The sequence below is a fragment of the Vicugna pacos genome, chromosome 14 (genome assembly GCF_048564905.1).
Source record: "Vicugna pacos chromosome 14, VicPac4, whole genome shotgun sequence".
Classification (NCBI taxonomy): domain Eukaryota; kingdom Metazoa; phylum Chordata; class Mammalia; order Artiodactyla; family Camelidae; genus Vicugna; species Vicugna pacos.
The window spans coordinates 13,174,164-13,379,270 of record NC_133000.1 but is presented as its reverse complement, the minus strand read 5'-3'; the positions used below and the strand labels follow the sequence as shown (position 1 = coordinate 13,379,270).

The 205,107-nt window shown below is 45.0% G+C and overlaps 5 protein-coding genes and 1 long non-coding RNA gene across 25 annotated transcripts; 3 read left to right on the top strand and 3 right to left on the bottom strand.

The window, feature by feature from the left end:
- Positions 1-551: 551 nt before the first annotated feature.
- On the bottom strand, positions 552-74,187 carry TMEM272 (transmembrane protein 272). 9 transcript variants are annotated; one of them, XM_072976186.1, is made up of 7 exons: positions 73,955-74,187; positions 23,451-23,531; positions 13,271-13,330; positions 9,987-10,069; positions 6,279-6,388; positions 1,984-2,108; positions 552-1,810 (listed from the first exon to the last, which is right to left on the bottom strand). In XM_072976186.1, exons 2-7 carry the CDS (start codon positions 23,506-23,508, stop codon positions 1,806-1,808), a joined length of 441 nt encoding a protein of 146 aa, XP_072832287.1. In that variant the 5' UTR covers positions 23,509-23,531; positions 73,955-74,187; the 3' UTR covers positions 552-1,805. The 9 variants fall into 9 exon arrangements, with proteins under 9 accessions (XP_072832287.1, XP_072832282.1, XP_072832284.1 ...); XM_072976181.1 differs by lacking the exons at positions 552-1,810; positions 1,984-2,108 and adding exons at positions 58,177-58,278; positions 62,581-62,736 and having other exon boundaries at positions 5,110-6,388; XM_072976183.1 differs by lacking the exons at positions 552-1,810; positions 1,984-2,108 and adding an exon at positions 62,581-62,736 and having other exon boundaries at positions 5,110-6,388.
- On the top strand, positions 41,376-47,874 carry CCDC70 (coiled-coil domain containing 70). 3 transcript variants are annotated; one of them, XM_072937367.1, is made up of 2 exons: positions 41,376-41,625; positions 46,979-47,874. In XM_072937367.1, the coding sequence occupies exon 2, from the start codon at positions 47,055-47,057 to the stop codon at positions 47,724-47,726; it is 672 nt and encodes a 223-aa protein (XP_072793468.1). In that variant the 5' UTR covers positions 41,376-41,625; positions 46,979-47,054; the 3' UTR covers positions 47,727-47,874. The 3 variants fall into 3 exon arrangements, with proteins under 3 accessions (XP_072793468.1, XP_006210189.2, XP_072793469.1); XM_006210127.2 differs by lacking the exon at positions 41,376-41,625 and adding an exon at positions 42,533-42,551; XM_072937368.1 differs by lacking the exon at positions 41,376-41,625 and adding an exon at positions 44,594-44,702.
- Positions 74,188-82,350: 8,163 nt separating the features above from the next.
- Positions 82,351-144,278, bottom strand: ATP7B (ATPase copper transporting beta). 4 transcript variants are annotated; one of them, XM_031684579.2, is made up of 22 exons: positions 143,941-144,277; positions 143,517-143,621; positions 113,536-114,757; positions 108,194-108,445; positions 106,490-106,653; positions 104,772-104,933; positions 102,763-102,839; positions 101,147-101,321; positions 99,690-99,923; positions 98,904-98,995; positions 94,962-95,089; positions 94,699-94,853; positions 94,364-94,498; positions 91,319-91,513; positions 89,383-89,565; positions 88,701-88,869; positions 87,922-88,065; positions 86,553-86,695; positions 84,859-85,062; positions 84,644-84,761; positions 83,506-83,608; positions 82,351-83,032 (listed from the first exon to the last, which is right to left on the bottom strand). In XM_031684579.2, the coding sequence occupies exons 2-22, from the start codon at positions 143,568-143,570 to the stop codon at positions 82,759-82,761; spliced, it is 4,383 nt and encodes a 1,460-aa protein (XP_031540439.2). In that variant the 5' UTR covers positions 143,571-143,621; positions 143,941-144,277; the 3' UTR covers positions 82,351-82,758. The 4 variants fall into 4 exon arrangements, with proteins under 4 accessions (XP_031540439.2, XP_072832279.1, XP_072832277.1 ...); XM_072976178.1 differs by lacking the exon at positions 94,364-94,498 and having other exon boundaries at positions 143,941-144,278; XM_072976176.1 differs by lacking the exons at positions 143,517-143,621; positions 143,941-144,277 and adding an exon at positions 117,091-117,286.
- On the top strand, positions 117,419-121,085 carry LOC140701117 (uncharacterized). The gene is made up of 2 exons (XR_012079965.1): positions 117,419-117,557; positions 120,769-121,085. It is a non-coding gene; the product is annotated as an uncharacterized lncRNA (long non-coding RNA).
- Positions 144,279-144,555: 277 nt separating the features above from the next.
- Positions 144,556-155,829, top strand: ALG11 (ALG11 alpha-1,2-mannosyltransferase). Of its 2 annotated transcripts, XM_006210124.4 has the most exons (4): positions 144,556-144,632; positions 148,204-148,434; positions 150,231-151,162; positions 153,357-155,829. In XM_006210124.4, the coding sequence occupies exons 1-4, from the start codon at positions 144,589-144,591 to the stop codon at positions 153,626-153,628; spliced, it is 1,479 nt and encodes a 492-aa protein (XP_006210186.1). In that variant the 5' UTR covers positions 144,556-144,588; the 3' UTR covers positions 153,629-155,829. The 2 variants fall into 2 exon arrangements, with proteins under 2 accessions (XP_006210186.1, XP_072832276.1); XM_072976175.1 differs by lacking the exon at positions 148,204-148,434 and having other exon boundaries at positions 144,584-144,632.
- On the bottom strand, positions 153,487-203,263 carry NEK5 (NIMA related kinase 5). Of its 6 annotated transcripts, XM_072976172.1 has the most exons (24): positions 201,415-201,614; positions 201,171-201,309; positions 196,601-196,697; positions 192,214-192,311; positions 190,458-190,541; positions 190,296-190,366; positions 189,134-189,220; positions 185,636-185,690; positions 184,622-184,822; positions 184,466-184,547; positions 182,956-183,089; positions 180,690-180,871; positions 178,730-178,796; positions 177,623-177,739; positions 176,558-176,644; positions 174,934-175,026; positions 172,755-172,835; positions 172,462-172,530; positions 170,575-170,701; positions 168,322-168,447; positions 166,965-167,102; positions 159,332-159,443; positions 156,933-157,108; positions 153,487-153,605 (listed from the first exon to the last, which is right to left on the bottom strand). In XM_072976172.1, the coding sequence occupies exons 2-24, from the start codon at positions 201,285-201,287 to the stop codon at positions 153,577-153,579; spliced, it is 2,430 nt and encodes an 809-aa protein (XP_072832273.1). In that variant the 5' UTR covers positions 201,288-201,309; positions 201,415-201,614; the 3' UTR covers positions 153,487-153,576. The 6 variants fall into 6 exon arrangements, with proteins under 6 accessions (XP_072832273.1, XP_072832270.1, XP_072832269.1 ...); XM_072976169.1 differs by lacking the exons at positions 153,487-153,605; positions 201,415-201,614 and adding an exon at positions 203,219-203,263 and having other exon boundaries at positions 155,920-157,108; XM_072976168.1 differs by lacking the exon at positions 153,487-153,605 and having other exon boundaries at positions 155,920-157,108.
- Positions 203,264-205,107: the final 1,844 nt, after the last annotated feature.

The following is a 205,107-nucleotide window of genomic DNA, read 5'->3' as shown; positions in this document are numbered from 1 at the left end:
TGCAGCTGGGCTGGGCCCATGGGGCTGGCACGAGGGATCCCAGGGGAATCCCTGGGCTACATCCCCTTGCCTCTGTGAACTAGGAATTGAACTGAAACTGGCTTCTTTATAAACAAACTTACAAACAATAGATTGATTTGTGAAATGCCTTGTGTGTGTGTGTGTGTGTGTGTGTGTGTGGCAAAGTACAGATTACAGGACCTTTTAAAAGCTGAAATATTCAAATGAAGAGATAAAGGGTTTTTTAAAAATTGGCTTGGAAGAATCCAATTAGACTGCAAGATTTTTGCAATTGTGGGGAAAATCCTTAGAAGGAGCTCAGGGCTGCCAACCAGGGGCAGAGCTGGCTCAGGAAGGAGACAGTGAATGTTCTAACCCGGGGATCAATGCTTTCGGGGAGCGGGCGCTTTTTTTTTAAACTTTACGGACACTGTATATCTTACCGTTGATTATATCTCTGTTGCTGCTTTGGTTGTTGAGAAAGTTCAAAGCCAGATTGGAATCCAGGACTAAGTAACCCAGGGAATACGGCCAATTAATAAAGGCAGGGATTAATCTTGGAGGATGTATTTATTATAAAGCCTAAAATTTCATGGGCTGCCTTGATATCTTTGAGTTTCACAGGGCCCCTAGCCACGAGTCCCATGCTTGCAGCGTATCTGCCTCTACCCAGCGGGGAAGGCTCCTTACCATCTAGTTCCCCGATCAGTCAGCCTGGCTACACCCCACCTGGTCCTCAACCTAACAGGTTTCACCTCCTGGCCAGCCTGTGAAATTACTCAGGCAAACCAATCACGTCCTCCTGCAGAACCAGAGGTTACCCCGTCGTCTTGTTATTACAAAGCATGACCCCTTGCAGCCCTGGTGGTTCACTCTGTTCCTGCATGTGACCTCCAAGTGGCCCTGCATCCCACGTTGTGTCCTCCCTGGGCTGTGAGTGACTCAGATGTGACTCATAAAATGCTGCCAGTCTCATTGGTTCAGTGTCCGAGGCTGTGTGTTAAGCCACCCTATTTAGGGCAGGGGACCCGTCCCTCACCAGTGGGATGAACAGAAAGCAATGAGAACAGAGGGCTTTGGAGTCGTGAGCTTTTCCAGGAGCCTGATTAGAATGTACCGTTTGTGTGAATCCTTAAAACCACACCTGGTCTGGTCCAAGCCTGCAGAAAGGACCAGCTGCTGCTTCTTTTCCTCTGAAGTGGCACTTTACTTCCATCCAATGCAGTAAGAAAGGTTTAAACTTTAAAAGCTAACTGACCTAATAAAGGACGTGTTCTAGAGAAAACAATACAAGATGTATGTGATAACCCCCACCTCCTACCTCCCTTCTGCTGAATAGCAAGATGCTGTCTCCCGAGATAGCCGCGATCCCTCGGCTGCTCTGATACTCGCTGATCTAAACGCTGAATGACTGAAATCGATCTCTATGAAAGAGAGATCCGTTTTCTTCTCAGTTCTACACTCAGAAAAAGGAAAATTACCACTAGAATCATTACGAAGGATTTTCTGTTAATTCATTTTTCTAGAATCTTCACGACAAACTCATCTATCCACCTGAGGATTATGAGTTCTATGGAGCAAAATCTGCCTAGAACAGGCCCCTGATGGTCCGTGGCTTCTGCGTACAAAGTCTGCCCCTTGGGAACCCCACTGGTTTAAGAACAAGCAATGCCTGGAGGAGTCTCTCCCCCAGGGCCCTCAGGGAGGCACCAAATTTACTTCAGCCACGTGAAAGGGCCCACGAGGAAATGAAGCACAAGATTCAGGCGCACAAAGATGGAAGTTACTGACCACTCTGCCGCTTCTTATCCTAAAACAGACAGAAATAACAGGAAATACTGGCGGTAACATATTGCCTTCATGGTTGCCACCAAGATGGGACCATCCAGGGTCAGTAGGTGCCTCCCGTGTGGCCTGAGGGCACAACACATGGTTCCCTAATTCACGGAATCAGAATCAGTGGGGCCCCACAAATCAACATACCTGTGGGCGGGCTGCTGCATTTGAAGCCCACCCGAGGGTGGTTCTGTTGGTTCTCTGAGGTCCGAGAAGCACGAGTGTGGCTGACCCTGCTGGAACGATCCCCTTTCACCGCGTTCAACAGCCCCCTCGATAGAGTCAGGCAAAGAAGAGGATCAAGGTGGTTTTTAGCATGGTACCCAACGTAGCAAATAAAATTAAGTGACTTCAGCACAGACTTTCTTTTTGCTGCAGTCTTTTCTCAGACGGGAACAACTGATGACCCCTCCCAGCCATATGGGTCTGTTCTTTGAGTTTTCATACCTTCTGGAAAGTTCAGCTGTTCCCTTGTTCATTCCCCCAGAACATCACTGCCTCAGGATGTTCTGCAGAGGAGGGATGGCCGTGTTTTAGGCAGACTCGGTGCTTTCTGTCTGCAGGGATACGCAGCCCACTGGGCATCGGTGTGGAGGGTCCGGGCTCCAGGGCAAGTTCACAACTGTGAGCTCGCGACGCTTATCTTCTATCAAAAGCCCAGGTGGGGGAGACAGTGTGACAGAGCCACATCGAGGGCCCACAGACCATCACTCCCTACGCAGTTCGAATGTCAGCCCTGGATTAAGCCAGACCTTCAGAGAACCACAGACATGGGCCATTTGCCTTGGCCCTGAACTTCCTTCCTGAAATGTGCCTCGTCATGACCATGTCACTGTCCCTTTGAGGGAGGCCCTGGTAAATTACCATTCAAAGCCTGCTAGCGTGTTGGTGTAGCATACTGACGATGTCACCCCCTGAATCACCCAGTGTCCCCTCCCTGAATGAATGCACATGCACACGGCGTTTTAGAACTGACCTGTGTCTCTCCTGCGGAGGCATATTTTTTACTCCTTGGAAACTGCAAGTCATAGCTGACCTTCATATTTCCCTTTTTGCTTTGGTGGCAAGGAAACTCAAAAGTGACGATTTAGTCCAGGTTTTAGCAATTATTTAGGACCTATGCCCTATATGCGCCACTGTAATGGGGGGGCAAATGAGAATGAGCTCCCTTCTTCACCACTCCCTCTGGGGTGAGGGGAGGGAAAAAAAGGTTGAAAATCTCTAGGTATCTTTCTTTTCCTATAGTTCCATTTTTCACTATATATTTTCCCTTTATTTTATTGTATCAAATAGAGTATTTAAAGACCCTCCCCAATTTGTTGTGATATAAGATACAAATATAAACAGAGAAAGGAAGGAAGGAAATAAATCCTTTTCCACCAAGCCACATTTGGGACAGGGGATATTCTGCTACTTTTACAGGCATATTTGATAAGACATCACCTCTACCAAGAAAAAGATTTCTGCAACACTCCAGGAATTGTCACACGTATCAGAAACTGGGCATCGCCAACACTTGCGACCTGGCCACTGATGGACCCAAAGCACTAGGCAGTATCCTTCATCTGCCAACAGCGTGCTGATGCCCATGATTTTCTTGCAAGCTCCTTCCAACTTTGCCAGGGCGCTGTGAACAAAGCCTCGGAAGCCCTGGTGTGGGAGGGGCCCGGGGCCCGGGTCTCTGCTGCCCACAGGTGAGGGAGAGGCAGTGATGTTCTTCCTCACGGTGGAGAGGAGGCAAATGTGCAGCCTCCACGTCTCATTTTCTCTCCTCAGCCAGACTCCTCATGTAAGTCACTCACGAGGCCACCAGCAAGTGTCTTAGTGTCACTCTGAGGTGAGGAGGGTGCTGAGATGCACCTGTCCTCACCGCATTTATTCTGTCTTCAGAACCCCAGAGTCACCCTCCATGGGAACATCTGGGCAGACGTGTCTGTCACGGCACAGCTGTCACCCCTCCCCTCCCCTCCCCTCCCACAGGCAGGCAGGCTCTCCAGTTCCGGCACTGTGTGTCTCAATGCAGCCTCAGAGTCACTCCCAACCCAGCGGACAGCCATGACTCGAGCTAGCAGGAGAGAGCAAAGCTGCTTGCCAGCCTCAGCAACAGTGTGCCCAGGCCAGCGGCGTGGCCCCTGTGCACCAGGGGGAGCCTGCCTCTGCAGAGGGGTGCCAGGCTGTGAGCACGGAGTCTGGCTTTTCCCTCTCTCTATAGGCTTGGCTGACTTTTTTAGGCTGCAGCCTGGACATTCTTTTCAAATTTCCTGCTCAGGAGTCAGTGTCTGGGACATTAGCGGATATGTAGCCTGGGTTGACCTTAGACATGGGTTCCATTGACTTTCAGCTGTGTTCACTTGTGTCCAAACATTAGCTTAGTAACTGGGAGTGACTGGCAAGTCATCACCTGGGGAAAGCAGGGTGAGGGCGCCCATGGAACACCTTGACTGCCCCAGAGTCTGAGCCTGCAGACCTTCCCTGGCCCCCATCACGGAGAGGGCGACGCTGAGGCACAATGAGAACGGCATCAGGCATCACAGATGAGGGCATGATCTGCAAGTTGCAAACCCTCTGATCTTCCATGGCTCTAGTGAAAAGGAAACCAGAAAGTACCCAGAGGGACAGGGGCAGGATAAGGGCTATCCCCCCTTTGCCCAGCAGAGGGCGCAGCCAGCACCTTCTTCGTACCTGGGAGGAGACCAGGACCAAACGTGACTCCAGGGGACAGATGCCTCCAAACTGAATGGTGACTTTCCATGGGACTTATGGGTCCTTTTCTCTTAAAGCCATGAAGAGGAATAAGCCTCTCTTGGTTTGAGCTGACAGTTCTGATAAAGGAAGGTGTCCCACACTGGCCGCCAACCGCACGCACGTGCACACACACACACACATGCAGCCCAGCTCCATCTGAAAATATACAGAGGCTGTGCATGTGGCTGGGATAGAAGTACAATTACCCCAGTGCCACACTCCCCTGGGCACTGCCCCTAGAAACACACATGACAGTCTACATCCAGGATTCTAAGGTGTAGCCCCTTCCCTGCCGCCCAGGGGCTGACACCCTGACACGGCACCACAGCTCCCAGGAACCTCACCTCACAAAAGCGGCGAGAGGGCATGACAGTGGTGGCTATCATAGACATACAGTCATCACAGACCTCCAAACAAATGGATTTACAGACGCTTTCCAAACCCTAACCTGCTGTTCAGTAGATTTGCTCCCGTATAATATTTAAATTCAGGGACCAAAAGCACCTACATTAATGACACTGCATGCAGTCTGGTCAAAAGACACAGAACTGGTTTATGCCATCAGCGAATCAGAGAGATGTACACAGACAAGCAGGGGAAGAAGCAGACTCAAGGCCATGCAAAGAATCTGCGAGAGTACCATTCAGAGCTCACTGTGACAGGAACGCTCTCTCTGCGATGCCAGGCAGGCGGGCCGGACCATGGCCCGGACGGGAATCTACTTACTGACCTTGGCAGATTTTATAACTGTCCTTGGGATACCTGCCACCTGTCAGAGCGAACCCAGCTGATCTGGCGTTGGGAGAGTGTGCTTAACTTTCCCCAGAGGCAGCTGGACTCATTAAATAAGAGCACCTTTCTCCTTTTCATAACAAAAGCTACCCTGGCAAGTAAAGCCAAGATGTGTCCGTGCTCTTTCTATAGCTTCAAGGTTCCCCGGAGCTGAATGACAGCCCGGTGGTAGCAGCAGTAACAAGAACAAACTTTGCTCTCATCAGTCACTGGAACTGCAACTGTGATTTGAAAAGCTCTCCCATTCTTTGCCTCATCCCCTTAAAAAAAAAAACAACAACTGTGAAAACGCTTATGAATACAAAATCTTGGCTCTGAAAAGAGCAAAAGGGCCTTTCCCAGGTCCAGGCAGGCAAGCGCTTCTCTAGTCTGCTAGAACACTCAGAGCATTTTGGTGGTTTCTTAAATGCCCGCAGGGAAGGTTTTATTGCCTTTACAGCATGCCTCTCTTCTGCAACAGTGTGTGTATTTGTGCATGTGTGTATGTGTGTGCATGTGTATTTTGCATGTGTATGTACATGTGTGTGCATGTACATGTACGTGCATGTATGTATGCATGTTTGTGTGTGTGCATGTGTATCTGTGCATGTGTGTGCATGTATTTGTGTGTGTGCATATGTGTGCCTGCGTGTGCTGGGGAGGGGGACAGTTTTCAGTCTTCCTCAGCCACAGACCTCCACCTGGACCACACATAGACACAGCTGCTGCCCAGGACGAGTAGGACCAGCACGGTGTGGCTGAGCACGAGGACCCCTACTGCAAAGAGGTACAGGGTCTTGTCACAGTACTCCTGAGGCTGCTGGAAAGGGGGAATGAACTCAGGCAGGTAAACAGAAAAGACCCAGTAATTTCCCAGAAGGAACCAGAGGAAGAGGAAGAGGCTGAGCAGCAGGTGGAGGTAATACTTGTGTGCGTTCTGCCTCCAGGGGTACTCATCGTCGTCATCGTCGTCGATCACTACGGCCTTGGACAGAAGCCGCCTCATCCGGGTGGAGTCGTACAGCAGGAGAGACACCTGGGTTGTGTGGCAGCCAGGTTGGAGGGCACAGCGGCAAAGTTGGGGAGGGAGGAGAGAGACAGAGGGGGAGATTTACTATGAAAAGTGCACTCTCTGCAGTTGGAAATGCCGCCAAGGAGTGAAATTTCATTTTGAAGAGTTAGAACTGGCAAGAATGAAGGCATCAGTCCTTAGCATCCTTGTGGCTTTTTTTTTTTTTTCAGATGTGTCAGTTGCTTTGGACAAGGGATTCATTGACTGAAAGTCATCCCTGCATCCAGAGTTTCATGATTGCTCTGGTTTGCTTCCTTGGCCTTGAGGTCAGTTCCCTGGCCTCTCTGACCCCAGGGACCTGCCCTTCCTCCTCCCATGACCACCCCCGGATGTGGTCGTCAGCTGGAAGTGCCCTCCTCCCTCCCCCGACCAAATGTCAGTTGTTTAAGTGGCTTGGTCTGTAGCATCTTGTTACGGCAGCCCGAGCTGACTAGCACAGGTACAAAGTTCTGTTAGGTATGTTGCCTTATTTAAAACGACCCTATGGAATGCGTATCACTTTCTTCACTTTAGAAACAAAGGAACAGAGAAGCCCCAGGCTGGCCATTCCAACAGTATGGAAGGTAGAGATGACTCATCCAGGGAGGGCTTCCTGGAAGAGGGGGTATATTCTAGACCCCTGTGAACAGGGAGAAGTGGGAAGGGGAACCCCCTTGGAATGCAAGCGGCCTGGCAAAGGTGAAGGGTGGTGGGTTCAGGGAAGAGGAGAAAACCGACTGGAAAGAGCAGGGTGGCCGAGGAGGACTGGGGAGTCGGGCAGGCGTGGGCTGCACGCAAGCTCTGCCATTTACTCCATGTGAGTAAAACCCAAGAGAAACCACCCCTGCGCCTCAGTTTTCTCACTTGTAAGCTGGAGCTGACAGCACAGCTCAGGTGTAGGTACTCAGCACCACTTCCCTTCCTGGCAGGGCCCCATCCCCCGGGGGGATGTGTAAGGAGAGTGAATCCCAGGGCCTGCCCTCCTGGGGGTTCTTCCCCAGGTACAGGGGCACACCAGGAGCAGTCTGGCACCCAAGGTCCAGGGACCGGGACTGGTCCATGGGCACGTGACATCAGGAGAGAGGAGCTCTCTGGGGTTAAGTTATTTCACAGCTGGTCCAGGAGCAACTGTCCGGGTCCTGCTGCCCAAGCTTTCTGGAACAGGCTCTCTGGTCCCTTCCTCTTCCATCAATCTTTGGCATTGTGAGTTCTTCTAATAATCACCTCTTAGGTTAGCCAGAGCTGATTTTTTGTTCCTTATATTCAAAAAGTCCTTTCTGATAGAAGTACCTGCCTCAAAGGGGTGTTGGAAGGACTGAATGAGTTCATAATGGGGGCCAGACCCTTAGACAGCACCTCATGGGGTGGCAGCAATTATCACTAAGAAGTGGGATCTTGGAAGATGAGGTGGAGGGTGAGGTAGATAGACGGCCGCTAAATCAGTGTTCTGGGAACTTTCTTCCAACACAGCCTCCAATAACAAGTGCACTTTACATCATGGGCTAGTAATTTGGCAACAGTGTATCCTCACGGGCTCAGAGAAGTCCTGGTTTATGCTGTGTTTGCTGCATGATTATTATTAGCACCCTCCTTGTACACCCAAAAGTGTCCCAGTTGGGATGAATAAATTACATGGTCAACTTCCCCTTGTGCATCACACAAGACTTGATAGGCACTCCAGTGTTGTCTATTCTGTTTTTTAAGTGGTCACAACCTAACTAAATTCATTTCATGCTCTTTCAATGAGTCATGACTGTCAGTTCTCTTAGGTAACCCTGGGAAATGTCCACTCACTCCTCCACTTTCTCTTCAATAAAGCGCAGTACGGTGGTACCACGGATGCACTGCAGAAAGGATGCCGGGCATCACTATGCAATGTTCTGAGGGGGTTAAATAGAAAACACTGGCCTCACTAGGAAACCTCTCTGTCTGGGGATTCTAGAAACCTGTTTGCTGTTGCTCTAATGGTTATGGACTCACTGTATATTACCTCGCTGTGATGGGCACACAGATTTCATTTGGCTTCAAACAGTTTTAGATTGCCAGGAAAAAAAAAATCAATGCTGTTTATTAGGGCCCTGGCTTGTTCATTAAAATAAATTACCTTTGGGTTCTGGGCTGGCTTTCATAAAGGAAAAATTCGCTGTTACTAAGAGGAGCAGACCCCATGGACAGTCACATCTCTAAAGGAAAAGTTCTGCCTCACAGCCTGATTATGAGATCGTCTAGTGAGAGAGGGTGGGGCAGGGGTAATTACTGTTGAAAACTCTGCCCTTGTTTTGGGCATCTCTATGGCATTCAGTCCATCAGAGCTTTCCCTTAACACTGTGGGGCCACAGGGGATACACAGCCCTGTTGATCCAAGAGCCTCTGGGTTTCCTTGGCGCTATATCCCACTGGGATGTTGTTAACAGAAAGGATCACATGTATTTGTACATTCCAGAACACTGCCTACAAGATCACCGCCAAAAGATGAGGGCATTTAATAGTGAGGTGATCTCAGACACAGAAGGCTCCAAACACTTGCTCCAAATCAGACATGTTTCCCAAGACAGAATAGAGCTTGTGCTACTGATTGTATACGAGAATAGCCATCTTGAAGGCATTCCTCTGATGTCTCAGACCAACATCGTGATCAACGCCACTGGCTAGCCACTTTTGAAGAACTCAAGAATCAGAAGAAAGCTGACAAAGAAACCAGACAGTGGGTCCAAATGAAATTTGATATATGACACTCTTCATTCTGTTTTTTCTTGGGTTAGCCCATCATTTTTATGAAACCAGTTTGGAAAAATGGATGCGTGTTTTCTAGCTTTTGATACAGAAAGCTTTGAAGTGGGCTTAGATGGCTGGGAAGGGTCACTGATGAATGAAGGCAGACCTAAGATGTTTTAGACCTAAGGCACTTTCAGCAGGTGTGATATTTCTGTGGGCCAGGGATTTTGAAAACTTAATTGCAGGTTATGTGGGAACCTTGGTATTTCTTTTTCCATCACTTTTCCTGTTTCGGCAAATGTCAGCACAACCCATGAGCCAATTAGCTCCCTCTACTGACATTCGCTTGAGAGTCACAGAGAGACAAACATCACCCCCAAACATCAGAGCTGAACGTTCAGTTGATGACTGCAGCTGATGAATTCTATGCTAGTCAGTTGAGAACTAGGAACTGTGGTTAAAAACAGAAATAAGAACTGCTAAAATCAAACACATTTTAACCAGATGCAAACTCTACTGCCCTCCACAGGAAACTTTTTCAAAAGAATCACAGCCCAAGGCCGGGATTACACTGGCTGAATTCAATGGTATGATTAATTGGCAGTCTTCGACTCCTCTGTATCAGCGGTTGTCAGACCAATGCCACAGCTTGGCACCTTGAACTCAGGGCAGCAGGAGGGAGGCTCTGAGTGAATACTCCTCATCTGGAAAAACCCAGGTCTCTGCGGTGGCCTCAGGATCCACCCGGCCCCGCCATTTCAACACCCCTGCGCTTAGAGGGGAGCTGTTCTGTGAGTAGCCAACTAGCAAAGGATGCCTGTGAGTTAAATTCCAACAAGAACTACAAACAACTGATAAATAGTCTTACCTTTAAGGCCCCGATGATCCCACCCACCAGCAAATAAAGAGGGATGAGGGGCTGTATGGGACAGTCCTCCAAAAACTTCATTCCTGCAAAGGGGAGAGAACAAAAGACTGCGAGAAATTCAAGAACACAGTGTCAGCTGGGAAAATGAAGTAAACATTTACCAAAGCCAAAATATTAATCACACAAACTGCAGCTTGAGCTCCTGCTTGGAGAGCCCGCTCAGTCTCATGAGCCACCCAATCTCCAGGATGCTTAGTGGACCGAACGGCAGTGCATCAAACATCAGACAGAGCTGGGACCAGCCGTCGCTGCACCGTCTGGGCACTAACTGGTTACAGGTGTGCTCGCTCTTTTGAAAAGCCAGTGTATGACAACCCATGTTTTTAATGATTCATTTGACCAAAGCTTCCAGTTCCTCTTTAAGGATCCATATGACCAAAGGATCCAGTTTAAACATCCAGGTGTGCGATATGCTTAACTAAGATCCAAGTTGCTTAAATAAGATCACATTTCCAAAATGCATCCACAGTTTAATGGAAGGCCCCCATTTACTTCACTTCCAGGGTCCACGGGGCAGAGAGGAGCCAGCAGGGAACCTTTCCTCCACATGCAAACCCTCTGCTGTATTCGTCTCCAGTGACCAATTTACTCAGCTGACCCCAAGCTGGGACAGGTGTTTGCTGACGTATCCTTAGCCACCATATTGGAAAACTATCATATCCATTGCCCCAGACACACAGCCTTTCTTAGAGAAATTTTTCTCCCTATAGCAATGCTTTATCTCCTTCTCTCAGGTCCTTGTCTCTAGGCATATTTAACCAATGGTGACATGATATATTATTTAAAATCTAAGAAAGAAATGCCTATCTCCCTCAGTGACCAATCTGGTTCAAATGACCAGGCTTCGGGTGGGTCCTAGCACATGTCTTGGCTATGCAGTGACACTGACGATTCAGGACATGCCCCTCCTTTTCCCAGTCCCTTATGGGGACCCAGGGCTGTGGGACGAGTTCCAGCCAATGGGCTGTGGAATACTTTGGGGCCAAAGCATTTAAAAACTGACCCATTGAGACAGGAGGGAAGTGGGCAGGGCACAACCACTGAAGGAATGACACAGAAATTGAGGACAGGACGAACTGGTTAGAACCAAGGTGGCGGAAGATTCGACTTCCAGTAGACCTTGAGCCTCATGGTGCGCCCACAGGTGTCATGACAGGTCCTAGGCTGACCACGAAAGGACAAAAAGTAGGTGGGGGCCCAATTCCTGGAAATCCCTGCCCCTTCCCCATAGTAGTTGAAGTAATCTTCCTGCTCATTAGCATGTGCAATTAACCAGCCCTAAAACTAACAACTCTGCACCTCATGGTGGCTCTCCCTCTTGCCTCCTGAGATGCTGGCACTCTGTCTGTGAAGTGTGTACTTTTACTTCAAACTAAACACCCTACACCTCTCGGTCTCTCTCCCTCTTACCTTTTGAGATGGTCCACATTCTGCCAATGGAGTGTGTATCTCCTAAGCGGCTCTCCCTTCTGAGTCAGATGAACCGCCCTCTGCTGTGGAGCGTGTATCTCCCTGAATAAACCTGCTTGCACTTTACTATGCCTCGCTCTTGAATTCTTTCCTGCACGAGGCAAGAACCTACTCTCTGGCAACAGCATGATCCTTGTTTTCCTCCCCTGCTTTGACCACCTGGACTCCAAGGGCTGCGATGATCAGGGCTCAAGACTGAAGCAGCTGACAGTGTGATGTCATCGCATTGACTCGAGGAGCCCCGGAGAGGCCCTTGATCCACACTGGAATTCACATGAGCGAGAAATAAACCTTGATAGTAGTAAGCCACTGAGATTCCGGGACTGACTTGTTCCTGCAGCATAGTTAAGTTACCCTGGCCAACATGTTTGTCAGCAGAACCCAAGAAAGGGGATTCTCACTGTAGAACTAACATCTTCTGTTTAAATGACACAAAATTTTTGCTTTGATTTGATATTTTACTTCCCACAAAGGCCTTGGGACTTAAACAAAGGAAGTAAACCATTTTCCTATGACTATGTTATTTTCCATGGAAATTAATAAAAATTTCCACGTATAGAGAGACCTACAAAGTCAGGGCTCCAAACAGAGTAAAACCAAATATCATCAGCCTATGGAGATGTTTCTAGACACCCCTGATGTTCAGCTGAATCCATTATTAGCTGGAAATACTTTCCAAGTCTCAAGACAACCTTTTCACACAAAGACCTTTAAATATTTGATGCCAAAGTTGTTGGATAGGAACTGCCTTTCCACTCAAAACCCAGCTGTGAGATGAACATGAGTAACGACTCACACACCTGCTCATTCCTAGTGAAGAGAACCAGCTGCTGCTCACAGGAGAGTCAATCCACGCACAGATGGCTTAAAGGGATCCTAATAAATTCAATGGAAGTGTCCTCCCCTCTGTGTTCTTCGTGGACTGCCTAGGACTGACTTTCCCACCACGTTTCCTTCCCGTCTGACCTATAGTATCACAATTGCTCTCTTCAGGCTTTAGAATTTCTCCCTAATACTATTGGTAAAACTACCAGACATAGTGATTTGGGGGGGGGCAATCAATATTATGGAAGTTTAAAAATTACTTTGTTTTAATTGTTTAATTGTTTGAATTATTTAATTTAATGTGTTTAATTGTTTTAATATTTTTGTTGTGATAAAACAGACATAACAAAATATGTTGCCATTTTAACCATTTTAAGTGTATAATTCAGTAGCATTAACTACACTCACAAACATGCACAACCGCCATCACTATCTATTCCAAAAGGTTTTCATCACCCCAAATGGAAACTCCAAAACCATTAAGCAGTAATTCCCCCAACACCCACTTTTTAATATCACACCTACGGCAACTGGCCTTGACCATGGCCCAGGATACATTTTCACATTTCTCATGACAGGCTTCCACCTGGGGACACGCGGGCTGGGAAGGGTCCTTGGGAAATCACTAGCCCGGTGGCTCCCAACCTGGGCAAGACGTACCAGAATTGTCTGGGGACAGATTTTTAAAAGCAGATGTCTGTCCTTACCCCAGACATGCTGCACCAGTATTTGCCAGGGCAGGGCCCAGGATGTTTTAAAATGTCTTTTTAAAACGTTCAGCAAGTAATTCTGTGCAGCTAATATGTGTCTGAAAATCATCGGACTGGCCAGCAAGTCTCAGCAAACATTTTACATTTAAAGCTGCAGGGCCTTGGTCCCGTGGCCACAGTGGCTGACCTGGGGTCCCCGCAGCTCGGCAGCCAGCTCACCTGTGAAGGCCATGGACAGCGGCAGCGCCAGGAAAGTGAAGAGCAGAACAATGAAGCAGGCTGTAAGGAGGAGGGGCGCCGGGTTAGAACACGGAGACTCTTGTTTCCTTTCCCCTGCAGTTGACTTACACATCCCGTGAAGGCTGACCTTCTCTCAAGTCAGCAGATGGCAGCGGGAGGTCACCGCTTGCCTGGGGCTTCCACAGGAGTCGGGGTTGGGGGGGGGGTTGCAAACCACGACTTGCATCTCTGAGAGGGCTGACTGTCTCTTCTGATCACGCTGCCAATTCTAAGGCCCAGATTTCCCATGCGACCTCTCTGAAGTCTGACCAGCTTCTGGGAGAGGAGTTTGTAAGCTGCTGCTCTACCAGTGCCAAGTTGCCAGGAGCCACCGGCATTCACGCTGCCAGGCAGGATCTACCCCAGGCTTCCTGGGAGCCTAGAACCCCGCAGATGGCTCTTGCCTTCCCTGCACACGGTGCACTGACGGCTCGCTCGATCACTTACAGAATTTGCTTCACGAGGCCTTTTTCCCTTTCCATTTATTTGGTTATATGCCCCATAGCATATATTTGACAGTCTCCTAAAACTTCCTACTGATACACAGTGGAGCAGAGCTCTGAACTGACTTGGGGTCTTCCTGCTCACGCCACCAATTCACCCTCTGCTGGTGGGAAAGGACGGGGCATGGGAATTAGAGAGACCTGCGGCCCACTCCTAGCTGTCACTCATGAGCCGTGCGGCTTTGAGCGAATTAGCTGGCCTCCTCGAAGCCTTGTTATCCTCTTCTGGAATGTGTGTTAGCAGACGCACACAGGAGCTCTGTGTACGGCACCCATGACGAGCAGGCAGTCACCTCCCCTGGTTGGTTCTTGGTTTCCCTGTATGTTACATGCCCTGCAGAGAGAGGTTTTGCTTGGCCAGCAATTATTTTTTTATTATGAATTTGAATGCCTTTTGGTTAGGCCTATACTCCTGTTCCCACTTTGAAAGTTTAGACAGCATCAACATTTATGATTTCTGCTAGGTCCTGATGCCAGCCCTGAGAGCGGAGAGAGAGTCTCTGAGGTGGATGGCGCTGTAGCCTCCTGCGTCCACTCCGTGCTCTCTAAGCAACCACTCCACTTTGTTCTGGTCTCCCACCTTCCCCCAGCCCCGTTCTCCTATGCAGTTTATGTGCTCCAGCACAAGCTGACTCCCCCCCAGGCTTTGGAGAAAGCCATGAGGTTTAGCCCTAAGTTACCGGCAGAGCTGCACTCATTGGATGTGTTATTGGTTGGTAGATGGGCTCATGGCTCATCTGGGGTCAAGGATACTCAAAGGGAGACTGACTGAGAGAAAGGAAAAAAGCTTTCTCACTCTTCCAATAGAATTTCCAGGAACAAGGCTTCTCTCCCTCTCTGGACATTGGAGAGGAAGCAAAGTGCTCTGGGGGCTGTTGGTCACCATCTTGCCACCACGAAGGGAAACCAGACTGAGAATGAGGCAAAGAGGAGAGGCAACAAGCAACCAGTTCCTCAGTGGCATCTGTCACCCACTGAATCACACCGCCCACGAAGCTAAACTACTCCTGGACTTTCCCTTGATATGAACTGATAAATCTTTCATTATTTGAGCCACTTTGAGACAGGCTTTCTATTACTTACACTAAACCCACTTTAATTAGTTTAAATTACAAGGTCCATTCCAGTTTCAGATGGTCAAAGATCTCAGGTTTATTTGTGAATCTCAGTCATCTCCGGAGGAGGAAAGATCTAAGGTTGCAAGTGTCTGCACCTGGGAGCCTGACAGTCACATCACCAAGTTCAAGCTCTGACCCTAATTCTCCAAGCAGAGCAGGATGAATGGGGCAGGGTACAGCCCCTCACCTTCAAGAGGCCCCTTTAAGGTGCCCTTCATGTCAATCTTGACCTTCACCTCCAGGAAATACAAAAAAGGGAGGGGGGCAGGCATGCAGACTGATTTTGCCCCAATTTTCACTCTTTTCCTCTGAATTAGCTGGAATATTTATTGATTATCAGATTATCTTCCTGGACACACAACCCAGGCAGTCCCATGGGGCCCTATGTTGAGGAGGACCTTGCATTTGGTTTCATGCTCTGTTGCTGCTGTCTTGAGTGTCTTACTGAATTTTTCTTTGAACTTGTATTTTGTAAGTGAGTTTCGATAGGTCAACAGAGCATGTGTGTTCTGCTGTCAGACTTTGGAGAGGTCACGGGCATTCAGGAGGACTCAAAATGAATACAAGGTAAGTGTTATGTCTTCAACTGAGTAAGCAGGGACGCTAACAACCTGGAGAGGCAAACTTTTTCATCTGGACCAGGACTTGCTTCAAAGAAGGCAGTCGTGTTCAAAGTAACAAAAATGACCAAGGAATCCACTCATAGCCTTTCTTACCCAGGACACTTCCCTGTTTCAGCGAACAGCTTCCCCCACAAATGATGACTCAGCAGAAAGGGAAAGACAGCCCTGATCCATTTCCTTTCAGCCCTTCCTCTCTCATCAGTCAGCAGAAGGGGGTGGGGGTTGGTAGGAAGCACACATGTCAAAAAGCGAAATGAAAACTGTAGCATTAGTTTTGTGTATTATTTCCACTGTTCTGATAAAAACCAAATACACATGCGCGTAAGAGCTATGAAACACGAATCATGGGATTCTGGTGATTCTGCCTCTCAGTTAAATGCTCGTATATTTGAATTTAAAACTGTCATTAGATAATATTAAGACAAGGAGTAAAATTTATGCTGATAATTTTAAGTTATTACTTAAAATCATTTTCTTTTTTCTTTGCTTAAAATAACATCAAATATGAAATGAAAAATACTATGACAGATCAAAAGAGACAGTTGGAGAAAGAAAAAAGCTTTCTGTTTCAGTACCTTGAACAGTTCTTTTCCTCTGATTTTTTTGAACAAGCATTTTCATTCGGCAACCTGGCCCTGCAAGTTCTGTAGCAGGCTGATCTGTTGATCTTGGTGACACAGCACTGCTGGCCATGTGGCTGTTTTAAGGGAGCATATCAGTCAATCTAGCCACATCTGTTTTAATTCCCAGTTTACAGTGGGGGTTGAGGAAGAAATTTCTTGCTAATATGTGATAGAAAAGCAGGAAGTTGATAAAGCCCACCTCTATTTCTAGCCTTGAACTTGTCATCAGGATGATAAAGTGGTCAGCATCCTGGAAAACTCTTCACTGCACCGTGAGCTTGTGACAGATGGCGCCACCTGGCCTCATGTGTAATCCAGGTGTTTAGTGACACAGAGGCCCCTGCCACGCAAGCCTCCTACCTCGGAGCAAGGCTGAGAGGGAGGGCTGGGGCCAGAACATTCCTACAGACCACCTGGAGGAGAGCATGATTCACCACCAGGAGCCAGACCGGCTGGGCTCACATCCCACTCCATGCCCCACGGTGTGGATGGCTGGACTCTTAACCCCTGAGGTTTCAATGTCCTCATTTAAGACATGAGCATAAAATTATAAGACTTTCCTACAGTCTTGCTAAAATGATCAAATATCCTAACCCATGTAAGGCACTAAACACGCACTGGCTACACAATAAACACTCTGTAAGTGTTGGCCATTTTCACCATCAATAGTATTATTGTCTCTTCATAATGGAAGGAATGTGGCTTCCCTTTTATCTCAAACAGCCCCCTGCCCACCTCCAAGGGATCAGAAGGAGAACTGAAGAAACAACAATCAAGGGAGACCCTGTGGTTCCCGTGGACTTTGAAAGAGCCAGATGGGATGGCTCTAAACCTGACTCATGCCCTGACCCCATGTGCAGCCCGGGCCCCAGCCTCATTAGAGCCAGCCTCTCTGCAGCCCCACTGTCAAGGTCTCAGGCTCACCTCTACCCTCAGCCTTGGAGACATCACTCTCAGATTCCCTTCAGCCGCTGTGGACCTACGAAATCAGTCTCTGCAATCATGACCTGGGAATCTGTGTTTCAAAGCGCCTCCCAGGTGTGAGTGACTGTGAAGTATAGGGTCCATGAGCCACCCTTGTACAAGCAGGGCTGCGGATTCTTCTGCCAGGACTTCCTCAGAGCCTGTTTGCTCAGGGAGGTGTGAGGTGCTGGGGCTGCGCTGGGCGGTGGGATTTCACCGGGATGGAGGTAACCAGCAGTTACTCACACGGGGGCCTCTTTATCACTCAGCCCTAATAAGGACCACCCAAGCCACAGGCAGGGGCTGGAAACCCCCGCTGCCCCCCTGATCCCCCTGCTTCCTGGGAGAGCTGGTTATGCATTCAGTCTGGGTGATGAAAGCTGAGACTGGCTGAGTTTCCGCCAGCCTCACTCAGGCCAGGACTGGGGTTTGATGGAGATGACCACTGCCAGCAAACCCCGCCATGCCTTCGAGTTTGCTCAGCACCGATCTCAGCATGGCTCCGAGGGCTGCATCCTGGCTTCTGATGAAAAGAGTTTCCATCAAGTCCATTTGAAAGAGCTGAGTGAAACCACTAAGTCAACCAAGAGTCCCAGAGGAGAAAATAATTCAGAATTAGAGCAACGGTGGGAGGGCATTAGATTGAGAGGTTGGCGCTGAATCATTCTTCATGCCAAGAACACAGATGAACTGATTCCTGACGTGGAAAGCTGTGAAAAGAAGGAGCCCCTGGAAGGTGGCCTCACAGGGCGGCGCCAGGACTAGCCAGCTCGGGCGCCTGCTCACATCCTGAAGTGGGTTTATCTCTGCTGCTCTCACCGTTGCTCCTTAAAGACATATTAGCATCCAGCTATCAGCCGAAATAGGTGGCCAGAACTACCCAAAGCATTTTTAAAAGGGGAAATCCCGGCAGGAGAAGGGAGTGGCTTTTAGCATAGTCTGCTCTCCAGACCTGGTTCCTTTAAATAGCAAGTGTATCCCCTATTCTCTTGTCTAAATAGTTTAAGGGGGAAACTGAGACCAGGACCCAGTATTATTTCCCTCTGGGGGTGCCACTCAGCTACCAAATACCCAGGAGGCAATTGGCAGAGTCCAGGAGGATAAATTCAAACAAAAGTCCTCTTTCTAGACTGCTCTCTACACTTCCCTGCATCTATCAAAGCACCAAAACCCTAGTCTTCTGCGCCACTTCTGCCCTCTCCTGGTACATCCAGTGATTCTGCCTCTGCCTCCTTTTTCACATCCTTCCCTCTTCTCCATCCCTATATCAGCACCCGCATCACCCTCTCACCTGGCCTGTTCCACAGCCACCCACTAAACTCACCCACACAGACCTCACAACCCATAAGGGAGATGAGATGTGTACCCAAGGGCCTATACGAATCAGTGTGTGGGGCCACCAGAGGTGCATGAAGCAGTAAGGAAGCCCAGAGGAGGAAGGAATCCCGAGGAAATCAAAGAATGCTTCCAGGAGGAGGTGATATTGGCACTGGGTGTTGATGGCTAGGGTAGGGTTTTGATGGGCTGAGTGGCTTTTCAGTCAAAGGGAAAATCCTACACGAAACAAAAGATTCAGGGAAGAAAAGCTAGGGTGGCTTTGGAGACTGGCAAATCCTCACATTTAGCTGAGCGCAGGCCATCCATAACAGATGAATGGGAGATAAGATAAGCTGGGAAGTGACATACTCCAAGTGGGGTGGCGATGGGGGTTGAGAGAGCAGTGAGGGGCCCAGCATAAGGTGGAGACTGGGCAGGGCCTCGAGTACCAGTTAGAGGCAGTGATGAAGGAAAGACGACAAGATGGTGAGGGCATTGGCAGGGACTCAAGGGATGGAAAGAGGAGGAACTTCCAGGAAAGGACGTGTGTTTGGTTCAGAATTCACTGCAGTCAACGTGCCAGGTGAGCCTGCCGCAATCTGAAGGCCCAGAGCTCCAGGATTTTCTAAAACCACCTCCATTGTCCATGTTCTGGACTTTCCAAAGGTCTACAGCTTTCAGATGTTCAGAAGTACAAGGTAAGACATAGTAAGAAGTACTGGACTGACAAGCTGTTAGAATCTCTTTTTCTGATTCCCTGAGGAGACGTGGCAAATTTCGCTCCTTGGAGCTCACTGAGGGCAATTCCCCGGGATTGTCCCAACGAAAGGGGATAAAGGAAAGTGCTCGAAGGGGAGGAGCAATGGATGGGGAGACCTCTGAAGCTGATGAGGAATGGCGTTCTTGGATGGAACTGTGGCTGGTGGCCCTCTTCCTTGTGGTGCCCAGAGGGAATTGCTACCAGCAGCACCTAGGAAGGGGCCACGAGGCTCCTAGGCTGGTAAAGACCCCAACATCCCAGGCCTGGCACAGGTGCTGGCCCTGTGGTAAGGGCACAGTATACTGCTGGGCAGTGTGTGCAGGAAAGAGGGGCCTGGGTGAAGCTAAGGGCACATGAAGGTGGAAATCCCTCTTGCCTGGAGGAAGGGATGCCCTTTTCTCCCAAGAAAAGCATCTGCTCCTAAGCTGTGTGTCCTTCAGGCGGCTCCTACCAGGAGGGCACCTTCTACAAAGGGTCTACATAGGCTCACGAGGGCTTTGCCTGGAGAGCAGGAGCCTTCCTGAACCCCGCTCCCAAAAGATGTAAACGTGATCCCCAGCCCCCACAACCTGAGTGCCGTGACCGCAGTGCCCCGGACTGATTTTCTTGCTAGTTTGGCAAGTGGGAATATGAAGTCACCTTAATCTTACCTACAAAAGGAGAAGTTTTAAAGTTTTAAAAGTACATTAAAAATCAAACAAAATAATATACTGTTTCTCACAGCCAGAACTGTAGGATAAAATTGCTGCTTGACAAGTCAGTATGTTGGCTTTTGTGAGCCTCTCTGGGGGCTGAAACCCCTGGGGTCACGGTCCTTTGGTCCAGTCTCAGGGTGGAAGTCCTCTCTCTCAGGGTTCCCCGGAGCGTGGCTTCACTGAGCCCCTTTTTTGGCTACTGTCTCCATGTGGAGCTAAACAGGGCTTCTCAGGGTGCCCCGACAGGTGCAAATGACATGCGATCACCACACTCTTTATGTTTAATCAAGTCATCCTGTGATGGCTGGAGGCCGGCTGCACACACCACATACATGCGCGTTCATCAAGATTTCATTGCTTCTTAGTTATTAAACTGAACTACCAGGCCAGCATCGGGGCCAGGGAGCAACGGCACTGCAGCAGAGTGGACGTGATGGAAAGAGCATGAGACAGAGGCTGCGCAGTGGCCCGGGAGAGCTCCGGACAGCTCTTCCAGGGGGCTCGGGGGGGTCTGAGGCCATGACAGAGCCTGCTCTGCTCCCTTGAGGGACAGACAAGTGGAAGGGTCACTCCTCCGAGGCCTCAAAAGCCTCCGCTCCCCTCCACCCTTTAGCTAACTTCCTACATGGACGGGGGCCAGCTGCAAACCAGCCTAAAGGGAGTATCTGAAGATTGTTAAGACAGAACTTCTCTTTCTCATAAGTATGTACTGCTTTACAGGAAATGTGGAAAATGTGGAGAACCATATAGAAGAAAATTTGAAAGTCATTTGAAAGGAAAGCACTGTGGTTGTACATGCCTGTAGTGCAGCATTGTGAGAAATCCTGGATAAGCTCAGGGAGGCTTTTTTCCAGTCTAAGTTCTAAAAGCGTCGTTCATTGCGAATAATTCTTAAACATTCAGAAAAGCAGAGAGTCGCAGAGCAAACATTCAGATACTTACAGCTCAGTTTTCTGCCTGTACGCTTCTTGTATTAAGTTTTAAACTTTTTAGTTGGAAATAACCCCATTGTGTATTTCCTAAGGATAAGGACATTGTCTTATATAACTTTAGTATGGTTGGCAACTTCGCAAACTCACATTGAGAAAATGCTTTAATCTACCATCCATGTTGCATTTTGGTTTGACCCAATTTAAGGTCAGGCGCTGCCTTTTGTTGTTGAATTTACTGGTTCTCCTGTATCGAGCACGTTGCCACAGCCTTTGTTTTATATGATGCTGACATTTTTGAAGAATCCAGTTGTTAGAGACTGAATGCATCATCTCTAAATTCGGGTTGAAATTCTAACCCCAAATTAGGAGGTGGGGCCTTCGGGAGGTGATCAGGACTCGATGAGGTCACGAGGGTGGAGCCCCCGTGACCGCAATTAGGGCCCCTAGGAGAACCTAGAGAAAACCTGCTTCCTCTCTGTTCTCCATCACGTGGAGTTATGGTCAGAAGTCAGCAGTCTGCAACCTGGAAGAGGTTTCTCATCAGAGCCCAGCCATGCTGGCACCCTGACCTTAGACGCCCAGCTTCCAGACTGTGAGAAATAAACCTTTGTTGTTGACAAGCCACCCAGTCTATGGTAAGTTGTTACAGCGGCCAAAGGACTAAGACAGCAGTCCCCTGCACCCTCTCTTAGAAGAACATTCCTCACTGTGGGTTTGCCCCCCTTCCCTTGTGTTTGGATTAAGGTCGTGTCTTCTTGGCCAGATCACTACACCAGTGACGGCCATCTGTCCCTCGTTGGTGACGTTAATTTTGTACCCTGGTCACAGTTCTCCCCAATTTTCCACTTCATAATTACTAGTGTTTCTCCCTTCCAACCAACAGTGCACTTTGGAAGGCCCAGGAGACAGAGGGAGCCTGGAGTTTTTGGAGAAGCAAAAATGTTGTCCGGCTGCATTTTCCAGTGTGAGAAGGGGAGGAAGAAGAGACAACATGTGAGGGGAGCAGGGGTCAGCTCACAAAGGGGCTTCTCAGGGATCTGAAGTTCATTTCTCTTCTGCAGGAATGGGCGTCACTGGGAGGGAGGGACTCTGGCCACATGTGGGGGCTGTGCTAAGGGGACCAGACAGGAGGCAGGGAGAGCACATAGGAGACCCTGCCAAAGTCCCAGCTGAAGGCAGAGTCATTTGCAAGACGGGGGGTGAAAGCAGGGGGGAGGTCAAGGAGACCACAGATAGGGCAGGTCGGCCAAAAGCTTCCTGTCACCTCTCAAGGGCATTTGAGGAGCTGAGGACCAAGACCGGGGGGCTTTCCTGAGCGGCCAGGAAACTTCCCCTTTTCTGGGAAACCTCGAGAGTAATGCCTCCTCTGTGGCCAACCTGCCAGTGCCATCAGGGCTCTTGCTGCGTCACCAGGTAGGACGTGGGGGGGTCGGGAGGGGGAAGTTCATTTCAGGGGGATACAGAGCCACAGTACAGCCCACGGTGTCTCATCTCCCTGAGGGCAGTGAACAGGCCCTTCCTGTCAGAGCATCAGAGACCCTTTACAGATGACCAAGACCACTGCCTCCACTCTGGCCCCCCGACAATAGGTGTGCGCCAGAGGTGAAGGGGACCGTGAGTCCCAGAGCCATTCTGGGGAGTAAAGTGTCAGGCTGTGCCTGAGGAGGGTGAGATGTGGGCACGTCAGCTAGAGGAGAAGCTCGCATTAGGAGCTGGTGTTTCATTCACCCGCCCACCTAGGCACTCAGTGGACAGTGACTGTGCTCCTACTATGTGCCGGGCACCACTGGAGGTGCCGGGATGCAGCAGCAAGTGAGATGTCCTGGGAGGAGTCGGGGGCGTAGTTAGTGACCCGACATGGGCGTCAGCATGTCAATGCCGTAGTCACCAGGCACCCATCGCCATCCCCTGTTCCCCTGACCTTCTACCTTATTCCACTCTACCCGCCCCTGCTGTTTCCGATTGTTATGGCTCTAAGATCAGTTGTGTAAGGCCTCCTACAAGGCTCCCTTTACTCGCATCTCATCTGTGTCAGAGTTAGACCTCACATCTCACCATGAGATAAATGCTTCCATCCCAAGGAGCCCAGCACCTAGGATTTGCTTTAAGGATGTTCCAAATGTCATGATATAACTGGGCCCTCTGTAATGGGGCCCAGCCCCTCTGGACACTAAGGGCACCCCAAGAGCTGATGGGGGAAAGTCCAACTTGGCAAGGAGATAAGGTAGGGTGAGGGTGGGGGAAGCTACCCCAATCCAAATCCATTCACATCTCCCTGCATATCTCCCGGCTCTGCTGCCATTATACGTTGGTTCTATCAGTGACTCCATTCACACAAACATTTTTCAAACGCTTATTATGTTGAAAACATGTCCTGCGCACTACAAGAAGCCTCAGAGTCATAAGCAAGGAGCGGAAGTCGGGGCATCAACAGAGAGCAGGATGCTGTCCTCCCAGCTCTGCCCTGGGGCCACCCCGAGCCACGTACTGACCATCCACATGGTTCGCTCTGGGCTTGAACAAGTCATGTGATCTCAGAGCCCCAAATCCTTCAAAACGAGGGCACTTCTCAGAGCCGTGACTCACCATTGCTGGCAATTTTAGAAATGCACCGATGACACGCCTTCTCCACACCTCCTGGCATTGCTCTTGCTCACCGACAAAGTTCTGGGGAATCAAACATAATTTATTCATAATTTATTAGAAAAGCTGTGGCAGGGCCGACTCGGCTCCAATTAACCACTTCCCTGTGTGTCATCTGCACCTGCAGGTGGCCTCAGTCAGCCTGGACTCTGGGTGCCAGCTTCAAGGCTGGTCAGCCTCCAGCCGTGGACTCGTTAGCCACTCCGAGAAACACCGCTCATTTTGCAGATGAGGGAACCAAGCCCAGAGAGGTCAGGAGGCTTGCTCACTGATGCACAGCTAGGAAAGCACAGGGTTTAGAGGACAGGGTAATAACAGGTGTCCCTCACTGAGCACTTGCTGCGTGCCAGGTGTTGTGTTAGCGCTTCATTTACATCTTCTTGTATTTAACCCCCCCAAACCCTGAGAAGTACTATTAACTGTGTTTTACGGGTGGAGCCTCGGAGACTCAGAGTGGTTAAGATTCTCTCTGAAGCCAGGGCCGGCAGCTGGCAGAGTCCAGATTTGACAGAGCTGGAGCCCTTCTCACTGCCCCTCACACATGGAGCCTCCGCCGTGACAACACCACCCGCCGAGGTCCCAGGAGGAAGGATAAGCGTGGACCTGACCACAGCAACCTGGACAGAGACTGAGGAGGCCTGGAGACCCATCCCAGCTCCACTGTGGACCTGCTATGATCTGAGCAAGTTGACACTGTGAGACAGAGCTTCCCTTCTTTGGAAGAAATAGCTATAACTTTAAAAATACACCACAAAAATCCAACCAATTGAGTAGGACAGCAAATTCTCCTGCCCAGGGAAGGAGGTAGCCCTGTAAAGGCATTAGGCTGGGGGATGGGGAGGGGGGCTCTGTCTCTTTGCCCCTAATGCCTGGGTGCAATGTTCTACTGTTCTGCAATGTTCTACTGTTTCGTTGCTTGGGAGAGTTCGGCTCCCAGGGGTGCTGGCTGATGCGGTCAGGACCCAGGGCAAACATCCTCGCTTCGTACACAAAGTCCCTCCGGGAATCTGTCCTGAATGGGCACAGCTCCATTTGCAAGCAGGCTTTCTAAAAGGCATCATTGCTGGTATGCCGTGGCTTGCAGACGAGGGCGCTGCTTCATTCAGCAGTGCTGCCTACAGGCCCTCCTGGTGGGAGTGCCTTCGTGCAGAGGATGCTGGCAGTGGCAGGGTATTTGTGGTGCAGGGACAGAGGTGGAAGTGACAGTGGAGGAGGAGCACACACCGCCTGCAGCTGCGCTCACTGAGATCTACTCCACTGCCATCGACCAGCGCGGGCCCGTTGGCAGAAGGCCCCCTGGCAGGCTGCCCTCGCTCCACCAGCTTCTCTCTCCCGCTGATCTCTGCTAACTCACAGGCAGGGTGACTGAGCCGACGCTTTCAGCTCCAGGGATTACAATGAGATATGGGGCTTTTATTCCCTATCGCTTTGCTTCTAGGACATGTCACACTCAAAACCCGGCTTGGTGTCTGCAGTAGCCCCTTGACAGCAAATCAGAGTCAAGGTGATGGGAGAGGGGTCAGTGTGAAACCAGACGCAGGTCACCAGCGCCCTGCCAAGGTCTTCCAGAGTCACCTCATTTCGTCCTCCCTGTTTCCCAGGAGGCAGGCTGGCTGTATTTTACAGGCAGAACTGGGATTCAGTCAGTTCACATGTTCAAAGCCGCTCAACTACTGAGTGGAGAACTGGGATTTGAAGTGAGGTTTCTGTGACTCTATTTGAAACCTTGTCTCTGTGACTTCCAAGCGCAGTCTCTCCTCCTTACCACGGAGCAGGAGGAAAGGGGAAGAAACTCAGAAAGGAAAGGCTTCCCAGGGAGAGTGAGAGGCTGCAAGGAGGTCGGTGTGGCTTCTCCATCAGTCCTGGGGATGCGAGATCGGATTTCACCAGGTAAGGAGTAATGGCCCATTTCACAGATGAGGAAACAGAGAGAGGAGTTACGAACTTGCCCAAGGTCACACAGCTAAACAGGAACTCAGGGGTCATAAGATCTGCCAAACTTGAGATGCCTGCTCTCACTTGACCAGAATTGGCCTTCATAGTTTTGACTGCAGTGAGAAAATGGGATACGGAGTTATCAGAGCTGAGCACATGGGTGTCACACACCCTTTCTTCCCCACAGAATGCACAGAATGCAGTACTGGGCGATTCCCAGCTAGCCCCCTGCCAATCCTGCCTCCTGCTGCTGCCTTTCCGGAAGCAACTGTGGAAGATGGGACTGTGGCACAGAGTAGGTCTTCAATATATACTTAATGAATGATTCCGCGAACTACTATCCAAATGTCTTTTCATGAGGATGCTTTCTTTCTACAATGTGCAAAAACTGTCGCCTTGATGTCCCTACACGCAGAAAATCAGGGAAACTGCAGCCCGGAGTGAACAGCAGCCTCCTTCCCATCATTTATGTGGCTTTTCCCAGACATGAAACTGGACCAGTTCTCTCAACTGATGGGGTTTGCCAGGTGCACACCCTTCTGTTAAACAGGAAGAAGGCCCCTAGTCATGGCCAACTGGTTACTGAATGAATTACAGGGTTTTTTTGTTGGTGTCCACACTTTTTGAGGTCGATTACCATGGGCGTGCCACGTAAGCTAAGCCACTAAAACCTCATCTAGAAAAACATTCATCCTATACCCGAGGCCAAGCCCAGTTACCTAAAGGGCAGGAGGGGGTTACGGCCCAGCAGGGCTCCTAAGGGTCTTTCCTAACCTCACGCTTCCAGGTGAAGGACAGGTGTGTCCCCTGTTACGACACCAAGCACTCGCTCTGTGCGAGTCTCATCACCTGCTGGGGTGTCCGAGGGAGAGAAACCTGATCCCCGTGTCCCTGGCAACACTACAGAACATAGGTACCTGCACACCTCACCTCCCATCTCAGTTCCAGGCGCCCTGCACCCCTGCCCTCAGATGGCCCTCTGGAGTTTTAGGACTTGTGAACTTTAGTAACACAGGCTCAAGGTACCAGGGATGCAGTATGTAAATATCCTTTGGAAGCCGGTGGAATCTTCTTCTCGGGGGTGGTGTGGACTTCTCATCTGGCCAGGGGCCGCAACTCTTCCCTCCTACTCCAGGGAAGGGGAATAACAGAGCAAGGAGAAATAAAGGCGAACGGTTCACACTTGTGTGACGGAGTTGCCACAAAGGCATACATTTCCTTTAAAATCACACGTTGAATGGTTCCTATCATATCTACAACCCAAGATATTCCAGTGTTTAAATCCACAGCAGCTTCGTGGAAACCATCTGTACTTGTCTGTGTTACATCATAACGCAAACATCTGTACCTTAGGCCACTAACTGGGGTAACTGCTTTAGTTTCCTGTGAACCTTGAAGAAAAAAAAACCCCCAAAAACCTGTGTAGGGATGCAGAGAGATTTTTTTTAAATTTTAATATCAAATTGACTGCTTCCTTTAGTCATAAACTGCAAATAATGGTAGAAACACCAATTCTGACAAACCAGTGATACACTTTTTGGTAGCAACATCAGACCCAGTGAGGTGGCATCTAACAGGACAAACCTACACAAGCTACAGGTGTTATTAGATCTGTCCTATAAATGAGGCCATTCTTATCCCTGCAAGCCCCTTATTTTATAAACTGGAAAGATGGATGAGAAGTAAAAAAGAATGATATGCTGCTAATTCTGTCATACCTTAAAGAATTGTAAATATTTACGCAGCCATCACAGGAGCACCAAAATATATAGAGGAAATATTAACAGGCCTAAAGGGAGAAACAGACAGCAATACCATAATAGTAGGAGACTTTAATACCTCACTTACATCAATGGATAGAGCCTCCAAACAGAAAATCAATATGGAAACATGTGCCTTAAACAACACAGTAGGCCACAAAACAAGTCTTAATAAATTTAAGAGTATTGAGATCACATCAAGCATCTTTTCTGGCCACAAAAGCGTGAAATGAGAGATCAGTTACAAGAAAAAAATCTGAAAAATTCACAAATATGTGGAGATTAAACAACATACTACTAAAAAAACAACAGTCAAAGAAGAAATTGAAAGAAATAAAAAATATCTTGAGACAAACAAAAATAGAAATATACTAAAATTTATGGGATGCAGCAAAAGCAATTCTACGAGGGAAGTTCATAGGGTTAAATGGTTACCTGAAGAAACAAGAAAAGTCTCAAACAACCTAACTTTGCACCTTAAGGAACTAGAGAAAGAACAACAAATGAAGCCCAAAGTTAGCAGAAGGAAAGAAATAACATCGATTAGAGCAGAAATAAATGAAATAGAGACTAAAAAGATAGTAGAAAAGCAATGAAAGTAAGAGCTGGTTCTTTTAAAAGATAAACATAGTTGACAAACTTTTAGCTAGACTCACCATGAAAAAGAGAGAGCAGATTCAAATAAATAAAATCAGATATGAAAGAGGAGATGTTACAACTGATGACACAGAAATACAAAGGATAATAAGACACCATTATGAACAATTATACACCAACAAACTGGACACCCTAGAAGAAATGGATGAATTTCTAGAAACATGCAACCTATGAAGACTGAATCATGAAGAAATAAGAAATCTGAACAGACTGATAACCAGTAAGAATCAGTAATCAAAAACCTCCCCCACTAAAAAGTCCAGAACCGATTAATTCAAAGAAGAATTAATACCAATCCTTGTCCAACTCTTCCAAAAAATAGAAGGGAGGGAACCCTTCCAAACCCATTTTATGAGGCCAGCATTACCCTGATACCAAAATCAGAGAGGGATACCACAAGAAAAGAAAATTACAGGCAATATCCCTGGTGAATATAGACACAAAAATCCTCAGCAAAATATCAGCAAACCAAATTCAACAATACATTGAAAGGATCACACACCATGACCAAGTGAGATTTATTTTAGGGATGGAAGGATGGTTCTACATTCACAAATCAGTCACGGTGATATACCACATTAACCAGATGAAGGCTAAAAATCATTATCTTTTCAAGAGATGCAGAAAAAGCATTTGACAAAATTCAACATTTATGATAAAAACTCTGAATAAAGTGGAATTAGAGGAAATGCACCTCAACCTAATAAAGGTCATATATGACAAGCCCACAGCTAACATCACACTAATGATGAAAACCTGAAAGCTTTTTCTCTGAGATCAGGAACAAGACAAGGAAACTCATTCTTGCCACTTTTATTCAACATTGTATTGGAAGTCCTAGCCAGGGCGATTAGGCAAGAAAAGGAAATAGAAGACATCCAAATTGGAAAAGAAGAAGTAAAACTTCTTCAGCATTCAAAAACTTCAGTATTTGCAGATGACATGATATCATACATAGAAAATCCTAAAGATTCTATCAAAAAACTATTAATAAACAAGTTGAGTAACATTGCAGGATACAAAATCAATACAGAGAGGAGGGCATAGCTCAGTGGTAGACCCTGCGCTTAGCATGCACAAGGTCCTGGGTTCAATCCTCAGTACCTCTGTTAAAAAAAATAAATAAATAAACCTAATTACCTCTCCCCACAAAAGAAAAGAAAAGAAAAGAAAAAAAGCAATGCAAAATTAATACACAAAATTCTGTTGCATTTCTATACATTAATAAACTATCAGAAAGAGAAATTACGAAAATAATCCCATTTACAATTGCATCAAAAAGAATAAAATACCTAGGAATAAATTTAACCAAGGAGATAACAGATCTGTATACTGAAAACTACAAGACATTAAGAAAAGAAATTGAAGAGGATACAAATAAATGGAAAGATATTCCATGCTTATAGATTAGAAGAATTAATATTGTTAAAATGTCCATATTACCTGATGCAATCTACAGATAAGGCAATCCCTATAAAAATTCTAATATCATTTTTCACAGAAACATAATAATTACAAAATTTGTATAGAACCACAAAGGACCCCAATAGCAGAAGTAATCTTGAGAAAAAACAAAGCTGGGGGCATCACATTTCCTGATTTCCAACTCTATTACAAAGCTATAGTAATTAAAACATTTGGCATAAAAACAGACACATAGACCAATGCAGCAGAATAGAGAGCCAAAAATAAACCCACACATGTATGGTCAATTAATGTACGACAAAGGAGCCAAGAATATACAATGGGGAAAAGACAGTCTCTTCAATAAATGGTGCTGGGAAAACTGGACAGTTACATATGAAAAAATGAAGCTCAACCACTGTCTTACATCATACACAAAATGAACTCAAAGGGATGAAAGACTTGAATGTAAGACCTGAAACCATAAAACTCCTAGAAGAAAACTTAGGTGGCAAGCTCCTCGTAGATGATTTTTTGAATCTGACAACAAAAGAGCAATAAAAGTAAATATAAGTAAGTGGGACTACAGCAAACTAAAAAGCTGCACAGCAAAGGAGACCATTAACAAAAGGAAAAAGCAATCTACAGAATAGGAGAAAATATATGCAAATCATAGTATCTGAGAAGGAGTTAATATCTAAAATATATAAAGAACTCATACAACTCAAGAGCAAAAAAGAAAAAAAATATGATTAAAAAGTAGGTAGATTTGAACAGACGTGTTTTCAAAGAAGACATATAGACGGCCAACAGGTACATGAAAACATGCTCATCAGCATGAATCATCAGGGAAATGAAAATCAAAACCACCATGAGATATCGCCTCACACCTGTCAGAATGGGCTATTACCAAAAAGACAAGAAATAACAAGTGTTGACGAGGATGTGGAGAAAAGGATACCTTCACACACCGTTGGTGAGAATGTAAATGGGTGGAGCCAGTGTGGAAAACAGGATGGAGTTAACCTCAAAAAATTAAAAGCAGAACTACCATATGAACCAGAAATTCCACTTCCGGGTGTGTATCCAGAGAAAACAAAAACACTAACTCAGAAAGATATATACACCCCCATGTTCATTGTAGCATTATTTATAATAGCCAAGAAATGAAAACAACCTAAGAGTTCATCCGTGGACTAATGGATAAGGAAATTGTGGTATGTGTGTATATATATGTATATATATATATGTAATAGAATATTGTTCAGCCATATGAAACAAGGAAATTTTGCCATCTGTGACAACATGGATGGACTTCAAGGGCATTATGCTAAGTGAAATAAGTCAGATAGAGAAAGAAAAATATTGTATGATCTCTCTTATTTGTGAACTCTAAAAAAACCCCCCACAAGCTCATAGAATTAGAGAACAGATTGGTGGTTGCCGTGGTTGCCAGAGGTGGCAGGCATGGGGCTGGCGATATAGAAATGAGAAATGGCTGAAGAGGGTCAAAACATAAAACAGAAGCAAAAACAAAATATATATGTTCTGAAAGACCTATTCACTATTATGGTGGGAACATGCAAAACCCACACAATTGAACCACACACACCCCCTAGCCCTTTAAAATGGAAGCTCTTCTAAGAGAGGGTGGACCCCTTAAATAGAGGAGATGCTCAGTAGAGTAGATCCATGCTAATGATGGTGGTAAGGACCATTTTAGGCAACTTTTAAACTTTCTAACTACTAAGAAAATGAATATATTTCTTGCTTAGTAGAAAGTTTTCCTATCTGGTAGAAACCTGAAGCAGGAAGAGATTGGGGGAGTGGGCTAGGCAGCCCTTTCTCTCCAGTGGGAATAAACAGTGACTTGTGTTAAAACAGTGATGGGTTTGTCTCCTGTTGCCTTCAGCATCAATAAGGCGTGATAATAGCCCCTGTTGTGCTCTCCCCTAGAAATTTAGTGATAATAAAGGCATTAATTGATAACAGGGAATTAATTGATAATAGTCACCAAATGACATTCTTAACATACTTTCAACTTTCAGTCCACTTGTTGTATCTCAGTGGTCACCAACCAAGGGTAATTTTGCCTCCCAGGGGACATCTGGCAATATCTGGAGACATTTTTGATTGTCATGACTGGGGTGAGGGGGTGGCTAGTGACTAGTGGATGGAGACCAGGGATGCTGTTAATTTCCTGTAAGGGTCAGGGCAGCCCCTACAACAAAGAATTACCTAGTTCAAAATGCAATCATTCTGCGTTTGACCCTTTTATACCTAACATGCCTAGTTTTAGTGTTCACATTTATAAAATACTACTTTACCTTAAACCTCTGGTTTGTGTCCTAATTCAACAGTGAGCCTGTATCTAAAGATGCCTAAGTTTTTCTTAACATTTAGCACTGCATCAGTATTTAGCATTACTTGTTTTCACCTCAGAGCTCCAACCTGAGCACATCTTTGACACTGTGATTGTGGTTTTTAGTGATCGACTTGGTAAATTAGACAGTTTATTTCTAAAATAGATACGAGAGGAACCCCAGCTCATTGCTTGGTTTTGAACAACATTAAATGTTAAACATCAACCATCTCCATACCTATTCCCCCAAAGGCAGATGTTAATCAGAATCGCTGAATATTTCCAACAGATGTTTCAGTTGCCCAGGACACAAATCCTTTATTATCTGTAGCTTTTTATGTATCCGATGCTCCATTTTCCCTCCTAACTATTCCATCCTGCATGAATTCCGTGGAGGTTAGGGCATACTTACTGGGTGCCTGAGTGACCCCGCCACTTCCCTATGTGTCTTTCATCGTTTGGTTCCTATGAAATGGAAAATGTACTTCCTTCGAGCTCTGCCCCAATAGATGATCGCTCCTCACTGCCCTGTAGTTACCAAGTTGTTTCTAACAGCCCAGCATAACTTGCTTTCACCTGAAGTTCATTGTTCCATTACGACTATTCTCTCCACCAGAAAAACCATTTTCCTTAGACTCAGTGAAGATTAAGATTTTCTTCCCCTCCGCACAATTAAGAAAAGCGCTTTCACAATGCAGTCATTCTCTTTCCAGGAAGCACACATCAGCGCGTTGTCATCTGCCTGTGAATGATTCTGAGAAACCATCTGCTAGGATGATTTCTCCGACTTGAAAGGCTGCACAGGGCTGTCCCGACTCACCTGAGCTGATGAAAGAGCCAGATCCCGAACCGGGCAGAACTCGGCCACTGTGGGGTCAGCGGGGTTCAGGGCTACATCTCACGGGCTCCTCTTCACTTGTGGGACCCCTGCTCCTGGCCGCACGCTTCCTTTCTCTGTTTCTCGCCTCGGATTTCTCTCCCGCAGCACGACAGCAACTCGTGGCTTTTTCCCGGGAGGGACGGATTATCTCCCGTTCCCACTCCTGTGTGCGGGGAGAGCACAGCCCCACCGCCGGCGCTAACGCCCGGAGTGCATCGCGGCGCCGGAAGGGGGCAGCAGAGCAACCCCGGGAAGTTCTGAAAGGTGGGCTGTTACAGTTCTGCGCCGAAGTTATAATTTAGTGGAGTTATAAATTACTCCATTTTGGAAACATTTCATTTCAGTGCCGTGACTTTTTTCAGTCGCTAGTGCAAGCCTGTTTAGCAGCCTCTTCTCCGTTCTTGCTCGCTCTCTATGCTGGTGGCTTGCGAGGAAAGTTGGCTGAGCGGGGACTCCAGTAAGGAGGCGTAAGGTCCTCGAATGGGCTGAGGACCTGACAGCCGCCTTAAGTGCTTGGAGACTGCAGTGTAGAAAAGAGATGGAACGTATTCAGCGTCATTCCAGACTCCAGATCTGAGACAGAGTGAAGTTACAGGGAGGCAGAATTGTACCCAGGACGATAAACTCTAATTGTCGTTGTCTTTAACCTGAAGCAGCCTGCTTTGGGAGGCTGTGTTGCCTGTGACAAGTAAGTATCAAGCAGAAGTTCTCAACCGCTGGTTTTTAGGTGCCTGAGGCTCTGTATTAAGATGCAGATTCCTGCTCCACCTCCCAAACATTCTGAAACTCTAGGTCTGGGCTTAGACCCAGGAATTTGCATTTCAGAACCTGCTAAATTCTCCCTGGACCACACTTGGAGAAGCAGTGACGCCCTATCACGTTAAAGGCATCCTCCAACCCTGACAGGCAAAGTTTTGTTTTGTTTTAATGGAAAAGAATGGTCTACAGGGGTGAGACCAGGTGGGGCAGAGAGGTACCTATTGTACAAAATGTCAGGAGGGGCTCTTTTAAACACTGACCCTGCACTTGCATGGCCTTGATGGCCCTAAGGGTAACGTCTCCTTCAATCTTGTGCCCCAGGTGCCTCTCTTGTTTCACCCTAGTCCTGGCCATGCAGATCTCCAACCCTGAATCCAGGCTGCTGACTTCATACCACATGGTGGGGTAGGGTGGAGGCAGGAGGACCTGTCGGAGGAAAGGATGGCATGTAAGGTGACTTGAGTCTTCTCTGCAACGTTTGGCCACACCTCCCCCTGAGCCAGTTGAAGTGTGGTGATTGTGAGCAGGGAGGGCAGAGCTTTAAGACTCCCTGACCCACCATCGCAGCCTGGAGCCGGTCGAAGGACAGCAGCCCTTTCTGAGCATGTTTCAGCCCAGGGGGCAAAAGAGACTAAACTTCAGGTTGTAAGGCAGTCCTCCTGGGAGGTCAGTGAGAGAAGGAATCATGGCCAGGCTCTTGGTAGCTTTTCCTGATGCCCCTGTAGTTATAGCAAAGGGTCAGAGAATGTTTTCTCCTAAATCAGATATATATTTACAGAGATAGAGACATTTTTTGAAAAAGCAGGAGTTTTTGGAAAGTGATTATGAGATTCAGAGGCTAAATGACAGTAATAATAAGAATTGCTTTAACATTTAAGAAAACAGAGGGTATTTAATGTGGGGAATTAGTTACAAAAGTGATGGAAGAATGGAAAATTTGAACAGAAGATGAGGTGGGCAGCCCAGAGATGAGCAACAGAGTGGAAGGAGCTACTGTTGGAAATGAGTGGACGATCACTCTTCGAAATACTGCCCAAAGCAAGGTATGTGCTATTATTGTCCCCATTTCACAGGTGAGTAGAGTGAGGCAAGGAGGGATTAAGTGACTACCCCAGGTCACCTAGCTACTAAATGTATAATGAATTTGAACTTAGGCAATGTGATCCAGAGGCCACGCTCTTGGCCACTCCAGTCATTGCCAGATGAAGAAGGCCACATATTAGTAGAATTGAGTCAAAAGTTGAATTTAGAGCATAAATTTTATTACGCGTGTTGTCCCATGAAAGTCTTGAGGTGACCTACATAACTGGGCCCTGCTGGTAAAAGTGAGCTCAATCATTCATTGAATAAGTAGTGCTCACTCCAAGCCAGACACCAGGAGTAAAAGGATTATTTCAAAAAGTCCAATGTATCCCATAAGGAATTTTAATTCAAAAGAGTAATGAGTTAATGAGCATATGCCTGAGTCTAATTACAAAGGAGCCTGTGAGTTAATGAGGGTATGCCTGACTTCTTGATAGAAGGCACGGAAATGAAGGGAGGTATTAAAATTGGCCGAAGACCAAGTTGTGCACCATATAAGGAGCGATCAGGGAACCAATTAATACTGACTCCCCTGTTCCCGAGTGTTCGTTCCTACCCTCCTCCCCCTACTGTGCAGAAGGCTGTCTTTTATCGTGTGTTATTCTCAAACAAACTAGATCTGTGTAACCATTCTCATTCTTGTCGTGCTTTTCCCTGGAGAACTTTCCATTCTGATGTCACTCTTCTATTTGAATCACTTTTTCTATATTTACCATCTACTAATCCTGCCGGCTTCCTAATTTGGGAGAAAACTATCAGGGTCCCTCCCTTCAAGTTCCACCTGAATCAGAAAGCATTTTCAATAGACTTTCATTTTCTTTTTTACTTTCCTCAGCATTACAATTTTCCTGAAGATAATTTAAGAAAAAGAGAAGCAGGCTGTCTCCTGAACTCTTTCATAGAAGAAGAAGAATGAAAAGATAGTCAACTCTGACCCATGCTGCAGCCTGGATGAACCTTGAAGACATTGTGCTAAGTGAAATAAGCCAGTCACAACAGGACAAATTCTGTATGATTCCACTTATGTGAAGCACCTAGAATAGTCACATTCACAGAGACAGAAAGCAGAATGTGGTTGCCAGTGGCTGGGGGGAGCAGGGGATGGTTTTTTTAATGGGTACAATTTCAGTTTTGCAAGATGAAGAAGTTCTGGAGATGGATGGTGGTGATGGTTGCCCAACAATGTGAATGTATTAACCAACCAATCAGAACAGATGCCAGCGGTGAACAGCTGGCACAGCTATCAGTGTGCAGTGACACACGTGACAGGCACACCGTAGGCCTTGAGGGTTTCCTCAACAAGCACGATGTCATTTGTTGATTTGCAATAGATTTTAAATAGTATTTTAATTGTATTTTACCAAGAGGATTTTTCAGGAATAGAGTCAAGGATGTTCATAACTTGGTCTCAACCTATCTTTCCAGCTGTTTTTCAACGTGCCTCCACGTGCACTCACCTACTCAGAATCCTTCAGCAACTGTCTAGCATCCATGGGGTGCTGTGAAGTCACACAAAACAAGAGCTTCAGGATCCCAGCATTTCCTTCCTTCTCGTGAGCTGCTCTCTGTCTGGGCGACACTCCCCAATAACAACCTGGAAAACCACCCCACTTTCAGTCCAGACCTCCTCTCTGAAGTCTCCCTCGGCTGTCTCCTGCTTACTCCGCACCTCCAATCAACAATCAAGGAAGAGCTGGCCCCTTTCTCCTCTGCGCACCCCTAGTGGACCCTGAACACACTTCTGATGCAGTGCCTTTCACATGACACTTGTCCTTGTGTCTTCACATGGTCTCTCCTCTGTACGTATTTGTGTCCTAATTTACTCTTCTTATAAGGACCCCAGTCAGTTGTACTGGATTAGGGCTCACCCTAATGACCTCATTTTAACTTTATTTCCTCTTTAAAGACACAATCTCCAAATATAGTTCTTTTCTGAGGGGTCAGGATTTCAACATATGCAATTTGGGGAGGGGCACAACTCATCTCATAATACCCACTTCATGGAGGTTACATTCTGGGACCTCACGTGGTGCCCTCCTACCAACACCACATGGCTGTGGCCATGGAAATGGTGGCATGCAATGCCCAGGGGAAGCCTGCAGGCCTTGACGTGGACTTCGGGGTGGGGGACCCCTGTGGGACAGTTCATGCTCCCCAGCTCCCACTGGATCATCAGGCTGTTGCTACTCTCCTTTCCCCCTTCCCTCATTCTCCTTTTCCCCAGAACTCAGGCTCTGCTTCTAGACGCTTACATATGTAAGACAGTCACATCGTATTACATCTAGAGGCATGTGACATATGGTTGACCCACACTATATGGTGCTAAACTGACCGCTAGCTAAAGAAGAAAGCCTGTCCTCTCCATCATGTATTGGTACATTTCATTTAGACATAGAATCTGTGGTGTTATTTGGAGCAATACAAATGTCTAGTTCCCCATCAATCATTCATCTATTGGTTTTGAAAAATACGTAGAAAAAATGCGAAAAATATCCTTAGGAATGTGAAATAGTGGCTTCTCTCTGATTCCATCACTCCTTGTGCATATATCAGCCAAAGTTCTTCTGCAAAGCTTTCCCACATCAGCTGGGGCTGTTCGGTAATTTGGTCTACAGTTTCTAAGTGGAAGGCAGTATACATTGTTCATTCTTTAAATTGCCCTTTAATTTTCAAATATTTCTTTAATTTTCAAATTTTCAGAGATGTTAATAGCCTTAATTGTACTTTCAATGGTGACCAATGAGTTTTTCTGTCTTTTAAAATTGTTAGTATCATTATGGATTCATGGATTTTAGAGATTGAATAGATTTCAATTAACCACAAATGTTATTCTTTTTGATGGTCAAATTCTCACAGTTTTGGTCAGCAGGAACCTACTCAGATTGGCTCCTTTTGACATGACAAGACAGTGTCCTTGATTTCTGGAAAACCATGTCCCAGGTTCAGTTTGTACCTTCCTTTTCCTAGACCTAGAAGCAGTCATTTATCAGTGGACCCCTGGTTCATCTCAGTAGAGGATAAGGGACTAAGACCTATGCACAGGGATATTCGTGGCTTCTGGGATACTGTTGCTCTCAGTCCATTACAATAAGCAGAGGTATACCATGAATACCTTTTAAAGTCATGAGTTCATGAACATTTTTTAAATTTAAATTTAATATTACATAGCATTTTATGTGTCTTGCTTGATTTTATAATTGTAATTTCTTTTCTTTTACACTGAAAATCTTAATTCTGAATATCACCACAATTACTTATATGCTTTGTTATATAATAAAGTTTCAAAATAACAATACCAGCACTACTGAAAAAATAAAACTACCAAGCTGAAATTCCAAATTTCTCTGTAGTTCTTTTTGTCCTTAGATTACAGCCTCCTAAGGAGACAGAGTCAAAACATTGTACTCTAAAATTAGTTGAAATAAACCCTTCCTCCTCTGTACTGATATAGTACTATTTGATATATGGTTATGCTCATGTGTTTGTTCCCAATTTTAAGAATTTTTTTTCAGAATAAGTAATGTATTTACATCACTCAAAGACCAAAACCTCCTAGAAAGGTATTCACAAAGGGGCCTTGCTTCTATCCCTGCCTCCTCCATTGTTCCCATCCTAAATAACCATTTTATTAACTTGATGTTTTTCATCAAGTATTTGTGCAAACATAAACAAGTTTATAGGTATATATTCTTCCTTCTTATACAATATGTAGGAATACTCTGTACCTTGTTGTATTTCACTTCATATATCTTGGAGCTCTCTTCATATCAGCACGTGGAAGCCTTTGCTCAGTTTTTATAGCTGTGTAGTACTCTGATGTGTGGATATGCTGTAGTTTATTCAAGTTGTTCCCTATTGCTGGAAAATTGGATTATTCCCAATCATTTGTAGTTACAAAGGGCACCCTAATGAACTGAATAACCTTTGCGAGCATCACTGTTTACCTGTAGAAGTACACCTGTGGGGCAGACTTCTAGGAAGGGAATTGCTGAGTGTATAGGTAAATGCATCTATAATTTCATTAGACACTAACCAATTCACCTCTCTAGGGGCTGTGACATTTTGTGCTCCTATCAGCACTGTATAAGCGGGCTTAATTTCTTTGAGTTTTGCTAACAGAAGGTACTGTTAAAATTTGTGTTTTTGCCAAGCTGATAGGAGAGAAATGCAATATTTATTTTCATTTGCATTTCCCTATCATTGAGGTTGGAATTTTTTTCATATGTTAAAGGATCATTTGCACTTGTCTGCAATTAATTTATTCACATTCTTTGGCCATTTGTTAGGCTGTTGATCTTTTTCTGCCTGATTTGAGAAGCACTTTGTAAAATGAGCACAGTGGGTTTAGCAGGAACAAAACAGAGTCTGCCTTCCAAGGCTGACTTCCCATGAATGATCCCTTTCTATGATTAGTGCTTCTAGAAAGAATTCTCTTCTCTCAATACAGAGACTGAGGCCACGGGCAGTGATGATTAATTATGTTGCCACTGTCTTCATTTGTGAGCAGTTTTCCAGTTTGACCTACTCTTCCAGGAAAATAACCTATCTTCCTAATGGAATAAATCAATTTCCAAAAGTAGAGGGATGTGTACTCTTGCAATTATAAAAAAAAAATCCTGCTCTCAGAAATATTTAGAGAAATGGGGAAATTTTTGTGATACATTATTAAAAGAAAAGGCAAGCCACAAAGATTATGCACAACATAAAACCAATTGTTTAGAATATATCTACCTGTAAGGGAAGGAAAAAGATTGGAAGACTTTACCCCAAAATGTGCACTGTGGTTACCTCTGAGTGTTGGGATTATGGATGATTTTAATTTTCTTCTTCTATTTTCCAGTATTTTTAAACAATGAACATGTATTACTTTGAAAAGTAACAAGAATGGTAACACTATTTTTAAAAATAATAAGTATTGAACAAAATTTAAGCTAAACTCCACATCTCGAGTGAACAGAAGCTGTTGATTTGGCGCAAAGTATGGAGCGGGAAGCTTATCCTTTCCAACTCTGTGAGTTCATTAATGCTGAGGACCGATTTATTTTCAGTGCTCGATCACATTTAGCAACAATAATCTCATTTATTATCTCCTCCAGAGACTGTAAGGTTTCCTTGGAGTAGCAAACATTTTATGAATTGTGAATCACTGAGGATCCCAAGATTTGAGGTGAGAAACTTCCACCAACTCATCTAAACCAACTCCATTTGAACTTCAAATTTCTAATCAGGGCACATTCGCTTTCTAGGCACTCAAGACCTATCCTTACTTCCCCCATCTTCATCCCTTGCCACCACTTGACCACCTGCCGAATCTCTCTTGGAAATACCCCTTGTGGCTTTCTATTCCTCCCTGACTTCCTTGCGACAATACCAGTCACGACTTGGACTATCTGCTGCTTCCATTATTATAGTGCCAGAAAAGAATGGCTAAAAAACAAGGAATCAGGACACTTAGAATGACTAAGTAAGGGGACAGATGGATTTAGAGCCCCCCAACTCCTCATCTCCAAAGAATCGTCAAGAGTTGACTTGTCTGGCAGTTCACTGAAACGCTCCACCCCTAGGACTTGTCTTTATTTGACCTGACTTAATGCTGAGTTTGTGCAAACAGGGCTAAGCCTCAGGGCATCTGTCAAAAAAAAAAAAAATAGTGGTAATTGTTTATCACAGCTGCCTGGGGCAGTGTTACCAGTTGGAGCTAATAAAAGGCTGACCAATAACTTAAAAACTGGAGAGTAAGATGGAGGCTTTGAAAAGTTCTGACATATTTCTGGGAATCTGGAAGGTCACATGCGTGTGAGTGTACACATACCCAAAAAGCCCAGAGGAGGCCATGATTTCTCACCTCCCGCTGACCTTGAGGCCCTGCACAAGGCAGAATTGTAAACTACCTGCATGAGCACTGAAGGCATGTCCCGACACACACACACACACACACACACACACACACAAGGCCCTTCAGCAAAGGGGGGGAGACCTACTAGTTCAAGGAGCGCTCTTAGTTCATCATCAGCTGACCACCAAGCTAACCCAGCAGACTTCAGTGGCCGCACACAACAAAAAATACAGACTTTGCAGAATTAATCCAGGCAAGCCACTAAACAAACGGCAACAACTAAAACAACAACAAACCTGAGGAGGGGGAGTCTCATTCCCAGAGTTGCCACATTGTATCATTTGTAACATAACTATATTATTTTAAACATCTACTTTGAACAAAAATGTATGAGACGTGCAAAGAAACAAGAAAAAATGGCTTGTACACAGGGGGGAAAACAGCCAATAACTATTTTCTGAGTTACTTTCTTTTTGGCTAAAGACTCTGTGAGGAAGTACAGATGTTGTACTAAACCAAGATATTACATCAGTTATGAATATGATCAAAGGACTGGAAGAAAGCATGCCTAAAGAGTTAAAGGCAAGCATGAGAATGCTGTATCACCAAACGGAGAGTATCAATAGACAGAAATTATGTTTTAAAAAGAACCATATAGAAATTCTGGTGTTAAAAATAAAAAAGAGAGGGGCTCACAGCAGCTTTGAAGTGGTAAAACAAAGAATCAGTGAACTTGAAGGCAGGTCAACAAAGACTATCCAGTCTAGGCAACAGGGAGAAAGCAGAATGAAGAGAGATGAGCAGAGCCTCGGAGGCCTGTGGGGCACCAGGAAGCTGCTAGCATACGTGTACTAGGAATCCTAGAAGGAGAGGAGGGAAACAAAGAGGAAGAAGCAGTATTTGAAGAAATAACCAAAAGCATCTCAAATTAGAGGGAAATCTGTATCAAATCTGTACATCTAAGAAGCTCAACAAACTCTAAGTAGTATAAACTCAAAGAAGCCCACATTTAGATACATCATAGTCAAACTGTCAAAAGACAAGAGACGAGAGGGAATCCTGAACGCAGCAAGAGACATGATTCCTCACATAGGAGCCCCCAGTGGGAGGTGATTTCCCAGAAGCCTGCTCCTGGACACAATCCAGGTAGAATGTGAGGTGACAATCACTTGTGAGTCATCAACAGGGTCAGCCTATTGGTGAAGTCAAAGATGGAAGACGAGGTCTTCCAAACCCTTCAAGTTCTGTCTCATTTGGGGCCCCACCTTGGCCCTCTCCACCCCGTGAGTCAGGACTGAGAGGGGACGGGGGTGGGGTGGGGTGGTCATTGCAGACAGTGTTAGGGGAGCCTGTGAAAACGACATCACTAGGGATCTGATGTGACAATGACCGCCTGCCCTCTGCAGGCTGCAGGACCTGCCCAGTTGGGAAACAGCTAAGCCGTAAGTAACTGTTGGCTTTAGATTGGATAGTACTGGTTCTAAGCATAGCGTGCTACATAACATTTCCTTTAAAAATTAGTTCCTAGCTTTGGAATATAAGATTGAGGATTAAGTGTGTTTCTTTGATTCATGCTTTTATATTTATAGAGACACATTAAACAGTTTTTACTGTTTAATGTTTACTTTATATCCAAATACTTACCTACATATTTGATATTGTACTTATTTTACCTCTTTCTCAAAGATAATTTAAGTGGCCATGAGAAAAACTTTGGAGATAAATTTTTTCCAAAATTCTAACCCAGAACGCTTGCCATTCATTCAGCTGACATTTACTGAACATCTATTATGTACCAGACATTGTGCGGGATGCTGGATACAGAGACGGGAGATGAAGTGTTTTTAGCCGGACAGGAGGGGCATAAGCCCAGTCTGAACTTGGTGGGGGAGTTTCAGGAGAAGCTGCCTTGGAGAGGGGACTCCTTATCTGAGTCTTGACGCATTAACTGGAGGGAGTGGACTTAAGCAAGACTAGCCGGAGAGAGAGAACAGCATGGCATGGAATTGAGGAAAACTTGGCACGTTTGAGGAATCCCAGGTGGCCAGAGTTTAAGGCATCAGGGGAGACGGCTAAAATGGTTTGTAGGGGCAGGTTGTGATTGTCCTGGCGTGCACTTACAGGAGACTGAAAATGACACAAAATGGAATTATTCCTATTTATTGAGCACTTGCTGTGTGCCAGGCACTGTGCTAGGCACTCAACATACCCAATTTATTCCTCATAGGAGCTCTGGGATAAAGTATACTCTATTGGGAAAAGGAGTCCACAAAGAGACTGGGAAAGAACCATCAGGGAGGCAGGAGGAGAACAGAATGGCCTGGTGTTGTAGGTGTCAAGAGGGATTCATGCCAGATGCTGCCGAGAGGTCAGTAGGATAAGGACTAAACAGCTAGCAGGTCAGTGGTGATCTCAGCAGGTTTCAGGGAAGTTGGGGGAGTTGCTGTAGGATGAGGGTGCAGATGCAACCCAGGAATCGTGCTTGGATTGTAGGCTGCTCTTCTAAGAAGTCTGTTTAAGGAGAAGAGGGCTAGCAAGCAGCTAGTAGAGGGAGTTAGAGGATTCTGTTTTGGGTTGGTTGGTTTTAGGATGAGAGAGACCTGAGCATGCCTGAGTGCTGAGAGCTGAGAATGAGCAGAGGGAGGAGGGGGGAGACCCGTGAGTGAGGGACCACGGAGGAAACAAGGTCACCCTGAAGTGGGGAGGAGACGGGAGGCCTGGCCTTGGCCAGGAGCCCAGAGGAGGGCATTAGAGATGGATGTGGGTGTCAGCTGGGTGAGCTGGAAGCTGAGGATGTTCTTGCTTGTTCTGTTTTCTCCCCAAGTAGGAACGAAGATTCTCTGAGGAAAGGGCTGTCCCTCTATACTTGACTCATAATTTGTGTATTTCTATGATATATTTATTCAGCAAGTGTCATAAGCAGATTTCTCCTACTGTTGCCTAAGCGGGGAGTTAGATCCAAGGGAGAAATTGTATACGCTGAGATCTGAGTGCTAACTGACCCACAGCTTGTAGTCTGTCCTGTTCTCAAGGGGCTCCATGGCCTGAGCTAGCGGCCCTGAATTGACTTCTCCACTCAGCTCTCCTCTTGATAAATGCAGACACGCGCTGTTCCTTTGCAGGGAGCAGCCCTAAAAAGAAAGCCCGCCTGAGGTGACAATCGGTGTTAGACCTGCGGAAAATGTGAGGCCACAAAAGGCCAGAAAAACCTGGACAGGGTGAAACGTAGAACTGGGCGATAGTTGGTATCTGTGGCAAAAGGAAAAGGGAACTCACTGAGTTCCCTAGTTAGAGCAAGCGTGCTAACGGCGTAAGAAATAAAGCTTCAGCATAATTTGGAAGGTGGTCACTTTGGGCGTTGGGGTATGTCCAGGAACCACTGCAGGAGAAAGTCAGAAGCCTGCACAAACGTTTCCTTATTGTGCAGGGGACACACTGGGGACAGACAGGTCTCACACATGAAAGGGGAATTTCAGGAACCGTATTTTGTTGTTTGTTGAAAATACATAGTTATTATCTTTAGTGATAACATTCAGCGTTTTTAAATTGCTTTTTAGTGTAAGTGTCTGTATAGTTTCCTCCAGCAGGAGGGGTGTATGAGGAGAGGAGAGGTTTCATTTCAAATGAGTGACCGAGTTGCTAACGTTCTCAATCAGTCCAGTGCTTGATGCAGATTCTCCCTCTTAGACACACACACACACACTCACAGTGAAAACATCAGCCTGACGGTGTTCACAAGTAGCATTGCTTGACTGCACAACATACTTCTAAACATGACCTTTGCCTTTCCAAGTCTTGACTTAATCTACTTAGATATTTTTATAGGGTTTTTTTTTAATTGCAGTAGAAATTAACACAACGTTGAGTTAATTTCTAGTGTACAGCATAGTGATTCAGTTATCCATATATATAATTCCTATTCATATTCTTTTTAATTATAGGCTATTACAAGATATTGAATATAGTTCCCTGTGCTATACAGTAGGACCTTGCTGTTTATCTATTTTATATACAGTAGTTAGGATCTATAAATCTTGAACTCCCAATTTATCCCTCCCCACCTCCTTCCCCTCTGGTAACCATAAGTTTGTTTTCTATGTCTATGGTTCTAATTTTGTAAATAAGTTCATTTGTGTCTTTTTAAAAAATAGGTCTTTAACTTATTTATGTAATAAAATGGGGTTGATCGGGGCACTTACCCCACAAGGTACCTATCTTACAGTGTGAAGGGATTAAGCAGGTCACACAGGTAAAGTGCCCTACATTAAAGGGCTGAATAAATGTGCAGGTAGGAATTGTTATTACGAATTATAGTTAGAGGGCTGGCTGTCGCTGACAGCTATCTGACAACTCTAGTTGACCCTGAGGCTTTGTTCACAGCTACCTAACCCACTTCAGCAAACACCTGAGTGTGTTCTCACAGCAGAAAGAAATGTAAGGACTTGAAGGAGGTGCTTTCTCCCACCTCAAGATACCAACAGTCACATAAATAGTAGGAACAAGACAACCACACTACACTGTGAGTAGTCGAAGTTGCAAAACTCAACAAAACTCAGTTTACGTCAACCAACATTTTTGCCAATGACCCCGGATATGCACAGCTTTATATTAGATGCTGGGTTACTGGGCGTCTAACAGCAGCAAGGCGGGTCCACATCTGATTTCAATGAAGTGTGACAAGTAAACGTCAGAGTATGCAGGGACAGGTAGCATCAAGGAGGTGGTGATAAACTTTGACTGGAGGGTCTCAGGAGCTTTCAGAGGGGAAGGGATGAGCAGGAGTTCAAGCCCACAACAGGAGGAGGTCATCTCAGCAGAGGACACAGCATGTTCCCTGGTGTAGACGCTGTAAACTGCAGGTCGTGTCCAGAGAATGAAGCTACTGAGACTTAGCTTCGGAGCTGAGTGGACACTGGGTAGAAAGTGAAGGGGGAGAAAGCAGGGGTCAGGCTGCAGAGGGCCTCAGTCAGACGTTTGGATTTGGCCTTTGGGCCAGGGGGTTTTCGAAGGTTTGTGAGCAGGTGGGATGTGATGGGCAGTGTTTTAGAACCACCCCTGGGGCTACAGTGCAGGGATGGACAAAATCAATACCATCCACCAGTTAGGCTGTTACAGTCATTCTGGCCTGAGCTGGCTGTGGTCAAGGAGATGGAGCAGAGGGTGTGGGTTCAAGAAATGTTACAGATCCTAAGGGGGAGGACTTGATCATTAATTGAAAGTCTTTGAGGAAGGAGTCAAGGTTGAGCTCCAGGCTTCTGGCTTGTGTGACTGGGTGGATGGTGATGCCACCAGCTGTCCACAGCGTAGCTCCCATGTCTTCACTGTGCGCACACACACCCCCCCCCCCAGCTATGCGTCCTTCCTTCTCCCCAACTCCCGGCTCCCAAGTCAGAAAGTAGAAAAAGGAGAAAGCCAGGAAATCTGAAGGTGCTCCACGACATGGTACTTGGTGGGACCCACTGAGAGAGGCCACACCCTGGCAGCCGCTTCCAGAAAGCTCAACGTGCAAATTGATGCCCTTGCCACGCATATGTACCCCTTGTCTTCCATGCACTGCCCCACCTCCAGAATTCTTCCTCATCTCTTAACCCACCTTTTGTTGTTCCTGGAACTTTTGTGGATGGTTCTGATATCTGATACCTCAGATAATGGCAGTGGTTGGAAATCTCCCTCCCCCCTTCCCCTCCTTCCTTCCCTCCTTCCTCCCTTTCTTCTCTCCTTTCTTTCTTTCTTTCTCCCTAGCTTTTATTTTACTGTGAAACACAATGCATTTACTGGAGCACATAAAACATCCATTTCCAACTTAGCACGTTTTTATAATGAACACACATGCAACTGCCACCAAGTAAAGCAACGCAGTCCTACTCGCCCCTCGGAAGCCCCTCTCATGTCCTCACTGAATCACAGCCCTTAATATCCTACCTCCCCACCCCTCCCTCACACACAAGTAATTACTCTCTTGACCTAATGGGACTCACTTACTTGCTTGTCTTTTTTGTGTTCTCACCCAAGTGTATTTCCTTGAACAAGAGAGTTTCATTTTGCCTGTTTTGGAACTCTCTCTTTCGAACTCATTGATCCTGCTTCTTTCTTTCACCATTATGTCTACAAGAGTCACCCACGTTCTTCCACGTGGTTATGCTGTCCTTGCACGAATACACCCCCCACGTTTTAATTCCGTTCTATTGTTGTGGTCATTGGATTGCTTACACTCCCAGATACATACCCGGTGGAAACTTTTGAACTGTGACCAAGTTACAGGCACAGGAATGTTCAGGCCGCTCTGTTCGTAACAACTCAGTGGGTCTCGTCTTCTGTTTCCCATGTGGCTTGTTAACAGAGGACATGCACACGTTCTCTGCTGGGAGCACGCCCGTCAGAAGGTTATAAGCAATTCCCAAGTGAGAGAGCCAACACTTTCAATGTATTTTGGTGGATTTAACACACATCACTTTGGGGCTGTGTACTTGATTATTTCAAAGCAAAACATTACTGACACATCTCAAGTGGTCACGTCACACTCATCTGTTCAGACACCCTCGTTGAGAGCCACTGCCCTTGTTGGCTGATAGTCTGTTATTTTGGCAGCCTTGAGCATGAATGTATTGACCACCTCTTCAGCCCAAAGTGATGACCACCCAGCACCTTTCTCTACCAAAGCTCGTCCCTCACAAATACCACCAAGGGGACAAAGAGAACAATGGTTACAATTTCCCAAGTTAAATGGTGCCAACTCCAGGGCTCGCCCTCTGGGACATGCTATTCACAGACGTGTTCTCTCTGGTGCCCCCACAGGGTTGGACCAGCTGACCTGCACTTGGCCAGCGCCCTGTCTTCCATCGCAGCCCCTCCGCCATCCTGGCTGACTAGGATGATGTTTCCCTTCAAGGTGAGCAAATGGATGGGGCTGGCTTGCTTCCGGTCTCTGGTGGTCTCCTCATCCAACATTCGCCAGAAGAAACTTATCCACAAGCTGCAGGAAGAAAAGGCGTTCCGGGAAGAGATGAAACATTTTCGTGAGAAAATAGAAGACTTCAGGGAAGAGATGTGGAATTTCCGAGGCAAGATCCAAGCCTTCAGGTGCCAGATCTTGGGCTTTTGGGAAGAGGAGAGACCTTTCTGGGAAGAGGAGAAAACCTTCTGGAAAGAGGAAAAAGCCTTCTGGGAGATGGAAAAATCTTTCCGCGAAGAAGAGAAAGCCTTTTGGAAGAAGTACCGAATCTTCTGGAAGGAAGATAAGGTCTTCTGGAAAGAGGACAATGCCTTATGGGAAAGAGACCGGAACCTTCTTCAGGAGGACAAGGCCCTGTGGGAGGAAGAAAAGGCCCTGTGGGTAGAGGAAAGAGCTCTTCTGGAGGAGGAGAAGGCCCTGTGGGAGGATAAAAAGTCCCTGTGGGAGGAAGAGAATGCCCTCTGGGAGGAGGAGAAGGCCTTCTGGGTGGAAGATGGCGGCCACGTTGCTGAGGAGCAGATGGTGGAAGGCGGGCACCACAACGTCAATGGGGGGCCACAGTCACCGGCCGCCTCCCGAGGCAGGGCCTGAGCACAGGAGGTGCGGGCCACGGGGTTCAGACTCTGCAGGATTGGGACGCAAGTCCAGGGTGACCCCAGGTGCTGAAGGAAATATGCTCTTATTTGTCTCCTGGCTTCAAAAGATCTAATAAAGTCCTGAGGAGAGGTTTGGAAAATCAGCTTCTTTAAGGAAGGCCAGCTGTGCTTTTTCCAGGTTTGGTGACTCTCTGAGGTCATGGTCCCATCCTCCAGTCTGTATTGCTGTCCTTGGAGCTTGGGATAGGGCAGGTCACCGCGAGCCTGGCAAGTGTGGGTGGGTGTGAGTGGAGACCCTGTGGCTCCTGAAAAGACTCAGAATGGGAGGTGGTGGTGGTGGGGGCACTCAGACAGTGGCAGCGAGAGACAGCTAGGGCTGGAGAGGGGAAGAGACATCTCTGCCACTGACCCGCTGTGGGGCAACCATTCTCCTCCACTCTGGGCAGTCCTGGAGGACTGCAGGAGGCTGACAGCATTCCAGAAAAGGCCACAGTGTGGTAACAGTGCATCTGTGGCTTGTCCTCACATGGCAGGCCATTTAGAACACATGGCATAATCCCCTAATGGTCCACAAGCTCATAGTTCTAGGTTTCCACCAAACTTCTCAACTGCCCATTCTGTGTGGTGAGAAAGGGGCGTGGCATTAGAGCTCCGCCCACAGAAGCACTTCCCTTCCCTGGTGATGGGGTCCTGAGGACTGGGTAGGGCCATCTGGGAGGTGTGAGGGAATCTTCCCTGCCCCGAACATTCCCATTAACATGGGTCACACACCTACTTCTCCACATAATCAGTTCCTTTCTCTGTGTTTCCCTCCTTCCATTCATTAAAAATTAAAGTGCCCCAGGGAGGTAATGCATTAAATGAACTTACAGGTGTGTGGTCAGCAATCTAGCGCCCACCTTCTCTTCTGTGATTAGACCATCTATAGGGGCATTGCTATGGAAGGAACACAAGGTGGGTAGTAAGAGATGTCAAGCCAGCATCTCCTGCTTTCCCTTCTCTAGAGCCTGGCCCACACTGTCATTAACAGAGCCATTTACCCTGCCTTTGTGCACCCCTCACTGCATCACAGCACGCTCACCTCTGCCAACTCATGGACCCTTCACCACAACTCTGTGGGTTGACAGGGAAGGGACACAAACCCATTGTGAAGAAACAGACCTGGAGAAGTGGAAGGACTGCCCCTGGCCAGGCAAGTAGCAAATGGAAGATCTAGGACTAGAGTCCATACCATCTGCCTGTTGGTCCTGTTCCTTTTCTAATGCAGCCTCTGGTCACAGGATGTGGTTTTCCAGCAGCTCAGCCAACAACGATGTCAGGGCTGGAAGAGCCTGAAAGCCCCTCGGGATTTCACCGTGGTTTGGGTTGGCGGTGGAGAGACGGGGAGAGGAGACGACAGGGTCCCCCTAGGTGTGCCGAGCAGGTGTCTGGGTACCGACTCCAGGAGCAGCCCCTATGGCTCCGTATCGCTCTGGGAAAGTTGGGGTTCCTTGCATGGCCTCTGGTCCTCAGGGGTCAGGGCTGGGGCCATGGGAGCACTTTATCCTCTCACTCACCCAGCCTGGTATCCTCCGCTCCCAACAGGCCCCTGGGCAACGACTTCAGCCAGCCGATTAACACCATGCTGGTGTGGAAAATTAGAATTCAGGGGGAGACAGTGGGGGCCCTCACTCGAGAAGACCTGTCCCATGGATGGTATGCAGGATGGTAGGGACCACAAGGCAGCAAGAGCTGCAAATTCCACTATTCCAGTGATTCTACCACAAACAAAAAGCAAATCAATTGTTGATCTTAAGCCCAAAGAAATATAAACCAGAGGGAGGCTGGGAGTGGGCAGCTCCCCCAACAGCAGTGTCTCCTAGAAACCACTGGGAGAGACAGCTGTCATCTGAAGGACTGGAAGAGGGGGTGGGGCCCTCTGTGATCCACCCTTCATGCAGCAAGCAGCTATAGACTTCCACGGCCCCCAAGCTGTCCTCCTAGGTCTCGGTCGTAAACAGACCAGTGCATCCCAAGGTGGTGAGGGCTGCAGGAGACAGCTCCAGGGAAAGCTCCTTTGGTGTCTTTTAACCGACTCTGGCAGTGCGGGGTGAGTGGCTGGGATCTGGGAAGTCAGTCTGGAGGTGGTAATGCTGAGTGAAGCCCAACAGTCCAGTGGGAATTATCTAAGGGAGGGGGGCTGAGAGGTAGGAAGGCGTTCAGACAGAGGGAACAGGGTAGGCGCACAGAAGAGCAGAGCAATCTGAGGAACTGAGAACACTTCAGTGAGCACAATGGGGAATGCAGACCAATGAACTGGACAAGGCAGGAAACTGATGGCATAAAGTCTCAGGGGCAATAGGGAGCTACTGAAGACTTTTAAGGAAGGAATGACGTATCAAGATTTACATTTTAGTAATGACATCTGACTACTCAAAGTGTAGTCCATGGACCAGCAGCGTTGGCCTCACCTGGGAGCTTGTTGGAAATGCAGAAGCTCAGATCCTGACCTACTGAATCAGGCTCTGCCTTTTAACAAGGTCCTTGGGTGAACTGTATGCACTTTAAAGTTGGCGAGACACTTCCACGGAGGAGTGAGTGGAGGAGGCCGGAGAAGAGGAATGTGAGATCACTGGGCAGGTGGTGTCAGTAACCCAGGTAAGAGGTGCTGGTGCCCTGCCCCTGATGGCAGTGGGGTGTGCAGGAGCAGGCAGCTTGCAGAGCTACTGGGAGGCAGAGCAGAGTCCACTGGCTGGGGGATGGGTTGGGTTTGGTGGCGCAGGCAAGACTGGTGTCAAGGATGATGCATAAGTTCTGACTGAGAGACTGAGGGGGTGGTTGTGCCCATTACTGGGAAGAGGCCAAGGAGGAAGAGGAGGAGGGGGGCTTTCTGGGTGAGGGGAGATGAGGAGTGTAGTCTGGGACACGCAAGATGGCAGGTTCCCTTCACCTGCTGTGTAGGGCAAGTTCTCCAAGCCTTGGGTAAGGTCAGCTTTCTCCTTGTTCACCAATCCAACAAGAAGTTGTGCAGCCAGCATCCCTTTGTTACATAAATCTTTCACTCATCAGTTAATTCACCCTCCCTTTACTCATTCAACCACCACTGTGCCTTGCTGGCAAGATGCTATGTCTGGGAACATGTTGGTTCCCACCTACACGAAGCTTGAGTCTAGTGGGAGAAACAGATAATCAAATAATCATAATGTCATTATTTGTAAAATTCAACAAATGCTGGGAAGGAGGAAGATACACAGGGCTCCCCTCCAAGTGTGGTCCAACCATGCCCCCCATTCCTCTCGCTTATGTTAAACACAGAGCACAATCTGTAGAGATAAGGAATAAAACCAAATTTTAGGCAAAAGGAAATTAACCTAAGGATAAGTAAGCTGTGTACAACTAATAACTGGACCCTCACGTTGGTTCAGATGAAGGAAAGAGGCAGACAGTTGTCCGTGAAAGTATCTTCCAACTTCTGGGTTGTTATTACTTCTGTACCTTTAGCATAAATGGAGATGGATTTCTCTGCAACCTCAACAGTAGCCAAAGCTGGTTTCCTCCTTCAGACAGCACCCAGGAGAAGGAGCATCATGGAACTCCTGAGAGACTTCCTGGGTGTTTCATGACTTCAGGTGTTAATTATCAGAGAAATGCAAATCAAAACTACAATGAAGTATCACCTCATACCAGCCAGAATGGTCATTATTCAAAAGTCCACAAACGATAAATGCTGGAGAGGTTGTGGAGAAAAGGGAACCCTCCTCCACTGCTGGTGGGAATATAGTTTGGTGCAGACATTATGGAAAACAGTATGGAGATTCTTCAAAAAACTAAAAATAGACTTACCCTATAATTCAGCAATTTTACTCCTGGGCATATATATATGGAGGGAACTCTAATTCCGAATGACACCTGCACCCCAATATTCACAGCAGCACTATTTACAATAGACAAGACATGGAAACAAACTAAATGTCTATCAAAAGATGACTGGATAAAGAAGTTGTGGTATGTTTATACAATGGAATGCTATTCAGCCATAAAAAAGAGTAAAATAATGCCATTTGAAGCAATGTAGATGGACATGGAGATTGTCATTCTAAGTGAAGTAAGCCAGAAAGAGAAAGAAAAATACCATATAATATCACTTATCTGTGGAATCAAAAATAAGACACAAATTAACTTATTTACAAAACAGAAGCAGATTCACAGACACAAAAAACAAACATGGTTACTAGGGGATAAAGGGCATGGGAAGGGAATGAGATTTTCAGATACTAACTACTATATATAAAATAGGTAAAGAAAAGTTTATACTGCATAGCACAGGGAACTATATTCAAGATCTTGTAGTAATCTATAATGAAAAAAAATGAAAACAAACATACGTATGTATATGTATGACTGAAACATTATGCTGTACACCAGAAATTGACACAATACTGTAAACTGACTATACTTCAATAAAAAAATATAAATTTTAAAAAATTTAAAAAGAAATGGACTGGAAGATAAAATTGATAAATTCTCTGAGAAAGATGAGCAAAAAGATAAGAAAATCAGTTAGTGGAAGTTAAAAAAAGACAGAAGTAAGACTAGGGCCTAGGACTTCCATCTTCCAAATAATGAGACCCAGAAAAGAAAAGTAAAGAAAAGGAATGCAGGAGAAGAAAACATCAAAGAAACAATTCAAGGCTACATTCCAGAACATAAGTTTACAGATTGAAAAGTCCCAAAGTGCCCCAAACAGTGGGTGAAAATAGATCCAACCAGGAGATATTACTGTGGAATTCAGAACCCTGGGGGCAAAGAGAAGGTCCTCAAAGCTGAGAGGGAGAGGAAGACTAGAAATAGGAGTATCTGCAGATGTCCTGCCGCCACCACACAATGGCACATGGAGGACAATGGAATAGTGGGAGAGAAATGATTTCCAACTACAGGTCCTACACACAGCCAAACTATCAATCAAGAGTGAGAGTAAAATAAAGGCATTTTCAGGCACCCAGGATCTCAATTTACCACTAATACATTCTTCCCAAGAAGCTCCACCAAAATAAGGGGGCGGATATGGAAATCAGGACACAAGGGTTAGGAGGGGGGAAGACCCCAAGGTGACAGCTGCGGCCCAAACCCAGACAGGATCCCAGGACAGACTGGAACAGGCCTGAAAGGGTTAAAAAAGAGCGGTAAGTGGTGGAATGCTTAAAGTAACAGAACGGATTGGGAGGGTATTAACACAGCTGGGGAAGAGCCTGAGGGTGAATAAGTGGTAAGCAGGGAGAAAACTAAGCAAGTGGGAAGAAAGCAATAGTTACACACTAGTGTAAAACAAAGTCTTGTGCAGAGAAGGAAAACTAGCATAGTGTATTACATGCTCGACTATGAATACATTTACACAGTTATGTAAATATAAATACTGATTGTGATCCAAGCAAAATTATGATACACAACCTTGGAATAAGAAGGGAGGATGGGAAATCTCTTTGTTTACCATTGTGAGAAGTCAGTATAGAATGGCTAATACTGTAAATGCAAAAAATAGCGATACCAGCGTGTTACTGAGAGCAATGTTTCTCACGCTTTAGCCTACATCAGCCCCACCCCTTCTCCAGCCACTCAGAAGTCTTCTCCTTCCCTGCACTTGAGCCCCTTGGTGACTTCGAGTTTTTGCACTTGTCCCTCCTGTAATCAGGAGTGCCCTCCTCCCCTCAGCCTTCACCTTGATTGATGAGCTCACGCTCTCCCTTCAAGTACCAGCCTCCTATCACTTGCCCTGGGTCTCCTCCCCTGACCCCACCATCTGGGCAGGGATCCTTCTGTGGGTCCCCTCCCATCTGTACTTCCTGGACACAGCACTCACGGTTCACACTGGACTGTCCTCTAGCTTATTTGCCCGAATCCTCCAGCACGCTGTCAAGGTTAAGAAGGCAGAGACAATGCAAGTCCAAAAGCTTTGTGGCGTTCCTGGATCCCAGGATCCCAGCACCTTTGGAAGACCCTTCTTATGTTTGGGGAATGTCTCACCTTCTAAGGGAAGGCCAGAAGTTTATTTCCCAGCCTCCCTTGCAGCCAGGCTCAGACATGTTACCCAGGCCCCGCCAATCACATGCATCCACGCCAGACTTCAGTGACGAAAAGGATGCCAGGTGGAAGTCGTCGTGTGATGGTAACAGGAAACGAGTTCTTAGAGGCAGCAGGGCTGAGGCCCCAGCAGAGAGACTCCTGCCTGGGACGGTGGCCGCAGAGCCCAAGCCCAGCCGCAGGGGCCATAGGGGCTCCTCCGGGGCAATGTGGAACTGTGTTCTGGGCAACGTTCCTAGCTGTGTAGCCCCTAGCCCCAATTCTCTGGCTGTTGGGGAAACTCTGTGAGCCACCTACTATCTTTCAATAAATACTTTATCTCATAAACTAGAGTGTGTTTATTTTGTTTTGTTTGGTAACTAAGTACCAGGACAAGGTGGAGAGAAACTGTCTTGCTTAGGCTTTATTCTCAGTGCCTAGCAAATCTTGGGCACTCAGTATTCAAACATGTTTAATGATATAGATGAATGAATGAATGAATGAGTAAGGGGAGAGCACGTCCCCTGAAGTCAGTGACACTGACCCCTGACCTCCCTGAGGGGAGGAATGTGGGCCAGCATAAGTGCTTCCAGCCCTGCCCCTTCTCAACGTGGAACCACAGGTCTGCACCCAGGCCATCCAACCCCAGGCCTCAAGGGGGTGAAGGAGAGATACCCCCTTGTTCTACAGCAGGGACTCTCTGAAGATGTACAACAATCTCTAACTCCAGAGAAAGCTAAATCACACGGGTGACTTCTCTCACTCCTGCAGGTGGGTGCAAGAGCACATCACCACTTGTTTTCTTTTTTTTTTTTTTTAATTTTCTTTTTGCCTATTGTGAGCCCCTCCAGTTGGAAAGTCTGGTTTTGCTCATACTTGATGACGGTGCTGTCTGTGCTGCCTCCTCCTCCCCCACATTTGAAATGAGTTTTAAGTAACATAAAACAATGCTTAGCAACAACCTGACTGGGGCTCAGTTCCTGGAGGGGTGGTCACTGCACACCCAGCTTCACTTTTTGCAGAACTCAGAGCTGGTTGCTTAGCAACAAAATGAGATGCCAGTTTAACTAGCTCTAGATCTACATTTTCCTAATCGATGCAGAAGAAAGACCCAGCCAAGCCTTGAGAAGAGAAAACGATTACTCACGTGGGTGAGAGCTCACTCTGCTGTAAGCACTGTCGTAAGTGCTGCCCACTGCGCTCATTATGGTTCAGTTAATCGTCCCAACAAACCGGTGAGGTGGCACCAGTACAAGCTTCAATTACAAATGAGGAAACGGAGGCATAGGGAGCCCCGGGGGACACAACCAGCAGTAGGTGAAATGGGAATCTGGACCCAGCTTGTCTCTGCTCCAGAACCCAAGTTTCTACCAACTAAATTAAATGCCCCCATTCAGTAGGCCATCCCAGGTGACTTTCCCTTAAAGCAGCTAAGGCAGAGAGCTCTTCCAATGGACCAGATGAGCATTCTTCAGCCACATAAAAAGTTAAGCTAAGCTCAACAAACTTCTTACATCTCAGGAACTCTCATCAATGAATGACCTGGTTTCGATGGCAGCCCCTCCCCATGACACATCACCAAGAAGATATTCTGATGACAGTTCCCTTGACTCTCCACCCACCTGCTCCTCTTCAATCTCAGCAGAGTGTCAACCAAATTCTGACATGGCCCAGGGGGAGCATTTCTTGACCCACTGTTCCAGGGGGCTAGACCTGGTTCTGGATGATGGGAGGCTGGCCTGTGCGGGGGTTGGGGGGGGTGGGTGGTACTGGCTGGGAGGAGAATTGGGAGGAAAGAATCTCCTTGCAGGGGCTACTGACCTGGGGTGATCACGCCCCTATCTGATGCCCACCTACACATCCTTTGTTTATTATATCCCAGTTAAAAAAGAGCTGTTGGAGGGAGAAAAACCAGAAGAAAACAGAAGTATTTGTCAAATCTTAAGTGTTCTATGGAATCAAACTATTAATTAAACTATGGTACAGGGAAAGAGGTAAGGACCAGAGATATGTTTCTGAATTGCTAAGTAGGAACTTCCTCACAATGTATTACATAACTCTTCCTTTTTCTGTGTGAAGCCTCCTTAGTTATAAATTTATATGCAATAATGATATTTGTGTCTGTTACTTCTATTAATGTTTTAGTGTGTTAGTCGGAATTTCCAAAAGGGCAGATATAAAACTGGTTAACGTTGGGCTTCATGGTTTGGTTTTGTTTCTAATAATGTGTTGATCTGAATTTATTCAGAAATTCTGGGAATTGAAGGCTCAGAGCGAACCTCCCTTAGCTGAATAAGAGAGGTCCCGGTCCTGGACCTCACAGATCACAAACGCCAACAGACAAAAATCGTTGTTATTGTTTTCATTTCAAACTTGTTAGAAAGATTCCTGAGTTTTGTGACTGCTTTGGTCAGTAGGAATCACAGGACAGGGAGCTATTGGCAGAACTGGGCCTCCCAGGGGAGGAGACGGTGAGGACCACAGCCTTAGTTAGATGGAAGAGTAACTCCAGGGTTTTCGGCAAGGGGCATCTCCCGTTCTCTGGGAAGCAGAGAAAACCAGCCTGCAGCTTACGGAGAGAAGCAGGGTGAGAGCCAGGGACAGAGACTCCTGGGCTCCGCAGAGAACACTGCTTTCTGGTTCCTGACCTTCCATGATTAGGCCATTCTATGAGATTCTCTGGTGTTCTCTTAAGACTTTCCTCTTGCTACTTACATAGTGGTTTCTCTTTCCTGAACCTGAAATTCCTGAACCTGAAAAAGTCCTAAGGAACAAGAATCGCCTTTCTTGAGTGACCAAAGGTTTTTCTGTCTTCATGATGGACTGGACAAGCTGTCTATGGCCACTGTTTGCAGAAGCAATCCACCAAACGAGGGATGGGGAACACTGCTGTGACGACTCTAAGGTGATCCTTGGGTCATCTGAACCCCACGAACAGAGAATGTAACGATCTAAAATTTCTAAAATTCAGAGGAAGACTTGGAACCGGGGTGAAGTTAGGAGGAGAGATGGCAGGAGAGAGGCAAGTGAAAAATGTGTCCTTCATCTTCCCACCACCCCCCACCACTGCATACACATACACAACCCTTCTAGTTCCATCAGGAATTTCAGATCACCTGTTTCGTGCCAGGCACTTCGGAGAGTGAGACTTAATTTCAACAGATTGTCATACATGATCAGAGAGAGCTTTGCCAAGGATGCTTTGGAGTATGGAGAAAGGTCATTTAAGCCCAACAAGGGGGTCAGAAAGGGCTTCCTAAAGAATAAAAGGAAGGAAGGGATAAAACAGGGCATCAAGTCATTAAGGATGCCTCAGGCTGACAGCCTCACTGACAGCAAAAAGGGTCTGATACTCCAAACACCCTCTTGGCCTGATGGAACGTGCAGTGAGGGATGGGTGATCAACAGAGCTGTTTTCAAGCTCCAATTTGATTTCAGAACATTAGTAATAGAACAGGCACAGGTAATAAATAATAGTCTGTAGTCTTCATGGTAATTATTTCTGGGAGGTGGTAGGCGGCGGCAGTAATTTTGAAGCTCCTAGATTGCTGACTTTAAAATTCAACTCCTTCTACCCCAAAGAAGTAAGAATTCTAAGCTGAGCTGTGAACAAAGAACTGAAAATCAATTGAAACCCTTGAAAAGACCACTGTAATTATTACCCTCCTCCCTGGATGTTTTTACCAGGAGGGATGGGCCTGTAATATTAAAATAGTTGGCGATAATAATTGGTTGTTCTTTGGAACCTGACTAGGATGTCTAACACATTAAGTGAGGATGGTACACATGAGGGAATAATTTTGTTAAGGTAACACTTTTTGTTGTCCACAGTTAAACAACAAAGAATAAACAGGGGGAAAAGTCAGTCCCCACTCTACCCCTGCATAGCAATCCCACTCTGGTGGGAAAAAAAAAAAAAGACAAATACAGTCCTCCTTCAGTGTGGGGGTGTGGGGAGGTTGGTTCCAGATAACAAAATCTACGCATGTGCAAGTCCCTTACACTCGGGTTCCACATCCACAGATACGGAGGGCGGACTGCCGTGATACAAGAAGAGATCTATATGTGGAAATGCTTCAAAACTGTATTTTTTGTTCACTGGGGTCACATTTTTTAAACTTAGGCGACAGGCTCCACAGCCCACAGCTGCCACGAGAAAACCACAGGTCCTTCTGGTTAATGGGATCCAAATTCCAGCCAAGGTCCTGGAGGAAGTTGGGAAGCAGGGACTACAATGATGAAGGCTTATGCTGAAAGGTGAGACAAACTGAGATTGCTCTGCCTGAGGAGAAGGAGGCTGAAGGTGACCGAATAACAGTCGAGTATCTGGGTTGTGCTCAAGTGCCCACTCACGGCAGCGGGGAAAGTTGTGGGAGCAGATTTAGGTCCCACAGTGCTTGCGCTCCTACCTGGATGGTTGTTCCCTCCTGGAGAGGATGCAAAATCCCTTCTCTGGCCCTTCAGGAACAGAATGGGTTGTCACTCACAAGAGATAACTGAATATCAAGGGCCTGAAAGGGTATAGAGAACATGATGCTCCTTGATAATTTATCCCAATTTTTCCCAATAATGTCTTTTTAAAAAGAAGTCAGAGAATGAGAAAGGAAGGAAGGACTAGAAAGGTTGGAGGAGGAATGGGAGAATTTGGAATCTATCTTATCAAATGGAGAAAGATTGAGAGAAAGAGAGATGAAGACAGGCCTTTTGGAGAGGGTGTAAAAACTTGCCAGGCTGGATCAGAGCAAGAGGGGTGCTAAGGAATGAGAACCTCCTAAGAGTCAGGGTACAAAAGATTTGGGAGAAAAAGAAAAGAGGATGTGAAGTGTTAGCAGCAATTGTCGGGTGTAAGCATGAGTTGTCACTGAATCTATTTTTCATCTAAATAATGTAAAGAAAAATAAAGAAAAATTTACATCACTTTATGCCACTGAACTGTCTTTCAATGTGACACTGTTCTAGGACTGAATCGTGTGAGTCTATGATCTCACTGGGGTAAGCAGCCACTCACTTACTCATCAAAGCCTCACTAAATGTCAAATACGTGCTGAGCACTGTGCCTGAGATTCTGTGACGATGTAATTTAATCACCCTTGGCTGTATACAGTAACGAATACACACATTGTCCTGTGTATGCTTAGCAACATTTTGGAATCTGACAGCTGGGTCTTTATATTGCTGGTGCCTCTTAGTCTCCACTGAAAGTAAAGAGGGATATGTCATCCCCAAATACAAGGAGAATTTGTTGTCTGATCTTAAATAACACGTTGCAGCATTAGCATCCCAGAAGATTTTCCTTAAATTGCCTTACGCTCTGGTTTTATACGTTGCTAAAGCAAAAATTAACTTCCTAAGAATGAAAACTCAGATCAAATTCATTCTTTTTTTGTGGCGGCATGGCCTCTAGTGATGTGTGTCTCACTCTAATTTTTTAATCAGTCACCTCCCATCCCTGGACATTTCACGTTGTGTCCAGGTGTGGCTGTTTGCCTCTATGATGGCACTGCGGTAGCATTCTTGGACATACGCCCTTTCTTACCGGTGGTTTTCTAGCTATGGGATAATTTCTTAAAGATAAAGTGCTGAGTAGAAGAGTATATATATATGACTATATATATATATATATATATATATATATATATATATATATACACACACACGTATATATATGAATACACACACACATATTTAATAGACATTACCAAATTGCTTTGCTAAAAAACGATACTCTTCACACTTTTCCTCATATCCCCCCTGTTTCAGGCTAAATTGTGCCCCCTCTTCAAATCATATGTTGAAGTCCTAACTCCCAATGTGACTGCATTTGAAGACAGGCCTTTAAAGAGTTAATTAAAGTTAAAGGAGGGCATAAGGTGGGGCCTCTTCTCTATAAAAGTCTTTCCCAAGTTCCTGTGGGTGTAACATTCCCATTCACTCCCTGTTTAGCACTGCCTAATCAAATTGATTTTTTCCAAATAAACTCTTAACATTATTAATATGCCTCAGTTTAATCTTTTAATGATATTAATCAACTTGTTCATTTTTCTCTTATAAATCCATCTTGTATTACAGGGGGTCTCAGCCCAGAACTCAGAAGGTTAAAGGGAAAATTATTTTTCCTCTCCTACAATTCTTACTAGCCAGAGCCTTGAGAATTTAGAATCCAGATTTTACATCATGATGTTAGAGACTAGATTTGGGAGGCATTCTTCCCCACAGCTCCAGAGAAGGAGACTCAAAACAGCGTGAACTTGAGTCTGCGAAGCCCCCAGGTGAAGCCCGCATCTGGCAAGCTGCCGGGGAGAGGGTAGCAACAGAAAAGGAGGGGTGCAGATGGAGGGGTCTCCCACAGATTCCCTTCCGTGCATGTCATGTCCCCTGGGGTGGAGGTGAGGGCCCAGGGAAGGCGTCACTGAGGCCATGTCTCTCTCAGGAGGGTGGTAACAAGGGAAGTGACTGGGTTACTGTTCAGACATGAGTTATAAGTAATGGCCCATGTTTGGGGCTGACATGGAACATGCTGGCATTTATTACCCAGTGACCATTCAGCAGCTTAAAGCAAAGGTTCTTTCATTCTCTTTCACTTCAATCTTCTCGGAAACTTCTGTCAAGGAAGGAAAATTACCAACGGAAAAACCTTGCTATCTGTTTAGAGTTTACAGTTGGCAAACCACTTCCAAACTGATTATTTCATTTCTTTCTCACAAGCCTTGTCTCGTGCATAGGGAGTGCTTGCCTCAGCAAAGGGCACACAGATCGTAAAATTTAGCAATTTTTGTGGCAAGTCTAATCTATGTTCTTTCTGTCTGCTAACAGATTTGCTAAGGAGTTTCTGTTATTTTGCAGATTGCCCTGGAGTTTGCAATAGCCCAGGGATTCCAAGAATGTGCCCAAGGGTCCCCAGGTTGGGAGAGGTGGGAAGGGGGTGGGGGAGCACTGAGGCTTCTGTGCTTTGTTTTGTGTATTATTTTCCTCAGGGAGATGCCATCGGCAGAGAGGCTTCTGCAGGGGTGGCTTGCGGAGGGGGACCAACTTCACAGGGAAACAGAAAGAGGCTGGGCTGCACCTCATTCATTTTTAAACCCACAGCTTCAAGTCCTTAGTAGATGCTCAATTAACATTTTGGGAAAGACTATTTGGAGGGGGAAAGGGTGGACTTGATCATCTCTGTTGAAGAGGGACAATCAACGGAATGGAAATGAAAGTCAAATAAAAGTTTTGTAAGGTCAGTGATACTTGTAAAATGTTTGTAAACTTGGGTTAACGAAACTCTGAAGATCAGGTGGATTAGTCATGTTAGGGATTTAGTTTTCTCCCAGCGGTACTATGGTCTTTCTTTTTTTAAGACCAATAATGTCTTATTTTCATGCCCAGAGTTGGAAGGAGTGAAGGAAATTGGGGTCAGGGAGGGAAACTGAGAGACTGGCCTTCCCCTGCCTCATCTGAGCCCCTGCAGCAGCGAGTGGCTGTGGGGAAACTGAGGAAGAGGAGGATTCATCTTGGACTCTTGGGAGATTGGGATCTTTTATTCCTATGAACCATCTGTGTCCCCTGAAGCCTGGAAGCAGGAGCATCCACTCCCCAGGACACTGCATTCATCATCACCACCGTCATGTCATCTCGGCCAGGGGTGTCTGCTGGGCCCTCAAAGTACCACAGACTTGTGTGGCAGGAAATAGCTGGCCCAGGTGGGCAGCTCACCTGCCTACTTGCTTTCAGACCCATCCTTCTCCCGCTGTTCCCCTCAGATTGCAGGGGACTGGCCCCTACAACCTACAGTCCCCAACTTCCTGTGCCCACTTGTGTCGGTTGGGTTCAGCCAATGGAAGGCGCGGGTGAATGAAGGGGAGATTTGGTGTACACCGGCCCATCGCACCTACCCACCTCCCCAGCCTCATCTGGGGCAGTGGCTACATCTCTGGCAGTGACCGCTTTTCCTCCTTGGACCCAGGTCTGCTACGCAGCCCTTGCTCTGCTTCTGCCCCCCGCCACCCCCATGGCCTTTCCCCCACGGTGGCCGCTCCTGCCTGGCAGCCAAAACCATGGGGCCCTCAGGCAGCCCCTAGTCCATAGTTCCAGCCTCCAGTTCCTAGGCTCTGAGGGCTCAATCTCCTCCCTTCGTTCCTCCAGCCCTAGGAGTGGAAGCAGCTTCCTGAAGTCGTTCATCTCCGGGTTCCCTCCCCCTCCCCTGGCTTCAGCTCTGCTAACTCCCTCGTCGCCAGCCTACTGTAGTAATTCCTTCTCCTAAACTCCCTGCCCGGGGACCCGCTTTCCTGACTGTCTACTTTTCAAATTAGAACACAGGAGCCCTGAGACTCCGAGGCTCTTGCTACCAGTCTCTTTTTGCATGTTACATCCCTTTCCTGTGAATGGTGCCTGCTTTAAAGCAGCTCTTTTCATCAGGGAAAACAAAGTATATTAAAGGTCTGTGAATATTCAGCCAACACTGGGGCGGCACTACAACCAGCATAAGAAATTCCAACATTCCACATCCCAGGATGAGCCAGCCTGTGGGAAATCTAACCCAGCACACGAGAAAGCGTCAGACTTCCTTCATTCTCCAGCTCCTTCCAGCAGAGCCATCGGGGACAGTCTGGGAAGGATAAAGGTGTTCAAAGCCTATCACAAGCCATACAGCTCTACGTGTGTGTGTGTGTGTGTGTGTGTGTGTGTGTGTGTGTGTGAGAGAGAGAGAGAGAGAGAGAGAGAGAGAGAGAGAGAGAAATGTATGTGACATAAATAGAAGATTTTTGCTGTAAATATTGAAACTTTTTTTTATCATTTCATGGACTGTTTTAAATTTGAGAGGACTTTACCAGCAGCAGCACTTCCAGGAGAGCGAGCCCTTGTACAGCTTGGCTAAAGCACTTGGGGGCAAGTCCACGGTCAGCACCATCACTGCTCTCTCGTGAAGGCTGTTCTCTGAGAAGTTGCAGGTGCACATTCCCCACCACCTCGCCCAACCCGATGGCCTGAGAAGACATGAGACTCCTGGGTCAGAGACAAAGGACTTGATTACTCACTGCACAGCAAGCAACACAAGCTTCACGTTCCAGTTGGTTCCCTTGTTCCTCGAGTACTGCAGGGTGACACCGAGTGGCGCAGGCGAAACTGGGCACATAGTGGGTTTGTGTCACAGCAGAGGAACGCCATGTTTAAGGAACCCACATCTTTTAAAGGGACCTCAAGCGAACCTGCCCCACTTTGACACCAGACTGAGACATTATCTTCATTATCCTAGACACCAAGCAAATCTGCCCTCTGCCCTGGAAGGAGACATTATTTAGGTTTCCCAAGGCAATTTTCTTTATAATCTTCCTTGAAAGGATAGTCTAGAACAGAAGTGCAGTGCTCCCAACTCAGAAAACATGTCAAGACACAGAGACCCACAGAGAACTTTCCCCTAACACACCCCTGGTTAAGGATCACTGATGCAGGATATTATTTCTATATCTAAATGCTCTACATGTTTCAAACAACAAATTGACAAATGAGCTCTTCTGATCCTGCCATATGGGTGGGGAAATGGGCAACTGCCTCATGGTTGAGCTACCACTATATGAATATATTTTATTTGTGTATAAAAAAATAACCTGATTCAAGTTTGTAGTGTAGGAATCCAGCGAGGGTTAAATTAAACAACACATGCAAAATGTTGGTACATAGCAGGCAATACAACTGGGTTCTTCACTCTCTTCTTCTGTGCTTTGCCTGCTTCACAGCCTTGCCTGAAACTCTCCTGGCTGCACATCAAGAATGGCTTAGATTTATGTCATTTTCCTGCTACTGGTAGCAATGCTGAAAGGAGTCCATTGAATTCTTTAAATGTGTCCCGGGGGAGGCACCCAGCTTACAATAAGAGCAATAAAAATGACTGCGCTGTTGGCAACCTGTTATCTGTAATTTTATGATCTGCCACTCACTTGATTCTACCATTTCTCCTGATTTCTCGTCCTGCCTCCATCCCCGTCCCATTCTGTTGGCCTTTTCAAGACCACCTTCTAGAAACTGTCTACACCCTGTGTTCTCTGCAGCTACAGCTCTTTTGTTTATTCACCCAGTAATAATTTGCTGATGACATGATCTCTCATATAGAAGAGTCTAAGGAAGTCCATTAAAATAATTATCAAACCAATAAACGAGTATAGTAAGGTGACAGCATATGAGATCAACATACGAAAATCAACAGTATTTCTGTACACTAGCAGTGAATGATCTGAAAATGAAACTGAGAAAACAATTCCATTTGCAATAGCACCAAAAAGAATCCAGTACTTGAGAATAAACTTAACATGAGAATTACAAGGCTCATACAATAAAAACTATAAAATACTGTTGAAAGAAATAAAATACGGCCTAAATAAATAGAAAGATATTCATCTTCATGAAGCAGAAAACTGAAGTATTGTCAAGACACTAACACTCCTCCAAACTGAACTACTGATTCAGCACATCCCCTCAAAACCCCAGCTAGTACTTGGCAAGTTGACCTTCAAATTCATATGGAAATTTGAGGGATCCAGAATAGCAAAAACAATCTTTAAAAAGAAAAAACTCTCGAGGGGGAGGATATGGCTCAGTGGCAGAGCACATTCTTAGCATGCTCGATGTCCTGGGCTCAATATCCAGCACTTCCATTTAAAAAGTAAATAAATAAAAATAAACCCAATTACCTCCTCCCCAAAAGAAAAAAAAATCCTTAACAAGAAGGATAAGGCATGGCTACTAATGAATACCAGGATTTGGGGGGTGGTGGTGGAGGGGCTGAAAATGCTGTAAAATTCAAAAGTGGTTATGGTTGCACAACTCTGTGAATACACTAAGAACCACTGGATTGATTATAAACTTTAAAAGGCTGAATTTTACAGCAAGTGAACTGTATCTCAATAAAGCTGTTATCTACCAAAAAAAAAAAAAAAAAAGCAAGACTTCAGACTTCTGAGATTTGTGATATTGATAACGAGGTAACCTCACATGTACTCCGAAGGTTGTGAAGGAAGAGAACCTGGTTCTGTTACACACTTACACGCTTTAATGGAGCATGATTCCTGGGTGTGGTTGCATCCAGACCAACTAAAAAATTGTGCCTGGCACTTGACCTATTAAGAAGTCAGGTTCCACACGGGGTTATTTCTGGGCTTCAGTGCAGAAATAACCCTGGTTCTATAAGGAAACCACTTCAGCTGGAGAAGATGGTACCCTGGTAGAGCTGTGTACACCCATCTCGCTCACCCACATCTCACATCTCGCTCAGCTGTCGACGGCCTTGGAACAGGTACTCCTAGAAGTTAATATAGCCACAGAAACTCAAAAAAAAGAATAACCCAGTAAAAACCACAGAAGCACACTCGTTTATCCTGGTAAATGGCATCACCAGCTGCCCAGGGAGAAATCTTGGACATGTCGCCAATGCCTCCATTTTCCTTACTCCGCCCCCCCACCCCAGTGCCTGCTCCATCTAAAACATCCTTCACATGCTATAAGTTCTGTAGTATTTTTGCCTAATCAGTTTCCAGAGGCCCCTGATTTTTCTTTGCTAGGTACCAGTTTGCTGCTCTGAGACTGGGCCTGCAGTCTTAATAGTGGGTTCCTATTAACCATGTTAATTGCATTAAACATATTAAAGTCACACCATGTCTCGCCTCTGCTCAGACTGCCACTGCTCCTTGTCTCACTGAGACTCAGAGCGACTGAGGTTCCACCCCACCCACCACCGCACCCCACCTTCGCCACCAGGCTCCTTCCCACACGCCTGCCTCCCAAGCCTCCTTGCCTCTCCCTGAACACAAGCGCACTGCTGCCTGGGCTTCTGCACTCACGGTTCCCTCTGCCTGGGCCCCGCTCACTTCTGGGACCCACATGATTGGCTCCCTTGAGAGTTTGCCCAGTGTCACCTGCCAGTAGGCTCCCCCATCCCCACTTCACCCTGCACTGGCTGCCTCATTTCCTTTGTCTTTCTCCATCACCATCTGACAGACCATAGATTTACTTGTCTGTTGATTGTCATCCTCTCCCCATCATTACCTGAAGGCCCAGAGTTGCATTCACTGTTTGTACTTCCAGAGCCTGGACCAGTGCATGTAGCAGATATTCAATTCATACCTACAAGTGACTGAATGAATGAGAGGGATGTAAGGCTCCAAGACCTGAGTTTTCATGCATTTTCTCTGTGTTGCTGGCTGTGACTTGCCTGCAAGCAGCCTTCTCTGTCTCATGTTGGGACAGCAGCCTCAGGGGTCACCCACACCCTTCTTGAGGCAACAGGCAGCACAACCTGTGCATCCTGGACAGAACTCCCAGCCCACAAAGCCCTCCCAGGAAATGCATCTCTAACTAAAGACTCTGGGAGGGGGGACTGGAAAGAGGGTTTCCATGGAGCAGAGTTTACCTTAATAAACAATCTCCCTTTAAACGTCTTTGTTCTTTCTCCAAAGTTCCTTTCTAGGCAGCCCTGCTTATTTATTAAGGTCACTTCCAGGGAGCCTGGTCTGTACCCTCTCCCAGATCAAGTAGGTGCCCCAGACCCTGGGCATCCCCCCAGAGTGGCACTGACCATGCCGTCCGCGTGTCTGCCTCCCACATCAGCTCATGAGCCACTGGAAGATGGGGGCAGTATCCCCAGTGCCTGGTGCCATCCTGGCATGTAGTCCACATTTAATAAATGCTCACTGAATGGATGAATGGATACATGAGTGAATGAAGGAGAGGATACTTTGGGATCTGAAAAGCAGACTGATGGAAATGATTATGAAGAGGATGTTCAGAGTTACGGAATTCACCCTCCTGAGCCCAGGGTTCTGTCTGACATTCAGAAGTAACAGGTGTCCATTTAATAAAGCTTTCCAAGGAAAGAAATTTCACAACTTCCCCTCTTCCTCTCTCTGGCCACAAAGGCTGTTGATTCAGACACTGAATTAAGAAATAGATAAGCAGACAAATTGCATTGCCAGGGCTCGGTCTGTGCTCTTGTTGTCCTGAAGCTAATGTTTCCACGGGATACAGTTGAAGTCATCTCCTCCCTCTGCTCTTGGACTCCCCTCTTCCCCCGAAAAGGCAGGGCCAGGGGCCTCAGTCCATTGCAAAAAAATTCTGAGATACATAAAATCCTAAACAGATAACCAAGAAGCTAAGGAAAGCAGTTTGCTTTTACCTTAGCATTTTGAAATTTACCAAGGAGTTTTTTCTTTCTAATTGTACTGGCACCAAAGAAATGGGAGGGCTGCCCCCTAAAGGGGCAATTCAGCAGAATGAATCTCTTGGAATGACTGTAATTATATTGTCTGCTTGCTCTCTCTCTGCCAGTGACAGCGTGTGCTTAAGCGAGCTATCCCCTGGTGAGCAGGTCTGCGTTCTTTCTCTGGATTTGCAGCTGCATTGCAGAGGCAGCTTAAAATAACCCAAATCGAGGCCAGGCTGCACCCTGATGTGGAAGTCAGACCCTCAGGGCTATAGAGCCTGAGGCAGGACCACCCTGAGTCTGCAGCCATTACAGTGCATGTCCTTCTTGAGGGCGGTAATGGACAGAAGTCTGCAGAGGACTGGGACCGCGAGGAAACACAGCCCGCCCCTGTTTGTTGGCATTTTCTCCTGGAAAATGTATCCACAGGACAAACTCTGAAATCTCTGAAAAAAATCTTGCTACATGTGCTCGAAAGACAATAAATAAAATCACCGAGGCGTGCTGTCCTCAGGTGGGCCCGTGGTGATTAAGCAGCGGGGCTGGGATTTGGGGAGCATTTGGGAGATTGGAAACAGGAGGAGAATGCCAGAGGCTGTCAGCCTGCCACACAGCTGCAAATACGCTGAGAGAGTCAGACAGGAAAACTGACATCTGTCAGGGAACAGTTAGCTGCCGTCAAGCCCTGAGCCTCTGCTGGGTGCTCTGCAGGGTTTGAGAGGTTTCCAGATGTCCTTTTGTTTCAACACAGTCTCTTCTTAACACACATCAGGAAGAAAGAAGCCCAGGGTGCAGGCTTTAAAAAGCACTGAATTGACTGTCGAGTTCAGCTTAGCCCAGGGACAGCAAGGACCACTTCCAAGGTGCGATGAGCCAACAGGAGTAGGGTGCTGGAACTCGTCACACAATGCCTCATTTAATCCAGTAAAAATCCGCGAGGTGGGTCACTTTAAGCCCATTTAAGGAACAAGGAAGATGACACTCAGCGAGGCTAAGGAACTCTACCCCAAGAGGGAGAAAGCCAGGTAAGAGGGGTCAGCCAGGTACGTCTCTGACAGTGGAAACGCCAGTGCTCACTTGCTATCTGGCTTCTCTGGAGGATGCACGCAGCACCCAGGGCCAGTCCCAAGGTGAAGAGGACTGGGAGGGAAGAGAGGTGTGGGAGGCTCCCCGCCAGGGAAGGTGGCTGGGGGGGTTTCTCAGGGACACAGGCTGACTCCTGGATTGCTCACGTAGCACACCTGTCACCAGGTAAGGGAGGCCCAGAGACGTGCGTTCAACCACTGACCCTGCCACCTTGAGCAAGTCACATGACCTCTCTGAAGGGCACTGTCCTTGACCACAAGATGGGGATGTGCCCCTGGCCACTGAGTGGTCAAGAGAGTTAGTGACAGTCTACGGAAACCACTCGGCCCAATGTAGGACCTCCATCAAAACATGCAAGGGAAGTTGGGTAATAAAGCATGTTAAAAAAATTTCCTGCCATTCATGTCTCCAGGGCTGGAGAGAGGGGAAGGGGACTGTTAGTGAGGAAGTCAAGTGAGACATCCTGTTCGTAAAGAGGCAATTACAGTGACCTAATCATGCTGCCCGAGAGTCAGACGGGTCTTGCATTAGCTTAGAGACCCTGCTTCCCCAGACTGTGGCCCACAGAATAGTAGTGGTGCCACCTGGACCCAAGCCCACGTCTACTGCATCAGAATCTGCACCTAAACAAAGCCCCAGGGGAACAGGTGCGTGCTGGAGTCTGGGGAGCGCCGTGAGAGCAGCACTTGGACTCGGGAGTCGGATCCTGGTTGGGCTGGATCCATCCCTAACAGAGCAGTTAAGTCACAAGATGAAGCTACAGTCACTAAGTGGCTCAACGTGCTCCTGAAAGAGGCGACCGTCACCGTGGACCTCAGCAGGGCATCTTTCCTTCCTCCTCTAAAGGCTTTGTGATGGATCCGCTACACCTGTAGGCCTCCTCTTTCTAAACACCTGGCCACGAGCTGGTGGGGATGTGCCGCTTTGGGCCAAGGGCAAGGTCAACTAACCCCAGTGCAGGTGGAGCCCAGAGAGGCCTGCTTGCTCCAGGAACTTCGGATACAGCAATGCCTCAAGATCAAGGACACAAGGACATTCCTAAGCTCCCAAATCCCGAACCCCTGCCACCTCTGTCCTGTCCGGGCTTCCAGGTGCCTCACACACCTGGGCCAGCTCAGCCGGCTGTCTTCTGGGAGATGAGCGGTACCCGGGGAGCCCTGTGGTTGAAGGACAACGGCCCTGAGGGCTGTGCAGATGAGCCCTGCAGTGAGAGCAACTGCTATTTACTCAGTGATGGGGGTGGGGGTGGGCAAGTACTTAACATCTCTGAGCCCACCTCCCTAAATGTGATGAGGATCATATGAGATCAGGAGTATGTCTGCCTTGCAGCAGGTACTCAGTAAATCACAATATAATGACAGTCCTGGCTTGACTCCTGGCCTCTTGGCCCACAGGGAGTTCCAAACTCCCATGTCGCAAGCAGACACTCAGTGTCCCCCCAAAATGTCAACCCTCCTTCCTCCCACTTCTAGATGTTTGAGTAACTTCATTCCTATTTCCTGAAAAAGTAGCCCCACTATCCTCTTTCTCCCGTTCACTTCTGCCCATCCAGGAATTGACTCCACCAATTACGCTGCCTTTTTCTTATCTGTCATCTGAGACACTAAATGTTGATCTCTCTCCATCCTGAAAATACTTTCCTCATCCCTGCCACCCTCAGATGCCATCCCTTTTCTCCTCCTTTGCCCCATCTCAATTCTCAAAATGGTGAGCTGCATTTCTTGCACCTGCTCATCTCAAAGGCCTCCCGTTGCCCAGCAAAGCCGCCAGGGCCGGCACCTCCTCCTGCCACCAGGCACCCTCAGAAGCGTCCATCCTGGCACCTTGAACTTTCACAACAGCCCCTTGGTCCTCTTCCCTCTCAAGTCACCTGCAACATTAAATGCTGCTGACATTTCCCACCTTAAAACTCTTTCTCAACGTCTGGGTAGTTTAGAAAGGCACACCGCAGTAGGGATGGAAAGGCGTGATGTCTGGGCTGTGCTTTAAATCACTTCAGCCAACCAAAACAGTCGGGGGAAAAAAGAAAGCAAAGAGGAAATGGAAGAAGCAAATCTGACAGTCTTGACAATTATTTAGTTCAAGGAGAGGTTCAGGGTGGGGTGTGGGGATTCCTGTGCTATTCTCTGTATTTGTACACACTCTCAGCAGCCGACATTTTTCATTATAACTTTTTTTTTTAATTTCTTTCCTGGGCCACCGCATCACATACCCCTCCTGGCTCAGTTTCTCCTCTTGCTTCATGTCCTCCCTTAAAAATAAGTGTTTCCCGAGGTCTTTGCCCACTTTTCCTGTGTCAGGACTCAGCGTGCAGGCCTGCTCGCTGCTTTACCTGAGCTCTTGGCACAGATGCCCTGACTCTACCCTCCAGTCGTGGCTTCTCTCCAAACTCCAGACGCACATATATTTTTTAAAAATTCATGCATGTTAAAAAATACATATATAGAGAGAATAATATAGCAAAAGTCATGTACCCAACACCCAGATTTAACCAGTGTTGACACTTCAGCAAATTTCCTTCATAGTTTTAGAATCAACATGTTACAAATATAGCTGAAGAACCTCACACCCTAACAAACCTCTCCAGCTCTGCCAGTTCTCTTCCCTTTCTCCTGAGAGGAAACCCCTGTTCTGAACTCAGGGTGTATCTCCAGACCATATTTATACTTTGACTACTGAAGCCTGTGTCTACAATATATGGAACAATGTTGTTTTTAAATTTACATAAAGCAATTTCACTATATGTGTCCATCTGTAACCATTTTCACTCAACACTGTGCTTTCCAGAGTTACCCATATTGACACACAAAGACCTAGTTCGTTCATCTTGAAAGCTGCAGAGCATCTTGGTAGGTGACACCTAGCACAACTTTTCTCCTTACTTCCCTATTGATGGACATCTTGGCTGTTTCCTATACAAACAGTGCTGCAGCGACAGTCTTTTGCAGGTCTCCCTGTGTACACATGCGTGAGCATGCTGCTCTCCTCTGTGCACATCTACTAAAGGCCTTACAAAAACTACTAGAGCTGATAAAAGAATTTGGCAAGGTAGCAGGGTACAAGATTAACATACAGAAATCAGTGGCATTTCTTTACACTAACAATGAAATATCTATAAAGGAAGGTAAAGAAACAATCCCTTTTAAAATTGCATCCAAAAAAATACAATACTTAGGAATAAATCTGACCAAGGAGGTGAAAGACATACATGGAGAACTACAAAACATTGACTAAGGAAATTAAAGATGACTTTAAGAAATGGAAAGATAGCCCTTGTTCTTGGACTGGAAGAATTAATGGGATCTCTATCAAATTAACCAGGACATTTTTAACAGGATTAGAACAAATAATCCTAAAACTTACATGGAATCACAAAAGACCCAGAATTGCCAAAGCAATATTGAATAAAAAGAAAGAAGCTGGAGGAATAACCCTCTCAGACTTCAGACAATACTACAGAGCTACAGTAATCAAAATAGTGTGGCACTGGTACAAAAACAGACCTATGGATCAATGGAACAGAATAGAGAGCCCAGAAATAAGCCCACAAACTTTTGGTCAATTAATCTTTGACAAAGGAGACAAGAACATACAATGGAGTAAAGACAGTGTCTTCAGCAAATGGTGTAGGGAAAACTGGAGAGGTGCATGTAAATCAATGAAGTTAGAACACTCCCTCACACCATGCACAAAAATCAACTCAAAATGGCTTAAAGACTTGAACATAAGACAAGACACTATAAACCTCTTAGAAGAAGACAGGCAAGACATTATCTCACATACATCTCAGCAATGTTCTCCTAGGGCAGTCTACCCAGGCAATAGAAACAAAAGCAAAAATAAACAAATGGTACCAATTAAGCTTATAAGCTTTTGCACAGAAAAGGAAACCATAAGCAAAACAAAAAGACAACATACAATGGGAGAAGATATTTGTAAAAGACAAGACTGACAAGGGCTTAGTTTGCAGAATATATAAACAGCTCACACAACTTAATAATAAGAAATAACCCAATCCACAAATGGGCAGAAGACCTAAACAAGCAATTCTCCAATGAAGACATACAAATGGCCAATAGGCACATGAAAAGATGTTCAATATTGCTAATTATCAGAGAAATGCAAATCAAAACTACAATGAGGTATCACCTCACACAAGTCAGAATGGCCATCATTCAAAAGTCCACAAATGATAAATGCTGGAGAGGCTGTGGAGAGAAAGAAAGCCTCCCACACTGTGGGAATGTAGTTTGGTGTAGCCATTATGGAAAACAGTGTGGAGATTCCTCAAAAAACTAAAAGCAGACTTAACCTATGATCCAGCAATCCCACTCCTGGGCATATATCTGGAGGGAACCTTAATTCAAAATGATACATGCACCCCAATGTTCATAGCAGCACTACATATAATAGACAAGACATGGAAGCAAACTAAATGTCCATTGATAGATGACTGGATAAAGAATTTGTGTTATATTTATACAATGGAATACTACTCAGCCATAAAAAGAATAAAATAATGCCTTTTGCAGCAACATGCATGAACCTGGAGAATGTCATTCTAAGTGAAGTAAGACAGAAAGAGAAAGAAAAATACCATATATCACTTGTATGTAGAATCTAAAAAAAAAAGACAAACAAACTTATTTACAAAACAGAAACAGACTCACAGACATGGAAAACAAACTTATGGTTACTGGGGTTAGGGGATAGGGTGGGAAGGGATAAACTGGGAGTTTGAGATTTGCAGATACTAACTACCATATATAAAATAAACAAGTTTATACTGTATAGCACAGGCAAGTATATTCAATATCTTGCAGTAATTTATGGTTAAAAAGAATATGAAATGAATATGTTCCTATGTGACTGAAGTATTGTGCTATACACCAGAAATTGACACAACATTGTAAACTGAATGTATTTCAATAAAAATATTTTTTAAAAATATATACATGCACCCCAATGTTCATAGGAGCTCTGTTTACAATAGCCAAGATGTGGAAACAACCTAAATGTCCATTGACAGATGACTGGATAAAAAAGCTGTGGTATATTTTATACAATGGAATAGTACTCAGCCATAAAAATAATACGATAATGCCATATGCAGCAACATGGGTGGACCTGGAGATCATTCTAAGTGAAATAAGTCAGAAAGAGAAAAAAAAAAAAAAAGACAAAGGAAACTATTTACAAAACAGAAACAGATTCACAGACATAGAAAACAAACTTACGGCTACCCCTTGGGGTGGGGTGAAGGTGGGAAGGGATAAATTGGGAGTTTAAGATTTGCAGATACTAACTAGTATATATAAAATAGATACACAACAAGCTTATATTGTATAGCACAGGGAACTATATTCAAGATCTTGTAGTAACTTATGGTTAAAAAGAATCTGAAAACGAATATATGTGTGTTCATGTGTGACAGAAGCATTATGCTGTACACCAGAAATTGATACAACATTGTAAACTGACTATATTCAATAAAATATACATATATAATATATAAATATATATACATATAAATATATATACATATATATAAAATATATATACATATATATATACACATATATATATATATAAAATACATATATAAAAGACTAGGCGGCCAATGGCATTATTTTGTGGAAATACAGGTAGAAGTTGGTAGTGAGGAGTCCAAGAGGCATTTTAACAGTGATTTGTATGCCTGCGATCAAAGAACACACTCCCAGCATGCTTTTTACTAGGTAGAAAAATAAAGCCACTGTCTGTATTTTGCGATAGTACTTAAACAGGCTTCTGATAAAAGCCAGTTAAAAACTATTTTGTGTAGTTTTTCAGATGAAGTGAAACTACATTGTCTTACGCCAGCTAAGAGTAGACAGATAAAACACAAGACTTCGTCAATTTTAAAATAAAATAGGCAGTTATCTTACCAGCTCCATGAGTTTATCTGGGAATAGCAAGAGGAATCGAAATTTGGGAAAAGAAAGCCCCAGCTGACCGTGGGCAAATCCAGAGGAAAAGAAGGAAGAGAGCTCGCTTTTATAGCGGAAGTGGGGACGTTGGAAGGGGCTGCTCCAAATGAAATGATTTCACTGGAGGAAATAGAGTTCAGGGTGGTGACAGCTTCTCATTGGCTGAACTGCAGCACTTCTCATTGGCTGGGCTGTTGCTGGGCGAGGAGAAAAATCTTCCTTCCTCATGCTGGGGTAACCTTCTCGCCCAGGATTGTAAAGTAAGCTGCGGTATATGGTGTGTGCCTTCAGGGCTTCCCGATTCCATTTGAAATGCGGTTTGTCTTTATGAATTTTCACAACATTCATGGTCATTCAGCAAACGTACTTGACTTCTCCTCTGTGTCAGGCGCAGCTCCAGTGAGCTCTGGGAGGGCCTGCGCTAAGGCAGTGGGCTGGGAAATGGGATCAGTGTGAGTCATTGAGGGGTAATTACTGACCAGCTGACAGCTCGGGGTGGCACTCAGGGTGCACTTTGTCTTAGGGTTCTTCAGGGTCCTGCTGGTGTTGGTTGCCATTGACTAACCTCCTGCAGGTGAAGGCTTGTCTCCTGGACAAGTGGGGCAGGCAGCTCAGACCCACAAGAGGTCTGGGCAGCTGGAGCAGGGGCAGGACTGGCCGAAGGAAAGGTCTGGAACATTGTGCAGGAGGGGAAGCCAGGAGCAAGCCAAGCAGCTCAGAGGACATGGGACTGAAAGAGAAGGACTCAGACGCTCCACCAGGCTGAACTCGGGACAGTGCACTGGGGCCGCCGTGCTCTGCCAGACCAGGGGCCGGGGAAACTGGTTTAGAGAGAGAAAAGACAGAAGCAGACTCTGGGAGGAGGCAGGGCAGGAGGCAGGATCTCAACAGCCCCACCTCACCTCCTCCACCCTCAGGCGCCCCTCTCTTGGTTAAAGCCTCGTAGCCCTCCTGACTCCATCTCTGCCCTCTGAGAGGTGGTGCCCCACTCGATGTCCTCCCTGCCACCTCACTCGCTATCATCCATCTCCACACAACAGCTGGAATGATCTTTTAAAACAAGTCAAATCTTACCGCTTCCCTCCTTAAAACCCTCAGTGTCTTCCACCATCCTTAGAATGAAAGCTCAGCTTCCTAGCCTGGCGGCCACACCCCTTTGACACCTGGCTCCTGCCTTTCCTACCACACTCCCTCCTCCTTGATGACACTTGCCTTTCCTGTGACCCTGTAAGCTGGGTACCCCTCCGGGGACTGCATCACACTCACCTGGCTGCATCTTTCTACTGACACCTTGGCAGGAACACCTCTCCCCCGCCCTCAGCCCATCACCTCCCCCCCATTCTCCTGCTACAGTGTCTCCACAGCACTTCCTACTAGCAGAGATGGTGTTATTTGTCTATTGTTGTCTTTCTCTGCTCCATTAGAACTTCAGCTCCTGAAGGGCATTTGCCTGGTCTGTTTCAGCCCCCTGCGGTGGCCCCAGCACCTACAATTGGGATAGGTGCCCAGTAAATATTTGTTGTACCAGAGAGAGTGGGTCAGTTCCTGATGGCCTTCAGATTTCCAGCCCCAGTTCTTCCTGAGTCTCAGGTGTGTGCCTGCAAATTCTCCTACAGTCCAATTATAAATTCCCCCCAGCTTGAACTTGCTTGATTTGGCTTCTGATCCTTGTAAATCACAGTTCCACCCAGCCTTGAGGTAGAGGAGCTGGGCAGGGAGCTCGCGGGGGTGGGGAGGGTGCTCTTAGGAGTGCTGATCCTGTTCAATGTTCAGACATTTGACCTGGGAACTGAGATGTGGCTGCAGACCTCCCAGGCTGCCCAGTAGCCACAATGACTGTGAGCAGTAAGGCATGTGTCAAGGGGCGGGGGGCCAGCCTGGGTTTCTCCTTCAATGCCTGGAGCAGATCAGGCATTTAGATATCTAGCAGCTTTGCCTCTCGATTCATAATCTTGGGTCTTCCAGGGAATTGCTTTTCAAACTGCCAATTCCTGTGGGCTGGAAATGACACATCTGTCATTACTGGACTCAGGCAGTCACCAAGGTCACACGGAATCCAGGAGCCTTAAGTGATCCCAGAGCATGAGAGAGGACCTCCCTCTGCAGCCTAGCAGGTTTGCTATGGGACACGTCTCCAAACCTTCCTTTACAACTCATGGCCTTTACACCTTTCGCCCCACCACTGCCACACAGCCCTGACCCACCAGGCTGGCCGCTGGCTTTGCCCCTTTCAGGCCCCTCCCTTCATGTTCTTTCATGAAATCACAGCCCACACTTCAACGGCCAGCTCACATGCTACCATCCCAACACAGGGACCTGATGCCACTTTTCTCTCCTCCCTAAATCCCTCTCCTAAGCACAGGATCTCATTCTGCCCATCAGGGCAGTGTGTGTGCGTGCGTGCATGTGTGTGTGTACGTGTGGTCTTCCCTGAGCGCAGGGTCTGGCCTCACCACACCACTGGGCCTCGTTTAAGGGACCAATTCCTGGAGTCCCTCCCACAGTGGTTTTGCTCTTCCTCGAGGCTAAGGCAGAGCTCACCCAGGCAAAACCCAGCTGCAACACCAGCCCCTTGTCTGGAAACTTCCCAGGCACCAGGGGAGGCCAAGGTTCCTGGGAACCCTCAGGGAGAACCACTTTCCCGGGGAACGGCCCAGCACCGCGCAGCCGGGAGATGGCCTAGGAGAAAAGCAGTAGATAAACTGTGAAAGCCCTGGAGGCTCAGTGGTTGCCTAGAAGTTTAGGCTCAGAAGGAAGGGAAGGGCACGTAAGAGGCAAGACAAAACAAGGACTCTTCCTAGTTTGGGAGTGTGTGTGGGGGGTGGTTGTGAGTGTGGCAGGGAAGTGCGGGGAGGCGGCTGGTGAGGGGTGAATGGCGGGGGGGCTGGAGTCATTTGCACCGAACATTCTTCGGGGGACAGAGAAGCAGGGATGACTGATGAGGAAGAGGCATGTTATTAAACATTCCCCAGAAATGGGTGGGGCTTTAAATGGAAGATGAAGCCTCCATCCTGAGGCATCTAATATTTTTTGTACTTTACAGGAAACTCCACTGATCCAAATTTAAGTGTCTCCCAACTAAAGTCAGAGAAGAGCAGCATGTCTCTCTTTTGGATTCCTAGAATAAAGTTCAAAATTTAGCTGGGTTCTAAACACATATGGAATTTAGCCTTAACCCTGATCGTTAAGCAAGGAGGAGAAAACAGAAGTTTGCAAAACATCCATATTCCTCCAGACCCAACAAGATCCTTACTGAGCACTGCTCCCCCAAGTGCCCTAGTGAGGGCAGGTGTCCCCATGACTAAATCTGCATGACGTCAGGTCCAGGTCCCCTCCACCTGGGTGATGGAGACACCACACCTCTGTGATGGGGGTGTATTTAGCCCCCAGGGCTGAGTCATCAGAAATAGCCGGGCACAACTGTTCTGCTTTAATCAAATGTCAGTGCATTCTCTAGGAAATCATACCTAAGGTGATGGAATTCTACCCAGGAGAGAAGGGAAAAAAATCAAAATAGATTTGTGAAAATAATCACATTTCTAAATATGATGCAGATAAATTGATTGAGACAAGATCTCGCCCTCTAAACCAGACTGAACCAACATGTTAGAGAGAAACCACCTTACTTTTCACAACTTCTGTGCACTGGCACCCATCATGGTCATTTCCTAATTCCCACTGGGCACCTGCATCATTCATTCAGTATTTTCTAGGAGCCTGTATCCCATTCCAAGACAATCCCGGAACCTCTGCGTCTCATCACGTCAGTGTCATATCACATCAGTATCATTCTAACAGTGACGTCTGCCAGTCAGTGCGCTAGGCATTCACGTCCATAATTTCATGCAACCTGCACAAGCTTCCTTCTACACCGATCTGGAAGCTCAGAAAGGTGGAGTGATTTTCTTGAGGGGGGTAGCATCAGGTTTTGAACTCAAGTCTGCCCAACTCTGATGCCGAGACAGATGGAATTTCACTGATGAGTCATCCCAACAGTGTACTCTGCACAGCTAAATGCAGATTCAGAGCCCTGGGCTGCAAGCACAGACATAAACACATTGTAGAGGCACCCCGGTGCCAGGGCTGGACTCCAGCCTCACACTCTGCCCCATCGCCCATTTCATGATGATGAGTTAATGTTTGAGTTTCTAGATGAATTAAACACACACATACACACAGACACAAAACAAAAAAAACCAAAAACAATCAAGAGAATTTGGTCTCTGGCTTCAGACTGGGAAGTTGTTTGGTGACAGAGACACCTGTTGGCTCTTGAGTTCAAACACACTGTCTTGCCAGAGGACACTTCTCTTGCCCCAAGCACAGCACCACGGGGTGCCGAGGAAGCCCTACTTCTTCTTCTGAGACCACGCAGTGTCACCTTTGCAGGGAGGTGGGTGGCCCAGGGCGGCACACTGGGTGGGGGCTTTGTGACTGGAGCAAGCAAGTGTGGACACCCACTCCAGCTGTCTCCTGGACAGTCAGCTTGACTGTGAGACTCGCTGAGCAAGAGTGATGGACCCAACCTCAGCACCCACAGGATTTGAACGTTGTTCCTTGACCTACCGGGCCCTGGGTGCCCGTCAGTTCACAGCAGGTCCATACTGGGGCCCATTACAGCACCTCTGTGCTCAGATAGTTAGTGTGGCCAGGGAGCTGGGTCCCCCATGGGCAGGCAGGCTCTGCTCCCTCAGTGCCCCAACGTGGTCCATGCACAAAGGACACCCCTCCACGAAACCATGTCCATGGGGCTTCCTTTTTGGGGGTGGGAACTGTCTCTTCCCCCTCTTTATACACTATTATATGCTTAAATTTTTTTCTATGAGTTTCCTGTTTATATTAAGAAGGAAAAACAGCCATGTCCTTTTCAGAGGAAAAAAACGTTAAATTTCCATCAGTTCTTGTTTTCGTCTCAGCCAGCCCTTGGATGATTTTTCCAACTGTTTTTTTTTTTTAATCTTTTCAAACAGAATAAAGGAGGCTCTGGGACTTTGCAGTGTTATTTAACACTCTCATATTCTATCCTGTAATTTCAGCCACTGCCATTGTCTTTACACAAAGGAAAACGGCAGACAAGCAGACATCTCCCTCTGGAAGGAACCCAAACAATGGTGTTCACGTCCCTGCCCAAGCTGAGGTCCAAATGAAGAAAGCAGAGTGGTTTCGTCCCTACCAGCTCCACAATACTTTCCAGTACCAATTCAGCCTTCCCACTCGCCAAGGAAATCTGAAGGGGAAAGTGAGTGTCAGCATGAGGGTTGCTTCAATAATTCCTTTGTATATACGTGCCTTACCTTTTTTTTTTTTTTTAAAGACGCAGTTAAGAAAAAGCTGTATGCAAGTAAAACTTTTCTAACTCAAAAACAATTTTATATACATTAAGAAATTTATCTATTGAAATATCATCATGAATTTTTTTAAAGCCAAAACAAATCCTTCTGTAGTTCAAATAATCTTTCTCTAATTCATCTATTGGACTGGCTGATTTTGGCCTATGCTGGATTTTCTTAAAATAAAAGTCACTTTTATTAATCTTGGTTTCTTAGTAAACTGGCAGAACAATTTGGGGACTTATTTTTTGACATGTTAATTTCCAGATGGCATTTAAGGAAAAAAGACACCTACAAGTGTTACATTCATTTACTATTAGGTGATTCTATCTCAACTCTTCACCAAGGTCTTAAATACTGAAAAGTTATCAGGAATGGACAGATACTATGATTGATTCTGGTACATGTGGAATCTTTTCAGAGAAATTTGCTCAAGTTTTAGAAAGCACCTATTTTCCAAAGAAATGGACTCCTTTCCTAAGGTTGTTATCAAGCCTCCCTTTCCACAGCGGAACTTCCCATAGCTGGGCATCCAGGAAAGGAGTCCAGCGCACCTGGAGTGAAGTCCTGCCAGGTGTGCCACGGGGCACTGGGCGCACCAGCAGGTGGCACGGTCCCCTCTGAACCACAAGATAATCACCTCAGTGACTACAGAGAAGTGTTGGTGTCAGGATGTGGCAAAGGGGAAAAATCTCCAAATCTGATAAAGGACTGTCACCAGCATGTCTGCGGAACCTGCAATTAGGGCAAAGTTCTAACGTGCTAACAGTTTGTGTCGGTGACGACTGCAAAATGTCTAATTTCCCCTTTACGGCAGGTGACCACATGTCCCAGTTTGCCTGGGTAGTCCCACTTTAGGCCGGCTGCCCTGGCATCATTAGTAATAGCACTTCCTTTTACTCTTATAAGTAGCCGGGTTTGGATGATGAATTACACTGTCACCTCACTTAGGACTACCCTCCAACTGCCCCCCCAAGATGCCCAGCAGAGCCTTTGGGTCCAGACTCTACTCCTCCTCCTCCCACCCTACTCTTTCAGGGCCAAGGACCCCAAAACATAGCCCTCCGGATTAAATGGTGTGCACTGAAAGCAGCCTTTTGTAGACAATCACTCTCAACCAGGGATGTGCATCTGATGGGGCCATGGGGTCTAGGTCCATGTCTGAACCAGCGGGACAGACACCCCAACGGGGGTGCTTTCTAGAGTTCTCCCCACACACCAGAGGTGGGCATTTGGGAGAGGGGCTCACGCAGTACAAGGATGGCCCATCAGAGGGCTCTGGCCACCCTCACAGCCTCCACTGTTAAAGCACCATCCTTCTCTCTCCTGAAACCTGAGGAGGCACCGAGCAAAACCAGCCCTCAAGGTTCTCACTGAAGACAGGCTGCCTCGGCCCCTAGAAGGCTTCTCACTCAGAGCCAGCCCAAGGCAGACTTTTAGATGAATAAAAAAAGAAAAATTTATTCTAATATAGCATGGAAAGTTTCTGAAGTAGGAATTCTTTTCTGACCAAAAATTCCTTATACTTTGAACATCTAAAAGGTTATTTTCCGTACAATTATATAAATATTCTTGTGTCCCCATAAACATGACATTTATGGTCCTAAAAGCTTTTTGAAAAATCAATACAATTAGATTCTTCAGACAATGACCAGCCTAGTTACAAAACAAGAAACACCCCCAGCACAGCCAAGAGTAAAGAGAGGACAAGACTGGGGACAGAGCAGGAAGGGGCTGGGAGGGGAGAGAGGACTGGAAAGTAAAAGCACAACAAAGCGCTGTGCATGGATTTTTAGAGGGTAAGACCCAGCAAAAACTAAACTGTATGGAAATGGAAAGGAACCATCCCGAGGGAAGGTGACACGACCTTGTGATTGAATTTCACTCCAAGTCCATGAATCTATCACCTGGCAGATCCCTTCTTCCAGGTGCAAGCGCCTTTTCCTCATTCATTCTTATCAAGCAAACTATTCAAGTAGAGGCCAGTTGGAGAAAAGACTTCAGAGCCAATAGACGTGGATTCAGACCCCTGCTCTGGCCTATACACTGGCTGTGTGATTCTGGGCAAGATCACTAGCCTCTCTGAGCCCGTTCCCCCCTGTGAAACGTGGACATTATCTACTTTGCTGGTTTGTTGGGAGGATTAGAGGTAATTTATAAATAGTGTTTGTATCCCCCTGGAAAATAGCTGACACTTAATAAATAACTCAAATGACTGTGTGTGTGTGACAAAGGCTTCATCTCAGAACTGGGAACAGGCTCTGCTCTGCCTGTTCTAAGATTCTGATCATACTAGTCTTCCCCTGTGTGGTCTGCCAATCACCACCGACCTCAGAGTCTACAATGGCCCTGTTCCTGCCCCTCCAATGTCATGCAACCACAAAGGCCACTGCAAGTTAGAAAGACTCTCCCTTGGGAAGTTGTGGTCACCCCTTTCCTAAGGCACCAGCTCAGCGTGCAGAAGTCAAAGCACGTGGAGGACTGGGGTGTCCTCTCTCTTATTTGGGTACCACTTCCTCGGAGCTGCACATTGGGGTACTACCTCCATGAATTCTGTATTGGACCCTGTGAGGCCATGTAACTGAAGCCCCAGGAACTGGGCCAGCAGGTTCCTGCACCACAGGCCTCCCGGGGTCCGTCTACCTGGATCCCACAGGAAGACAAATTTCTCAAGTCTCAGGTTCTGAGACCTCACTCCAGCTGGGCAGCGACAATCAGCAACAGCACTCGGTTCTGCAGAGTGAGAAGCCACGACTCCACAGAGAAGAGGCTCAGCAGCAAGAAAGAACTCTTCTCGCCCTGAGGACGTGTGGCGAGCTCTCCGGCGGGTGTGTGAGTTGGGGGGCGCAGGCAGGAGCACTCGAGCCCCTCGGAGAGGCACCCGAGAACAGCAGCGGGGAAGCGAGGACGGCAGCCCTGGCCTCGGATGATGGGGTGCCACACCCCCAGTGTCAAGGGCAGAAAAGGGAGAGGCGGTGCCAGCAGAGCACAATGGGTGCACTTGAGGTAAACTGGTCTCAGATACACGTTGCACGCGGGTGTCGTCAAAAAGAGCCCGACCCCGAGGTTTTTATTAGCTCCATGGAAAGGCCTGGCTAAGGTTCTGGTCCTGATGAGGTCTTCCTCGTGTCACGAGCAGTCATCCCAAATGCTAAAGCAGAGGCTGAGCAGAGGGCTGGCTGTCCCAGCAGGCTTCTGACAAGCCCCGCCACAGCACGGGGGAGGACGCCTCCCCTGAGCCCGTGGGGCCAGGCAGCGCCGTCCACGTGCCCAGGACGGGATGATCAAGGAGGCCCGGGGAGCGGAAGCACCAGGGCTGGAGAGGGGCCCCACAACCCTGCTGCCGGCCGCTGGTGCCACGCCTGCTGGGCTCGAGCCTCGGCCATGGGGAGGGGGGCCAGGCCGGCCGGGGTCTGCGCCTGCCTGCGGCTTTCAGATGCACTGCTCCTCATCCCGGTCATTCAGGAGCAGAGACCACTTGTCCCCTCTGTCACTGGCCGCAGTGCTGTGCCGAGACAGCTTGTCGGACTTGAGGGAGGACAGGGACACCTGGCTGATGTAGCTGACCTGGTCCCAGGGTGTGGCCCGGGGGGAGTCCCGCCGCCGGTCGTCCATGCCGATGTGCACGCTGACCTGGGACGCAGTCAGGGGCTTCATGCGGCCCTGTGCCTGTGCCGCGTACCACTCCAGCTCCGGCTTCTTATAGCTGCAAAGCAAGAGACCAAGAGCACGTGGACCATTCTGGACACACAAGTTGAACCCCGGTGAAGGCCCCTTGTTCAAGTCTTTCAAGAACAGGCAATATCAAAAGCTCATGGGTTTTAAATGAAAGGCCACTGGACTCTGAAGGTTCAGGTAAAGTTCACCCAGTTTAGAAACCTTCTATCCAAACATCTGTACACGGCAGGCTGTCGTTAACTTCCATTAAATAAAAGCACAAATAAACAAACATCTATGTTTAAAAAGGAAAAATGGTAACATACAGGGATCCTACGCCTACATATTTACATAAACAGCCCTCGAGCGAAATAACCGGAATCTCCAGGAGCGTGGTGAGCTGCTTGCTCCAGGTGTGGATGAAGCATTACACCAGCACACGCTGGGCTCCGCTCCGGGCAGTGCTCTGGGCCCGGGAGGCCCCTGTGCTCAGTGGACGACGCCAGCTGCTCGGGGACTCACCACTTGAGCTGCAGTGACGAGAGGACCACAGACACGGAGGAGGCCGCCATAGCTGCCGAGCCCATCCATGGCTGCAGCACGATGCCGATGGGCATGAAGACACCTGGCCAGGGAGGACGGTGCTCAGGCCGCAGCCCAGGGCGGAGCAAGGAGGGCCCAGCCTTACCGCCCACCCAAAGCTCTCCTCATCTGGGCGGCTCAGACCATGTGCCCGCAGGCCTGAGGCTGGCTGTCTCAGACCTGGGCAGTGAGGACTGGGGTCCCCCACCTGCCCTGACCTTCCTGGGACCGTCCACAGGTGGCATCACCTGTTTCGAGGAAGCTACAGAGGAGCAGGGCATCCTAGGGACCCGGATGGGCAGCACCTCGGACTGGTGACCACGGTCCCCATCTACATGGACTGTCCACCCTCAAGGGCATCAAAGCACCTTGAAAAAGGGCAGCAAGACCAGGTCCCAGGACAGAGCCAGGAGACTCAGACCACTTAAGGGCAAAGGTCCATGGCAAAGGCACAAGCACGACAGGGAATCAGCCCTGAGCCAGCTCTGGGGCCAGAGGGACACCGGCCTGAGCTGGGGCTGAGGCCGACACGCTGGTCCACCGTGTGAGTCAGCACTGACCGCTCGGGCACAACAGGAAAGCCAAAGGTGGGAAAGTCATGTTTAAAAATACGTCTCAGCCCAAATGGGAGCTTTCTTTGTGAAAGTGTCTGGAACTTTTATCTCTCTGGTGACACAGATTCAATGGGGGAAGGAGTTAGGAAGCAGAAAACATCCGTCTCTTTTCCTGGTTTATTTCTGAGCCAGGGTAAAACCTGGGCAGGATTAATTTCTAAGATAAGGCTCTGAAGCATCAGGCCCTGTGCCCAGCATAAAGCAGGTGCCCCATAACTGTTAATAATCATTATTCTTCAGACTGTCTGTCTTAGTAATGTTTCAGAACAAAGGGCCACAGTAAAGAGTGTCAAGCATCTTGGCCAGCTTTGCAGAGAGGCCTGGAGTGAATGAAGGCTTGAGTCCTCTCTGCAGTTTCTCATTCAACTTTAGGGACTTACAGAGCAGAACATAATAAAATCAACTCTGCATACAAGGTTCTGGCCGCAGCTGGGGTCAGGGGGCACAGGGCAGCGAGGGCCCACCTGCTGCGATGGGTATTCCGACCAGGTTGTAGATCAACGCCAGCACCAGGTTGAGGCGGATTCTCCACACAGTCCTCTTGGAGAGGTGAATGCTGGCCACCACGTCGAGCAGGTCGTTCTGCAGGAGAGAAACACGCGGTGAATCGGGAGCTGCCCTGCGGCCCTCACCGCTCCCGAAACGAACGACGGGGTGAGGGAGATGCAGCCGAGCTCACTCTGATGAGGACGACGTCAGCCGCTTCGATGGCGACATCCGTGCCCGTCCCGATGGCAATGCCCACGTCGGCCTGGGCCAGGGCTGGGGAGTCGTTGACCCCGTCGCCCACCATGGCGACCCTCTTCCCCTCGTTCTGGAGCTCCTGGACCTTGGCCACCTTGTGAGAAGGCAGCACCTCTGCAAAGACTTTGTTGATGCCAACCTGAAAGGAAAGGAAAACAGTCAAAAAGTAATTACACGAGAATACCCAGTGTTGGCAAAGGGTAGGAAGAGGCGGAAAAACCCACGAGCCATCCCACCTCCCCTCCCCTCCCCCTCCAGGTTCTGTCACCAAGCCCTGCAGATTATGGGTCACACAGTAACCAGACCCCCTGCTCCCATCCCAACGCCCTGCAGTGGTCTGGGACCCTCACTGGCCTCCTGCCCTCATCCCGGCCTCCTGACACTTTTCTCTAGACACTGTCCCAATGATCTTTCCAAACAATGATCATTTGGTCACCTTACTCCTGCTTGAAGACCCCACTTCCTGTAGGACAACATCTGAACTCCTCCGTCCGTCAGCTGAGGTCCCCCAAGAGCAGGGAGCTGGGCAGGGGTCTGACCTGCTCTGCCCGGGCCCAGCTCCCTGCCCCAGGGCCCAGTGGGTCCACACTGCCCTCTCCAACTCACCGCCACTTTGCACCTGCTGGCAGTGCTCATGCTGCCTGCTCTGTCCTGCAAAGGTCAGTGCTCCTATCCCAGCCCTCCCCTCTTCTTCACCTGACAATCCTGACTCAGGCCTCCTGTCCCCAGGGAGTGTCCCGGCCGCTGCCATGCTGAGGTTAAGCTGGTGGCTCCCACACGTCCTGTGCACTCTTCCGCTGGAGCACCCAGCACTCGGTTTGTACTTGGTCCCTGGGCCACCCTCCCCACGGGACTGTGAGCTCCTTGAGGGCAGTGTCCTCTTCACTCCTCCCCACCTGTCATGGGGATGACTCTTAATAAGTGCTTGCTGAATGCACAAATGAGTTTTAACTAGGAGGGGCTTCTCAAGACGTCCATCATTTGCAAGGATGGCTGAGTAAAGAGAGGGGCTGCTGCTCCGCTATTAAGAAGCAATTCATTTCCAAAGGCCAACAGCCTTACACACACTTTTGGGAGGGGTGATATATAATTTTCAGGAGGTTGCACTGGAGCCATCCCCATGGGGCAGGCCAGGCACACAGCAGTGCCGTCCTCACGCCCAAACTCAAAACCAAGGGCCACAGGAGAACTGCCAGGATCCAGTCATCTAACCAGTGCAGAGTGATTAAGAGCTGGGCCGGCAACACACTCCTGTAACATAAGGGCTACAAGGTTGTCTAGTTCAGCCCTCAGCCACGCCCTTTTCCTCACGGCAGAGACTGGGAAATAGAGAAGTTAGAGCTGCTTTTCCAGGGCTGCAGCCAGCTGTGCACGAATGACGACACACAGGCCCCAGTGATGTGATCTTTGTGGCACCGGCAAGGTGGCCCCCTGCGTGGTGCACACGGCTCAGAGCAGATCAGAGCACAGGGGGAGAGAAGCCCCCAGAGAGGGGAAAAGACCAGAAGCAAAGCTGAGGGCTGGCTGCACTAGGGCTTACTTATTTTCCTCAAACTGTTTCTGCCAGCTTGCAATCGCTTGTAATTTCAGAGTGGAAGACATCCCTGGCCCCCGGCTGCCGGCCCATACCTGGGTGGCGATGGCTCTGGCTGTCTTGCGGTTGTCCCCCGTGATCAGAACCACGTCCACACCCATGCTCTTCAGCGTGTGCACGGCCAGGGCGGCCTCCTGCTTGACGGCATCCGCGATGGCGATCATCCCACAGAGCACACCTGCAGCAGACACCCCCAGGTAAGTGCAAGCGGAGCACTGCGCAGCCCAGGCCGAGGAGCAAATGAGTCCTCAGGACGGGAACAGTCTTCATTGCATCACGTTACATGCAAAACCCAAAACACCAAGTTATATGACAGAATATGGTTTTGATTTTTTTCTAAATTTAAATACATTTATAGATGCATACAGAAGTTTGGAAGGACTATCAAAAAGTTAATAGTAGTTCTCTGAGAAGTAAGATAATAAGGGATTCCATTTGCTTTACAGTTACTGAAATTTTCCAAATTTTCTGCAAGGAAAATCTATAACTTCGCAGAGTACCTGGCTTGTAATAACTCAATACCTGTTTGCTATTGAGATATGAGAAATATAACAACCACAACAAACACTACATAAAAAGTGACAAACATCCAAAGAGCTAGAAAGTCAATCCTTCTTTTTTGTCTCTTCCTACAGAAAACACCTGTGTAGAATTTTTTTTTTTTGAGTGAATCTTTAGATACTGACAGGAGGCATCTGAGGACTGAGGTGTGATGGGAGCTGCGAGGGTGAGGATGTGTAAGAGGCACTTTGTGCCAGTGCTGGCATTGACGACCTGAGGGACTATGGGTTTACAAGGACTCAGGAGGTGTGGTGGGCGGAAGCAGGAACAAAAAGAGAAAATGGGAGAAGAGGGGCATTCAAAGTACAGCAGTTAAATTATGCCTTATTTACATGTAGTTTTACTTTTCTTGGCAGAAACTAATGTTAACAAAGTGATATTAATCTACCTGAGACGTAGAGCCCAAGATACGCCCTGAGTTTGATCTAAGGCACACGCGACCCCGAGCAGCTCTGTGAAAGCCGCAGGGGGTCCCGGCACGCAGATCACCCTAGGGTTTACACGTCTTGGAAAGGCGACCACCGTTTCGCCTGCAGTGATAGATGAGAAGGAAGGCTCTCAACTGCCAACGCAGACAGAAGCAGACGAAGACGGTGAAGACAATTTAGATTCCAAAGGGTAAGGAGGCAATGCCACCTCTACTCTGGTGGTAAAGACGGAGAGGTGAGAGGGAACTTGGGACTGCGAATCAAGTGGAAAAGACGGCAAGACCCCCTTTTTCCAAAGAAGAACTAAAAATTAACAGAGGGGAAGGTTTATTTTTAAAATAAGAGGACTCTCTTTCTGCTTGACATCTCCAGCGTCAGTGGTGGGAGCACGGAGGGTAGGGCAGCAGGGAGGTACCGTCGATGGCCACCAGGATGGCCGTCTGGCCCTTCATCTCGTGATCGGTCATGGCGTCGCTGACGTCGCTGGTGACCGTCAAGCCGTTGCGCCTCATCCACTCTCGGTTTCCGATCAGCACAGAGAAGGTCTGTGGGGCCGCATCTGCTCACGAGAGTGTGTGGTTATTCCCAAAGAGCCCAATTTCACTGTGAGAAAGCACTGAAAACTATGGGATCCTGTTAACAGCAAAACGTCTACTTGACCACTCTGGGAAAGCTACAACCTATTAAGGGCCTCTTGGAACATCATCCTTAAAGGACCAGGGGAAAGAGAATAATTAACGGGCAGAACCGTGGTGTGAATTAAAATGTGTGAAGATGTTACAAACGTATTAAACACAGCGTAGTGTCCCTGTTTGCCTTCAGAGGCGCCACCTGCTGCTGCTTCTACAGGGGTTAGAAGCAGCTAGTTATTTGTCCAGAACCAAAAGCGAGTGTTGACTAGATTCATCACTGCTCGGTAAAGTGTCCTGAGGTGAATCAGCAAATAATCACACAGACTACACGTATGAAATGCTTTAAAGCTATACGTCCTAAAAGGCCTGGTGAGTCTTACACCTGTCACCTCTAGCTACATGTGCCACTAACTCAGGCATCACTGCACACAGATCAGTCCCTGATAGGCAAATGAGACACCTTCTCCGCAGCAGTGAACCACGGGGCAAGCCTATCGTGGCACCCGGTGTGGCTGGGCCCAGCGCCCATGGGCTGAGCAGTGGAGATTGAGGCCAGGGGTACCTGTTTCCACGGGGACGCTGCTGACCCCATTCAGGTGAGCGGTCCGTTCGCTCTGCAGGCGCTCGCCCTGCGCCAGGATACCCTCCACGCTGCTGACTTTACAGCCGATTCCGCAGCCTGGCACCGCCTGGAAGTCCGTGCAGTATCCCATGGTCTCTGTTCCAAGTTCCTGTGCCAAAAGGGAGCAGAGAGGAGGCAGAAAACAGAGAGGTGAGTTGAGGGGGTCAGGACAGAGACCGGGCTGAGGGCAGGGGAGAGAGCAGCAGCCACTGGGAGTTAGCAGGGAGAGGAGGGTGGGAGGCGAACTCCAGGGAAAGGTGACGAGACTGACTATCAAGTCAGCAACTCTCTCTCTTGTCTGACACAGACATTTAAAACATCCTAAGCTCGTCTCCTGGAGTTCAGATGCCTGGTGATACTGATATGAATTGCTTTTCTCCTTTCCAGACTGCAACCTGTCCAGTATCACCTGGCATGGGCATCCCCACCTGCTCCAGAGGGGCTTGTTAAGTGGTTTCCAGACCACACAAATCAAGGCCTCCATGGGGGCAGTGGCTCGGGTGCCAGTGGCAGCAAGGAGGAAGGTCCTGGGAAGAGGAAGGAGTCAGGAGGTTTCCAGCCCAGCTGGTGAGAATGGGGAGGCCGGGAGGGGCAGGGCTGAGCCACACCCAGGTCCACCTACCTCTTTACAGTATCTGGTGACTGCCACGCCCAAGGGGTGCTCACTGCTGGCCTCCGCGGTCCCCACCACAGCGAGAACCTTCCTGAGGGGCAGCGTGGCCATGTCCACGAGCAGGAGGACCCGCATGACTTTGGGGACCCCATGGGTAATGGTGCCAGTTTTGTCAAACATCACAGTCTTTATCTGTCAAAACAACCACATCTCAGTGACCAAAACCCAGATGGCAGGGACTCTCAGAGTCCACACAACTGTCACTTAACCCATCCCAAACAGGGAACAAGATTCCTTCATGACACATAACAGAATCCCAAGGTTCAGCCACTTTTGCTGCAAAAACATTGTTTCCCTCTATTCAGTTAAAAAAATCCACACTCCTGTGGCTTAACCTTGACCAGGCTGAGCCAAGAACTCTCACCCTGATGTAACAGGTGATGGCATGGCCTGTCCCCCGGACAGGAGTACCATGCAGGCTTCTTCTCGGGTCGGGTTGGCAATGCGACCCTGGAGTCTGCCCATCTCCCTGTCCACTGCTACCTGCAGAGCCAACCTCTGTTTTCTCTGGCCTGCATCAGTGCTAAAGCCTATGGAGGACAGGGCTCCTGACCTCCGAGTTCAAGAAGGAAGGGAGAGCTCCTTGGCTATAATAACAAGCAACCACAGAGCAGTTTGGGGACCCACCCAGCTTGGTCAGAATCCAGAGTCCACCAGTCCCTGAACTTCATGCTCCCCCAAATGCTCTGTGGGGTCAGCTGCTCGCTGTGCTCAGACTGTCCCACAGGCTTGGCTTTCCCATTTAGCAAACCACAGACTCAGCTTTTGGTCCTGAGTAGAGGTTTCAACGCTATTAGCTGGCCTGCCTCCAACAGTTCTCGCCTGCTTTCAGTCCAGCCCTCACTCTGCCGCCAGGGTGCTCCTCCCAACACATGGGGTCACACAGGTGCTTCAGACCCCTCCGTGCAGCCCTGCTGTTCTTTGGTTAAGTTCCGGATCCTTTCCTAAACAAACCTCCAAGGCCCTTCGAGGCCCACTCTCCCCTCCTTCCTCCCTCGATAGCCTCATCTCCTGTCAGTTTCTCTCTCGATGGTTTCCTTTCTGTTCCTGACCTCCATGTGCCAGGCGCTGGGCGGAATGCTGGGACATGGTGGTGGGGAAGTTCATGGCCTCCAGTCCTGTGGAGTCTGAGGCTGGGTGGCACAGCCTCCCTGGGTCCTTTCCATGTGCTGTTCCCACCACTAGGACACTCTTTCCAGCCTCCATTGTCCGCTAACGCTCGCTCCACTGTCAGATCTCAGACTAACCCTGTGTCTCCCTCCCTGACCACTGCACCACCCCTACTCCATTCAACACACACAAGTCTACGTCAGGCTTTGGCTAAATGGCGCCTGCTGTTTACTTGCTCCATGTCAGTCTTTCCCACTAGGCTGTAAGCTCCTTGAGAGCCAGAGCGCACACAATAAACGCTCAACGAAGACCAGAGACGTAAAGGAAGTGACGGGAAGGATGGAAAGCTGGGGACTGCTGGGAGTCCAGAGGCTGACCCTTCACACACACTGCCACTCATGACCACCCTGAGCTCTTGGGCCCTCCCTCATCCCATGAAGGCAGCGCTGCTTCCTTCCGGGGAGCCCGGCCACCTGGGTGGGAGCCCGGCCACCTGGGTGTGAGCCCGGCTCCGCAGGCCTTTGGCAAGTCACCCGGCCTCCTCCTGGTGGAGTTCCCACACCCGGAAAACCACTGTTCATAAAGCACTTAATGTTGTCCCTGCTTCCTGTTTTACTGAATTAGCACTGCTAACCCCACCCTCTTTCAGGTTTTCCTCCTCATATGAAATTTAAACAGATACTACTTTCCCTGAGACTCTGAGGTAGATACAAATCGCGCAGCACACAGCTGCAAGACCCTGCCAGCCAAGACCCCGAAGGAAGCTGGGGCCCACCTTGTGGGCCATCTCCAGGGGCTTGCCTCCCTTGATGAGGATGCCGTTCTGGGCGGCCACGCCGGTGCCCACCATGACGGCCGTGGGCGTGGCCAGGCCCAGGGAGCAGGGGCAGGCGATGCACAGCACCGTGATGGACGTCTGGAACGCAAACCGGAAGACCACCTCCACCTGGGAGATATGCTTGTTGGGGGTCTGACAAGAGGAAAGAGACGGGCGCAGGTTGAGAGTTAGATGAGGCGTCACGCAGAATTCTGGCCACGTAAGAACATTCCAGGGCAGGCAGGGGACCCGGGATGGCGTGATGAGCTGGGGTCTAGAACACGCAGTGTGCCCCACTCTGCTCTGGTGGTATCGTGTGGTTCACGTCACTGTTCTGTATCCCACGTCTCCAACCTGATGCTGCAGGCTTTCCCCGGGGACAGGCATTATGAGAGGAGAGAGTCACTTAAAAATCCCTGACAGGAAATGAGCAGACTCTAGAATGGGACCGTGCAGGTCCACACTCTGGCTCTGACACTAACTTAACCTCTCCGTGTCTCAGCTGCCTCACGTACGAGATGGATATGAAAATACCCATCTCACAGGTGGTGGTAAGGACTAGGTGAGATATATATAAACACATACGAACATACAAATATACTTAGGGCAACACCTGGCATAGGAGAGGCGTCTGAGAAATTTTAACTATTACATTATCATGTCTTTTACGTTATCATTATTATTTTTAATTATTATGGAAGCTATAAAAAAAGTATAGGTCTCCAAGGAATCTACTCTAAGGTAATAATAATACAAGTGGGAAAAGATACAAGGATATTTATCACAGTGCTCTTCCATAATGGCAAAAAACTGGAAACAACCAATAAGGGACTGGTTAATTAAACTGTGGGCATGGCATGCATAATGGGATGTTATGCAAATGTTAAAATGATGATGTATACCTATACTTACTGACATGGAAAGATATCAGTAACATTGCTGAAAAAAAAAAAACAAGCACAAAATGGCACATGTAATGATTTAATCAGTGCAAAATTATCTGCCCTTATCTGTATATAGCTTTCCAACAATCCTGGAAAGATGTTCACCAAAGTGCAGAAAAATGCATTGGAGGGGTAGCATCTGGACCCATCTCTTATTTTCTTCCATTTTCCACCATTGTTTTCTTCATAAATCCAAAACAAATGAAATACAGGGCTCCTTCCCAGTTACCTGGTGGCACATACTGGCATTATTATTTGCATTATGACATCCTGAGTTATCTTGGTTGATCTTTCAAAACAGCTGGCGTCTCTGGAGTACAATGGAGAGACGCTATATTCACTTAATTACAGTAAGAAGCATGTTTTCCAAATCAAGGCTACAGACTTCAATTCTCTTCCACCTACCCTTTGTTCTTTGACTTTGAAAGGCAGGATTCTAAAATAAGATACATCACTTGGGGTCATTTAATTTTTACGGAAACTGCTGGACTGAGGTAGAGGGACATGCTGTCTAAGTCATAATGTGGTTTTCAGAAGTAAAGAGGAAGTAACTTTTTTTTTTAAACCCAGAAATTCTTGTCAAAATGACACCTGGCACTCTGAGGGGACGGGGTGGACTTCCAAAAGCTGACTCGAACTCTGGCCCTACAAGCGATGTTCCCAGAGCAGAGTGGTAACAGTGTCTTAAAGGAACATGCGGTACCTCTGTTGCCAGCATCCTCCCTGATGTTGCGGAGAAAAACAAAAGAAGCAAAAGTAAGATGGAAAGGCAGGGAACAGCAGGAAGACATGTATCCCAGCTTGCTGAGGACAGAGTTTCCCACAGCCACGTGCCAACGAGCTGCTCTCCCACAAAAGCCACAACAATAGGCAGTCAGGTGCCATAACAGCCCTGAGAAATTCTAGGATCACAGGGGGACTCTTAGAAGCACTGAGATCTCTTTAGACATCAGAAAGTGTTTAACTTGGGCATTTTTCATTTTAAGATAGGAAATCTGAGGGAGAAAATAACATTTCAGTGAATGACATGCACCCTAGGAATATATGATGTGCCTTTAATTATGGATAGAAATTTTCTTAAAAGGAAAAAACTATCCATTCTGTATTTGCAGTTTCTTATGTTATGGCTGTAAGGAAAAATACACATTAGATTGGGCTAAGGATGAGATATTTTTTAAAATGAGGTAAAACATTGTTCCACTCAGTGGGCAGTTATCGAACACTACTAAGTGAGCTATTAGCTCTTCTTGTCCATCAAGGGGACACCCTCAGCACTCCTGACATCTGGGGCCGGGTCATTCTTCGCCGTGGGGGCCTGTCCTGTGCATTGCAGGATGTTTGACAGTGTCCCTGGGCTCCACGTGCCAGATGCCAGTAGCACCCCCTCCTCAGTCATGACAACCAAAAACATCTCCAGACACAGCCAGACCAAAATTCCTCTCAACTGCACAGCGCTGATGTACAGTTCTTGTTTCTGAAGCAGAAAAGCTTTTTTGCATTTTTTTGAAGTTTTATAAAACTGTATTTCCTAAGATAGTATTCTACGCCCACTTCTTAAACTCAAAAATGTATATTCTGTTGCCTCATATATAATGTTCAATAAATAATTATTATAAAAAATTAGCATTACTTGGGAAGCTGCAAGGTTAGATAGTATATATGCACATAGACAACAAAAAATATTTTTTTTCTTAGAACTGGTTAAATATTATCATGCCATCAAAATTGTGACGTGACCTATCTTCCATGATGTGTTCCCTATAACCTCAAAAATGGCCAATAGTGCAAAATGCAAATGCTTTAAATGTTAGAACTAACAGTCAATGGTGTCTGAAATTATCAACCTAGAAAGCAAATGGCATCTTTAGTAAAAGCCTGCAGGGGAAGAGTGACTGACTGTCCTACTCTGGTTAAGATTTTGCTGCCAACAAGTGAAGCAAGCAAATAAAATGTAATGGGTAATTAAAGCCCAGTGAGTCTCAGACATGAAAAATAAAGGATTAATGGCAATCGACTGTTTAAAACCCAACAACCATACTGCCCACAGCATTCAACTTACAGGAAAGTATTTCTGAACAACACCAAAATCGGTAAAACCGATTACAATCCATACCACCGATGTCAAAGTTGAAATGATGATGATAAATGGGACAAAATATCCACTAAACCGGTCAGCCAGTTGCTGAATGGGTGCCTATGGAAATAAAACACCGAGACCGCGGGAAATTACTTTCTCCAAAGAAATAAAACACCACAAGCCTGGACTAGGACTTGGATTCCTAGCTCCCTCATTAACTACGTTTATTAGTCAATAAAATCTGCCTGATTCTATGGGACTCTTGGAATGACTTCTAAAAAGAGGAAGCTAAAGTTATATTAAGACTCCTTAGTTACCTTTGACATCTGAGCCTCTTCCACCAGCTTCACGATCTGAGCCAGGGTGGTGTTGTTGCCCACGTGGGTGGCAGTAACGAGCACAGAGCCGTGGGCGTTTATGGACCCGGCGATCACCGTGCTGCCAGGTTTCTTGGTGACCGGCATGGCCTCTCCTAGCAGCGGAGGGGAGACCAACACCCCGCGCTCAGCCTCACTTGGCACCCCAGGGTCCGGCCAGGGGGTTGACACCCACTCCAAGGGACGTGCACTGGTGGCCTCACCTGTGATGAGGGACTCGTCGGCCATGGTGCTGCCTTCCAGGACTTTCCCGTCCACCGGGAACTTGCCCCCGGGGACGACCTTGATGGTATCGCCACGCTGCACCAGCTCCATGGGCACCTGCTCCTCCCTGCAACAGCCGCCACCTGGTTACCCCCGGGGCGGCGCACGGCACTCACCCTCCCAACAAATCGCCGGGCTGGTTACACTACACTTGCTTTGCACTGAGTGGCAGTGGTCATTTTATCTGCCATTTACAGGCTGAGCCGATATTAATACTGTGTAGCTGCTAAGTACCAGGCACCATCCTCAGCCCTGGGATACGGCTGTGAGCAGGACAGCCAAGTCCCAACCCTCATGAAGACAACTGTGGAGGAAACAGACAACAAGCAAGACACTTCAAGGCATCAAATAAGTGCCGTGAGGACAATACTGTGACTGGAGGGCTTCTCTCAGTGGCGGGGGAGGGGAGAGAAGTCGGAAGGCCTTGCTGGAAGATGACATTTGAGGAGAGACCTGCACATCAAGGGGGCCCAACATCCAGAGAAGGAAAACTCCAGGGAGGAAAAACAGCCAACGCACAGGCCCTGCGGTGGGAAGGAGGGCGCCCCTGGGCGACAGGCAGCTGGTGAACACGGCTGGAGGGACCTAAGTGATACAGGCAGAACCCAGGTCATATCGGGTCTTGCAGAGTAAAGTAAGCACTTTGGATGTGAGGTTTTGGTGGGAAAGTGACACGAGCCGGTTCACAACCTCATGGTACCTCTCCGGCTGCTGCACGGGCACGGGCTGTAGGGGCAGTAACAGGAGCTGAGAGAGGAGGGTGGCTGTGGCAGGAACCCAAGCAGAAGACAGCAGGGCACGGGCTGGGGATGAGGGATGGGATGCTGGGACCTCTTTGGGGCAAGACGCGCCACGGAGATGTGCACATGCACTGAACATGTGAGAAGAGATGCCAGCGCCAGCTCTCCTATTTCAGTCTGAGCAACTGGGTGGATGAGAGGACATTTAACGAGATGGAGACAACTGTGCAGAAGTGGCTGCAGGAGAGAGAAGAGAAGGAGGGAGATGAGATGAAGATCTCCATCCCAGCACGCCGGGTCTGGGATGCCCACCTGACTGCCACGCAGACACGTCAAGCAGGGACTCGACAACAGGATTCGGGCTGAGGGAAAAGGTCAAATCTGGGAGCTGTCAAAATATCGATGGTTTCAACAGCCTGAAATGGTATGAGTTCACCCAGGTGTGCGGCTGGGGGAGACCTCGGCCCTGGGGCACTGAGCAGGCGGAAGGGCCAGCCAGGGGTGTGGAGGAAAAGGAGAGAGTGAGGCCCCGTGGGAGGGGCACCCATTCCCAGCGCAGCAAACACGCAGATGTCACTATGCGGACGCAAATACACGTTAACTTTCATCAGGTGCTACGCCAGGGATCTGTGGACTTCAGTGCAGTGAAGCTACATCTTAATAAAAAAGAAGACGGGTTTTAAAAGGGACAGAAAATGGGGGAAATGTCGGTGAGAGGCTGAAATGAGGATTAAATAAAAGCAATGGAAATTACTTGATGTCTCTGGCAAAAGTGATTTCAGAAATCAGTGGAGGAACAAAGCCAGCGAGGAGAGCGCGGGAGGGGAGGAAACAAGGCAGCAGCTGAAGACAACCTTCAAAAAAAAGTTCTGCTGCGAAAGGGAAGAGAAAAACAGCAGAAGAGGGCGTGGACTAAGACAGGAAACTGTGAACTGTGCATCTGTGTGAAGTGTCTGCAGGGGGAATGTCTCACAGAGAGCGAGAGACAGACGGGGGGGGGGGGGGGGGAGGCAGAGGGGAGGGGCGACAGGAACGGAGTGATCCAGGGAGCAAGGCTGGCCTCTCTCTGAAAGCAGCACATGGGCTGAATTTACTTACTTGTATAAAGAACATTGGCTCATGAACAAATGGTGATAAAGTCAGAAAGGTATGCGTGCAGAACACGTAGGGCTTCAGGGTTATTTTACACCTTCCCTCCATACTACAAAGACTACATTTAAAGGATCACAGAGAGGAGCATACAAAAAAGCCACCCTACCTAAGAAGGAAAAAGATGCGCCCCTCCTTGTCCTCAGATCAGTGGAGTGGCCTGTGCCCTGGTGGTCCTGCCGTCACAGGCACTCCGAAATGAAAGGCAGAAAGTAAAGGCAGTCGCCCAACGCTTAATTTCCAATCTGAATGTTTTCACATCTCAAAAGCTCTCATGTCACTAATTTATAAGAGGAAAAATAGCCAAGATGCACAACCACTGAGGAGTGACCAAAGCAATCACATCCTGAGGGGGCCCTAAAGCACCCGCTGCCCGGTCACACAGGGTCCTCCTGTCCAGGAGACAGTTTAGAGCAGGGCTGAGAGCACGGCTCTGGGTCTCCAGGGGCCCATCCCTGCTCTGCCACGCCCCTGCCATGGACTCTGGGCAACCAATTTCCCCTCACAGAGCTGTGGGCTCCTCCTGGGAGGGGCACGGTGGCACCCACCTCATGGGGCAGTGATCAGGGTGACATCAGTCTATTTGCAGTGCTGGGTAGTGTTCCTGGAACACAGCAAGCTCTCTGATCTCAGCTATTACTACCATAGTTCTGATTCTTACTTAAAAGCCAGAGTCTAGGCAAAACCCGGTGCTGCTGCGCTTGGTCAGCCTGTGCCTCATAAACTTTCACTCACTCACGTCTCAAACACTGGTCCACGGGCTCAACAGAGGCTCACTCAGTGCCCATGGGCGCAGGGGACCTGCCTCGGCCTCAAAGGGCCGTCTCTCGGAGACATGGCCAGGAAGCCAGCAACAGTGTGATGAATGCTCAGCACACAGTGGGAGGGGACACCAATGGTTGCTCAGTGGCAGGAGAGCTCGGAGCATACGTCGCACTGGATGGTAAGAATCAGCAGAGACAGGGACACTGGAGATGGGTGACAGTTCCACAGAGGAAGGCTCCTGAGCAGACGCCCCAGAGAGAGACGCCTCCTCCCCCACTGGAGCAGCAGGGGAGGCAGCTTGGTAAGCTGAGTGACAGCCGGGTGACAGGAAACTGATGGATTTCCCATCGCAGCTTCTAATTCCAAGTCAGAAGTGAGATCACAGACCAACAGGGAAAGTGGCAGGGCCAGAGAGATTTCAGGAATGCGAAGTGGTTATAAATAACCACTGCCTAGAATATGAAAATGAAGCTGACCGGAGAAACACAGAAGCCTTAATTTGTAAAAACGTTCCTGTTATTGAATAACGCTTTAAGAGTCAGTATATGTAAGTGCTAAGAACATGGACTCTGGAACCAACAGCACAGGTTTGTTCCGATTCCACTACTGAATACCTGTGTGACCCTGGGCCAGTTGCTTAGCCTCTCTGAACCTCAGTTTCCACATCTGTACAATAAGGATAACAAGAGTTCCTTCCTCATTAAGTACTTTTTTTTTTGTTAGATTAAATACAAACAGGTTGGGATAGTGTCTGGCAAACAGTAAACGCTATATAAGTTCCAGCAATAATGATAATAATCATTATTGTTTTTAATATCTGCCAACCTTATAAAGAAAAAAAAATCCATTTTTATTCCTTGGCAAGTTGAACCCCTATCTCTCAGCCTGTCTGAATCCTCTAAATCTTGCAAGAGAGACTCAGCTCATACTCCATGTTCTGTGAAGTTCTCCTTGACCATTAGCCTTCCTCTTCCAAGTCCCAGAAATACTAGTCGTCTGTCCCTCTCATTTGTCATTCTGCATACACACCCGCCTTGAACACTTGTTTATCTTTCACAGTATGTAAATGCCTTGTTCGCCTAACTGGATCCAGAGGAGGGATCTTAGCACACAAGTCTCTGCTGGCCCTCACGAGGTCTCACACAATGTCATGTACATGACGGGTGTTTGATGTGCATACACAGACTGATATAAATTGATCAAGGACTTCTGATGAAGATAACCCACCTGATGATTAAGCTGTCTTCACCGAGAGTCACGACGGTGGCTTCCGTGGCTTGCAGAGACATGAGTTTGGCAAGGGCTTCTGAGGTTTTGCTCTAAGAAATAAACAGAATATAAAATGAGGGCTACAGTAAGCTGACCTGTGCAAACGCAGAGCATCACTCACAAAGCTGCTGTGAGAGAAAACCCTGCAGAAAAAAAGCTGACCCTTAACACAGCCACTCCACATGCCTGCAGATCCTCTCAGGATGGGAGTTGCTGCCCGTTGGCACACAGCCATGCCAACTCCACTCTGAACGTGCAGCGCTGCCAAGTCCTATGACTGCCATTCAGAGTGAAGAAACAATACCCATCTGCCCGCTGACTGATGTCTTTTAGATTCAGTGGAATTTCTCTTTGGACACGAGTCCTGCTCTTTTATAAGATATGCTGAAATCTGGGTGTTAAAAATGGCAGGACCCCATTGTGGAAATGTGGATTTCTAGACTAGTGTCACGCCCAGTTAGGTACTAAGAGATGACGTGAGCTCTGACCTGAAGCCCAGGGTTCGTCCCACTGCACGATGCACCTGAACAAAGCCTTTAGTAATTAACCAGATTAGCTGGGATTTCAGAAGTAGTGACCAACTTGGAGATTAGTGGTCAGAGCACCTAATTATATGCAGGGCTAATGTTTCTTTAAGTCTTGCGAGATTGTGTATAAGCGGTAATTCTACACACGGTGTTCAGACGAATTAGGGCTTTTGTTACTGAGGAAACAGCTCTCCCTTTGACCTGAGGCTGCAGTTACCTTTGTCACGTGTTCCAGCCACCGTCCGAGGGCAATGAACACGAAGAGCATGGGAGGAGTGTCGAAGAACGTCACGGGGCTCCTCTCGGCCTTCTCAGCGATGGCCACCACCAGGATGACCAGGGAGTAGATGTAGGCGATGCTCGTGGCCAGCACGATGAGCACATCCATGTTGGCCGCCCTGTGTCTCAGAGACTTGTAGGCCTGAACGTAGAAGTACCAGCCTCCGAGGAACTGAAAGACGGCCAGGGAGAGGGACGGCTGCAGCTCACGGGTAACCGGAGGCCCCTAGGGGCCGCAGATACCCTGGGCTCGCCCACAGTTTCAAGGTTACTTTTCCCTCCGTAATTGATGTTTATGAGATGTATCTCCTGATTCAGAGGACTTCTGGCCACAGGCATGGTCAAGGGAGACCTTTAAAACTCAGAGGACTACCCAACCTAAATGTTTATCTATACAGAATGGTGAAAATGGTGAAAGAAATCATGGTGCGTGTATACTGTGGACAGTGCTATGTGGTCCCTGAAGAGCAGGTGCTAGAGCTGCTGGTGTCAGAGATGCACATAGTACACGGTAAGTGGGAAACACAGTTGTTAATCAGTATATCCAGTAAAATCCTATTTCAGCCTAAAAAAAGCCTGTGTCTGTATTATGTGAATTACATATACACACATACATATACGCATAAATACAAATTTTCTCTATATAGATGGAGATCTGGAAAGACACACCCCCGACAAGTAATAATACTAAGGTAACCCTTGGGAATGGGACTGCGCTGGAGGCAGGTGTGAGTAACGAAAGACTATCTTCCCCTTTTCTTCTACTTCAGAAGAGTCTGAATTATTTACAAGAGATGTACATTTGTAATCAAAAAGGAAATACTGAGAAAAAAAATCAGCCTGCAAATATTTGCCCCAGATAGTCCTAAACTAAACATTCTAATATTAAACAAATCAAGAGCCTTATTTTATATTCCAAAATACATGAAGGACACACTTCCCACTGGAAGCACAGCTAGTTCCTTAATGCGGTCCTCAGGCTAAAAATCCCGTGAGGCCTGTCCCTGCTAAATTATGATGTCCTCAGGACAGTTCAGTCAAGACAGGATGCTGCAGAGAAGTGAGAGCTCCAGCCTGGTCCAGCTGCCACTTCTAATAGCAGAGGTGAGCTCAGCCACACAGGAAGCAAACTGGAGACACACGGGCTCACCATGCCTTGCAGCAAGGGGGCTGCTATTCTGGGGGAGTTCGGTCATCTGTGGAACTGAGAGTGAACCAGGTCCCTTCTAGCCCCCGTGTCAGAGGACGTCCCCCTGCTGGTCACAGGACACAAGGCAGCAGTGACGGGCTGGGTGGTGGGGAACATGGCAGTGAAGCGGCGCCTGGAGCACACCGAGGGGCCGTGCTGGCCCCACACAGGCACGCGGGGCAGCTGTGCCCCTTTCTGATACGCACCTGGACAAAGGTACACAAGATAAAGAAGATGAGATTGAGAATGGACAGTCCTGGGATGATGTTGTGGTCCAGGACCATAGACTCGTGCGGCTCATTGCTGGGTATCAACATGTAGATCATTAAACCCATGACAGGGATGCCGAACACCAGGCTGCACAGGAAAGACTTCTTCCACCTGGAAAGCAGCGCAGCAGCACCGACATGTTAGGTACCATCTGTTGCCAGGCTTCCGGGCTGGTCCCCTCCTGAGAACTCGGTTTGAGACTTGTCTCTGTCACAAGTCTGGGACAGACCACCAGGGGCTCGAGTGAAAGGAAGGCTCCCTCCCTGACACCGGCCATCTGAGGGGACGTCAACAGTCTAAACCTCGCTGCTGCGTCCAGAGAGGTTCAGATCAGTCCCCGCCTGCCCAGGGCTGGTGGGTTCCCTTCAATCTACAGATGAGGCCACCAAGGCCCAGAGCTGAGAATTCAGCCCCAAAGAGGCTGACCATCCTCAGTCTACTGCTCTTTTTCCAAAACACAATCATACACAGACTCCCAAGAAAAAAATACATAAAAGCAACATTTTACTGGTATAAATGTACTTATACATTCAACTTTTAAACTATTACTTAAAATACAGTGCAGCTGTCTTGATGAAGCCTGAAATCAGGGGTCACAGGTGACAGCCACGGTCTCACGTGAACAGTAGCATCCATGAAACTCCAGCCGAGCAGCTGTGAGCCTGTGCCTGAGCCCTTGTCTGAGAACCATGGGCCCGCGAGACTGAGGCCTTAACTCTCGGGCTGCAGCCCCAGGCCCCGAGAGTCAGCCCCCACCAGCTTTCCAGATGCCTCTCTGGCCAGTCCGCTCTGTGCTCCAGGCAGGCCAACGAGAGCAAACCACGTGAGTCCCTAGAGAGCCCCCACCTCCCACTCCCTCCCTCAGCCCAAGTGCACTCATTCTCTGAGGCTCAGATCACATGTCCCCTGTTCGTCAGCTTCCCAGACCTCCCAGAACCCCCCTGAATCACTGCTCACCCACTCTTCCCAGCCCGCATATGGGCCCCTCTAGAGTAGGGATGAATGGTATCCTGTTCATCCCTAGCACCCAGCACAGTGCCCTGCATCCAACAAGCAGCCTCGGGTTTGTTGAATGAATAAGTGAATATCTGCAACAATGAATGAACCCGGGTCTCCTGCTTCCCCGGCAACTTTCTTTAGCCATGATTCCTGTCCTCGGATCCCAGTACTAGAACCCATTCCAATAAAGTCTTAGTCCCTTCCCCCCAACCTAAGTGCTGTCCAATCTATTAGCCACCTGCCCTAGGTCGCTATATTAATTAAAATTAGTTAAAATTAAATGATACTAAAAATTCAGTTCCCCAGTCACACTGGCAGCACTTCATACCGGGCAGTGCAGATATAGAGCGTTTCTGCCATCAAAGAAGCTCTGCGGGGCAGTGCTGTTTTAGAGGATGCACAGAACAAGGGTAAAGGGTACTGATCCAGCAGAAGGTGCCATGGGACGGTGGCCGGGGCAGCAGGGACAGCCCCAGGACAGAACAAGGCAGTCAGGCCTGGGGGAGGGAGACCCTGTGACGGAGCTATGGTTGATATTTCCTGTTCTACCTACTGCTTTATCTCCACCTTGTGGTCCAAGTGATGAGCGGTGGGGTTCCTCTGGGCCGGGGAAGCACGAAAGCCCATTTCCTTGTCATTAAGAAGAGGAAACAAGAAAAAAGGCGCTTGGTTAAGACAGGCATCAGCAGAGAGCATTTTACATCCTTGGAAACGAGAACGTTAATCTGAAATTGCCTCCAAGACGGTACTCGTTTTTCTGCTCGCGACTTCTTTACCCAAATCACCCTCAGACCATGTCAGAGGCTCAGCGCCACCTATGCCTCCAGGTGACCCCTGCCCCACGCTGACCAATGCTGAGTTATAAACGCAGGACCTGTGAGTTGAGGAATCCCTGGGATCGAGTGGCCAGGGGCGATGGTTCTCTGCATGAAGACACTGAGGTCAGGGGCTAAGCCCATGTGCAAAGCCCCAGTGTCGTCGGAAGCGCCGGACCCAGCGGCAGGTCTCCGGGCTCCAGCCCAGGCTCTCCCACCCAGCAGACCTTGGCTCCCTCAGTCTCCGTGGTTTTTTCAGGGATTCTCTCAGGCACTTCTTGCTCCTCCACCCTCTCTGCCTTCTGGGTCTGATCACTAAATCTCTGACTCCTTTTATGAAATCACACAGGAAAGGCCGGCAGGAAATGTCCCGTCAGCACAATATAAAGAGGGGCCTTAAGAGTCTGATGTTGGGATGTTACACAAAAATTAAGTTATGGTGGGAGAAAGAGCACATAAGACGGTCTAAAGATAAATCTTTGCAACTAAGACTGGCCTAATTCCATTAGGAAAAGATGCCCAGAGGTGCAGGAATGGGGGCCAAACACTGGTGATAACCCCTGAATAAGGACTAAGAGGGCAGTGGCCGGCTGGGTGGAGGCCAACACAGGTACTCTAGACAGCATGGGCCCGGAGACGTGCTGGAAGCGTCACCTGGACTCTGTCCATCGTCAGTGCATCAGTCCACTTCTCAGCCAACGTCTTAGCCTCACTGAAGCTGTATCACTGCTGTTCTTTGGGCCCTGTGGTGCGGCAGGAATGGAACGCCCCCCGAGCTTGCAGCTGTGAGATCTGGGGTTGAGCACCAGTTCTGCATCCCTCAGCTGGGTACCAGGGATCAAAGCCTCTTAACCCCTCTGGGGATCTCTCCTCATCCGATAAAGCAGCCACACTGCCTGCCCCTAAGACTGATGCACTGTATCAACAGCAGAAGCAGGAGCTGCATGTCAAAGAGCTCTGCAAGGCCGTGGAGCAGACATCGCCCCTAACACACACACGCACACACACACCTGTGCACACACATAACACACACACAGACACCGTTACAGACAACAACAAGCCTGCTACAAGATGTTTCATTTCATAAGCAGTTTCATAAATAGTTCCTGCTTAACTTCACTCATCCTTACCATTAGTTACTACAAGTTAATCTTGTTCAGTTTTGACTCTCTCAACCCATTCAGATCACTATTAATGCTCATCTTCTTACGGTGTGATGTAATACAGACCCGAGGAGATGGAATGTCTGTGGACAAAGTGAGGAAGGAGCAGGGGGAGGAGCACAAGACACTAGTAGATTTTCCAAAGCAGAGGTGACTGAATCCTCCCAGGGCACAGCAGGCCCAGGACAGTGGTCAAATGCAGCTAATTCCTCCCAACACCAACATTGCTTTGGTCTACAGATACTTCACACAGACATAAATAATACTTAAAAATTACAATTAGGCAATTGAACACCATGTGCCATAGAATCGGTGATACTGCTGTTTCTCAGGGAATATCTGAAATGAAAACAGGAATAACGTCTTTTCCTCCCATGTCTTTCTTACCCATTCACTGCTTTTCCTGCTCAGATTATCTGACACTTACTTAACCTCCCTTATTTCCATGGGAAAACTTGAAGGGTTTCAGATGAGGTGACTTTCTTTTCTTCTTCTTGCTTAGCTGTGTTTTTCTTATTTTTCTACAATGACTATAAGTCAGTTTTTAAAAAGGCAAGTATAATATTTTTTAATGAATGACTTACCCCAATAATTCTGACAATATCCCGCGGGCCGATCGTTTCAGGATCAAACTTCACGTGGGCTTTGCTGGTGGCGAGAGCCACAGAGGCGTAGGTGATGCCATTTGTCCTTGTGAGTCTGGACTCTATGTTGTGAACACAGGAGGTGCAGGTCATCCCCGTGATCTGCAGCAACGGAGGACAAACGTCCCACTCACCCAGGATCCAGAGGAGCCTGTCAGAGGCACACAGGGAGCTGGGCCGGCAGCGTCCCTCCCGAGATGCTGGACTCCCAACCCCGGGTGCAGGATTTTCATCCTGAACATTCCCCCAGGGGCTTTGGAGATACAAACAGTGGTTCTTCACCAACTCAGGTACAGGAGGCCAATCACTAAGCAGATGGCAACAGACGGGGGCTTGACTCCCAGCTCTGAAAATGAAGGGCTTTCGCAGCCCCTCTCTGCCCGGTCTCGGCTATGTGTTTCTGCTGCCCGGTGCTGTGTGCACTGATGTGAGAAAAGGAGTTCCAAGTAAGCCAGCCACCCCTGTGACAGGTATCAGGCCAGCCAGACAATGCACTCTTCTGAGTATCAGTGGTCAGCACTTCCCAGAATATTAACTAAATACAGGCATAAAATGTCTGAACACATGACAATGTAACTATTGATACTGCTTATTTAAAACAAAACAAAACACACATCATAAAAAAAAATTGTTCAAAATAACTATTTCCACCTTTCCCACTAGTAGTCTTGATCTAGAGTCTCCCCGCCATGGCTGACGCAGACAGAGACGTGCACATCTGGACCTGGAGGTCCGTGGTGGGGCCGATTCCAGCTGCAACTCCCCAAGTACTACGCTCGCCCCTCTGCACACACCGAGGCCCGTCCAGGGCAAAGGGTTTGCTCCACAAAGAACACCACTTATCAGAAGCTCAAAGTGCCACTCATGTCCTCAGTGCTTTTTCTTCAAACATTTACTTACCGCTAACAGCAGTGACTAAACAGTGAGGAAGTAAAAGACCCTTTTCCCTCAGTAAACAGCATTACTCAATTCCTTATGGGTTCCTTCTAAGTCTCCCTTTATTTGTACAAAAAGAGCTTCATGCAGAAGTGCTTGTGAACACAGCATATTCGAAATACTAGACGTATCTCTTGTCTTTGCCGATTTGTTGACGTGTGCAGCTGGCATCAGGGGACAGTCAGGACATAAAGCCCCCACCTGTGCCTTCCCTCCCAGCTGCACTGGGAACAGCCACCCCCCTGCGTTCACCTCGGACAGAGCACCGCGGGACACTGCGGTCACCGATCACCTTCTAGGCCCCGTGCCTACAATCAAGCCCTCTTGGTCTGCAGTGGCACTGGTGGCACTGGCCACTCCAGACCCTCTGACAGGCCAGCTTGCCTCTTGGCCTCGTGGGAGGTGTTCATATTCAACTCTTTCAAACCACCGAGCTCAGGACAGCCGCCACTTCCAACGCCTCTTCCTCCAACCCCACCGGCTCTCCTCCCAACAGTCCAGTGCGCCCAGTGGGAGGCACCCCTACGACTCTCTGACACTCCTTCACAGAATGAAAAAGTCCTTGTTGCTGGCTTCAAAGGAAACTCCCACAACAACGAAAAGCACCAATGCAAGACGGGGGAGTGTCCTGATCACAGCCCCGGCTGCTGTCAGAACGCATCTGCAGGCTGTCGGAGGCCTGCGGCCCTCTGCCCCTGCTCCAGCCCGGCCGTGGGACATACGATCAGCTCCAGGTCGCCGTCCGAGCCCGCGCAGTCCTCCATCACTGCTGCCTCGAAGCCCAGGTCCTGGATGAGCTGCACTATCTCCAGGGGCTGGATGACTCCCGGGTTATACTTCACCTCTGCCTTCCCAGCCATCAGGGCAACCAGCACGGAGAGAATACCTGAAACCACCGGGCTGCAGCTGTCACACTCCAGCAAGGTCGCTGGGATGACGTGTTCAACAGAACCTGATGAAGAGAAACGTCTGCCCCAGAAGCTTCTAGAACAGTGGTTCTCACGCTTGACTGTTCATTAGGATCACCTGGGGGGCTTTTAACACTCATAGTGCCCGGCCCTTAACCCAGACCAATTAAATCAGAATCTCTCAAGAAAAGGCATCCTTTTTGTTTTTAAAGCCCCCAGCTGATTCTAATGTACAGCCAACTGTGAGGACCACTGTTCTAGAACAAGGCTCTTCTCACTTTAATGGGCACGTGAATCACCTGACGACCTCGGGCAAGCACAGACTGATTCAGTGGGTCTGCGGTGGGGTTGGAGGGTCTGCAGGGCTACCCAACTCCCAGGCAAAGCCCACGCTGCTGGCCAGGCCTCTGAGCCAGGCTGTAGAAGATCCAGGTGGGGCAGACACCTCAAAATAAGGGACAGCCTGCAGCTGGCAAGGACTGTTACATAAAGAATGTACTTTCTTCTCCACTTTGATACACAGGAGGGAAAAAAAGATAATTTTCAAAAGTGGTTTTCCTTACTCTTTTCCAGTTTTTAATCAGTTTCAGGAGTGAAAAAGGAATCCCACAGACTACCTTGCTACCACGATGAAAAAAAGGCTCATTCACAAAAGTGAAAGAACAACGTGCTTTAGAAAGGATGCCATAAGGGACTAAGACAAGGGGCTGGAGTCAGGGAGAGAAACATGGGCCCTGTAAGACACAGGTTAGCTTTGTCCCGGGATGGACGAAGGAACTCATGGAACATTCGATGTGAGAACAGCCGTTCTAGCTCCAGGAAGCTACAGGCTTAGTTAAGAGCAAGAGGCTGGAAATGTGTCCTTCTGATCTAGGGTTGATTCTGAGGGCCAAGGAGTCTGAGCAGAAAGACACACGAGCCACAGGAAGAGAGAAGGTGATCCTGAAGGCCAGACAGAGAGTCACAGTTAAGATATTTTCCAAATAAAAAAACTGGGGCAGAATTTTCATTGCACTTTCAAGTATAAGAAATCAGACTGGCAATGTCATTTAGAGGACAAAACTCTGGTGTTTCCACAACCTTCTATGATTTACAGGGACAGTGAGACAGAATATTTCAAACTGGAACTTCTGCACAAAATGCAGGCTGTTTGTTTATTTGTTAGTAAGAGCTGATGGCTTCAGAAGGGGAAACTCAGACTACAAGCTAGTTGGAGGGGCCCCCACATGAAAGTACCCTGGCCTTTCAACATGGCCAGCTTACTCAGAGACCCATTTTACCTCAAACTAAATACCTCTTAAAGAGCAGAATGCCAATTGCCCCAGAACATTAGACGAACATCTGTAATCTGATATGAGGAACCTGCCAGCAGACCATCAGGAAGGACTCCTGATAACTGCGGGCAGCGGAGATGCCCACGGAGAGCGCACTGCCCGCTTCTGCTGGCTGCGGCGTCAACAGTCTACGCTCCACAGTCTGCACAAGCATTCCCAACTTAACGCGGTGCAGGCCTCTTACCAGCTTCCTTCTGCAGGTTTCTCTCTATGTTGGACACACAGGACGCGCAGGTCATGCCGGTGATTCGTAGGAAGCACTTCTGCGGGGCCGCTGTCTCGGAGGCCGGTGGGGACTCGGACAAGCGGCCGGGGTTGTGGTTTTCAGGGAGTCCCCCAGGGTGGGGAGCTGCCTCCTGCACAGACCTGGGGGGGCCAGCCTGCCCCGTGGAACTCTCAGCACTGTGGTTCCCAACATGGTTGCTGGAACGGTTTTCTAGGATAAAGAGTCAGAAATCATTCAAATTAGAAGAACAGATTTTTTTTTTTTCTTTAGGAACGATAGGGTCCAACCTGATAATGCTCAGATGAGAGCTCCCGGAAAACCACGTGGAGGGTCAGTGTTTCCATCACGGTCTCTCCCTCCCGCCGCCAGATGAAGGCACACAATCATAGACAGATGAAAATGCGCCGATACTTCAAAGACAGAATGTTCTGGTTAGATGGGCGCCCTGATGAGGTGATGGTGGTGGTGACAGCAGCGATAAAAACTCACCAGGCCTCTACTAAGCACACGTATGACCTCCTTTAATCCTTAAAATAGGATGGGGGTGTGCTAAACACTGCTACCAGCCCCACTTTGCAGAGAAAGAAATGAGGTACAAGAAATTAGACATTTTGTCCCAAACCACCGTGAGCACAGAAGCTAGCTTCCAGGCCAGGTCTGCCTTTTAACCACTATCACAGCCTGCTTAGCAGAGGTTCGCCCCCGCCCCATGAGAATCACCTGTACTGAGCTGTTGGCCCCTTTCTCACATTTGTCTGGGTCCTACACACACTAGGGACGGGCACCCCCTTGTCCACTGTGCCCACTGCGAACATCAGCCCCCCGATCTGTGGTTTGTGTTTTCATCCTCATTTAATGGTATCTCTCTTGATAAAAGAAGTCCTTGATGTTAGTGAAGCTCGACTTCTAATCAACTAAACCAGTTTGTATGGTTAGTGCATTCCATGCTCTATTAATAGATGTGTCTGCCTGAACACTGAAAATATTTGTGGCACTCCCTTCTAGCTGCTCTGTTGTTTTAAATAAACTTCCATGTTCAGGCCACTGATACACTTCAAATTAACTCCTGTGTAGGTCTGAGGTGATAGTCAAGGGTGATTGCTTTCCACTTGGATTTCCAATCAGTCCAGCTCCAATGCTGAAGGGGCCATCCTTTTCCCCCAGGGCTCCAGGGACCAGGGGGTGGACGTCTTTGGGGGCCATTACTCCACCCACCACACACGCACAGACAGATGTGACCCATCACCCATGAGATCGTGACAGAGAACGTTTTCATCACTCCAGAAAGTCACACTATTGTGATGACACAAAATACCCTGAAGAATATGCAGAAACGAATTACATCTTTTGGTGATGAATTGTCATGATCTGAAAGCCCACAGCTGCCCTAGACAGAAGGCGTCATTTAACCTGCACTGACAACAGCCCAGGACTTTAAGTATCTTTTCTGAATAGATCTTACGTACTGGGATGTTTTGCTCATTTTCTGGAAAACGCTAAAACTATTTCCACTCACTTTAAGAGTGCAGGTGATGGACACTACCAGCACCTTTGGCGAAGACCCTCCAGTGCTCTGGCCTTACAGGCCCCCTGCCTTCTGGATGCAGAGACCATCGCCCCACCCAGCACAGCTTTCCTCTCCTGGACTTTGCTCTTCTTCAAAATGACTCCACCCCTTGGATCTCAAATTCACAAAATCTCTGCTGTGGCTACAACCTCTTAACATTCTACCTTCTGCCCTCAGTACCCACCAAACCCTCCGGCACTTGTCCAGGGCCCCTATTTTTCCAGTCCTTCATCACTTTCTGGATTTACCTGCCTTTCAACCTAAATATTGTGGCCGACAATTTCAATAGTATTTGTGATATTCAATGATATTACAGAGAATGTCAACCCCCTTACTAACCGACAATTTGCATGTTGCCATTCTCCAACATTGAGGTATAACCCAACTCAATTCTGGACTTCTGGAGATTGCTAAAGAGTTTAAATACAAAAAAAAAAAAAAAAAAGCCTATGCTACCAGGTCCTTGATCAACCTATGCTAACACTACTGGTGGGCACATAAATTGATTTGGCTTTCTGGAAATCTGCTTGACAGTTTTATCAAAAATGTTACCTCTAATTGCTTGGCGCTTGGTAGAGGCACAAAAAATATTTGTGATGGAATGAAATCATGTTGCTGCCCTATGACCCAGTAACTATGCTTTTAGATATTTATTACAAAGAAATAATTAAGTATATGCAAAGGGGAAACAAGTTACATGGTTTGAAGACTGTGCCCAAGGACAATTTTATTTACAATTACACCCACACAAAATAGATGAGACAAATAAATAGGAAACTAAGTAATGGCACATCCCTATGCTGAAATGCTATGCTGCCACTGAACAAGGGGTGCAGGCTGGGCGGGGAACAGGCTGTAAGGCTGAAAGGCAGGAAGCAGGGAGACCAGCTGAGCCTCTTCCAGGATCCAGAATCCCCGATCCCGAGAACAGTGGCCTGCATGAGGGCGCAGACCTGTCTGACTTCATTTCCCACTACTGTACCCAAGCTCCACCCAAGCCAGACCACTCCCAAGACACATCTGGAGGAGTCCATGAGGGCCTGTGCGTGTGTTTCCTCTGCCTGGTGTGCAGTCCTGCCCTTTTTTGCTGCTGAAATCCTAACCATCCTGAAATCCCAGCCATGCCCAACTCCAAAGCTACCTTGACATCATGTCCTTGGGAGCCTCACAACCAGACGAGGGAGCTTCTCCTTATCTTCTGAATCCCAGGAGCATCTGACCATACCTTCCTTGCCGCATTTATTCTAACCTGTCTCAATGATGAGTCTCTGTGATCTGCCTCCCTGTCGGTGTGAACTGCCATGGGCAGTACTGGACCACCTCTGAGTGCTTCACACAGCCAGCGCAGAGCCTGGGCCCCAGAAGACCCCCATCACGTGCAGGGATGAGGGAATGGTACCTTGAAAGTGACGTTACCCATTTACAAGGGTGAGAGGAACATGTTACACGTGACCGGTGACTTTTCTTTACTCTATATTCATATATCCATCCATCCATCCATCCATTCACCTGTTCAGAAGTACTTAAGCCATGCCAACGACAAATGCTGAGCTGCCTTCTAGATAAAACCAGATCTGAATGTGTTTTTAGCTGTCAAGTAAGTGGCTGAAATTCAATGCCTCTGTCTCTTGCCCTGGCGCCTCAGGCCCCTCCCTTCCCTCCCCCTGCTCCACTACTGAGGAGCTGATCCTTGCAAACCCCTTTTCCTGGGCTCCCTTGTCAACTGGCTTCTGATTCAATTTGGCACATGGGAGGTAGCAAGCAGGAAACAACAGGACAGAAGTGGGAGGACCCACGTGCTTGCTGCTTATCCACCTGGATCCCGGCTCCCGCCACTGCCTCTCCCTTAGCAGCTCCAGAGAGGCCAGTTCCACCAGGCAGCCTCAGCCCCTGCAGGTGGTGGCTTCCGCTACCATTTAGCTCTTTTTCCTTCTCAGTTCCTGCTGGTTTTTCGGCTCTGAGAGTCTCTGTAAAGAGCTCCCTGGGTTAAGCCCCTTCCTGGGCTAACCTGAGACCCTGCTTGTCACAGCCCACTGTCACCTTTCTCTTTCGTCTCCTTCACAAACACCTCCTGTGTGCAGGGTGCTACTGAGTCCAGGGAGAAACAAATCACATGGTTTGAAGACTGTCATCAAGGAGCCCTTGGTCAATCCAGAATGACTGACCAAACACAAATTATGCCTTTTTAGAAGTTAAGCGGCTATAAAAGCCTATGGTTTATCCTAAATTAAGACTGCCAAGTAAAATACTGGGCATCCAGCTGAAACTGAATTTCCAATAAACAACAAATAATTTTTTTAGTATAACAACGTCTCAAATATTGCATGGGACATACTAACATTAAAACATTATCCATTATTCATCTGAAATCCAAACTTAACTGAGTATTGTGTATTTTTATTTGCTAAATCTGGTACCCTAAATACTTTGTGAGCTAAACATAATTGTCATAACTCTGGCCAATAAAAACCCATTTTCTTTCTAGCTTTACTTAGCAAGTGCAATTATTTTGGATTATGGAGTTCACTGATAATTCCTTTCTCCTGCTAATAACTTGATTCTACTGTGGAAAGACTTCGAACCTCACACAAACACAGCAGATGACAACTCCACACTACATGTCTTACCTTCTGAGTACAGGATTTACTGTTCCACTCTTTTCTTTGTTGATTTTTGTTTAAACTCAAAAATATCAAAACTTCCTGAAACTTGGTACAAAGACAACACACAGAATGGGGCCCAGTCACTCCACAAGACTTACCCGCTCCCCTCAGGGCGGGGTGTGCAGACACCTGAGCCTCACCACCCCCTTCACCCCCAGGGCTTGGGAAGGGCTCCTGTGTAGGGTGAGTGGGAGTGAGACCTGAGGGCAGGCGATGGGGCCAGGTATCTGCCAACTTCCACGGGTCACCCTCCCCCCAAGCCCAGAGCCGCCCTTCCCAGGCCCCAGAGCAGGGGGGACTGGGTGCCCCACCCTTGGGCCCACACCCGCTGCCCGGGTGGTCTGCTTCCTCCTCCTGTCCGCCACAGAAGCTCTCAGGAGAGACTGCCTTCCTGCTCAGCAGCCCACAGCTCAGCCAGGCCTGGAGAGTGGCAGAAACGCAAAGGGAGCAAAGGGAGGGGACGGAGGGAAAGCCGGCAAGTGAACGGCCACTGGGTAGCGGGTCAGTGAGGGGGGAGCGGGGGCAGCCACCACCCCAGAAGCTGTCTAGTGATGTGACATCAACCCTCCCCTTGTGAAGGCTGTCATGCCCGCCCCTCTCCACACAGCCTCGGGGCGGGGCAGGGGGGACATGGAAATCACCATCACATCCTTCCTTAAATCCCTCTTCCTACAGAATGGGCTCCAGGCGGTGAGACCAAGGTCCTGTTGTTTGCATTATTGTGTTTTGTTTAGCAGAGAGATCTCAAGAGAAAATGATGACGGTGCCCTTGGAGAGAGAAGGGCCAGACATGCCCCTAGTACTCTTTAAAAAAAAAAAAACACAGTATCACTGTTCTCCTCAGAAAAGACGCCAAAAATTCAAGGAACTTGGCATTTTAGCCCCAGAGGCAAACCCTAACCACCTGGGCGCTCTACTTCCTCTCTCCTGACAAACACCAGGGAAGGTTGCAGCAATCCTGCCACCACTCACAAGGCAGTGGGGGTGGCTCACCTCGCCCACCAGGTGGGGACCGTGTGGTGGACAGGAGGGAGGAGCTGCCCCAGAGTCCCTTCACGCACATCACGTACCAGCCAGGACGGATGCCTCAAATCCCATGTCCTCCACGGCAGCTCGGAGTTCTTCTGCACTAGTCACAGACGGATCGTAGAGAACCATTCCGGTCCCTTCAGCCAAAGAGACCGATATCCGCTGCACCCCTTCCCTCTGGGAGACCAGGCCCTCGATGGACTGGACGCAGGACATGCAGGTCATGCCGGCGATGGAGAGCACCGCGGTCCAGTGCGCACCGGGCTCTGGGAGGCCCTGGGGGGGCCCGGGGGAGTGGCGTCTGGCTTCTGTTCCACTCTCTTCTGCTCCATCAGGAAGAGAAACTTTAAACTTCCCAGGTGGAAGAGCCTCGATGGCCCTCTGCAGGGCCCCCGGGGAGATGCAAGAAGGGTCGTACTGCACTTGGGCAGATCTGTCCTCCAAGGACACGTGAATGCTCTGAACTCCTGGGAGCCGGCCTATGTTGTCTTCGATATTCAGGACGCAAGACTTACAGTGCATTCCATCCACGCCCAGGTGCAGGGTGACCACCTGGCTCCCCCGGTGCCCCGAGGTCTCTGAGTTACTGCCATTCTGATTGCTGGAAGCTAGCGGCACCTTTGGGTGGGCGCTCTGCAGCCGTCTGACATCGATCAGTCCCAGGCTCATGGGGGCCCCCTTGTTCTTGATGATGGCTTCAAACCCCATGTCGTTTACATGGTCTCTGAGCTCTTGGGGTTGAATAAGGTAAGGCTGGTAAGTGATGACCGCCTCCCGGCTGCCGAGCGAGACGCGGACCCTCACGACACCTTGCAGTTTCCCGATCTTTCCTTCTATGGAGCTGACGCAGGACTGGCAGGTCATGCCCTCCACCCGAAGCTTGACCACGGCCTCTGGGACGGGCGAGGACCTGTACGGCCAGGAGGCAGCCTTTCCCTCCGCCACACTGGCTTCGAAGCCCATGTCCTCGATGTGACTGCAAACCTGAGGTAGGCTCAGGACTGACGGCACGTACTTCACGGCCGCGCTGCCCTGTTCCAGGGAAACCTTAATGCTCACGATGCCCTTCAAACTGGAGACCCTGCCCTCGATGGACTGCACACATGACTGGCAGGTCATGCCCGCGATGCTGATCGTGCCGGTGGCCGTCTGAGAGGGGTACATGCCGTCCAGGCCATCCTCATAGCCAGTGTTGTCAAAGGCAAAACTCTGCTTCATCTCTGGCTCCCAGGCTCGAGCAGTCCAGGGAAGCTTAGACAGGATCTAAAAGGAAAAGAACATTTTTTATCCTTAAAACTAAACATGTTCTAAAATATCCCAGCTTGTCTGGCGCTGAGAAAATGGAAAATAATACCACTGGTGTCACGGCACCCCAAGAGTACAAGAACGTCAAACGAGGGAAAGAGCCATGAAGACATCACTTATCAAATGAATGGGTTCAGGCTGGGGGATGATCCTTCTAGCCTTGACTTTCTGTGATTCTGAACCCAGAAGTCATCGGCCCACCTTGGCGAAATGTTTTCTTCCCTAGAAGACGTGAAGGCTTCTGGAGGAAAGGTGAGCATGATGGAGCTGATGTGCACAGAACACACACAGCAGGCCCCCAGCAGAGGCGGAGAGCACGGCGGTTCCACCAGAGCTCCCCGCTCTGGCTGGTACCTGATGTCTCCCCGAAGGACTTGGCCCTTTCGGCCCAAACGCTGGGGTCCTGCAGGAATGCAAACACACAGAACAGGCAACACGCTAATTCTGCATCTCTTTCTAGGGATGTCTCTGTCATTCTCTTAACAGGGGTTAAACTGCAACCACAGGGCACATGTTCCAAATGCAGACCTCCCATCCCATGGGGTTGGACCTCAGTGCCTGTGAAAAGAGGTCTGAAGTATGAACACTTCTTGGGCTGGGGATGAGCACCGAGAGGTACTGGACCAAGAGGAGCAGGGGCGGGGAGGCTGGAAGAAGAGGAAGCTGAGCCGAACAAGGCACTTCTCAGTGCCACCTCGGCTGAGTCACTGCCCCACCGGGTGCTCGGGACAGCTCGAGTCATTGCCTAAAATTACAAGCACTTCACCAAATTAAATGGATTTTTAATGTACCACAGCTCAAGCGTAATTTCCTGATTTCTTCTCATGATGATGTGGCCTCAATCATTTTATTAACAAAATTGCCCCTTCACGGGGTCCCAGTCTCATCTCTCTCTTAATCAGATAAAGTTTTTATACCAGTACTATCACATGCTTCAGAAACCTGGAAACAGGCCCTTATACATGGTACATGGTAATAAGGCATGTCTCTCTCTACGCCTACACAATCCTACTTATCTTCAGCTGAATCTCAATTACATGGATTGATCTCTGTATTCCTATGCATCAAATGCGTATCTTTCCAACTCCAGCTTTTGACCAGCTTAACAAGATGGAAGTTTAAATAGCTTTTAAAGCAGACTATAAAGATACATTCGTATATTCACAGAGGAAATCATAAGCTAGTTTGGGGTCAGTAAGTATAAGAAATTATTTTTAAAAATAGTCACTGGAGCATTTTCTTAAAATAGAGAAAAAGGAATAATTAAGTAATTTATGGGACAGCAACTCAAAAGTTTGTTGAATTCAATAAACATACTGAAATTATCTACGGTGTAAATATGGAAATGGATATGGTAAGGACAACAAGGGATAATAGTATTCACGGACCTGGGTAGCCACCTGGGAAACCTCTTTGGAAAAATACAAATGTGGAACCTATATATATCAGAAGACATTTCACATAAATCAAAGATGAGGACACAAAAAGCAAAACAGTAAAAGAAATACTAGAAGAAAATAAAGGAGAATATCTATCATAGTCTCAGAGTGGGGAAAGCCTAAATATGACCAAACAAAAACAAAATTCAGAAGCTATAAAATGAAAGACTGATATATCTAACCACAGTAAGAGGAAAAAGTTGTTCAAACCAAGGTAGAAGATAAAACAAGTGAAAAAAAGGCTCGCTTTCACATTAAGCAAATTAAGAGCTAATGTCTTTTATATATAAAGAGCACCTTAAAAGAAGAAAAAGGCCAACAATCCAACAGAAACAGAAGGCAGTTCATCAAAAAGAAAATGCAAATGGCTTTTCAATATACAAAAAACACTATTAATATGCCAACCTCATTGTGGCACGGTTTTCACCATTCAGGTCGGTAACCACTGACTGGTTTCCCCAAGGCTAGTGAGAGTGTAACCTCTTGGGAGGGCAACTTAGCAATATCTATTAAAATTACAAATTCACATATTCTTTGACCCAACAACTCTTAAAGAATTTAGCCAATAAATATATTTGTTTGCATACAAAAGGAAGCATGCAACAAAGATATTAAATGCTACAAAGGATTAGAAACAACATAAATGTCCATCAGGGACAGGCTGATAAATTACTGCACAGATGTACGATGGAATACTATTGAGCTCTGAAAAAGAAGGGGCAAGTCTATACATACTGAAATAGATGGCTATCTAATATACAGTTTAGTGAAAAAAGCAAGGCACAGAATATATAGTACATCTAGTGTTTTAGTTATCTGTTGCTGCATGACAAATCACATCTAGTGACTTACAACGACAGCTCACAGTTTTTCAGTTTGGACAGGGCTCGGCAGGGAAAGCCTGTCTCTGCTCCATGCAGCATCATCTGGGGTGGCCTGACTGGGGCTGGAGGTCCCACATGCAAGAAGACGGTTCATTCATCACATGGCTGGCAAGGTGATGCTAGCTGATGTTGGTACGGACCGTGTTCTATGTAGCCTCTCCACATGGCTGGGCTGGGTACCTCACAGTTGGGGGTCTCTGGGTTCTGAGAACGGTGTCATAATAGTGAGCATTCCCAGAGAACAAGTCCCAGTGCAGAAGCACTTACCACGCTTCTGCTTGCATCACATTTGCTAACTCATCACTGGCCACAGCCAGCCACATGGTCACACTCAGTCAACCTCAGAGAGCACTACAGAAGGCTTATACACAAGGAGGTGCAGTTCATTGGGAGGGCCACCAAAACAGTCCATCACAGTGCACTAGCACTATTTGTGTAAGAAAAAGAATATTACTCACATCGATGTGTATGCATGTATGGAGTTATCTCTGGAAGAATGTGTAAGACACTGGTACAGAGTCTGGGGACTGGCAGCTGAAGGGGTCAGGTGGCTGGGTTACACGAGTGAGAAGGAAGAGTACAACTTACTGTACAGTTTACATCTGCTACCAAATACTGAAAAATAACTAATTTAAAAATTAAAATAATGTGAGCATAAAAGAGATCCACAGCAATGGCTTGACTACAGTTAGTATTAATCAAATACTTATCTAACTGAAAAAGATGAAGGAAAAACTAAGAAAATGTTCTAAGAATATTCACTTTGATGCAGTACTATACATAGTAAAGCAGAAATTACCTCCTTATAAGACATGACTCTTAATCACTGAGTCTGTTGTAAAAATCAATCCCTAATGATTTCCTACCTGACTTATTTTTCTTGGTCCTAGGTCTAGCTACAACTCACCAAACCCAAGCCACAATGCAGACTCTTAATCCTTAGACTATGTTCCTGCCAAAGGGGGTTGTAGAAGTGTTAGAAGTTGTTTATTTGGAGTAAACAATACTCAGAGGTCCCCCTGCTAACAGGCACGTTTCTAACAACAAGCAGTTACAGAAACAAAGCTTTGCAAATAATACAACTTTATGAAACACCAGAGTACCTGTTGGTTTAGAAGCAACCTCATCACAGCTGTCGGGTGTTTGGACCTTTTTTTAAGTGCACACACATGGTGTGGATGCTTTTAATTTTGCTCTTCAATTTCAAACATGTTTAGGTTTAAGGACTCATCAGAAGCAATCATGGACATTAGAAAGTGGGCACAGGGTATAAAGTATGTGTCCAAGAAAAACCTGGTGGAATTTCCAGTGGGGTCTAAGTCCCACTAAATTATATATTCCTTGAGGACAAACATCCAGGACTTCTTCTGCAGGCCCAACAACAGGTTTCTAGCTTTTGAACTTTCAATAAACTATTAGCGTGGCAGGCATCAGGACTGGAAGGGCCGGGAAACACCGGAGGAGAGGGTCATCCCACAGAGGGGAATCCAAAAATGAACGTCAATTCCTTGCTACCTCTCTAGGCACCCAGGTCACATGGAATTTGCTGAGAGTGCCAGGGCTTCTAAAAGAAAAGACAGAGGAATATAAACTATTGATTCACTAAGATTGGGCCAAGAAAGGAAAATAAGACCTTTAGACAGGCCAGCTTGGGATGAAGAAATGGAAATGGGGTGGCATGTTTTAATGAACGCTTTGAAGTCAGACTGACATTGCAAAGCCTAGGAATGACACGCCTTGTAGGAAATGGCTGTGATCACAAGTCAAAGAGCAATACTACCACATGCACGAGGAAGGACCACGACAGCTCTTCATTACACCTGGATCCTCATCATCCTTAGATAGGATACCACTCACCCAATTATCGTAGGGCTCCTTTCACTTTGAAGCGTGTGGAACACCCTTAACTCATGAGGCAAAAATGTTATATAGGCATGCAACTTTCTCAGTATATAACCTCCACCCCATACAACCCTCTACCCTAGAACTCTCATGGAATTCAAAACACAGGAAGGTCCTGATTTTTTTCCATATGTAAACAGATTCAATAGTAGCAAGTAGATAATGATTCTCGATGTTATTTTATGAAGATGGCATTTTATATCCCTAATGCCCAAGATAATTCTGTAAGCAATGTGATTCTTATCACCATTTTGCTGCTGAAACAGACTCAGAGGTTTCTTCAGGGGCATTTAAATGAACTGAGCTGGGATTTATATTCTGTTCGAAGTCCAGCAGGCTTTCTATTTCTTAAAAAAAAAATTTAAGTTTACTTTTTCTTTTTAGCCACGTTAATCACAGGAAGAGACTACAATGCAATAAAGCAAAATGAAGAAAATTAAACAACAGCCACATCCTACTGTAGGGGAGATGTATTTGCCACCCTAAACTATGTCCCTTTGGCATACTGTTTTAAGCTAGTTATTTTCTGATAAACAGCAGATACTAAAAGGGCTCTTTAATCCAAATAAAAGCTGCGTTTCTGTAGGAAACAATTATATTTGCTAGGGAAATCTCCATTTGTAAAGGTATCTACGACCCAATCTCTAGAAACTTGATTTATCAGTGGAGAAGGAAATGACTTAACTGTGTACCACAATCACCCTTGTTTACTGTGTTTTTCTTGGCAACTTCCCCAACTGAGTCTACCCACCCTCAACATCCTCTTCCGTCTTTAGCTGAGGATGGTATTTAAGGTGAGGGCTTCGGCCATTTGGGTGAGTTAGTTTTCCTGGGTCTCTCCCATGTACACCACGTTACTAAGCTTTTGTTTGATTTTCTCCTGTTAATCTGTCTCATGTCAATTTCATTCTTAGACCAGCCAGAAGAACCTAGAAGGGTAGAGGAAAATGTCTTCCTCCCCGACACTACCTGTCAGGTAAAAGGTAGGCTACGTCTAGACGAGTGAGTACAGTTCGGAGGTGAGGGTATGACTAAGGCCACTCGGTGGCCTGCAACCCTTAGTGTCTGCTCTGCTCTTATGTGAGGCTTCTCTGGACATCATGCAACCAAGCAGAACCCTGCAGTGTCCCCCGCCCCTGCCCCGTACAAAACCGAGCAGTTAGCGATTAGGACGACAGAGTCACAGGCTGTGTCTGATGCACACTCCTGAGTTGTTTTACAGACTATATTACTGCCACCAGAGCGGGGGAAAAGCTAACCACACTGTAGACATGACCTAAGCGGCTCCACCTTGAGCAGCAATGAACCCTGGTTAGCACAATTCCAAGAACTGGCCTTAAGAGAATGGGATTAACATTATTGTTCATAATAATCTATGTCTTTGTGACCATTAAAATACATGTAACTTGCTCTGCCTGTATATGGATGTGAACAACGAGAACTGTCAGCAAAGAGATGTTACAGAACCATCCTCCACTCTGAGAACACGGTGCCCTATGTCAGCATGAAGAAGTTACAGAAGATGGACCTTTATCCCTCACCCCATAGAAATGTAATGATGTTGGACAGTAAGGGACTGAAAGCAGCTTTTTTGCCCCTTTCCTGTTTGCCCCTTTCTTTCCCCCTCTAACCTTAAAATAACCTAATTATAGGAATGAGATCACTAAGCAATTGAAACAACTCCTGACTTAGGCTCTTCTGAATGCACACCATGCTTTGCCTAATCTGTTGATGCTTTTCCTAGATAAGAAAGAAGAATGAAGAATTAAGCAGTTAAAGAATGATTAGCTCTCAACCTCCAACAGCCCTTAGCAATCCTGCAGGCAGATCACACTGGCAAGATAACAACTGAAGAGAGAGTCAGCATGTCTGCCCAAAGCATAGAAGGATGCAGACCCCAGCCTCCTGCCTCGATGATTCACTGAGATTCTTCCCCCTTTTCTTCCTTTTAAAAACTGTCATGGCTGAGCGGGATGTTCGGAGTTGGTCTCTGGACACAAGTCCACCTTCTCCCCAGACTGCCAGCTTTTCTGATTAAAGCACCTTTCCTTTCTACTGACACTTGCCTCTCGGTTATTGGCCTTTGAGCAGCGAGCAGCTGAACCTGAGTTTGGTAACAATCAGATTCACAGGGGAAGGGGGGTCAGAAGACATTGACTCAAGAAAAGATCCCCCCCAAATTACCCCAGGGTGTCAGTCTCTAAAACCCCCACTGAGGAAGAATCAATGTCCCCATGTTAAACCTGTATGTATATAGATTTAGACAATACATACGTAGGTATTAATACATAAAAACTGAGGTTATCTATGGGTGGGTTATGAAATTCTGATTTTTCACTATGTGTCTATATTTTCCAATTTTTAAAACTTAACTTAAAAAAGCAAACAAGTACTTACATTTGAGAAAGGAAACAAATGTGGTTTTGCAGTTTCTCCAAGGCAAGGAAGAAAATGTTTTGTTAAGCCATACTAGTTAACATAAGCAACAATAATATTATCACTGTGAAAAAGATGACCACAATGATGAACCAATGACATATTTCTTTATCCTATAAAGACATAATGGCTTTATCCTATAAAGAACATTTCCACATCTATTTGTTTAAATACTTGATCTTCCTACTTGTGAATTTCTTGAGGCTGTATCTGACAGTCTTGGGTATGAATTCCAGCCTTGTCTGAGCAAATCCAAGCCTCAGTTTTCTTAGGTGTAAAATGAGGTAGCAACAATGCCCACCCAAGGGATCTGCAGGGAGGCCTGAAAGATAAGAACCTTAAAAGGCTTAACGTCACAAATGTTTGAAAATGAATGACTATGAAGACAAATATGGCCTCATTTGATCTTCAAAAGCAGCCTAGGCAGAGGACTTATCATTTTCCACTATTTTACTGATAAGAACTAATCATTAAAACTAGTGTAAATGTTCCTCCAACCCCCACTCCAACCCTTTCAAACTGTCCTTTAACATCGTTTCACAAAAGTCCAGAAAGAGCTTCCAATGAGAATTATTTACATCTTATCTACTGAGAAAACAAACTGAATCTCTGGCATCAGTTCGAACACTGACAAAGGCCGGCTGTGAGCTGGGCTATGTGTGTCACAAGCTGCCCTCTGCCCTCAGGCCACCCTCCAGCCCCGGGGTGGGTGGGTGGGTGGGGTCCATGTACCTTCTGGGAAAATACATACAAACCACCAACTTACTGCCCATTTCTTTCCCTTGACCACAGTGAGAGAAAATATTAACCCTTTCTGAACAACCAGAAGCGCTATATCCTTTGTTTGCCCAGGAGAAAAAAGAATAAAATTAACAACAAAGGAAATTAACAAACCTCAATACATACATATATACAACATAGGCTATTTTCTACATACAATTAAATAAAGTTTAGAAATTCACAGACTATAAGGTCTCTCCAAGAAGCACTTCCCAACAGCAGCTCAGAAAACCCACTCACGGTCTCAGTTCACACAACTTCAGTGTCAACCATTCCAGAGAATCCCATCACTTTTAACTTATGTCCACTGTAACAACTATTCCATCAGACTTCTATCAACCAACAGCATTTTTTTCTGCTTCAGAATCTTCTCGCTTTTCACCCAACAGGCTGGCAAAAATTTTCAAGTTTGGTGATACAGTAAGGAAGAGTGTAGGGAAAAACAATTCTCAGGCACTGCCAGTAGAAAAATGGGTTTATACAATCTTTCTGAGAGTGCTTGAGCAGTATCTGTCAAAGCACCCGATGCCCACTGCCCACTTAGTTCCATTTCTGGGAACGTCATCATATGGAAACACCATGACACACGAATGCCCACCGCTACACTTGGTGGCGGAAGCCCGGAGACCTCACTACACGGAGTATCCACCCAACCCAATTTTACATAGTGGTTTTAAAAAATAAAAAAGTGATTTACATGTAATAGTATGGAAAGACGTCCCTGATAGGCAAAGGGAAAGAAAAAGTTGCAAAACTGTGTAAGAGTACACGGTAATATCCTGTGTTTCTAGGGTGGAAGAAATCCACACTTCCATACTCTGTTGTTATGTTTATACCCAGCAGATGCTAGTTTCAGAGGAAAATAAAGAAATACAACAAGTTTTCTAGAAAAGAGAATGATATTGTAGTGTTGCTGACCATGATGGCTGGGTGACGATCTGCTAGCAACTTCTCTAAGTGACTAGGCACACACCTCATCCGTTTTCTTCCCTTTACTTAGCAGGGATATGCCTGTGTCAGCTGGGTCATCCTGATCTCATCTAGGCAAAAAATAAAACCCAGCCTGACCACCCCTCACCCAGCACAAAATTCTCTGTTGCTTTCTGAAATGGTTAAGCTCACAACCCAGCACTCTCATCACAGTCATCCAGCAGGTCAGTGTGTCCAACATCAGCCCGCCCTCCCGCAGCATAAATCCACTTTTGGTTTACACACTTGCTCTTGATGACTGCAAACAGATGCGCGGTCCGACGTGGGCGATAAAGGCAAATAACACAGCAGCCAAACTTGGCCAAAGCAGTCAGGAGGGCCGTGGGTAAGGAGGCCTGGGCAGGCATTTCTGAGGGGAAAGGGGAATTCTTGAAACCCTCCAGCTGGAACAGGGGTCAGTAACCGCTACTTCCTGCAATTCTCCCAAAGGAGCTCTGAGAGGTAGGAGCCTGTTCCTTTCCAGGTCACCGTCCTGGGCCTGCGAGGAAAGAAGAGCCTCCGGGAGGCAGCCTGTGGACACAGGGCCAGAACACCCCGGCCAGGGCACTGAGGCCCCTGCTGCTCCTCTTTGGTCCGCAGGCTCCCAGCTGGGTGGGGGTGGCAGTGCGGCAACCGCCTGGGAGCCTCACCAGGCTTAGCCCCAGCCGCTGAGCCTGCTCACACCAGCAGCCGAGAGGCTCTGACACGTGCAGAGGGAGCGATGCCCCCTCCAGAACGTGATTTTACCAGTTACACCTTAAAAAAAGACCTCTTTCCCCCTCTGTCCAAAACACAGAAAAACCCGACAGCTTGCTCGGTATCATAATTCCATTCCAAATTGTACAGAACGTACTCTGTATTGTACAAGAAATGTAAAACACAAGCACCCAAATCCACTAACCACAAACACAATTTTGAAATGTTTTCTTCAGAGCAACTACCTGCATCTTTTGTGAATAATGCACCACCGGAGAGCTAACTTTCCATTCACCTACAAAATTAGCAGCTCTCCAAAACCCAGATATTTTCAAAACTCGATCTCACCCAGTATGTTAAATAATACTTCCATGTCCCAACTGAAAAGGGGCTTGTCCGCAGACAGACCTGGGATTAAATCATTCAGGCAAATTAACCTCTTGATCTCAGTTTTCTGTCTGTTAGAGGAGGATGATGGTTAAATAAGGTGACACAGGCAAGTCCCTTCTACATACCAAGTACTAAATAGCTCTCAAACAGATCCAGAGTGTGATTCATAACAGACTGAGTCCACACTCTGTTAACAGTGAACAAGTATTCAATTGTAGTTGACATTTAGTTTGGTTTTTAGCATCATAAACCAGTTACTAAAAATTTCCCCCATTTGGGGATAATTAACTTAAATTATATTTTGTATACATGTATATATATATATATATATATATATATATATACACACATACACACAAAATATTCACTAAAAAATACAAGGTATATAATACTATGTACACAGACTCACTTGTGCAGTGGGAAAATGGCTGAAACACATGGCTGCTTTCATTTTCCTTCTATTTTTCTACATTCCCCTTGCCTCATGTTAAATTTGTTTCATATAATGAGCAGGTGTTACTTTTATAATCGGGGCTTTAGGAAAAAAAAATAGTTGCAACCGTGCTCAGAGGGATTAACTGGCGGACATAGTTCAACCAGACATTCAAACACGTCTCCAAGCTGAGAATTCTACTGAAAATCATTTTGGCAGAAATGGTACCATTATGCATTTATATAGTACTCAACAAGGTGCTTTCACAATCCAAAGAGGCAGGCCTTCTCTTTCCACTTTGTAATGAGGAATCTGAAGCTGGAGGAGTCCAAGGCTCACCTGCCAGGTCCCACAGCCCAGCAAGGGCAGGACGCAGATCTGCACCTGACTTTCTTTACCATAGCCTCCACCCGGGCCTCTAGCCTGGCCTCTACCTTGGCCTTCAGCCCAGTCCACCTTTCTGAAAGGATCCCCCAGCCAGGTTCAAGTTGCTTTCCTAGTCACATGAGATTAGAACTGGCTATTAAAAACCCTTAGAACATTTCACAAACACCTCCGACATAGGCTGGATTTTGTCAAGCAGTAGTTTGAACATAAAGAAATACTCTCAAGCATTTCCAAAAAAATTTAATATTTTGCTATCTTAGACACTCAACTAAAAATATAAATGTTGATTGCACACTGCACAAATGGACATTCATAAATCTCCCATCAACATACATAAATCTCTTGCAGAGTACATTTCAAAAATTTCCATTCACAAAACTTACTTTAGTTTTAAGACTTTTTAAACAATTAACACCAGAAGAAACAAAAATAACTCTCCAGGGAGCAAAGGACTTATGAAAACTTTCCCTTATGTTTAAGCAGCATTTTTTTCCCGTCTACTCACATCAATGAAAAAGACCACCAGTCCCACCTGGAAATGATACTGACGCACCATTTTCACAAAATGTTAGTTACATAGCCCTGCTTTGAACACGACCTGACGTCTGGGTTAACAAACCTCTCATCTGCTTAAGAAGAGCTGCTTCATCTGGAAGCAACATTTTCAAAATGTTTACTTAGTTGAAATGTGAAGATAAACAAAATAAGGTACACAGTTAAAAAATAAAAAGAGGGGAAAGATCAATTTTTGTCTGATTCGTGTTTAGGGAAAATTTGCTCCACAGGGGCTTACAAAATATCCTGAAAATAAGAAGCAAAAAACCCCACGATTGACCCACCAAAGACTTAATCTCTGGAGAATCACCTGGACTCCTGGCTCACTCCCTACTCAGGAGTGGCTCCCCGGCCCCTCTTATGAAGACACGGGAGAGGGGAAACCTCCAGCTATAACCCGGAGCCCCCATTCCTGGCTTTGTAGCCCTTCTGTGATTGCACCCACCTGATCGGAACCGATCTCCTGTGTTCCATTCAAAACCTTCTGTGAAAATCCTCCCTCCTCAGGACGACAGCCTTCCTCCTCCGAAGTCACTGGCCTGATGGAGCCTCTCGCTCCAGGGCTTCTCCTGAAGGACCACCGTTTGTGGACAGACAACAGGGTCACCTGTGGGTCAGCCAGAGTCGCCAGGAAGGACGGCTCAGGGCTCCCAGACTTCTCGCCCCCAGCTCTCTCCATCGCCAAGTCCACAGTGACACCTCCACCTGCCGCAACAGCAGTTCGTCTTCGGGCTATTTGGTCACGTCAGAAGAAAACGCTTGAAAAGCGTCTTCCTAACTAGTGAGGGGGAGGCACCTGCTGCCCTGCCCCTGAGCCAGCCCGGGGAGGCTGCCAGCCAGGCTTCCAGGAACCTGGGCAGGCTGCACACTGCTGTATGTATATTTGCTCTTGTTTATCTACACCCCTCAAACCAACTGGCATCCTCTTACTCATCACACTGCATTTATTTGGCCCTAGGAATCTCTGTACACAGCCCCTCGCACACGCAGAACTGCTTGGACGCCCGGCCACCGCGTACAGGAGCTGGGGGACACGTCACTTCCTTTTATTACCAAACTTCGAGTGCTTTCTTGGAATAACTTCAGCTGCCTCTTCCATAGCTCCAGGGCCGGGGGGGTGCAGATCAGTAGGGGAGAAAAGTACTTCCTGGGCAATGTGACTTGCATTTTCAAGAAGATGTAGGCAAGTTCCATGTTTCCTGCCGCTGTGTTCTCCCTTGGACCAATGGCTTGACCTGAGTCAGAGCTGACTGCAGAAACTCACTGGGTGATAAATCATCCGTATTTTATACGTGGCAGAATAGGCAGGAACTGAGACACAATTCAGGCTGCTCAGGCTCCACAGGAGGATTAAGAGGAGACACATGACAGCGGGGTGACCCAGGCAGCCTCCTGCTCTATAGGGCAGCACTGCCTCCCTTCCCACCCCCACCCCCTTGGAGAGACAGGAAGGAGGCGACCTCATCCCCCATGGGAGGAACAGCCACTAATCCTGGCAACACCTCCTACTGCAAGTACGTGTGGAATGTCCACGCTGAGGACGGAATGGAGTCTCTCTGGGTCCTAGATTATTCCCCTCCAGCCGAATGTGTCCTTGGGGGAGAGAGGGCCACAGGGACGTGCACCCAATGAGGGCACTTAGAACACATCCCCTCTGCTCAAGGTCACTGAGGACTCTGCCTCTTTTCGGGTTGCCTACAATCACCCCTTCTCTCCCATTAAAACTGCCATTGCTGCCCCCAAGAACTCCTGACCAAGAAGAGATCTGCTGTCTTTGAGGGAAGGTGGGCTCCTGACTGGTCCAGCCCCCATGGGTCAGCCATTCAAGACTCCTCCTTATTCTTTGGCCCCTCATTTAGCCCACGGAGATTTAACCACTTGTTTGCTCTCACTTCTGAAACACACTCAGGGCAGCCAACTCTAAAATGTATCTGGGTTGGCTTATCTTCTCTGGAAACAAAAAAGAATCCACTTCCATTTCCAAGAAACGCCATTCAAATCAGTGACCCAAAAAGGGAAGGCATGTTTGATGCCAAAGTCCATGGGCCCCAAATCCACATGGGAGTCAGTGGGGATGAGCCTGGTGTACCTGTGATGGCTTTCTCGTGATCCCTCAAATCTGCTTCCTTACCTGCGGGCTTCATGCTTCCTGATGGGAACTGTTAGGGTCTGCCCACACCTGCGGACCACCTCACACTTCCTTACTGGGCATCCAAGTCAGTTTCCGTCTCTTTGAGCACCAGACTTTAAAAATTGTTTTCTACCATTTTGGGTGGAAATTCTCCCCAAAGGTCACTTATCTTTCTGCTGCCTTTTCAAATACGGGGTAGTATCCAAAGTTCACCTTCTCCTTGGTGATGTGGAATCATTATCAATATAAATGCTGCTTCTGTGCTGTAGCTGTGAGTGGTTAATGAGGGGAGCGTGCTCGCATCATGCGTCCCAAGTACTGCTAGACAGTCTATCCTGTTAGCGCCATAAACTATGGAAGAAGCTTTACAGTGAAACACTTTAATTTCTCCTAATGGTCACTCAGACGCAGAACACAGCCAGAAAAAGGAAGATTAGGCTGTAAAGGGTATGAAGGTTAGACTTTGTCCTGTGGACTAGGCAGAACCAACCACCTATTTTTAAGCAGAGGACCTACATGACTACGTTGTCGATTTAGAAATCATTTGGGCAGGCACATGAACTCAGAGGAGGGGGGGTTATAGGGTTACAAGGAGCAGAGAAAGTGAACAGCAGAATGAGATTAAACACATGAGGAGGCCCTCTGGGCTCAGCGATCAAGAGAGCCCAGCAGGTGACACAGAGAGAGGACCTGAGGGGCACGATGCATTTCCTGTTCGGCTGAGAAGAGGAGGAACTGGGTTAGGGGCAAATCTAGGGGTGAAAATGGTGGATTCTCCCTTGTCCCCATGGAATCTAAGGGGCCTGTGAAACAGTCAGGACATGAGTCAGCTCCCAGACTAGAGAATCAGGTCCAAACTCCTCTTTCTGGCACCTTCCCCCTTCCTCACACCTGACCCTGGGTTTCCGCCCCCTCCCCATCTAATCCTCGTTATCCTTTAAGTCCTGCTTCTCAGTGGAGTTGCCTCTATCCAGCCTGGCAGGTTCTTTCCCTTATCTGAATTCCAGTATCACGAAGGCCAACACTGCAGACCTGGCAGGTCTGGAGCTTCTGGAGAACAAGTCCTCTGCCTCCACCGCCCTCGTTGCACTCAGCTCAGCTCACACTCATTACTGAGGCTGAGCTGCACTCAGCTCCAGGAAACTCCGTAAGCTCCTAGAAGACAAGGTTCTTATGTCTTATCTGCCCACAGATGGAACAAGGTGATGAACAAATACCAGATGTTAAATAAATACTCACTGAGCTGGACTACAGACAGATCAGAATGTGCTTTGTACCTGGAATTTCACGGTGTTTTTATGTCCCTCTTATCATGATGCCAAGGGCAAACTCCATTAGTGTCTCACACACCCCTTGTGGAACCACAGGTCTTCAAGTGCCTCCTAGCAATAAACTATTCTGCCCCCATATGCACAAATTCTATCAGCTCTTTTCCAAAATAAAATGCATCTTGTTTATCTCCAGCCCACCTTCCCAATCTCTGTGGATCTTTTCTATATAAAAACAAAAATTCCTGTGGTGTCCTAAACATTCCTGTTATAACCTGAGAAGCCTGGGCCCAGGGGCAGATGGGCAGCTCGTGTTTCCACGAACGTCTGAGACAGAGCACCCTGCTCGGGGATGACATTTGGTTCAGATGTCTCAGCACTCACAAAGATCCCCCCTCCTCACCCCAGCGGGAGGTTCATACTGGGCGGGGTTTCTCAGAAAAAGCCAGGGGGCCAGGCCTCCTCAGGTAGGCAGAGGGGCCGGGATCCTGTGACAGGACAGGATGACAACCTGACACTAAGCTGCGCGCTGGGAAGCAGTGGCCCGGAAGGTTCCCATACACGACGCATACACAGTGCTAATAATCAAAGATAACTTAGCAACTGAGAGCCACATATTTCAGTGCTTCGGCAACACAGGCTACAAGAGACACTTCTGCCCTCGGCGGGTATTAGCAAGTTAGGAGAGAAGAACAGTAGAGACTGATGTTAAAGGAGAAAGAAATCACTCAAACATTAGGTGCTGCGGCGAGGGGAGCTGCTGGCCCAAGGTCCCCTGGAGGACTAGCGGGGAAAGGGCTGGTGGGCCAGGAGGTCTGCTCCTCACACCCCTGGGAACTGGCCATTTCCGAGACTTACACAGTGAGCTCGGCGTGACTTTTACACCAGCTAGTGAACAGGAGACAAAATAAAAACAAAACACCAAGCTCACTGGAGGGGGTGCTTTTCCATAAAGCCACACTTGGCTCAACAGCCCAGAGTGAAAAAAGTTATGACAGTTCTGAACTATAGAGACTGGACAAGGCCAAAAAACACCGAGATTATATCAGAGTCAAAGCCAATGTTTCAGCTCCACAGTTCATCAGAGGTGCCTTCAACTGCCCCAGCTGCCTCCTTATCTGGGGCCAACACTGCTTACCTCCAAGTTCCAACAGACTCCTGGTGTCTCCCCCCAGCTGAACAAGGCCGAGATGAAACACATCCAGACTGGCTGGCCACCCTCTGACCCATGACCATTAAGCCGGGAGGGCTTCGGCACTCCCGTAAGTCCAGCGACTCCTCCCTGGTCCTCCGGCTCTTCACTCTCAGGCTGAGGATCCCCCAACTCCTCCCTGTTCCTCAGACCCCCTACCCTCATTCTCCATCTCCAACGATGAGCCTGCTCCCTGCTTCCTGAAATCAAAAAAGGATCAGAAAAAAATCCGCAGACTTCTCAACCGCCCCGGCACCTGATTAGTGCCTTCCCTCTCGCTGTCCCCCAGGGCGGCCAACGTGTACCCACTGCTCCTGGTTTTCCTCCTGCCCACCGACAGCTCCTTCTGAGTCCTTCCCAAGAGCCGACTAGTCCCCAAACCTCTCAGGGCTGGAGTGACTCCTGGCTCAGCCCATGGACCTCTTCCTTGTCTAGATGCCTGGATGATCTCATTTACCCCAGTCAGTACAAATACCACCTACAGCCAACAACTCCCAAGCCCCACACTTACGGACCCAAATGCTTAACTAACACCTCCTGTTGGATATTTGATATGCATCTCAAATGTTAAGTTGTCTAAAACTGAGCTCCCAATATGATGTGTGTAAAGAAAAATATGTTGCCTGTCGTTGCAGTTCCACAAGGACCCAGCCATCGGCCACCGTAGCCGCCCACCGACAGTGCAGACAGAGCGCGCCCGGGGAATCCAGGAGGGAGAAAACAGGAAGCACCCTGTGCTCTGCATACACTGGCCCCTTCGTAGTTAAGATTTGTATCTATGGAAAAATTTCAATGACTCCAGGTTCTTGCAGCTTCCTATACATAGAAAAGCACTAAAATCATTAACTTGGAATGTCAGTTCTTTGTGATTAACGGTGATCTTTCCATGTTTTTTTCCAGCAAAAAATTCATATATGTCCTGGCTCCATCCTCACTGCTTCAGAGTAGTTCCTCAGAGCAATCTGAAATGCTGTCTCCTGGGCTACAGAATTCAAGTGAGGTCCCTGAGCAAAACAGAAACTCACTGTGCTCAGTTGTGCTTTTTTTCAGTCCACATGCCCCTTCCCTGCTCCTCCCACAGTCTTCCCCACCTTAGTAAATGGCAACTCCTTCCTTCCACTTGCCTAGGAAAAAAATCTTGGATTCAACCTTGGTAAGAATCGTCTCCTTCTTTCAAACCCACATGTAAATGTTCAGCAAATCCTGTTGGTTCTATCTTCAAACTACATCCAGCGTCCAACCACTTCTCAGCACCTGCACTATAACTCTGGTCCAAGCCACATCTTACTCGCATTATTAAAATCATCTCCTGGTTTCTGCTCTCACCTGCTAAAGCCTATTCTCAAAACAAAAGTCAGAGGAATCCTCTTAAGAGAATTCAGATGATGAGGTTCTCCTAAAAACCGTCCGGAGGGTTTCCATGTACTTAGAGAAAAACCTAAAATCTTTACAGTGACCTATAGGGACTTGTAAAGTCAGCCCTCTCCCTTTACCTTTCAACCTATCCTCACACCACTCACCCCTCACCCCTCTGCTGAGACCACTCTGATGTTGCTGTTCCTGGACCCAAGCAGGGCGTGCTCCTGCCTCGGAGCCTTTGTCCTGGCTGCTCCAGCTTATAAATATCCCTTCCCCCAACACCCCGTTGTCCAGATGACTCACCCTCTCCTTCTAATGTCCCTGCTCAAACGTCACCTTCTCAGGGGCCTCCCCAATTACCTTGTGTACAATTCCAAACATTTCCACTTCTGTGGTCCTTTCCTACTGACTTTTCTCCAGAGTGCTCAACGGCTGCCTGATACAAGAACATGTATTTTACTTATTTGCTTACTGACTGTCTCCCTAGTCAGGATGTAAGTTTCACACGTGGAAGAATTGTCCATCTTCTTCACTCACCGATGTATTCCCAGCACGAAAACTGTGCTTATATTTTAAAGTTTCTCAATAACTATTTGTTAAATGAATGACTGATAGAGAATACCAAGCAAAAACGGCTCACTTTATTTGACTGCTAGCCTTTCAGACAGATATTCAACGTTCAGAAGGTGGTGCCCCATGCAAAGCTGGCTCTCTCCTCCTTTGCTTATTCATTCCTTTTTCCCTCCAAGCCAGCAGTCTAAGCTCAAATACTACTGTTAACAAGAAATAACAAGCCCTGAATGCAGTCATTTGCCCCCTACTACAGCAAATCAAGGCTTAACTGCAGTTTCAACCCCTCCCAGAAATGTGACCTTTAAAACAGTCAATCTGAAACTTCCTAATCAACACTAGGGAGATAATCTGCATGATAACATTCCCTGCCATTCCCTTCCCTCCAAAGAGAAGCTCTAGCCCAAACTAACCCTTTCTTCCTTCCCTTCCCTTCTTTCTTCCCTTTCCATCTTCCTTCTTTCCTTTTTTTTTTTTTTCCTCGCTGATACCTTCATGCCCCATCCTTCTGCCTGTAAGAGTTCTTCCATTTTGAACCCCCATTCCTTGGAGCGCCCTCCTAGTCCTAGGTGGGATGCTGCCTAATGAAGCCAATTAGATCTTCAAATTTACTCCGTTTTTCAGTGTCACCAAGGGCAGGCGCTGACCTTCATAAGCACATGTCGGGGAGGAGCTGCAGCCACAGGAAGGGCTCATGCTCCACCTATAAGAGGCAGCTCCTCCTGGGCTCCACCAACTGCTGTCAGATGGTCTGGGGTCACCAGACTTTCCAAGAGAAGGAAAGCAGCCAGAGTTTTACACAATAAAAAAAAATTTTCTAATTTTAAAATGTTGAAAACTAATGCAAAGTTCTGGCCAATGAAATATAAGGGAAAGCCGTCAGGGCTCCTGAGAAGGCTCGTTAAGAGAGAGAGCAGGTTTGTCCTTATCCCTTCTCCATTTCTGCTGTGTGCAACAGGAATTAGAGGGCTGGGGTCCTCGCAGCCATCTCAAGGTCATGAGGTAGCAGGAAGCTGGAACAGACAGATAGAAGTTGTGCCAAGAAGCAAGGTCACAGGCTTAACATGGTGGGGGGGTGGAGGTATGAAAGAGACCCGACTGAAATAATCTAGCCAGTCACTAAACAATAAAAAAGCAAATAACAATAACAAACTCCTTGGGAATGGCAATACCCAGAGTTGTCTAAAACGTCCAGTTTCTAACAAAAAGTTATGAGACATGCAAAGAAACAGCCAAATATGACATATATACTTGGGCGGGGGGAGCCAACAGAAACTGCCTGTGATTGCAAGGATTTAATATACAAAGACACTTACAGACCTAACTGATGTCTACAGAACCCTCCACCCAACAACGGTATAATATGCATTCTTCCCAGGTGCACGCAGAACATTCTCCAGGATATATCAGTGTTAGGCCATGAAACAAACCTCAATACATTTAAAAGAACAGAAATGATGCAAAGTATGTTCTCCAACAACAACAGAATCAGAAATCAGTAACAAAAAGAAATATGAGAAACTCACAAATATGTGGAAATTAAACAACACACTTCTAAATAATCAATGGGTCAAAGAAAAAAATCAGAAGGGGATCAGGTAATACTTTGAGATGAATGAAAAAGAAGACCCAACATACCAAGACTCATGGGATGCAGTGTGTAGAAATTTATAGCTGTGAATGTGTACGTTAAGAAGGAACTCAAATCAACAATCTAAGTTTCTGCCTAAGACACTGGAAAAAGAAGACTAAACTCAACCTAAAGCAAGCAGAAGGAAGGTGTATCAGTCCCAGGACTGTAACAAAATACTGCAAACTGAGTATGAGAAATTGATTCCCTCACAGTTCTAGAGGCTAGAAGCCAAGGTTTTCCTGTTTGGGACTCCGAAGGAGAACCTGTTCTCTGTCTCTCTCCCACCTCCTGGTGGTTGCTGGCAAGCCTTAGCACTTCTTGGCTTACTGAGGCATCACTCCAGTCTCGCTCTCTGTAGTCACGTGGCTTTCTCCTCTCTGCCTCTTCGTGTGGTGTTCTTACAACATCGGTGATTGGATTCCGGGCCCACCATAATCTGGTAGGATCTCATCTTAACTAAATAGATCCTCAAAACCCCTATTTCCATATAATACCACACTCACAGATACCAGGGCCCAGGACTTCAACATATCTTTTAGAGAATACAATTCAAGGCAGACAGAAGAAAATAGCAGAGTGCGATTGAAAAAACAAAACAAAACAAAACAAAATACTTGAGTGGGTTAGAGTAAAACAGAGAATTGAAAATTAGAGGAAATCATCAAAACCAAAAGCTGATTCTTTGAAGAGACCAACAAAATTGACAAACCTTTAGCTAAAATGATCAAGGAAGAAAAGAGAGAAGACTAAAATTATTGGACTTAGAAATGAGATGGATTATTACCACTGATCTTACAGAAGTAAGAAGGATTATAAAGGAGTATCATGAACAATTGTATACCAACAAATTAGATACCTTAAATGAAATGGACAAACTCCTAGGAAGACATAAACTACCAAAACTGACTCAAGAAGAAGTAGACAATCTGAATCAACCTGTAACAAGATATTAAATTAGTAATTAAAAAAAAAAGTCTTCCCCAAAAGAAAAGCCCAACTTAGATGGCTTCAACACTGAACTCTATCAAACACTGTGTCTTAACTCATTCTGAGGCCAGTGTTACCCTGACACCAAAACCAGACAAGACATCGCAAGAGAACTATGAACCACTATCTCTTATGAATACAGACACAAAATTCCTCTCCAAAACAGTAGGTGACCAAATCCAGCAACATATAAAAAGACTACATGCTGTGACCAAGCAGGATTTGTCCCAGGAATCCATGTTTGGTTTAACAGAAACATCAATTAATTTAAGACACCATATTAACAGAATAAAAAACAAAAGACACATGATCATCTCAAAAGACACAGTGAAAACATTTGCCAAACCCAAAATCCTTTCACATGAAAACACTCAACAAATGAGGAATTGGAGGGAACTTCCTCAACCTGATAACGAGCATGAAAAACTCCCGGTTAACATTGTACTTAGTGGTGAAAGGCTGGAAGCTTTCCCCTAAGATCAGGAACAAGACAGAGATTCCACCTGTACCAAACGTTCACAGCAGGCGAATCTACAGAGACAGAGAGCGGAGCAGTGGTTGCTTAGGCCTGGAGTTCGTGGGGAGATGGAGCGTGACAGCTAAAGGGTACAGGGTTTCTTTGCGAGGTGATGAAAATGTTCTCAAATTGACCGCAGTGATGATTGCATGTGTCTGCGATCTGTATGGTATGTGAATGCTATCTCAATAAAACTATTTGTTTGAAAAATGTAGCAGAGAGGCTACTAAAATAGGAATTCCACTGGTATTCATGGAAGCCTGAACACAAAAGGTTTCGGGAGAGTGGTGAGGCAAAGAGGGCAGACGGCAAAAACCTACAGATGGCCCCATACCCTCCCAGGAGAAGGGATAAACTGTGCTATGTTCCTACCACGGCATACTGCACAGCAATGGATCTCAGAAGTGTAATGTGTCGTGAGAAAGGTTAGTCTATATATATATATATATTTATACATGTAATTATTTTATATCCAAAGTACTGATAAAATAATGAAGGGAAAATGTCACAGTGAAAATTTTGTGTCTGTATTCCACAGGTGTGGAAACCAGCAAGTGCAGGGGATTCTTTCTGAAAGACGAGGAAGAGGAGGAGGGGAGAAATAGCACAACCGCTACTGGAAGACCCAAGGCAATAAAAGAGACTTCAGAACGAAGGCAGGTCGGCTGACTTTATAAGCTGAAGCGGAGAAGTTTGCAGAGAGAGGGAAAGACTAGAGGTGAAGAAGATAAGACCTCATCAGAGCAGTGAAGGCTCCAGATCAGGCGGCGAGGAGGGGGCAGAGGTCCAGGACACTGGGAGGGGAGAGGACCTTGAAAGGAAGTGGGCCTCCTGAGATTAGAGATGAGTAAGTGAAAATGGACACAGATCTAAACAAAATTTGAGGAGAAGATGCATAGAGACAGGCAGAAAGTTGAAGAAAATCATACAGAGTGGTGTTCGTTTTCTGGAGGTGAGACGTGAGGTCATTTGTTGAGACTAAGGGAGGCGGGGGCCTTGCAGAGGGCTCCCCACAGTGGGTGCGGGCTTGAAAGAGTCACACGCAGGATGATAAAGATAAAGAACGGCCAAAGGCACATGCAGGCACAGTCGAGATTAGAAACAAGAAATTGCTGGCAGCACCAACCACGTAGTTGCCTGAACTTCCCTGGCGATTCTGTCGCTCTGGTGCGGCACTGATGCTGCGGCAATGGACAGATGACGGGAGAGTCCAGGGTACGGGTGAAAGGCTGCTTCATGCTATAAACCAAGTCTGTCAGGTCAGGGAAAGAGAGGCCGCAGATTCAGTAATAATGCTAATAACAGACTCATCAGTGGACAGCTTCTAAAACTGCTTTTTAAAAGGATATCTATAATGTTAGCACCACTGGGCTTAGAAAAAGAGTAAAAAAAATGAAGAAAAGAGAAACTGGAATGAAATATGCCGAAAATGTTAATATTGGTTATATTTGAGTTGCAAGGATATTTTTTTTATATTTCTAAAAACTCCTATTAGATGAAGCAAAAGCAAATAATAAAGGAAGTTTACAAACATGCAGACAAGTCATCCTGTTAAAATAGAAACAAGCCCCAAATGGAGTCACCTGTGCTCAGCCCCACCTCAGCAAACCGAGACTTAATTCCTAACCTAATTTCAGCTTCAGCCTCCCCCAGCAAAGTCATGATCTTCAACCAGTCAGTCTGCAATCACCTGGTCAGCACTAGTGAAGGAACGTGCCTGACAGACCCCTGCTTTCCCCAACGGGAAGGTGACCTTACCTGAAACAATCCACTCTTCGTTGCAATAACTCCCTTGCCACGCCTCACTCTGTCTATAAGTCTTCCATTTTATACAGCCCCTTGGAGCTCCTTTCCTTCTGCTAAGATGAATTATTCATGAACAATTAAATAAAACCAATCAGATCTTTACTCAGTTGAATTTTGTTTTTTCAACAATCCTAGGAGTGGCAGGAATAAAAGTAAATTTTCCCCTTATGGTCTTTATTTTCCAAATTTGGATTAAGGAGTTAAATTACTTTTATAATAACAATTTTCTAAAGAATTTTAAATGTTTCTCTGCCCAATGCAGAGTGACTTTTAGTTTCTGGAGGAATTGAGGCTTTAACAAAATAGCTACATTCTTAAACAACAGATCTCACAATGACTGGTGTTTTTAAAGTCTTACTTGCTGAGTTAGTTACATCATAATAAAGAGTTACTCTCTTCTTTGCCTCCTACTTTATCTCAGCAACCTTTGACCTGCTCAGATTTTCTCCTTTAACCTAGTTAAAAAAAAAATCATAGATAATCCAGAACTTCACGTGGCAATGATTCCAATCCTATAGATAAAAATAATATTGCACACACTTGAACGTGGATATGTCCTTGCTACCTATGCTCTGGCACCAATGAACAGCCTCCTGTGATTGGCCATCCCCATGCCTGCAATGGACAAGAGAATGTATGTCAGATAAAATGCATTTAAAAATCCAGCACTCTCACCTCCATGGTTTATCACCCAGTTACTTGAGTATCAAGTATGCTCTGCGTTGTCACTGTCAGGACTACGACTGGCCTCTGACATGAGGGCACTCAGGAAAGTAGACTCCACAGGGAAAGCCGACTCCCTGTTCTTTTATAGGCTTTTCAGCCGCCTGCAGTCTGGACGGGGCTGGTCATTGTCCAAGGCCTCTAGCAAGTCTCCAGCAGCTCCATTCCCAGCTAACGTCTTCTTTTAGGAGTGTCTCAAAGCCTGTTTCCCCATGCTCAAACTCTCCAGTCTTGGGCATAAAATCCAACTCCCAGCCAGGCCCTTCCAGAATCACTTTTCCAGGCTGGTCAAGCCATTCACAGCACCCCCAAATCCATCTTTCCATCCAATCCTTGGACCTTGGCACAGGCTAGTCTCCGCCAACGACATCCTTCCTTCCACTCCACTGTGTCCAACCAACACCTGCTCCTCCTTCAAGACCTTACTCCTGCACCACCTCCCCCAAGTTCTCCCTGCATCCTTCCCCCCAGGAAAGGCTGACCGTCCCCGCCTGTGGGTGCTGCACTGCGAGGGCACTTCTGCTCCTGCACCCTGACTGTCAGCTCCCAGAGCACAGGGCTGACCTCTGTCCATCTCTGCGTCCCTCTGCATGGCCCAGCACGAGGCAAATAGAAGGTGCTCTGTAATGTTTGTGGACCGAAGGCTGAAAGGCCAGGTCATGGGCCACCAGCCTCTCAGGGTCACTGCTGCCCCATGGGGAAGCCTCTGAAGAGAAAACACAGTGAGGGGATCATAGTCTAATTCACGTATTCAGGAGCACCTGTGGCGCACCTATTATGTGCCGTGGAGTACTTTGTAAGTGATACTAAGCCGGTCCCTACTTTCAAGAAGCACAGAGTTGCAAAGAAAAGCTCTATTCAGACAAGTTTAATCAAAACCATATGGTGGGACCAACTGTCAAGTTAAATTTGGAAGAAAAACCGTATCTGAGAAAGTGAGACAGGCCTCACTCCCAGATCTGCCTCTTACCAGCTACAGGACTTCAGGAAAGTTACTTAATTTCTCTATGCCTCGGTTTCTCCATCCGTAAAGATGAGGAACATGGACCTCACACTCCACCCCTTGGCTTCCTTCCCTCTGCTCCAGCCTAGCATCCTTACTGTTCCTCAGTCAGGTCACTCCTGACTCAGGAGCCTGACATCTTCTGCTTCCTCAACCTAGAACATTTCCCCCCAGATCTGAATCATTTGGGTCTCCACACAAATGCCACCTCCTCAGAGAAGAATTCCCTGACCACCTGCTTAAAATGGTGTCTTCCCCCGCTTCCGTATCTTGGCAACTACAAAGAATGCTGCTGTTAATAGCGGGGTGTATGTATCTTCTTGAATTAGTTCTTATTTTGCGGTTGGGTTTATTTTTTTGATAACTATGTAAGTTTAAAAAGCTAAAGCTCTAAATGTTCTTAGAAATGATGAACAGCACACATATGTAAATTTTTAAAAATATGTGCAGTATATTGTATATATGTATTTACATGCAATATATTGTATATGTGCAAATTGTAACACTTCTACCTAATAAAACTGAAAAGTGAAAAAAATAAATGCAACTATGAAAATGTAAAAAAAAAAAAAAAGAGGTATCTCCCTCTCCCATGTATTTCTGATGTCATTTCTCCTACGCTAATTTATGGACTGTCCGGCACCTCTCAGCACCAGAAATAACACTATTTCTTTACTCTTTTTTTTCTTTTCCCGTATCTCCTTCTAGGATACAAATTCCTTAAAGGCAGGGTCTTGGTCTTAGCTGGATCCCCAGTGCCCAGCATGCCTGGCACACAGTAGATACAGGCAGATTCATTTTCTTGCACTTCACAGATAATGCATTTTTTTTAATAAATTAAAGGTTTGTGGAAACCCTGAGTTGAGCAAGTCTATCAGCCTCATTATTTCAACAGTATCTGCCGACTTTCTGTCTCTGTGTCACATTTTGGCAATTCTTGCAATATTTCAAGCTTTTTCATCATAATTACATTTTTTTCTGGTGATCTGTGATCAGTGACCTCTGATGCCACTATTATACTTTTTGTGGGACACCACAAGCTGCTCGCATATAAGTTGATGAACTAACTCGATAAATGTGTATGTTCTGAGTGCCCCACCAACCGGCAGTTCCAGAGCATGGGCCTAACTCTCTACCATTCTGTGAAGGTTGAGAGAGGTAAGGAAGCTGCAGAAAAGTCTGAAGCTAGCAGAGGCTGCTTCACAAAGTTTAGGGAAAGAAGCTGTTTCCATAACATAAAGTGCAAGGCGAAACAGCAAGTGCTGCTGTAGAAGATGCAGCAAGTTGTCCAGAAGATCACACTAAACAACAGAGGTTCAACACAGATGAAACAGCCTTCTACTCGAAGATGTTATCGAGGACTTTGAGAGCTAGAAAGAAGTCAATGCCTGGGTTCAAAGCTTCAAAGAACAGGCTGACTCTCTTGTCAGCCTGGGACTGACTAATGCAGCTGGTGATCTTAAGTTGAAGCCAATGCTCATTTACCATTCTGAAAATCCTAGGAGAAATATGCTAAATCTACCCTACCTGTGTTCAATAAATGACACAAAGCCTAGATACAGCACACCTGTTTACAACATGGTTTACTGAATATTTTAAGCCCACCTTTGAGACATATTGCTCAGAAAAAAAAAGATTCCTTTCAAAATATTATTGACCATGCAGCTGGTCACCCAAGAGCTCGGATGGAGATGGACAGCAATTAATGCCTTCTTCATGCCTGCTAACACAAGATCCATTCTGCAGCCCATGGATCAAGGAGTCGTTTCCACTTTCAAGTTTATTTAAGAAATACACTTCATACGACTATAGTTGCCATGGATAGTGAGTCCTCTGACTGGGCAAAATCAATTGAAAATCTTCTGGAAAGGATTCACCACTCTAGATGCCATTAAGAACACTGGTGATTCATGGGAAGAGGTCAAAATGTCAAAATCAACAGGACTTTGGAACAAGTCGATTCCAACCCTCATGGATGACTTTGAGGGATTCAAGATTTCAGTGAAGGAAGTAACAGCAGACATGGTGGAAATGGCAAGAGAATTAGAATTAGAAGCTGAGCCTGAAGATGTGGCTGAACTGCTGAAATCTCATGATGAAACTTGAACAGCTGAGGAGTTGCTTCCTATGCATGAGCAAAGAAAATGATTTGCTCAAAGGTGGAATCTACTCCTGGTGAAGATGCTGTGCAGACTGTTGAAATGAAAACAAAGGATTCAGAACATTAAATAAACATAGTTGGTAAAGAAGCAGCAAGGTTTGAGAGAATTGACTCTGATTCTGAAAAAAGATCTACTGTGGGTAAAGTGCTATCCAGCAGCACTGCTATCAAACAGAGAAGTCGTCCATGACAGGAAAAGTCAATCCGTGTGGCAAACTTCACTGTTGTCTTATTTTAAGAAATTGCCGTGGCCGCCCCAGCCTTCAGCAACCACCACCCTGATCAGTCAGCAGCCATCAACATCGAGGTGTTGACTTAAAAAAAAAAAGCACAATGTGAGAGTTATGAGTTAAGTTTTATTTGGTGCCAGGTGAGGACTACAGCCTGGGAGACAGCCTCTCAGATACTTCTGAGGAACTGTTCCAAAGAGGCAGGGCAGGGAGGCAGTATGATTTTCGTGAAAAGGGGGTACGTGAGGTCAAGCACACATTTTAGCAGAAGGCTGTTGCTAGTCACAAGGAGAGGATGTCACCATTAATGATTTTAGTGCTTTCCTAGATATGAGAAAATACAAGAAACTGGGCTCATAAAATCTCCTGAAAATATCTAACTATCTGAAGGTCTGTTCTGCCAGTTTTTCCCCCGAGCAGAGTGCCCACTTCTTGAGCTCCACCCTGGACTCCTTTCAGGTCAGCAACTGCAGTGACTAGTGACTTCATTCTTGCAGAACCAAACGGCAAGTGACAATTTTCAGTTGGCAGTGGCAAGATCCTCTCACTACGACTCACTAAAGGCTCAGGTGATGGCTGACATTTTTGAGCAATAAAGTTATGTTTAAATTAAGGTATGTACATTTCTTTAGACATAATGCTACTGCACACTTAACAGACCACAGCAGAGTGTAAAAATGACTTTTATATGCACTGGGAAACCAAAAAATGTGTGTTTGCTTTATTGTGGTCTGGAACTGAACCCACAGTTTCTCCAAGGTATGCCTATGCTAAAAAAAAAAAAAAGCTGCATGAAAGGCGATGACAAGAAATAATATCTACATCAAAAGGTTTTGTGAGGATTAAATAAGTACACAGAGAGGAATATTAAATGCCTAAATAGAGTACTCAGCACATAGAAAGTTCAATAGGGTTGGCTAATACCATATCAAAGGAATCCAGATGAGGGTGAGGCATGGCTTGGGCAGAGGCAGCTACAGAAAAGTTTCAAGAAGAGGCAGGTCTTGAGCTCCATCTAGGAAGGTCAGGATTTTTCTGATGGGCAGAGCAGCGGGGGGCCTGGCAGGGGGTTCAAAGAGTCTCCTCTTCCATGGGAGCCCCCCTCTTTCCCACAGGTGCTCTCCCAGCACCTCCACTTAATGCAGAGTCATCACACTAAGAATCAACCAATGACTAGCCTCTCTGCCCATCCATTAATCCATTTATCTTTCATTTCTACATCACCAGGGCCTAGATGAATATCACCCCCAGAGAACATGCAATAGTGTTGAATTCCAGAAATCTGCAGAAAAGGCACAGCCTACTCTTTAGACCGGCAATCCTAACTTTGGTTTCTATCCTAGAGAAATACTCAAAGGTAAGCATGAAAAATCACATACAAGGAAGTCCACTACCACATGGCTTGTGAGGAGGGGAGAAAATACAGAAGCAACCAGAATGTCCACCCAAGAATTAACGAATAAACATGCTATGGTTCACCCACACTCTGCATAGGTTAAACTAAGTAAGATAGTGGCTTATATATCAATATGAAACAATCTTCAAAATACATTGTTAAATTGAAAAAACAAAAAGGTTGGAGGATTCACACTATGTGATCTCATTTCCATAAAACAAACAAATATTTTAAAACCACACACACAATAACCTAAGGATTGCCCAGGAGATATCCAGTGGTATCTCATTAACCACTGTGTTTTCAGCTTTTCAAAATTGTGCCTGAAAGATGTTAAGCTTTCAGTAAGTATATATGGAAATGAATGAAGACATATGTACATGACCAAGAAAAGACTGTAAAAGGATCTGCTTTTCGTGCTAAATATTTCTGTACTGTTTGCATTTTTAAGAGATCGCACTAATGGATTACTTGTATAATTTAAATGAACTCAAAATAGGTCTTTAAAAAAAAAAACACTGTTGCAGGATTTGGGTAGACCATTACCAGATCTATGCAGCAACTCCTGAGTAACTTTTCAAGGTATCTAACTAATCATATTGAGCAATTAGGGATCTTACACAGAAACTCAACTCTCACTCTACCTCTCCAGCATCAGACTCCTTAACAGCAGACGAACAGAAAAGTGTTGGGTTTTCCATTATTCCTCAAAACCAGTTAATGGCATGCCTTCCTAAAGGCATGAACGACGAACCACGACTCTCCTGGCGCCGGAGTCTCGCGCTCGCCTTCCCCGCGCACACCCAGGAGCACAGCAAGGACCGCAGATAGGCGTGGAAAGTCCTCCAGCGCCCGGGGAAGGAAACTTACTCTCCGACTGGCTTCTTCCCGATCTATAATCCGTCTCTCCTGCTCGGGCTTCATCTCCCCGAGGCACTAATTTCTTCTGTAATGCAGCCCAGAGCCCAAGGTCACCTGGTCAGGGGAGAAGAGCGGTGTTAAAACCCAGGGAGAAGAGGAGCGCGGTGTAGATGGAATCCTTGTAGTTCGGCTCCAACCCGAACCCGCCCTTGCACTTGGGACGGGGAATCTGTAGCCCTCACCCCATCTCTTAATTCAAAGTTGCGCGCCACTGCGCCTGTGGCCCTTCGGGGCGCAGGGATGAGCACCGGAGGGTAGGGTGGGCCGGCGACCCTCACCCACACCCGAAGGCCGGCCTGCTGGTGCCCGAGTGTCCTCGGCAGAGCCTGGACCCTGGCGGGGTGGGACCGTCCCCCTCCCGCTTCTCCGCTACCTCTGGGGCTGGTGCGCTCTGGCCTCGGTCTTCAGCCTCTGGCGCGTGCCGGGGAGGAAATGGAAGAGAGTGAGCCGCGTAGACTCGGCCTAGAGATGTGGATCCCCAGGCTCGCCCACTGCCCGCGGGGAAGGTGCGGCGCTGCGGGCGCAGGCTTCGAGTCTCCTCTGCGCAGCTCCCTCTCCGGCTCCGCGCCTGGCTCCGAGGTGCCGCGGGTCCGAGACGCCGCAGCGGCTGCGGGAGTGAACTCCGAACCAGGAAAATCGATCCGAGACGCGCAAGAGCCTCCCATTGGTCTCTAACGGGCGGCGGACACTGGACTTGGGACGGGGGCGCCCGAGAGGGGTCTTCCAGTGGGGGAGGGGCCCGAGGGTAGGAACGCCAGCTGTCCATCACAGGCCACGCCCTTCCCATGTGCAACTCCCACTACGGCTCCGCCCATGGGGGCGGGACCCAGGTACGCCAGGCGGAAAACTTGTCCACGCCCTGGGAGATTTTAGTGGCTGGAAGGCCGTGGGAAGCTACTATCAGCAACCAATTGGAACGCACAATAGGCCACGTGTGGGCGGGGGACCGCCGCACGCTTCCTCAGGAGCCAATAGAGAAGAGGAACAACGAAGCACTTCCTGAGTTGTGGGTCGGCGGAAGATGGCGGCCGCCGAAAGGGGTTGGTGCTTGTGCGAGTTATTGAGGTGAGGAGCCCGTGATGTGGGCTCGCAGGTGTTTTCTGTACTGCTGCGGTACTTGTCCGCCCAGTGCAACTAAAGTTTGTGGGGAAGGGCTTTCGTTGCAGGAATCTAGGCAATTTTCTCTAGGCCAGTGAGCGTTTCCTCTCCTTTTGGGGTCTTATAGATACAGACTGGAACAGGCTGGGTTAAAGACTCAGTTTACCGCATTTTCTTCGCCTGCGCCACTGCTGGCTGAGGGCTCGAGTTTCCCTCCCGCTTCAGCTTTCTCTTTTTCTTGTTCGCACTCCAATTCGCCTGCCATAAATTGGTTTTTTCTCGTTTTCCTTTATGATTGACTCACGAATCATTTTCCAATCTGTCATGCTCTTTTTGGTCAAGAAGAAACCGGATCTTCCTTCCCTTGTCTTTGTCCTCTTTCACTTACGAAAACTCATTGTTAACATTTGCCATTTAAATGTCAAGTTTATGTTGAATCCTCCTCTTGATTGTCCATTGATTTTTTTTCTGATTGATGTAAGAATAGTTATATTAAATATTTTTACCTTTGTCTTTATTGCATAAGTAATACGTTGTTTCTTGTAGAAAAGTCAGGAAATAGATGAGCAAAAAAGAAAAGTCTCCAGGGATGCTGCCATCCAGAGATAACTGTTCTTAACGTTTTGGTGAAAATACTCCCAGACTTTTCCCACAGTTGTTGTTGTAATGCTACTGTATTTTACATGTGTTGACTTACTAACAAAACAGAAGACCTAGTGTATTCTACCTCCATAGCTCTTTTAACACCTGTGTATTTTCGTTCAGGTTGAAAATTTACCATTAATACGATAGCATCCTGAATAGCAGGATATATATATATATATTCTCTCCAAAATTCAGGTATTATTTCTTCTTCATTGTTGTCCCCTCTACTTCAAATTCTATGATTATTTAAAACATTTTGGACAGGAAAGTACTTTCAGAGCCTTCCTAAGCTCCCTGCTTTGCACATAATAATGACTAATTAAAAGTTTGCTGAATGGAATGACTCACTATTGATTACAGTTATCTTTTTAAAGTCTTGTGTTTAAATATGAATAAACATTATTTAATGGCACACATTTTAATTATATTTAAACAAATACTAAAATGGGTAATTTTGATGTGCAAATACTGTAGGATGTTTAATAAATTTCTTTAAGTAACCTGTATATATATCTTTGAAACTAACAGACTCAAAACAAAGGATAGTTCAACTTTAGTCACTAATATGATTTTTCTGATTTTAAGTTAATTAGTTCAGTTTGAAAATCCCATCACATTAATTTTCTCACTTAAATTATTTTGAAGGAAATACCATAAAAATCTTTGGATTCTGTGAGTTAGCAACATTTTTAATTAAATGAGCTTTTGTCTCATCGTGGGAAAGCTAACTATCCTATATAGCATTGCTTTTATAAACTGATATATTCCAAATGTTAAGTAAATGACAAATCTTACCACTTCTGTCAAACTCCGTTCATACTTTAAGGCAATGGTTCTCAAAGTGTGGTCCATAGACTGCTACAAGTCCCCAAGACCCTTTCAGTGGGTCCTCAAGATCAAAACTACTTTTATGATAATATTAAGATAACATTTGCCTCTTTCATTTTTTGACATTTGCACTGATCACTGTAAAAGTAATGGTGGATAAAACCTCTGCTTAGCATAAATCAAGACAGTGACATCAAACTGTACTAGTACTCATTGTTCTTGCTAAAGTTTTTAGTGTGTCCTTGATGAAACAGCAAAAATTATTACTAATTTTGTTAAATCTTAACCCTGAATACATATCTTTTCAATATTGTGTATAACAAAATGGGGGGAATGCATAAAGCACTTTTCCATACTGAAGTACAATGATTGTCTCAAGGAAGAGCTCTTGTTTGATTATCTAAATTGCAAACTGAATTAGACACTTTTTAATAGGACACAATTTTATCTGAAAGAACAACTGACAAACTATTGTTCTTCTGACTTGGTTATTTGGTAGACACTCTTGAAAATGAATGAAGCGACCCTGTCACTTCAGAGAAAACAAGTGGCAGAATTTGTTGCTAGTGATGTACTTTGAGTTTCCAAGTTGACTGTTAGGAAATTATCACTTGTCTAATTTGGTATAGTATTATTGAAGAATATCCAGAGCCATCTGAAAAGGCTGTTCAAAAAAATGCCTCTCTCTTTTCCTGCTACATACATGAGAGAGCCTGAATTTTCTTCATATACTTCAACCAGAACAACGTGTCACTGCAGACTGAATACAGAAGCAGATATGAGAAGCCACTGTCTTGTTAAGCCAGACATTGCAGAGATTTGTACAAATATAAAACAGTGACATCTTTCTTACTAAACATAGTTTTTTTAAAAAATAAAAATATATTTATGTTATGTAAAGACTTTATTGTTATTTTTAATGAGATCATAATTTTTTAATGTCTCAGTTTTAATATCTAAGAAGTTAAGTATTGGTAGGTATGATCAATTTAACAGTGGTTCTCAACCAGGAGTGATTTTTCCATCCGTACTGCAAGACATTTGGCAATGTGTGAAGATATTTTTGATAACTTTCCCTGGTCCTGACTTTTCATTATTTAAGTTTTAGTATTTTATTGTTTTTATGTCTTTTAGGCCCCTCAAATCCTTTATAAAGGGTAGACAGGGAATAAAAAAATTGTTAGGTACTAACTATATTAGGCAACCCTATGAGGAAACCATACCTTGAGAAAATAATACGAGACATCTGAGGAGGTAATAACATTTTGCATTCAGTCAACAGGTATTTATTTATTGGCTACCTTCTCTGCCAGGTCTGATGCTCGGTGTTGGATATGGTGATGAACAAGCCTAGGTCCTTGCCTGTGCAGAGCTTCAGTCAACCTGGCAGGAATAGAGAATTTTTCAGCAGTGACTCTGGGAGCGAGTCTGCCTACTGCAAAAAGCAGCACAGTAGTGGATTTTTGGCAACTCATTCAGAGGCACACAGGGAAGGCAGTGGTTTCAGGGTCGTGTAAACAGATCAGATGCAGAACTCAGGGTAGAACTGGAGAAATACTAATTCCATTCCTCTTACCTCAAAAATTGTTCTACTTGTGGTGAAATGAGAGCATAAAAATGATACAGTATCTCACCAAACTTTTAACAATGGAATACTGATCATTCAGTAGACAGTTCTTTGGGTTACATATTGTGACTTTGAGGGTCAAATGCCATTCCCACTCATTTCTTGTTTAGGTTTTTAATTAAATTTATTTTAACCCTTTAACACAACACTGAGTTAGGGGGGAAATGGCTCAACATTGATTTTTACTGCTGATTAAAAAGAAAATGTATATTGAATGGCCAGCATGCTGTGGAATTAAAGGGGACTGGCACTTTTGACATGAGATATTTTGTAGCATTAGAATTTTAGTAATTATTTTGTTAGCAGACTTGCAAGCTATAAAAAGTCCCTTCCTTTGCTATAAATATATAAAGTGGTTATGTGAAAGTAGACTTTAATTTGTAGCCTTTCTTTTTTATGGGCATTATATCCAATCTCACCCTTCCCCTCTCGTTTCAGATTTTTTTATTCATTATTCTTCCCCGGGCTAATTTTATGTGGAACTTTATGTGTGTGTTTGCTCATTGTCCTTTGGGGAATCAGACTGCTGCTACAGAGAAAGAAAAAGTCGGCACCAACTAGCAAAAATGGGAAAAAGCAAACGGTGATTGCATTTTTCCATCCGTACTGCAATGCTGGTGGAGGAGGAGAGAGAGTGTTATGGTGTGCCTTAAGGGCTTTGCAGAAAAAGTAGGTATGCATCTTTCTTAGCTAATTTGGCATATTGTTACTGTTTTTAAAAAAATCATTACCCAGAATGTATCTTTCTCTAGTACCTTAGGCATAGCCAGGAATTCCTTTTTTTTTTTTTTAAACTATTCTTTACTAAAGAAACACTCCTCTCATTTGCCAACCTGCCTTAGAATATCCTGTGGGATTTTACTTGATATGATTAAGAAACAGAAGAAGTATCTGCCCTTTTATGGCATAATGTAGTGGGATACCCAGTCACCTTGGGAAAGTGTGTGGAGAAGAGACTGAATAATAAACAGAAATATAGCAAGTCCTTTGGAGCACTTTAAACCTGAATACTTTTAGTCCATGTGGCAGACAGGAAAAAAATCTCTATAAAAGCATTTATTTGATTCTGATTTTGGTGCAATTATGAATGGTAGAGTCTTAAGTGAGTTACCATGTTAGAAAGAATTTGGCATTACACATCTTTTAATGTTTTAGGCTTCCTTCTCTCCACCACTATCCCGGAAGAAAAGAAAAAGCGTAGCAAGATACAGGTTCCAGTACTGTTTTACTATATCACCTATTATCCTCCCACAGTACCCTACTTCCTGGCCCTCCCCCCTTGCTGGACTTCTTATATGACAACCATCTCCCCTTTGAGTGAAGTAGAAGGTGCCAGTCTGTTACAGTCTGGGTTCAGAAACTGGCACAATGTCACTTAGGCCATATTCTATTGTTAATATATCACAGGGCCCACTGTTACTCCAAGGGTGGAGACATAGATCCCACCTCTCAATGGGAAAAGTGTCAAAGAATGTGTGGCCATCTTGAAGCGGCCAGAGGTGACAATCATTTTTACATTTTAAAAGGATCTATTCAGTTGCTGGAACGGGGCTGGAGAAGAGTAGTTAGATGCTCATCCTTTAGATCCCACAGCATCCCAGGCTCTTCATCAGCACAGAGCATGTTCTTTGTTTGTATCTGTCTTCCTCAGTGGGATGAGCTCCTTGAGGAGAAAGACTCATCCCTGAATCCCCAGAACCTAGTAGCTCACAGTAGATACTTCATAAATGTTTTATAACTCAGAATAATTATAAACACAACCAGAGTGAGGCCAAAGCATTAAAAGTCATAAGACTGTACTTTTCCATATTTACATTATAATCATATCTAGTTGTGATGCAGACATAAGATCTAGCTTTCAAAACCTTTTTGCATTTCTCAGATTGAAAATATTGAGTAAGGGGGAGGGTATAGCTCAGTGGAAGAGCTCATGCTTAGCATGCATGAGGTCATGGGTTCAATCCCCAGTACCGCTGTTAAATAAAAAAATAAGTAAACCTAATTATTTCCCCCCACCAAAAAAAAAAAAAACCCCAAACTAATAAAAATACTGAGTGATGCTTTAGTATTTATGGTCCTATCTAAAGGTACCTTTAGTGAATTTTAACTCTTGTTTAGGAGTATTTTATTAATATTTCATTATCATTTTATACTGAGAAAGTTGTCAAAATGAAATTTTTGAATATTTCTTAAAAATGAAAATGTCTCATTTGTAAATCAGTGATTTTGTGGATGTCTGTCATATGCAAAACTCCTAGTGGAGGGAATAGCAAAGAACCAGAAGTGTCCTTTGAAGGACTAACAGATGTAGGGCAGTGGGAAACTCAGGGTAAAAAACAGTGGGAAACTTTTTTTAGTCTAAAAATAAGCTTCTTTATGATTGTGGGAAAAGAATTATCTTTTAAATGTTTTGCTTGATTTTAACCCAAACATATGAAATTCTGAACTGTTACATCCTATTTTAGGTACCCTGAGGCAGTCTATGTTGTCTATACTGGTGACGTCAATGTCAGCGGTCAGCAGATACTAGAAGGTGCTTTCAGAAGATTTAACATCAGATTAACGCGCCCAGTGAAGTTTGTTTTCTTAAGGAAGCGCTACCTTGTGGAAGATTCACTCTATCCTCATTTCACACTGCTGGGCCAAAGTCTAGGATCCATCTTCCTTGGCTGGGAAGCTCTGATGCAGTGCGTTCCTGACATTTACATCGATTCGATGGGCTACGCTTTCACGCTTCCTCTGTTTAAGTATTTAGGCGGTTGCCGAGTTGGAAGCTATGTTCATTATCCCACCATCAGCACTGACATGCTCTCTGTGGTGAGGAATCAGAATGTTGGATTTAACAATGCAGCCTTCATTACCAGGAATCCTTTTCTCAGCAAACTAAAGCTCATCTACTACTATTTATTTGCGTTTACGTACGGGCTTGTTGGTTCTTGCAGTGATGTCGTCATGGTCAATTCTTCTTGGACACTAAACCATATTCTCTCCCTGTGGAAGGTTGGGGATTGCACTCACATTGTTTATCCCCCCTGTGATGTGCAGACATTTCTGGACATTCCCTTACATGAGAAGAAGACGGCCTCAGGACATTTACTGGTTTCGATTGGCCAGTTCAGGCCCGAGAAGAACCATGCTTTGCAGATCAGAGCCTTTGCTAAACTGCTGAAGAAGAAGGAGGCGGAGTCACTTCCTTCACTGAAACTTGTCCTCATTGGAGGTTGTCGTAACCAAGACGATGAACTTAGGGTAAACCAACTGAGAAGGCTTTCTGAGGATCTAGGGGTTCAAGAAAACACGGAATTTAAAATAAACATTCCATTTGATGAATTAAAGAATTACTTGTCTGAAGCAACAATCGGTCTGCATACCATGTGGAACGAGCATTTTGGAATTGGTAAGTTTGTCCTTTAAACATGTTTGGTGTCATGTGGTTTTGATAAAATGATAACACTCTGAAAGTTTTCATCAAGTCCCTGTTCTCTTCCCCGAGTCCCCCAGGTGTGCTGTCCTCATCAGAAACCCTAAAACATGTTACATAATGTTTATTGGCCACTCACTGTTGTGGGGGTCACTCTCAAGGTCTTTACAAGTATTACCTGATTTAATACTCTCTACAACTTTACTTGATAGGTATTCTTATTATTTCTGTGTTATAAACTCAGACACAAAGAGGTTTAGAACTTGCTCAAGGTCAGTAAGAAGTAGAGCCCAGATTCTAATCCAGACATCCCTGCTCTCCCCAAACCTATCCCTATCTCTGCGCCGGTGCAGATTCCTGGGCCTCATCCTAATCCTGCTGAAGGGCCGAATCAGCATCTCCGGGTGCGGCCCCGGTGCAGGTGTTTTTGTAAAGCCCCTCAGGTGACTCTGTTGTGCACCAGGAGCTGAGACCGTCTGTCTCCAGGTGGGCTCCCCTCGGTCGTTCTTTGGGTTCTTTTATTGATTCCGTGCTCCTTACTGCAATGGCCCCAGGTGTTCAGTTTGGACACTGTGAATGGTGATGGCTTCGCTGAGAGAGGGAGCCAAAGACAGAGGCCCAGTTTAGAGCAGGTGGAGTAGGAGTTGGCTGAGGCACGTGGAAGGGTGTGCGTCCAGCAGGCGGTGGTATTTGTGAGTCCAAAGTGCAGGAGAGGGACCTGGTCTGGGAACACAGACTGAGGGTTGTCCTCGTCTGTGGTTGTGCAGCCTGTGGATGGGGACGAGGCGGCCTCGGAGAGTCTGTAGAGGGAGAAGAGGCCCAAAGTGCAAAATGCTGAGGGCAGTGACAGTTCAGCAGCGGGCAAGAGAGGAGCCGGTGAAGAGGAGGAGGAGGAGGAAAACCAGCCAGAGCAGCATTGTGGAAACCAAGGGAAGGGAGGGTTTAGGGAAGGATGGGATGGACAACAGATCCTGTGCTGCCCAGCTGCTGGGCAAGGTGAGGACGGGGCAGGCAACCTGGCAGACCAGTCAGGAGCAGCATCGATGCAAGAGTGGGCTCAGGAGTCCAGGTGCGGCGAGCTGAGCACCGAGTACAGATGAGCAAGTGGAGTTAGTGATGCAAACCACACTGGCCATGAGTGTACCTGTGAAAGGGAGGGGAGGACTTGGGACCTGAAAGGCAAGGGTAGGGGGGTGCACATGCTCGTGCACTTTGTTTTTATGAGTTTGAACTAGCTTAAGTGCTGATAGGAAGAGGCCAGTAAAGAGGGAAAAGTAGAAGATTCCGGAGGGAGAGGGTAAAATCGGTAAGATCGAGGTCTCTGGGAAAGCACAGAGGAATGGTATCCAGCCTGGAACAAAATATTATGGTATAATCCATATTTTTTAAATAAGAGTTCAAATTAAAGCCTCAGCAGAAAATTCTGTTCTATAGAGATTTCACCAGTGTTAAAGAAACACTGGTAATGATTTAACTTCCCTCCTGTGCAGCTAGGATGGTAACAGCTCTGTACTATCCTTTGGAAAAGTAAGAAAACAGCCAACTAAACCATTTTCTGAAGGGCTTAGTCCTCACTAGAAACATGGGTAAGAAAGTCTGGCTGGAATAATTTATATCCTCACCTACATTATGTGGCAGAAACTGATCAGAACTTCCATGAGGTTCAGCACTGCTGTTGGGCACACAGTAGTCTCAGATTTGCCAGAAATCCAGGCAGTAACATAGACACCAGCCTTACTTAGTGTGCCTCACTAGAGTGGCTTACTTTTTTCCTCTTTTCTCCTAATACTGTAATTTGAACTCTTAAAATTGTATTTTTGATATCTTTCTTATTCCTTTTATCTTTTAATATCCATTAATTACTACCATCTTGCTAATAACATTCTTTAGTCTTCTCTTTATCATCTGCAGTATATCTATTTTTATAGACTATTCTATCTACTTGTCTGTTTTAATAAAGAACAAAGCAACATTATTGTGAAGCTCTGAAAACTAAAAAACTTAAAATTATTTTATTTTGCACCAGGGAAGTTAAATGAGTCCATTTGCAGACATGCAGACATTTACTTGAATGGCTTATGAGTCTCAGAATTTGTTAAGGGTTCTGCTCATCCTTGTTCTTATGAACACAGTTAAAACCTTAACAACGTGATTTCTGTTTCTTTCTAAGGAATCGTAGAGTGTATGGCAGCCGGCACAATTGTCCTTGCTCACAATTCGGGGGGCCCGAAGCTTGACATTGTCATTCCTCACGAAGGCGAGAGGACCGGATTTCTGGCTGAGAGTGAAGAAGGCTATGCCGAGACCATGGCCCAGGTTCTCTCCATGTCCGCAGAGAAGAGACTGCAGATCAGAAACAGTGCCCGTGCATCCGTCAGCAGATTCTCCGATCAGGAGTTTGAAGTAACATTCCTCTCGTCTGTGGAGAAATTATTTCAATAATGCCATATCTGTACAAGTTAAAGACATTTTATGTCAAATGGTTAGGTACCGTTATATGTTACTATTTTTCTAAACTCATTCCGTATTGTCGTAAAGTTAGTCTAAGCAAGGCCGTAGCAGTATGTATATAGGCAAGGTATTTATGTCAGTGAAAAAGGCAAAGTTACCTAAATGGAAACGGTACCCTTGTATAGTTTTAAGTGTGAACATTTTAGATGAGTGTTTGGTCTCAAATTCTGAAAAATATGAAAGAAAAAAATGAACAATCCTAATTTTGGTATGATCTATATTTTTAAAGTTCTATTTGTCACATCACTTTACTTTAGAAACCAGGAAAGAGATTTTCCTTTTAGAAAAAAGGAAATGGAGGTGGGGAATGGATGACTGATAATTGATTAGCACTTCAGAATTGTTTTGACATTTTTGGAACACAGCAAAATTCTGGTACATTTAAATTCAAAACATTTGGTACATTTAAATTCAGAACAATATCATGGATAAACTTTTTGAATATATCTAATGATTTTAAAAGAACAACGAAACTTTAAGCGGGCTCAATCATGTTCTAAAAGCATATAGTCCAAAGAGACGCTGACTGATTGCTCAGTAGGTATGCGTAGGCGTGTAGAGGCCGGTAATCCTTTCTATAACTAGGTATTTGTGAAAATAGTGTTCAGTTTAGTGCTGCCAATACGTTTTTATGGGCCTCTCATTATCCGTTAACATTTTCACATCCCAGAGGCTGGAAGTCAGCTTTTTTAGGTCATTCAAGAGGCCTGAGTCAGAACATCACCGTAAGTTGTTTTCTGACAGTGGTGATGCAGGATCCGGATCCATCCACGTGGTCTCCATAATCAGCATCGTGCATCGTAAGATGACGAGGTGGCATCTTGAGAAGAGCACTGGGCTAGCAGTTAGAATAGCTCGACCTGACCTCACCTTCATCGTTTACAAACATCCGACCTTGTGACACGAGAGCTGCTTCCAGATCTTTTGAGTCTCAGCTTCTTTCTCTGTAATCTGGAGATGGTTGTGGGTGTCCTCACTGCCTTCCATCATTGTACTGAAGACATGGAACATGGAAAGTATGTGAAAATACTTTGAAAGTTATAAAGGTGACTTTAATGAAAGGTAACAATATATAGAAAATGTCTTATGTGATCCAGTCTTTATCTGTAAATTCTTGGTTACTAAGCCAGTAGCTCAGAATCAGTGTAATTTAACTGGACTCATGTCCTGAATAACTAGCATGGAAAAGTGAATAAATATGTGTGCAGATATGGCTCTTGAGACCTACAACTTTTGGTACTTTCTGCCTACATAATCAGTTCCGTCTAGTTCAGTGACTGGACCTCCTTCACAGTCTGATACCCCTTGTGTGAGGGGCTTGTGAAAGAAGTGCATTTTCCTTTCAGATCTCCTGTCGCCCATTCATCAGTCCAGCCAGCTTCATTATCTGCTTCCAGGTACATCACTGGATTTGTCTGAAGGCCGTCTTCTGTCATCAGATCGAAAAGCAGCAAAACAGAGCCCCAGGATGTTCTGACATGCCAGCCTAGCGTAGCTTTGTGTTGGAAAGTACTCAATTTAGAAAAGAAAAAGAGTCCCTCAAACATCACCAGGAAAGTAAAGGCATAAAAGATGGGACACATCCTGCTTAGGGAAATCCTGATACTTGGATTGCCCACATTTAATAAAATTATACCAAATGTAAATACTAAGCAAACCTTAGGAATAATCTGACCAGCCCCTCATCATCTTTATTTTCTTGGTTCAGCAATGTATCAATGTGCCATTTTAGCTTTGTTTTCATTATAGACCAGATATTTCAGGCAGAATTCTACAACTTAGAAATATAACTAACTATTCTGTCCTTCATAACAGCAGATACAGTAAGTCAGAGAATATCTACTAAGCCCCAGGCACATGTTCAACACTGGGATTGTTATAATAAAAAAAAAACTTTAAGTCTAGGTTCCTGCCTCAAAGAGCTTATAGTCTTAATGAGGAAATTGTATTAATATTTATTGAGTCAAGAAACATTTCTGGCACTGGGCCTTTAAGCACTATATATAAAAAGACCATCATAAGAAATGAAGACCAGATGCAGTCCCTACCTTCAAGAATTTTATAATCTATACATTTGAAATTGTTAGAAAAGAATTCAATGGAACATAATAAAATGATTATTTGGTACATAATTGGCATGCCTTGTTCCTCTCCTTGCTCAATTACCTTACTCTTGTAAGCGTCTACATCAGCTTCAAAAAAGTGTATTCAGTGTGCCTTAAGAAATTTCAAAACCACAGTTTTATAAAATGACAGATTCATTATATTAAATGAGTGAATTTGTACATTGTATTAGTTTTCTATGGCTAACAACAAATTACCACAAACTTAGTCAAAACAACACAAATTTACTATCTTACAGTTCGGTAGCTCAGAAGTCTACAGTGGATCTCACGAGGCTAAAATCAAGGCGTTGGCAGAGCTGCATTCCTTCTTCAAGCTTTAGGGGAGAATCCGTTTCCTTGCCTTTCCCAGGTTCTGGAGGCTGCCTGCATTCTTTGGCTTGTGGCCCCTTCCTCTGTCTTAAAGCCAGCAGCATCAGGCTGAATCCCTCTCAGCTGCCACCTCTCTGATTCTCTCTTCTGCCTCCCTCTCCCATTTCATGCTTGTGCTTACATTGAGCCTACCTGATAACCTCCCTATTTTAAGGTCAGCTGATTAGCAACCTTAAGTCCACCTGCAACCTTAATTCCTCTTTGCCTGGTAAAAATATATTCATATCTTTGGGTGTGTTTGGGTTGAAGGGAGTCACATTACTCTGCCAACCACACATATCTGAAAGTTTTTTTTGTTGTTGTTGCTTTTTTTGTTGTTGTTTTTAGGGAGAGGTAATCAGGTTTATTTATTTACTTATTTATTTTAATGGAAGTATGGGGGATTGAACCCAGGACCTCATGCATGCTAAGCACACGCTCTACCACTGAGCTACAGCCTCCCCACTAAAGGTTTCTTAACAGAAATGTTAAAGTAAAAATATTAATTTCTACACTCAAAAGTCAGTCCTATTGTCTAAATTGAGAGAAAAACTAATAAAGCCTTGGGATTACTGGAAAACCCTTACAATAAATGAATATTTATGACTTGCACCCAGAGACACTATAGTCAATAGATACCAACATTACTTTCAAAAAGTTCAGTAGTCACACTTGTGTATTTTGACTGGTTGTTGATATTCCTTGGTCTTCATCAACAGTACAGATTTTGTCATTAGATAGAGCAGAAATATTCTCCAAACCTTCATTTAATTCTGCATACTTGTGTATGCTTATCCCCTCTCTTTTCTCTAAGTTCTCAGCATCCTTAGAGGAACCAGTAGCCACTTCTCTTTCTTCTGCCTCTTTGGAAGCAGCAAGTTTTTCCAAGGATTCTACTATTTCATTTCTCAACTCATCTTCAGATTCTTCAAAATTTCTGAAATAAATAGTAAAAATCAACTTTGTGATGTCAAAATACTGACAAATACATGTGAAAATTAGTTTCACTTCTCCTGCCCTACCCACACTTGAGCAATATGAAAGTTGCATTTTCTTCCAGGTAATAAATTATTGTATCAGTCTGGTTTTTCCTAAGGATGATGAACAACCAATGTTGAGAGAATCAGTATTCTGTTTAGTTGGACTTGTGTTCAATAACCTTTATTTTATCTATTAATACCCATCTATTATGTTTAAAAGAAGAGGAAGAAAGAGAGAAAAAGAAAATAATAAAAAATGGCTACCGCATATTGAGTCTTTACCATATGCCAGTCACCCCCCTAGAGCACTTTACACATACTGTATTTCATCAGATAATAACAACACTTGAGGTGGACATTACCATCCTTGGTTGATAAGCAATCTGAGCTAAAAGAGGTTTAAAAAAAAAGTGCCCAAGGTCTCACAGCTACTAATTAGTAGGACCAGGAATTGAAATTGTGTTTAAGACTGCAACACTGATGCTTTTAGGTAACAGAAATAAAATTTTCAATAAATGGTGTTGGAATAAGTCAGGAGTTACTTGGGAAAAAAACAAGTTGGAGTCACACTTTGCAGTTATGAGTAAATAGAAAACTAAATCATAAAAGTACTTAAAAAAATTTCAGTATCATTTTTATGAAATAATTGATCAATCTAAGGTAGATAGAAATAAGAAATTTCCACATGGCACAAGTCAATATAGATAAAATCAAAAAGCAAACAAAAAAACTGGAGAAAATATTCTTGAATCATACTACAGATAAAAGACTAATTTCCCTAAAGTACAAAAAGTTCCCCGAGTCAAAAAAATATTAATAGCGTAAATTTTTAAATGGCTCAAGTTATGTGCAAAATTGTTTTTCCAAAGGAAGAAATAAAGATGGGTCTCAAAAGCATATAGAAAGACAACCTCACTCACAAAAGAATTGCTAATTAAAATTAACCTGAAGTGTCATTTTTTAACCATCAACTGTGCAATAATCCATCAGTTCGGTAACACACTGAGCAAGGAAATGTACAAGGAAACAGGCACTTCCATACCCTGTCGGTGGAAGTGTTCATAGATGTAACCTCTGTGAAGGACAACGTCACAGTATCCAATTACAAATGTAGATACTCTTTGACCCCAAACTTTGCTGTTCTGGGAATTTAAACTATATGTATACTACTATTTGTATATTATGATATGTATTCAAGATACACTGTTAAGTAATAAAAGAAAGTTGCAGGACAGTATGCACACTATGAAACTTCCTGTTAAAAAAAGCAACATACTCACATACACAGGATAGATATATTTGCTTACATTTTAATGGAATTCCTTAGAAGTAGGCTCAAGAAGCAGGTTAGATTGGTTGACTCTGGGGAGGGGAATTGTGTGGCTGAGGTAAAGAGACAGCAGGAGACTATGAAAAGAGTGTAACTTTTGAATTTAGAACCATGTGAATATATTACCTACTTAAAAAGTCAATTATAATAAAAATTTTTTTTAATTTAAAGGACTTCAAATTTTAGAATAAGAGAGTTCAGTGAGGTTACAGGATACCACGTCAATAGTGTTCTATACACTAGCAGTAGCCAAGTTGAAAACAAAGCAAGAGAAAAAAATGCCGTTCATAATGGCAACAACGAAAAAATTAAGTGACAACTATATCACGAAGAAAATTACAAAAATACTAAAGAATATTTTAAAAGGCGTGAATAGATGGAGACCTATACTAAATTCATGGATGTTGACATTTATAATCATGAAGATGTCCATTCCCATAAATTAATCAAAAAACGTAATGTCATTCTCATCAAAATTCCAATGAAGTTTTCCATGACACTTCACAAAAGAATGCAAAAATGTATATGTTGAGTGAAAAGCAGCAATTGCTAAGATTATTTTGAAGAAAATGATATGGAAACTAGGTGTGAGGACTAGCCCCTACCAAATATCAAAAGGTACGGTAAAGCCACAGTAATTCAGATAGAATATCATTGCTGCAGAGATCGAAAACAAAACCACTGGAAAAGAATGAAGAGCTAAGAGACACATCTGTGTATACAGGAAAATTTGGTCTCCTTAGCTAGGTCTTTGAGGCCATCTTCTATGTCTCAACAACAGCGTTGTAACTTTTTACCACTTTTACTATATCCAGTGCTTCGTTTAGGCACCTGGGTATGACCTACTTACGTATCATCATCATCAGATCTTGGTTCTGGTTGTTCTTCATCTACCTCGATGTCAGAGGCCACTGCCACCTTCCCCTCATCTTCTTCAGGAAGCCATGGTTTTAATGTTCCCACTGTTAAATGACAGGAAGAGAGATTAAAGCATCCCGGCCTATACACCTCATGAGGGGCATATATCAAAAATTCTGCACTGAACGTCAACCACAACGGCAAAACCTTTGAATAATTTCCATTAAAACAGGGAGTAAGACAGGGATGACAGCTGACACCAACTATTCCATATTGTACTGAAGGTAGCAGACAACAAAGACAAGAAAAAGAAGTGAAAGAAATAAGGATCAGAGATGAAGAGACAAAATAATCCCACTTTGGGGGTAGATGCTTTTTATAAAAGCATATATATTTCTTTTTTTTTTAACATTTTTTATTGATTCATAATCATTTTACAGTGTTGTGTCAAATTCCAGTGTAGAGCACAATTTTTCAGTCATTCATGGACATATACACACTCATTGTCACATTTTTTTCTCTGTGATTTATCATAACATTTTGTGTATATTTCCCTGTGCTATACAGTGTAATCTTGTTTATCTATTCTACAATTTTGAAACCCCAGTCTATCCCTTCCCACCCTCTACCCCCCTGGTAACCACAAGTCTGTATTCTCTGTCCATGAGTCTATTTCTGTCCTGTATTTATGCTTTGTTTTTGTTTGTTTGTTTGTTTTTGTTTTTTAGATTCCACATATGAGCGATCTCATATGGTATTTTTCTTTCTCTTTCTGGCTTACTTCACTTAGAATGACATTCTCTAGGAGCATCCATGTTGCTGCAAATGGCATTATGTTGTCGGTTTTTATGGCTGAGTAGTATTCCATTGTATAAATATACCACCTCTTCTTTATCCAGTCACCTGTTGATGGACATTTAGGTTGTTTCCATGTTTTGGCTATTGTAAATAGTGCTGCTATGAACATTGGGGTGCAGGTGTCGTCCTGAAGTAGATTTCCTTCTGGGTACAAGCCCAGGAGTGGGATTCCTGGGTCATATGGTAAGTCTATTCCTAGTCTTTTGAGGAATCTCCACACTGTTTTCCATAGTGGCTGCACCAAACTGCATTCCCACCAGCAGTGTAAGAGGGTTCCCCTTTCTCCATAGCCTCTCCAGCATTTGTCATTTTTGGATTTTTGAATGACGGCCATTCTGACTGGTGTGAGGTGATACCTCATTGTAGTTTTGATTTGCATTTCTCTGATAATTAGTGATATTGAACATTTTTTCATGTGCCAAAAGCATATATATTTCTTAAATTTTTTAAAACCTTGTAAAAATTTAAGATTTGCCAACATTATTGGACTTACTTTCACTGTTTTTATAAACAGTCAAGACTAGAAGAGGGGAAAAAAAACATTTAATGATGGAGGAGCTGCAAAGTCATACTGCAGAGGGCATGGATAATGGGGAGAGTGAAGGACTGTGCTCATTTTTGTAATCTACCATAATACACCTTTCCCACACAGACACTACAATCATCTGGTGCCTAAGTGTCAAAAAAGGGCTTCACTTTGGTCTTCAGGAAAAAAATCCCTACCCTCTGTTAACAAGTGGGACTAGAAATAGGAATTTCCCTCCCAAGGTGAAATTAAAGTGTGGCTTTTTTTTGTAACATGTTTTGTGTTAACATGACTACTCACGTATACACCTACACGTAGAAATGTCACCACATTGCAATTAAATATTTACCTTTAATTAACATATTTCACATCAAATTATAGCCCATATTACTGTCTAAGGTGCATAAAATAAATGAAGTAGATTGATACATCTCGTCTATGAGGTAGTTTGGCTAATTAAAAGCAGCCTGCGTATTCCTCTTGGTGTGGGAATCTGATAGGTTTTGTTTTCCTGTTTTAGGAAGACAACTTTAGGAAGCTCTTATTTTTGCTTAACAGGATAGAAGAAACAATGAAAGGCTAACTACAGAAATGGAAATCAGCTGTTATCAGGATATGCCACTATGATGTTACCAAGGCAACTATGTGGCCTGAAAACGTACACAAGAAAGAGGCTACCTTCCCACCAAGGATTCCCTTGGAGTGGTTAAACCATAAACAAAATTACTGACCTGAATTAATTATGCACATGTAAAAAAACTTGTCTTCATTGAAAAAGTGTAGCTTTACTAGTAAGATTCATTTTAAAAGATTTTATAAAGTCTTGCTATTTTAAACTTTTAAAATTAGGATACATTAAACAAGTAATTGATAAAGCCTCATTTTTAAATATAGTTTAGAGCTAGAAGCAAAGGATTTTCAAAGAGCTGAATATTTAAACTAAAGACTGTTGATATATGAATTGTGCTTAAATGAATGACAACGAATCCTTAAATGCCTTTATAAATTGTCTATTATACCTGTAATCAGCTATTAAAATTTATACTTGCAGAAGGTCTTTATGAAGACTCTATAAAGCTGTAAGAATTATTTTAACACTGTAATTTCCTATTCCAAATGAATAGCAATACAAATATTGGCAATCATATGCCTTTACGTAAAGTGACAGTAAAAATGTGCTCTGACTATATTCTCATTCACAAAGACATAGCCACCTACTGAGTTCTAGACACTATAACAGGCACTAGGGATGGATAGGCCAACTGGGGTAAGGTCAAGACAAAGCTCTCGGAAGAGGGGTAGAGTATAGCTCGGTGGTAGGAGCACGTGCTTAGCATGCACAAAATCCTGGGTTCAATCCCCAGTACCTCCATCAAAAATAAATAAATAAATGTAATTACCTCCTCCCTGCCAGGAAAAAAAATTAAAGGCTGCCAAAAAAAAGTACAAAGAAATGAGTGAAGTTATTATTTTTTTTTAAAAAAAAAGCTTTCAGAAGATGGTAAGTCTAGTGAGGAAGAAAGATATTAAATGGGAAATTAAAGTAAACTCTATTATGATCAGAGAATTAGAGGGTCTTATGGGATATTAAGCAGGGAAATCAAACCTAAAGGAAGACAAGGTGTTTTCTGAAGCATTTAAAACAGTGGCTCCCTGTTACTGGTACACAGGCAGTAGTCTGAGATCCAGGTTTTCCACAGCAATTACTAAAAATTCAAATAAAATTGCTCCTGCATCTTTTTATGAGCCAAATTTCAATGATAAATATAATAATGCAATGTATTTCATGCATTTAATAAATATTTGAGTGTGAATGAATTTGAGTATGAGACTGAATGAATGTGAAACTGTCAGAGGCAGTGAACAGAGAAAAGACAGGGAGACAGTAAACATACTTGAGGATTTACTGAAAGCTTATTAGAATTTTATAAGGGAACCTTCCTACACAGCTGGTGAGAATGCAGTTTGGTGCAGCCACTGTGGAAAACAGTATGGAGATTCCTCAAAAGACTAGGAATAGACTTACCATATGACCCAGGAATCCCACTCCTGGGCATATATCCAGAAGGAACCCTACTTCAAAATGACACCTGCACCCCAATGTTCATAGCAGCACTATTTACAATAGCCAAGACATGGAAACAGCCTAAATACCCATCAACAGATGACTGGATAAAGAAGATGTGGTATATTTATATAATGGAATACTATTCAGCCATAAAAACCAACAACATAACGCCATTTGCAGCAACATGGATGCTCCTGGAGAATGTCATTCTAAGTGAAGTAAGCCAGAAAGAGAAAGAAAAATACCATATGAGATCGCTCATATGTGGAATCTAAAAAAACAAAAACAAAAACAAACAAACAAACAAAAACAAAGCATAAATACAGGACAGAAATAGACTCATGGACAGAGAATACAGACTTGTGGTTACCAGGGGGGTGGAGGGTGGGAAGGGATAGACTGGGATTTCAAAACTGTAGAATAGATAAACAAGATTACACTGTATAGCACAGGGAAATATACACAAAATGTTATGATAAATCACAGAGAAAAAAATGTGACAATGAATGTGTATATGTCCATGAATGACTGCAAAATTGTGCTGAACACTGGAATTTGACACAACATTGTAAAATGATTATAAATCAATAAAAAATGTTAAGAAATTAAAAAAAAACAGAAACAGACTCATAGACATAGAATACAAACTTGTGGTTGCCAAGGGGGCGGGGGTGGGAAGGGACAGACTGGGATTTCAAAATGTAGAATAGATAAACAAGATTATACTGTATAGCACAGGGAAATATATACAAGATCTTATGGTAGCTCACAGAGAAAAAAATGTGACAATGAATATATATATGTTCATGTATAACTGAAAAATTGTGCTCTACACTGGAATTTGACACAACATTTTAAAATAATTATAACTCAATAAAAAATGTTTTAAAAAAAAAGAAGTTTATGGGTTAAAGGGAAGCATGTCAACCAAGTTTACAGGCTCTTCCAGTCATTCATTCAAATGATTAACTTATTAAGAATCTCCTGTATTCCAGACACCTTTGCAAAGCCCTGTCTAGCAGTAGAGGGAATTGTAGGGACAGAAGAGTAACTACAGATAAAACATCATGACAGAAATGAGCAGGAGGTTTTGCTGGACTCCCGCTCCAGCAGGTCCAGGAGTACCCGGGGATGGACCGCGTCGGCGAAGGAGAGAGCCAGTCAAGGTTTAATCACCATGCAGGCAACTCTGCAAGGCTTTCTTTATTTGTGGCATTTATACAATTTTATCAAACAGGTGATTTCACATTGTGGCCAAGCTGACTCTTACGTCTTTATTGTTTACATTGTTAACCTTTTTCCATACCCAGGATGTGGTCATGGGCCTTTTTTGACTTGACTGAACGTCATCACCCTTATGATTTTTTAAATTTCCTCTTAGCCTTATACTTAGTTAATCATTACCCCTTAACCCATTCTCAATTCTATCCGTAAGAACAGCTCCTAACCAAAAACTATTTCACGAAAACAAGCACAAGAAGAAAAGATCACGAGGGTCCCAACCAACTGGCGCCTAGAACTCAAACAGTGGGCTGATTATAGTTTCTATCACCTACAAGGAGAACAGTCAACCTAGAGATATCTATCTTATGTTTCTTACAGAGCTGACGGCATACATTGTCTTTAGGGCTTGAGGCATGACACACCATGGGGGCCCTGATCTTTTGATTTGTTTCCAAGTACTTTCATTGAAATTTCCATTGTTTAAATTGTCCTGTACAGTCAGCATCATAGCCCCTATTATTTCCCCAGATTAAGAATCATCCTGTACAATTTTCAAAAAGCCCATGTACCCGAATCCAATCATAAGCACTATAAACAACAGAAGGAAATGTTGGTATTTTCCAGAGTGAGACTGCTTTGCAATCTGCACGGCCGTTTTGCCCTGACTTTGTCAAGGGGCATCAACATTGGTGGAATGGCTCCCGGCAAGGTTTCATCAGAGTGGAATCATACAGGAGGAATTACTTTGGTAAAGGGAGTGTTACGGAAAAGACAGGCCAGCCAAGAAACAAGCACCACTCGGAGGGTTGGAGTACTCAGATGTATTACGCCGGCAGGCTCAGAGGGGCTTCTGCTCCGAAGCTCTGAGCACCTCCAAGACATCCGCATGAGGTTTTATAGGGTAAAATACAAGCTTGGGGTATTCAGCCAATAGGCACGGAACAGCTTTAGCAGCATCATTATCACAAAAGTGGAGGCAGGGAGGCAGCAAACCAACATTCCAAAGCCAGATATGTATCTTTGAAAATCCAACTGGCTAGCAAAAAACATGAACAGCAAACCAACACTAATTAACTCAGATTTACAAGTTAGTCCAGCAGAACTCAGATCAGTATTCTGATACTTAGATTTGTGAGTTATCTTGTTAGCCCAGCCCAGCCTCTCCTTCACATTCCTAGACTTGTGAGTTATCTTGTTAGACCAGCCCGGCTTTTCTTTCACAGGAGGAAGGTGTGCGTTCTAAACAGAGGGAGGAATATTTGCTGATGGAGAATTGCTGGCAACTCTAGTGTTGAGAGGGGCCATCCAGTCTTTAAGGGACTTAGAATCTGCATTTTCTTGAGGGGAAGGGAAAGTCTCTGGCAGGATTTGAAGCAGAGAAGAAAACTTGGTCTGTTTTAGGATTATTGGGCAAGGATGTAGAGGGATTGCTGAAGGAAGAAAAGATGACCAGAGACAGGAAGTCAAGCTTGCTACACAGGTAGGAAAGGAGATGGGAGGCCAACGACAGAGTTAGAGGCTGAAAGAGCAAAGCACAGCGGGGTGGGAGGGGATGCCTGCACCCTTAGCAGGTTATAACAGAAACTATCTGCACTGTGCTTTGAATGCCACCCTTGGAGGCAAGTTCCTGTTTCTAATCCCACTCGTTAAATAAATTGCTCATATATGCCTAGTGAAAAGCCAACCATGCGAAAATGCAGTTAAGTTCATGAATTCATTTAGCATGCAAGATCAAATGAAGAGTTGTCTATGAGACTCTTCTACCGGGTGTGGGGCCCCAGGCCTTGGCTTCTCCACCAAGCCAAGCCAGCCCAAAGCTTCTTCCTCCCTGGCCTCCAGCCCCATCCTGAGAGACCGTACTTTTATCCCAGGACAGAAGGAAAGGCAGCAGACAAGCAATCACATTGCAGTTTGTGGTCTGAAGGTACTAGATGCATTTCTCTCTCTTCACCTTTCCACCAGCCGCCTTCAGTTTTAAAGGACAGTGTCTCAGTTGAGGTAAGTAATAATACCGAAGGACTTCATCTATTCGGAAGACTCCGGCCCCTTCTATTGCTCCTGGATTTTAGTCATATTGTCTTTCTGTCTCCTGCACAGGCTTGTGGATCAGCAGGTCCTCCCCACCAGAAATGATCTTTCTTCAGTAAAATGCTGTGCATCCTTTAAGACTCAACTTTCACAGATTCCCCTTTCCTTGGGCTTCACAAGCCAGTGGACGCATTCTTCAGAAACAGCCAGTTAGCTCTCTTGCATTGTTCTCAATGTTGTGCACACTTTGTCAGCATGTATCGGCACCCATTACTCTCAGGTTTGTACCCAGGCCTCCCTGCCCGCCTCAGCCTCACATCTCTGCCAAACCTCGCCCTGCACAGATGCTCCTTGTTTGCCACCTGGCCACCCTCAGTGGCTTTTCTCCTAATAGTTCACACCTGCAGACCTGATCGAGCCCCAAATCTCCAATGTGATATGGATTTCCTCAAACTTTAGAAAACAACAGTTGGTTTCCCTTAAAGTTAACACAAGCATAATCTTGCTAAAAATTGGAGGCAAAAAAAAAAAAATTCCAAGGCCAAGAAAACTATATTAAGATGTATGTTTATTGCCCACAGGATAGTAATTTGTGTCTGCTGCATGACTGTCAGAAATCAACGGCCTGTCAGGCAGTGCTAAGCCCTAGCTCATCCTCTACAAAGTCACTAGTCCTTCCTACCTAACTCTTCATCACTCATCAACCAATCACATTAAAGAAAACTACCCAACTTTTCTCAGAAGTTCAAGTCTTTTGTTAGTGGCATTTGGGACAGACTTGGACAAAGCAAATCAGTTTCTGAAGAGGTTCAGACATCCTCCCAATGCCCTCTCTAGGCTATTTTTAGCTCCTTTCTGCATGTACATATCTGACAAAATTCCTTGGGGGACTGGTTCTGTCCTTAAAAATAAACTACTTACCAAATTCTCCATCACTGGCAGAAAACGAGCTCCTTGTTAGATGTGCTGCTGCCAAAACACTCATTAAGGTTCCTGGTGCTTCGCGCCGCCACTGTTTCCTATTTTCTGGAACGCCTTCAATCACGATCACCTGTCCATCTGAAGAGGAGACTGGATTATCAAAAGTAAAAATGCTTCTTCATCTGAGTTTTTATAAAATCACAGGATGTGAGAACCCTGGAGGTCACCTAACCCCAGCTCTCATTTTGTTAGTAAGGAAACTGAGATATACAAGAGCTCATTGTATATGTGACTTACTGTCACATAGCTAACAAGTTAGCTTTGTAAACTGGCTATTTTGCTGTGTTGAATTTCTATGACTTATTTTGAATTAGGTTTCCCCTCATTGTCTCATCGGTTCAGGACGGATTAGATTGTGTTACATTTGCAAACCCTTCTCATAGTTTTATGACGTATTTTGCAACAGTATAAGTCCATTCACATACTTTTAGTTACTAATTTCAATGATATACTTACATATTTCAACTTGTAAGATGGGTATAAATTTCAGCTCTTCCCCAGCCCCATGTCATTAAGCAGAACATGGTAAATAAGCAATAGAAATCTCTACCGCCTATAAGGTAACACCCGGATGACACTGGGACTCTTTTCTAAGGAAAGACTAGGCCAGCAGCTCAAATGTAAACGAATTCAGGTTGGAAATACCATCATATTCTAAACACACCTAACACTGAAATAGCACACTGGCTTACAAAACAATTTTATATGTATCTTGGCACGGTTAACTCTAAGTCTCATGCTACAGCTAATATTTCAATTCTGATTTTACCGATGAAAAAACGACCCTCCAAAAAAATGCAAGGGCGTTATTAGGCTGGCACGGGAGGGCAACGAAGCCAACTGCTCCTTCTTGGGAAGAAGGCGGGATCCTGGACCTTTCCTCCTTCATGTTCTCGTAGCTACAGTGGGCAACCGTCTAGAATAATCAGTAGCTAAGTCTCTGCAGAGATAGGGGAGAACCCAAAAGAGTATCTTTGAAAGGGATTTGACACAAATCCACAGGGACTGTACTGAAAAGGGAGAGTCATCACGTCAGGGTGAGCACTAGCATTTGGGGTGAACACAGCAATATTGGGAGTCTTGCCCTCCACTGGTTGAGGATTTTTTTTTTAATTTACTTTTATTGTATTACTTGTTTTTTTTATTTTGGCAGGGTTGGGGAGGTAATTAGGTTTGTTTATTTTTAGAGGTACTGGGGATCGAACCCAGGACCTCGTGCACGCTAAGCATGCACTCTACCACTTGAGCTGTACCCTCCCTCTTTGCTGACGATTTATGCCACGGATGACAGCTTCACCCTCAGGCACGGTGGAGCAGTGAGAGGTGACATCGGCCTCGGCCATCATTTGTAGCAGAGTCTGAGGAGCGCCAGTGTCCCATTGCCTCCTGTTCTCTGCAGCTGCAGCGTCCTGAATGAACAGCTCTGGGTGTAAGAAAAGAATGCCTTAATTTAAAAGCAGCCAAAGTGTGACGAATTGCACCAAATAGTTCTTAGGAAACCTGGAGTCTATCGACTGGTACATTCAAAACAATAATCGCCACCCTCATTCTAATACAGATTGCTACAGACTGAATGTGTACCCCTCAAATTCTTACGCTGAAACCTAACCTAACGCCCAACGTGATGGTATTAGGAGGGGCAACTGTGGGGAGGTGACTAGGCCATGAGGCTGGAGTCTCCTGAATGAGATTAGTGCTCTTACAAAACAGACCCCAGGGAGCTAAGTGAGAACGCAGCAAAAGGTGGAATCAGGCCCTCACTAGACACTGAATCTGCCAACACCATGATCTTGGACTTCTAGCCTCCAGAACTGTGAGAAATAACTGTGTTATTTATAAGACACCCAGTTCACGATATTCTGTTAGAACAGCCTGAACTGACTTAGATACAAGTCATAACTTACAAGACTGAAATTATAAAAACATTTAAAATTGTTTCACTTTTATTAACATTTGATTGACTAGACAATATATTTAATTCTCAAGAACTATTAATGGCACAAATGAACAAATGCTTGAGGCACTGATGAGAAATTTGGTCAGTGTCCACGGAAATGCAACTGTTCCCCACCTTAACTTTAAAAATGACTTGTGTTATTATTTTCCTTATTGCTGTGTTTCATTACAGGAAATTTGGAGATCAGATAAGTAGAAGAAAACAAAAATTATTCATGATCCCACTGTCCTGGGACTATTAAAATTTCAAATTTTCCTTCTTATAGTTTTTGCTTTGCTTTAAAACATGCCCCTTCATAATTTGCTCAATTAGCTACATCATATCTGGATTATTAAATATCACTTTATACCACCGTTTTAAAGCAAACATGGTATTCTGTTTCATGGTAGAATTTAACTAATTCTTTTTTGCTAGACGTTTAGATTGCTAGAGATTTTTTACTATTATAATACTAAAATGAACTCATTTGTAGCTAATCTTATTTGGACATTTATGATTATTTTCCCTAGATAAACTGTTGAAAGTGACATTCTAGAAGCTAGTATTGTTTGCTTTACCAAAGCCTTTCATTGTTAAAGTTGAATCTATTACTAATTTATTCTGTGATTTTTTTTCCTATATACTTTGAATAGCTAATTCTTCCCTATCCAAAAAAATACATACGTATATTTTCTTTACTTCATTTTCTAATACACAATTTCATTTTTTACATATAAACACTTTGATTTTATTTTGGGATTTATTTCTAAACTTTTTATTTTTTATTTTTTTATTCTGATGCTAGTATCACATTGTTTTAGTAACTATTATTTGTACAATATAGTTTGATAGTTGGAAGGGTCAGTGCCCCTTCACCACTTTTTTTCTAAATTTGTTCAACTAATTTACTAAACTAAGCACCTAGTATATCAATTTTCACTTTAGTCCTCTCAATAAGCCTGAGCGGCAAGTACTATTATCCTCATTCCTAACAGGAAACTGAGATTCAGAGATTTGAAGTAACCTGTGAAAGGCTGCACAGCCAGAAAGTGGCTGCACCAGCTGGGATTCGACCTCCTGTCTGTCTCCAAAGCCCAGGGGTTGCCTCCCATCCACACGGCTGAGAGATGACAGGGCAGAGGGGATGAAGGAGAAGGAAGCAGACGCACAGACATCGCAGGGGAGAAATGACCCTGGGCGTGGCAGCAGGGCAGCCAGCCGGTGAGGACATCCCCCAAGACAAAGTCTGGCCGGGAAGAAAGCACTCAGAGGTCTCTTCACACATGTGCTGAGTCTGAGATGCTAGTGGGACTGTCCGTGGAGCTTTCCAGATCGTGAGAGAGATGGATGGTGTGGAGCTGCTGGCCAGGGAGGAGTGTAGGCTGGGGCAGTGGGTGAAACTGCCCAAGGAGAGAGTGTGGAGCAGAGAGGACACTGAGACTCAGGATGTGACCCCGCAGGGGTGGCCCAGGGAGAGAGGCCAGGTCTCCGCCCAGCTCAGGGAGAGGAGGGGCAAGTGACAGTCAAATCAAGGGATGCGAGTGAGGAGAAAATTCAAGAAGAGTTGCCAGTAAAACGATTCCTTCTCATCTGCAGCTTTCAAGAAACACATACCTGCTTCTGGGCAACAGAGTTTTTCAAATGCTCTGTCTGTATAATCCTCATACTCCTTTACACGTTTGTATTCCTTAAACTTCATGCCGTCCTCAAAGGTCAACGTTTCATTTAGTATATCCATTGCCTAAAGCAATTCCATGGTGTTTCATGAGACATAAGCCATATTTGGGGAGGGGGGAGTTTTAAAATTATTTTGTGTTCCCAGTAATAACATTTACCAAGATATGTGATAAGTATTCAATATGTTTACTGCATAAATCAGTAGGGTTTTAAAACAGGAACTATGTTGGAACAAGATAGAAAGAGGAATGTGTTCATTTCTTCTCCTCGTCAGCAGTCACAAGCACTGATCCCATTTGATGCAGACTTTCTGCCTTCAGTCGTCACGTCTATGGTTGGTGCCAGGCTACAGAACTCTCACAGTTAGCTCGCCCGCACCCTGCCTGAAGTATACAGTGTGCCCAATTGGGTCGCTAACACTGCTCCTACTGTTCTACAGTTGACATTAAAGCTATCACTCTATTTCAAACAGATCAAAGCAGAGAATAACAAGGGATGAACACTCTGGTGGACAGAACTTTTTGGACTCCATTCTTTTATTCTAGTGCCTGACTTCACAGAAGAACTGTGGCCGGACCCATCCTCAGGTCCCAACCCAGACACAGGTCCCCAGAGCTGCTCCCTCTGACACTCACAGCTCTGGGACACATAGAGGCCTAGTGGTTAGATGTGAGCACTAACTATCCCCACTTGACTGAAGTCTTCATGTAGCAGAGTGCTGTGAAAATCTGAACCGTACGTGGAGCACAGAGGGTTCTCAGGGCAGTGAAAATACTGTGTATAATGTTATCGTGTTGGCTACCTGTCGTTACACATTTGTCAAAACCCATAGAATGAGTGAGCCCTCGTGTAAACTATGGACTTGGGGTGATTATGATGTGTCTGTGTAGGTTCATCAGTTGTAACAAATGTTCCACTCGGCGGGGGATGTGGATGGTAGAGGGGGCTGTGGGTGCAACGGCAGGAGCTATATGGGAAATCTCTGTACCTGTTGCTCAGTTTGTCATGAACCTAAAACTGTTCTAAAACATTTGTTTACAAAATTGATCCTTCACCCCCCACCCACACACACACACACACACACACACATCTGAAAGAAATGGTAACATAAAAAAGTGTTAAGCCAATAAAAAATATGAAAGAAAGAAATTGAGCACATAATTAATATCAGATCATACAAATATATAGATCTATACATATTCATACTTAATTTTTAAATTTAAAAGGCAAATTCAGAGATGGTGAAATGGAAACACAAATCAGTTACTTTTGATATTTGTTAGTAGAACTGGATATTTGTTAAGTAACAAATGTGATTAAAAAGCTGTTGAAATCAAGTAATAAAATGAGGTTTGAGTTTCCTGTGTTTCTGCATTTATTGCTGTTTCAGTGAGAGCGCAAGTGCACGACTGAAATTTACCCAAAGACTGGTGCAAAGTTGTCAGGAGCCAGTCGAGATCTAAAGTAAATGCACATGGGTTCAGGATACCTGCTCATTTATTTTAGGTGAGTGTATTAGTCGTTGACTGTGTATTATGTCTTCTATTTTAATCTGGCTGTAATAAAAAGTTACTATTATGAGGAAAATGGCTCCCTTATAATAGATAAATTACAATGGAATAATTCATCTATGGCAATAATCTCAATTTTAAAAAGAATGGGAGGATAAAAAATATTTTGGAAGACTCATTTGAACACTTGAGAGCCTTCTAAGAAGGTTTTAGAAAATTCTGCCTACCCTCCATGGGAAAATTCCATGAAACACAGTATTAAGATACCCTTTTTCTCATCCCTACTAATGAAAGTATATACTTAATGGCATACCTCTTCCTCTTGGACGGTGTTTTCATCAGAAATACATTTGTCTAAATTAATTTCAAACTTTACCCCTCTCTAGAAGAAAGAAAAAAAATATTAGTTTAGCAATCCAATAAAAACCTTAAAATTACAACTCCCAATTTGACACTACAAATAGGTAAAACCATTAATCTAACATTACAAAATAAGGCAATTCCATAAAATAGTAGGGGGTTAAATCCTATAGGCAACCCAGATTGCAAGGTTCAGACCCCCAGCCAGTTTTTTAATATGAAACTTTAAAACAAAATGTTTATTACCTTAGCTTTATATTTTTGTTCCGGAATTTTACCTTCCTTTATGCTCTCAAGTCTAATTTGTTTCAAGTCTCTTTCAATATCCTGAAAATTTAGAGGCAAATTAAAATCTAGCATTTAATACTGATCAAACAATTATATTTTCACAACCCCTGAATTCACAGCAGGGTCTGTTTACATTATTTGATTTCTCAGTTGAATCGGATGATTGATTTGAGAATAAAATCATGCCTTTGTAAAGGAAACCTAACAATAGTCTACTAAAAATTTAGGCACAGTGTCCCTCAACTTGAAGTATTAATACATTTAACACTGGCATTGCAATGGGCAAAACTCTATAATGTGACAGTGCCTACCACTCCAGTCCAATACAACCTCATCTAATTCAAGAACATAATTTTGATTATAAGATCCGTCCCTTAAGAGGCTGATGATCATAATCAGAAAAACAAAAAAGTGCAAGGAGAGGGCTCTAAAAATTGATGGGCAACGTCAAGGAGGACAAGAAGAAGATTGTAAAAGTAACGACAAGAATTTCAAAGGAATGATTAAGAGGTGAACTTTAAATGCTGGGCTTTCTCAGGGTTCAGTCCTACGCCCTCTGGCCTTCTCGTCCTCAGTACACGGGGAGCTCGGTAATTCCCATGGATTTAAACGCCATCTTTATGCAGTGACTCTTAAACGCGTCCCTTCGGGTTTGATCCTTCCTCCCCTCTGAGCTTCAGACTCACATTTTCAGGTGCCTGTTTGGTACCATCTTCACTTTAACACTCATTCCACAAATTCATACTGAGCTCCCACTATGGGCCAGACACTGTCCTACACAGTGGGTCAGTGCAGCACATGACCACAAGGTCCCTGCTGACACAGAACTGACCTTTTCCTGGAGTAAGATAGGTAAATGAGCTAGCAAACTAATGACATCATTTCAGAAGGTGTTAAGTGATGTAAAGAAAATAAAATAGGGTAAAAGCATAGGAAATGAGTAGGGGACGAAAGAAATGCAGGAATAGCCCATATGGCATTTGATTTAAGCCCTGGAATGATACCGGACCTCGGCATATGAAAGTCTGCGCAAAGCGTGTTCCAGGCAGAGCGAGCAGCAGGGCACAGGCCTCGGAGCTGGTATGCCACCTCTCACATCTTCCTGACTCCACACGTCCAAAGTGGACCCTAGAGTGCCCCCACCATTGGCTTGCTCCCCACCCTTCCCCATCTCGGTAAATGGTGCTACTCCTTTCGAGCCAGAAACTTATGAGTCTCCTCGGAGGGGGGGGTGTGTGTGTATTTTTTAATGCTTTTTCCTCTCCATCATTTTACCTCCCCTTAGAATTAATTACCGTCTCGTCTGTGTACCACACTCTTTGTGTGGACTTCACGTACCACATCTGTCAGTTTGAATCATTACCGATTGTTTGCCCTGCAACCCTGGGAAGGGTGTTTTCCTGCCTTGCAATATTGTGCACTCTGAAGGCAGGACTGTGACTTCTGTATCTTACTTATGCTTGTGAAGTAGGTTGTCTGATTTGACTGTGTGGTCTGGTTGTCTCAACTGCATGAGAAGCGTCATATTGCTTTATTTCCCTCAAAATACAACTCTTAGACCCTTAAGCCCCATTCACCCCACTGGGTGGAAAATTCAACTTCGGTCCAATCTAGAGCTCTCGACACCTGTAAAGGTCCCTGAGTCTTTCACAAAGCAGAACACTCAGGGAGGCCGGATGGCCTTCACTCAACAGGGGTTCCTCTCACCTGCCCTCAATCAAGCCCTCAGGGCACCTTGAATGTGAAGGGGAAAGACCTCCCAGAAGAAAAAGAAAAGTCTCTTGACATGCAGCTCTGCCCAGTTCCCTACTCCTGCCAAAAGAGGAAGTTTGAAACAGAGGAGAATTTAACCTTCAGGTGCTCTGACCAATGCGTCTGAGACTCTGATTCAACCACCACCAGAAAACGAAATTTTCACAGCTCGTAGGAACAGTTCTCAAACTTGGCTGCGCGCTCACTCATCCAGCCAGCTCCTGAAAACAGGGTGCCTGGGTCCCACCACTGAGGGAGGTCAGAGCCTAGATGTTTGAGATTTTTGAAACTTTCGCACATGGTTCTACAACTCCGGGAGGGGTAGGAACCACCAGGATGGCGCAAACTCCTAGAGAACCCAGCAACATCTAACAATAGCCATCACCTGCACAGGTGCTCCTTCCTCGGGGGCCTCCTGGTGGATGGGCAGGTCACTCTTCTTCACCAAATAGGTTTTAGGATTTATTTTTGAGTCCTCCTACAACATAAATTATACACAGTCAACAAGATTGGCTCTGAAGGCCCATTTCTGAACCTGGGCCACTAGATCTGAACCGGATCTGGTGAGGACACTGGCCGGGGGATGGGCAGGGAGAGGGGCTGGAGGGGGCCCTCTCCGTGCTGCTCTTCCCTGTGGCTGATACTGGTACCACGTGCTTCTCTCCTGGTCTCTCTAGAAAAGTCTGCTACCCTTCACTCCTGGATATAGGCTTCCCAAAGCAGATCTGCCTCTAAGATAGGGCTGATGATGGCACGAGGCTCCCCACCATCAACCAAGCCTCTGCTCTGGAGAGAAGCACCTCCAATCTGTCCCCCTCACCGGGCATCCAGGCCTGAAGCTTTGTGTGGTTCTTTCCCATGCCCTCCACCTCAGCTCTGCCTCTCCAAGTTCTACTCTCCCCCTCAGAGCCAGTTGGGCCCCACCTCTCTTCTTCCATAAATACCCTCCATCTCCTCACCCTGCCCATCACTCCTGTGAACTCATAGGGTTTAACTAGATTCAGCCTTATTCCATCATTGCTTCATCCATGTGTGTCTCATCTTTCCAACTATTTATGAGTAGAAGGGCCTATGACAGGAAGAGCAGAGGTTTTAGAATCAGATGTTTACTTAGTCTGCCCTTGTGATATCTAAGTGACTTTGGATGAGTCATTCAACTTCTGTTATGGGAAGTAAGGGAGACAACGTATGTGAAAGCTCTAGTTCAGCGCCCAGTACGTACAGCTGAAGTGTCCCATATGCTCATTTCACCTGTATTAGTTCATCCATTGCACTCAGGCATGGGGGAGAGGGAAAGATCAACTTCAGCAGTCAACAAGTTGTGTAGTTCAAGGGCGTGTGAGACCGGAGGCCAGCTGTGTCCTCGGTGGGCTCGGTGCCCAGAGGCCCTCACAGGAGGAGCATCCCAGGGCGCTGAGGGTATTTCTAGTGTTTAAATATGCATGTGTTTTTTTGTGAAATGTGGTCTCCAAATACAGGCCAGCTACCTCATCTGGAGCTCTGCTGAAAAGGCGATAATCTGAGAGATGGAAGAATGAGTGTCCAACGTGGTGCCTTTAAGGAACTGCTCTCAAATGTTGCCTGATACGGACTTTCGAACCTTATGCCTGCATATGACTGTGCCAATATAGCTGAATTCAGTAAGTGCTTGTCTCTTCCTACCTTGCAGGCATGAACTTACCTCCTGCATCTAATCCAGTTCTGGGGTAAAGGAGCTGCTCAGTCAATACCTACTGACTGCTTTGTGGGGAAGACAGTCAACCAGTACTTTTAATAACAGCCACTCAACTGAGAATCACAGACAGCCCCATCCCCCTGTGTAACCGCGAGTAAACCATAATAAAGCGAGGCTTCCATTAAATCTGACAGCTTTCCTATTTTAAAAAAAATTTTTACAAGATAAAGTTTATCTTTTCTATGAGAAGATCACGACTTTTAACACCTGCTCAATTTAGTTAGTGCTAAATCAACAGAGCAAACCTTTCCTTTAGGAGAGTAAGTTGATTTACCTCCAGTTCACATCCCAACTTCTTTCTAATTTCCTTCATGTCACTGTGGTACTGTTGGCGTATTTCTTCTAACTGCTTCCAATATTCCTAGAAAGTAATCCCAATCCCCAAATTTTAAACATCTGTGAACAACTTGATAGGATAATCTCTATGCATCCTACGATTTTAGAAATGTGTGATTTATCCTAAGAGGAAGGCTGTTACTCCTGAAAATGGCAACCTGCCTTACGCTTTGGCTGTGGTACTTCACCCCCAGTGAAGATAAGGTCTCTTGGGATGATCTCACTTTGATATACAACCCCAAATGTGTTAATGACAGACAATTACTTTATACATTCCACTTTCACATATAATTGCGGGTTGAATCTGTCCACCCCCCATACCAAGAAAGATACGTTAGAGTCCTAACCGCCCGTATCTCAGAATGTGATCTTGTTTGGAGATGGGGTCGCTGCAGATGTGATCAGCTGACCTAAGATGTGGTCACACTGGAGTAGAGCGGGTCCCTAATGCAGTATGACCGGTGTCCTGTTAAGAAGACAGCCAGGTGAAGATAGACACACCGGGAGGATGCCATGCCCGAGGGCAGAGACTGGAGTCATGGAGCTGCAGGCCAGAGCATCCAAAGATTGCCAACCAACCACCAGAAGCTAGCAAGAGGCAAAGAAGGATTCCCCGCCAGGTTCCAGAGGGAGCATGGCCCTGCTGACACCTTGACTTTGGACTTCAAGCCTTCAGAACCGTGAGACAATAAATCTGTTATTTTAAACCACCCAATTTGTTGTACTTTGTTAAGACACCCATAGGAAACCAATAGGAATTTCAGAAATGTTAAGGATGGACAGTTTATCAATCCAAGGGAAAAGACTTATGAACGCAGCCACACTGCATTCTCCGAGAAGGTGAAATGCAGATCTCTGTCTCCTCTAAACCCCCAGGATGGTGCTTCACACCAGCGTGTCCACCAAGTACTTGGCTAACCGCCCTCTCGGGCCACACCTCATTACAGCACAAAAGACAATGAGACAAATACAATGGTAGCCCTGGAAGAGGGCTGTTTCTAACCTGTTCCTTCATTTTGTTTCTCCTGAACTGCAGTCCCTGGAAACCAGGCTCTTCTCCGTTACTTCTTAGCTTTTGTATCTGGTTGTGACTTGGCTCAGCAGAAGACGGACGAAGACCCTATCATTTGAATGAAATAATTTACAAAGCGTTCTTGCATTCTAGAAACATCTTACGATTTGACCTTGTCCCTATTCTTTAAATAATAATAATATCATCAATCCCAGCATTTGGGAGATTCTTTTTATAGTGAGCCACAGAATTTTCTTAGTTTAAATGTAAATATTTTAAAAGTAAAGAAAATGAATATAACCATTTGTGTTGTTTATCCTAAGCAGTCGATATTTTATGCTACCATGTGAGATGCCTGGATTCCTTTCCTGAACTGGTAAACTACAATTGTGAAATCAAAGTTCTGTAAAAGTTTAGCAACTCCTGGAGCAGGGGATTAAATAGGGAAGAGAACTAGAGCTATTGAGCAGCTCAAAATAAGAGCAGTAGAAATAAGACGCATATCCAGTCTCCCTCAGCCTCAGAATTTTGACACTATCCTTAAGGATAAAGGTTAACTTTCATTTCTAATAAAATACAATAGTCACACAGGGAAATATACACAAAATGTTATGATAAATCACAGAGAAAAAAATGTGACAATGAGTGTGTATATGTCCATGAATGACTGAAAAATTGTGCTGAACACGAATTTGACACAACACTGTAAAATGATTATGAATCAATAAAAAATGTAAAAAAAATACAATAGTCATTTGCTAAAAAATATGTAGAATTCTAATAAAACAGAATTAAGAATTGCAGCACTGAAGGGGACCGCGAAGCCCATCTACAGCTTTTATAGAAAAGGAAATAGAGGCTCAGAGAGGTGGTATGTCCTGCCTAAGGTCACACAGCAAGTGGTGGAGCCAGGGAAGGAACTAGGCTTCTCAGCCCCTAATTGAAGCCTATTCCCCTTTAGCTTTAAAAACTGGGGAAGCTGAAGGGTAGTCTTAATCTATGTGGAATGAACTTTGACTTCAGGATCCATGAATATTTGTGAACAGAGAAACTAGCAGAAAATTCCTGATGGCCTCTTCAATTAGGCAGTTTACTTACCAACTGTTTTTCCACTTTCAGCTTATATTGTTGAGCTTCAAATTTCCTCTGAAGGTATTCAGCAGGCCTTAGGAAACAAAAACATTCAGCTTGAGTGGAAATTTTAACTAGTCTTAGGCACCGATTTGACAAGTGAGTTTTCAGCTTTGTAACAGGATTCACAATTCACCAGTGGCTTGAAATTCCGAGTTCAAGAAGTAGTTCAAAGTCACAGAATGTGTACATTGGAAAAGAAGATCTTTGGAATTAAGAAGAAAGAGAGGTAGAAAGAACAGTGACAACTGGGGATACAGGAGAGGATAAAAACAGAAAAATATTGATCCAGTGATTTTTCTTCAGGGCAGGAGTCAGTCCACCCAGAGTCTATAAAATGTTGGAGGGAAAAAGGAAAAGCCCATAGCAGGATCTTCTCATGCTGCGTGCGGGAATCTCATCTACAGCCTTGTCACGCCGCCGATCTGACTGACAGTTGCTTGGCTATTTCCCACAGGACACGCTGAGCTCCCTGAGAGCAGGATGGGGGCCCCTCCCTTCACCTCTGCTCCTCTCGCGGGCACACAAATGCTTAATGAATACAGAGACAGGCTTTAGCCATCTCTCACAATATTTAAGTATTTTTCCAGCACAATTCTAGTCAATTCTGGTCAAACTATTTTCAGGTTTACACCTATGTTCTAGATACCTATCTTTCTGCAGAATTTCCTGCGAAGAATTTCCATCATTACTGATTATTGCTACATAAAATCCACCACATTTCAGATCACAGTACATTTTATGTGAGAATGTAGGAGATAAAATCATATGTAATCAAAATAATTGATAGTTTGACAGCTCCCATATCTAGACAAAGAGTGGAAGACACGTTTTCCCAGGGGCTGAGAAAAGGGAAAGGGAGTTTGGTGGCTGCACCTAGTTCACATGTAAAATATATGTGACATACAGGACATTACTTGAGTCCTGTATGAATCCTGCAATTTGAACTAGTGGAATACATAATGCTGGTGATCATGGAGATCATTAAAAATGTGTTATGAAGATGCATAAAACCATAACAGCACCTGTAGCTTTCAAAATAAAACATCCACTAAAATTAATTAATTAGTTGATTAATTAAGAAATAGAATAAAACATCTACTTTTCCCATCATGCATTTCTGGAGAAATCATTATTTTATTATTCTGACTTATCTGATTTTCATTAGCTATCTGGTAAGATCACCAATCACATAGTCTTTCGTATTTTTCATTATTCATCCAAAATTTCAACAATAAATAACCATAGACCCCAAAAGTTAGCAAATTCCCAAACCTGAAAAAAAAAATGTGAGGGCAAAAACATTATTAAAAAGTGACTCTCAGACTTAGGTCTTCAGAGCTGTGGATGGGGGTCAAATATTCTGAATACAAGATCCCTGACATCAGTGTGAATGAAACACTAAAAAGTATCGTGGATCTGCAGAAATTTGTTATGGAATAAACTTTTTAAAAGGCCACCATAAGAGCAGTGTAATTATATTAGTTTCTTTCTAATACATCCATATCCCCCAAACTCCCAAGAATATAAATGCTGAATGAATATGTTCACTTTTCAATATGTCTCAAATTATCATTTGACTACAATTCAATTATTATTGATTAATATTAATAACCTCTTGGGAAAATGATACATATACAAATATTTTCATCACTCCTGGATCGTGGAATTTGCTAGAAAACAGAAAAAACATAAAAAATTCCAGAGTATGAATCCGTGCCCACAGTTAAATGTCTACATGAGTAAGATTAGCTACATCAGACCCGAGATGAAAAAGGATCAAGGGAACTGTGAGTTAAGTATTTTAAATGAGAGTCTGTAAGCTCTTCCCAGATGTTTTAGGAGAATTTGGAAAGATTTCAGAATAAATATTGATCTGTCAAGATGTTTTCAGAGGACCAAAGTTTAAGTCAGACTATGACATTACCATTGACCTGGAGGCGGACTGTGGCGTTCTTCCTGATTATAATTCTCCTCAACTCTGGTATCGTTTTGAGGAACATAGAGGTAATTTGGTCCGTGGGCTCTCTTTCTCAACAAGTCAAGTTGGGCATAATAATAATCATAATGTCCACACACAGCAAGTTTGGGCCTTTCTGCCATTTTTATCTGAGGGATTAAAAAGAAGAGAGACTTTTAAAAACACATGATTAAAATCTCACTGCTAAGATTAGCTGAGATGACCATAGCTAAGGCAGGGCATTGAAGAAGGTATATTGTTGTTTTTGCCCTAGACTTGTTTTCAGAGTAAAGTAGTTTTAGAGTCCCCAAACCCTGAACTGAAAAATATTTTTAAAAGTCTAAGCACTGCAGCACAGAAGTTTATAATTTTGCCAAGGCATGACTATGGATCATGTATAAAAATACTTAGTGAGTATCTATCCAACCCAAAATCTGAAACTAAACTCAGCATTATCATTTTCTATCTTTTGTAAACTTACTTATACTTTACCATACTTTATTGGAGAACACTGTACTTTACTGTGGGCCTCGCAAATTTGGAGATTTGCAACATGTTCTGATAAACTGGCTAAATACAAAATGGCAACATGACTTGAAGGAAAGAAGATGCCGAATCACTCAGAGTCACTCCTCCCGCGTAAACACAGGAAAGTCCTGTAGCAGCTCCCGACAGGCATGTTACCATCCCAAGCTCCAACTCTCCACCCTCCCCAACCAGAACAGGAAAAGAGGAGGAGAACCAGAAACAACTGTTTAGACTTCGTAGAGGCCACTGAGCTGGAAGACTAGAATCAGACCAAATTTACATATGAAAACCAGTCAAGATCCTGTTGCTAAACAGCAAAGTAGGGTCTATTTAATTAACACTGTGACAACGCTGCCTGCTTAGCGGTGGCTAACAAAAGAGAAAAAAATATATATATCAAACCATTGGAAAGGCCTGGAACTGGTAGCTGGAAATATGAATAACCAAACAAAAAGTTAAAACTGAAATTTCCTTACTGTAAAGAAGTAACACACTATACTCTGTGCTCCTGTCAGTGCTGTGTGGTTCATTTATATAAAGACAAGATTGAACCATATGGAATGGCAGATATTTGACCATCCTTAACTTACAAAAATGGCACATTCTGAGTTCTATTCAAAAATTAAAGTAAATGTATAAGCTTTGGCTTCTTAGTCTAAACATAAGTCACATATTTATTTTAAAAATCTTTTAAAGTGTGAAGTAGGTTTCTTAGTTTTACAATTTTTATCTATGTACAGCCCCAAAGAAAGTACTACTAATTACTTGAAAAATGGCTAGAAATGGAGAAAAGTGTTAGACGGGAAAAAAAGCTACTTTAGGATTTTCTCTAAAATCTCAAATGGTAATGAGAACACCAGAGGTGGTTCCTGTGGAGACCCATTCATTTCAGTGCATTAGCAGATTTCAAAGGATTAAAAAAATGTCAATATGTTCTCCTAACTTAATCCATCCTTGAGTCTTATAGATTTTTTTTTGTCTCCTACAGGTTTTCTATAGAGTATTCTAAATCACAACACACTTGCAAAATTCTTTAATAAAATTAAATCACATTTTATCAAATAAGGGGAATAATTTAACTAATAGTTTCAAAAACCTATCTACACACCCACACATGTTCTAAAATGTCTATATAGCAAGTAAAAACTTAGGAAATATACTTCCAAATGTTCCTCTAAATATACTATGAGTCTTCTTTAAAAATAGAATTCTTCAATTAAAATACAGTAACCATTTCTATGTACCAGAAACATTTCACTAGCATGACCTAAAAGATTCAACACTGCTGAAGTGGATTCAAATAACTGGCATAAAGAAACTCTGGGGGAAGTAAAACAATGACTACGTTATAAAAAATTTTCAATTATATATACAGATCAGAATTAAAATTATAAAATGTATAATGTTTTCTGCTGCTATGCAGAACCTTATTTATTCAAAGAAATTAAAAGTCTTTGAATTATAAAAAGAAAACTGAAATTGATGTATAGAATACTTAAGAAAATACAGCACTGTTAAAAAAAATACATAAAAGCTAGAAGTTGCCCCATGAAGTGCCACTTTAATGCTCATTAAAGAATTTTATTACAAGCACAAAACTAGTGAACCCCAAAGTAATGACCTTGTACTTCATGAACACGGACAAGTAGTTCTGTAGAACATACCATCTACTGAAAAACCAGAGGAAGGGTTTAACATGACTTACAGGTATTGGCTTCTGGACTCCAGCTGGTGGTCTCCATTCATTTCTATATAATGCATCCTTCCTTTTAGTTGGCACTGATATCTTTGATCTTGGTAGGCACTTTCCCTGGAATCTCACTTTCTGTATTTTAGAATCTTATTTAACCAAAATAAAACAATTTCAATTTTTAAAAATTTCCACATCTTTAATATTACACTTGTGAGAGCATACGCATCAGAGGCAATTCATAACACAGTAAGTTCACCTTAGCCACGGAGAGAAGTGCTGATGGAAAATTACTACGCATTCTCTTTGAATGGAGGAAATCATTTTTTTCCAGGGTTCCTTTATGTATTTCTAGTAATACATAATGGTACTTTTTTAAAAATTTAGAAATTAATATTACCATTGACAGAAACAATGCACATAAGATAATGGCACAAGTAATTAAACGTAGTCATCAGAGCTTGGGTCATCAGGCCACATGGTTATGTCGCATTGTTGTTGGAAAAGGATGAGTGGGTCTTCTGATAAGTTTGTGTCTGTCACCTCCAAACTTTGTTCTTCTTTTCCTGTCTGTCCCATATTAGAAATGCAGACAATGTGCTTTCTCTCATCCTCTACTTACCTACTTTCTAAACATTCTTGGTCTAGACCAATATGCCAAACCAAATTAAACATGGAGGAATCATTCATTCAACACTCCTTTATAAGTTTCCTCAATTTTAGTGGGAATATTTCCCTATCACTGATTTCTTGGAGAGATTTTCTACTCCTCATCCTTGAAGTTCAGACATTTGGTTATGGCTAATCCTAAGGCTCTTATTTCACAGTATCAATTGAATTAGTAATTTTTCTATTCTTGAATGTCTGCCTGCCTGTCTGTCTGTCTGTCTGTCTCTCAAACACACACACACATACACACACACACACACACACACAATTCATCAGCTGATTTCCAATACCACTACTAGAATTGCTTGTCTATTTATCATTACCATAAAGTATCTCTTGCTTTCTCTGGGGATCACATAGTAACCATTCTCCCACTGTTACTGATTAGGTCCAAGATCCTATCTTCAGCTCCAATGGGTCTCTGCAAGAAAATTCTCAATTGCCAGTCCATCCTTTCTATTTAAAAAAAAAAGCTTCCTCTCATAATTCCGTGTCTGTCTGTGGACCTTCTCTTACTCTCTATCCCTTCCCTACACAAAACTTAGGTTTGGATTCTATCTCTTCAAGCATCTCCTTATCAGCAAATCCACTGCTTCATCAGATTTTCCTGACCGATGAGAAGAGAGAAGGTGAATCCTCCAGGCCAGGCATGAGCTAGACACATGGTCACACCCACTGGTCACCACTCGACAAGATGACTTTTCTCCTGCCTATACTGTTCATATTTTTTAAATGTTCACATTCAATATGTTTGGAGGAATTTCCCTCCTAATGTTGTCAATCATATATTATAAATCACTGCGTTGAGACACACATAATACATGGTTTTCTGACTGCATGGTTAAATCATTCTTACCTTGGACCACCTTTCCAGCAGGTCGAGAAGCAGACACTCTTGCTTTATGTATGAGGCTGTGAGTGAATTCTTCCTGAATGACCTGAAACCAAACATCTGTGTCAGGGCCTGCTAGCCTAAATCTCTGCCAAAATCCAGAGTTGCCTCAAAACTCACCTCAGGAGTCAAGTATTTGCCAATTAATTTCTCTAAAAAGGGCCTTTTCAAGATGGAATTAATGGAGGGTCGATCTGGAGGAGATACTTCAAAGAGCTGGGATATCAAGGACTGTAGGTCCCGGGAAAACCTTGGAGATATTGGGGCAACATGTGCTTGACAAATTTTCAGAACCAGCTGGTGTAAGTTGTTACCCTCAAACTGAAAGGACAAGGAATGATGATACTAAATCAGAGGAAAGTTCAATACTAGTATTTAACGTCAAGAAACAAAGCCATGTTTTAAAGCTTTAGTTAGCAGTGCTACGGTCCACCCTGAATTTTCATCAACTAATCTTTCATGAGTAGATATTGTAAGCAGTTATTCAATGAGATGTCATGTTATTTAAAACAAGGTTTCTTTACTTTTAATTTTTCTTATCAAAATATTTACTCATTATAGAAAACTGGAAGGTATAGGAAATTATAAGTAGTAATTATAAATAGTCAGGGAAAAGTAAAATTTCACCACTCAGAAGTACATTTCCTTCTAGAGTGTTTAAAAACAATGTTTATTTTATAGAGTACAGATCATAATGACCAGTCACCAATAAGAACCCAGGGCACTGGGTCTCTAATGAACTTCTCTGCTAAATAATATTTCACATGTATTATCACAACTTATTGCTGGAGAATCAGTGCATCCGATGTGACTCTACTGGCAGAGGTTCCTGGGAGCTTGTGCCCGGATTTCCCATGCAACCTTTCCCTTTGCTGATTCTATATATTCACATACAATGTATTTTTAATGGAAATATGCTACCTGTACTATTCTCCAACTTGGATTTTGTACTTTATAACATAGCTTGGACATCTTTCCATGTCAGTATATATAGACCTATCAGTCTTCTTAATAGCTTGTCCACATAATTTTTAACAATCTAATAAAACTAGTATTAACCTTGTCCTCTCAGAGGTTAATTTCATTTATACAGTTTCAGTAATTCAAGATTAATCTGGTGATTAATATACTTACAGGATGTCTGAGTGTGCAGAGCTCATATAAGACACAGCCAAGAGACCAGATATCCCTGGGGAAGACAAGAGTTTACATGCCAAGAAATAGTGATAATTCTCAACTGAAAACTCTATCCTTATGGTGCCTTATACTCGTGTTATCTTTACAATTTCATATAGGTGACTAGTTTTTACAAATGCTTTCAGATACGTTATCAATTCTTATTCTTACTAAGATTAAAGGTAAAATGAAAACAATTTGTAGTCTGTCAGATTCCTAGCAGAGTCAGGGACACGAGCCTTGCTACCATCTGATGGTTTAATACTTCAGCGTCATGTGCTCAGACAAAATGTGTGCATGGATGGAATTCTGAGCAATTTGGAGGAGGGTGGCAGAACTCAAACATGGATTTGTTTTCATTCAAACGGTAAAATTTTGTTGATTTAGAAAAGTATATTCTATTCAAGGCTACTGACAGAACCAAAAGTTAGCTTAAATGATGAACACGTATCTGGTACTCAACGAACTTGAAATAAATGTGCTTATGATATATGACTAGTGACTTGCTCTTTGGTACTTGGTACTTAGTATTTATGTGTGATTGGTTTAATAAGAAATTACCTTAGAGAACAAAAAGCACAATTAAATCCAAAAGCCCAAAGAAAACCTAATGAGAAGTTAAGGAGGTAAGAAGGTGGTCAAAGAGTCAAACAAGAACGATTCAGTAAGGTGGAGCAAACAGCTTCCCTACTTAGCCGCGTCTGAAGCACAAACGCTTCCTTTGAGTCTGTGTGCGGGAGGAGCAGACATACTAAATGTCTAAGTACAATAAAGGGTGATTACAGACTAGGTAGCAAACTACTTCCACCTGGTTTCTAGAGTTTTTCTAGAGGGTCTAGAAACTAATGGACACGTCTCACCACCACACGGAATTTACACTGGGTTTTGTCTTTACCGGTCTTCTCTGGGTCCAAACTCCTCCCCTGTCCCAGAGCGCCCCCTGGAGCCAGTGTGGTGAACTCAGAGGCTACAGGGGTCCGGCAGGGAATGAAGCCGCGGGGGGCTGGGGGGGAGGAGGAATCTGCATGTCTTACACCACCCTGGGTGTGGTGAGGACTGTGGTGAACCCAGCCTGAAGGGGGCATCGCTACCCAGCTGATTATGAAGCCGCGCCCCACGTGGGTTCACAGAAGCTGGTGACCAGCAGAAATTCTTGTCTGTTTTATAGAACAGTAGATAAGGGGGCAGCTTGTTAAAGCCCCTCCGTTTGCAAACTGCCTTCACGGATTAAGCTCGTTTTAGTTATTTTTCTCTTCTTTTCTTTCTCCTCTGTCCTTAGTCGCATACCGTCCAAGCCTAGGTAATATATCACAAGACTCCTTAACCACCCCACAGATAACACCTCTGATGGGTGAGCTGCTATGTAAGGAGGGTTTAAGTTGCTTTTCAGGAACTTGGAGTCAGCTCTCGCCCAGTTCAAGCCAGCTAAGACTCGCTGGGACACTGACCCTAAAACTGGGCCTGTGGAACTGTTCAATGAAGGACCTTTTGACCTCAGAGGGCCAAAAGCTCCACCCTCAGGTCACGCTAAACACCTCCATTTTTGACCATGCATTCCATACAGAAGCATGACTCAAATTTTCTCACCTCTTCCCTACCTCCAGTCCCCTTCCCATGCCTGAGACCACTCTGCTTCTTCATTCCATAAATATCTCAAGCCCCTTGCCTTCAGGGAGGCCGATGTGAGACTTGTTCTCCAGTCTCCTCGTTTGGCTGCTTTATGAGTAAACTCCTCTGTTGCAAACCTCGGTGTCTCAGCGCTGGGCTTGCTGTGCGCAGGTCAGAGGAACCTGGTTTGGTAACAATTACTGCGAGGCGCTTCCAACGATCAGAAGCACCAAATCAGCATATTTAAATGTTGACTCAAATTCTTAAAAAGCAGTACAAGGAGACAAAACAATGCTGCCGACCTCAACCTCGGGATCTCTGCAGCACAAAGCTCTGCTCTGGGCATCTGCCCCTCCACTCAGGCTACACTACCTGCGTTCCTGCTCAGCTTCAGGCCAAACCCCTTCTAGACGTCAGAGGATAGCTCCCAAAATGCCTGTTCTTTTACTATGTGGAGAAATATTTACTACTCTGTCTTTTTTTTTTTTTTTTAGGGCTTTGCCTTCCACTTATCTCTTTCAAAGTCAAACAGTCAAATATCCCTTAGGTATCTTCCTAAACAAACAGACAATTAACGCCCAGAGGAATTGTTTTCCTGCAAGGCCAACAGGTTCAACCAGCAGCCAACTTTGAAAAGTGAAATGTTTTCCTTTTCCTTCCCTAGAAGTAAGAACGACTTCATCCTCACTTTTTATCACTGCGTATATTAACATTAGTCCTCAACAGCAGGCTTTGGTACTACATACAAAAAAAAAAGATTTTTAAGGCTGGGAGATGTCTTGACATTATCCAGCCAACACCCTCTTTGTTACAGGTGAGACAGGAGAGAGGGGGCAGGGCACAACCATGAAAACAATGACCCAGCAATCCAGGATGGGACATAAACTGGTTAGAACCAGTGGAGGATTTGACTTCCAATGGACCTTGAGCCTCCTTATAGCTCACTGAGTGTGTTAGCATGCTAAATGACACACCCACAGGCACCATATAGTTCCAAGGCTGGCCATAAAAGGCAAAAAAGTGGTGATGGCCCAATTCCTGGAAATCCCCACCTCTTTCCCCCAAATAGTTGGAATAATCTAGTTTGTTAGCATATGAAATTATTGAGCCCATAAAAAAGAACCCCCCCACACACACCATGGGGCCTCTCGCCTTTTGAGATGGCCCGTATTCTGCCTGTGGAATGTGTATCTCCTGTCACTCTCACTTTCCCAGATGACCCCCTGTCCTGGGGCCACTCACCCTCCTGAGACTGACCACATTCTGTCTATGGAGTATATCTCTGCCTGAAAAAAATCTACATTCACTTTACTATGGTTTGCTCTTGAATTCTTTCCTGCGCAAAGCAAAGGACCCTCACTTGGCGGGGTGCGTCCCAGGGACTCACGTATCCTCTCTTGTTCCATTTTCCTGCAACACAGATAGGGGAACTGAGGCCCACAAAGATCGACTGACTTGGTCAAGTTGGTGACTGAGCCAAGACTAGGATCCCTGGCTCCCAATCCAGTGCTCCATCACCAGACCTCACCACCTTCTACCTGACCCATCATCTACAAGACTTTCCTGTAATAGACTAAACAGTGCTAGAAAGTATGAGAATCAAACATAAAGATGGACATCACAGTGACTGCAATTTTCAATGTTATTCTTTCTATCACTTGTATCTTTAAATCAAGAGAAATGTCTTTTCCTAAATAAGTTCAGAAAGCTTCAGGGAACGCTGAGGTAGTCAGAGGCAGTCACTGGGATCCTCATTTCATATGTGAAGAAAAGGAAATTACAAAAGTACCATGAGAAGGAATCTATCAGATTTTCCTAAGACTTTCAAACCAATAGTCAGCAACTCACGTTTTATTGTTGTAGGGTTTATTCTGACAGATCTCTGGAGACAGGTAGTAAGGTGTTCCAACACAAGTTCTAGCAAGTTCCATGGTACTAGCAAAATTATATTAAATAATAAAATAACATAGTTTATTATTGAAGTAAGAAAAGGCTTAAGACATAGATACACATGCAAGAAAAAAGTGTAAAAATGGATAACACAAAATTTGATGCATACACATTAAAATAAAGCAAAACATATTGCATATTAATAACAGAGTAGTGAAATTAGTTGATTTTTAAGCTTATAATTCACTTCAACGTTTACATGTTAAAAAAAATTACGGCTTAAAGATTCCATGAAGAGATACAATTGTTATATTGCATAATTCTCACATGTAAAAAAAATTTCCCTCTTTTCAATTATCAAAGTACTGCAATCTTATGATTTAAAATTTGGAAAAAACCAAATGTGAATAAAGAAGAAAAAAATTACCCAAAATCTTATCACTCCAAAACAACTAGTATTAACATTCTGATATATTTCCTTCTGGTCTTTTTCCACAGATATTTTTCACATAGCTGTGATCATAGTGTATTTGGAATTCAGAATTCCTTTTTTTTAACTGAATATAACAAAGTTTGTTCTCACATTATCAAGAAGTCTTCAAAGTCATAAATGTTAGTGGCTGTATAATATTCAGGTACATGGCTGTACCAAGTTTTATAAAATTTAACCATTTCCCAATTATTAGGCATTTAAATTATTCCAAATTTCAAGTTATTCCCTTGGAATAAATTCCCAAAAAGAGAACATTTAAAAGTCTCTTGATGCTGATTTCACCAAATTGCCTTCCAAAACAGTTGCATCAGTATACTTCCCCCAGCATGTATGAATTTACCTGTTTCACAAAATGCTCACTAGTTTTATGTCTATTTAAGTCACATCTCATTTGATTCGCTTACATCACACTATACAACATTGCCACCATCCTTCTACGATGCCGAGGTTTATCTTGAGAATTTTAATCTCAAAGTACCAACTGAATGATTTAATTAACTTATACAAAGAGTTATCTAAAATTATTTGGAAACTAAGCTTTTTAATATCATCTTAATTCATGAAATCTAAAAATACATGTATTGGCTATTACGAACAGAAAGAAAAGTGATTTTAAAAAGTACTTACTTGTTTAGAACTCTTGCTATACCAAAGTCCCCAAGCTTTGCAACCATTCCATTCTTGCTAAGAAAAATGTTCTATAAATGGAGAAAATGCTACGTTGTTGGAGGTATTTCAAGAAAACCAAAGATCGGTTCTGTCTTGCTCTTCTCTGAGCTGAACTGTTACCTGGGCTTTTATGTCCCTGTGTAAGATCTTTCTGTCATGAATATGTTTTAATCCTAGAGAAATCTGTACAAACCAACTCAGAATCTGCAGAGGGAACATAAAACAAAACTAGTGAGTAGGCTGGTGATCACTCAAACGTCTTCCTGATAACATGCAAGAAGAGAGAAATAGTATATTTATGCGTGTGTACTTATATGAATGAAGCTAACAGAGGTACCATCTTATCATACTATTTTCTTTTTACAGCTAGAAAAACGGAGGTGTAAAAAGCAGTCCAAACAAGTTGGTGTCAAAGGGAATGCCAATACAGAAAAAGATAAACAGAAGCAAGAAAGAGAGGGAAGGAGTTCCAGATTTTCATTTTTTTCTTAACACTGGGTTGCTAACTGCGTCAGGAGAGCAGACCAGCAGCTCTGTTCCCTGATAACTCCGGGTGCCGCTGCTTCCTCCTTTTCAGTGGAAGGAGGGGGCGGAGGGCAAAGAAAGAAAGAGGAAGACGTGGAGAATCCGTGAGGTTATTAAAATTTTTAATGCAATATCAATATACATGTATATAGTGTAAAACTAAGAAATATTTTACTTTTAAACTTTTTAAAGCTTAATTTTATTTCTCAGCTATGGCTTTATTTTATCTTGGCTGGCCATGAGCCTCTTTATTAAAATGTGCTCTATACTATAGAGATTTATTTAAACTAATCTAAACTATCATCATTCTTTGTCTGCTGAATGACACAGAAAGAGGAAAACAACAAGAAAAAAAAGCTACATTCCAGACACCAAAATTCAGTTGTAATTTTACTTCTTTCCCAACAAAGGAAAATGTAATTCAAAACTGTGTAGAGAAAAGTATTTTTATTAAATGTGGCAAAATAATACATAGATAGAAAGAAAGGAGGGTTTCTACAAATGTGGAATTTAATGGATAATGTAAATGAGCATAGGAAGAATGCTTGATTAAACTTACAGAGGTTAGAAATATTCATTCTTTACTCATTCATGCATTCGCAATATTCAATTTTAACTCTAGGAGGGAATTATTTGGGCCTGATGCTCTTAAATGCTAAAAGAGAACAAAGAAACAGATGGCCTAGAGAAAGATCGTGGGCCATCCCGGGCGCGGCTTGAGTTGGTGGTCTTTCCCACCTACCACACAGGCCCTGCGTCAGATTCTTCTCCGCACACACACACCTGTCTCCATGAGTACAACTCCCAAGATGGTATCAAGGAAGCTCAGAGTATGGAAGAAAATCGTTTGTGCAAAGAGAAAATGGGAACTGAGGCCACTGTTCTTCACCTTTTCTCCCCTCTCTCTTAATAACCAATGAAACCAAAGAGCCATTGCTAAGAAGAGCATCTATCCTCCCTGACAAAGTGGGGGAGCTGTTTCAAAACAAGAGTACCAAACCAAATGGTAAAAGGATGATGAGTGAAGCTACAAATATGTCCCATTTTAAATGGCAAAGGATCGTCCACATTCACTTCTGTTTAGCCATGACGCTTTATCTCAGCGGCACCCTACATGAGATTGTCCAAAAATAAGACGCTATCTTTTGTCAAAGTTCACTCTCAAAAAGAGATTTAAGTTCACCTGCAAATATGTTCTGGACTTAAAATCTATCAAGGATATTGATCCACTATTTTATGGTTTGAAATTCTCATTCAGAAATCATGTTTCATATAAACATAGTTTATTACTTATCACATTATAAATTTAATCCCCCCAATATACACTGAAAGGTAAATTAAAAGTTTTTACCTGATCTTCACTAAACAAGACTCCCCGTTGTCTCTTGATCCTTTTCATGAGATCCCCTCCATCACAATACTCCATCACAATAAAGAGCCTATTGTCTTCTGGAAGAAAAGGCATCATTTGGATGCTGGAAGGGTTTCAAATATTTACTAATTATTTGCCTTTCAAGTTCTAGAAGGCGGAGAATATAATGGAAAAACGCGGTCTGGAATAGTTAAAGGCTCTGGCTGCAGAATCAAGGTGGACTGCGCTCTCATCCCACGTCACCACTTTAATTTCTTAGCTCTGTGACTCTGGGCAAGTTATTTTAATTTCCCTGGGCCCCATGATCTCATCTGTAAGATGGAGATAATAATATAGAAACCTCTCTTGGGATTGTTGTATCTTTCCTCATTTAATCCTTTAAATGAGTTAATCCATGTCACATACTTAGAATAATAACCTGCACGTAATGAGAGTTTCAGTCAATGTGAGCAATTATTATTAACACATTCTTGCAAGAGATTAGAAATCTGCTGTAAAACAGCAGCTGTGAGTCTTTTTTCAGCACCTTAGGAAAGATGAATAGACCCTTGAACATGGGTGTAAACTTTTATTTATCTGGCACTTATTCAACCATGTTGTTGAGTAGAGTAGGCACCCTTCTAACTGACCTCCGCCTGACCTACTTACCAGACTGACGGGCACTCTGGCTGCTGCCTGCTCAACGTTCCCACTGGTGGCTCCTGGACTCTCATGTGCCCAGGCGCCTCTGCTCCCACTGATTCTCTCCAAAAATCACTGTGCTCATTCCCAAACCAGTTTATGCCAATTATACGTGTCACTGTAATTATTATATAAACTGATGAAAGATGAATGGGAAAAGATGTGATTGTTTCTACAAAAACTACACTGAATGCTGTGGAGGACTCAGTAAAAGTGAGTAGCTTCCTTTCCACCAACCACCAACTCACTCAGCCTCACACTGGCTTTCAGTGGAAGAAGTTAATTGACTGATTCAGGATTAATCATGGCTAGACCATCTTGAAGGAACTATTCAGGTCAATGAGCATCATTTGGCTCTAAATACACATTTTTCCCCCACTAGTCGTTGTTAATTTTTATATTGAGTAGGGTTAGAAATGTCTGGAAAAGTCAGTTATGCTCTCAAATTTTCCAAGTGTTTAAAAAAATTAATTACTGGGGTGGGGGAGGGGAAGGATAAGAAAAAATTCTTACCCTCATGGAGCTTCCAGTCTCATTGAGGGGAATAAAGAATATACACTAACATCACAACGCAGCATATTACAAATGCCACACAAGTGACACGGCCAGGAAGACTCTGGAAGTGCTCGAGCAGAGGTGAGAGAGATCACTGTAGGTCTGGGGATGGGGTCTTTAGTCTTGAACATGCATAATTATTGTAAAACGCAGAAAGGAGGAAAAGGACATTCCAAAAGAAAGTGCATGGCTCCCTATAGGGCAGGAGTTTCTAGAACTATAAAGCTCATGAGTCACTGACATTTCAGAACTGTTGGAGGGCACCTTTTTTTTTTTTTGGCCAAATTCCAACATTGAAAGAACAATTACTATAATTCATTCGTTCTAAAATGGACTTTTTAAACATCAAGATAGTGTCTTAACAGACATTGGCATTTTCTAATCAGTGGCTGTGGGTCCAGTAGTCTTGACATCATCACTGCCTCATTAATTGTTAGAATATCTTAACCAATTTAATTTGCTCATATTTTCTTTCCATGCATGCACAAGAGTAATAAAAGTAAAACTCTGTGTTTAAACAAGTCTAAAAGAGCTCTTAATGCACATGAGATAAAAACTGTGATAAGAAAGCATTGTGCCATATAGTCTAATGGGCAGTATTTTTCCTTTTAATTAGCACATAATAATGTTTCTTACAACCAATGGCCTCTAGATTGGATGAAATGAGAGATCACCACTATCACCATCATTACGTAAAAATAAAAGCATTTTAGCGCCAAGAATCTAGGAAGGACACAGAATCAGCATAAAGAGTAAAAATACTTTCTGCTGTCCGCCCTTCTCACTGCACTCCTCCCACACTGGCTTCTAGCAGGTTCTGCCACAGGTGTGAGATGCCATCCCTCTCACCAGCCTGTGACTATGACATGGATGCTGGCAGAGGACAGGAGACCCCCGGGCCAGAGACAAAGGACTTTATGATTCTTGGCCAAAGCAGCTGTCAGAGCTTCATGTTAGCGCTAATTCTGTGTCCCCCCAAATTCCACGGAGGCAAAACAGACATTTAATGAACTAGAGCCGTGGTTCTTTTGTTCAGAGATAAACTGTTTGAGGGTAAACAAGGGCTCTACCCACACTCCCTGACAGTCAGGAATTCCAAGGATGGCTGAGACTTTCAGAGTTTCCAGTCCCAACAATCTGCCAGGCGAACTCGAAGGCATCACAAGAGCTCTAGTTTTCCTAAACGCAGAGGTGCTCTACTTAAAAAAACAAAAAAGGCTGCCATAAGTTTTAAGCTTAAATTTAAAAAAAAACTCAGGGGAGATTATTTATACTGTAAAAAAAAAAGACCTCTAATTTTATAACAGTATCCAGCGTAAATTGTTCTCAAATATCCATTTTGCATGTTGTACAGACAAACTCCACTCTGCCAAACGGCCCGCTCCAGGCACTCACTCAGCAAACACCTGTATGCTAGATGCCAAGGAGCAAGTGGTGAGCAAAAGAATTTGTTAAGTTTACCGTCTTAAAGGGAGACAAATATTAGACCAATTCTTAATTTTGTATATAAATAGACACACACAGTACAGAAATGCTGTATAAGACCAGTAAAGGGAGGCTGGAATTTGAATTGTGATCTCAGAGAAGGCCAGTCAATGAGCAGGACACACCAGGTGGAGGGAGTTATAATAATAACCCACAGAAGGAGGAAAAGGATGTTTATGGCGTTGTTGTTAGGACCCAGTGAGAGAGTGGGTATAGCTCGGTGGTAGAGTGCTTGCCTAGCATGCACAAGGTCCTGAGTTCAGTCCCCAGTACCTCCATCAAAAGTAAACAAACAAATAAACTTAATCACCTGCCCCACCCCTGGAAAAAAAAGGAATCAATGAACAGCAGTGGAAGGCACGTTACTCAGTGACTGCCCTCAAATGTTGCTCAATACAGCTCCGTTCCCTGCTCGCATGTACTCTCAGGAAGACCTCGCAAGTGTTCTGAGAGCTCTTTCAAAGTACCCAGGTTTAATCTGTAAGAAACACTGTGCCCTGCATGGTGTAAAAGCTCAAAAAATAGCCCTTAAAATTTACTGATTTTCAACACCCCTGATGGTGCTTGAAAATTCCTGCTCCATTAACTACTTTCGACCTGTGAATTCAAGCGCGCTGGGTGCTGGGTGCTGGGGTGGGGCTGCTCCGCGGAGAAGGGAGGGCATCTGCAGCCCTGACTCAGCTTGATCAACACCTGATGTGCTTACGTGTCACTGTCTGTCCCTTCCCACTACAAGGTAAGCACCACAAGGACAGGAGCTTCTGCCTGATTTGTCCCCTGCTCTATTCCTGGTACCTAGAACGATGCATATAGTAAGCACTCGATATAGATATTTGTTAAGTGAGTGGATGGTCTCTGACCACTGCTCCTTTCATGGTTTTTTTTCCTTATCTTTGGAGTTGAGTGATGAGTGGAGGCAGAAGAGATGTATAGAGGAAGGGAACAGCTTCCTTTAAGTTCTTCCCCTCTTTTTTTTTTTTTTTTAAATATCTTCCCCTCTTTCCTGGCCGTTTGCTGGCCATCTGCAGCGTCTCTGTAAGAGAACTGTGCAGCCCCACCCACTGCCCTGGGACTTGCAAGGACACCCAGAGGCAGAGCATACCCTCCCCCACCATCACCTCATTCTCAGGGCTGACTGCCTGGCTGCTTTGCACCAGCAATGTGAGCACATAAGAAACATGCCCCATCCTAGCCGGGCCCTGAGAGTGGGGGTGTGATGGGCTCTGTGTCCTGCTCTTTTCTCTCACTCAGGAGAACAGCATGTTCCATATCTGAGCTGCTCCTTCAGCCTGGACGCTAGACTTAAAGACCCTGCCCACCCACAGCCAACGTAATATGAGTGAGAAATAGATGGTATTGTTGCAGGCCACTGAAATGTAGGGGCTGTAATCCACCCATCATTAACTATTTGAGGGAGTGAGAATTAAAGTGAGAAGGGAAAACTTAAGAAAATTTTGGAAAGCTATCTACAAAAATTCACTGGAGAAGAAATAAAGATGATGTCTCAAATTACAACTTAAGTAAACAGGAAAATGAGTCCATTTACAAAAATTAATTTAGATGCAGTTCTCAGGAACACATCTTTTATAGAAGTCTACATGCCTACATTTTATTAAAATACTTCAAGAATATTAGAAAGTCACACCTTGAAAGGAACTGAAGAAGGTTACAATGTTGGGATGTTTCATCTTTGCCAGAAGAATGACTTCTTTCTTGGAAGCTTCTTTTTCTTGGATGGGCATCTAAAATATAGAAAGAGACAGAGTAGTCTGTACAGATGAGTTGCTTTCAAGAATGTGGTTTCTGCTCATTGTCATCTAAAATTCTCCAGGATTTCACTAGCTTTTAATGTACTTCCGAAATTGATCATTCAACAGCAGGAAATGATATTTCTAGAATTAGCACAGTGTCATACCTGGTCAACGGTTGTCAGTGACAATCATAAACAAGAAAAACAAGTGTTTCTGGTGAAGTTTTGCTGTATTACAATTTCAGCTAGATAGGTGGTACTGTGTCAATTATTTAGTCATTTGGAGGAAAGTTATTTTAATATTTATTTTTCAGCAGCAAAGAAATTTACAAAAAACGCAATCTTCCAGTACCAATCACTGCTAAGAGGAAACAAATGAAATCTAAAAAAAAAAAAGTCATTTATCACATGAATCAGACCAGTGAAGTTCTGTGTTAAGATTGCTACACTTTTATATTTAATATCTTCTAATATATCTTAAGAGCTTATAAAGTACATTTATGCAAGAAAAATGGCCAGGAGAGAAATTCACCATAAGGTTAATAATGATGAAGAGAGAAGTTATAAGTAATTTTTATTTTCCTCTAAATAGTCTTATTTTTCCCTACAGTTTTTTTCCAAAATTTCTACAATGAATATTTTAATGTTTATAATCAAGAAAAGAGACAACACAATTTTGAAGGCAAGAAAGAAAAGAATATGCTTGATAATGGTAGGATAATAAGAGAAAATACATAGTTTTTGGACACCTGTGAGAAAATAAGCAATTTAAGTTCTGGGGTCTAGAGTTTGTTTCATGGAGAGATGCTGGAGTTGAAAAGAAATGTAAATTTCTCTAGATAAGAAGTAATGAAAAGCTACATTAGAGTAGAAAGGAAGAAAGAAGCAATAACTGTTAATACTGTGACATAGATGTTGCTAGGCAAATTTGATAACACAAAGAGATACAAGGAAGTGACAATAACAAGGCCTAATATAACATTCTACTTATTTATGGCATGAAGACAAGAGTGTTTCATGAGTAAAAGGACAAAAAAAAATCAGTGCTGTATTAGAAATATATAGTCAAGTTTTTGCAATCTATACTAAAGAATGGGAGAGATGCTATAAAATGCATTAATATATATTTTTACAGAGGATTCACCTCCCAAATAGTTTTTTCCTTTACTTAGAATTTAAATGGTTTTACAATTCCTAAGTATGTACCAGCTTAACAAGAGAGCCAGAAGGCCTGAAAGTATGTATCCATTGAATTATTTACCCAATAAGGATTTATTGAACGGCTACCGGTACAAAGCATTATTAGGTGCTGTATGGAATAGCAAGACGAATAAGACATGGATTCTGCATGCACAGAACATACCATTTAATAAGGAGGAGAAGGCACAAAATACACAGCTAAAGCACATCAAGGTAGAAAGCAATTGGTACCATAACAGCAGTACGGACGAAAAGCTATGGAGTTTACAGAGAAAGAGAGACTACTTAGAGTGGGAAAGTTCTGGAAGTTATCCTGGGGCTTAGGAAGTGGGATCTTGGTGCTTGGAAGAAAGAGCCCCTTGGGCGAGCACAGAGGCTGGTGTGTGAAGGATTTGTACTTGGAGGAAAAAAAAAAAGAGTATGTGAAGGGGAGGTTGAAAATGGAATTTGGGAACAAATCAGAAAGGGTGTCAAAACTAATTTGAAGAGTGAAATGATATAAAAGTACAAGGTAACAATTACTCATAATCCCACACTTCACCTGGATAATAACAATCTAGCATGTCTTTCTTACATGCATGTGAATATATGTGTGAGAACATACAGACCTATATACAGAGACAGTGCATATACTTTTACAAAGATTGCATCATTCTACAAATACTGTCTCCTTAGTCAGCAAAAGTCGTTCCCATGTCAACACTGCAACTACAACATGATTTCGAAACGCTGCTTAGTTTTTCCAAAATCTCTCAACAAATCCCCTACTCTTGGACATAAGTTGTTTTCTGTCTGTACATTTCTGGGTATTTCCTTGAAATAAAATCCCCAAAGTAGAACTACTGGGTCCTAGGATGTGTACTTTTTTCCTTTTCTTTTTCAAGATGAAGATTGAAGATAGCTTTCTCTTCTTATATAAATAATACAATTCATAATTTTAAAGAACATAGTATGTGCTGCCTATTAAAAATTCTGGCAGTGCAGAAAGAAATGATAAAATCCCACCAACAGCAACAACCACTGTTAATGTTGGGTGTGTAACAGTACACATGTATGTACACACACACAACTTTTTGTGGCCTGGTTGTTTTTTTTTTTTATCTTTGCAACATATTGTGGACCTTATTCCTTGTCAATAATACAAACAGGGCATGGATCCTTCTAAGGCTTCGATACATTTTGATAAATTCCCCTCAGGATGATACCAATTTACCTTCTTATCAGCAGAATAAGAGGCTGCCCGCCTCCCCCACTTCTATATTCTTTTTTATCCTTTCCAGTTGTCTAAGCAAAAAGTGATATCAATCAACAGATTTATTTTACTTTTCTTAGTTTACTAATGAGTTTGGAATTTTTGTATGATGACTTCTTCAGTTATGATTTGCTTCCTTTTTATAGATTTAAAACAGGCCAGCAGCTTTTAGTCAACACTTGCAAATATTTTTGCCATTCTGTCGGTTTTCTTGCCATTTACTTATGATGGTTTCTTTGTCATACAGAAGTTTTATATTTTTATGTAGTCAAAGATGACAATGCATCCAATCATCTTTTCCCTTATGACTTGTGTCCCAGAGAAGGTTGGGGGCATAAAGAATGAAATGAATTCAAGGGAGAGAAAAGAGTCAACAGTATTTAGCAAATTAGTTGGATATGCAGAGAGAAAAGAATTCACAGATGACCCCAAGGTTTTCAGCCTGGATAGCATAAGAATACTGATGTCATTAACACAGAGCAGCACACAGCAGGTGACATGGGTCTGCCCAGAAAAATGAGAAATTTCTACTTTGTTTGGGGTACAATTGTGGTAGCTAGCTTCCAAGATGGTCCTCAGTGATCCTCGCTCTGAATTCTTAGTGCACAGAAACTGTGAGAACACAAATGTTTATTGTATAAACACCACTACGTTCAGGGTAATATGTTACACAGCAACAGATTACCCACACAGATAGTGCTTGAAGCTGTCTAGCTGGCAGGTGAAACGTGGGACCAGGGCTCTGGAAGATAGCAGGGCTGGAGAGCATTTTAAGAGTGATCCGCTTAGTGGTAAAGACTGAAATGAGGTAACTTCCAGGTGGCACTATAAAGAGAGTCAGCAAAGGACAGATGGGTGGGGACATATCTGGAGGGAGAGGAGAGGAGACAGAGAGGCCAGGGAAAGAGCAGTCAGATAAACAAAAGAGGGTGAGCAGAATAATGTCACAGAAAGAGGTTCTGTCAGGCCACCAGAATAAGAGGACATCAGCAGAAGTCTGCCGTGCGCCTGTGAAAAGGATCCTATATTGGTAACAAAGCATGCGCCCTGAAGCTAATCATCTACACCTGAATTTTAATGTAGGTTTGAGAAGTCCTCTTATTTTTTTTCCAATTTAAAAAAGTTATGGTAAAATATATATAACAAAATTTATACCATTTTAACCATTTTTAAGTGCACAACTCAGTGGCATAAGTACATTCACATTGTGCAACTCGAGTCATCCACTTTGCACCTGTTTTGCATGGAAGTTTTTCTGCTCTCATTTATAAATCCTCTAGAAGGCACTCAACCTGAAAACTGCCTTAAAGTTAATTCTAGCCTATCATGGACACTGTTGTCCCAATATATTTAAAATGAACACGAAGCCACTACAGGGGGTGACATAAACACTGACCAAAAGGAGCTGAACAAAAATGGTTCCTTTTAAATTAAACATATTTAGTTATTCTCCAAAACCATTAGACTAACAATAACACAGTTTTTCTCCACTCATTCGGTGCATTCCATAAATATTTTTGAGCACCTATTACGGGTCAGGCACTGTTCTGCATGTTGGAGGAGACAGACAATAAACAAGGGAAGAAATAAGTGAACAGAGTAATTCCAGATCATTATCAGCGCTAGTAAGAAAATAAACCCAGGGGTGTGATAAGCAGAGACTCACACTGGGGAGCTATCTTAGCTAGGATGTTTGGGGAAGGCCTCCTGTGGAGGTGACCTGAATAAGGAGAGAGCTGGCCAGAGGAAGTGCACCGCCCCTAGGCAAAACAGGAGTCAGAGCCATTGGAGCCAAGGTGATGCCGTCTTTCTTTCTTTTCTTTTTAAAAAATAAGACCATTGGTTGCTATTTGGACAATGGACTTAGGAGACTGAACAAACAAAAGTCAACTCGTTCATGTTTGTAAAAGAAAAAAAGAAATGTATTTCCTTAACTTAAATTCTTAAAAGCCATCTTAACATACTTAATTATATTGCTGTAAAGGAACAGGAATTTGAAGTTCTTAACTTTACCTTTGCAAAATTGATCTCTTTGATAACACAGAGTTTGCTATCTGATTTTCCTTTGGCTAAGTATGCTTTCCCAAAGGCACCTTCCCCGATAGCCTTAATCATGTCATATTTATCCATGGTCTCCAATGCACGGAGGTTTCTGAAATGACAGCAGTGAAATTTTATTGCACACTTTTCATAAACATGAACAAGGTCAGAAAACTGACCACCAAATTGTAAGAGAACTCATTTTCCAAAAACTTGCCTTCGAATCCTGCCAATATTGAGTCAAATAACTTTCCTTGTGGCCACAGGTAACAACAAAAGTGAGACAAGAGCTCAGCGGGATCAGAGGTCAGACTTGGGCTGCAGCTCAGCTTTGATATACCATGGAGTTGCGATCTTGGGCAAGTCACTTAGCTTCGCAAAACCTCACTTTCCTAATTTATAAAATAGAAATAACAGTACCTGTTTTTGCAAGTTTGTTCTGAGAATGAAAAAATATAATACCCTCGTCTTGGCAACTCTAGGAAGCAGGAACGTCTTTTTGCTCATGTGTTTTTTACAGTCGAGCCTTTCTCAGTGGGGAGGTACTGCCCCCTACCGGACATTTTGGAAACTTACGGAGTTTTTTTTTTTTTTTTTCCTGTTCTCCGCAGAAATGGAGAGGCAGGCACTACCGCAATTAGAAGCGGTTGGGGTCTGGGATACTAAGATTCTGCGAAGGAAGGGACGGTCCCGCATAATAAAGGACTACCCCGCGGCCCTACAGCCTGAGAGAGCTTCCGCACACATTCCTGTGCAGAAAAAATCCGTTCCTAATTATCTGTGACTACAACCAAACTATTTTACATCTCAATACAACGTATATTTGCATAGTTTTAATTAACACTGAGTTTTCGAGGAATGCAACTATGTAAATCAAGATTTGACTGCACTTTGTTTTGGTCAGAACTTTGCTAGGAACTGTTCGTTTGTTTGGAAAATCACTCCCCCACTGGCCACGCTGCCACCTATCAGTTGGCGGCCGTCACGATCAGGTGACTCCCTGCTACTTCACTAATTTGAAAGTAGTTCTTTTTCAGATTTAAATTATAGTAAACAGGCACTATGGCGTTTCGATTTGTCTGTTAAGATTCGTAATGGCAGGATGGCGTGTGGGCCAGGGGGTACAAGGGCCCCACCCAAGACCTACCCAGTCAGAATCTCCAATTAAAAGGCCTAAAATTCCCTTTGAGGCTTAATCTCCTTTGATTTGGGTTTGTCACCCTCAGCCCGGAGTCCTGGCTTCTCAAGGTGCATTCCTTGAGGGTAGTCAATGGTGTGGTCCCTTTCCCTTTACTATTGCTTTGTAACGAGGGTACACCCTCAATAGCCCGTCGGCAAAACAAAAACAAAAACAACAAACGGGCCAGTAATTTCCAGTGGGGTTGTTTCTGATTTGTCTTCTGCAGGTCCCGGCGGCCCAGCAACCTCCTCCGACCACCTCCTACCCCTCTGAAAGCCACTGGGCCAGGAGACCCTTGGCCAGCCGCCAGCCACCTGGTCTTTGCGTAAACAGTTACAAACTGATTTTTAAAAATTGAGCAGGCAGGTTATGTTTTTGAGTGATTTGTGTCAGTGCAGGAAGTGGGGACGATTAGGTAGGATGGAACTGGGAACCAGGGCCGCAGCCAGAGAAAGCTGGGGACACAGGAGGACCCGGTTTTGAGGCGGGCGGATGCGGAATCCGAACTCAAAGGCACCAGCGCGGGAGCTGAGGGGCCGCGACGCTCCCGCCCAGGTGGTACCACAGGGTGGAAGTCCCCAGCTTTCGGGAAAAGTCCTTCTCCCTTAGGAACACTCCGTGAGGCCGCCGGCGAGTGCGCAGCCAAGCTCGCGCGGGGCAGGGAGCTGGGCGCGCTGCGCGTTGCCATGGACACCGACGCAGCCCGGGACCCAGACCGCGCCTCTGGCCCCCGCGTTTTCCCCGGCGGGGAACTGGGGGCTCCACCCGTCACCCCCACCCCGACCCCCAGAGCCCTGGGGGCAGCTCGGGGTACAGACTAAGGGCGCCGCCAGCAGCATACCTGCTCCGCGGGCTCCGCGGGGCGAGAGTAGTGGATCCGGGTTCCCGGGCCGCCGCGCCTCCGGGCGGGAGGGGCGGAGCCGAGCGAGGGAACGCGGGGCGGGGCGCCTGGATGAGCCGCGAGAGGTCCCGTCCACACAGTCCACCCTGAAGAGGGGTCGGGGACCGGGAAGTCTGGAGACCTGGCCGTGTCACCTCCGTTGCCTTAGGCCGGGACTCCTCTACTGACACTGAACAAGCACCGTTCTTGTTCACCGTGTACCAGATGCTTTGCGTACATTACCTCTATCCTTGCAACAACCTAGCAAGGTAGTCCTCTCCAAGTTTTACAAATAAGCTAGACGAGAAAGGAAGAGTTTCTTGTGCAAGGTCTCAAATACTGTCAAGCTATGGAGACTGAGACGGAATCCTCCTCTTTTGGCCACAGCTGGCGGTCTCCCTTGGGGTCTTCTTACAAAACTGGCTGCTGCCCAGTAGCCTGCAAACACATCTCACCTTCTCGCCATCGCTCCCCACCCATTCCTCATTCCCACTGCACACCAAGCTGCTGTCTGAAATGTTCCATTACATGTTTTAGTTGTTGAAAGGATGTAATTTCCAGCAATTATAAATACTGACACAGGTTAAAACATACCCAATTGAATCTAAATACCATGGCAATTTGAAACCCACCATCATCTATTTGGAAAAAAAAAAAAAGCCCTTCTTTAAGAATCAGAAAATTTACATCATTCTTTTCTCTCCTTGAACTCATATCTTCATATGTTACCTAACACAAGCTTGTGTGTCAGGTGCACAGTGAGGCCAAACAAACTGAAACTTTAGAGTTTGGAGCAAACAAAGGTTTATTGCAGGGCAGAGCAAAGAGAACCACCAGTTGGTAACCAAAAAACCCTTAACTCTCAGAAGGGTTTCAGCAAAGCATTTTTAAAGGCCAGGTGAGGGAGGGGCATCCCAGGGCCTGTGGGCTCACGCATAATTCTGATTGGTTGTTGGTGATCAGTCCTTAGGTGCCAGGTACACAATTGATAAAAGCTAAAAAAAATCATGAATTGATATTTATTAACTATCAAAAATAAAATTGTATTGGAAATTCAACTCTTAAAGACCTGAATGGGCTTTCCTCTTTCCCCCTAGTTGGCTCAATTAGTATCCATCAATGAATGCTAACTTTTTGCTAGAATAAACCAAATTCAACACTGATTCTGTCAATGAAAAATTAATCAATATTCAATCCAAGGAACAAATGAAAATTTTATTCACACTAACCTAAGGATTATAATGCCGGAGACAGTCTTTCAGAAAGCTCTGAGGACTGTTTCCTGGCTTAGAGGTCAAAGCACAGTTACCTAAGTTTTCAAGACAAAGGGTTATACAACAAAGTAACACTAACAGTTTACATAGTCCAACAAGGTGAGCAGAGGGTCATCGTGACCCCTTATAGGATTAAGAAAGGAATGTTCTAGCCTAAGGAGTTAGCTAATGCATAATGCAGGTGCACAATGCACACCAAAAAGGGGTGGTGGTCCAAACTGCTGGAGAGAATTTTGTGTTTAAAATTTTCCTTGTCTTGCCTTAAAAATAATTTTATTTCATCAATTTTCTTGTATTTTCTTTTTGAATCTCTTGTTTTAAAGCTGTAAGTGCTGAAAAACCCCATTCATGTAAGTAAATAAATAGGAACTGGAAGTTTTGTTAAAAGTGACCCTTAATTCTTGCCTCGTTGTATGTCAAGACTCATATAGTAATCTAGTACTAAAAATGATTTCTAATCATCCATTAGAGTCTCTTGAAATTTTATTAAAAGCAAAACCCTGCAAACCACCTGACTTCTGAAAAGATTTGTCATCCAATCAAGAGTCATTCAGTCGCTCAATAACTAGCTATACG

Excerpts from the sequence above, each read along its gene's own strand:
- TMEM272 (XM_072976181.1), bottom strand. The coding sequence starts at position 23,508 with ATGCCAGGAGGTGTGGAGAAGGCGTGTCATCGGTGCATTTCTAAAATT. Across the intron at positions 10,070-13,270 it reads GCTGTCCATGGCCTTCACAG|GAATGAAGTTTTTGGAGGAC; the intron begins GTGAGCTGGCTG and ends TCCCCTTTGCAG. Across the intron at positions 6,389-9,986 it reads GGATCATCGGGGCCTTAAAG|GTGTCTCTCCTGCTGTACGA; the intron begins GTAAGACTATTT and ends CACACAACCCAG.
- NEK5 (XM_072976169.1), bottom strand. The coding sequence starts at position 201,287 with ATGGATAAATATGACATGATTAAGGCTATCGGGGAAGGTGCCTTTGGG. Across the intron at positions 178,797-180,689 it reads AGTCCGCCTCCAGGTCAATG|GCCTGCTGAATACCTTCAGA; the intron begins GTAATGTCATAG and ends TTGTTTCCTAAG. Across the intron at positions 168,448-170,574 it reads ACTCTGTTGCCCAGAAGCAG|AGCTGTTCATTCAGGACGCT; the intron begins GTATGTGTTTCT and ends TCTTACACCCAG.
- ATP7B (XM_031684579.2), bottom strand. The coding sequence starts at position 143,570 with ATGAAGCCCGAGCAGGAGAGACGGATTATAGATCGGGAAGAAGCCAGT. Across the intron at positions 106,654-108,193 it reads AAACCTGCAGAAGGAAGCTG|GTATTCTCTCCGTGCTGGTT; the intron begins GTAAGAGGCCTG and ends CGGTGGTTTCAG. Across the intron at positions 83,609-84,643 it reads CGGAATACCCATCGCAGCAG|GTGTCTTCATGCCCATCGGC; the intron begins GTGGGCCCTCGC and ends CTCCCTGGCCAG.
- CCDC70 (XM_072937367.1), top strand. The coding sequence starts at position 47,055 with ATGATGTTTCCCTTCAAGGTGAGCAAATGGATGGGGCTGGCTTGCTTC.
- ALG11 (XM_006210124.4), top strand. The coding sequence starts at position 144,589 with ATGGCGGCCGCCGAAAGGGGTTGGTGCTTGTGCGAGTTATTGAG. Across the intron at positions 144,633-148,203 it reads TGCTTGTGCGAGTTATTGAG|ATTTTTTTATTCATTATTCT; the intron begins GTGAGGAGCCCG and ends CTCTCGTTTCAG. Across the intron at positions 148,435-150,230 it reads TTAAGGGCTTTGCAGAAAAA|GTACCCTGAGGCAGTCTATG; the intron begins GTAGGTATGCAT and ends ATCCTATTTTAG.